This window comes from Limanda limanda, chromosome 22 (genome assembly GCF_963576545.1).
Source record: "Limanda limanda chromosome 22, fLimLim1.1, whole genome shotgun sequence".
In the NCBI taxonomy this organism is placed as follows: Eukaryota; Metazoa; Chordata; class Actinopteri; order Pleuronectiformes; family Pleuronectidae; genus Limanda; species Limanda limanda.
In genome coordinates, this window is record NC_083657.1 from 10,821,152 (window position 1) to 11,109,509 (window position 288,358).

The window sequence follows — 288,358 nt, forward strand, 5'->3', positions numbered from 1 at the left end:
AACTTTTTCATTTTTGCTTAATAGAAATCTTTGCTTTACATTATCTGGTGTATTTTCCATTATTTACAGAGGGATTCTAAACATGTCATACTCCGCTATCTCTCAATACACAATACCATCATGAACACATAAAGTGACAGAAATAACTTACGTAAAATGGGTCATTGGTAAGTATTTGGTCTTGCTGAGTGAATGGTAGGGGTCTCTCTTTGTTGTGGTTGAGACAAAAGTCTGATAGCAGCTTGGAGGGAGGTACTTATCTTGGTACTCTGAGGTCATGGCGGGCCCTCTCTTAGTTGTCTGACCGCTGGAATGCTTCCTATATCAGATGCACATAGTGGATACTATACAAGTTAAATAGTTTGTACAGCATTTTAGCAACAAGGCCATTCAGAATGTTTTGCACAAGACATACAAAACTCCAATGAATGCAACTTCTTCCTGTGGACGTCGAAATTCTCCTTTGTGCTGAATAATTTTTGCAACTTCCACTATTCACTGCTATGCATTATTTTACAATAATTTTCTTCTGCAACATGCCCATTGGTACAGTGCTTTTAATTTACTATTGACTCAGATCACACTTGTCCTTCAGCTAGCCTGTGCACGTTACAGTTATTGATCGGTTAAATTACTGTTAATCAACTTTGCATGTCACGGTTTCTACACTTTTGTTCCAGACTTGGTTTCTACCTCAGCAAACTGCTTTTTCCACACTTGCATTTGTAAATTTTTTCTACTGACATTGCATTTATTATTTCTACTATTTCATATTAGTCTTTACTCTGATTTGACTCCGAATATGAGAGGCTTTCAGATAAAATACTTCAGTAAATATAAAGGTATTCACTTTCAAGTAAGTTCTAAGTATCAAATCAAATCAAATTTATCTATGAAACCGGTTCAAAAACATCCAGAGTTTACCTGAGTTAGTAGACCTTTCCACAAACACAATCAAATAGAAAATGTATAATGCAACATGTACTGCATTTAAGTCTGTATAACTTTCAATCAACATTCATATAATTTGATAACTTAATGTTTAACATCACGCAGGAGTAAGTCTGATCACAGCTTTTTACTCATCACAACAAACACTAAATCCCTGTAACTGCAGCTCAAAGAGCTCCATTGAAAATAATGTCAAATTTAGCAGAACATAAGCAGGTTTGTAACTATTGTTTTGTCCATACACAATCCCATAAGGATCATCTCACCACATTGATGGGCTTAGTGGAAGAGGGGGAAGGTCTGCAATGTTCTCCTTCCAGGAGGTTATTGGCGGCAACCTTGCACGAACAAGCGGTGCACCAGTGTTGTTCCAAAAAGGCATCGTCTGCCAGCAAGTGATTGCTTGTTTATATGCATCTACAGCTGCTTTTTCCTGAATCAAACTGTCATAACGTACAAAGCATACACATTAGTTAATTTCCACGGTGAAAACAAAGGTATGTATTTGTGAAACATTTAAAGGTTCAGTGTGCAGAGTTTAGTGACATCTAGTGGTAAAGTTGTATGTTGCAGCTGAATACCACTCATCTCAGGTTATTTTATATTGAATTCCTGCTAAAATATCCATTTCAAATAAAACACTGAACCTTTAACGAAGTCACAATTTAGGCCATCAGATTTAATTGCACTCCAGACAGTACGGGATAGACAGTATGGTGATTAAAGGCAATACTATAGTATTGTCACTGATTTTCATTTCTATTTAGTATGTCTATTATTCGTGTGTAAGTAATATTTGGAAACTAGACATTAACTAACAGGATTTGAGGATGGGTTACATATAAGATAAAGAAATTAATATATTATTCTTACCTGCTCTGGGTCTACAGAGGCAAATGTATTGATATACCTTTTCCTCCTGCCATCAGGTGAATGCAGCTCCTGTTTAGTCTGTTTCATAGGAGTGGAAAGGCGCAAGGTGTAGTTAAGATTTAGATCAAAGGCGTTCCTTTACCTTGCCCTTTTCCTTTACTTGAGAGCCCCCTTGAGTCAGATTTACTTTAAGCCTCAGTGTACTCTCAACTTTGGCACCTTATGATGCTAAGATGCCCAACTGAGGTTATATCCCTGACATCCGCTGGTGGCCTCTGACACCTGCTAACATTCATGGGCTGTGGCAGACGCCATTGCTTTCCGTTTGTTTGTTTGGAAAAAATGTCAAAATAAACCACATAAAACGTGATGGCAGCCTGGACAATGGAGTTATGCCCTGCGTAAGATTCACTCCTAAGCTTTTTTAGATTGTGAGTTTTTATTCTTTTAAATGAAGGACTACAAAGCCTAGAATGCGCTGACGCTATCCCATTGTCCGAAACAATACAAAATGAGACCAGGAGCAGCCAATGAAAACCATGTTTTCAGCGAGTTCACCTCAGACTGCTAAGGGCCGCAAAACAAAACCTTTTTTGTTCCTTGCTGCATAAAGGAGCCTGTCGTCTATAATTCCAGTTGTAACACAGCAGAGAAACCTCAACGTCCTGCTGAAAATAGAGCATTTTACCAGGTCTGGAAGCAGTTTAACCTGGACTGAAGTATCTTGGATGTGCTGCTCCAACTCTGTAGACATTGGAGTAACTTGGCCGGATGAGCAAATAATCAGCTGCATAGTTTCAGGGAATGGTACCGACTCCCATTAACTGATGTAGTTTCTATTTTTACACACATAGAAGCCTGAAGGAGACTGAGATTATGTAGTGAGAGCTATTTTTAAATACTACTGCTCTTTAGTACATCTCATTTAGAGGGTTATGTAATCTACAAAGTTTTATTTTTCATCTTCTATGAAAAAGAATGGTGTCTAGATGAACAATTTGCAATACAAACAGATGCTTGGCAAAGGTGCTAAACTAATTTTTTTAACTGAAAGCCTGAAACTTAAACTCTGATGACTGCACCAAATGAAATGCTGCTCACCGATTTTGTATTGAGAATAATTCCTCACTCACTTCATGAGGAGCACAAATGTGCTGTAATAACAGAAACCAATAGTCATCAAATAATGAAGTTTTAGTCAAAACAAAACAACAAGACAAGTAGAATACAAACTGAATTAATCTTGACTGGAAGAACGTTCAAATCAGTTATATTTACATCATATACAGAGTTTTCTAAAAAAAAAAAAGAAATCACTTTTAAAAATGTCCAAATGTGTATATGCATAGCAACACTTCACATTATTTTGAAAGTTCCAGTGCAGACGAAGAAAAAAGCGGACGTTTTGACTCATTGACTGTGGTTCAAGTCGTGTGTCAAACTGATTGTAAAATTGAAAAAATTATATCGTCTCAGCAGGTGTCAGTCTTCTTGAAAACGGATGTGCTTAGTCGCCTCCTTGGCCCGGGCAAGGATGATTTTTTCGGCTTTGGATATAAGCTGGAAAGCGACAGGAAAAAGAGAAATTACATGTAATGGCACATAAACAAAATGGAGGCACAGTTTTAACACAAGTGAAGGTATGTGACTGTTTGTTTAGATGCCTAAATGGGATACGAAATATTCCAATAACAAATGTGTCGGTTTTTTTAATTATAAGAAAACAAGATCTCACCTTCTCTGTACCGCGCTTCTTCTCTCTCGGACGGTTCAACTTGACCTGCCGGTCCACGAGGATCTTCTGCCAGTATCTTTGTTCATGGTCACCTTTAAGAGGAATTCAAAAGAGACCCTCATGTTTAATCAGTTATTTAGGCAAAACTTTATTCAGTAAGAAAAACTCATTCTAATGCCAAGTTTAACTGTGAAAAACACAGAAGCTAGCATACGCGCAAAAAAAGATATACCCCTTCAAATAGAAGTAGAAATCTAAATTGATACCTGAGAGAATTTCCAGTTTCCAGCTGTGCTCCCTCTGCAGCTCAGCCCGGACATCACTGACGGCTTTGGCCTCTTCTGGGGTGTGGAAGCGGATGTGACCCTCAGCATCTCCCTCCAGAATGTCAATGTATGCCACTTGTGATATTTTACTCAAGGCATCCTACACACACACACACACACACACACACACACACACACACACACACACAAACACAAACAATCATGCACAGGAAGGAATCAAACAAAAATAAGCTAACTTCCCTATAAACATAATCCAAACTGACAGTAAAGCTGCTGAGTTGAACTGTACTTTGAGGAACTTTCTCGCTGGTAGCGGCTTGATGTCTGTGATCTTCAAGATGACACCGCTGGTAAACTGAGGGCCCAGGGCCACCGCCTTTTCACTTTTGTGACTCTTCTCTACTGGATAACAGGAAAAAATAAACAACAACAAAAAAAAATATTAAAGGAGACATATTATACTCATATTCAGGTTCACAGTAATGTTTTCTTAATTTCTTTTTTTAATCTTTACTGCAATTCTTGTATAAAAGTGGTGCTATACATATAAAATGCATTATTATTACTACTGATAAGGGGGACGGGTTTCTGTAGAGGAAAACAATAGAGGAAAAAAATAAACAATCTCCAATTTTAGTGGCTTGTTAATATTTAATCTGATATAAAGCTTTTTTGGAGCAATAGTGTGGTATCAATACAGTTTGAATGTCCAAATGCCATCTTCACTGTAGAATTTATGAATAATAACTAATTAAATTTTTTCAAAAGGAACAGATTTTTCCTAAAAATACCCTTGCATTGCATTTAGAATATATTTTTTCTACACATTGTTTAATATCATTTTTTATTTCTATTCATTTTGCAACACATAACTGTAAACAGGTGGCAAACCAGGTGTTATAGTCTGGACTTTGTCCACCTCAACTCAAACTTCAACGCGAATCATTCATCCAAAACTCACCGTTTCCATCTTGAGGCTCAACCTTTATCTCCATTTGACCCTTGGGCTCCATTCGACCCTTGGGCTCCATTCGACCCTTGGGCTCCATTCGACCCTTGTGCTCCTTGTGCTCGATCTTAATCATGCACTTCTTCAGCGACGCCATGCTGCGCTTCTGCAAGGTCAAGTACTCCACCTTCAGGTCGAGCCACTCTTTCCTTCACATGGACAAAAGAGGTAGGAAGAAAAATGTTTTCAGTTCACTTATTAATCAAATCCTGATCATGTATGACGAAAAAAGGGAAGTTTGTAGTTTTACTTTGACAGAACTCGCAGTGGGATGACTTCCTCCCCAACTTTCGGCTTTTCCTTGTGCTTCTTTTTTCGCTTCCTCTTCGCTTTGACCGTGGAGTCATCCATGTTTTCTTTCCCTTCCTCTACCCCTCTCTCCGGGTCAGTGGGCGGATCTAACACAACAACAAACCTGCAGTGTCATGGCTTGAAACAAACTCCTCGTCCAACTCAATGAAACACAAGTAGCAACACAAGTGGAAGGACTGTGGTGGGGTGGAAGAGTTTATTATTCACAATGCATCAGCAGATAAAGTCACTCACCAGTCTCTGCAACGTGCTTCTCTCTAGATTCACTTTCACTGGTTTTTCTTATCTTTGACGGTACGTCACTCTCAGATCCCTCCACTGTCGACCGTCTTCTTTTTTTCTCTGACAATTTTGCAGGGATTTTGTGAGTGCTGCCTCCCTCGGGTTGAAAATCCCCCCCCGCGGAGTGCTTCCTCTTTAGCTCCGATGGCTCTTCTTCCATCGACTGCTCTTTGGCTTCTGCAGACGTTGGCACTGTGGCGCCTTCTTTCTTTTTCTTCTTCTTTCTCCTTTTCTTCTCCTCTTCTTCCCCTACAGTAAGAAGTTTGGGAGGAATACAGCAAATCAAACTAATACTCTTGGTCTTGATATGTCAGCATCAGATTTCTCATTAAGGTGATTGCTGAAAAAAGAAATACAACACTTTTGTGATTGTATTAAATTAAACCTGATGGTGGATTGTCAGCTGGCAGAGTAAAATTCTTCCCGCTTTTTGTCTTGGGAAAAATCCCTGGTTTCATGGGAGCATCTTCAGGTGGGTTGTTCAGCATCTGTTTCAAATATCAAAATTTCCCATGAAATCCCCTCCTGCTAAAACTCAAACGATCAGCCGACATGAATTTTCACATAGTTCAAGCAACAGTGAAACATTCATCATAAATTGTCACCTCTATGGCTTTCTTGGCTTGATCCTCAGTCTCGAACTCAACAAATGCAAAACCCTTGGGGTCACCTGTAGACTTGTACCTGGGGATGCTTATATACACCACGTTCCCACATTTTGTAAACACTCGCTCTATCCAGCTGTGGGTCACATCCTTCGGCAAAAGTTCCTTGCAAAAACAAAAAGACAGTTTAGCATTCCCAATATTACAGGGAAATCCTAATGATCCAGTGTGTAAGACTTAGGTGAAAGGGATCTATTGGCAGACATTGAATAATAAAATAATCAGAATGATGTTTTTTTCAATAGTGTGCTTCATTCAATTTGAATTGTAGTTTCCTTTCCCCTAGAATGAGCCCTTTCTATTTAAACACTATATATATGTCACTAAATTCTACACACTGAGCCTTAAGATTTCAAATAAAGACAACAGACAAGATGTTTACCACATAGACTGTGCGGCTGTCTGTATCCTGTGGTATTTCTCCGATTGGAAGCTGGCGTCGCACTTTATTGCCTTCCAAGTTCACCTGAAACGAGAAAATGGGAACTTTTTCTCTGTGGAATTGTATATTAATTTGCATTTACTTTTTTAGTACAAATTATACAAACGTTATTTTTTGTAAAAGATATCAGAAAAGAAATCCGTACCTCAACTACAGCTGAATTTTTCACCGCCCTTGCAATCAGCTTGGTGTCCGTTGTCAGCTTTTTCATTCGATTGAAGCTTGCCAGCACAGATGTATCAACATCTAAGACGAGTGAAATATTTGGTTAAAATCTGCAGACACATGCATTGTCAGATTTGGTCTTAACACTCTGTTCACATATCACATGAAGTGTGAAGTGATCCCTGAAGGTAATAGGAGTCTTCACTCGGAGTTTGCCAAATCAAATGGGTATTTTCATCCTGTAACTCAGGGGAGGGCCAATACACAAAGATTTTTGTAGGCCTGCCAGGAAATACCCCTCTGCAGCTGCTCGGCAAGGATCTGCCGAAAGGGCATATTCAAATTTAAGAGTCTTCAATTATGGAAAGGTTTTATAACTCAGACCGTTTTCAGGCTCTTATTATAAACTCAGTAACCCTGCAACTTCATTTAACTGTAATGCTCATTTGTCTCTGTGCAAATCTGCAATACTCTTACACCCAATTCATTTTTCACCCAAATTAATGTTTACATTTAATATGTTGTTTCTATTTCCATTGTGTTTACATAGCACGTTTAATCATTTACAATTTTACAGATGCTTCTATCCTGTCCTCTTCTTTGCTTTAACACAGGAAATTGCCCTCATTTTCAGTCTAATAAAGGATCATCTTTAGTCAATAGCTTCAGCAGAAGATTTATTGATGTCCTGACCCCATATTTTGCACTGAAATAGTAAGGGATCACTTCACAGCCACAAAAAATAAGGGTTTCAGCTGATTCTTGCAATGCAGATATGGCATAGGATGCTATGATAAGATAAACTTGAGGACAGATATGGATATGGTGGTATATCCTACATCCGTCTTCCGACTCATCGATGAGTGTCCTGAGGAAGCGGTCCTTGTGGAGGTTGACGTCTCCGAACCAGAACTCCACCTGCTTCTTCACATCGGCGAGCAGGTGTTTGACCCGAGAGCGCTTCTTCTTCTCCGTCTCCTTGTCCTCCTTCCTGCTGGGGACGGCCGGACCAGCGTCCTCGGCTCCCCTCTCTGTGTCCATCATCCTGAGGCTGGGACTGACACAAACACACACATAAAACATTCATGTTTGACTTGTGTCTTTACTTAACTTCTATCTGAGAGGGGAAGTTTAGATATTCAAAATGTTATTATTATTATTATTATTATTATTATAAGATATTATGATAATTCTAATTTACACAATGTCAAATACTATTAGCTCTGACATATACTTCATGTACAAATTAGACATTCAATTGTAAACATGCCTCTTGGATTCAGGATTAAAATCTTAATAATATTAGATAGTAACAACAAGCTTCATAATGCAGGACCAGCAGGCTAAAGTGGTCAGATGCCTGTTAGCCATCACTACCTTTAGCTAAGTGCTCTCGAAGTGAATTCGCGGGGTAGTTTTGAAAAGAAAAAGCTGCAGCCATCGCTCCTGTGTTTGGAAAATACCTAAAATACTCCTTTAAACATCAAATCACATATTAATCTGCAGCACTTACCCGGTTAGAGAGGAGGAAACAGTCCAGTTCGATTCTAAACACACACAACAAACCACATAAATACGCAAACAGCGACGTTCAGTCGGACGTCGCAGCCTACTGACGTCAGAAGTCACAACGCGCGGTTGGAACCGACTTCCGCTAAAATATTCCAAAATAAAGTGCTATAACTGCAAGTTGCAACATTTTATCAACAGTTTTTTTTGTTGTAGTACGTTATACACAATGTACTTCCCACAAACTTGATCAATTGAAAACAGAAAATGCTAAATGCTTATGAATGACTTGCAATGCATTTCTGTTTATAGTATCTACATTATTATTAACATCGTATATTTGTTGCACACAGGTATCAAGTCAGCCTTTGCACCTTATTTATTTAATCTCATGCTGTCGTACTTTAAGTTGGCTTTCGCTACGCGTGAATTTTCATTTCCTCTTTTTGGTGCATATTTAACTTGTATTTTAAATATAGGTCCTTCCTCAAACGGCTGACATTGTTTGTGCTTTTATTTTAGTAATTACCAACAACATCTCCGGGCATAATTCACCACGTTCGCCGCTTCTTTCAGACGTTATTCCAGAAATGTGAAGTCATCAGGGAAGGAGGAGGAAACTGGAAGCTAAGTTTCAAATAAAAGAGTGCTATAGTGTCATATGTTGAACCACATACACATCAACAGGAAAAGGAATGACAGTCTCACATCAGGGTATATATAGTATGGTACTTCGTAATAGCCATCAGTCCGGTTAGCTCAGCTGGTTAGAGCGTGGTGCTAATAACGCCAAGGTCGCGGGTTCGATCCCCGTACTGGACATACTTCCTTTTTTATTTCTTCGTCTTTGACGTTTGACACAGACACTAGTTGAAGTACCTACCCGATTCAACAGCAAGATATTCAATCAAGGTGCAGATACAGTTATAGCTTATTTAAGTTTTAATGCATCATTCATATGTATCAAGGCAGTATTTTCAGAATTTTTTTATTTTGTCAGGGGATATTTTTTGGGAGCATTAACCCAACCATGTAAATACAGAAGTAGTCATTCTGCATTTACCCTTCTTTAAATGTACGCTATTTTATCCTTATGTCATTGTCCCCACAAAGGACAACCAACACAGATACAGAGCTGCAAGAGGTTAAATACCTGAAACAACAAATTGTGGCTTACACTTTGCATTGCTATGGCTTAATTACTTATTTTCCCACAAAGCATTCAGTGTCAAACAGACAATTAATCTGTATTTATTATAGCTTATAACTTGATTGAGTACAGACGGTGTTCTCAGACCCTTTCAGAGGTCCAAAATATTCTCAAACTTCCGGAGCTTCTTGCACATGTCGTCCTCGGTGCATGACTCGATCCTGTGCTTGATGAGCTGCGATAGTTGCTTATAGAAGGTCCTCGCCCACTGGACCTCTAAGTAGTCGACCGAGACGTTACACACTTTATGCAGCACCGTCACCAGCTTCTCGTTGCTGCTGACCTCACACCGTTTGTAGACCCACTCCCCCCACGCCTCCCACGTCATGTGGTCGTCGTTGAAGTTCACAGTGATGCTTTCTTGGCTGCACCGGGGCTCTGGCTCTGTGTCGGTCAGGTCATTCCAGATGGCGCTGCTCGATGAGTGAAATTACAGATGCTTCAGACAAACCCACAAATGTTGAAATATGCTTTTGAATTATTTGTTGAAGAAAGGATTCACTCACACGACTTTTTTCAGAGGATTTGGGGTCAAGTCGCTGAGTGACAGCAGACCTCGGCCGCTCACCCGGTTTCCCTCCATCCTGTGAAAGCACACAAGCGACAGAAATATGTACTGAGCAATGTTCTAGCTGAACAATAAGCAAATCTGAAAATATTTTCGTCTGCTTCACAATTGACTGATGACAATGGACAAAACAAATCAAAATGCTGATACTGAAATCCCATAAAATAGATTTTGAAAGTTATAAAAACAAATAAACAAATAAAACACATAACAATATTAACATACTGATAAAATAAAATGCAATTTAAACATAGATGTTTAAAAACTATACGTAATCAAAAGCCAGGCAAAAGAGATAGTTTTCAAGCTTGTGATTACAGAACTAATACTTGCACATAAATCATATTATTATGTAACTTCTAACATTTCGATGGAAAAATGATTAACTGGTTGATGATTCAGACAATCATGATCATCTGTTGAGTGGGACGGTTTTTGTTCCTCATAAAGTATTGTTGCATTGTGACACATCACTTACCACAATTCCGTAAGTTTTTTTTTTACCCTTATGGCACTAGAAAGAACCAGTAGTTCATCATCGCCAAGGTTGGACCACCCAATGCTGAAATGGAGAAGAGAAAGTGTCAAATCATGGTCTGGGCTATATTTATTTCAGTCTAGGTCTAGGACAAAAACAAACACATTCATTTCAAGAAATAACGATTGCTTAATTAATTTGTCACCCAGTATTTTATTGGCAGCTGAGGGATATTATTGATAGACATCTTACCCGAGGTGGGTCATAGTGTCTGACACCTGCAGCACATCAGCAATGACCTGAACACTGTCCATGTCCAGGTTGTTTTCTCCGAGCCTTAAATGTCAAATAGTAATGGTGTCAACTCTTTTTCTCATTTCATAAAAAGAGGATGTGAAGGAGCTTATTGAAAAGAAGGTTAACCTGTGACACAGGGGAGAACAGAGAGTGAGATGATACAAACCAAATTTGACATGGAACTTACCAAAGACTCTCACATCTAAGCAGAAGGGGCTGGATATCCCTCAGTGCCTCGCAGCTGACTCCAGTCCCTGTCAGATCCAGCTCTGATATTTTGCCCTCTATGGGGTTCAGGAAGTATTTAATGGCATTGTAATCCATTTGTGATAGTGTTTCATCACTAACGTTGATTCGTAGTGTCTTAGGCTGCACAGCGAGGGCTAGTGAGGGGTCCTGCTGCTCAAACAGGCAGTGTAAATGATTCAGGATATGGGCCCCATTGTCACAGAGCACCGCGAGTTCTCCGATGATCCTCTGCCGGTAGGTGTCCACTTTGTCTTTGTGGTAACTGAGGCCCAAATGTCTTGATAGAAGATTAGCGTTGCGTTCAGAGAGGATTCCAGACAGGAAACGGTTGAAAAGGTCCAAATGTCCACTGTTTGTCCCCCCCGCTGTACTTGCTTCAGGTAAAGGGTGATCGGTCAGTGCACAGTAGACTGCTGCAAAGAACTCTTGAACAGTGAGGTGTGCAAAGGAGTAAACATCTTCGGTATAGCCTGGCTCTTGTGTTACTGTCTTATCGAGAAAGGTACTAACAAGGCTGCATCCTTCTAAAGCTGCAACATCACTGTCGCTGCTGTAAAACAGTGTCTGATGCTCCATCAGCTTTCGGAAGGCGAGTCGACCCAGCTTTATCACTATGTCAGACAGTTGCTCTACGCCCTTTGGACTTTGCTCTTGCAGAAATGTTTCGGCTCTTGACTGAGTGTGCGAGCGAATCAAACACACCAGATACTGCACATAAATGTCTGTCATGGTCTTGGGGCTTTCTCCGCAGAGATCTTTGCTTTCTTTTAGGATGCAACACACAATGTAGCAAAAAGCAGGTATGTAACACAGTGTTAACATGAGTTCATTCGCTGACACCACTGCAAACATGCGGTCAGCAAAGGCGTCATCTTGGAAATAGTGTAGGAAGAAGTCGTGAACTTCAGCCAAGGAGAAGCCAGCGATGAGCACAAAGCGGTCGACGCAGCCAATAGGGATGTGATTGACAGCTGTAGGTCGACTTGTTAGCATGACAGAAGCGTTAGGAAGGAGTTCACCCTGCATCAGACTTCCTAAGATCTCCACCACCTCCGCGTCTTCATCTGGTTCGGTCACAAAAACATCCACATTGCAACCTCTGTAGTGTCTGAACTCATCGAAGCCATCCAAGATGATCAGCAGCATTTCATCGTTCGCGAAAATGTTATCCAGCTCTTTAGCAAGGTGCCGGTTTTTTCGCAATACCAACTCCCGGAAGTTTGTTGGTTTGTCGATCAGATTCAGGTCTCGGAAGGTCATGTGGATGATGAAATCAAACACAAGATGGTCCTTTCTCCCACCAAAATCGAACAGCATCTTCTGCACCAGGATGGTTTTTCCAATACCAGCCACCCCTGTAACCAAAACCTTCTTGACTGGACGGTTTCCATATGCGCTTGAAAAGAGTTCAGCCGGTGCTATTTTCTTATGTACTGCCGACTTCTGCTGCATAGAAAGTCGCTTTTGTCCGAAAGTCAGCAGCTCGTGTCTTTTTATATCCAAGCCCTGGTGTCCGTCAACCAACAGGAGATTGACGTAATGTTCAGAAAAAAGGTTCTTCTCTCCGTGTCGGGTGTTGTAGAACAGCATGCTCTCACTCCGGCGCCTGAGTACATCTTTATGCTTTTGTTTGACTTTGTTATACTCTGCAAAAGAAATGAAGCTTAGTCTGTCTTTCACTTTTGTCTAATATATGAACACGATCATTTGATGGTGCTATTGAGCAATGCATCATTATTTTACTGCAAAAATGGATATGCAAATAACATTTAGATTGACTGCTTACCTATGGACTGAGGTTGAGTATTGAGTTCTTTCGAATCCCTCTGTGCCTCCTCCTGAGGTTCACTACTAATGGCGAGAAAAACCTTTGCTGCTTCCTCACCTTTACACCCCAAGATGTCCAAAACAGTTCTCACTCTCGAACGGGGTCCCGGCCGACACAGCACCTCTTCGCGGTCGTCCCGAGTGAACACCTCTCGACTCACTAAAACCTCTAGCAGCGAGTCAATCTTTCCTTCCAGCTCATCCACGAGGGTAACTCGCAGAACCCTGATTGCTGTCAAACAAGAATTGCAAGCATCCGTCTCCACCATAACTCGTCTGAAACAATGTCCAGTACGAATCCGACACGTCCAGTTACAATCTGTTGCCAATGTGAAACAGGGCCATGTTGTGAAGTGATTTCCTTCAATTGCTCAGAGGGATTTTTTGAGTTCATGTTCCTCTTCGACAGCTCAGAAGAGGAGTGAGCTCTGTTGTCAATATGGAAAGCGGAAGTGCTTTTCCTTCGACAGAATCAGACTTCAAATGTCATGATGTCATCACAACACTGTTGTAGGTCTTGTTATTCTGGTTCATAGTAGAACCTCCCATTATTAGTGTGTGCCTTTTTATGTTCAGCCAAGTGCTTAAACTGAAATTAAGAGATCAGGGTTGAACTGGGAAAGCCCTGGAGTTCCATGGGAAGGGTGCAGGGGTCATGACAGGGACTGGAAAACTTGTTTGTAATTGACCAGTGAACCCAGTCTCCCAACAAGATCAAATCTGAGCACTGTGCTCTGATGCTACTGTCGGGTTTTATATCCATAGAGAGATAATCACAAAAAACAGATTATGAATGGAATGTATTTGGTTTTATTTAATGATAAACCAGGCATGAGCAGAGCGCAACACATCAAGTCACCAGCAGAGGGTCCCCATTGCATGCACATTGAATTATATCAGCTGTTAGGAAATGAACACTTAGAAAGCCACCCCCGTAAATTATTTACAATAGTATGCACATGAACACACATTAAAATAAATAGTTAAAAGACAAGACACATATCTACATAACTTAAGAGCATAAGTAACATGTAAAAGATGTTTTCATCTCGTGAAATCGATCGATGACACCTCGATTAGAGGCGAAGTAGTCTCCTGCTGTGGTTTGTGTTGCACTTGATGATGAAGCGTAATGAAAACCAAGGCATGAGATCAAAAAGTGCAAAAACCCATCACAAAAATGTAATTGTGATACATTATGATTCCAACCGTTTGAGCCAATATTCAAATGTAACACAGAGGTTATTTTACACATTTTAAGTTCAACTAACACTGTAATCTGTCCTAAGCAGCAGAGTTGTAAAATAACTTAGAAATGTAACTGTATTTTCCCCTATAATGTCAACCTTGAGCAAAAATGTAATTTGGTGGACATGATGAAATAGCAGTGGGGGCAATTATACCAACCATAAGTTAAAATGTGCTGCAGAGTTGCAAAGTGGTTAAAAGGGATATTTCAAGATCAATCTGAAAAAAAAATTATATATATAAGCAATTTGACCTCACAACTAGATTTAAAAAGAAACTCTACAAGCCATGTTCTCAACAAAGACCTGCATGAGTCGAGTGCAAATTTTCTTTTTTCCATAAACCGACTGGCTTCAGTCACATACCTCCATTAGTGCAACCCATTCAAGAGAAATCTTTTTATCGCGTTCCTACTTTCGATTCTGCCAAAACTATGCAGTGAAAACATCTGTAATCCAAATTCTTTCCCTCTTTAAACGACTTGACCAATCACTGCTGTCAACGCATGCTAAATGACCCAAAATGGTAGCACAGATCATGATTTATATCCATTCATCAATTTCCAGGCTTTAAGTCACATTATCTATTTCCCATTGTTTATATGCGTCGCTATGCTGTACTTTGGTTTTAAACAAGAGTATACCCACACCGCATGAATGAAAGCTAATTTAGCATCTTAACTATTAAACAATACTGTTTTGAAAATCATTGCAATACAGGCAAACACACAACTTTCCAGTGGTCATCACAAACTCAGGGGTCTACATGGAATCCCTGGGTTATGTTGTCAGGCAATTTCAAAAGTCTTTTGATGACACATTTCCGCACTGTATGCTTATGTTATTGCTATTTTCAGGGAACAACATCACATATCAGTGATGGTCTCAGATAACGCCTCTGCCCCTGTACGACAGCATGCAGTCGCCACAAGGTTTCTATGACTCACAATGACAATGTGTTTCCAAACACTTTTGAGTCACTTGGGAAAGCTGTTGAACCTCAGAATTTGAGAGGGAAGAAGTAAAACGGAAGCCTTCATTTACAGACACGTCCCTCCTCTCGAAAACATTACTTTGTAATTCAAACCCACACGTGGCATCTTTCGACGAAAATAGATCGCAGCCTCTCCAACGTTTCTCCGACAAGGAGGTGTCCGCATCCAAAACTGTTCATCGAACTTGACGTTGGGATGGGGCGTAGAGGGTTCGGGTCTCTGTTGAGTCGCTGTCTGGCTAATTCAGGTTTTCCACAGCCCTCATCTCTCGTCCCCCATCCGCGTTTCAGGTGTTTCGGCAGGAGTGGCAGCAGCGACTCTTAAACTGGGGCAGGGGGCAGAGCTCCAGCTGTTGGACCTTCTCACAGTACCTCGTGCTGTCTCGACACTCTCCTGCTGGAACACACGGCAGATACAGTTAACAACACACACTCGGTTCAAAACTTTCGTGAGAGGAATCGGCATCATCTAGCTATTACAATAAATCCTAATGTTAATCCGAAAATACTTCTGAAGGAACCTTTTCAATTTTATGCAGAGGAGTTGAAATTCGAAATTCTGAAACATCTGGCACCTAAATACAACCCAGGCTTGTGGAATTTCATGCCTGGTTTTTAAAAGGCTGAACATCTTTAGAAAAATAACAACATGTCCACAAGTCTCTAAATAGTTTTCATAGGGACTCTTTTCCTCGCAAATTGAGGTCTGTGGGTTAATTTATGTAACCATTACAATGTGTCTTGTGTGTTGCTGTTTTTTTTTTTCAGTACCGCAAGACAAATTCCATTTCCCCTTTTTGTATTGAGATTCCAGCAGAGAACTTTGGAAATACCTCGAAATATCAGAAGATGGAACTGAAAAGGAATGTAGGTTATACTTTTAATGACATATTTATGGCGGACCACAGAAATAAGCTCTGAATGTCGTAGAATGAGACTCACTGCAACAACCTGGTACACAGACAAACATACATATTGTTCTCTATGACACATTTGTTCCTCACCTCTTCCACAGGACAAAATATTGCACCGCTGCCAACTGGGTGGGCGGGGCCTCCACATGCAGTGATGTTCCCGCGTGGCCTTGCCGGTTCGACGGTGCACGCAGGTCACCGGGCGCGACTGGAAGCCGTGTCTTCCACAGGTGGCAGTGCACTGGGTCCACGGGCCCACGTGCCAGTGGAGGGAGCAGCCCTCTGTGGAGCAATTCTTCAGAGAGCTGGGCCTGAGAACACAAACGCACACGTGAGACACGCAACTCTGGTGAGTTCAATCACTGCATTTACTGTCCATTTCGACATCAACAGGAAACATTAAAACACTTAATGGCGTCTAGATTTACCTTTGAAGTCCACTGCACATCCTGTACGGGACTTTGGTGCCATTTGTGTTTTGGCAGAAAACGTGGCGGTGCTGTGTGGCCAGACTGGGACCTATACACTGACCATGACACTGAAAGAGGACGTTTTATTAAAATCAAGTTCACTTTTTCACTTTTCACGTAGCAACCCAACCTTTAAATAGAAGTATTTTAAAAATATTTGGCTCATGGTAGATGAGGAAGGAATAGCAGTGTGCTTCCCCATGAATTATTTAGAAAACAAAACTGACAAATTCTAAGTTATTTGATTATTAACAATACGACTCCAAATTGAATGACCAGGAATTTTAATGTGTCACATTTGAACACATAAACAGCCTTAACACGATCAATGTCTGCTGAGTAATCAGTAATCTCACCAGCCCCCAAGAGGTGGTGGCCCATCCAGCACAGGGCAGAAGGTTGCAGGGCCTGCTGTCGGAGGGTCTCCTGCCTGTGTCGAGGCAGAGCTGGCCCTCCACCTCTCTGGACCTTCCCTCAGGACCCCTCATGCAGCGGACACTCCTGGTCTGGGAGCCACCTCCACAAGTGGCTGAACACAGGGACCAAGGATCGACTCGCCACCTAATCCAACTGTAGAAAAAATTTAAGAGAAATCATTTAAGGAATCCTTTAAGGGATTCTAAGCAGGTATGGTTTGGGAATGCATGTAAAATATATTCTGAATTTTCACAGGCACAATCATCATAGCAAGATACCTGAGGCGACAGCTTTGACCATGACACAGCTCTGCTGATTGGCTGCTGTTACTCCTCTCGGAGCAAATCGAGCCATTGGCCCCCATGCTGCCACCTTGGCCACAATTCCTTCCTTTGCTTCCTGAAAATACAGCAAAGAAAAATACATGTGTGGCTTTGAATACGAGCAGAAAAAAAAACAGGGGAGGATAATTGCCTTTTTTACAACGTGTATTTAATATTGCTGACGTCAGAGCTGGTACATCCATCTCAGAGATCCAATCCCAAGTGATCACCTCTAAATTAGTCTTTTCACACTTCCTGAATCTTTTTCCTGTGACTGAGATGAGTCAAGAGGGACTGAAACAAACAAATCAGTCAAATCAACATTATAAACCCTCAACAGCAGTGGTTATACCCGATCAACACAAACAAATATTATCATGTCGACATTTATCTACGGCTGCCGTCAGTTCAATAGCTCCAAACTTTCTATTTGCCATTTATCATCATTTTACAGTGCACACACTGCACACATTCCCCATCAGTGACTCAGCCCGATGAGGTTGTAAGAACTGACTGTGTCTCAGTGTGTGTGGCTATGTCTGTGTGTGTGTGTGTGTGTGTGTGTGTGTGTGTGTGTGTGTGTGTGTGTGTGTGTGTGTGTGTGTGTGTGTGTGTGTGTGTGTTTCTAAGCTGAAAAGAATGATTTCCCAGAATTTCTGAGCCCAAACCACAAAAGCACAACCCAAATTACTGTAAACTGGACTACATGAAAGTTTATTAAGGCAAAATCAACTCGACTTCTTGGCAATACTGACTATTGTTTGTATGTGTGTGTGTAGCTACAAAAATAGTTTTCTCTAAAGTCATGAAGATGTTCATGATCATCACTGAAGCTGTGTCACACTTGAAGGAAGCTTGAGAGGTATTGATTACCTGTATGTTGTCACCCCTGTGCATTTGTTTGTGAGCAGGATTACACAGAAATAACCTCAAGGATTTCCGAAAAGCTTGGTGGAAGGAAGCCATATGGGTCGGGGTCCAGGATCTTTTCTCAGACTGACTCCAGCTTCATTACAGACAGATATTCTGACATACAGACAGTAATATCGATATTCTCTTCTAACTCGCAGCAAGAAAGTGAAACTGACTACTATGTTCAGACCCAAGCTGCTAGGTCTTTGTCTTTCAACCCTAACTGAAGTTCTATTTACGTTGAACTGCATTTCAAATTTTTCAAAACTTTGATAGGTTGACTAACCATTTTAAATAGCTAAAGTTCAGTCAGGAAGTATGCCATCTCAACCACACCCAAAATTCCCGGTATCTCAAGGCTCCACCAGCTCATTCTCTATTTTCATCCACCCTCCAAGCCTTGAGCCAATCGCCTTTAAGCCTTTAGGAGTTAAACATGTCCTCTCCTCTCATAGATATCAGTTCCCTAAATGTTCCAGATTTTGTATCAACAAGGGCCATTCATTATTCACTGGGAAAAAGTGAAAATGGTGAATCCTTCCCTTAAGTATCATAAGAATATGTTCAGTACAAACAAAGAAACAAAGAAACAAAACCACCAACAAGACAGGGTTGAAAACATAACCTCCTTGGTGTATGTAATGAAGTCCTGACATTTGGACGGTCATTATTCACAAATTAGGAATTAATGAAACCACTCAAGAGGTTAAAATAAATCATCTTCCTGCAATAACTGAACTTTATTCCAATATATTTACGAGGTAGCGCGTTCATCTATCTCACCTGTGATCTGGAGCCAAGACGAAAGAGACGTAGACCCAAGACGGTTCCTGGCGGTGCACGTGTACAAACCCTCGTCCGCTTTGCTCGGAGACTGAATCCGAAGTGAACCAGTGGGCAACAGGCCTACTCTGCCAACACAAAGACAAAAAGACTATCAATGTCAAAGAACAACCAGTTACGTGTTTACAACAAAAGCTGTAGAAATAGTTCTAACCTGCTATTGTAGAGCAACTCTTTTCCATTCTTTGTCCACGTTCGGGATGGTTCAGGGCTCCCCAGTGCCTCACATCGCAACTCCAAACTAGCAACTGGTTTCTGCAGGACAACTGGCACTCCTACATGAACTATTATTTCAGGCAACAGTACGCCTCCAACCTTCCTGGGCCGTTGGATTATTACCGGGTTTCTTGGCCGGGTTGCGTGGATTTTCGGTTTGTAAAGAGGCGGCCCTTGCGTTGAGAACTCTGCACCCTCTGGAGGGTGAAGAGTGGAGTCATTGGTTTCACCTTGTGTCATGGTGAGCTCACTGAGCAGCTGAGCGATGAGTTGTTCCCCTCGTGATCCTCCTAGGCCATCAGAGAGGCTGTGCAGGATCTCATCCAGCCTGTGGGTGTCAGCTATGAGTACGACTGGGCTGGAAGCTTCCACACCGGCTCGCTCGTCCTCCAGGGTTGACCTGTGCTTTTCACCGGAGTGTCGTTTATCGGTGGTGTCTTTCTCATCTTGGACAGAGCCTTTGAGTTCGAGCAAACGCTCAACAATGTTGTCATATTGGTTGAGGGAGATGGGTTGCTGCGAAAATTTGTCTCTTGTCGAGGCCACGTCAGACTGTGCTAGCTTTTGTTGTCCATCTGTGAGGAGCCATGACTGTGGAACTGAGAGCTTATTTTTGCTGCCAATGATCTTGAGGACAAAATGTTCTCGTGCTTGGCCTGCAGCGCAAGTGTAAATCCCAGCGTCAGACGCACGGACCTGGTGAATCTTCACGTATCCCAGTGGTGTTATGGAGAGGTGTGGGAGGCTGACCAGTGGTTTCCCTTCCTTCAGCCATCGAATGTGGCCCTTGCGGAAGTGGCGTGTCGGGCAGCGGAGGACCACAGTTGTCCAGGGCAGGAGGTAGCCGTGGCCTCCCACCACCAACTGGATCTTCTTGCCCTTCCTCCACTGGATGTAAACCTTCTTCTGGGTCAGTATGGTGGGCTCGGGCTTGCTAGGGTCTGGGGTGAAATTGACATGACAAGTAAATTAATTAATTATTTGACTTTCCATTGATTTCCTTTGAGACAGCTTAGCTATGGTATGTTTTTTACTTAGTATCAACACTTCTGTCAATCTCCTTACTGATACCAGCTCAAATAAATTGAATGCAATTATACAGTATGTGTGTTTCTTACTCTCACAGAGCCTGAGCAAGCACGGTCGGATCCTGGTCGGTCGGCCAATGAGGGAGCAGTTCTTAGTGTCTATGGTCGAGTATCGCCCATCCTCTCCGAGTCTCCTGCAGATGGCCTGGAGATTCTGAATGCCATTTCCGCAGGTTACAGAACACTGGAAGAATAAAGGTTATTTCAAAACATTAAAAAAAATTGACCCTGCATAAACTGTACATGTGGCTTTATATTTTGTTTTTGACCATAGAAAGATGGACGACATAACATCTCCCCAAAAGTGAAGCCAAAGAGTCGGGATCACCACCTGGTGGTTGGTTCCAGTATAAGTGTATGATTTGCACATTTCTCCATAACTTTTGTTTTAATTCTTACCTGGGACCAGTCAGTTGTGACCCAGTGAGGTGGACACTCTTGCTTGGCGCAGGGCTGCTGACTTGCTGGGCTTCTGGAGGGGCAGAAAGTTTCTGGTAACTCCAAGATGCTGCCATCCGCCAACCGCTGCTTGCACAGGACCTTCCTCATTTTTACTCCACTGCCACAGCTCTGGGAGCACTGCAGAGAGGAACATATTAGAGAGCTAAATGCATCAGATAAACTACTGGGTTGGCCATTTAATGGTGGTGATCTTCCTTTTACCTTTCCCCAGTCGTAGGTGTCCCACATAGGAGGACAGTCAAAGCGGTTACAGGCTTGGACGGGACTGGGCTTGGGATTTTGACAGTCTTCATCCCTCAAAACCTCAGTCTGGTTGCTGTCCCGAGAGGGACGGTGGGTACAAGCCACAGTGCGGGTCAACAGACCAACCCCACAGGTTGCAGAGCAAGAACTCCACTCGCCTGTTCCCCACCTGTAGGACAATATTTATCATTAAAGAGATAATGCAAACTCACATGTGTCGGGGCTTTAACTAAATCATACGAATGTTAATTGATGAAATATATTAATGCTGTTTTTACAATTACATTTACTATCCAAATTGACAAACACAGTACATTTATGGGTTGAACATGGCTCATTAAGCCACTGAGTGTTTCAAACCGTCTTGGACCTTAAGAGGTAAATGCTTCTGTAGAGTCAACCCCTATAGGAACGTCTCTACATCAAGACATTTATATGTATTTTTAAAAGAGGGGCCCTATAATCAAAAGTAGACAGCCCTGCCTACCTACACTGCAATCCAAAGGTATTTTTTGGATTCACAGGTGGGGAGACTTAGTTAGCGAAGTTACACTATATCAGCTCAGGAATCACCAAATACATTTCATTGGATCCGTTGAACACCGGGTAATAGTTTGTATGTTTCAATTTGGACCTGTATTTGCTTATTAGCCACTTACATGGGTTAGATTTGAATTCAAAAGACAAGCCCCATGACTTTAAAGATTTTTCAACTTTTCAATTTGACTGTCTCTAATTAAGCATCGTCTATTATTGTCTGTGTCTCTGCAGCCCATATATCTAGGAGAATAGTCAGGAAACGTTTAGTGAATATGAGTGAAAAGGAAAAGAGTGGTTCATTCAGCCAAATCCTGGCAAATTCAATGATATTTGAGACCTCTCTATGGTATTCCTCCTTCACCCACATTTTCACAGTGACCAATGTTGACCAATATTCATATCATTGTCCGACACAGTTTTATTCAGGGTGATAAATCCAGCATCAAACTTACTTTAGTGTTTTTACTCCAATCTTCAAAAGTACCTGGTCGCTATGACTTTAAAGGAATCCAAAGGATTTGGCCAACATGGCGGAGATTTTATTTTTTGCTTGACAGATTAGGTGATATTTCAAAACTATTCATATTGATTCAAGGGTCCAGGGACTTGGGGCGAATTGGGAATGAAGCTTCTGGAGCTGTGCTATACCCAAAGCTAAATCTTCCCCCTTCAGAGGGAACAGTGTCCAAAGAGTGTGGCTTAATATGGGTTGGTGAGGAGGCCTCAGGGAGGGAGCAAAGGGCCAAAGGAAACAAGTCCAATGCAGTGTTTGTTGTGCCTAAAAACAAGACTCAAGGCCTGGAAAAACAGCCAAGGGCAGGCTGCAAGCCTCTGGGTTCTCTGACGAGGGTGAATGGTGGAATACCATGCCCGGTCTTAGCTTGAAATGAATGGCTTACCGCGAAATCCGCGTTCAGCCACAGTTAAGATGTTTCAAACAACAAGCCATTACGCTGTTTCAATATTCTGCTATTTAATTATGATGATTGCTGTAAGTTTGGTCAACACAAAGAGGTTAATATTTTGCAAGGTCACACATATGGAAATCCAAGATTTTACATCCATTGTATTCCAAATTGATTTTCATTGGATGATGGGTATAAAAAAATAAAGCAAAACATTGGCTAAAAGTCCAGGGACACTGAGAGGAATGCTGATTGGGTTGCAGCAGCCCTACAGCCAATAGTTAAACCAAGACAACAATAAGACACAAGGATATTTTTTTAAAGAAATTTTTGATTGGAGACTTTGTATGTTGCTAAGAAACTACAGACATCTATATGATGATACTTCTCCCATGCAAACAGTCACTTTTTACTCGTTCTCAAGAGACACATTATCAGAAATTATTGACTCTGTCCTCTAGTGGTTGTATTGCTTAACAACCATGCCAATGTATAGGATGCATGGTCGATGGTCTGTAAAAGCAGAATACATGAGTCTTAACCGTGTTAGATTTAGATACTGCTTCTTTTTCTTTCCTGCTGCATCATTGGCCCAAAATATCTCAAAGTATTATTTGCAGATGGGCTCGAGTTCAATTAGAATAGTTACTCGGCCAAGATAGGGATTTTGTCCCTATAATGTGTGATCACTTGTCATCATGCTGTTAGTAAAAAAATAAAAGGAGTTAATTTAGTAAAGTACAGCAAACAACAGCAGTAGCAGGCCTTTTTCCTTTTTCAGTTCCTCCAAAGGACAATATCCCATCGACATCTGATCCCCTCCTGTGTCTGATTGGGACCAGGTTCCACCGGCTTCATTTCCTGCCCTCTCTGCAACAACCATCCGTCTCTGCCACTCTGCCTCAGTGACACTCCGACTGAAGTGGCCTGAGCTGTGACTTAATTGGCACAAGTGTTTTTTTAGCTACAAGGGGGAGTGTTGCAGATAAGAAGCACTTCAATCTCTTTTGTGCAGAGCCAGAGAGATTCAGTGATTGAACCAGAGGGACGTGGGGGGGGGGCTTCTGAGATAAGTAGTTGCAGGCGTCAGACACAGAGGACGTGATTGTCCCTGCTTTTCATATTTTGTTTGGTTCCATTCTTGGAAAACTAATAGAGCGCAGCCAGGTTTCAATTCATTTTGCCAATTTAAAGAGCAGGCTTTGGGGAAATTGCTTTGTTTTTACTGCATCCATCCATCAAGTCTATTTTGAATATTAATGCACACACCTTTCTAAACAATGTGCATCTGATAATAATGTGGGTCTGTTGTGTCGTACCTGGGCGGGCATGGCTGGGTCCTGCAGTCCTGCAGGAGTTGGGGGGGCCGACGGGAGCTCACGCACAGCCTCTGGTCTGCTGCCTCCCTGGTCTGCTTGTTCAGACAGATCACCACAGCCTCCTGCACACCTGGAATCAGACAGCCACGAAGCAGATGACCAAACAAGAGCTATTACTCAGGGTTCATTAAAAAAGCGTTTTCAAGTTTTAAAAGTGATTAGCACATGCTGGCCGTCCCATTTGTTCTTACGACGAGTCTCAAGAATGCAAACACATACTGTTCTTGTTAAGCATCACACGCTCGCATATTATCACATTCACACGCACATGGAGCACAGAATATTGCAAGCAGACACTGTGCTGAAGCAGCCCAGATATTAGGCCCCCACAATGAAAGCAAACAGCGGTTGTATCTAATGGGGCACGATGAATATCAAAACAGCACGACTGCCCCGCTACACTGAACTGTGGATAAACTTCGAAGGAGTGTGATGGCAGGTCATGTTAAAAGCAGCGTAATATGAATCTCGAAATCTGCTTCCAATGTTGGGGACAATAACAGTGAGGCAGGCACTTCAAACGCCACAGCGGTGTGATGGTCCACAGGAGCGCAGCCCTCGGGGTGTGCGCGTGACATCCGATACCGGTCTGTAATCATCCCGGGATGGGAGTTTGTTGGGTTTGGGGCGAGCGCGCATACACAGACACTGACAAAGGCCCACACCCATGTGCAAAAGTGAAGATACACATGCACACTCTCAGGCAGACGGTAACACACGCACGAACAACGCGGGGCATGTGTTTGGATGTGGAGGTGGGGAGATTAAAGTGGGCTCTGACGAGTGTTGGCAGAATGTTTAGGAAAGCTGTCTCCGTCTGCCGCTGCAGTGAGAGTCGCCGGCGTACGACCTTTAGGGTTAAATATGTGGTGTTCTGTCTATTATCAGCTAACATCACATAACTCACTTCAAAGCCCATAACGGCAGCGCTTTAGTCATCCGCTGACATAATGTCGCTGGTCACTGCTGTGACTCTTTTTGGAAAAAACAACTGGGACAAATGCAATCAGAGTAAGAGAGTGAGGTTTTGCTTTTAGAATGTGTTCTGAATTTAATCTAAGGCCTAGATTTTTAACCTGTGAATCCATCCCAATAGCAGATACATGCATTCAGAGTAGAATCTTCTGTCCTGACCTGACACAGCCTGAAAATTTGGCGAGTTTGACCTAAACCCAACAGGCATTCTGTTTTTGTGTCCTAAGTTTCCCCCGACTACAGGCACAGTAGCATACAAAACCAAGTAGAGAGCCCAGCCAACGTGATAGAACCTGACCCAAATCCAAGTATCAGAACATGACTCATCTAGTCCCCATGGACTTGGTTGAGGTATCCACACCATTTGATCCAGAATACACATCAACCACAGCTATAGTCAAGAAGGGGTCGGTTTAGGTGAAGGCTGAAGTTTGGGAAGTGGAGGTCAATCTTCTTTTTCTCGCCTACACATCATTACAGGACGTAGCAGGGTTGGATTTCCCACGAGGGAGTATATTATATCCATATCACTGGGTGAGTGGAGGTCAGTGAAAAATGAAGAAATTACAGTTTTGGTCATATTTACAATAATATATTAATATGGATGAGTTATAATATATATCTTTTCCATTTATTTTGTTTCCCCTTCTGGAGCAAAGCTTTGGGGGCTTGTGGATTTTTGCGTGTGAGTGAACTGGACTGAACTGTGGTTGGGAGGACTTCCATGTTTTGGATTGAACTATTAAGAATAGAAAGACTTCTTTCTTCTCTGATATAACTGTTGGACTACTCAGTTTTCTATTTTAATTACGACTGAGTGCCATTAGACAATGTGTTTGGTTGCGCCCTAGTCCCAGTCCTCTAGTGATAGCAATATTAGTCTATTGTTGCTGGTTGTCCACCACTGAGGCCCAGTCTCAAATATTTCAAAAATATTTTGGATGGGTAGCAATGAAATTTGGTGCTAACTTGTAACTGTTTTAGCATAATGATGTTGACCTTTAGCTAAAATCACTTTGTCTAAGCACGACCACAGAGAAGCATGCAGTTCCCTCTCTTTACTCATTAGAGAGGGCAGTAACGATCCATACCTCCGCCACAACTCTCCGAGCACTCCGTAAATCCTTCATATTCCCAGTCGTGCAATTCCTCTCTTTCAGGTTTCTCCTCCTCCTCCTCTTCCTCCTCTTCCTCCCCTTCCCCATTGCTTTCTTTTCCTTGGCCCGCGACACCAGAGCAGGGGTTACGGTAGCAGGGCTGGCTCGCCGCAGGTTTGGGCCCCTCGCACTCGTCATCTGGCAGCTCCGCCACAGTCTGGGAGAAGGAGAGCAGCACCTGGCACTTGATGGCGCGTCGCTGGGTTCCGGCGCCGCAGGTCCTGCTGCAGGGCTGCCAGGGAGCCGGGATGAAGCTGAGGAATACGAGGCGAGTCGTTTGAGAAAGCAAAACAGAGCACGATCCATCACGGACATATGAAAACAAACAGCGTGCTGTTCATTCAGGAAGTATTGCCCCATATATAGAGTTCAGTCATCTCCTAAGTTCATAAACTCACTCAGGATTTTGTTTTCATCCTGCTGCGGTTAATTAAACAGCTGTGAGGATTTAGGACCAGCCGTTCTTGGATAAACAGCTTTCGTGCGCATCCTTCCCTCGTCTTAAAGGACGGATCAGTGAGGGAAATACTTGAAGATCACTGGTGCTCATGAACGCCCGAGGGCTCGTCAAGGTTGGGTGAGAATTAAGACCCAGAGCCTGAGAACTGTCACCCTTTGGCAGAGCGCAAAAGAATAATAAACCCCAAACGTGTGAGAGGGAGAGACGTATAAAATCCGAGTTTATCTTCAGATTTAATTGACACTCTCAGTGGGATTCTAACTGTCTCGGGAATGCACGTAAAAAAAAAGAAGAAGAAAAACGCTCAGTTCTTTGAAGGATCAAGGAGGGACGTCGACATCACGCCGTGTTCTCTAGAATTCCATTATGGTTGAATGATGTGTAGACCTGGTGTTTGAGGAGATCACAGCGGCTGTTCGATGTCATTCTTTAGTTCATTAACTGCTCACGCAACGATGGAGCACTGGAGGAATTCTCATGCGAAAATACTGAAATACAAAAGAAGATTTGTAACACGACGTGCACCAGATACTCTTAAAATATTTATCCGTTATTCATGCTGGAGTCTGAATGGCTTTGAATAGATGGTTGCCCACACTCGTGCAGATCCACCAGCATGTTTAACAGCTGACCACTGACATTGTGGGCCAAGGGCAGCAGAACACATGTGGATGAGTGAGAGGATGAGTGAGGCTATGATAATTAAAAATATATATATATTTTTTTTTTTTAATTGACAAAGGAATGTTAAAGACCAAATACTCCTGAAGCTGAATTGATTCTGCTGAATAACAGTTGTTATCCATTTTTTTCTATTACCCTTATCCTTTGATGGTCACGTGGAGACTGGGGCCCAGCTATTGGCCTAAATGCCAGGTCACCAGTCCCTAATGGGGCCAAGACACAGAGGCAAACAACTATTCACATTCACTGCTACAGGCAATTATAGAGTCTCCATTTAACCTTTGGATTGTGGGAGGAAGCCAGAGTCTTCAGTAAAAAACGGAATTGTTTTGTAACTCTAGTTTCGTAGAAAACTAAACAAATCTATGGAAGCGTATTGCATTCACTTGAGAGACACAGAGAGATGCTTGTGTCTCTTATAGTCAGTGGGTGTGGATCTGGTTGAGGGAATCAAGAAATTCACAACTCCATCATTTACACTAAGAGTTATGCTCCTTTATATTCCACCATTCTTCTGTGCAGCTGAATGTGTCAACCATCTTTACCGGAGCACACATGTTCCAGTAAGTGACTGCACTTAATAAAAGTACCACATCAGTGTTGTACAGCTGCTTTCAGTGTAAACCTTGGAGGTAACCAGCGAGCAGCATTTTTCCTTGGCTGCGCACCGTGACCACAACACAAGAGCGCCCCGCTGTTTTGTAAGATGCCTCAATAAAGAGCTCATAATTAAAGCTCGACTTTACGAGAGCCGAAGGACTCGCCGTGTTTCGGACAAACAAATGAATCACCGGCAGTGAGACCTTGGAACGGGAACAACCAAGTCAACAGGCGAACCCGCGGAAACGTTGATCTTCATGCGTTGTTAAAGTACATCTGTCAGTTCAAAAACAATCTTGATTTCATTCATGGAAGGAAACAATGCAACGCAACGTTTTTTGTGCGATATCTGCCAAAGCTCCGTTGCAATCACGTCAATTAAATTTCCATCGACGGAAATATTTAATTTATTCAAGGCAGAGGGAATGTGATAAAAAAAATAAAAAAAAACACTTGGCAAAGCCGGGGAGCATATATGGCTTTAATTTTTCAAGCAGTTGCACAGTGGTGGTTGAAGGCAGCCATAAGTTCTGGCAATGGAAGTGCAATAAGTCTGACGCAGGAATTTCCTTCTCCTTCCTCTCACATCCGTAACCTGGCCCCATATGGTGGGCAGATATTGTTGTTGGCTTGTGAATGACCCGTGTATTATACACAGATATTTATGTGCTATTGGAGGACAGACATGTTGTTTTTTGCTGCATTCGAGCAAACTCGCGTGTTTTGACGTTTCGCTCTCTTTCTCGTCCCAACTCGCGCTCCAAAGACAAGTCAAAGCAACAGATGTTTTCGAACTGGCAAACATGGTCCCCTAATACAAGTCATGCAAGACACTGGGTAGAGTCCAAGCATTGTCTGTCTTGAGAGGACAGCCTGTATTAGTCAACTGATATGTGGGACAAGCACATCTGGAACATCTGAGGGCTTGCTGAGGTAATGCTGGTAGCTGGTGACTGAACTGTCTGATTGTTTCCAAGAAGATGCTTTTTTCCTCTTTCAAATTCAGTTCCCCTTTCACCTTAAATAACCTAATGCAACAAACTCATTACTCAGATCTGACAGTGCACATGTTTCACTGAAGCACCATCAAACATCTGTCTTCAGCAGGGCTGCATTCTTCTGTCTTCTTCTTCTGAAGATGCTCCGCCACAACGTCTGACGATCATTTGCTCACGTTCTGAAAGCGACATTAAAAAACCGGGGAGCTACAGCTGCTCATTTTGCCGGAGAAGTTGACGAAAATGGCACCTGACGCGAACACGACCGCGATGCAGCCGCGGTTTTCTTGGCAGCACCGGCTCCTGTCTCCTTCAATTTCACCTCCAGGTTGCTCTTGAGCTGTGCACCGTGAAAAGTGTTGTCGAAACAGTGTACCTGGGACCTGACTTTTGCCTCTTTACCCTGAAGAGCAACAGTAATTCTTTGAAAAGGGGAAATGAGTGCTGGGATTTTTTTTTTCCTCCCGGGTTTTCTGGGTTGTGAACCATTGGAGGCTTGTAAAGGTTTAGCACCTCTGACAGTAACACGAGGTTCCACACGGCTACGTGATCTGGGTGACAAGTGTGTGTGTGTGTGTTTGGAATTACTGAACACACACTATTGATTTAGAATCACTGCCCTGTGGTTAAATGCCTCCATGTGATTTGTAAGGTAACAGTAACCTTTAACCTTTGAATATTTTTGTCACAAGAATGGGATGGACGGACAAGCCAAAAACATCCGGCCACTGGATGACACCAGTGTGGGAGCATAAAAACTGGATTATTTATTATCAAATTATTATTATAAAAGCTTGACATGGTAGAAGTGTGTTATTCGTTTCTTTATTACACCAAAGCAGAAAGCACGCTTTGCTGGAGGGGAGAGCACATGCTGGAGACAATGTGGGTCTTGGGAAGCAAATCACTGGCATATATTCTGGGATTGTCCAGTGATTAAACCTTTCTGGGCAGAGTTTCACAAAGCATTAAAAAGCATTCTTAATACTGACCTGCCCCTGCAATTTATAGCATTATTTTTGGGAAATGTTGATTTTCAAACAAGGCGCCCAGATAAATATATGATTGGCATACTAATAACCGCCTGTAAAAAAGCGCTCACAAGGCGCTGGCTGCTTCCTGAGCCCCCCACGATAGAGGAGCGGATAGATATAGTAAATGACATTTATGTTATGGAAAGATTACTTTCTCCCTTCGTCTTCGGAAAACTGTGTTCAGCCAATTATGGAGCAAATGGGTGAGATATGTAAAACCCCTGAGGCCAGACTTTGTAGAAGTATTGAATGAATGACCCTGTAATGTTGCCTTGATTCAGCGAGCCTCACCGACCCCTATCCCATTCTCGCTCAGATCACCCTCTAACATGTTGTTGTTTTTTTATTCGGCTTGTTTTTATTCTTTTTTTTTTTCTCTACTGATCTGTGATTATTGTCTACATGTACGCATTGTACCTCTCCCAAAATGTACAAAGTTACCCAATTTTGAAAAAGGTTGACAGCAGAAGAAAGCACGTGTGTGTGTGAGGCTGGTACTTACGTTGGCTCGTCCGTCACCGTGATCTCCTCCTCCAGCTCTATCGCCTGCTTATGCCAGACTGGTTTCGCCTCAACTGGGAGTGTATCTGGAGCAAATGACCCAGGAAAGACAAGGGAAATACAACTTTATTTCACAGAATCAGCTGTGAGTAAGTTTAGAGGTTCGGACGTGACCGAAACGCCTTACCCATTGACTTGTAGCAGGGCACGGTCACCAGGCACTCCTCCTTGATGTGGGGTTTGGTGGTGGGGCTGCACCCCCCGGCGTGGAGCCCCCTGTGATCGATGCACAGCACCACTCTGTAGCGCAGACCCTGTCCACAGGTCACCGTGCACTGAGGACGACAGCCGACATAATCGATTAAAAAACCTAGCCGCTGATGATAATTGCCGTACGCAGACAGGTTAACATGTTGATGCCCGATCCTGTGACCACTTCACTTCAGAAAGCCCTTAGCTTTTAACTTAAATAAAGAGACTTTCCAAAGCTCACTGCTCAGGAGTCCACTCGGTCCACCCGCTGCCAAAACAAGCATTTAAAACGCAGAGGAAGAATGTGCTGGGTAAACAGCATCCCAGGTTTTTAGGAGGCTGCAAATCTGACTCCCCGTGCCTCTACTTATGCCTGAATGAGTGCTGAGGTTCAAAAATCCCCATGAGGAAGTCCTGAGGGGCTTTTATGGTGAATGAGTCTGAAACTTCATTACATGTGTAAACGAACTAGGAAGGTCAGATTGATGCACGTGCACCATCCTAATAGCCTGGATGTGAATGGCCCACAGAAAGTTTAAGAACTCCATGCGTGCTGCTTGACTAAAGGGCTTTTATTGAAGCTTTGTATGTTTTGGACGCTGCATTCAAAGCAGAAGGGTGAAGGACACTCGCGGTGGTGTTAGCAGGGCTTCTCGTAATCACACAGCGAGGCGGGTTTTAACTTTGCAGCTGCGAAAGAAATTTCTCAAAAGTAAATTGGGTAAATATATATATTCTAACCTCAGGTGTTAATTGAGACCCAATTTAGTGAACTTGCAGAAGTTCCAGGTGGAACCAGCCCCAGATTGCCAAAAAAATATCTCTTTACTTTTGGTTAAGAGGCATTTTTCGCTGAACTTCAAGGGCTCCATCCTTCGAAGGCAGCATTAGAAGACCGATTGCGTCACAACAGCTTGACTAGGCTGTCCAATTTCAGATGCAACCGACAAATGCCTCCTTCCATTCCCGAGAAATAAAGACCACAAAGCTAACAGTGCACATGTAAAAAATATGTAAGTGGCATTGAAACTTTCTCGGTGTATCCAATTCACCTCTGTTGATTGGTAACAGCAATAAAGGAGGGGCCAGGTAGGCCGCGTCCTCTGAAGCAGACAGCTTTTCTGATGCTTTACAGCAACGTATTAAAGAAAAAATATTCTAAACAGAGGGACCTACGGGTGACCACTCCTGTGCCAGCCAGGTGGGGCAGTCGTAGGTGTTGCAGGGCTGCAGGATGGCCGTTTTCGGGGAGTAGAGGCACTTCCACTCCTCGGTGAGAGTGATGACTCCCTGCATGTCTTCCTCTACACAGGACACCGAGCGGCTCTGGATGCCTCCGCCGCACGAAGTGGAGCAGGCGGTCCAGGGACTGCTCTCCCATCTGACGGTGTAGAAAAGTGAACATGTCATGAAGAGATTGATGCATTCTGGGAGATGGGAATTCATCGTACAGGAGTTGGGTACATACCGGGGCAGGGGCTGGTAGAGGTCATACGGCATTATTTGCTTGTACCCATCACTAAAAAGGTAGAATCAAATTTGAAGAAATTAGGGTTTGCATCCGACAGATCTTTGTCATGGACGTCTGTACCTTTGCTCTCTAACCTGGCCAGGCAAGGCTCCATGTTGCATTCCTGCAGTTTGGGTTTGGGTTTGACGTTCTCTGGGTAATAATGGCAGTACTGATCCACGACCACTCTGCCGCTGCGCAGGTCAAAGCACTCTGCCGAGGTGAGCTGGTAACCTACAGAGGAGGCAGAGTCACATATCCCAACAGTTTAATACAATTTACATAAAAGTTTATTCTTGTGAGCAACAGAATTTAAAAATCAGTATTTTAGATTAACAGAAGATATCAAAGCATGTACATTTTGCAAATCTGCAACTGATTAAAATGAAGTTTTGATGCCAGCAGTTCAACAGAGGGCCTACCTCCACCACATGTGACGGAGCAGGGGAAGAAGTCGGTCTCTCTCCAGCGGTGGATGATCGGCTGGTAGTATATGTACTGGACCACGCTGTCTGCTCCACCGGTCAACTCCACCTACACCAACAGTGTTCAGGGCGTCACAATTTTGGCAATATTTTGAGCTATTTTAAGTAAATATATCGTAGAGCCACAATGATTAGTCAACTAATACATTCGTTAATTGACAGAAAATAAATTGTGGCCATTCTTTATTGAAAATTAATATTTAAAGTTCAACAAAATCAGGTCTTTTTATGATTTGTTTTGTGTTGCTTTTAAAAAAAAAAAAGGAAAAATAAATGATTAAAAAAAGGCATTGAAGAAGTTGTTTTCACACCAAAGTTACCAATTGCTGACTTTAATTAGAACAATAAAGAAGAGGACTGGTTTCTCTCCTCTCCTCAAACCACTGCCGCTGGTTATTCCTAAGTAAATGTCACAAGTCCTCTAAAAAAAAAATCGGTCAAGAAGTGAGACTGGAGGGAAAAGGGCTGAGGCAGAGGAAAGTATAAAGCTTTGACAAAACCAGCGGATGACTGAAACAGACTAGAGTCTACGGAGAGATGTTCTTTTTCCACTCAGAGACATCGGAAGAATTTGATGCTGAGTAACCGGATACGTTCATTTCTGCTCGTTCGAAGGTCAAACAGCTGCTGGATGGACGTGGTGATTAATAATTTCCTGGACGAGCGTTGAGGATTTCTTTGTGTTTGACTGGAATAATGAAAACAGAAGATATTTTGTTTCATAAACATTTTTTTCTTCTTCTACCCTCACACCTCAAGCATATTGAAGAGCAGCCACACGACGGATTATTACTACAAGACCTTGTTGTTACATTCATGTGTTTACAGTGGAAATAATGCCAGGGAGCTTTTTTACTGTGATTTTCCATTTGTCCAAAGTTTTTTTCCAGCGCTGCAACATGAGCCGACTGTCATCAGATTAGAAAATTACACATTCACAATATTTCCTCTCAGATTTCTGTCTCCCCAGTACTTATTTACCGTCTGAGCCTGACTCGTGTTTATGAGGGGGAAGTTTTCACGGTCCATGGTCTGTATCATTTTAATGTCCACTCTCTTACCCAGTCTGAGAATGTGTGTGTGTGTGTGTGTGTGTGTGTGTGTGTGTGTGTGTGTGTGTGTGTGTGTGTGTGTGTGTGTGTGTGTGTGTGTGTGTGTGTGTGTGTGAGCGACAAAGCCAAAAAAGATGTTGTAATCATTGTTTCATGGCATTGTATCAGAAACAGATCCTAAGCTCCACTACTGAATGACTGAATTGTTATTACACAAAACTAAAATGTGACATTTGATAAGCAGACCTATGATAATATTTCTTTGAGCTTGACGTTGCATCGTGAATCAAATCCAAGTTTCATCAACTATTAGCTGACAGTCAGACATTTATTTTGGCATTAATACATCTAAAGTCAACCAGTGGATTTGGAGCTCCAGTTCTGTGAGCTACTATTGTTATCACTGCACGACACACGCTGCTTTGAAAAATACTAAGACCTTCATTTGCATTTCATATTTAAGTGGCGCACACGAACAATTTGATATCTTTAAATCTAAACATCCGAAATCGAATCTCCTCTGAACTCTTCGGGACTCGCAGTGAGTTCAGTGGGAGTTCATGGAAACTTATCAGAGTACAGTTTGGCCGGGGCCACACCATTTTCAGAGCTTTGCGTTGCAAAAACTACAGTTTTGGGTTTGAGCTGCGGAAAAGAAAACAGAAATGTCCCTGTGATGTCAGTTATTGAGTGGACTGAAGCTGATTGGGATCATTTGCAAGCAAAGCCCATAAGGAAGCAGTCTGAAGGTCGCTGGTTTCAGTTGCTGAATTGATGACATTGTTCATGTAAAACTTTCCAGAAATGATGTTAAACCTGCAATAACCGATTTTCTGGCCACTTTAGGGCAAAATAAACAGTAAACTGTTGCTTATTTACATATCCAGCAGTTATGAGCTGAATTTAAGTCCAATATACACCAACCTCCCCCCGACCCTGTGTGTGTGTGTGTGTGTGTGTGTGTGTGTGTGTGTGTGTGTGTGCGTGTGTTTGTGCACTAGGAAAGTAACTAGACACATGGACGGATTTTCAGCTACCTTGTTGTGAATGAGTCTTGGAAGGGTATCTCCAGATTATGAACATATTATTATTATGTAATTATCGGTTGGGGTGTGAGGGACGACGCCCCTGCGGTAGAGGACTGTATGCTTCTCTCATGAACGTGTAAGGGGAAAGAGTGGTGATAATCATTAATTATATAAAATATGAACTATCTTAACTGGGGTCACTGGGACTGATGCATTTGAGCTCTTACATTGACAGTGAAGTCAGCTCCAAGCGGGCCAGTGACTCTCAGGATCTCCTTGTCAGAGAGTTTCTGGTAGTCCAGGGTGGTGTTCTCCAGATGGTACTGCCCGGATGCGTCGAAGACCAGTTCACCTTTGACCCCTTGCAGCGTCTTACTCTCCACATCTAAAGAGGGAACAGAGGAGGAACCGAGAGCACAATTGACTCATCATGGTCAGAAAGAGGAAACTGATAGTCATAAAAGCCACCAACGTCATGAGACTTGAGTTTTGCCTTTATTTTCAGCATCATAGTCAATTCTCGCCTTTTCATCTTAACACAAAATTAAACTGAAAATAAGTGTGAAGAAGTTATAAAATGTGGAGATACTTTCATGTATCTGAGGTCTTCAGTCCAGTCACACACACAGACTCTCACTTTGGCAATCCGTCATGTAGGTCTCTGAGCAGGCCAGTGCTGCACTGAGCTTTTCCATTGTTTGACCTCACGTCAACCTTGGCCTAACAAGGTTTTGTGTGATTCCAGCAAGGAAGTTTAAACAAAAGCAAGGGGGGGGGGGATGACACGAGAACAAGCTGCAATCAGAGGCAGTCAGCGTTTGCCGACAGATGGTTACAATTGAAGTGCCCACGGCCAACGAAGAAACAGAGGGAAATATTTAATGAAAAATGGACCCATTCAGAAAAAGAAGTGCATTCGGCCGAGCTCAGGAAATGACCTTGGAAGCGAGGGATAGGTGCAGAGATGGAGCATTTGTTATCAATTTGATTCACCGGGGAGTTTGGTGCCGGTGCTTTGACATTAGTGATATTTGCTGCTAAGTCTTGCATCTTCTCAGAGCCAGAGCAAAATAAATACCTCTTCTGGCTATTCTGAGTCACCTTTAAAAAAAAAAAAAAAAAACGGTCTTAATGAGAGAGGCTGACAACGTAATGTTAATTGTAGCTTGTTATTTGGGCGAGACGTTTTTTAAAAAGGTTTTACTAGAAAACACGACCTGCAGTATAATTAAAATAGCACATGCAGTACACTTGGGTTGAAAAGTGCAGTATTTGGCATTTAGATAAAGAAATAAACTGCCAAATATAAATATCATGTTCAACTATTTTGGATGGAAGGGCACCCTGGACCTACCAGGACTTACACAAGTGATCTGGGCCTTTCAGAACCAGACGCACATGACGACTCTTGTAGGAGATGACGACGACTGTGTCCTCAGCTTGGGTGAGACAAACAGACAGGGGAGAGGGAGAGAGGGAGAGAATATTGTAATTCAACTTCAGCAATATAATTACATTATTTTACACTACGATCAAGTTTTGCTCTTCTCTAAAGTGACATGGACCAAATTAAAAAGTCAGTATGGGTAAAAGTCAAAAACATTTTTGTCAAAGATGGTTTCTGTCATTTGAGGTCATTCTTATCACACCGATGTTTGTTCAAGTCCTTATTTTTCCAATATTGGTTTAAATGAGTTACTTGATGGGACAAAAACGTCATGATTGACATCTGGGACTGATTTGCAGCTCCACCCCCCAAATCTGGCTTCGTGGGTTACTTTCGGTTTCATTTCTGGATCGTGGGAGGAAGTGGAGATATGTCATCTATCTTTGTTAACAATCTATGATCCTCACAAAATCACTGAATCCTACACGTCCCAGAATACAACTTAATCTTTCATTAGATCAACTACCCAATACGTGCTGATGTCTTATAGAGTCAAAGTCGAAACTGAGATGTTGTCGACTTTCCTTTTAAAGAAAAACAAAATGACTTCATCAGGGTTATTTTGTCAGCTTCAACTTTACGTTTAAAAGTAAATATATAATTATTTCAATCTGAACAAACGACTGCCTTGGGTGAAGACGCTTTACTTTTTCCTGAAGCATGCTGGGACTTGTAGTGTCCTCGCACAAGTCGGCAGGAGGAGCCATCTCCATTGCAGACACCACAGTTGTCCTCCTTTGTCGTGCTGCCCAGCTCATGATCACAACCTACAATCTGTAACACAAAAAAGATTAATCAGGGACTTTCACAGCGACCTGATTACTTAACACTTTTTCTGAGAGCCTTAGCAATTGGCAGTAAATGTACAATAGGCTCATGTGCAAAGAGGGACAGAAGAAATAAAAAGGAAAAATGAAAACAAGTCCCAGTAAAAGAAAACATCTTGGTTCTGTTAAAACCATGTAAATGTTGTCATCAAATGATCCAAACAAACCAAACCCTCTGGTTTCTTCCACATTCGTGCCACTGCTATTGTTTGCATTATAGAGATAGCATGAAACATCCACTGTGAAATGATCACGCTTTTTACAAAAGTAAAAAAAGTTCCCTCACTGTCTTCTGTTAAATATTATCTTCAAGCTTCCATATTTGATTGATGGAGTTTTTCCGAAATCTCCGTCGGTAGGGAAAACCAAAAACCCCAGTGTGATTTTAAGCATGTTGGAGAGTGCATTAAAATTCTGAACTATTTCCTGGGCTGCCAGTCAAAAGCCCAGTCTCAACTGTTCTTCTCATTGGATATTCATTTGTAAAGCAGATGGCATGATGTTCAGTCAGCCTATATATACGATGCAGGAGTGTTTTTGCATATGCACTGTCAATCTGCAGCCTGTGAACCAGTAAATTAAATCCTATATATAACTTCACATACAGTATGCGTATGGCCAGATTTTATTTAAATCTTTTCATTAAGATTAAGATTAAGATACACACAAAAATGTGGGAAAACGCTTTATTTTGCAGTGTTAAAGGAGGTGGAAATAAAAACCATGGATCAAACCCCTGATGCTAATCTGCTCCAAAATTTAATAGGTTCTTCTTTTGGTCATGCCCCACCCCTGCAAAACATTTCGTGGTTTTTGTGTAATCTTGCCAACAAACAAAAAAACGCAGACAAACATAACCTCCTTTATGGAGGTAAATACAATTTTGAGTTCGGATTAATTCCTAAATTCCCCATGTGCCCTTCCATTCTTGATTAAATTAAACTGTTAAATTAAACTGCATTTCAAAAAGCATTTTCTTAAAAGTCTAAATACGAGTCAGATGTTTCCCTTAAGTTTTTATTTTATGCAGCAGCACAAATACTTTGCACAAATATGCACTACATTTGTCAGATTTTCATAAAATGCACTGCATATTTGTGCTCAAGTTCTCCAAGGAGCCTGTGGCTGCTCCCAACTCGCTGGTATGCAAGTGTCCTCTGAAAAATACATTTTTTAGATTTTCTTAACAGCAATTGATCGAAATCACATGTTTTGGTTTCTGAGAAGTTTCTCATGGGATCCCAAAAAACTTTGCAAATGTCGAAACACTGACACACAGAGCTACGGGACAGGTCGCCTCTCTCACAATATTGTGAGTCTACAATTAAGTATTTTGGCCAGAAAACTTTAAAAGGTCTCGGAGGTGGTCTCCTACCTGGCAGACTCCACTGATACACATGTCCAAGGACTCGGTGTAACAGCGAGTCCCGTCCAGAACCTTTGGCGCAAGCTCCACCACGAAGCCCGAACCTTTGGCTTTGCACTTGAGAGCGCAGGGGTTGTCCGGGTCGTTGTACAGAGGCAGCCACTCGTGGTACTGACCCTGGTGTCGCACGTCTGCGTGAGCGGAACACTGCTGGGCACGGAAATCACCAGCCTCTGGAGGGCAGTCCTGAGCGCAACACAGACAAGAATATCTGAGATTGAATCAGTATTAATGTCATACATCTCTGTGGTTGAATTTTTGGCTGCTGCGTGTAATTACCAGATTACAAGATTAGATGAAAACAAAATGGGTGTTTGATGTTTCACCACCACAGCTTCTCACTTTCGTCCAAACAACAGGAACCGAGATCACAAAATTATACCTCTTCCCCATAAGCCCGGGGAATATTTTCACAGTTCCACCACACGGAATCCCTCCATCATCACAATTTGCCGTATCGGTTTGTCTCCAGAGAAAACCACTTGAAAGCTCCACAGACATCCATTACATAAAGATGAGTGTGCTAAACTTACCACATTACTGCATGTGCGATATTTGATATTCTGCCCTTCGCAGGTCCTGCAGATGAAAATAAGAAATAGAACATATGAGTGAAGTGGCCTTGGGGGTAAATGATAAAACAAACCACAATGAACACCAGTGACCTGCCGTCTGGTATTTCAACCACCGACTCTCATTATGTGTTTCAGAATTGCTGAGAAGCGGGTGGATTTCTGCAGCGATGGTTTCGGCAGAATGAGGAGTTGAGATTTAACAGTCCAACTCACACTCTGAGACTGTGCACTAATAAAAAAGGTGTTTATTAGAGGGGGCGGCAAATGATGATATGATTGTGCCTGTCTGTGGTATAACACACAGACAGGTTTGCTCAGCTTCCATTCATTGTTGACAGGCTAACTTTCCCATGATCCACATCTCACCACTAACCTTAATCAGGACCTAAGGTATTAAGTTTTCCCTCATTAAGACCAGGGTACTAAGGTCTACTGTTCCCGGTAATGTCAGTGTTTATGCTGGAAAAGGTTGTAAAGAGGTTATAAGAATTAGTGTAACCACACACACACACACACAAATCAATAAAAGCCTTGCAAATTGCTGCTTTATTAACATGCTACCTTTATAACCTTGTCTTGTTCCCTTGACTGATACCTGATCTATGACAAGACATGTTTTATTTCCCCGTTTACCACAATTACAATTGCTTTTATTGACTTCTCCTTCGGTAAATATTCAATTGGGGTGTCTTTTTTAGGAGAATGTTAAGTGTATAAACACAACAAGAATAACTAGATGGTTAAAAAAAAAAAGTAATGTGGTTTTCCTTGGCTCGTACCCACCCTTCCACCAAGTTTCAATAAAATCGGTTCAGTAGTTTTAACGTAATTCTGTTAACAGGCAAATGGCAATGGAAACACAAACATCTGGGAGGCTGTACTGGGGGAAATTGTGTTTTGAGCTAAAAGGCCAATGATAGTGTACACAGTGACTTTCATTTGTCTAGCACGGTTCCTATCTGACTTCAGCATGTTAGCATTCAAACGCAAACCTATATCCATTTGATTTCGAACTAGAGGAGCTTCACAAATGAGGGAAAGATAATAAATGCTTTTGAAAAGGCAAGTAAAACCTGAGTAAAAAGGGAAAGGTTGGAATATAGGTGCTGAAACACACTGTTAAACAAACCTCTGCTTAATAAACCAGCACTGCTGCACATACAGTAGTACAGCTGAAAGCAGAGCCCTCCAGCCTGTGTCTGCAGAACAGATTGGAGCAGTTTGGATCATGACTCGGTCCATGACAGTCTGCAGCGTCTTTGCCCAAATTGTGGAGTTAACCACTTATTGAAAATTAGGATTCCTTTGTGCTTTGAAGCCGAGTGATGATAAACCAGTGATGGCGACTACGATAGGCCAATTATCCGAGACCCCGGTGGAAACTAATCAAAGGATTGTCTTTTGAGTTTGGAACTTAAGAGGAATTCCAGTGTCGTCGGCCCTCAGCTAATCTGGAATCATGATTGGAGGCAACGTTGCAGAGTTTGGACTTACGCATGGACGAGGACTCAAAGAGTTTGTACAGTTTTATTCCAGAAAAGCAAGGGGGGGAGTGAATGTGGACTAACAGGCATGGCAGGAACATTAGACCCTGTGACAAATTCAGACATTGCCCTCTGCCAAGCCAAACAACAGGTCATGGGGCTCGAACCCAAACAACTTCCAAAGACCAAGAGTTGAAAGACAGGTAGTAAAGATCCGGATCAGTGTGGAAAATCAGCTGAGCAGAGCAATATATAATCGACATGTTTGAAAAACAGAGGCAAATGGAAAAAAAAACTAAATTCCCTTTTTGTTTCCTCTCGACTTTGAAAGCTACAAAGTGGAGGCTAAGCAGGAGAAGGGATTCATAATGGCATCATCGAAGGTTAGGGAACAAAACGACTTGAAATATCGGAATTCCTGGAGCACGTAACACATAACTCACAGACTATGACCCTGATTTTTTCTGCCAAATACACGCAAACATTACAATTATACTGGATTTGCTGATCAGCTAATAACACACAAGGCTACACGTCCAGTATAACTACCATCTTGCGTGCCAGTAACATTGTCAGAGAAGAAAGGAAGCAAGATCTATTGTAACCATGAGAAAGAAAAGAAAAAAAATCACAGTAATAACTTCTTATAGTGGGTATGCAGTAAAATTTGTCATGCTCATAATGTCCATATATATGTCATCAACTGTTCTTGCTCGATTGGAAGTAATTGCCAGTATGGCTCCACAAACTCTGCAAATATTGATACTCTTGCGGCGAGTAGACGCATGAAAATGTGGCTGATTCTGTAATGCTTGAAATATGCTCATGCTGTGAGCCCTGCTATTGATCAGTTGTGGAAAACTGGAGAAATGAGCAGCAGACTGCAACTAAATTCGCAGAGCACATTCATGCCCCCAAGAAGAAATATCGTTTTTGATTTTAATGACCCTGTGGCTGTCTTGATACACTTTTCGCCATGCTACAGTGGCATGGTCCTGGAAATGGCTTCGTCCGTTCAGTATTTTGATCTACAGTAAATATCTCAACACATATTGGATAGATTATGAATATTTTGGTCCTTTTTCCAGAGGTTGAAGCCTCTGCACTTTGGTGATCTCCTGATCTTTCTATCTTTCTATCGATCTTTCTATTTGCACCTTAATGTAATTAATATTTTTAGGTTTGCAGACGTGTCTAAACAACCAGGCTTTAAAATTGGTACAGACATTCGTCACTCTTTCCTCTGTTTTTCTATATCATCAGCTAAAATTTTTCACGCCATCAAATATCCTCAACATTAATGACATTCCCATGAGATTCAGCTAAAGACTGCTTATATAAATGGACGTAGACTCCGGGTCCGAAAAGTGAAGCCTATGCGGAAGTGACTAAAACCTGTATTCTCTCAAATGTCATCAGAGGGTGGATCTATAGAAGATTTATAGACTTATAACGTCAGTAAATATATGGTCTCAATCTCCAGTTTCAACTCCTCTTCAGTGCAGCATGATGTTCATTTTGTTTACCATGTTCCCATTTAGAGACAAATAGACGTTAAAGCACGGCCTGCGTTGGGGTGTTGACACCGTGCGATTGACAACTAGCGCCGTCCAATGCCTGCAGGTCACATGGTGTAGATGGGCGTGTTCTCAAGCTCTCAGTGAGGCTGATCCCCAACTCCTCAAATAAATGGTTACTTCAACAGACAACAGAAAAAAGTATAAAAAATACTTCACTCGACAAAATGCAAACCATTACAACAACGACGTCACCATGCCGCTTAGATACAGCTGTACTTTGTGTCCAGTGCTAATCGTGCTACTGCATAGGGAAAGGGGGGGGATTTGGCACGACACGGGCCACACAGAGGGTGGTCCCCTACACTGTAACGCCAGACACATTTGCATGGTGCCAGTCGCGAGGTAATTAGCCTCAGAGAAAATTTCCCTTTTAACTAGCACAGACTCTAAACACAGCTGTGGCATGCATTTGGTGAAATTCCCCAAAACACCACAGACATTTAATGTCACTGCCTGCAATTTCTGCAACTTAATGACGCACTGGATAGTAAAAACATCCTCGATCAGGAAACACTTGGACGCTATACTGTTTATCTTTATATCCTGGAGTTGGAAATCTAAATAAATTTGAGCGAGAGACCTTTTCCCATAAAAAAGAAATGACAAAACGAGACTGATATCTTAAGTGATTGCCAGCCCCATGCCTCATAAATAATAGCTTTCTCTTGCCATGGCACTCAATCCATACGTCCACACTTGCTTCAACCTGGCTATGCTGTTGTTCATAATGGCGCTTGTGATCAAGCGAAGTGTGTTGCGCGGGTGGGACTAATGAGGGCCAGGCGATCTGTGTTTAGTCTGTACTTGTACCCGTGCATGCACCCGTTCGAGAGGTACTTTTGCAGTAGCAGTGTGTCCTTCCTGTCTGCGTGTGCATATGCGTGTGTGTGATTAAAGGTCAGAGAGTTGGAGTGGTATTGGTTTGGAGGGTGTTGCAGGCCCGTTTCCAGCCGCTCTTTCCAAGCACACACACACACACACAAGGGGCCCTGTGCTGTGCTTTTTAATGATGCTGTTTGATCTGCCACCCGGGGCCCGGCTACCGCTCGCTCGTTCCCACGCGGCAGCAGGGTGAGGTGGGATGAGGTGCGACGGAGGGTCCGACCGTTTGCTCAAGAGCCCCATACACGCCAATGCCAAAGGACACACAGGTTTGTAAACACACACCGCCCTGGACTCGCATGAGCGTGCAAGTCGACGCAGGCATAGGCTACCCACAATCCCACATGAACCTCAAACCCCAAACACCTCTTAACACGTCAACTGCTTTTACAGCCAGTAGCAAGGTTTGCCTGACCAAAAGAATTCCGGGCAGGCAAAGAGAAATGGCAGCTGCTGATACCACGGAACGTAGTCCTCTGTGTTTGCAGCGCAGTGCAAGGGAGGCGGGGGGGAGACTGTCTCTTTGAGTTTGAGGTTTTGACAGCCTTATGCTTCTCAGTCCGGTTCTCTTGTACCAGTGCGGATGGATTCATGGTATAGAGGACATCTCGGACTACATCTCGGATGTGACCTCAAGCGTGACCTTTCCCGTTTGGTCAGTGTGTCTTTGGAAGGTCGCAGCGGCTCTTCCTGCCACAGCTGGTGCCTCCCTCCAGAGCACCCCTCGGTGACCGGCTACCTTTTACCGAGTGAGCGATACTTTCCGGGAACTGTAAAATACAGGAATGCAGTGAAGTCACCCTGCAGCTATTTCCCAGCCTATAAATGTGACAGCATTTCTATATGGAAAACATACCCTCCTCCTTTTCTCATATTTTTTTCTCAAATCCATTCGTAATTGGCCACTTTGCCCAGGGCTTTAATCTTGAAGCCCACTGGGTGAGCTTTAAGTCTAACCGACTGGGTGACTTTGGCACCAGGATGAAAAGATGGAGAGGTCCAGAGGGCGAGTTCCAGTCTTAAGCTCAGATGATGAGCAGTGGGAATTCAACCAAGGCGCAGGACACTATCACATAAACCAGTCTATTAACAGTGACACATACTTTGGCACGGGACAATGATTGTAATAATCTGATGTAAAGTGTGAAGATACATGACCGGGCCTTCACTGAGAATCTCTTCCCTATTGTCACTAATGAATTTAAGATTCGGGCTCATGCGGCCGTCTAGACATCCTTAGGAGGTGCAAGTGATCACAGTTCAACCCTCACAAAACCAACGCATTCTTGTGACAGCCCAAGGGAAACAAAGCGATTGATGAGATTTACTCACACTATTAGGGACGCCGTCTGGATCTATTTGGCGGAACAGCTGCGAGTAGCAGAAAATGGTTCTCCTTCCCTCCCTTGAATCTTAAAGCCATGATGTGGCGCTTTAATGGAAACCAGTCCACCCCCAGTAAGGAGTTTACTTTGGATAGTGTTTGAGGCAAAGGCTTACAAATTGACCATGAAGTGCTTCCATTTATCTGACAGTCAATCTACTGTATATGAAAGCATCTCTTTATGACTGAGCCTCATTACAGGGCAGAAACCTGAGTCCCCTACCTAAAAAATATTTATATCTCTGATTCTCATATGAGAAATATAAATTATATATATATAATGCATATATATATTTCAATTCTTTATATTTGTATAAGTTAGACATCTAGAAATGTTAGCATTATGTGACAATGCTAACAAGCTGATGTGAAGCTTGAATACTGTTTACCAGGTTAACTATCTTAATTTAGTGTGTTAGTGGTACGGAGTAAATAAATTGTAATTCATTGAGAAAGTCACCATATAATTCCTGAGTCATAGAATATTAAAGCAGGTCATACTAGTGCAGGGCCGTTGTTAACATGTCTGTTTGAAATGGGCTGTTTGTTTGGCCTGTGGTGATGCTGGTCGCCTGTTTATTCAAAATCTATGAATATTGAACATAGTGCATGTACACATCGCACCAAATTCAACACCACACTTCACCGGGCCTTTAACAATGCACATGCCAAGTGAGGAGCTGATGAGATGAATGGTTCTTGAGATATGTGAGCAACAAAAAAAAATCTGGAATTATTAAATGATAGATAAAAGTCATGAAAATGTTTCCAAGACATATGCCCGTTTTCTGTTTATGTACCTCACATGATCAGTGTTGCCCCCTGTGTTACTGTGTACGCAACAGGTGTATGACTTACTTGGAGCTGAGGCATCGTCGCAGAGAGTACGAAGCTCCTCCTCCACAGGTGCGGGAACACTCACTCCACGAGCCCCAGGCGTCCCACAGCGTGTCTCTGTCTTCTTCCGAGCGGGCCGTCCTCGAGCTCTGCACAACAGAGGAAGAGACACGGCTTGAGGAAGAAAGGAGGCACACAGTTTATGTGGAACTGTCATGGGCGGTATGGGCACGTCCAGTTTCACATTATAACTCTTTCCCTCTGTGCTAGTTGAGATAAAACACACAGCACGGTGACACAAATGCCATTTACAGCAGGCAATGTGTTAGACCACCTGTCTAAACAGTTGTACAAGGACCCACTCGAACATGTAACATGTTGAAAGTGAGTTATTTCACTTCCTTATTTTTCTTAAAAAGGGCTTTGGGAATATTCCTAAATCATCTCCAACTTATACGAGTCGTTGCCTCCTCCTGCAAAGCTAATCCTAACTCAGCCTTTTCAAACTATTTAATGAGAACGCAGAAAAAAAGCACCACTGCCGGTAAGAGTCTGAATTCCAAAGAACTTGCTGAAAGCAAAACAGCAGTGCATGTGACAGGATAAGACACATGGTCAGGGGAAGTAATCAAAAGCTCTCCACTTTTGCCCCTTGTGCATATTTCAGTTGTCTGAGTCATCCCTGATAATTATGAAATGTTAGTCCTCTCTTAAGCTCTGGGCCTTCACATTTGTTCCCCTCTCTGTTAATTGCATCATGCTGTATTTGGCAGCGGAGGCACGGACGTTACTGCGGCGTCCAAAATCAATATTATGAGAAGATTATTTTTTTCGCGTGCAAGGGCACCGTGCGCCTCAGATGGAGAGTGACAGCCAAAAGAAAGGAAGATTCGCTCCAGAAGCCTCTATCTCTCTCGCTCCTCAAGGTCCTATTCTACTCTGAGTGCCGGTTTCGACTGTACCGGACTCACCTTGATCTAGGGGAGATGTTTATTTGCAAGGCTGGCACTGTCATGTAGTGTCCATCATCTACAGCATGTGGCAGTGTGTGAGGTGTATTTATTTCTCTTGGTTCTGCTCGGGCAGCCTCTTCTCGGTGTGATCTTCGCGGAGCTGATTGAATGAAGTTAGAGAACCGCACTGTCTAAACACGACGGGGCGTGAAAATGAGAGTGCATCGCTTTTGCTGTCAACGAGGTATTCTACTCAGAAGCTGCCAGCGAGAATGAAGCCCAGGAAAAAGTTGGTTGTCTAACTGCTGAATGGATGAAAACCTGCAAAATGGAAAAAAAAAACAAAAAAAACTTGGAACTAATACTTGGACAGATCAGCCACCTCCTATATTATGACCTGTAGACCTATACTAGACTGTGCTCTGATCCCAACGAGTAGGAAAGGGACTATGACAACTAACATGAAACACCTGCTGTAAAAGGATTTGTGCTCACCGAGCTGAACGTCCAGAATCTGCTTTTGAGATAACAGCCGGGAGATTTTAGAGGGAAAACTCAGGGAGTGCCCAGTTATTCTGACCTCTTTGGCCCCTTTCACCAGGAAAAATGGCATTGTGCTTTGTCCACAAAGACGAATGGATCTTCGAGAGGAAAGCAAATACAAGGTAATAACACCTCTCGGATTATTTTCCTTGGGTCACGGTAGCAAAAAACACCCACGCCATTCACGCTGCAGAGAGGGCTGATGGGTGCACATTATTAAACGTGTGAGAGGACCGATCCGAATGGCTGTCAGGGGCGATGACGCCTGAGGAACAGCAGAGGGGGAACGCCGAGACCCAAACACGCTGCCAATGGAGCGTGCAGCCAAACACAGCGGCAGTGGCGCGACGGGCCAGCTATTCCAATGTTTGGATCAACGGTAAATAAACACAGGGCCTGCGCTCCGGGCAGCCAGTTGAGAGCGCCACCTTTAATTTCTCCTTTGAAAAGTCATCAGTGAATTTTGCACTCAATTACAGCTGGAGGCATTACACGACTGGTGAGGAGGGAGAAGGGGCGGTCGAACGGAGGGATGGAGATGAGGAGGTCATTTGGCCGAAGGAGCTGCCATTGTTCTGCGCCAGTCAAAGGGCAGTCCTGCTGGGATTTGGCTCCAATAATCCAAAGGCTCAGATATCCTCTTGGATTCTCCCTAAGCCTCCATCACAACACATCCCACCTCTTCTGCTCTGATCCCTCCCGGGTTTTATTATATGCATTGTATGGAGGGAGCAGGCCCAGCTTTAATATCAAGATCCCCTCACCATTTACACATCAAAGAATGTATATTTAGACCTATTGGTTCTCTGGCTTAGCTAATATGAGAAAAACCGAGCTAATGCATCACCACAGACGGCCCCCCTGGCTGTCACCCACCCCATGTTTTCACATCCAGTGGACTTGAGGAAATGAATATACGATATAAAGAGCACTGACCTCCACCTCATGTACTATTCTGATGGACAGATTCTATTTAAGTCACCTGTCAGCAGCTGAGACGCTGGGACATTTTCCTTGAAGATGGAAAAGTCCTCGACAGGGGAAAAGAAACCCGACTCCCGTGCCTTCATTTGCAGACTGTGTCAATATACACACGATGGCCATTGCAGTCGGCAAAGACATACGATAGTTGCACATCTGCTGAATCTCTTGTCGTCTGCTGCGCGCTGCATGGCACGGCGCTGCGCTCGCTGTCGTGCCGCAAGGCAGCCAGTGCAATGTAACAGGGAGCGCCCCCCCCCCTCTGTAAGTCACATTAATAACTGCCCTGTTAAAGCTTCTGCTGATAGGAGTCACATAAACATACTGCATAGTGTAATACAGTAAAGAAACCCACTATAACACATGGTTTTTGAATGCTTTACTATCGGTAGATGATTAATAATGAAACAGACAAAAGGTATCACAAGACAAATTAAATATTTACAGGATGAAAATGGAAAAAAAGTACAAATATTACTGTACCAGTATAAGAAGAGCCGTCACCAGGAGCTTGCAAGATGAAAAATCTTGCTCCATGCTTTTTAAAGTGTGCGAGCCTGCCACTCCAATTCTGCTCAAGTGTTATTTGTGTGTGTTTATGTGTGTATGTGTGTGTGTATGTATATGAGCCTGATGTCTGATGCCCTCCTCTCTGGGTCACTCTGTGTGTCCCGACTGCCGGTCGTCTCCTCTCTGACTCGCTCCCGTTCTTCCTTAGGAGTAATTTGGAGAAGCTGAGGGGAGGGAGGAGGACTGGGAGAGAGAGTGAGTGTGTATATGTGTGAGTGTGTATGATGTGTGAATGTGGGGGGAGTAATCCGGGGTATCCGAGCCCTGCGAGTCCTCAGGTCTGGCACACTAGCCAATCAATAAATAGGCCTTGGTCAAGCACGCTAGTACAAACAAGGAGCTGGGCCAACTGCAACTTCACAATTGTGTGTGCGTGTGTGTGTATGTGTGCGTGTGTGTGTGCGTGTGTGTGTGTGTGTGTATGTGTGCGTGTGTGTGTGCGTGTGTGTGTGTGTGTGTGTGTGTGTGTGCATTTCAGAAAGTCATAGAGAGGGAATAACGGCAGGCAGACAACTGTAAACCAATTTTCTTCCCCCTTTGATTCTTTCCATTCATTCTCCTAATATCTCAAATTCTCTTTCCCTATTTTTTTTCCACCCCACTTGCCATTCTTTCGTTCTCTATCACTCGTGCTCCTGCAGCTGCCTCTCATTTCTTTTTTAGCTCTGGACGGCTCCTCTCCGTCATTTGCCAGCTCCCTGTTTTTTAAAATGTCCCAAAAAAGAAATCTCAGTCACACTATGGCAAACAAAACGCTGACCCCAAGGATATTTCAGAAGAAAACCGATGGTTATTCGAGAGCAAATAACCTCACGTCCGGTTTCCTGACTGTGTTTTGCTTTGCAATGAGTTAGACGTGAGAGCCCCGTGTAAAATCAGATGACATAGTGTGGTCACTGAAGGATTCAGAAAAGACTTTTAGTCGTGGTGGCTTTTTTTTCCCCGATCCCTTTATGACCTAAAGGTCTACTTCAATAGATCCTTTTATAACATCTGGCAGTTAGAGCCAGTGAACATTCGCACAGTGGAGGTGGGGAACAAGCCAGGTGTCCCCTGGAGGGACGATTCCACTGGTTATAGAGGAAAAACAACTGTTCGAACGGACAGCTCTTGGCACAGAGGGAATACACTGCACACTGAGCAGCTTTGAGTTTGCACTTTTGCATTGGCAAGGCACGAAAAACAAAAGCTGACAGAGAGAGGTAAAAAAAAGAAAAAGAATCGGAGCAGTCCAAGTTAGCGCCAACTCACTGGTTCCCCCCTCGATGTGTCTCACAAGGTAGTCGGGCCATCACTCAGGCATTCACCCCTGACGTTCCAAAGACAATAAAAACTCTGTGCCCTTCAAATCAAGACTTCAAATCCGCCTCCCAATCAAACACCACATCTAAAACCACAAAATTGCTATCAATTAAGGCCGAGAGGAATGTGCTGCACTCCAGAGCAAACAGTCAGCACGCTTAATCACAGCATCGCAGCGGTTGTCTCGACACTTAACCAGTACACACACACACACACACACAGATGTACAGATACACACACACACAGGTTTTAATGTTTTAATGTGAAGTCTTAACTCACTGATGACAGTCTATAGGACTTGGCTTGTTTGATTTGTTAGAGGGGAAAGTCAGTACATCCTGTAAATTAGCTCAAACACACACACACACAGTTGTGTCTCCATTTCTTTGAAGGACATTGCATTGACGTACATCCTGGAGACTTACTTTAACCTTAACTATAGTCATTAATGATCTCATCCCTTAACCTAAACTTAACCTAACATGTGTCTCTTCCTTTAGAATTGAATGATTTACAGTATTGGGACTTTCTATTTGTCCCCATAAGGAACACAAATCCCCATAATCTGACTGTTGCGATAGATTTAGGTCCCCACAACATAAGTAACACATGACCACAAACACACACACACACACACACACACACAATGATTTACTACACTACATTTTGTGGTGCCAGCGGGGAAGGACGTTGACATGTGCATGTTTTCTCAGGCTGACAGAGAATTAATCCATAACCTTCTGATATTTGCTTTCACAAGAAATCCTTCTCATATTTATAAATGTACAACTACAGAAAATAAACCGCGGCATCGGAGATGTGCCCCGAAGTTTAAAACCAAACACCCGAGGAGGAAATGAACGGGTCTGACTGACACTCACTTGGAGCCAGATCTCTACCACAACACTGGTGGAGGTGTCTCCTCAAAGTTGAAACAATAATCCGTGAAGACGGAGATATAGTCTATTGTTGTTTTACAGAATGGGAAGGTGGGGCTATCAGGTTGCATAAGGGAAGCATGCAAATGGATGAGGGAACCGATTGTCCGTATAAGGATAACCACATCACAACTTGGGTCCCATCGCTATGCCATCATACTGGTTGTTTCAATCAGCATCTGATGAGGGAGGGACCATTAGCAGCTGGAGGCGTGTCATTGCTTTGATGACAGGGTTGGTGCAGTATCAAGTATATAAGAAATGCAGTGTATTCTTCACTGAAACAATTTTTGATTTGCTCCCGCCTGGTGTCGGCAGTCTTGATGGTTCATGTGGAGTACTTTTTGAGAGCGCCTGCCTTTTTCTAAAGACCTAGCAAAGCCTTTCCAGATGTGTAACAAATCATCCGGTGCGGCAGGTTAAGACAAACCAATAGTTTGACTGGGTTACCTCAGGGTGTCTTTGAACCAGTGCCTACCTACAGTGGCTCATCTTTGAAACAGGAAGGTAATCTTTTAGTTATTTGTCCGTGTAATGTCAATGTAACAATCCCTTCAAAGTAAGCCTAATCTGGAGATTTGTTAAGAAAACTATAAGATATTTTGAATCCAATGAATGATTGAGTGTCTCGCCCATTGACTGGATATAAATATGGACGACATGTCTCCACTATCCAGACATGTAGCCAACATATCCCAGGTGTGAACCCTGCCATCTTGGGCCAATTACGTAATTTGGTTGATGGTTTACAGCTCAACTGTCAATCATGACACTTCGACCCCTTCTATAGCATCAGACATCTAATTAAAAACCAAATAAGTTACCAGTAGAATGAACTGCTGGACATGCATCAACGTTATAAGAACTACTGAAAAAGACATGGAGGAGGCTGGGTTTATATTACATATACTGAAGCCAGCCACCAGGGGGGTGAGCATGACACTGTGGCATCACATCTCGGGACCCGTCTCATTGTCCATCTTTATATATCTGGCCCCCTGGACATTTCAGCATATATACTGGTTTGAGATTTATAAAGGTGTTATCTCCTGTGATTACCTTGCTCACCTGCCTCACCTGAAGTATATATGTAGGGCAATACTCGGCAGTAGGAGGCAGTGGTGGCTTCGGTACGCAGCGACTGGGGCCGCAAATCTTAATTTACAAGGAAGTCCAGTCGTAAAGCATAAGACAGTCACGATAGCAGCATGAGAAAACTATATTCTGCCGAGACTGTATGGGAAATTAATTTGAAGCAGAAAACACAGCACTGTATTCTACCGAGCGAAAAGCTACAAAACATCAAGAGGCAATGGAACTCTTCCTGTTGAGATGATTTATTTATACAGGATGGGAGGTTGCCGACTGAACGGGCCAATCAACAGCAACTCCCACGTTAGCCCTGGCAAAAAAATGTTTTCAGTCCAAATCGAAATGGTACATAAAAAGAAATTAGCCTTCAACCGAAGACCACAGTGTAGAAAGCTCCACCACAACTCTAAATTACCGCAGTTAAATTGCCAGTTATTTCAACAGACCGAGTGGCTGATCCTTATGAGGAGAGACTGATGCAAGTTAAAGTTTCCTGTTTGCACTCGGCTTAATGATGGAAACCCGACCAACCGATCCCTGCAAGTCTGCAAAACATATACCATCATTGTTTCTATCATCACTCTCTGTAGGATGAAATGACCCTGGAGAAGTTCCCCCCCGAGCAAAAATAAAACAAATGTGAAACCGAATGTGTTTTCTGGGTCTTGTATAGAGACACCATGTAGGCTTCCCGAGCAACAGGGGTTCAAACTGATCCTTCTTTCTTCTCCTCCGTGGCAGAATAAAGAGTCCAATTAAAAGATTGCAATATTATGAGGTGATGACCTGACTTAACAGGCCCACGAGTCCTCATAGCGAGAGACAAGTGAAGCTAAGGTTACCAGGGAAGGACATTAAGTTACACTAAGAGCCCAAACCCTTGGCTCCCACGAGAAGTCTTAAATGATCCAGGCGGGATAATGGTAGCCTCCCACCGCCTCCGCAAACGACGCATGTGCTCCAGGCATGATTTACACCAAAGCCATTGTTTAAAAAGCTTTCTGGGCCACAATATAAAATGTTTTACCAGGACAGGGGTTTTACGACCTGCAGCTGAAAATCAACCACACGTCCCTGTCGCGCCAAAACCAGAGGATTAAACTAAAGATGTAATTCCCCGACAATCAGCTAAAACCAATTTGAGCCAGATGGGAGGCGAAGTGCACAGCGGCGACTCGAAGTTGGCTCGTTTACAGCACGAGCTCTGAAATACTCCCTACATATTTTCTTCTTTGTCTTTCATCAGCACCATTAAAAAAAATTCTCTTCTTTCTCTTATTTCCTCCTTTTTATATCTTATTTCAATTGTTTCCACACGAGGCCAACTTTCGTGATTATTTACTATTATTCCGTACTTGATATAGAACGGAGGTCAATTGGAATATTGAGCCTTGCCAGCGATAGCAATATTTGGTTTCAGTATTTGGTGGTAATCTGAAGATGACAGATTTACAGAGCCATAAATCCACCTACTTCAGATACTGCATCATGGTTAAGGTGGGACAGAGAACAGTGCTGCATTCAAGGCCATTTTAGGGATAAATAATGTGCTCAAGGGAAAGACTAACGCCAGTTTGGCCTCGGGCGGACCCATCTCTCCTGGCATGGAGACCAGTAGACCCTCTGACTGCAACTCCCCCAACAGCTCTGCAGAGGAAGACATTTGTTCTGCCTGGATATTGGCCCCGGAACTTTGACCAGCACGAATGAAAACAAAATAATTTGTTGTTCAGGACAGCACGGAGCAAAAACATCCAGCGAGGTCGGGTTGGGTGGTTTCACAATGCATTCATTTCCTTTATTCATCCATGAAAGAATTTATAGATTTATTTGACATCTGCTCCAAAAACCGGGGAAAGAATATAAATAGTATATGTTAAATGTTTTAAAGGTTGGGTTGTTGAACTCTTTTACATGTCCTGAGGGCCATCGATAAATAGTGTCACCATAAAAATACATTTACCTGTAACCCGGACTGTGATGATCGGCTGGCATACCGGTCTGTCAATAACCTACCACCCTTCCCAGTGGTGTAAGCCAGAGAGACTTACACCACTGAAGAGGAGACGATAGCCAGATAGGTGTGAGTGGCTAGGGGAAAAGTCAGCTTCTAACAGTTTTCAGACAGTTCATGTTTCTTGAGGACGTAGCTTTAAAACGAGGGCAGATGGGACGGGGCAGAAAGTATCGGTTGCATATTTTCAAAGTGTTGCCTGATCTTGCTCTTCATGTCTTACCAAGCATAGCTTTAATCTAAACCCACATATGTGTGCAGTTTGTGTGGGCTACGGTCGATCTGCTTTCTTTAACGAGACCAAGAGCCCACAAATGTACAACTAGTCGACAATCTTCCAGTGTTCCACCTCATGATAGTGGTTCTGTGAGACAGTGGTGCTCACATCAGCATGCTTACTAATGTTTTTACTTTGAAAAAACCCACATAAGCTGTACCTGTGACGCAATATTTTATAATAACTTACCGTACTCTTTATAGTGGCATTTTGTATAAGCCAGGAACCATAATCTGATCCCACCACAGCCTCTAAAAGTCCACCAGCAGCCCTCGGCACAGAGGACGAATGTGACAGGTAATTAAGAATCAGCACTGACATTTATTGCTTCCTGAAACTGCGTTCATACATTCTCACAGCACCAAGCTTTTCCCACTAGCACATTCAGGAAAGCTCATATGTTTTAGCAGCTTTCAGGCTAACTCCATCAGGGTCCCACTCCACCAACACTCCCCCCTCCTCAACTCAACCATGGCCACTGTGGAGTTTTAAGGAGGTTACGACAGGAGGGGATGGGCATAAATTAGCTGTGTAAAGCCGCTGGAGTCGGCTGTACTGGTTCGACAAGGTGGGCTGGAGGGGAAAGGGGGAGCGTGGGATCCGCATCCAGATCTGTGCAGACGTGAAGCACCTTGGGTTATTTATGGACTCAAGCTTGACAAGTCCCCTGATTAACATATCACCTGGATATCATAGCTTTTCAGAAGAGTTTACGTGCATCTCCCAAACTCAGAATCAAATGATTAAATGTATTACACTCACTAACAGTTGGTTACTTTCCCACAGACCTGTTTAGCATTTTAGTTTCTCAAAGCTCTTCTTTTTTCAAATCACAACTTTCTTGCTTTGTTCACTGTTTCTTTGAAGATTAAACATTCATTCAAACTTGGGGGAAAGTTCATATTTTAACTGTAATTAACTGTTGGATTTCTAAATATATAGTCGAGAACAGCATCAGACCCTATTGCACGCCCTCTTGAAGAGAAGTAATAGTTGCCGTTTTACTATGAAAATAAAGGAAACTTGCAAGTGAAGCTGTCCTGAGCGGACACGACCACAGATGTTGTTCAACCTTGGTATTTAAATAGACTTGCACAAATGATGCATAAAAGCAATTATGCTCATACTTCATTTTGGGAAAAAGTGACAACATTACCAAGCAAGAAACCAGGGAACCACCTGAAAGTTTGTGAATTAACAAAAGAAAACATTGAGCATCAGGTAAAGAACCAAATACTTCCCATGGGAGCTGGTGGGGACTAAAACAGGACTGAAAAGTATAATTTTGCACATGTGGAGTGGCCAGTTATAGAAATCCAAATGAGCTTGTTTGCCAGATCTCGTGTTTTCAGCTTGTTCTGTTGCCCTCAAAATCAGTACACCTTTAACCTGAGGGATCTAGAAATTTAAATCTAAGGTATAACAATCTACTATATGCTTTAGATGTTTATTTTTTTGGTTATTCAAGGACCCAGGAGTTCCTTTACTTTACACCTTGTACATCAATGCTTTGACTATCCAGATCTGTCATTAAATATTCAATCCAAAGATATTTCAAACTAACTCCAAAGAGTTAAGAACCTGAAAATACATCTGAGGTCACTCAGCCTTTAAATATTTCAAACATCATAAATTATATATATACTATAATACTATATATGCTATAAAACAGTAGTTCCCATACAGATCTGATATTGCTGTAGGTCGGGTGGCGGAGACAACACATCCTCTCTCCCTCTCGTCCTGTGAAACTGAACAGAGGACGTCAGCACTTCATCTGGGGCTGTTCACATTCGACACGCATCCTGGCCCTCGTCATCCCTCCTTCCTGTCTGAGTGAATAATTTGTTTTGGTTTCCTCGTCCATTTCAAAATAAATCACTCTGATGTTAGATGCATTGCTGTTCCACTGCTTTGGGGGAAGCATCCCGGCGTAGTGTGGACGCCAGGCTTAAATGTAGCAAACGAAAAAACTGAGAGGGTGCTCATCTCACAGCTCTTTAAGTGGTGACCCAGACTTTTGTTTGGAGAACAACACATCAATGTTCACTTTATACACTGCTCTTTTCTCTTATATACTTCTAGTACAATACATCTGAGCCCAAGGGATTCTCTGAGTTTGACAGGAATAAAAACTTGTCACAACTCAAAGCTCAGTATTTGGCAGCACGCTTGAGAATGACTGAACAGCTCAGCCACTGTGACGGCAATCAAAGTTTGGATTACAACCAAATCCTTCCTCTCTGCCCTTTTAGCAACTTAAAACAGCCTCTTCTTCACATCACTGGACATTTGTTCTCAATTGAGAAGTTTGATAACTCAATCCTCCCCGTTAAAAATAAATGTAATTTAGTCCAAGTTAGTTAAGGCCAGCTACAGTTGATGAACACAAACCCAGGACAGCTTGTTCCCGGGGCTGTCTGGGAAATGTTGAGTTATGACGGAAAAAATAATGCAGCCGCTTGCAGCAGCCATTTACAGTAATCAAAACTGTGAAACCAAAGATTTTTGGCTGCAACAGCCTCCATCAGGATTGCACAACTGTAAATATGACATGTGCGATCATGTCAGGATCCACAGCAGCTTATAAAATGACCAGTTACAAGGGGGAAATTAGGGCCAAAAATTAAATCACCACGGTTGGTGCTCAAAAACGTGGAAAATGCTGCAAATATCGATTTGAGTGAAGAGACATAGCCGGGACTGAGAGAGAGTCGGGTCAGAGCTGTAAAGCAGACGCACTTGAAGGGCAGACATGAAACAGGCCCTCTCGTTAACCTCGTTCATAATTGAGTAAACGAGACACAACGGTTCCCCCGGCATCATCCACGAGCGCAGACACCGTGCGGCGACTCCAAATAAAAAGGCACCTGGTTTGTCTCAGCGGCTTATTAAGCGTGATGTGCGAGCGCAGAGCGTTTACACTCAAAGTGAGCTGAAGCTTCTCAGGGCGCAGGAAGACGTGTCTGATCCCCCGTGTGCGCTGCACGCGGCTTAGGTTTCAGTTTTTAACCCCAAAATTGAGTCACATCGGGACCATGTGTTTTTCATCGCCGAAAATGTATTGCGTGTTGTCTTTGGCTCCGAGACGATAACAGAGAGTGATAGTAATATGATAAAGGTGGTCGTAGGAGGCTTTGACCCTCGGAGCGTCCCTCTGAAATCGGACATTTTTCACTCGGTTAAATGATGATGCAATAACGGGGAGAGCACAGGGGCGTGCGTGCTTCAGTTCCTTGTTGTGACCTGCACCTGACCCACAAACATGGAAATGATTTAAGAAGAAATGGATGACACCTCCAGCACGTTGTTCCAATTCCAATTCCCTTTGACAAACACAGAAATCTTTTTACATGCACAAAATCTGATTTTCAGCTTAATACCTCCCAGGCTATTAGTCTCTGTTCTGACTATTGTTCAAATTTGAAACACTCACTGTATGATCTGAGAACAATGCCTCAAACCACAGTCGTTTGTGCTCCTGGCAAATTATTCAGATTTCCCTGATCACTGCCTGCACGCTGGAGGTCTCAGAGAGAGGAAGCAAAATAATCACATTTTAATGATCATGATTAAGTGGAAACATGGGCCCCGATGAGGCTCAGTACGAAAATGACCTTTAGTAGGAATGTCAATTACGTGTTGAAAAGATTTGCTTGAGTAAAATCACTCCACACACTCCAATTTGAAACTCTCAAGACACATCTTTTTACCATAGCCTTCTCCTGACTGTTTTTTACTTATAATGGTTGTTTGGTTTTGTCTCATCAAGCTGTTTATTATGTAATACCTCCACCAAGGAAGTTTTCAACCCTGTCCTTTTATTGTCGGTTTGTTTTTATATTTGTTTGTATGCAAGATTACACACAAAATGACACAAAGGATGCTGTATAGGTCCAGGAGGAACCCCAAAACATTGTGAGAAAATAATAATTCACAGAGTTTGATGATCTATATCAGGGATTGATATCTAGAGGTGTGTGGACCTTCTTGTAGCTTGATTGAAATGAAGGGGACTGATGATTTTTCCTGCGTTGTAACTGATGATTAACTATTTTATCCAGTTTATTTTTGTCTCCACCTGGTGTTTATATTAAATAAAATAAATTCCTGTTTTATCACAAATATTTTTAACTGCCTTACTGTTGCTGAAAGGTTGGGAAAGGAGCACATGACTCAGTTTAGCCACATTTCTTTTCCCTCTTGGAGCCTCTCTCTGTCACACTGTCACTCCATCAAGTCGCCTTTTTTCCTTTCCATCCCTCGTGTGTGTGAAACTCACTGGATTGCGTTTCAGCTCGGCCCATCTTAAGCTATAGAGCAGATCTATATGGAAAAGAGAACTCACACGCCTGTGGAAATATTGCCCGAGGAACACGTATGGTTTTTCTGACCAAAGCCTTAAGATAAACACGACTTAAAAGTGCCCATCCTTCCTGCCACATTTCCCACTCAGGCTCCTGCCCGACAGCGAAGAGGAGCCTTGAGACTCCTCTGGAAGACAAACAAGACGGGAGGCTGTTGTAGCAACGCAACACACCAAGCTGCGGGGAACTCGCAGTCCAAGAAGTATGACCGCAAGATAATGGCAAAAGAAAAAGGGCTGACATCACCGCTCTGGATGTAACCGTGGTGCTCGACGGTGCCAAGTGAACGCTGCGCCGAGAGCAGCGTGGAGAAATCATTCATCTGTTTAAGAGATATTAGGTCTGTCCTCACTAAGTAGAGATATAACTTTAAGGTTATTTTGTGATTTTTACACTTTGGTAACATGATTCATGCAAGTGGTATTAAAGATATAATACATAACAATAATTCATTCAAAATGTCTAAAAACAACTACACCTATGTTACATATGTTGTTGTTTTGTGTACTTGCATTATCCAAACTGTTTTCATCAATGTTCAAACCCAGAGAAATCCACAATTTTCTTCACTGTAATAGGATGTGCCGTTTTAGTCGCCTTTCAATTGTATCATATCCACTTTACCCGAAAACTTTGTCCACCTCTGCGATAACTTCCAACGATGGAAAATTACACTGGTCATTAACCAGAACAACTTTCAAGTGACAAAGCAATGTCTGTGTGTGTTTGTGTACTATGTAATACGTCACTCCTTCAAAGTAAAAGCTAGATTATATTGCAGAAGTCAGGCCTTAGGTTATGTTCCTTCATAGTGCTGAAATGAGGAAATTACATCACATTTCTCTTTCGCGGTTTACGAACCAAAATCAACCGCCCGTGGAAAGTGACCTCACGTGTCCTCCTTTAACGCGAGTGTCAAGTTGTGCAGGTGATGGAGAGGGAGAGGAAACATTTGGATGCATGGCTGGAGAGTAACTGCACAGGAAAAGAGCTGCGATGGATCAGTGCAACCCCATCCCCACATAAAAAAAAACCTCAACCCTGTTTTCCCAGAGGCTTTGGGGGCTTACAGCTGTCTAAACATGCTACTGTAGCGAACTACAAGTGAGGAGAGGAGAGGACGAAGACGAGGAGAGGATGAAGACGAGTACGAGGAGAACAGACGTGTACATACCTTTTAGGCCTACGTCATTTTTTTATTGCAACAGAGACTTTAGCATAACTCACCAAAGAACAGACAAAAACCAACACAACACAAAAATCACACTAAAACAATATGAAACCAATTATCACCAAATTATCAACGGCCCCAACAACTTGATTCTGCAACGGAAAAAAACATATAAAAATGGATAAATACATCTATATTTTTAGTTAAATAAAAATGTAATTCCATCCCATTCAGAAGCCTAAATATTCCGTGACATTGGACATGAGATAGAAATGCTGAACAAGTGCACTTCAGGTATTCAACCACACTTTTCATCATTCATCCTCGACAGCTGCACAAACCTTCCTCTCAACACCTGAAATAATGGGTTTTGCCGCCTTTAAAGCTCAAGAGCAGCATCTTGTGTCCGAGCGACAACACTGCAAGTCATTTACAGGCTTATTGCTAAAACAGCCTCCTCCGTTCATTAGCTCAAAAACAAAAGAAGAGTCATGTAATGGCTGCAAAATGTGGCATATGAGACGTTGTTACACAGAGGTCAGAGTCATGGAAATGTCTCCCAGCAATCAGTGAAACGTTAAGTCATGACTGGTTCGCAGCAGGAGAACAGAGAATGATTCCCACAGCTTCGAATATCAGCTCCAGCTCTAAGTTGCCCCCCCCCCAGTCCCACTCAGTACATGCACAGAGAGTCTACCTGCAGTATGATCAGTGTGTGGGCCTTCTCAAGTGGGCCAGAGGTTTACACAAACTGAAAATAAGAGGCTGTTAAAATAAATCCTCTTTCCCACCCACAGACCAATAGCAGACGTGGCTATATATCACACACACACACACACACACACACATACATACTGTATGTACACATTTTAAATCACATAGCACGTATAGACAAAACATTTTTTTCTCTTTCTGGTGTATCTTTATCAAATTCTTGCATGAGAAGCAGCCAGTGTGTGTGTGTGTGTGTGTGTGTGTGTGCATGTGTGTGTGCGTGTGTGGGTGTGTGCATGTGTGCGTGTGTGTGTGTGTGTGTGTGTGTGTGTGTGTGTGTGTGCCAGACAGGAGCCGCAGGCTGAGCTCATCTAGCGGGGCTTCACTCTGCGCCTCCCTCTAATTGGTGTCTCTCTGCCTCGAGGAGACGTGCAATTGAGGGCAAAATAGCGCCAGCCTTTAAAATCGCTGTCCCTCATCCGCCGCGCTCCCTCCCTCCCTCACCTCCCTCACCTCCCATCACTCCATCATCGACGGCATCCCAGCGAGAGACGGAGGAGAGGAGAGACGCTCCTCCGCCCGTACTCCAACTCCCCCTATCATTAGCCCAGTGAGGTCATTCAGAAAAACTGATGCTGCTCATTTGCTTGCGGCGCAACCTGTAAAAACCAGCGGCGCCACAAATCATAACCCAACAGTACACAGCATATTCTTCACTTAGAGGAAATAAAACTGTTTCTGATATTTGCAGAGGTCGGTGGGAATTCGCTGAAAGAGATGTTTGTCGTCTTTTCTTAAATCTGTTCCAGTACATTTTTCATTTCCAACTTATTGGAAATGAGCTCCCGCTTACTTCCTGCACAATATTAATTATTTCTTCAGTGATCGAATGATTGATGGCTTCATATTGCTGCCACAGATATATTCACATTTGGCTCCACACTGATGCGAAGATTAATACTATAAATCACATACAGACTCTCTTTACAGACACCCCAGTATAACAACACAATGCAGACATTTCATCAGGGGAGGGACAAAGGAAGAGTTGTCTTAAGTCAACTAACACCCTGGCTCCCGGCCCGTGGACCCCAGACAATGTTTTCATCGCGGGACCGTCATTATCTTGCGATTGGCTCATAAATCTGGACGCTTCAATATTCCACTGGGTCACTTTCATTGGGAGTGTGGTCGGGATTCAGATGTTTGTATGCAAATAGTGAGAGAACGTGCGTCCTATAGCGCCACGTGCTACTCAAGAACTTACAGATTGAAGAGCTTTTTTGATTTTAGGAACAAGTCCTTGCCCTGTTTCCTTTTACTACTGTTCGAAGAAAATATAATAAAATAAGAACAGACAACAGCAAGGTGAGGCATGGTTTCTAAAGCTGGTCGATCAGGTGGAAAACAAAGGAAAAAAACACACACAAACATTAAAATCCTGCTTCTTTAAGATGTTTTTGGCCTCTGCTTCACATATTAGCTTCTTCAAACTCAGCGTACGGTGCATGCATCTGGGAAGCATCATCGGAATTAATCCCACGTTGCCGGATGAACAGAAAAAGGTTTTTCCTCGATTCAGAGAACGCTCACAATCAGCCCGAGAGCATTTTGTAAAACTCAAGCATCTGCACTCAGGGGGCACGACCAATAATTGAGCTTCCACTACACACAACTGGTCATACAAGAGGGTATAACATGCATGATTCATGGAAGACTGTAAGGCCACGTCATAGAAAACAAGTCGTCCCGGCCTATATGTGTTTCCGGAGGGGAGAGAGAAAAAAAGGTTTTCTAATAAAGGCATATTGCTGATTAAGAGCATTGAATCCTTCAAACACATCATGTCCATTACTCATCAGTGCTGCTGGGAATTTTGCGAGAGGTCATTATTATACCATTCGCTCTTAAAGTTTCCTTTGGATACTTGAGTTTCTTGTTTGATTGCAAAACTGCAGCCAAAATAAAAAAAAAAAAGAGAATACAGTGCACAAACAGAAGTTAGTAAGCAGTAAGGCATCTAGCAATAAGGCCTTCATCGGCTCTTTTGGTAACGCTAACAAGTGGTTGACCAGCCGAACCACCAGGTCGTACATTTGTGTTCTCACTTACAGCCCCTCCAGAAACTCCTGGGAAAAAGTCCAGGTTTTGGTCCATGTCAGGAATCAGCTTTTATTTGGGAGCCTCCATTCTACCAAGTTTAATATCACAATCTACAAAATAACAGCTTTTAAAACATCTAAGTTTAAGTTTATTCAAAGAAACTTGAGCAATATGAAATACAACTCAATATATAGTTAGAAGCCTTAACAGTTACTGGAAAGTCTGCAGTGTGTTACGGTTCCAAACATTCGTCCCAAGCACACTGCTGCTTTATTCCCTGCACAAGAATAGATATGCATGCTCAGTAAAAAGAGTTTAATGGAGAGAAAGTGACTCAAATGAATCTTCGCAGACGACCTACAGGGATCTGTTCATTATGCTAATTTGAAGTCAAAGGCTTACCTCTGTGTTGTGTAAAGCCTCGTCTAAGTACGCCTGCTTGTGTTGCAAGCGCCGTTCACTTCTCAGCTTGGAAGAGTGTCAGAGCAATTTTTCAATTTTGTGGTTTGTGAACAGATTACATTCTCTCCCAGGGCTCCCTGAGAGCGAGGGAACTTTCTGTGAACGTGCACGCGTGTGTGTGCACGTGTGTTTGCGGCCCTGCTGTAGGTCCGTGCTCATGCACTTCACGGTCTTGATTTTCTCATGTTTGCGCTCGCATTACTTACAATGTCTGCAGCGATGGATTCTCAGCGTGCGCCAGAGCAAGACCAGCGCTTTCAGACCTTCTTCCAATATATTCTAAGTCCCGCGCAGCCCGAGGTGCCGAGTTTAGTGCCGGCCTATAAGAACTTTAAAACCCCCCCCAAAAAAAATCCCCTCAAGAAAACACAACTCAGACGAGACCCGCTGCTTTAAGCTCTGACGAGTATAAATTACATTCTGGAAGGATGGCTTTTGCTGAGTGAGGTGAAGGATGTAGTTGATAATGCAGCAAAATCGGAAAGAAATGGCCAGAGGTCTGAATATGAAAATGCAGATCATTACAACCTTATATAAAAAAAATCATCTGGACTCAGAAAACTGTCTGAGTAGTTGACACATATTTGAAACGAGAAAGAAAAGAGAACTTACAAGGATGAGGACACCACAAAATCCATGTTGCAGATATATTTATAACGCCCTCGTTTGTGCAGCAGATGGATGCAACTGGAGATCCAGAGAAAACTTTATTTACGATTGTGGCTTTGAGTCATTTTTATTGAAACAGTGCACAGACAGTAATTCAGTCATTTAGGCTGCAAGTAATGGTTATTGCCAAGGAGGTGGTTTCCATCTGCGTCTGTTGGTTTGTTTGTTAGCTTTTGTTGTTTGTCAGCAGGATTATGCAATTACTGAAGTGATTTGCACTAATGGATGAGTCATGGAAAGAACCCGTTTCATTTTGGTGCGGATCTGGTTAGAGGGACGGATTCTCAGGATATATATGAAATATATACGGCTCTAGATTTTTAAGAATCATAAGTATGGTGCTGACATCTATGAGTTTGGTGGGGATCCAGATAATAATCCAGATCTGGTTTGGCCTCGGCTCTACTGAATGTTTTCATTATTGATTAGTTATTTTCTCAATTCACTGATTATTTGTCTTGGTCTATGAAATATCAAGAGTGCAAAGTAATACTTTCACAATAATCTTGCTCATTTTCACTGACCAAGATTTTTCATAACGACCTTTAAGAAGTTAGAGAAGAAGTTTATGTGTCTACTTCAAACGACTCACGCAATTAATTGATCCTCACAACAGTTGCCAAATCATTTTCTCTTATCAATTAATCAAACGGTTTAAATATACATGTTAACTCCACACAGAAAGACCCTGGCCAAACCGGGATTCAAACCAGGAATCTTCTTACCCTTTCCTCAGATAAGGACTAACATAAGCATCAAAATACAGTTCCAGGAATCAACTAAATCTTAACAAACCAGCAAACCAGTTGAAAAGAAAGCAGAGCAGGACACGCTCTTCCAGACAGGACAGCTGGGAGATGTGTATGTTTGTTCTGCTACTGCTCTGTACATGCCCAGCCACCACCACACACGGCCATTAGAGCCCACATTAAAGAGAGGGATCCGTTTCGAGTTGCACCTTTCCCACTGTTTTGACCTGAACTCCGCTCCGCATGGGTGGCAGGGATCCTTCAACAGCAGGTAATTAGTGCTGTAACTCAGGATAACACCGCTGCTTACACTGGAGAGTGGCTGCACATGGCTGCTGGAGCCAAGTGGCCACTAGGAACGATTCATAGAGACGTCGCTTACATTGGAGAGCTGCTGAAGTTATTAACGCATTAGAATGCCACCCCTGCAGTTAGTTTGTTTCTATTTGAAAAGCAACATTCTCTGCTGAATGTATTTAAAGGAGGATTCAGTCACAGAGTTTGGGTGTGAGCTCGTCAGACTGAGATGTTATCGCCTGGCTGCATTATTCCTTGTTTGTGACAAAATTTAATTTAGCTTGTTAATCTTACTTAACCAGACTGGAACCACATTCATGGCAAAGGCCTTGACTTATCCTGCCCACACGCCCCGTAGACACATACACAACCAGAAAATAAGAGGCCTAATAGTAACAATCGCCTCCACTTGGAGGCAATTAGCACACGCAGTGCCAAAACCCCAGAGCTGAGACATCCAAAAATTCCTGGATGAAACTTTTTGGCATCAACATATCCCCATTGTACAAGATTTGTCTCTGTTTGTGTCTGTGCACGTCTGTGTGAATGCACGTCGAACACGGACTCGAAGATAAACATCTGCAACAGGGAGTGCAACCTGCAATGTAAACAATTAGAAATCAATCAGTCTTCGGCAAATTGTGTGCGTGCCTTCACACGCCGACGGAGGGAGATATTGCAGGGGGTGAGGATGAAGGAGCGAGCGGGGGATGACAGGGGAGGAAGAGGAGATAGGGAGCATTAATCAAAGACATAGTTTTGGACGCTGTGCATGAGCGAGGCGACATGTGATAGTGTTGAATGCCAAAGGCGCAGTAATCACGAACACATGGGTTCCCAATATTGCACGGCACAGTATACGCACAAGCCAGCGTGCAAATACAAACAACCACAGTATGGAATAACTCAAAGGTTTCGCTGTGCAAGTGTCTCTGAAGAGGGGAGCGTGCACCCAACAGTAGCCGGCAACAGACACACTACTGGCTGCATGCATTCATACACACCCACAGTTGTTATGAGGGTGTTGTGGTGAGCTCTTGTCCCTGGTGGCATTACCTCAGCAGCACCACTCCACTACCCACAGTGCACTGGTGTGAGACCACATCAAGTCAGCGGGAGATACTCGCTGCGGCGGAGCCAAGGCTTTACTGAACACATATGTTGATGGAACAAACACAGGGGCGATAGAGAGATCCACAGTCCAAAGCCACGTGGCTTTACACCACATTCACCAGCACTCAGCACTTTCTTCAAGAGCGCTGGAGCCAGAGCTCCAAACAGCCCTCGCCTGTGCCAAACGCCACTCAGCCAGCCAAAGCGAACAAGTCAACAAGGCAAAAGTCTCTCAATTCACCGCTCGCCGGTTCAGTCCTTTCTTTTTCTAGTTCAAAATGCACAACGGACATCATTTCTCTCAAGCTCTTGTCCTTGCCTGTCCCGCAAAACAACATTCAACAGAGTCAGGGTATCGCTCAGATTGCTGGCTATGCAAAAACAAACACGGGCATTCATGGCGGCTGTAGCTGGCATCACAAAAGCAGTTATTAGCTCGCCGTTTGGACCCAAGGTTTTTCCAATACAGCTACAGCAGGAGCAGCTTCACACTGAGGCAGTGTTTCCAAACAACTCAGTCACTGTCAGTGCTGTGTGGACTGATCCAGAGGTTAACTTCCCTGAAGTAAACAAGTCAGATGAATAATCATGAGCCCCAGCTACAATTTCAAAAGATAGTGATGGGAGGCTTTGTGTAAGACTGGAGAGAGATGAGTGCTGGGTCCGTATCTGTAGTGTTTTGAAGGGGTTATAAATCAATATAAGACACCCAGAAAGAATTCTATTTAGTAGTTTCTTTGTGCCTGGGTGAGGTTTCTCTTCAAGAGTCTCCTCAAAAAGATCCATCATTGTCTTATAATCGTCACGCTTTAGTTACAATGCCCCCCACGATTTCCTATGGTAATGCTCCACTTCATCTGTGTCCATAAGCTTTTGGAAGATGTGCACAAATACTGACAACTAGAATCCAGATAACGGACAGAAGGCCCCACACGTTTCCATATACGAATCCAGAGTTGAGCATGAAGGAGCCTTTAGGCAGTGAACTTCTTAAGCCTGTATTAATTAAGTTCAATGTAGTGAATTGTTTTGTGTGTAGATTACGAAATACTCGAGTTGCAGGTCCATGATAGGAGAGAAACATCCGATCGAGACAAACTCTGATGTTTGGGTTGAGAACAGAACTCTTTGGAAACCTGCTGCTTGAGAGCATCTGTGCAATATATATGTGCTTTAAACATTCAGGTATCAAGTCGCCCTGGGAACAATTTTTTGCATCCATTACTGTCACACAACCAGCAGAGACTCCAGGAAGTGACTGGTCCTGTTTGAGAAACAGCTTGGCCCATAATCCCTGTAAAACTTTTCACACATCTCGGTTCTCCTTTTAAAAATTTGGGGAGGCATTTATGCAAAGCTAAACAAACCATCTGCTAGATCCAGCTGCATATTCATTGTCGAGTTCAGCGAGACTGCTAAGAAGCTTTTTTCCCCCAAAGTGTCGAACGATCCATTCGAAAAGTGACGTCTGGTGTTTTTATGAAGTTGTGTCAACATTCACTGTTTCTCACCAAAACATAGGGTGTGTATTTAAGAAATCTATTTCCTTCCTTATTTAACATTTACAGAGCTGATTAGTTTGGGAGAATTTGAAACCTGTGGTTTATTCCCATATCCTTTCCTTGTACAAACACCTTCCATGTTTACCTGCTGAATAATCTTCTACTTCCTTGCTTTTTTGGCACATTACTATGATTCTAAGCCACATGTTGAAGCCACAAACTGTAAATAGCGTGAAACCATATGTGCACATGCAAGAGATACGTGCAAACACTTTGCCCGACTCTCAAAAGCCATGCTCAACAGCACTGCCAGTGGCCAAAAGCTCCACGGGGTGGAAGCAAAAGTTAAAGCTTCGACTTGAAGTGGTGTTATCACCAGGGGGCACAGCACGCAATAGAAAATAACTTGAGGCTAAACATCCTCCCCGGCTGCCAAAACTAACATGCCCATCCTTTTAATGAAGATAAATGAAGTGTTCAATTGTGCAAGAGCCGTTGCCCCCTCCACCTGGCGCGACATGCAAAACACAGCTGCCAAGTCGGCGTGCAGCTGAGCAATGGGCTCCTCTGTCTGTGAGCTGCTGCCGCCCCAGCCACCGAGTGCTGCTCCTGATTGACGACCCGACTGGCCCTTGGCCCCACTCGCCCGAACCCAATTACTCCCGAAGCCCCAGACACCCTGAACCGTCTCGACATTTGCTCACCCTCGAGGTTTTTAAAACAGGGGGGGAGGGTGGGGAAACTGCCCATGACTGTAGCTGCCTGAAGTGCAATTGAGCATGTGAAAACATTAAGGCCTGGATCGCTCGGCATGTGAAAAAGCGAGAGAGGCAAAAGGGCAAAAAAAGGAAGAGAGACGTCTAACAAAGCATCCAGACGAACGCGAGGGGAGGGGAGGTGAGAAAACCAAACAAGTGCGAGAGGATGAAAGCGCCATTCCATGAAACGTGTAAAGACAGGCAGAGTGGAAGTGTCCTCACAGCGGGCCTCGGGTCTTTACTGTAGAGTGGGGCTCTAATGACTGCCATTACCACCACTTAACTGTCACAACCCATAATATCCTGGCTGTTATTGGCGGGGTTGACAGAGAATGTGACCCACAGCAGCAATCAGTGCAGCTTGACCCTAAGTGCAGCGTGAAGTGGATTGCAGGGCAAAGGAACTAATTATAAGCACTCTATTTTTTGAGTCCGTAGTGCTTCTGCATAAGTAGTTTGCTCATGTGCACTTCTTTACTACGGGTAAATAACAACACATTTTAAATCAGAGCCCAAGTAATGTCCAAGTATGCAAGTTAATGATTTTTTCTAAATTTAAGCTGCACTCCTCAATATTTATGACATTACGACTGATCAGATGACAACATGAAATGGGAAAGAGGTCCCTCAGAGTGACCAAGCCCCAGTGAAGTATCTCCAAACTTCACAGTTTCACCTATACGATGACTCAAACTCCACTTTAACCTTTTAAAGTTTCAATTTTCAGGTCAACAGTTACTTAACCTCTCCCTCCACAGTTTAAGGCACATTCTGCAGCTTTCTCTACCACCAGGAGATTCTGTGTCAAATCAATAATATAAAATTGGAGTTTGGTGATGTTGTGAGGTAATGTGGGATCATGGGAGTTGCCGTCAGCTTCTTCCTGTATAGATTTTTTTAGTGTTAATCGCTTGGGAGGTCATTACCAGGAGCACAATCATCTGTAGAGGTCCCCATGTCTCCAAAACAAATATACCCAGTGATTCAAACCAGAAAAAAATACTAAATAAAGCAGTTTCACCTTTAAAATCTGTTTGCAGAGAGCGGCTCTGATAACTTAAGATCCAGACCTGTCCTTCAACCAGTTAGAGTATGTATACACACAAACAAAAGGGAATATGTACGATGCCATTGTGCATATACTAAATCAACCATGGACCATTATCTGACAGACTTCTCTAGGTTTTAAGTCTCCTGGTAACAATTGGGACATTGTACACCAAACTCAACTCAATACATAATAGGCCTGGTCATTTTCAGACATTTTAATGCAGAGGAGTCACTTATGACAACAAATCTGATAATTTAACAAAACTTAGCAAAGTGTTTATCACCGCTTTATGACATGTTTTGCAGGTTTTGACTGATTCACTGCCGCAACTCTGCAGCGGATCAAACGAACATGCTGGAAAAGTTCACTCATGGCCAAACACAGAGTGGGGATACTTGGAGCTAGATTTATGAGCAGCTTCTCTGTTTATCTTTACACTCTCTTACACGCCAACATTTCAGCCATCAGACCCCCCCTCACGTTTCCATTCAGGAACTTCTCAACTCAATAAACTTATTTAATATTTGTTTATGATTGCCGACATTCTTGAAGGTCTACAGTGCATACTTGCCATCGCAAAAATAAATAGGGATTAATTTAGAAAGGTAGGTTAGGCCTTAGCTGCTTCAGAGAGCGCTATTCCATCGACTGAGCTCGTGGTGGGGCTGCCAGGAAAAACACTTTCCTTCGGAGAGTACAATTCATCTGTGGCCCTCATGGGGGATAGGGTAAAGGGTGCTGGGGGGGTCAGTCCTATTGCCCACTGTCCGACCCTGGCACATGCTCATGAAGTTAAACAAGAGAAAGTGAATCCAGTTTGAGATCTACATCCTGGGTTGCTTGCTAATTAAGCCGCGCTTGTCTTGGCTGAGGATCAAGTTTAATACTGAACCACGATCCAACATAGAACAGGGCTGCAGAGGCACGGAGACCGAAACCAGCTGAGTGCTGAGAGGAATCAGTCGTGTGGCTCCCCCGGGTCTAGTTAGTTACTTTGTTCTGTGTTGTCTTTCAAATAAATGAGAGGACTTCAATTAAAAGGTGAATAATTGATTTTGGATCTGACTTTGAAAATGTTTAAGAATTTCATTTTCCAGTCTCATAGCATCGGATCTTAAATGTGAAATTTCAGCTTTTTCTCCCTCCAGTTTCTATAAAACCAGACATTTTAGCCAATTAGCAGTTGTTTTATAAGGTTACTAACTGTTAAATCATTATAATTAAAAAAACTGCTTTTACAGGGTTGTTTTCTTGTGTTTGGTGAGCTAAAGACTAATGTCCACCACGGTGAACAATAAAGATATATCCTATTCTCAACCAGGTGTTCTGTCAACACTAGTGCACCTTATCTGCACCTGTGTATTGATGTCACAAAAGTTGTGAAACATGTGTGGGCAAGATTTTTTAAATCTCACGTTACCGAGGAGGTGATATGAAACAGAGTACAGTCGGTTCAAATACACTATGTCCTCACAGCGAGTGGAAAAGTGCAACATTAAACTTCCCCTCAAGATGGCATTCCTGATAGAGATGGCGTGATATTGTTCAAACACCTTAGATCAGTTTTCACATATTCCTCTAAAATTGGACCGAGACCAATCCCATCACAAAGGGTATAATGAGATAGGTAACTGAAGCAGCTCGAACCTCAATCCCGCCCAATTAGATAAAACATCTGGGTGAGAGATCGGCTTAAAGAAGAAAAAAACGCTACGGCCAGGACTAACGTCTCATCAAAGGTGATGACAGAGTGGGAGCAATGTGATGCCAAAAACCTACCCCACCCTGGGACATGCAACATTTGTGCTTGTGTGTTGTTGTGAGTGTAAAGTGTGCGCCTCACATCCAGCTACGTCAGCCAAAAGTCGGATTACACCTCCTCTCCCAATGTCCCACGATCATCATTCACTTTTGTTCATGACAAAGGTGTAATGTGGTTGACTTTTTGCTCCTCTAGTGTGGTGTGTTGCGTAAATGTATTGGCTGATATAGTTTCATCTGACACATCGATTTGTTTTTCTTAAATCCGAATAAAGGTACATGTTTGAAATAAAAATAATTGACCGAGGTGACTGTTCTGTTGTTTTTTTGGATCAGGCACTTACCGGATCCTCTGGCCTTTGGCTGACGTCATGCAGAGGCTCTTCGGGGAGGTGGTCTCGTCGAATCAGAGTGTATTCTCTGATGAACACTGCATCTCCATCGTTGGCCCACACAGCGACCTGGAAAATTAGAGAAAGGGTCACAAGTGTCCTTTTGGTCCAGACAATCCCTCAAACACACCCACTTCACGCAGGAATTGTCCAGGTGGGCGGAGGTGTGAGCAAACGCAGAATTCTCTGCTCTCGATTTTCATCACACAACAATTTATACAAGAAAGAGCAAAGTCTCATTATGTTTTCAGCCCTGTCAGTCTGTAACTTGGTTGGTTTGTTGATTTGTTTGTCGGTTAGTTTGTTGGTTCTTGGTTGGTTTGTTGGTTGTTAAGTTTGTTAGAAGGATTATGCAAAAACTGCTGAATGGATTTCTACAAGACTTATTGGAAGGATTGGGACATGGGCCAAGAAAAAAACAATTTAATTTTGGGCAGATCTAAGAAATACTTTTCACTTTTTATAACATTGTGAAATCAGGATCTAGCCAATGTAAATATGGTTTCCTAAGAGGACTGTTGGGGCTTGGCGGAGGTATGCACTCTACTGAGTGCCATTCTAGTTCGACAACTTCTTTGTTGTTCAGACCAGAGTGAATCTACCAAACCAATGCTATTTCACCACCGTACTCTGGAGCACAGCGATAGCGGGAAATGTAAGTCAATTGCGGTTCAACTTCCGTTCCTGTTTGCAATCATTTACTAAACACAGTTTTTTTTTCTGTTGCTTGTACTCTCAACCGCTCATCTTGATGAGGGGGAATCATCGAGGGCTCTGGAGGAAATCGCAGCACGAGAAATGTAATATCAAAAGACGTAGTAACCCACCCCCTCTGGGAGATGGGTAGGGGGTGAGAGACATCTTGGATAGGGCCCATTAGCAGCACAGCAGGGCCCGCATTCTCGAGGACGCACAAATTCACAGAGCAGGGGCCCTCAGCTGCTCTCTGTGGGTCATAAACACCCTGTGATGACCCAGGTCAACTGCCTGCCTCCTGGGCCCGTGCCAAGGCAGCACAAAGCAGAGCGAGGGAAGTGGGTTAAGGGTATTTGAAGTTCTTCGCATTATAGGGGGGCTGCAGATCTTAAGTTGAGAGGCAAAATAATAGAAAACTAAAACGTGCTACTAAGCAACTGCAGCAAAAGTGACACCACCTTTCTGTGGGAAAGGCCCACGGAGTGCACTCCTAAAGAGGACAAATCAAATCGGGTCTAAAGCCCTACACTCAGCACTGCTTAGCTGCCGTCACTTATGCTGTGGGGGGGATCTGCAACAACACATAAGTCACCGCAGTAAAATGTGGGCAAAAGCCTCCTCGGATGACAAAGCTCCTCATGTTGGGCATGGATCTGCAGATGTCGCAGCTGTTGGGCCAAATGCAACAGTTTTGTTTGTCTGTTTCTGAGGATATAACTTAAAATTGTTTCATACCTGGGAGAAATAGACTGGGAAATCTTGTACAGCATGTTTCTCAGACCCCCAAACTGCAGCGTATACCCCAGACACCAGAATGCATGGAGTATGAAAAGCCAAATAATTGATATGAGAAACTTTTATCAAAATACAGCCTGTGATTGGATGACTGAACACAACACGAGATCTTTGCTGACAATGTTGCACTGAAGCAAGTCCTCTCTGCCACCGATGGTGAAAATGAAAATGTTGCAAAACCACAAGCCAGGGGTAAAGCAAACATGTGAAACCCGAACATTAAGTGTGTGTTGTGTGTGTGTGTTTGTGTGTCAGCTAGGATGTACTGAAAACCACTTGAGTGACCAGATGTCCTTGCTCAAGGCTACATGGAGGCCCGGTTGAGATGAACAAGCCGATTGTGTCATTCTCAAGAGGTTTTTTTCTCCTCAAAAATGATTTTCTCACACGCTATTAGTGTCTTAACACCAGACCAATCTGGCAACCATTTCCTTGTCATCTCATAGTCTTCATCCATCCTCCTTTAAGACTTTGGATATGCTGGAACCGGACTGAGCTACAGGCTAATGGTACATGACAGCTAAACTCCCACTTGCTGGAGTCTTAAAAGAGGGATCTATCAAACATGTTTCCCTAAGAAAACAAGCTTGCTGTTAGGTGCCAGTGCCAAGCATCCTGCACACCCTTCTGGAATTAACCATTAGGAACTGGCAGGGAACTTGATATTTCCAAAGAGAGCCACAGTGCTGGGTTATGCCATCATGTAAATAAAGGCGGTGGAGGATGCTGAGAACATTGTTTAATTGCTATGCATGTATTCAACAATATGTAGCTTACGATATACTGCCTTGGTTGTTTTCACTGGTCCCCTAGAGGAAATTTAATTCCTGTAAATTAACATGTAATAAGGGCCCTATGTTACATATGGCACAGAGCGACAAAAAGTTGAAAACACTTGCGTTCCTCAGACAGAAACACTTAACGCCTACGTTGTTCACAAAGCCAAAACAATCTCTCCAAGAGCCAACCCATTGTTTTGTTAACTGACATTGTAAAGCCTCAAGTTTACAAATCAGGTGAGAGGCGGCATTTTCTCAAAGCCTTAAATAGAACGAGACTTCTTTTTGCAACCAGTGGAGTTGCCCTCTGCTGGTCCTTCAAGGTTTTAGGCACTTTCACATTGGCTTTACTTTCCATACCAAAGTCTACCTCCATTTTTACATACAGTCAATGACTCATGCCCTTGTGAGGTGCAAGTCCTTTTGCCCCTTGTTTGAAGTCAGTGGCGCAGTATTTAACGATTATTTTATAGGAGCATTCTTAAGATAATAAAACACACATGTATCGGTGGGGCCAGAATAATGCATGTACACTCTGCAACCATAAACAGCATTCTCTGTTCAACAAGATGCAACAGGCTCTTGTCCTGTTATATTGTCAAATACTAAAGGTGGAAACCCGACCAAATTATTACCTGTAGTGTTCAATTAAAAATGTTTCCCATCAACTTTAATGGTTAGGTTTACACTCAAACAGGCTTGAACATGAACATGCACAGATAACAATTAATATTACAGTTTATACTACGCCCAAGTACGCAGATATGTTCAATACAACACAAGGAGAATTGGTTATTTGGACACTCGTGAATTAAAGTCATTAACTCGACATGGAGTCTTTTCCCTGGGTCGGATATAAAGAGTGTTAGAGTTTATTCAATGTGCTCACTCAGGCAAAGTTTGAGATTAAACGAAAGGAAAACGACAGGGGTTAAGAAAACACACACTCCAGGTTTGTTGGGGTGCTTGTGATTGAAAGAAATAACTCCGACGGGGATCTACCAAACGACTCACAAGAGGCCCAAATCCAATGTTCGAGAGCCTGGATGTGTCAGTTTGACAAAGGACAAGGGTGGAAGTGAAGCAGGGAACCAGGCCGGTGACTCATTAACCTCCAGGGCGAGTCCGATTTCAAAGAGCACGTCTCCACCAGGCAGAAGAAGAGGAAGTGAACTCGGGGGCAGGTCGGGTCCTCAAAAGCACATAATCAACAGTAAAAACATCCAATGTGATACTATAATTAAGCTTTCTTACAACGTGGTGCCAGCTTCCACTGTTATCGTGCCACACCGGGCGAAAACTTGAGACTTGAGTTTCACGAACTGCTGCCTTTGATTAATACGATTCTGTCCAATGTTTAGATAGGGACACCCCGTTCTCCAGAGCGGCTCCTGTCTAGATGAAACCTAGAATGAAAAGATATTTTTGCTAATCCACTTTCAAGGGGATTTATATGAGTTTTCGCTTAACACATTTTGACGGAGGAAATATTGCGGCCTTCTTTTCGTCCCAGTCTCTGATCCTCTTCCAAAAGGTGCCCGACCACTTTTCATACATCCGCCACTGGCCCCCACACATCGATCTGCTGGTGGATTTTTCCGCTCACTACGACGGAACCATGGGATTAGGATGATCTTAGATTAATATTTGCTCAAAACAGACCAAAGGCCACTTCAGGATTTTGGGGCCAATGAAGGTGAGAGTCGTGCAGGCCATGATGGGGTCTTGGCTCGCTTCAGGCAATGAGAATCCTTCAGTTTAAGGGAAAAAAAGGAGAAAAACACCCCTGGATACATTCACACAGGAAACCTGCAAAGCTCATGGCTAAGCTCTCTGGGAAACTGAATAAAACTGAAATACAACTTTCATCACATTCTCTGATTCCTGATGGATTGTTTAGTTATCTTTATGCTCTTCGTCAGACGGCCTTTGAAGATGCACTTTATCCCCGCCCTCTTTGCCAGATTCCTCTCAGCTTGATTTACTGATCTCTATCTCCCGAGAGCCGCCCGTCCTCTGAGCATGAGTAGAAGAGTGGCAAGGAGCTCAACTTGTCTCCATTTCTGCCCTCGTCAGCTCCCACACTTCTCATCTTGAACACCACAAGGATTGAGAAGCCTCGGGGGAAAGAGGGAAAAAAAGAAAATCTACCTTTCATAGGTGAAATATGTTCCTGGCGCTGTCATCACATCCCTGTGTGCTTACGCTCTGTTACTCCCATGTGTTAATGTCTCGTAATGATGCGTGACACCCTTCCTGATGATGCACGAGAACTTCCTTGACGCAGGCTTACCTGTTGAATTTGAAAAACGATACCGATGCAGAACATAATGCAGATCAGGTTTAAAGTGGAAAGTGGATGCAAGAGAAGGGGTCAAATGATCTATATCACAGATGTACGTAGGTTTCACCAGGTTTGCGTATGAACCTATTGTTTGCAGTGGTAACACCCCTTCACCTGATTGTGTCTGTGGAGTAATGGTTTGTTATCAGGCCGTCTCTCGTGTCACAACTTCGATATCAGATCCTTTCTTATCAACTTTAAAAGGAAAACATGCGTATGCCGCTTCAGTGATGCAAATGTGTTTATTGCCCGATAAATGCGTGCGTCAAATGTGACAGCCACTGGTGGGTAAGTGATTACTGGTTATCTGTCGAGAGCAACAAGTTATTTTGCTTAATGGTGAAAAAAATAATCCTTCAATGCCTTTTGACACTGTGGCCAACCTTATCATCTCCAACTCACAAGTGTAATTGTCCACAACACATTTATGATATCAGCGTTCAATGGTGCATAATGAGCCCTCGGGTCCTTCAAGCTGCAACATGTCTGCAAAATGCTGCGAGCTATTTAAAGGGGATAAAACAAATACTTTTTTCATGACGTTCTTATGGCGTTTTCAGTAGCAGGACCATATTTTGACGTGTGAATAAACTCATCTAAGGTTATTGCAGACGTCAGAAAGGTGATGTGATAAAAGATGGACAGGTATCTTATAAACTTGGGGGAGTGGATAGAAAAGCTGCTGGCGTGACGTCACGTACTCATTTCACACAAAGACTTTGACCGCTGAGCAATTGGCTCACAGAATTGCTTTTTTTTTCCCTCCTCTCCAGACACTATATGACAGGCTGCACAGCCCTGTTCAAACAACAGACGCAAGACAAGAGCACATGCACTCGGATGTGAGGGGATTACTTCTGATTGTTAAACGCCATGACAGTGGAATCGACCAGTTCGCCTGAACATCACAGCATCTTGTGTGTCCAGTCCACCCGCAGACAAAGTGAGGACTTCCAAAGATATAAGAATGTGAATAAGAGGAGCTCCAAAGACTGGTACCCTCCAAATTTTGCGTTTGTGTGTAGCATTCTGCAGATGAGGAGGATAAGGAAGGACAAAAGCAGTCAATGGACCAATAATGGCGAGACACTTGACACCTTGAGGACAAGAACATTGAGGCCACATATTCCCCATGGAGAATGAATTTGACCTGCTGCTCTTCAAGGAAACAAATGAAACAAATGAGTAGAAGCAGGTGAGATCCTCAATTCATTCATTGTTTTGAAATGCCAGTATGTCCAGATATCTTACTAAAGGGACTGTCAAAAATATTACATTGGTATTATGTTCTCTCGTCTTGCTTGTGAGAGATATCCAATCCTTTTTACTCCATATTCTGCATTAGTTTTTTCATTAAATGTTTAATTTGTGTCTGTTATGAGGAGCTCTGTTCACGATTGACAGCTAAAAACGACTCTCCTGCCACTTCAAATTTGAATAAATGAAACCTCAAAGTTCCATTGTCCAATTTCAAAAGGTTTAATTTGTAATATAATGCTTTACTGTTTGGGAGTTTTAGCATGTATCATGTGTGGAACACAATAATATAAAATAATGCATTTCAAAGAAAAGTAATCATTGTAGGAAATTCCACTTTTACAAATCTCAAAGGTTACTGCAAACTTAAGGGTGTGTTGCAAGGATCAATTAAGATGACAATAAAACAATACAATTTCTTGTGACGCTGTTATCAGTGCTGCGTAAGTTAAGGCCTCCTGAATACGCAGGCAAACAGACACACAAGGTTGGACTTCAGTCTGCAGGACACTGTGAAGATGACTCTACAAAATGTAGAAACACAAAACTAGTTTATGAGATGAATTAGTACTGTTGGGCAAGGCCCAGTGATCCGACTTAGAACAAAGGGTCGTAAAACCTTAGGCCAGGCTCGGGTAACCCCTTACATTTAAAAACCCAGCATGGACCCTTATCTCCATGTGGCAAAAGATCACGTCCTGGTCCCCCACGGTAAGCCCGCCCCTGGGGGCCAAATCCTGACAACTCAATTGGCTGGAGGGCCACACTGACCCCTGACCCCTCCTCCCAGGGGGGAGTCACCTGAGACATGACTTAAAAGGGCTGAGCTCACAGAAATCTCTCTCTCTTCACTCAGATGCCCAAGCAACAACAGAACCCCTCCGGGGTTCTACTAGTTAACTCGGTATTTTTAAGAGACTTTCTTCGTCCTCCTCTTCTCCACGCTGCTCAAGTTGTTTTCTGACCTCAAGAGGTCTAACCACACGACTCAGTAACTAAGGAGGCGATTAGACATCGAAACAGGAAATTGCTCGCTGGACGATCTCAGACTGTTTCCTTATCCACACGGACTTTACTTTATTCTTTCTCCACACGATCTACAACGGCTACAAGCAGCCGAACGTCCCTGTGAGGCAGCACGATCTCCGCTGCTGCAGAAGAAGACGAAACCTCATCTCGCCACGGAGCACAACGGATCGGCTCCGGCCCAGCTGCGGTGCTCACGAGAGCCCGTCTGAGAAACTTCAAGCGATTCACTGAACCTCCGGGGATTCGCGCCAAGTCGCATGCAACCCACAAAATCACGGTCACAGTAAGAGGCTTATGTTGTCTGGGCAGATGTTAGTTTTAATATGTAGCGTGTTGATTTAATACTTGAGTGTATTTTGTTGATGGAACTTCCGTGTTCCATTGTTTTAGCCGGCCACTACTCCGAGCCGCTACTTCCGGTTTCCGGTTGGATCGCAATGTTTTGTGTTGCAGTAAATAGGGCCGCGAGAAGCGCCTCCGCCCGCACTGTTAACGTCTGTGTGAGTCTGCAGTGATTTCACCGATCAGAACCTCGGCCCACAACGCTCGCTTGAGGGCTGAGGGGTGAATCACTGTTAACTCATCTCAGACGTATTTTTAAGAGCTTCTTTGGACTCTCCTTACATGTTTTCTCATGTTCTCTCTCTCTCTCTCTCTCTCTCTCTCTCCTTCTAAACCGACCTATACACACTCCTGACCTGTATTTATAATACAGGTCATGTCACATAGTTAAATCTATGCTTAGAGAGGCTGAACACATCTGGAAACCATTCGGCCCCAAAGCCAAGCAGAGATAAGAATTCTCTTTGTCTAAAATTTCCTTTGTGTAATTCATGTGACGACCACCAGTGTGCGCTCCGGCCACATGGTGTCATTAACATATTCTCCATTTTGGATAACGTTAAGTTAAACCCACCATTTTGAGTCTATTATTGCCACGCCTCCGCTCTCTCTCTCCTCCCATCCTGGCTCTAAATTCATAACGGCTCCGCCATCTTGTTTTGTAGTCAATCCGCCATTTTGAGAGTTTTTAGGCCTTGATTCCACGAATCATGATCGGCCTCCATCTTAGATGTGATGTCACTACGCGTCATCGCCACCCCCCTTCTTTTTCTCTCTCTCGCACACACACACACACACACACACACACACACATTGATAGACACAGACAGACACACACACACACAGAGACACATAGATGGACCAGAGGTTACATGCGTGTTCTAAATTGTGATAAGCTGCTGTTGTTATCTTTGAAATATGGGAGTTTGTTAAGATGATGAATCATTAAATAACACTAACTTTATTTCACACACACACACATAGACACACACACACAGAGAGACACTTTGACATAGACACACACACACATAGAGACAGACATACATAGGTAGACCGCAGGTTGTCCATGTATTTTCTGAATTGTGATAAGTGCTGCTGCTGTGTTTACCTTTGAAATATTGGAGCTTGTTAAAATGATAAATCATTGAATAACATTATAACTTTATTTCCCCTTTTTAATAAATACTTTTGTAATTAAAGTATCTGTAGTCTGTGATTATTTGTGCATATGTATGTGATTGCAGCTGGATTATGATCGCCTGTGCTCGAACTTAGAAGCCTTCACTGTTTATTAAGTAATCGTTAATATTAAAATATTGACATTATTAATTTGACATTTATCATTATGAGACTGATAATTATAGCTTGACATCGTTGGTCCCTGGTAACCAGGGTGGTGCCCCCCTTTCTCAATTATTAATATAGATAGTATTATTCTTAAATTGATAATTTTATTGTTTTAGACTAATTATTTTCATTATTCTTGGTTGATAACCTTATCATTGTTAATTGACAGCTTGTACTTTCTAATTGATAATTCCTATTTTCTCATTAGTGGTTTTATTGTTATTTGATTACTGATCATCTTCAATTAATAATTTAATTATTTTTGATAGATAATTTTTATTATTTTAATAATCCTATTTCATGATTATTAATAATTAGCCAACGTCAAGTCTACTCCTATTGCACAACATAAATGGTGCCCCGTGTGAGGCGATCTAACTCCAGCTGTATCATAATACTGTGTACAATAATCCAGATTCTTTTTTTCCAGAAATTTGATTTTTTTGAAAAATTTAAATTTTTTTTGAAAATTTTTGATTTTTTTTCAAAACTTTTCCTTTCTCTCATTTGGTATTGATCATGATTCGTTGTTGAAGAAGAAAATAATTTTGGAAATGTATTCTTCTTTGCAAAGTTTTATTTTTAATTCATTTGAACTTTTACCAAACCGGTTTACCAGTGCCTGGTGTATCCGTAATTGGCTGCAGATTGCAATCGGTGGTTGTGTTCTCGAAGCACAAGAATCATAAATGATTTAAGAAAAGAGAAAAATAATTCTAGGAATTTATTTCTCTTTGAAATTTTTTTATTTTTAATCCCTTTGCACCTGTCCCAAGCAGGTATACTAGTGCATTGTGTATCCGTGGTTGGTTGCTTCTAGCATATAAGTGGTTGTGTATCTCAATGCACAATAATTATGATTAAATTTTGAAGAGAGACATAGGTTCGAAACTAATTTCTCTTTGAATTTTCTTTATTCTTAATTCCCTTTGCTAAGCAGACTTTTGTGTAACTATGGTTGGTTGCTGACTGCGTTTCAGTAGTTGGTAATTTTTATAGGAGATTTTCTGCATGCTTTTGATCTTAAGGAGACAAACTAGATTTGAGAGACTAGTTTTGAGAAGACTAGTTGTTGACCAACTAGGTCTTAAGGATTGAGCCACCGAGCTATCCTTCATTGCTACTTTATAGACACAGGGTGAAGCTCACCTGTGTATCTTGTTGTGTAGTTTTAATTAAGTGTTTTACCCACTTTATCCAAGCAAGCTTGAGCAGTCCACCAGGTGCCTTTTCGCACTCAGAAGATGAGTAGCATGTAACACCGTGGGGCAAGTGCTCCCACAGGACCAGAGGTCCTATTAGAGACTGTAGCCAGTCTGATTAATTTTTTTTCTAATGATGCGGTGAGTGAGTTGAGTGAGTATGAAATAAGTACCTGCGATCGTAAGATCAAGAACTGTCCATGCACTCATCAACCCCACTGGCCCGCATCCGAAAATACCCCATGCTCTGGGTCAACTGACACTCCTCTACCAGCAGAGGGCCGAGCTGCAGACCCAAGAACATGCGAAGGCGCTGAGAGCCATGCAAAGCAGCATGTCGAGCGGAGCAGGAGAAAAACTCCCACCTGCGGCATATCATCGAGACCCGCAAAGAACAGGACCAGGCGGTGCAGGAGCACACGCAGGTCAAAGGTCAGCAGAAAGGGGGGCACAGTCAAACAGAGCTGTCCCCCCCTCCAGCTGAGATCCCTGATGACAGGGCCAGGAGCTGACGTCATTCCCGGTGGAGCCAGCAGAGCAGAGACACTGGGAGAAAAGCTGCGAGCACAGCTACGCAACCCTCATGCAGAGGAAGCTTTGATCTGGCGGGCCAGACACACCCAGCAGTCAACCGCTCCGACCCACTCAACACCAAAGGGGGAGCAGGACTCAACCCCTAGACGTGCAGTGACCTGGGACCGCTATGAGGCAACATCAAATGCCTGTCCAGCGGACACACAGCATCCACTCCAGCCAGAAGGAACACATCCTGCACGGAGCCATGCTGATCCACATCACAACGACGGAAGGACTCCGTCCTGGAGGGCTGAAGGAGATTCCCAGTCTGCCACTCAGGCAGAGGCGCACCATGACTCACGGTCGCGTCCTGGATGGTCCTCCAACCCCGGTGCAAGAGATGGTGGCCACGAAGATGAGTACCGTGGCACATTCGAGTCAAAAGACACTGATGACTCAGCACCCCCTCAAAGAGAGGAAATCCGCAACCGGCGGCAAGAGCCCCTTGAAAAAGACATTTATCGCTTCGACCCAGACAACCGAGGGTGTAACGAAGACGACACCGTGGTTCTGGCAGTTCAAGTCCAACACATGTGGACCCGGCGCTGGAAGATGACAACTTTCCCCACGCCAAGATGAACCCCAGCAAAGAGAACCAGAAACAACGACCCTTCCAACAGGGTGCCCCTCAAAACCAAGGGGGTGAGGATTTCAACCAGCCCCACAAACAGTTTCGACCTCAGCACCTGAATCCCTCTCCACAGAGAAGTAGGGGCTGTAACCAAAGGAAACCTCATCAATACTAGGAGTATAGAGATGGTGACCGAAGTCCAACACATGGGATGCATCCTGGCACAGAGGAATTAATACGGAGATGTGTGGATGAAGCAATGAGAGACATTGTACCACGTGTTCCTCCAGGCTCCCCTAAGAGACCAGACACTGAACCCCGTTGGCGAAACTAGAAGCAGTTGCCCTCCTTCTCCACTCCTAAAGATGACTTCAATGACTGGGAAGGACCGAGGCGCTGCCAGAAACCCCCTCTCACCTCCACACCTGAAAGGGGGGGGGGGAAGAGATCCCAATTTTAAAACAAAGACCGCTCAAACCACTCACTCCATCAATAGCTGCATGCTTTAGACCCTCTGTCAGTAAATCGTATAACGTATGTTCAGGTAGTGAACTCCTTAGACCTCGTTGAGGATTTTGAAGTCGTTACCACTACGGTTGTGCAGCCCTCACGGGTACAGTTGGCAATTCAGTCTTGGCAGAAAAATTTCAATATCTGTAGATTTGCAAACCTAGAAATAGGATTTACCATATATTCACAGGTTAGCGAACAACAGAACGTGACTCGCCGTTCTAAATGTTTTGGTTTGACAGAATAACACACATGATTACCTCAAAACACCAGCACCTACTCAAACATTTTCTTCTGTTCCTTTTTCCACTCTTCTTTCATTTCACTCTTCACCGAAATTCATCAGTATGTTAACAATAACTGCCGATAAGCATTATGTGAAATTGAAATGTGCGCCGTGTTTTAGAATATATGTTGTTTAGCCTCTGTCTGCCCAGACAATTACCTCTCTCTGTTTAGACTCATGCCTCAAAGACATTTATGCCTCATGATGAACTAACTTTCAATGCTTCAACTCCACTCAAGGATTACCTCTCATGGATTATCACTGGACTCTCGACCCTAGCGTGCCCTGGAAACTGGGTAACGACCCACTTCCCAGGTCAAAGGGGGACTGTTGGGCAAGGCCCAGTGATCCGACTTAGAACAAAGGGTCGTAAAACCTTAGGCCAGGCTCGGGTAACCCCTTACATTTAAAAACCCAGCATGGACCCTTATCTCCATGTGGCAAAAGATCACGTCCTGGTCCCCCACGGTAAGCCCGCCCCTGGGGGCCAAATCCTGACAACTCAATTGGCTGGAGGGCCACACTGACCCCTGACCCCTCCTCCCAGGGGGGAGTCACCTGAGACATGACTTAAAAGGGCTGAGCTCACAGAAATCTCTCTCTCTTCACTCAGATGCCCAAGCAACAACAGAACCCCTCCGGGGTTCTACTAGTTAACTCGGTATTTTTAAGAGACTTTCTTCGTCCTCCTCTTCTCCACGCTGCTCAAGTTGTTTTCTGACCTCAAGAGGTCTAACCACACGACTCAGTAACTAAGGAGGCGATTAGACATCGAAACAGGAAATTGCTCGCTGGACGATCTCAGACTGTTTCCTTATCCACACGGACTTTACTTTATTCTTTCTCCACACGATCTACAACGGCTACAAGCAGCCGAACGTCCCTGTGAGGCAGCACGATCTCCGCTGCTGCAGAAGAAGACGAAACCTCATCTCGCCACGGAGCACAACGGATCGGCTCCGGCCCAGCTGCGGTGCTCACGAGAGCCCGTCTGAGAAACTTCAAGCGATTCACTGAACCTCCGGGGATTCGCGCCAAGTCGCATGCAACCCACAAAATCACGGTCACAGTAAGAGGCTTATGTTGTCTGGGCAGATGTTAGTTTTAATATGTAGCGTGTTGATTTAATACTTGAGTGTATTTTGTTGATGGAACTTCCGTGTTCCATTGTTTTAGCCGGCCACTACTCCGAGCCGCTACTTCCGGTTTCCGGTTGGATCGCAATGTTTTGTGTTGCAGTAAATAGGGCCGCGAGAAGCGCCTCCGCCCGCACTGTTAACGTCTGTGTGAGTCTGCAGTGATTTCACCGATCAGAACCTCGGCCCACAACGCTCGCTTGAGGGCTGAGGGGTGAATCACTGTTAACTCATCTCAGACGTATTTTTAAGAGCTTCTTTGGACTCTCCTTACATGTTTTCTCATGTTCTCTCTCTCTCTCTCTCTCTCTCTCTCTCCTTCTAAACCGACCTATACACACTCCTGACCTGTATTTATAATACAGGTCATGTCACATAGTTAAATCTATGCTTAGAGAGGCTGAACACATCTGGAAACCATTCGGCCCCAAAGCCAAGCAGAGATAAGAATTCTCTTTGTCTAAAATTTCCTTTGTGTAATTCATGTGACGACCACCAGTGTGCGCTCCGGCCACATGGTGTCATTAACATATTCTCCATTTTGGATAACGTTAAGTTAAACCCACCATTTTGAGTCTATTATTGCCACGCCTCCGCTCTCTCTCTCCTCCCATCCTGGCTCTAAATTCATAACGGCTCCGCCATCTTGTTTTGTAGTCAATCCGCCATTTTGAGAGTTTTTAGGCCTTGATTCCACGAATCATGATCGGCCTCCATCTTAGATGTGATGTCACTACGCGTCATCGCCACCCCCCTTCTTTTTCTCTCTCTCGCACACACACACACACACACACACACACACACATTGATAGACACAGACAGACACACACACACACAGAGACACATAGATGGACCAGAGGTTACATGCGTGTTCTAAATTGTGATAAGCTGCTGTTGTTATCTTTGAAATATGGGAGTTTGTTAAGATGATGAATCATTAAATAACACTAACTTTATTTCACACACACACACATAGACACACACACACAGAGAGACACTTTGACATAGACACACACACACATAGAGACAGACATACATAGGTAGACCGCAGGTTGTCCATGTATTTTCTGAATTGTGATAAGTGCTGCTGCTGTGTTTACCTTTGAAATATTGGAGCTTGTTAAAATGATAAATCATTGAATAACATTATAACTTTATTTCCCCTTTTTAATAAATACTTTTGTAATTAAAGTATCTGTAGTCTGTGATTATTTGTGCATATGTATGTGATTGCAGCTGGATTATGATCGCCTGTGCTCGAACTTAGAAGCCTTCACTGTTTATTAAGTAATCGTTAATATTAAAATATTGACATTATTAATTTGACATTTATCATTATGAGACTGATAATTATAGCTTGACATCGTTGGTCCCTGGTAACCAGGGTGGTGCCCCCCTTTCTCAATTATTAATATAGATAGTATTATTCTTAAATTGATAATTTTATTGTTTTAGACTAATTATTTTCATTATTCTTGGTTGATAACCTTATCATTGTTAATTGACAGCTTGTACTTTCTAATTGATAATTCCTATTTTCTCATTAGTGGTTTTATTGTTATTTGATTACTGATCATCTTCAATTAATAATTTAATTATTTTTGATAGATAATTTTTATTATTTTAATAATCCTATTTCATGATTATTAATAATTAGCCAACGTCAAGTCTACTCCTATTGCACAACAGTACTGACTGTTTATGTCTTTCTGTTCTTATCTTCCTTTAGGTTTTCTGTTCATCACCTGATCGGAAGCAGTCATCAAGTCACCAACTCTCAGACCCAACTGTTATTGCCTGTCACTAGAACTGACACTGGGGCGACAGCAGCAATGACAGTTTAACACATATAGGACTTTTAAAGTCCACTGTAATATAGCTTTATTTAATAAATGTATTTCATTTATTTGCTTTCTTGCCAATTTTCTGGTTTTAAAATGTTAAACAAAGTTGGACAAATCACTTCTGGAGTTGCAGCCGCAAACCTGATACACAGCATTGCATTGGCTGTGACGCAGGAGGTAGAGAGGGTGGTCCACCACCTAAAAGGTTGTGGTTCGATTCCTGGCTCCTCAAATCCGCACTCCGATGTGGGCAAGAGACCGAATCCCGAATTTCCCCTGTAAAGTGCTTTGAATGGTCGATAACTCCAGACAACACCTATATAAATAAAGTGCATTTACCATTCACATGAGTCAATCTTCTTGTCCCACTAAGAGACAGTGTGTTTCTATTCCTTTAATCATGTTATTCTATTTATAGTTACTCCCTGATTTTAACCGAGTAGCCCTGGCTTTAATGTCTACTTCCTCTTCAGTTAGAAGGACAACTAAAATACATTTTGACTTATTGAAGCCATGGAAAATTACCAACACTATAAAATAAGGTAAACTGACATTACTGTGGTTCAGAGGGAACTCTTTAAAAGCCTCGGCTGGTTTTTAATGTTGCAGCAGATCTGCGTATACAAGAGTGATGGTGTTGAGCACTATAACGTCCACTCGTATGGTTTAAAAGAGACAGGATAACTCATCTGAATAAGTCATCATCTATCATTTTATACCGGAGTTGTCACCAGCCATTTTCTGTCTCCCAACCTCAAAGTATCAGCCTGCAACGCAAACACAGACCAAATTCTGTAATGCTCACACCGGCTGTGCCCTCACAATAAATCACACATTTTCACTCCCGAGCTGACCACAAGTCGACTGCAACCCGAGCGCTTGACCGGTCCGAGCCTGCAAAAATATGTAAGTAGCATATTTCCTGCAAAGTAGACAGGTTAGTCCACCTGCTGACCCCGTGCGGGGGCACATGGCTTCGTCCGGGAGACGACCCAGTGTCGGCTTCTCGTGTCTCACGCAGGCCAAACAGATGGAGCTATAAACTCAGAGGCTGCTTCATCCCCATTAGCCAGCAGTGAGACGTCTCAATGCAAAAATAGCTTCACCACCAACATTAATCCCTGCAACAGACGTCATGTGGTTTCTTCTGCTCAGGTAACCACTGCTATTATGTTTAATGTGGGGGTTTTCAAAGAGGCCCGCAGAAGAGCTCTGACAGCTCGGCAAACAGCATGAAGCTGTGACAATGCCGTACTGTAGGACCACAAAGTGAAACGTGCTTTTTCCTGAATACACTATATATATATATACACACACCACTGCACTGATGATTCTGCATGGTTCTCACTGTGGGACGACATCCTGGGAATAACACAAAACTTAACCTTTAAGAGACATGAGTACAACAAACGGTATGTTAATATACATGTATATAAATCTATGTTAAGTTTCTGGTAGGCTTCTTGTGTTCAGGACTTTAACAAACTGACTGCTAAATATTTGAGGCCAACTTGTTTTGCAAAACTAAAAGATAATAGGGCACATTATAAGCTTATAAAAAATGTTGTTAATGGGTGTTGCTTTTCTACTTCTACGTATTCATTGGCTACATTGGCACTGTAGAGCTATTATTAGGATTGCTAATATAATTAGATAAAACATTTTAACATGCTGGTACAACCCTTTAAATATAAATATATATACAAATGATCATTGTCCCTGAGAAGGGGACGATGGATGGATGGATGGGATGGATGTCACATCATTTACAAGCTGCAGCAAATACAGGCAGTCCTTCATTGGTTCCCTTCTTCTGCTACTGTACTGTATTGTTACTGCTGGAACTATGTACATGTCCAAAACAGTATTTCATCAGTATTAAATGAAAGAAAAGAAAAGCAGTTGGAAGGGTTGGGTTCCTGAATCATCATATTTTCAGAATTCCCCCGTGGTCCGATTTTCTCAGGCCAAGCTCTCTGTCCATAGAGTGAAAGAAAAAAAATATGTCAGCGAGACCTGGACCTGGATTGAACTTTGATACATCAGCTCTGCTTTAGGACATCCACCCAGTTTGAATCTTCCATCACACCCATGATGGATGGCCTTGGCCTTTTGTTACGGCTGATTCCAGCATGTAGCGCAGGAGGGGAACATTACGCAAGAGTGTGAAATTGAAGCAAGCGCAGGTGGACGGTCAATGACAGAATCACGTTTTCATGGGATGAGACTGGAATTGGTTTCCCTGAACTCATCCATCTTCTCCACCTCTGGTTTACTGACCCGGTGGGCCTCGAAGACAGAACTGAGCAAATCCATCAATTACTTTCCCACAGAGAATGTTAATAATCACAATATCAGTGGAGAAAAGAGAAAAACAAGTGGATCGGCATCATATTAAATATGATATTCAATTTGTGGCCAATTCAGTCCATGCAACAAGATTAAACTACACACATTACATATTAAATCTTATGTGGTAAATACACAGGATTTTTAGGTCTCACAGGTTTGTTCAAGAAAAACTCAAAACTGTTATTGTGCAAATTAATCAAACTGAGGAGATGAGAGAACGAGGATGACTGCCTTGTGGTTTCTATACCTCCGCAAACCAGTGTAGTTTCAGTCCACATACATTTATTTTCCAGACTCAAATAATGTCACCATGACCTTTGATCACTGAAATCGAATTGGTTCATCTTGAGTTAAAAATTTAAAAAAACAATTTGAAGAAATCTAGTATGTTCAAAAGGCCAAAAACATGTTTTGTAAGGCCACCTTGACCTTTGACCACTATATCTAAGCAGTTCACCCTTGATTTCTAGTGAACGTCTGCACCAAACGTAAAAGTATGACCTCGAGGATTTCTTGAAATATTGTATTTCACGATGTAAAAATGTGTTTCGTGAGGTCACAGCGTCCTTGACCTTTTACCACAAATTCTAAATCAGTTCATTTGATCTGAACGTTTATACCAAAATTATAGTAAATTCAAAAAATTCCCTCAAGGCATCTTGATGTCTCCATCTTGAGATGTTTACAAGAGTGACATGGACGCACAATCCGAAAACATAACACCTCGACCTACTGATGGCGCTGGCTTAGATGTATAAGAAAAACGGAAGAGAGAGGTTGTTTTTACTTTATTTAAAGCCTCTTTAAAGCCATATTTATTAAAATAAAATGAAAATGACTCCCTGGAATGTGAAAATGTTGCTCGTACCGAAGGAAACTGTGTAAAACCAACTGTAAAACACTTCCATTCATGTAAACAGCCTTGGGAGTGTTACCGAACACTACACTGTTCTGCATAGTGAGAGGGAACGCTGCATACTCTCACATTAACACAACACTGGCAGCGCTCCAACGATCGGACACGGAGTGAGAGCGGTCGGCAGCAGCTGTGTGACAACCTCGGCCCTCACAGCTTTTCATTAGCCTGATCGATTCAGCGGCCCGTCTGCGGCACTAAGCGACTGTGACCGCCGACTTCTATCGCTAATGAAGCTGTGCTGTGATGGCGAGTGTGTGTGAAACACAAGGCCGCCCGCTTTGACAAAAGCAGCCACGAAAGATTAATGGCGGAGGAGTTTGTTTGAGGGCAAACTAAGCAGCGGATTTCAATTCATTGTGTCGGTAATTACCATAAACTCCCCCCCCACACACACACACACACAAATACAAACATCTGTCCTCCTTCATCATATCAATCCGTGGAGGAATTGACAGCTGGGTGGCATAATTACAACAAAATGTTCCACATGCAGCGGGCCAACGGGTTCACTGTTGAGTACGTGTGTGTGCTCCTGCACGGCTGATTCAAAACACCAGTGTAATTTCACACATAAAGGTGACTGTCACTGGATGATTGATGATGACAGTTTATACGGGTGGGGGGGTTCTGCGGCGCACCACAAATTCCCTCGGCTTTCGATCCAGGTTTCAGCCTTTAGCTCGAAGAATCTCATTTGTTGTTGACGTGACACAAGTTACTTAAATTGACGAGAGCCGTTAAAGTATAAAGCTCAGGATTGATCTGGATCAGCAGAATCATTGTGCATCAAACTGCACTTTTTCATGTCTGAGCTTTGCACAAGAACATCTCATCAAGATGTGAGGAGGAGTGAGAGTTTGAGATCACTCGTGTCACACTGACCCACAAGCTCAAATTTACCATCTCATGCTGTCAGTCTTCCAAAATAAACAGAAATGCTGTGGTTAATTAGGATATTTTTGAAGTGGTCTGTTGCCGTCTTTTTTGTTTTTACTTTGCTGAAAGATTCGGGAAGGTTTTAAATAATGTGCACTGGAAGAAAAGTGAAAATAAAAAAGGGATTTTTCGTTGCCAATACGTCAGAAAAATGGTCTGAATATATACTAATATTGGTGACTGGTGTTTTTCAGTGGCCAAAAGTCAAGTAGCACATTGAGATTTTGGACACTTTCTCCAATTTTATCCCTTTACTCAATAAAACACCCCATTGTAAGTGTGCAGAGCCGACAGTGGCAGTGCCCCAGACACGGATACCTTCATGAACTGCGTACGAGCCATTCCCGCCAGACCTCCCAGAAAACCAATCCAGTAATCGCTGTTTTCTTTGAAATAGATAAAGTACAAACCTGGCAGGCTGTTGGCCCGAAGGCCAAACAAATTAAACCTCAGCGGTGTTCGGCAAGGTACTGCACAGGACCTCTCTGCTGGTGTATGAGAGCGGGAGAGAAACTGCAATCTTTGAATACGCCGTTCTCATACCACAGCGAGGGCCAACAAATTTGTTCTGCCGAGTTTCCTAAACGGTTTTCGCCGACATAAACATGCGCCACGAAAGCCGTGCTCCTCTCCAGAGCGCCGTCTGCGGTTCCTGACGAATCGCTGCTTTGCATTCCCGCAGCCAAATTAAGCCCCTCATTTGCGGAGTTGCCTGACCGTCGAGCAGTCTTAATTTCCATAATCTGCGGCATTCTCCAGCTCTGATCTCATCTGGCCAACAGTGAGGCAAATAATGAAATGCTGCCCTGGCTGCACCGTGGCATCTGTAACCATGCAGCGCTCGGCTCCATAATCCTCCCTCCATTCTCCAGTTGTGTTTCTGCATTACTGGGAGCCAGCTGCACACTGGGCACAAAGTGGGAAGAATTTTTGGAGGTTCACCAGCGAGCTGAGTTTTCTGCCTGTTCCTTAGACCTCAACTTACATAAAATCTGCTTTCTCTTCGCAGCGTGTGCACGATGTCGCGGCCACATCCTACAAGTCTCTGGAGCTGGAGCTGTGCACGTTCTCTATTAAACGATTTAAATAAATGCCGCAGACTGAACTTTGAAATGCGATTATAAGTTATGAAAAACCTAATTCTCATTTTATGGCTTGCAGGGATTTGCTTGCGGAGTGATACACTGCCACGTCATTTAGGCTGGTGAACCGACAATTAAGTTTATTTATGACATTAACTGTTTCCATCCCTCATTTTCTACAGCTTCTGTAGTTTAATGTGTCCCAGACTACGTGTGTCACTACATTTTGTATCCAAAACAAAAACATGGGATTAGTCATTTAAAGGATGCTTAAATACGATTACACATGAAACGTCCCACACATTATTAAAACAGTGTGGTCTAGTCACCTCTACACAGCAATAGAGAAACATTCATGAAGCTAATTTGAATGACTTCGGTGTGGCAGATTTTATTGTACTTTGATTTGCACTGGCATTCTTTATTTCCCAGTGTTTATACCCTTTTCGTTTGACTGAGCGACGTTGAGTTTTCTTCATCTGGACAGATCTTTATCAGCCCCCTTATAATTCTCTCTAAAGGGATTTTTAAACTTGTTTTGATAAGATTATATTCTGCATTTTAATTAAGAAAACAAAAAAAAAATCAAAGATTTCCAACCAGATATAGTTTGCTTTTGACCTAAATCCTATGCTTAAAATAGGGAGGGGTTTTTTTTAAGAGCAACTATACACTTTGATCATTCATCATATAGATAAATATTATTTTAAAGTATCAGTCATGGAGCAATTTTCAGCCGTCAATATTAATGTTGTGTTTCATGTGTTTAATGTTATCTGTATTTGGAGCAGCACTTAGTGCCGCTTATTTTTTTTATTCTTTTATTTTTTCAATGCACTCAACTTTGGCCAATAAAATGCCACATATCTGCTAACAGTCAGCTTCAGATTGTCCTACCGTACCAGAACAAATATTTGCAATAATTTACTTCAAAAAAGGACCCAAGTCTGCGTCTGGCAGACGCTCACGACTCGACTCAACATTCTCCTGCAGCCAAACCAACCACAACATCATCACGGCCCTGACAGACGAGCAGGGGAAACCCAGTGATTTGTCTCGGGTCCACTAAATATGACAGTCACCCCCTGGGAACTGTTTTGTTACGCACACGAGAGATCAGAGCCGGTGGTGTATTCCCATCAGTCTACGATGACACCGTCAATGTGACGTGAAAACTAAATGACGTCCGTCCATTGTCTTGTTAATACGCTGAGATCCCAATAGATGCAATTATCCCAGAAGACTGACAGGTAACGACGGAAAGGGGCACAGAGAATATTCGCCCAGGAAAGGTCAATCTGTTATCAGGAATATCTCATGGAAAAAACAAACATGCATTTCAACATGACGGACACGGAGAGAGCGGGTGTCTCAACGCCGATAATGGATGTTGATTGCCGAGAGACATGCGACAATAATCGCACATCAAGAAACATTGTTCAAACATCCCCGTCATTTTTGCGTAATTGCCGGCGAGTGGGAGCGGTTTGATGAATGACGTCCCTGACATCTGGGATGCAGCCAAAGTGGCGTTCGAGATAGGGGGGTGGTTGGATGCGAGTGGTGGTGGTGGGGGGGGTGAGTTGGCACATTTGATCCTCCACATTCCCTACGTATTAAAGAGACAGATTTGAGGCGCCATTTAAACTCTTAAACATGCCATGGGAGATTTATTTGACACCATGTATGAGTCCACTAGAGGGGCCTCTGTTTGTCTAGCTTTATGTTCTGTGTGCGTCTCAGTACATGTGACTGCCCATGTAAATACTGCAGCGTTTATTCTCTGGAACCACGCATGTCATATTCCTATAGGGAATTTTCGGTTTGTATTGGTGCGCATGGTGCAAGCTTGTCATTCATATATATGGGCCAAACAACATTGAGAGGCAGCCTATCATATGTTTGTTTTTGCATTAGGGCTCCCTTTGGGCCCTGCCAACAAGCTTACCTCAGAAAAAATATTTAGCTCCAAAAAGCGATGGCAAAACCCAAAGTAGCTTCTCCTGCTGCCGACTACACAGTCAGTTTATAACCAAAGCAAGGTCACGCGGGTTTTATCGGAAATTGAAAGATTCTGTCGCCAGGGTGTCACTTTGCTGATCTCGCCCCAAAACTGCTGAAGAAACTCCTGCCCAAACAAACTATTGTCAGTTAAGATAACACTTAACTTGTTCCAACAGTAGTGCACGCAGAGTGACAGTTTCCAAATATGTGGGAAGAATTACCCAGCATTCTTAAAGTAAGAGCTGTTTCTCTGTGTACACAACTTACTCTGTGTGTTTGACTCATTCGAAGAAATTTGGCCTTGGTTACTGTAGTTTCTGTAGTGGGTTTTTATAGGGTGGGTAATTACTGCATGCAAAATGTGATCCCTTCTAGTAGCTTGCACAATGACTATTCCATAAATTACTGGTGGCTGCAAACAGACACTTTCACGTCTGCACTTCTCTTTGCTGCCGCCTAAGTTCTCCTCTTTCATCTGCAGACACTGGTGAACAGATCAAATGAACATCAGCGACACACTGGGACATAATTGGAGAACAAGGGATTTTTTTCAGTTGTGGGGGGTTCCATCTTCCAGGCTCCTGAGTTCAGCCTGTGAGCCATTTAGGTGGTTTGTTTGGTCCGAAAGCCAAAAGAACAGGTGTTAAAGGTGCCACAGACCTCAGTCCAGACCAAAAGAGTTAGTCAGACCAGATTTCAGACCTAATTGCTGGGACAGATGAGCATAAACAATAGAATGTCTTGCAGGATTGTTTGAACATTAAATTAACCAATTCATTAATTTTCTCAATTCAAAGACCACAACTCACCGAAATGACAATAGGCCGTCACAAACACGTCCATCTACAAACCAATCAGTGTCACATCAAGGCAGAGGCAGCCCATGAAGGTGATGACAACAGATCTTTCATTTTGTCAGCTAGCTTGTAATGAAGCCTTTAAAGAGGTCTTAATTACGCACACAATGGCCTGATACAATAATGTGCTTAGACTTATGCTACATGTCCAAGGCCACAAGCAACATCCTCAGCAGATACCGATTCATGAAGAAGATGTGGACATAAAGGGAAAGTGTTGTTCTTGTATTTAAGTGATGAGCTGGTTATTCTTAATCCAAGAAACATAGAAGTTTAATTTATGCTTCATTGCTTCTAGTTTCAAACCTCATGTTTGTATTTTTACCAGAGAAAGGATAAGAAATCTCAGCAGAAAGCAACAAGCTTTTTTCAAATAAATGTAACCTGATTCTTTCAAATCGTGACCAGGACAATGAACATAAAACCCAAGTTCAAATAAAGGGGACTTATCCTTTAGGATTCTGACACCTCAAAGACCTTTGGCTGGATGCTGATGTTCACACGGGCTGTACCATCCTGACAAAAACATTTTTTTGCCCGCTGTTCGTTGAGTGGCGTGCGTCCCCTCCCTGTTGACTTTGGTTGTTCTCCTTCAAACAAAGTGGATACCTACTGTCACGGCAGAGTTATGTGAAGAAGAAAAAAAAAATGAGCAAAAGCCTGAGAAATTATGCTGACAACCAGGGGAACATTCACACGGGAGAAATACAGGAGAGAAAGAAGCCACAGTGGTGCATTTGTCTGCCTTGCTCGGCCTGGCGGCACAGCTCGTGTGGACTGAGAGCGGCGGCTGAATATGTGCTACTGAAATGAAACGAAAAAAGCGGCTCAAGGCGAGGCAAATAATTGGATTTGGCTGAGCCGGGACGCGAGTGTCTGCTCAGCAATGTGGCTGTGTTTGCACAGCTGGAGCCTGTGCCCAGGGTCATCTCAGCGGGAGGGGGGGCAGGGGTTTGGCACCGCCGGGCACAGCTACAGCGCGAGTCTGCTGAAGAATGACTGGACGCTTCCCTCTCCCTGTCGTTCGAGTGCCGAACACAGAACAGAACGCACACAAGACTCACAGAGGTGTCTACTGACAAAACATCATTTCAGTTATATTTTTTTCCAATCCCAGCTCTTGGGCCGACCAACCCGACCCGTCCCGTCACTGGTATGATATGAAAAAGGATCATTTTTGTTTACACAGTACGCGGTTTCAGCCTCATCCATTCGGCACAAATTACCTACGTTTGATGGGAGACAGCATGAGCAAGGATCTCGTGAATAAGCTCTTCTCAATATTGCTATCGAATGTAGTAACAACATTACAGATGCCTTTCTTTTCAACTACCATGACGGTATTACAACACCGATGCCTTCCCCAAAGAGCGACTCCAGTTCCACTCTAAATAGCACCAACTTGACAGGTCACCCCGCAAAGCAGGTACATTTCACCCGGCGAGAAGAGCGATCCGTCTCCGAAAAACCTGCCGGCTGTGGCTTTGGTTTGTGTAAGAAAATGTTAGTTTTTCAGAGTGAAGAGCAAACCCCCGGTGGCATGAAACCTTAGAGCCGCGAAATGGTTGGAAGCTGTCTCTCGGCGGCGCAAAAAAAAATCCACGCAAGCCAAGGTGCTTCAAGAATCAAGGTTTGTCAGGAGGAACAGCTTTGTCACGACTGGGCAGTGCATCTGCTGGTTTCCACCCACCATCCTGCAGTTGTGGAGAGATATATCATGCTCGACTTACAGTGCCAACACACACACACAAAGACAGGAGCGTATGGCATAAATCATTTCGTTTAGACTGTGTTACATACAGACAGAGAGTGGAAGAGAATCTCAAGTTCATTGTCGAGCATGCATGAGGGAGATGTAGCTACCGGACCCTAAAAACTGAGAGATCAGAGGGTCCATTAAGTTTTGGACACTGCTCAGTGACAGAACAGATAACAGTAGCTCTAAAATTAATGGAGTAGAGTTACACCTCCGCATAAAAACTCATCTACCTATGGGAATATAATACAATGCTGCTTATCAAAAGACAGTCAGGCCACCTAGCTTTCTAAAAGACGACCTCGGAGTAGACGGTGAAGACATTTGAGACCTCAGCGGGTCATCTTCATGTCCATTGTGATTCTCTGGCCATGAAAGGCTTTTTTTTCTTCTTGCATTAAGAAAGTAGCTTTGAAAAAAAAGTGCACACCCCTCTCGGAAATTCCTGACAGAATTGACTCTGGCATCTTGGGTTTCAATCTGATAGCCCCCAAAATTACTTCTGCAACCAGAACCTTTCCAAATGTGGCCCAAGCGGCCCTTCCATTGTTGTTGGCGTGTGTAACAGAGACGGCTTCACATTCTGCGGCTTTCACAGATATCCAGGTGACACCGAGCGATCCCGAGGGCATATCACGACTTAGGAGGAGAGGCGAAGCCAATGAAAGCTTCAAGTGCAGCTTCATAGTAATCTGGTGGTGCTACCAAACACCCCTGTGTGCTTTGGAACAAGGGCACGACTCCTACAAAAAAACGTCAGGGCCAGATATCAGTGCACATGCCACGTGCAAATAATCACGATAAAAAAAAAAAAATCATCTAACATCTTAGCAGATGCCCAGAAAAACACAATATCCCAATAAGTTGCATTTGGCACAGTTGATTGCGATATTGATACAGGTGGCCCTCCCAAGGTGAACAATGGCGGTTCCCATAACAGATCCCCTCGGAAAGTGAACAGCCTGCCCCTTGGCCGGGCTCTCCGCTTCTCCGTCCAAGGATTAGAAAACCAACTGGACCCCTGAGATTACCCTGGTGCCCGTAAATGTGATGCCTGTAGCAGGTGGACAGGCAGCGAGCCCTCTGTTAATCTTTAAGAATTAGAGGTGGGCAGGAAGAAGGGAATTATGGGTCAGGGAAAGGACAGAGGAGGACAGACGGGCCGCATGAGCCATCGGGTCGTGCTGTGAGGGACGGCACCATCACCAGCTGCATTCATGATTGATGGGGAATGTGTTCATTGCTTGTAAGTTCTGACACAACCACCAATCACAAATGTCTCTATAAAACGACGTATAGAAAGAGGGTCAGAATCGATTTAATTTACAAGAAATATGAGTAAAAACCAAAAACAAGACCTAAATGAAAAGTAATCTTGGGTAATGGGACCAATGACGAAATGTGTTAAAGAATAATAACTAAAGAATCTGTCTCAGAGCTGTCATATTACCTTTGTTTGCCTTGAAAAAGCTACTTAAGTCTATTCCAAATTTATGCAGTGTTAAATGACAGAGGCCATACAACACAAAATGCCTCTTTAGCATCTGTGCTTGGTTCTAAGTGATCTAGAAGAACAACCACCGCACCACAAACTTCATAAACCTTGCTGTCAGACTTTTGAACACTTGCTAAACGACTTTAGTTTGCAGGTTATTTTTTTGCTTTCAGACTTTATAACATCTCTCAGCTCTCGTCCACGTCTGTCAACAACCCCAAACGTTAATAGACCGTTCACGGTGAGAAAACTCATTTAAAAACTCGTATTCAGCGGTCACATTCTCTTGGATCAACAGCTCAATAAACTCCAGAGCAATAAAATGTTTTCCATCCGATGAGGAGAAAGAAAGAAAAAAAAAAGAAAAGAAGACTAATAAAGTGTGGAGTGAGTTTGGAACCACAAACTGTGATATTTTCTGGTTCAGGATTCAACATTTTTGAACTTATATAAACTATTATTACTGCAGGAAACCTGTTATTATTTCAGGACTGCACAATAATGTGTGTGCCGCTATATATACACTTTTATGCACAGCCACTTGACTTCTCATCAACTACGGCATGTGATTTAATACTGTGTTTGTGACAGTGATTCACGTTTTTTTAATTACTCTGGCTGTTTTTATTGCATATTTGTTGCCTGAGCAATCAGCGATCTCGTATGTTACAGAGAGAGACACTAATAATTATTACCGCCACTGAGCAATTGAGCGAGCGGTTCCGCTGAAGAGCCGCGGCGTTATGACACAACGCCTGGGTGTGCCTGATATTAATGAGACACAAGTGGTGGATCTGCCCTTATTCCCTTGCGTCATGCAGATAACTGGGGCATGCAGGTTCACCCAAGGTCCACACCGACTTCCTATGTACAGTGAAAATCCCTCGACCTGCACAGCTGGATGCACGAGTCTGACTGACAGAGTCGCTGACATGTCAAGCCCTGTACCTACAAGGGAGTTCTGCTATCCTGTGCATGTGTGGATGTGATTAGCGGGTTCACTCGCAGTGTTAAATCTGGGACCTGACCGGCTGAGCCCCTGCAACAACCTGGATTAGTGCAGCGGAAAGAATAACAACCCATCCTTTGCCCTGGGTCGTTACATGAAAGCACGGAGATGTCTTTCCAAATTTATCTCGACAGTTGGAAGACTTGGTCAATAATTACTTCATTGCACATAGGGCGGGGGGGAATGGCTCCAATCGGATACAATTAAAAAATGGAAATTTTGAGCAAAAACATTATAGCACAAACCACAAACTACACACAGTATAGATTGAGGGCCAAGTGTAAAACACGCATGAATGCTTTACACCTATTTCCCCAAATTCTGGATATAAAACTAGAATTACGGGCCTGTAATTGTAAGCCTCCATCAACCAGGGCAGTATTAGTCCCTCCATGTGTTTCGATCAGATTGTTTTCAAAATAAAATAAGGTCACAGTGAACTTTGACCTGACATCTAAATCATGTAGACCACAACCCTAAGTGAACATTTGTGCCAACTTTGAAAGGATTCTGTCTATAAGTGTTCAAATGGCAGAGAAGCCTTTTGTTAGGTCACACACAGTAGATCAAATTTGAAGAGATTACCTTGCTATTGCTGCCATCGAAGCATGAAAATACCGGGACATGGGAATGTCCTCACCTCTGGGCAAACTGTCTCTCAGTGTTTTTCTCTCTGTGGGGAAGAGGAAATCATCTTGCCCTCAAAGGGCCCTGCTGCCCACCTTCACTCTGCAGAGGAAGAGACAACCCAGTGCACTGAAACTCGCCCTCTTTCACTAACACTCTCTCTGGGTTTGACCCAGGAGGAGCAGGAAGCCTGGGAGCTGAAGTCGGTTAGAGCCAGGAAAAGGGAGAGGCTGTTGAAGAACCCCCCGGACGAAGGAGAGTGGCTCAGCAGAAGCTAAGTGTGTCAGTCAGTGGGCAATACAAAGCCAGACTGGTGGAGCTAAGCCTTAAACGTCTACGAGAGCACTAAGACCAACATTTTGTGATGTAAAAATGTCTTCGCGCTGCACGCTGGGCTTTCTTAATAAGCTCTAAACAAAGGGAGACATAAATCTGAAGTGTCAAGTAGATAAAGAGATAGATCATGAAATGAAAAGGTAGACGTGTAAGCCCACACTCGCATATTTACTTCCACTCCGGCATTTAAAAAAAAGAAAAGAAAAGACGACGGCGTGTTGGTGCAAGAATCACCTAAGGTTGCATTACAGACACACGTGGTTGCACAGATAAAAGTTAAGCAAAAGTTTGAGGCAAGCGAGAGACAGTTTTGGCACACGCTGTTGAACATGAACCTGCATCCTCACCACTGCCCCCCCGAGGCAGAGCGCGTCGGCCCGACACACCTGCACGTCAGGGACTCATGCGGAAAGTCACTTCAGACATATAAAGTACACACTTTAGAGTCTCCTCACACTTTAACGGGTGCAAGTTAAATCTCCACATTACTTTATAGCAACAGTACAGCCGCCCTCGCACCGATCCGTAAACCTAAATGTCGTGTTACAGCATTGCCCCAATTCCACATCTGCTGCGTAAATTAGACGCCGGCAAGCTCAGTCTGGTTCTCAAGGAAAAATATTCCCTGGCAAAAATATTTGTTGTCAGCATAGATTAAGCCACTGCAATTACAGCCACATTTTGTAATATTAACACCGGGCGAGTGAGCATCATTCACTCTGAGGTGAGAGACTGGCATTCTCTTAGCTTTGGGCAAATGCAGTAAATTCCAAACCTGTTGCGTAAAAAAGAAAAAGGTCCTTTGCCAATTACGTTTAGGTGGAACTACTATAATGTGCTCATGCAAAATGTTGAACTGATTGATCGACCAACTGTCGCAAAGTGGACTCGTGATTAACATGGCGTGTGCTATGGGGGAAGAGGAAAAAAAAAAATCACTTGCTCCTTTTTCCAGTTTGTATTATGAAAGTTTTAGGTCACTTCTTTTGGACACATTGAGCCACTCGTCTTCTCTCTGGAGCTTTGAGCAGTTTAAGTTAATCACATAGGGAGTTAAACATAAAAGTCATGTAGTTTCAGTTCACTTGAAATTTAGGAAATGTGTATTTGCTAAATGATTTTAAGAGTAATAAATCACATTTCTTACTAGAATGACACTCACAGAAGATTGCATTTATCAGTCTTTCGACACAAAAGACTACCCCCCTACTGTGACCTTTGACCCTTCACCACTAAACTCCAGTTAATCTTGAGTCCAACTGAACACGTGAATCTTTAAAGCAATTTTATCAAGGTGTTGCAGAGATGTTGGATTCCCGAGGCAAACATTCGCTTTTTGAGGTCACAGAGACCTTGTCCTTTGACCACTTAATTCTAATCACTTCCTCCTCGAGTCCAAGTGAACATTTGTCATGTACGGATAAAAGAAGAACCAAAGAATATAAATCCAATCATAGACTGGATCGGGAATAAAAAACTCCTCTCACTATAACGTTATCTGAAAATCGACATCCTGTTTGTATCCCACAGTCTCCTCTCAGTTTTGTGATCTGCCCTTCACTCCATCACTCCCTGCTTGTTATTCACTTCCTCCTGTCCACAAAACTCTGGAGGGCGGCGCACGCAGCGTTTGGCTCGGACTGGATTCCCTCTGATCATGTAATGATTTGCCCGTAACGATTACTCTCTCATGCGATGATGGAGCGGTTTGTACCTGTCAGCCGCATTCCTGGTGCGCCCTCCTGCCAGTCAGCGTCCGCTAACGCACATGTCTCACGCTGACACACACATGCACATCTTACACATCTTTCACCGACTCTCTCTGTTCCTGATGCACTAAGACGACAAAACACACGCTGCTCTCACTCTCTCTTTGTTATATTAAACATACAGCTTTCCCCTGCGTGCGTCATTCATTTCACCGCAGGCGATACGCTGATGAGTATGTCACCCCGTTTAATTATCATCGACATCCTCCACTCAGCGTGATGTGGTAATGTGGTTCACCTGGAGCAAAGAGTGAATGAACTATTGGGTGTGACAGATGAACAGAGGTTTCCTGTAGTCATTTGAAATGTCAGCAGGTTTATTGGAGGAGATGGTTATTTCTTCAGTGGTTATAACCCAATCTGATGCTCTAAAGCACACATGTGGCCCGCGGATTAATTATATGTGGCCCGCATGATAAAATCTATTTACTATTAGATCTGGCCCGCCGGCAGTGTTTTGCAAGTTCTCAATACAAAATAAGTACTGAGAATTCCTGAGGGTCAGTGAACTCATCGGGATGGGGCACGTGACAGTTCTAGACCAATGGCAGGCTCTCATTGGCTGACGAGTGGGCGGGTCAATGGTGAATGACAGATCCCACAATGCACTGCCCGTGTGTCGGCATGTCAATCACGGTCCCGCGAACGCGCGCCTCACAGTCTGTATCACATATCACTTGTGACAACTTTCAACTATCCCGCTCCCAAACATGGCTAAACGAAAGGTGGCATTTGAATACAGGAGCTTTCAAGACAGGTAGGAGGCAGAGTATAGGTTCCCGGATGTAAAGGGTGGATCCGAGAAAAGACGAAGGAGGAAAAAAGTGAGGAAAAAGTGAGTTGACAGCTTAGCACTGCATCATACACCAGGAGTTGTTGTGTGGCAAAGCCTTGAAAATGAACATGTGATGAGCATCATAACAATAGCGGTTAACTTTATCAGAGCCAAAGGTTTAAATCGACGCCATTTCAAGTCTTTTCTGAAAGCAAAGGGAAAGGCACAACAGAACTGCGAAGTAAAACGTTTCTGTGTGACATCAGGAGCCACCCGAATGCCCTCAACCTGCAGCTTCGGGGGGGCGTGTCATCATTACAGTGAGGGCTCTTAAAACCAAGCTGCGCCTGTGGGAGACGCAGATGCTGCAGGAAAACTGTTTTTTCTCTTGCTACTACAGGACATTTGATTTTTCTTTGAAGTAAATTATTTTTGTCTGTAGAAAATGTTTTCACTGGAAATTACTCTGGAAATACTGCAGATAAAGCCAGAAAGCAATTAATGAAACTGATTTTATTACTTTTATATTTATTTATGTATTATTTATTATTTGTATTTCATTTATTTCATAATTAATGTTGTTTTATCGGCAATACTCTATAGGCCTTGTTAGTTCCAGGTTCAATATGTGCACTAAGGTTCTTTCAATAAGTTTTCAATAAACGTTGAACCCATGTGGCCCTCGACTTGAAGCAATTTTTTGATTTCGGCCCTCTGTGTATTTGAGTTTGACACCCCTGCTCTAAAGAGTGAACATTTTTTATTTTCAACTAATTCAAGTCATTCGAGGATTAATGGACATGAGCAAAACCTCAATCGTTCAAGTCAGATATAATCAATAGCCAACTGATATACAAATAAACAACAACAAGAGCCATTTTAGCTGTTGCAAACAAAGCTGAACTGGATAGTGATTAAATAAATAATCGATAAAATACGAATTAGTCAATAGATTTACTAGAATGTCACTGAGAAGAGTGCATACCACCGCCAGTCTCCTGATGAAACCACATTTAAATCCACTAGAAGTGGATTATAATTTAGATTTGCACACACACTCATAAATATTAATAGATTATTTTCATCAAGATCTGTGAATTATTCTCTTAAATGGTGTTGAGAGACTTTGAGGGACTTGATGATAAGAAGAGCTAAAAGAAGCAAGACATACTTGAGATGGTTTCACCTGCCCTGCACTCACCCCTCAGCTAGCTGTCCGTCAGTCCGTCTGTTTGTCCGTCAGTCCGTCTGTTTGTCTGTCAGTCCGTCCGTCTCTCAACATTGAGCTTAAATGATCTGAGCAAACAGTTTGGGATCTTTCGTATCGAGCCGACTTGGCTATCTGCCGTATCATCGAGGTGGCTTCACAGGCCACCTGGTGACCACAATCCCAACTATTCCAGCTATGAGGCCAGTCGCGGCCCGAGATGAGAGAAGGAACGGCGCTGACAACACAACAGGCCTTATTTAAGAGAGCATTATGTCCCGTTGAAGTGAAGGAGGGGTGGTGGAAAAAAAATGAAGGGTGAGTGACACGCTCAATGTCAAATGTGCACTTTTCCAGGTCATGGCTGCCAAATACTTTTCAGGCTGCATACCTGTCATCGGGGAGACGAGCGGGAGTGCTGAGAGGATTCGGACCGGGGGGACGACAGATTCAAACAAGCCGGGGTTCATGCGAGGCGGGTTTTTTGTTGCATGTGGTGCAGCCCCCCCGCCGAGATCAGAGCGAGACACCAACGTGGATGATGTCACGGCACAGAGGGATTGTGGGACAGAATTTCACAGTGGCCCTTCAAATGCAACACCACGGTGAGACGCAGGCCGAAAACAACATTGAGCCGCAGCTGCTTTTTCTTTTTTCCCCCCCTTGTAGCGGTAATTGTTTTCTAAAAAGGTCAAGAAAGGTCTTATAAGGTCGATCACTGCACACACACACACACAAAACAAGAATGTACAGGCTTTTTGAAAAATGTAAATAAAAGGTCATTTAAAGTTCATGGTCATGTTCGCTCTTAGAAGACAATGAACTTAGAAAACCTGACTTTATTTACCATAACCTCCCAACTGCTACCTCGCCCTCTTGAAAATAACACAATTAAGATAGATTATATTATCCACACACACTCACACACACACAACAGGACCACACAGATTTCCCAGGCAGGGGCTTTCTCAAAAGGGGCGACCCAGGCCTCTTTACAGGGGCCAACAAATCCTTTTCTACGGCCGAAGCATCTGTGCCGTCCCTCCGCTCACTGTGTGCGTATGTGTGTGCACGTGTGTGAAGTACATGCAAGTGGATTTCATAGGGCACCCTGGCTTATAATCCATGTGAGCAGCCTGGGAATGAGGAAGGCATATGAACCTTTTGGCTCCAACGGTCACACCACATACACAGAAGTCACATGACTCCAGACCCACACTAATGCCTCGTCCCAATACCCCCTCTGTATCCCTAACATGTGGCCCTACTCCTTCGTTTTGTGTATTCAGGACCACCCGCCCCCCTAAAAATGAAGGGTAAGACGGATATTTTCGAATGCTTTACGAATGGAGGAAGCGAATCGACATAATGACCACTGCGACCAAAATGCTCATGAATGCAATGTATGAAATCTTGCTAAACAACCATGAAAGAAATGTTATAATCCAGCAGAATATCTTATTTTTATACAGTAGCGTTGGAAATGTAAACGTAGTGACAAGTATTTCAGGAAAATACCCTTTCACGTGAAATCTACTATTTCTCGTTCAGTGGCTGTATCTTCATTTTTAGCCAACTAAATTGGTGTCGTTCTTCTCATCTAAACCTCAGGAAGAAAACAAATTCGGTGTTTCCTTAAAAATGTAACACTACTTTTAATAGTCATGATCTCAGTCCTGAAAGATTTTGGTGACACAGTGCATCATTGAATTTGTTCCCTGTATCTGCCACTAACAATGAAAACTAGAACTGAAATGAAAAAAGGAAGAATGTGAATATAGTCAATCCATCTATCCATTATCTTTACCCTTTATCCTTTTAAATGAACGGTCATGGTGGGGGTGCTATAACCAAATGCACTAAATTGATTTGCTAACTAAAAAGTTTTGATGGATTTAATGATATAGATATGAGTACTCCTACTGCACCTTTGTTGTAATTGGTGAACATGGTAAAGGGCGAGAATATTTAAAGAAAGCTCCACGCATCTACTTTGTCAGCACGATTACATCTGCTTCCGTGGGCGTGTGCCGCGTAATCCTAATAGCGCATCATTTGCAATGGGCTTTCCACTTTTCCGTCACGGCGGCGCAACGTTGACTCAAAGCACATGTGGGTGGGGGGAGGGGGGGGGGGGAGTGAGAACCCGGGAAGCATCATTAGCCTTGCAAACGTTCAGCGGAGAGATGCTGTCAGATACCAGCGCTGCAGATTCCCCTCGATTTAGCCATCCATCCTGTCTTTCCCCCCCCACACACACACATCCTCTCTCACACTCATGTGCAACTTCATTTTCTCCTGTCCCAAAAGAGTGAGGTCAGTGAGAATGGTAGCTGCTGTCGGTTTCAGTTTGTCATGCCTGTCAATCGGTCAGTGACTCTGGAATCATTGCATCCACACGCAGCAAGTGAATATTTATGTGCTACTCTCCAACTTTCTGCAAGTGGCTTTGTTCTCCATCACTCCTGCTTGGCCCTTTTCACCTGCTACATATGAAAAGGGTCTTTGCTTTGACCTGTAAGTCAAATTATTTTTACGATTAACATATTCTAATTTGATTCCACTGCTAAAATGCTTAAATGTAATATCTGTCTTGCAGATTTTTCTCAGATGCTATTTCCTGTCCTGTTCTTCTTTCATTGTTGACCTTTTGCCTCCGTTGTAGTTCTGTCTTTCCTCTCTGCTTCCCTCTGGAACATCAGATCTGGCTTCTCCCTCTCTCCTGACAATCCTCCCCTGTAGTGTTTTAAAACACAGCCTGTCAATCGGTCAGTGAATCTGGAATCATTGCATCGACACGCAGCAAGTGAATATTTATGTGCTACTCTCCAGCTTTATGCCGGTGGCTTTGTTCTCCATCACTCCTGATTGGCCCTTTTCACCGGCTCCATATCAAAAATGTCTTTGCTTTGACCTGTTAGTCACATTATTTCAATTATTAACAAATTCCTCTAATCTTTGTGACATAATAAAAAAAAAATCTAATTTGATTCCACTGCTAAATGCTTAAATGTAATATCTGTCTTGGAGATTTTGCTCAGATGTTAGTTCCTGTCCTGTTCTTCTTTCAGTGTTGACCTTTTGCCTCCATTGTCATTCTGTCTTTCCTCTCTGCTTCCCTCTGGAACATCAGATCTGGCTTCTCCCTCTCTCCTGACAATCCTTCCCTGTAGTGTTTTAAAACACACAGACAACACACACACACACACGCCTACTACCTGCCCTCCCCTCTAATTAGGCATCACGAGAGGGGCCCCAGTGGTGCTTCTCCCCTCCCGTTAGCACCACTCCCCGGCACTCCCGCTGCAGTTCCGCCCTGGGACGAATCTGAGGTCAAGGCCGGGGCAGAGGAGAACAGACAGAGCTAGACGCGCGAGCTCGAGCCAAGGCAGCGTCGCTCGACTGCAAGGTTATGTGGCTGTTTGAGATTGGCCGCGTGTTAGAAAATGTGCGGGCCAGATGATGCACAGACGCCCCGGCTGCTGCAGATGAAGTTTGAGCTGGCGTCCGGGAACACACAACAGGATAAAACAACAACGCTCAATCACGCTGATGGAGGGGTCGCTGCAGATGGAGCCCAAGATGTTTCATCAGAGGAACAGGATGCCAGAGGCTCGGCTTTCAAGCCCCGGCAATGACAAATAAACCTCATGATGAGGGAACAAATACATTCACAATGGGCTCCAGAGGAAGCGGAGAGGGAACGGAGGGCAGCCACCTGCAAAATCACAATAGAGTTGAATATCTGTGATGGCCGTGGGAGCCGCTGGGGCTGGAGTGGACACAAAAGGTCCTTCTGCTGTGATGTTGCCATCTGCTGGTGGTTCTTTCTTAATGCGTGACAGCAGGATGATGTAAGGTCAGAGTTTTGCAGTGTCGCACAATAAGACATATTTCATTTCCTGAGAGCCACATGAAACCGCAGGGAAAAAAACTTGCTTTTCGATACTGGAGTCTGAACAACATGCCCTCTTGCACACACTCTGGCACACACAATGCAACACGACTCCAGCGAGTTATGCCATTTACTGGCTCAGACGGAGTTGGGCACTCAGTCACAGAATGTTATGAGAACTCAGCATCAAGTGATTGAAAGGCAAGCAACACTATCGAGTTCCACAAGATTTGGGAGAGGGGGGGGGGGGGGACAGCAAAAGCCGATTTCTCCGTTCCACATCTTTTCACTTTGTATAAAGCCTGGTTTATTCATCATTTCCTGATGTTAGGAAGGAATGATTTGGAATACAGGAACATACTGATTCCCTTATTGGACGAGAGTAGGAGGAGTAGATCGATACCACTCTTAGGTCGACGCAAAAAACGAAATGTACAATTTGTCATTTTTGCACATATGAGAAATGACTTCCAAATAATCATATTTCCCCAAACTAGTCCTCCGACTAAACGGCGTCCTGAAGTGTCCAGTTGCATTTCTCTTCAACAGGAACAAGTGTGTTGCAAGTCGTCACTGGGAAGAAGACAAAAGGGAAAACTGTCTTTTAAAAATTACAAAACCAGATACGCGCTCATCCTCCAGCCAGGTCTAATTTTATACTTTTTCCAGTTGTGCCGCATTTGCAAAAATCTATGATTAGAGGCCTTTTCTATTATTTCTGCGATGGTTTCTTTGGCCTCAAGGAACTGGCAGTGTCCTGGTGTGCAATGAAGAAAAAGAAAAAATTACAAATTGGAGATGAGTGCTAGACCAAAGCCCAGTTATTGGTTTATAGTAAATTACTATAGAAACTGAACCTTCTTTGAGGCTCAACATTAAACAGAAGCTGCCATCGCTTGTTCTGTTCTGCAGGACTTCTCCCTCATCGGCCCGCTGAGAATAGTTTGAAGCTACTTCCTTTTTGGCCAGCTCCACGGGGATGAACGCCTGCTCTCTGGATTTGCAGGGTTGGAAGAGCCGTGTGCAGACACACCTGAATCGGACACACCGGTAAATTTGCTTCTACGCCAGGAACACTGAGGGCACTGAATGAAAAGCGAGACCCTCCTTGGGTGCCTTGGCAATTTGTTCAAACATGACTACCAGTGAATTTTGGCCTTGGACTAACATTGCACGTACACACACACTTCCGCACTTCTACTCGACCCAACGCTCAGTCTCACTCCACAGATTAACCCCAGATGGCAACAATGAGATGAGTACGAAGGCTTTTGCTGCGTAACTGAAAACACGCGGGCTTGTTAACGGACTCCAAAAACTTGCTCCATCCATCCATCACTGGCCAGATGTTCTTCTGAAGCCCTTTTCCCCCTTTTACTCAAATGGGACCAATCCCTCTCAAAATTAATTCACTTCCCATTCCACTTGCGTCCACAACAAAGGCCCTCATGAATGCTAATTGGAAGGTTTGTGGTCCGTGTGATCAAGCGGTCGAGGCCGAGGAACAGGAGATGTTGTTGTTGACGGACGCTCACTTGGGACCATTTGCATGTCGTGACCCCACTTAATCCTGCCATTAGACCCCGAAGCTCCCCCATCCTGAGGACTTCAAAACACTCATGCATTAGGGATCGGAGAGGGACCATTTCCTTGAATAAACATCAAAATCTGTTAGGGTTTTTTTTTTGCCTAATTTTCTTTTAAATTTCCAGCTGGGCAATCTGGAGAAAGGCATGTAGGGAAGCGAGCGTGGCGGCCAAACGCTGTAGTGAGGTCTGGCAGCTGACTTATATCCATCACACGTTTAGAAGCCATAAAACATGTTGTTTTCCAGTAACTCCCGAGGAGCTTAATCAATTTCAACAGATATAGCTTTGTCAAACTCGTTTTGCCTGCTTGTCTTTTATTGCCAGCAGTGATATAAAGAGACTTGTGGTAATTTATTCACCTTGTTGGGGGGGGGGGGGGGGGAGGGATACACAGAGCCGTTTGTTTTTATTTCAGATTTAAGTGTGTAGCCTCTAGTGCCCCCTCAGGTAAATGTGCCAAAACTGACTTTATTAAGTAACCTCATTAAATACATCCAGTTTTCAGTTTTGCTGTTAATTTGCAGTGGCAATCTGAAATGCATAGTGAATTCACTGATTGCTCTTCCTGCTCTGGCCCCTTAAGGACTAGTGTGTAGGATTCAGTGACATCTAGTGGTGGGATTGCAGATTGCAAGCAATTGAATACCAATTGAATACGTTTTTATTGCAACATTCAGTAAAATAAGCCAACATTAGCTTAGGTAGCTTACATTCCCCTGCCGTTTTTAGTAGCCCAGGTGTTTGACTTTCTTTGAAAAATACATGTTATTTCAAGTTTCTTGAAACAAGAATTGCTCAAGAAACAAGGACTGACATATTAACAATGACGTTTTTACACCTGGAGCTGAAAAACACAAGCAGAGATGAAGAACAGATTAGTTCATCCCCATCTATAATGCCAGATACAACATTATGATTTAACCCTTAAGAATTATGAAACTTTTACCCCAAAAAAAGGGTTAAAGCAATGAGAGGCACATAGAGGACCACAAAGAACAGAACTAAAACACTAGCAGGTGCCAGATCAATATAGGGGCCACTAACCTTGGTGCTTACAGAGATACGTGGGTGTCTTCTAAGGGTACGCACACCCACCTTTAAATTCTTATCCAGCTAAAAGGTTCCACTTTGCTGCACAAATCAATGGAACGTAGTGACAGCAACAAGAACCATCCAAGAATCACACGAGGTATGTCATTATGTCACCCACAAAGGAAGTTCTATCCCATTTAGGGTTGGAGCCACAGGCTATTTGGCCACACACACACACATAACAACACACAACTTCCAATGGCCATGCACACAAATATAGAGCCTCATTCTTTAGTCAGATAGTCATGCAAAGACTTTGACCTGCCATCAAGGATGAAAAGAAAAGGCCGTGGCACGGCACAGACCCCGGGAGGCAGCACTTGTTGATCCCTGGTCTCTGAAGCGAAGCACTGGGTCACTCTGGTTTTGTGTGAACAGATAAATGTCCAGTGCTGATTCATGCTGATTCACCTTGGCTTCACTAACCAACTCAGCCGTAACTGTCTCACAGAATCAACCACCACCACTTATAATACAGAAGTCAGCTCCAGTGCGTAATACAATCATTTATGATGCACTTTCACTGCAGACAACTTAATGTGAGTATAACAGAATTAACACACACCCTTCTGAGTACCACAGACATCTGCCCTAAAAGAAACATGGAGAAAACATCTGAAACAAGTGACTCACATCTCATATGTCATCTTTATCCAATTTAGCCCTCAATATTATGTAACCGGGTTCATTTTGTCCACATTTGAAAAAGGGCTGGTCTATGTTAACTTCATCAAGCAGCCCATTTCAGATCCTGAGTCCTCTTACACGGGTGCTCGCACAAAGATTAATGTCCCATTTGCGGATTTTGTACCACAACACTCTAAACTGTAACACAATCAGGCCGGCGCTGGACAGTGGCCTGGAAAGAGTTGCAAAGCCTCGAGCGCGTCCCTGTCACTGGCGGTCACTGATTACGGGTGTGGACGTGCTCGGCTCGACGACATGGCAGCCAGGGTGTCTGAAGCCCAAATCACCTTGAAGTGCTATTAGCACCTGTTGTGGTCACCCACACTGACAGTGGCACCCCCTCCCCTCTCTTTCTCTCTCTCTCTCTCTCTGTTTGAGCCCGGACGTCCGTCTGCAGGCCAAACAACTGCTTTGTGTCTCTTGCCGTCCACTTCACGCAAGCACGTGTCAGCTTTTTACACAACTGCATGAACGGATGCGTGCGTACGACAGGAGATAACGTGGAAATCTATCGCAGAACTGATTGACACGAGCTGAGCACACCGATTTTGGAAGTTCGTTCAATGCGGGACTGATAAGCTGTGACCTTTCGGAGGACTTCCAGTGAACTGTCTATTCCACTGCACGTTGTGAGTGCAAAGAAAAAAAGAGGTCTCTGGACTTTAAAGAGCTGCTGCAGTGGGCAGATCCAGGGCCATGGCCAGGGTTGGGCACTGGCCCAGGTTGAAATCTGATTGGCCCATCCTGTCCGTAGATTGTTTAGTTTGTCACTTAAGAAAATTAAATATGACACTGTTCAGACTTTTCTAGGTTTCTTGAAGTGCACAATGCTCCTGATCAAGGACACATTTTAAAAATACATTCAATGATGTGTGGCTTTGCTCAAAGCTTTAGAGTTAACAGTAAACAAGGAATGACTTTACTCAATCAGGAATTGTGTGTAAATTTTGGACATATAATTGTCCCCTTTATGTAAATTGTGGTCTCTTTAAGGCCCCAGATTTAGAAAAATCCTAGATCCTCTACTCGGCAGCTGCATGACACAATTTAAATACACATATTTATGCCACATTTTACAAGTATTTAAGTATTTCCATTGTTTTCTTCAACAAAACTTCACCTTGCAGATTGCAGCATCCCCGGAGGATAAGGAAGGTCAAACAAAGTCAAGTAAATCTTTACTTGGTGGCTTGTCAGGTATTAATGCATGTAGCCAATACCAGTGCCAGTTATGGGTCCTTCAATAAACTATATATGGATATGATGACAAATGCATGTATAAGGAAAGCTTCTCAGTCTGTGTTGAGTTATCATGTTGAATTTTCTTTTTAGAAACACAGCACAGATCAAACTGAAAGCAACAGGTGTCCCAAAAGTTCCCAAACGCATCTGTCCCACACTGAAGTGACGCGCTTTCCTCCCTAAAATGTTTAATAACCGGAAACCTTTGCGTGGTTTGCAGGAGCTTACCTTTACGCAGAGGAGCAGGAGCAGCCCGGTCGCCCCCCAGCAGCAGCCCCCTCTCATCTCTGACAGCCTGAGTGTGGAGATATCACGAAGTGTGGAGCTGTGGCTCTGCGCGTCCGTGCGTCCCAGTGCTGCCCCAGTCACTGGAGCTCCTCCGGCTCCAGTTCTCCCAGAGCGAACAGGGGGAGAGAGAGAGAGAGAAAGAGAGAGAGAGAGATAGAGAGAGAGAGAGGGAAACAGGTACAAGTCAGCCAAGGGGTGCCGCGGACGACATGACACTTCACCGTCCGCTTCCAGATATTTTGTTCCCCCGGCAAACACGTTGCTGCTAAATTTATGTTTGCATACCAGGCGCGCGTCAGGAGAAGGGGCTCACCCACCTTGCATTCTTAAAGAAACACGCTCCCGGTGCCATTACGCGCTGATAGGCTGCAGGGACACGCAGGGCTTTTGAATGATGCTCGGTGGAGACTCATCCTCGCGTAATGCTGCACTGGCTGATGTGAGAGCAGCATGCAGGACTTTAAAACAAACCCCAGCAAAGTTGAAGTAAAGAAGGGTTTATTTGTAGGTTTCTGCAGCAGAACATGTCTGCTTTGAATCTGCTCCCACTCAGGATGATTGATCCAGACTTCTGTGTGCGGTTGCTGTTGCTGATTTTTTGCTTCTACTTAAAGTCCCTGCTCTGATTCAGCTATGTTTTGAGGAGACCATGCATGGATACGTTTGATCAGGACATGTGTAAACAAGCCACGTTTATAAAGATTGTGGTTTTGACAAAAGCGTGTAACAAGGGTTTGAAATAAATTGCAGAATGGACTGTATATAAACATAAATAACACATCTCCACTTGCTCCCACTATCCAGAAATTAATCCCAAATATCGGGACTTGTACTTTGACTTTTTTTGTTAGGGCCATGTCCAATCCACTAACATTGAGGAGCTGATGGGGTTAATGACCTTTACTCAAGGTGGCAATCAAGACATTTTGGCAATAATTTATATACAGCCTATAATATCTCATCTCAGTTTCTTCTCTGATCAGGGGCAACTTCTCAGGCACGCAACAGTTGCTGCATCACGTGGACAATGTCATGTGCATATATTCAGCCAGAAGAACGTCCGCCATATGTACACACACACACACACACATAATTGTGATCTGTGCGCCAGATGAGGATTGTGACCACTTTTCACAGCTTTGAGTCAGGTCACAAGTATGAAACGTATTAGCCTTTCAAGCCCGGGTGCCCGCGCTGCCAACCATGTGCCATTTAAGGCCAAGAAGAGCTTTTTTATCTGAATCAAGCTCCGGCTTTTGTATGAACTGAGATCAACTGGATGGAACGAAATGTTCACTCTTGGCCTTCCGCTGGCACGAGATAGAAATCAACTGTTGTTTCTGATTTACTTTGATGAGATCTATGTCATTTCTTGGCAGCGGCAGTAGAAATAGCAGTTTCCTTGGGTTTTGAAGCAGATCTTTCTTTTCTTTTTCGTTATCCCCCCGTGCAGGTTAATAAAGGTCTCCAGTGTATTTTTGAACGTTTAATACACGCAGGTCCAAATTAGGGTCACGTGCTGGCCTGTCCTGGTTTTCATTTTGTGAGTAGAGTAAATTAACCGTCACTTAAAACGTGTTTGTTCATATTATATTTAAGGAAAATTGTCCAGTCACAGGGAAGAAGGGGGTTTTGTGTTATAATCACCTCTGCCAAGGAGGTTATGTTTTCACCCCTGCCCATTCGATTCTTGGTTGGTTTGTATGTTTGTATGATCAAGATTATGCCAAAACTACTTGAAGCATGACCACAAAACTTATTTGCGATATGGGTTAGGGAAGAACCTGTTAAAATTTGATGGGGATCCAGATCAGGGTTCAAATGCAATTTTTTTAAATATTTTCATTGATTTCCAAGGAAATTATATATAGCTCTTGAATTTAAGTGCCATTCAAGTCAAGCTGTGTTCAACTCGTGCAGTTATGAAACTATGAGACATGAAGTTCTTTGAAGCTCAGCCCACAGTTGTGGTGCATTGTACTTTGTTAGTTGCTTTTGAAGCTGTCCAACAACACCATAATAACAATGTTCCTAGAAAATGTCAACTGTCCTCATCCAAATTCAAAGGTCTGAGGTGTGGAGACAGAATATGGGACAGGTATGTATGGTATGAGCCACCTGAATTGCTGCCTGACACGCAGGCTTGAATTCAGCTTAATCTCTATTAGCACACCGAACACAGGAATGTTAATGTTTATTTCCACAGGAGGGAGGGGGGGGGGGACCTTCACCTGAACACTGAGATGAGGGTTGAATTCATTTCCTTTCCACCTCGGGGTTAAATCGTCATTCCTTAATCGCTTGACATTCAAAGCCTACCTGCTTATGCCACTCATCGTGAAAAGTTCAGTGTCTTTGAAAGAGGAAACACTCCGGGAGCCTCTTGTTGAACTCTGACCACCCCCGGCACCCTGAGAGCGCCACAGACACCTGACAAAGCCCGGGCAAGCAGGAGATAATTCTGCGAGACATGAATAGTTTACATTCACTGTGACCGGCGGTGCGTAGCTAAAGTCACGTCCTCAGGTTACAAACGCTGTTGCTCTCATTGATGGACGTGTTCAGCGGGACCACTCGCTTGGGGGCTCCCGTCAGCAGAGTTGCAAAATCACTGCCCCGGGCACAAATGTATTTTTAGGGACGAGACGAGCTTAAATAGCATCTGTCAGTTGTTTGCTCAACTCATCTTCCAGGGACTTTTCTGTGCGGGGAGACAAATAAAGGGTTGAGGCAGCAGCTAATGACTGTCTTTCAGCTGAGATATTCTGTTTGAATGTAATGATGGGCTGGATGTTGGACACCCAGTGACACTGCTTCACACATCCAGGCCTTTTTCAGACCCGGCCACCACCTTCCTCACTCAGGTTGAACACACAAGCATTCAGGTATGACGTTACAGGTCCAAAACAGGGCCATAGTATGTACTGTACATGTGTTGGTTTCCCTGGCTAAACATACCTAGAGCAGGTCAGTGCCCCCCTTATGAGTAAGCTTGTTGTCTCCCTGTAGCTGACACCAAACACAGCCGTTTGATCAGTGATATTTGGCCTGGGAGTCAAAGCGCTGCTTGTCACATGCGTTCAAAGAGAGGGCAGGAATTTGCCAGATACCAGCGAGAGAAAATGCCCTTCACGGGACACCAGCTACCTTGTTTTTGCATTAAAGAGGCAGCTACTGCAACCGATTTCTGCTCCCAAACACAAACATCTCCAGATCTGACACAAGGGGATTGCAGAAATAGAATGAAACATATAGAGAAGTTTGCCATTAGGGGAAAATATACTTTATGCTGTTTTTTCCAAGACTTAGATGAGAAAACTGATACAAATTGACTGTGTATAGAGACATTTTAAAATATGCTTCTATTCCCAGCGCTGTGCAGTGTCTTGCTTGAGGACACTTCAGAATGCAGACTGGAGGAGCCGGGGATCAAGACACCCTGCAACCACAGCCGCCCCAGTGTCTGCCTATTAAATATGAATTCAGTGGCCGTCAGGTGATAGATGGCGGTCTTAGCTAAGCATAAAAACTGGAAACAGGACAAAAATCAAAAGCTGCCCTATAAAAAATAAGAGTACAAATTGACATCCTATTATTTTCAGCTTTTGCACAGATCCAAGAACATGTACCACAAAGGGATAATTAGTGAGCATTAGAAATGTCCGATAAAGCACACAAACTCCTGCTAGTGTTGTTGTGGCACCTTGTTATAGCTCCCACTCCCCCGGCATGCAGTCTACCACTCGGTTGCCTTTCTCATCTGTCCCCGATTGCCTTTACTGCCTTGTGGAATTTGGCACACAACCTGTATGTGTGTGCGTGTGTGTGTTTGTGTGCCATGTGTTTTTACGTGTGTCTGCTCGTGCTTGAGACTCCAGAGGAAACGAAAGCTCTTGCCATCGCCGGGCCGCAGTGTCCCGGGAATGCCAGGCTTGCTAAGGGTACAGTAACCTGTCTGTCTGTCAGCGCAGATCTGTTTCAGCTGCAGTCATCGGGTTCCGTCAGGCATGTCCCATCCACTGCTTGCTGTCTGAGGGCATCGTGCCACCGACCGCCAGTCCAAAAAAGCCTGCACAGCGGACACAACACTCTGCACTCTGTTGCCAGCGATCAGTCAGCCTGTCTGATAACCCAAGGGTATAATTTTTTTCCCTATTTCTTCGGGGAAGTATCTAATTTCATACAAATCCTTGCTTACGGCCATAACCAAGTATGCAGCTCGGTGAAGGTTCATAAATTTGCCTAAAATATTTAGCGATGGATAACTTTTCGGCATCGAGTTCCACGCAATGAGATTAGCGGCATTCTGCACAAATCCAGGATTTCCTATTATCTAGTGACAGAGTTAATCTGAGATTCCGTATCTGATGGGGCCCTCATCAGATTTTCCGAGGATATAACAGCTCAGCAGAAATCAGAAGAAAACAATCAAGCAGCTCGTGAAAAAAAAGAAGAGAGAAGCAGCAGCAGAGAAGGACATTGTGATGTTGTAGATGAGGGTGTCTATTGTTTCAGTAAATATGCTGCAGGCTGATTGCTGGTAAAATAGTTGAACAGAGAAATGTGGGACATAGAGAGCTAAACAACCCCAGGATCAGTTTCATCCATGAGAACAAGGCAAATAAGCGCCCAAGCACATTCTTCACCTTCACCTTCATCTTCAGTGCTGTTTGGGGGATTTTTTATTCCACGCTTCCTCTTGGTCAATTTTAATTAGTTTGAAGCAACACTATGCAACTTTTTTTTAAACTTGAAATAGCACCTTCGGAATTAGTTTGATGGTACACTGACTTGAAATAGGGAGAATGGAGCCCCTCCCATTCCTACTCCTAACCCTGAACGTCTGTTCTTGCTCCATCTAACTTTTGTGAGCAGGTTCGATGACTTAATATTCATATTTTTAGTATACTGTAATAAAGTAGATGCCCAAAAGTCAGTTTCAGGTCTTACCTTGATTTTGAACAAATATTCAGCTTCTCTGCTTTGTCTATGAACTTGAAGTCTCTTGACTTCCTGTACATGAATCTAATTGGTCAGACATTGATGCCAGTTAGTTGGTCCCTGCAGCTTTCGGGGTATAGGGATTAACACCAGTGCTTCCTAGTGTGTTGGTATATCACAATTCATATGACTCATCTCCTTCATTGCCTTGAATCGGAAAGAAGAACGAGCCGTTGCTGAGTCGAGATGATAACCACATTGAGGCTCCTGCAACACTTCTGCTTCAAACCAGACCTCACAGTGATTTCTGCTGCTTCCTGTGTGGTTTTTCAAATTCCAGCCTCTTGTACTGGACTGCAGGCCACCGGCTACCCACTGAGACCACCTGGGCAGAGTTCTGCTCCAGTGCACGACCTATCAGTGTCAAAGACAAAGCAATGACAGACAGCTTGGCACGGCTGTCAGCTGCCACTCGCTTCCCCCATTACGGCTTCTCCCATGTCCAGGCGCCCCGTTTCCTTGGTTTCCCCGCACTTCGGCACGCCTCAGGTACAGAGCTGGACGCCATGCAGCTGAACATCCGTCTGACAAAGACACGCCAAAAGAAAAGCCCGGAGAGAAAGCAGAAACGAAACGAGGGCCCGTTTCCCACGTTGTTCTTGGCTCCCGTCTACACCCGAAGACCCGGGCGAACACTTCCAAAACAAAGAGATTGTCTGTGTAGGTGCCCAAATAGCCGACCCACGCCTGCATGCACACTTGCGCCCAGAGACAGAGACACACTCAGACGCTGGGACACAAGAAATGTTTTTCTAATTCCTCCTATTTGAGCAGCTGTTTTCTGTAAACACTGGCTCAGACGGCACAACTCGGACATTTGGTTTCAGATCATGCTCAATTATAGCATAATTACCCTGACTCGGTTTGGTTGACAGCAACAGCAACCCAGAACATATAGTTTTAAGTTGCTTCCCCCCCCCCCTCCCTTTGACCCATTTGATGTACACGTTTCCTATGAGCGGCCAATTATATCTATACCTCTCGATGCTTTTCAAATCTATTTTTTCCCTCGCTGTGAAAATCATTACTGAAAATCATCATCCCGGTGGATCGGGGTCAGGGTGTGGCCCTGCACGCAGCACAGATCTCCCTTTCAAAGCCAGACTGGCCCCACGCTGACCTTTTCTCACACTTTTAACCCTGTGCAGTTGTTGACTCCCTTTCTGACGAGACCCTCTCAGTGGGATTTGTGGACGGTTAACTCGGATGGTGTAGCTAATGAGCCAAAGTCATTATTAGAGGATTATATCTGACAGGTGCACAGAGCCCTGCTTAACAAGACTCTTGTCTATATTGTCGCTGCAAATCTGCCGTTAATGCCTAAAGAAATATTGCCTGAGCGGATCTGCGATTTATTAAAAAGCTAAAGTAATGGTTATTTCAAGAGGGCAGCCATCATTTCGATGAGATGTATTTCATTTTTGCATGCACGACCTCCACAGCTCCGGGGTTGGGATGAAGCTGGGAAGAATAATAGTGCCAGATTTGGCAGTAAATGATTTGCAGCTATTTCTTGACCCCAGATGTTGAAATGACGGCGTAAATTCACTCTGACAAGAATACAGCCAATAGCTGCTTTGCCCGCACTCGATCAAAATGACACCCAGACTTTTCTTTATGATGGTAACGTTATTCATTTCCTGTCCTTCTCCAGGCTGTTCCTGTTAACACTGCAACTCTTTTTCTGTGTTGCGTTACTGTGCTTTGGTTGTGCATATATAATAATAATAATAATAATTTAAAAATAAAGCATTCTAAAAAAGGCAAAACAAAGGAGTGTGCTTTAACCCAAGTGAACAGAGTTCAGCAGACAGATGCAGCCATGGCTGACGCCTGTGATACTTACGTGTCTCTTTTTTTTTATAGTTGTTTTTCACAATAGACAAAATCTTCACAAGTAACAAGGGGTTGTCAAATTGACCTTGAACAGTGAGAGAGAAGGGAAAAAAACATCCAAAACCTGGCAAAAGACACAAATATTAAAGGAAAAACCTAATGCATGCTCATGTTGCATTATCTGAGAAAGTTCATCCAGGTCATGTGCTAGAATTGTACTTGTGCACGTAGGCAATGAGACTTAGACCTCTCCCCTCTCACCCAAGAGGTGGCTTCAGGTATCTGTTGATCTGTACCTATCCTGAGAGCTGTGATGTTAAGACACTTTGCATTAGTTTAACAGTATTTATATTTTATATTTTTTGGGCCTAGTTATTTTAAATGTAACGCCTCACATCACTGTGTTTTATTTGGCAGGTTGAGTTGGCAGTCATGTTGATTCAATTGATCATTTTGCAATGGCTTTTAATTTGGCTATTTGTGAAATTATTTATTTGTATGCCACTATGTTGTTGATTTTTGATTTATTTTCCTTTTCTGGCTCTGTAATCCAACTAATACGTTACTCATGGGTAAATACAGTCATTTGCATTTGGCCTAATTTACAATCACAAAAATCGATTAATAAAATTGTAGCTCTGTAATTTGCATGTCAGAGTTGTAGGAGGGTGCAGTAATTAAAAAGATTCTATCTGTAGTTTGATTCCTAATCCCAGTGTATTAAATGAATCCACAGGTCCTAGATACATTTGGTGAATAGAGCAGCCACGAGGACTGCAGCCTGACAGCAGACAATATTTGAGGCAGCAGCAGCCTTGAGGGTATGAAGTGGGAGTTCACCAAAGCATACCACTGAACCAAAGACTTGTCACTTTCTTTCTCCCCTGCTTTAAAGCCACATGCCTTCCTCCGTTCCCCATGATCCAGAGAGCGTGAAAGGGACAGCCGCTCTCCCCAACCCTCCTTCTGTCTCTGTCTTCACATAGGGCTGCTGACGGTGTGTGAACTGGAAGAGTGACACTTTCCCAGTGGCCCTCAGATATCTGTTACCCAGACAGGGAAGCCATGGCACGCAGCCCACAGCTCTACCTATCTCAGAGAGCACAATGGTGGGTCGCCATGTGCCGAGGATCTCCTCTGCAGTCGGGCCAGAATCTATGAGTGCCACCTGCACTGCGGCAGACCCCATGGGAAACAGGAGGGCAGCGCTGCCATGACTGATCTGTCTTTTCATCTCTGCTGTCTGTTAAATGAGAGAAGACGGGAAAAAACAGTGCTCAGATCTTTACTGGAGTTTTCCTCTTTGGAGCTGTTAAAAATACCGTGTTGAAAAATGTACTCCCTCATTTAATTGTGTCTATTTTATTTACATCACTCTAATGTTTCACTCCAACATCAATTACATCAGATGAAAATAAATGAGATATACAAAATTGTGATAATGATGATAATGATGATGATGATAATAATAACACTTTAAAAAATACATAACTTCATAGGGTTAGGGTTAGGGTTAAGGTAATTGACTCATACCGACTCATACACAGGTTTTAATTCCACATGTTGAAGTTCAGGCAGAACTTTGCTGCTTTGGCGCCACTTAGTGGCTATCTTTTGTAACTACGAGGAAATATTCTCACAATATACCAGCAATAAACCAGCACTGACTGGTTTCGCCATTAGGTATTATTAGGGCTCGAGCACTGACAAGCACTGACAGACAGTGAGACCCTATTGAAATTGTAAGGATTATGATTATTTTTCAGGCAAATTAATTGGCTTTTTAAAGGCTTTAACATGCTCAAAAGAAAATTAGAAAGTGGTGAAAATATATGTATTCTGGAGGAACTTTCAATGTGCGTGGCAAAATGGCTCAACGGTGCCTCCGGAGACTCCTGGAACGCATTCAAATTGACCGATCTTCCCTCCTGCAGTGACAGTGGTTCATGATCTCTCTGTACACCAACTCTCTCGGCTCTGTCATTCACTCACATGGCTTTTCCTACCATAGCTATGCTGATGACACCCAACTAATCCTGTATTTTCCCTGATCTGAAACATAGGTAGCAGCACGAATCTCTGCCTGTCTGATTGACATCTCTCAGTGGATGTCTGCACACCACCTGAAAATTAACCTTGACAAGACTGAACTACTTTCCCTCCCAGGGAAAGACTCTCCCACCCAAGACCTGACTATTAACTTTGACAACTCTGTGTTAATCCCCACTCAGACTGCTAGGAACCTCAGTGTGACACTCGACAGCCAACTCTCCAATACTGCCAACATTACTGTAACAACACGTTTCTGTAGATTCATGTAGATTCATGCTGTTCTAATGTAGCTCACGAGTTCATGTGAACTCATGAGCTACATTAGACTAAACTAATATGTGGGGGTTAATATAAAGGAGTGTTTTCCTTCCAATAATAATGAATCAAGTATTTAAATGAACAACTGTCTATTTTGTTTTTAAAACCTTTTATATTGAACGTGAGGAATTTATTTTACTGACGAGTCCAACACATTTTCCGTTATTATTATTATTATTATTATTATTATTATTATTATTATTATTATTATTATTATTATTATTATTATTGAGTTCCACTTTGGTGGAAACACCACAAGGTGTCACACTAGTAATGTCGTTATGACTTTGCTTTAACAGATATTTGAGCTTAATTGGTAAATACTAGGAAATATGCTCATATTAAAATAGTAGAAATAATAATAATGAAAAAATCGATACAGTAATGTTTGATATACCGTATGTAGGTAGTCAGAGAGGTCCTGAACCCAGGCATATAAGTATCTCTCTGAACTTATTGAGCAAAGTGTTTTTACAGTACTTTGAAGTATCCTGAAATGATCTATTTTCTACAGTGAAAATCCTGAAATGATCTATTCCACAGTGAAAATGTTGGACTTTAATTATAAAAATCTCCAAATCTATACATTAAAAATGTTTGATATTCAGTATGAAGGTAGTAAGAGAGGACCTGAACACAGGCATATCAGTCTGAAGTTTCCTGAAATGATCTATTTTCTACAATGAAACTTATCAACTTGTAGAATGATATATATGAGAAAGTCTGAAATGTAACAAGTGTATTTTGTATATTGAGGTTATAACCCCAAAAGACCAGAAACAACAGTAGTATAGTTTATTCAATAATATAATTGAATTGAGTAAATGACAGGTTCCCTCTGAATTGTAATGTAGAAGTTTAAGTAGCATGACATTTAAAGTAAAGTAGTTTGTAAAGTTGTTTGTACAAAAAAGTAACTTTCCATGGCTGCACTTGTAACTACTGAGAAGAACGTTTGATTCAGGTAATAATGGCCTGTTTCATTTGCTCAAGTGTCAGTTACATCATAAAAATCATACAGTTGAGTCTAGCCACATTTTTACAATACACCTTTTGAATATACAGTTATTAAATATATACTTTACCAGATAAAGGATTAATGTCATTGGATGATTATAAATGATCAGAGAAACTACCTTGACAGACAAGAGCAGCAGCGTGGCAACAGACCTTTATAAACAGAGCTTTCAGAACAGACAGTAAATAAATAATTGATCTAATAGACAGAGAGGTGACATGGGGACAGAATTGAGCTGCACTGTGGGGAATCTGGTAAAATAAATTTCACAATATCTTGCACTATAAAAATTTTAAAACAAAAATAAATTATATATATATAAATAAAATAATGAAAACCCTGGTACAACTACCTCTAAGTCTAAGTACCGCCCTAAAAATCCTATCCAAGGAGAATGAGGGAAGATTTGCTACTCGACTGTTAATAAAACTACTCAGTTCATCAGATCGTAAAATAAAAATCTAATTTTCTGTTTTCATCTGAAAAGAGTAGCAGTGTATTAAGATCCAGTATCACTTTATTGGTTACTTGGTATGTTGTCCTGTAATTGTGTTAACAATGAATCCCAACGTTTAGTGCTTCTGGTGTAAGTTAAAGATTTTCATGAATGGAAGGCAGTTGTATTATAATTAGTACATACTCTACGGTCCATCTTTAATTAATTTCTTCTTTGAAAATGTTGATTTTATGCATCATTTATAAACAATAAACATTTCTAGGTAGAGGGATGTTGAGCCTGCCATACAGTAACCCTTTAAGGCCAATTATTCAAGAAGGTAAATTATAAGACATACACCTCTGAAAGCCAAAGAGAGATATTATATGTTTCATCAAGTCATCCTGATGAGTCACAAGTCCACATCAGATGCACTTTGATTGTTATAAAATCATATAAAAGAAAATCAATGACGACAATGTGACGTGGACGATAACATGTCATCAGATCAATGTCGAGTGTGTGTGTGTGTGTGTGTGTGTGTGTGTGTGGGGGGGGGTCTTGATCCATGACCTCAACTAACATTAACTATGTTCACTATATTAACTATTTAAAAAACTTTAAATAGTTGAACAGTTACAAAGTTGACTGTATCTGATCTCAGGATGTTTTTTCAATTTTGTTTTTATCAGTGCAGCATGAAAATAGAGATTTTGGATATAAACAAAATAAGAAGAAAGATAAGAAGAAAGTTTAACTAAATTATAAAGTTATTTTATTAGTATTATAATAGCAGTAATGATATTTTAACAAGAGCTTCTTTATTACAAATAAGATATAATCAATCAACCTCACTCAAGTCACATTCTGTCTTGACATGGTTGATCTGTGGGTAAACCACTGGAGGACTGGTGCTGCTCAGGTCATTCAACCTCTATAAGTACGAATAAATGTTTGAGGAGGGGTTTCAAATTTGATCAGATTGTGATTAAATTGATTAAATCTATTTCAAAACACTATGGTGCCATTTATCATCTAAAAATAAAAAGGACCTCAAGGCAGACTTTAATAAATAAGCTGTTGCGTATTGGTAACTGAATAAAAATAGTTATGTAACTAACTACTAATAACAAATTTGGGCTCAGATAATATTCAAGGTTTAGGGATCTATATAAAATATGATACAATTTAGATGTGTATCTCACCATGTTCCTACAAAAATTTTGCATTTTAATATAGTAAGTAAATCATCTTATTTATTCTACAAACATTACTGTATGACATTTTGGTGACAATTAGACTTTTAGAATTTATATTTTTAAACTGGTGTGGACCCAGGAGTTTGAAATAAAGTTTCCTATTAAGTTTCTGTCTGTACTTAAGTTATTTTTTAGATTATTGTCGAGCAGACGCCCTCTAGAAAAATGTTATTAATCCTCCTGTGAGCAGGAGAAGCCAACGTCTTATGAAACCATAATAAATCAGTCTGCAGTCATGTGTCACAGACTCGTGACGGATGATTTCACAGGATTTCCCCAACTCAACTTTTGGCCTCTTTACCTTTGGCCCAGAAACCACGCCGCGTAAAATCTCGCGATAGTTGCGCACTCTATAAATCCAGCTGCAGATCGTCTTTCGGCATCAGTTCACTGAACGGAGCAGAGACAGACAACACTCGGTGAGTTTTAATAACAGATCGTCTTATATTGTATTTTAATCTATTGAAGCTTTCGTAATGATGCCTTCACACAGTTTGTTTAGTTTATCAGACGTTTAAAAGTTGTTTTATTTCAGCAGACATGGCAGCAGCAGACGTCATCGTACATCAGGTGAGTGAATAAAGACTTCGATCTCCTGTTTTCAACATCAAACATGTTATTTAGGTCAATATCTGTCAGCTGACAAATACCAAAATAAAACGTCCATTTCAAAGTATGGAAAAGTAATAACTGTCTGCCTTATTACTAATTTGAATACACCTTGAAGAATTCTAAATCCATCTGGTTATTGCTTTCACTTTTTATTATATTCTGTTACATTATAAAAACTAAATGTGTGTGAATTAGTTAAATACAGAATTTCATGCTATTTATATATGACATTCATATATATATGCAAAAATATGTAAAGCATATTATAAGTTTACATCTGGAGAGGGGCTAAATTAATTTGGGGGGAATCGAAAACAAGAATATATATAAAAAGAAATCAAAAAATAGATAATAGATTAAAAATAAATAATGTTTGTAACACATATCAGAAGTTCCTCTCACACAGTATTCAGAATTATATATGAATTAACCCATAGGAATAAGTATAACATAAAATAAAAGATATGTATCTGTAACAGGAGGCACCTCTGGACCAAATAATATAGAGCAATTTGAATAAACTAATGTTTCCTGTTTATGTCCCGACAGAATGTGGTGGAGAGGGTGACCAGCCTCCCTCTGGTGAGCTCCACCTACGGCTTGGTGTCCAGCATGTACTGCACCACCAAGGACACCCACCCTTACATCAGGAGCGTTTGTGAGGCCGCCGAACAGGGGGTCCGCACCATCACCTCCGTGGCCCTCACCACTGCTTCGCCCATCATGGACAAACTGGAGCCTCAGAGTAAGAAGCCTTTGGTGTGAATTTCACTGAACTGGCCGTCGTATGTACGTAGGCGTGCCGTCAAACTTTAATCTGACGACAGTGAAACTAAGAATAGTTATGTGGTGACTATGTGAGTCACACAGGATGTTCAAGTTGGGCTGCTGGCTCTGGCCCTTCCTGAACTTTCACCCAGTTTATCTGTTCCTTCATAATCACACTAGAATGAACATAAGTGTACAGTATAATCTAGGGGAACATTTTTATAGAATTGAAACGCTTAAAGCTTAAAGCTGATCATGTTATTTGCTTTATTTGTTGCTTGCAGTTGCCATTGCCAATGACCTCGCCTGTAAAGGTTTGGACAAGATTGAGAAAACTTTACCGATCCTGCACCAGCCCTCTGAGCAGGTATGAACTGGATTTCCAAATTTCCCAACTTCCTATTTCACAGTCTATGTTGGCTAATCAGAGTTCAGCCACGTCTGATGTCTGGTCTTTCTCAACTGCTAACCCCTCAATGAATCATTTATTTATGTTTCTGTCTCCGTCCAGATCGTTTCCAGTGCCAAGGATGTGGTGATCACGGCCAAGGACACAGTCTCAGACACGCTGACCAGTGTAGTGGGCAGGACTCGGGAGGCGGTGCAGGGCGGCATGGAGAGGACCAAGACTGCAGTCACTGGGAGTGTCAGCACGGTGCTGGAGAGCCGAGTGGCCCAGCTGGTCAGCAGCGGGGTGGACACGGCGCTCAGTACGTCCGAGAGCCTGGTGGAGCAGTACCTGCCTCTGACCGAGGATGAGCTGGGTGAGTGGGGGGGGGTTAACCCCTTGAAACGCATGCATCTGCTCCTCTCCCAATTTCGTTAGTGAGGTTGAAGGCCCATTCAGAGATAAGCTTGATAAGCACTAGTAGCTGGACACAGAAGACACGAAATTATAAAACCTTTACTTATCTAGCTCTTCTTAAACCAAAGTCAGGTGCTTAACTAATAATAAAATACAAGTAAAATTACTTAAAAAAATGTTTCAAAAAATCCCATCTTTAAAAGAATAAAAACACTTAACTTGGCAGAAATCTAAGCATGACAATAAAAGCTATAATTGTATAATATCAGCGAGCCTGGTACCATAAAAGTACATTTTAAGCTTTGATTTAAAGGACTCAGCCTCCAGCATTTCCTGGGGGGGGTGTTGTTTCATTACTTTTCTTAAAGGCCTAGGATCTGATTTCATAGGAGGAAAAAAAAGCTGGTCAATAGAAAGGTGTAGTTTATTTCCTATTCCATAAAAATCATCTATATAATACTAAATACCAGGCTAAAAAGGCACAATCTTATATAGTTATTACTTTGTGCTGTTTTGGTTTTAATAAGACACAAAATGAGAGCAGCTGATGAAATAGCTTGTTTATTTGTAACAAGTTGAATCAGGGGCCAGTTATCTTGTTGGGAGTACGTTGTTTAAACTGGATTTGTCCAGTTTACAGAGGGGGGGGGGGGGGGGGGGGGGAATTAAATTAGCATGGCCTGTTTTTCTCAGTCATTAAAAGGAGCAGTTGTTTAGAGTGAACTGTGACCTGCAGAAGATTATAACAAACAAGCCTGTACAGTATGTGCTTCTCCTCTCAGGAATTAACCAGTTGATCCACGTCTTGGCTCTAATGCTTCCAGTTACTTAAACAGGCAAAATGCCAACATCATAGCAATTTGTAGCAGACGTCTTTACACTTCACAATTAAGGATCAATGACTTATTTGCCATCAATATAGATTTTATTTTAATGTTTTAACTAAACATGTTACGTTTCCCTCCCTCGTGACAGAGCTGGAGGCCAAAACTGTGAACGGCTTTGATCGGAGGAATGTGAGCTACTACGTGCGACTGGGTTCTCTCTCCACGAAGCTGAGGAAGCGGGCCTACACCAGGGCTGTGGCCAGAATCCAAGATGGCAAGCAGCGCAGCATGGGATTCATCTCAGGGCTCAACTCTACTGTTGACATGGTGGGTCCACTGGCTCTCCCGATATGAAACATTCCGGTCATTAGACGTCTGTGGTCTCTACAAAAGGTGGATCAATTGCTCAGTTGCGTTTTGTTTTTCCAGATTGAATATGGCAGAAAGCATATTGGCGGGGCGAACCAGATTGTGAATGACAAGCTCAACTCTTTGGTGGCGTGGAAGTCCAACGGTCCAACACAGGAGCACGGGCATGATGCAGAGGTGAGGAGGGAACTTGGCTTGCAGTCCGGTGCACAAATAAAAGACAACGAAACAGTACAAAAAAAATCGAATGTCTCTTATGTACTGAACAAAGTGCAACACCATAAACGTGTTCTATTTTAATTATTAATATAGACCATCAAGTGCAAATTGAGCAGATTTGATGCATTGGGAATGTTTGTACTTCAAACATGCTGCTCTAAATCTCCAGCTTGAAAGAATTATTTGTGCAGTTAAAAAGGAAAAAACCATATTCTGTCAATTTCATCTGAACATGTAGAGTAAAACATGTTTTGTTCATTCCTTCCTCGCAGGTGATTGAGTCCAACACCTTGGCCCTGGCACGTTCCCTCACCCAGCAACTCCAAACCACCTGTCTGGTCATCGTCTCTGGCCTGCAGGGCCTCCCCAACCACGTCCAGCAGGAGGCGCTCTCCCTCGGCCGCTCGGCCTCGCAGGTCTACGGCAACTTCAGCAAGGCCAAGGCACTGGGAGACCTGCCCGACAGCATGCTGACCAGCAGCAGAGCCCAGCTGAGCAAAATAAGCAGCTCTCTGGACAACGTCATGGACTATCTGGTCAACAACACGCCGCTCAACTGGCTGGTCGGTCCCTTCTATCAACGACTGGCTCCTGAAGAGACGCAGGCCCCGCCCACGTCCTCCAGATCTCCCTCCACCCCGCCACATACAGCGGCGCCCATGGAAGTGGAGATGGAGCAGCTAAAGTGACTCATTACAGCTGTGGTGTAGTTTCCTTTTTTAAGATTAGAAAGAAGTTGGTAGTTTGTTGTGACCGGGTCGATTTTTCTTAACACATTTTACAAACATGATCTTCGAGTTTGGAGTTTGTTTAAAATAACGGACTCAAACCTAAAGATAAAAAATCTCTAGTTGCTTTTATGAACCTGTATTTCTAAATAGACGTTCTTTCATTTGGATTAAAAGGTTCAGCAAATGTAATCACAGGCCTTTGTTTTGTCATTTTATGGACTAAATCATACAAATGCAGCGTGTAGTCACATATGATAATGCAAATAAGCTTTATTATTTTAGTTTTTAAAACACTTAAAAAAAATCCATGTGTCTCGGTGGACAAGTTCCAGTATCTTCACTCATCGCTGGCAGCGATTTTGCCTGGACAGATACTCCATCAGATTCTGAAAGTCCAAAGTCGGAAAACCGTACATTTCAAGATGCTTTTGTTAAATCCTTTTGTTATGACACCAGTAAATCACATTTAAAAAAAAACTAAAAGTGCACCATTACCGTCAGCTTCTTAATCTGGCACCATGCCACGTCATCCAGCATTTCGAGGTTTATTTCCTCCTTTGTCTCTTCAGAGAAGCTGACGGTCTAGAAGGAAGAGAACCACATGTAGAATCCGTTCAGTACATACACGTTGGCAAAATGTGCATCAGTCCAAGAGCTTTTGCCTAATCCTGCCTTTAGCAGCGTACCTGCCCCTGTCCTGTGGTGACGGTGACGTGTGCAGCCGAGCCGGCCATCGAACAGTGCAGATCACCAGCAGAGACCACCGACCTGAGACACCACAAGAGTCTCGTCAGCTTCTCATATTAAACATTTACTGGCCTTTAGAAGCCAAAAGGTACAAATATCAGCGGATAACCTGAGTTTGGGTTTGGTGGCTGGTGTCTGGTCGTTGGTTTTTGTCAAGCGGCTTTGAGTCCTCTTGGCAGTGACAGCAGAGCCCCTGTAGAAAACAAAAAATAAAGAAATCAACGTTGAACATCAGCAGCCTGCACCAAGCTCAGCAGAAGTCACACAGTTCTACACTTCCTACCGGATATTTCCTGTGCTGCTACTGCCGGCCAACATTCGGGTCCTGCTTGTGCCGTTTAATGCCTGCTGGTAAAAAAACAAAACGAGTGTGACAAACCTGGAGTTATAATCTTTGTGTCCAATAGGCGAGTGGTCAAAATTATGACTAAATTCGGGCGAACGTGAGAGATTTTCAAGAGGCCAAAAACATTTTTGAAAGGATTCTCTCGAGGCGTTCGCAGAGATGGTGTGTTCTGGATGCAAAGGGAGGAAACAGTGATGTTGACCTTTGACAGTCTATCATTAAAACCCCTGAACATATAAAAGTATTAGATCGGTCACATCACTCAATGCACACATTAGAAAGCTGTCGTCTTCTTTAATGTGCACGTGCACACATCACCTGCTCCGTCACCAGGTACCTTAGAGGTCTTGTGTGAGGTCCTCTGGACGGAAGCAGACTGAACTGTGGTCGAAGCACTTGATTGGGCTACAAAAATAAAAGCACAAATGACCATTAAACTATTTAAATAGGATTTTGAGCAGGATTTTCAAAGATAATGTTACTCACCTCTTTTACTGTGACACCTCTTGAGGGTCAACTAAAAAAGGGGACAACTAAGGCGGTTAAAACTACAATAATTAAAAAAATAAAATGATAAGGCGAGATTTCTGTCAGCTCACCTTCATGGCAATTGATACATCACTGGCTGACAGTTCCTGCTCTGTAACACAGGGCCGTTGGAGAAGGGAGAAAATCAAAGTTCAATATTAATCAAATTTAAAAGTGCACTGCAGCAGTCAGGGGGGGGCGGGGCAGTTGATCATTTATAATTTGGCAGAGTGTGTTGATCTGTCATAGCAACAACATTTATAGAATAACTTCTTTAGCAATTTGTCTACAAAGTACAAAACACAAAGTTCATTTTGTTGCTGCAATGCTCCAGAGCTTTAAGTTTAAAAAAAGATTGACTCAAATGACCTCAGAAATAATCGGCATATAATGAAAGAACATAACACTAACTTACATCAGAGACACACGAACAGGAATAAAAGGAAGTTGAGTTTAATATAAAAGGAAAAAACACATTTTCATTGCAGATAAACCAGGTAGGATGAACCCAATGTTTCAGACTCCCCTCTGCACACAAACAATAACAAAGTCATAGTTTATTGTAGATTAGGACAAATACATTTTATGAACTAAACAAAAACCACTCACCTCTGGTTAAATCTCCGATGACGGTGTTCTGAAGAGAAGGAGGCATCTTCATCAGCTCCACATCGAACACCTTGTCCACCGTGGACAGCATGTTCTCCAGTTTGGCCTCCAGCTCGTTCATGCGCTCCTGGGCTGGAGGACACACGCGTGGGTGTTTTAGGGACAACGGTGTAGGACCGTGTTGAAGAGGACATGAACCATTAACCTGAACACACCTTCTTTCTCGAACTGCTGGATGAACAGAGCCAGTCTGCTGCGTCTCATCTGCTCGGTGTTCTGGACGCTCCCCGCGTTCCTGGTGCGTCGCGGCGCCATCTTCCGTCCCCGTGTCTCACCTGAGGGCCCAGTGGGGACCGGGGAGCAGCTTTAATGGAAAACACCTGCACCGGAATCACGCGTCCCGCCGGAAACAGTACCGTTCTCCGAGAACTATATAGTGCTTGGCGGAAGGATATTGGTGATTATAATGTCACCATAAATAAATAAATTTAGTTTAAGTAAGACACAGGCTGAAAACGTTGCCTTTCAAATGATCTCTTAATTATAATTTAATAGATATTATGTAAGTGTAACTAAAACAGTTGTTTCCATTATTATAGATAGTGATAGATATATAAAAATAGATTGATAGAGTGATAGTTTAATAATGATGATTAATAATAGTAATAATTATAATTACTATTATTATATCACTATTACTATTATTATTATATATACTGTTGCTGCCATTATTACTATATACTGCTTTCATATTGGTATAATTACTATCATATATAAATATATATTATGTTATATTATATACTATATATACTGTACTATTCTTATATACTGTCTAACAATAACCATCATATCATCAGTACTATTAACATCATCTTGCCACTGCACCTTATCTACCTATTTTATTTTATCTTGTGCTTCTGTTTTTTATTCTTTCTACCTCAATATTTAAAATTTTATTCTATTGTATTGTATTTTATTGTATTCAAATATACCGGCTGCTATGACAACTTAATTTCCCTTCGGGGATGAATAAAGTACTCTATCTATCTATCTATCTATCCAGATAAATATAGTTATACAGAGAGTGATTATAGACAGAAAGATGTGGTTTTTGATCACTACATACAAGCTTGTGAGTACATACGGGACTTAATATGGGATATCATATCATAGCAAATAAAAGAATATATAGGGACATGTACGGGGCTGAAGTAAAATTAGCCCTGCAGCTTAAAAAATAAAATCTAAATGATATTTTATGATATTCTGCCAAAAATCCGCTTTAAACTAAAGCCGTCAAGTCCAGACCTGTTGGACTGTTTGTGATTTAAGGAGAAATCCTGTGTGAAGAGCAGGTATGACACTTTAGAAATGGGATCAACGCAGATGAGGTGGTGAAGGACAAAGATGAAAGAAATGAGGTGAGCAAGATGGAGGATACAGATTGATGCAGACCTGAAAATGAATGTTGACGGAAGGGAAAGTGTTGAAGATTTTCCCGTCTGGCGATTTAACGTGAGCCATAAAAACAAGTCGGTATATTTGATTGCTTGAGAACAGAGCTGAGGAAATAACTACAGCACAAAGCCCCATCGAAGAAGAGACAAAAACACGGACACATTTCAATTTCAATCAGTTCACAAATTCATTTATTGCAGCGCATTTAAGTTTAGACATTCAATTCCTTTTCCACAGGACGGTAAGAGATCACTTAATCTATCATTGTTAAAGAACAGTTTTTTCTGTACACCCTCTGCTAAGAGAACACATTTACAAAGTCAGCACAGGGGGGGGGGGGCCCTCAAGCCCTTAAGACAGATTCAAAGGGAAAGAGGGGATTGTTAGTCTTAAAAATGCTAAGTTACTAAACTGTCTGCAATCCAAATGTCAATACAAAAATAAATAATTGAGAATTTGCTTTTTGCTTTGTTTATCGTTTATATTCTGAGGAGATCTCGTCCCGTAGGTTTCCATCGATGCAGTGCAAATTGAAAATGTTACATCTGTACAAGTCCTCGTCCCATTCCCCAAATCTACAGTGGGACCATCTGCTGGCGTTTCCCAACAGTCCATCGCAGCACTTAGCTTTTTATTTTCTCTCCGTCTCTTTCGGCATTTAGTGGAATGTCACGTTTCTTCCTTGACGCCGTGTCAGCTGTGCAGAACGCCCCAAAAAAGTTACCACAAATATTCAAAGCATCCGGTCAGCAGTTAATATTCCTAATTAAAAAAAAAAAAAACGTACTTTATGCTACAGTGAAGAATACATGTAATTATTACATTGCAACTCTAATTCATAACAACAAGGAGGCGTGTAAGCTGGACAAGTACAGTGAGTTACTGTTAAAAAGATTTTAAAAATACACTGACACAAGAGAGCATGTGTGGGGATCAGTAGTGTGGCACACGTTTTTACTCATGACTGATTTGGTTTCTTATTGTGAATGGTTTCTCTCCAAATAGCAGGTATTAATCACATGGGCGTGGTTGAAGAGATACATGCTTCTTGAAGACCTGTTTTGCTCACAGGGAATGTGGAATGTTGTGTATCGATTTTAGCGACGATTAATTAGTGATTGTCCTCGACAGTCGTCTCCCACGGACACGTCTGCTACCGACACGTATTTACACGGATATTTCGACCTGTACATATGCAACTAAACATTCAATAAGACTTGGATTAAACAGTTTAGACGTCGCAAAAAAAATAATAGGCAACTCCGGTGTCAGATTTCCCTCAAGTAAAAAAAAAGATATGTACAAAGAGACAGGCGGACTTGAGCTACTGTTTTGTTTGTGTTTTTTTGTTTGTTTTTGTTAGAAAGTGCAGAAAGGAACAGTCGGGGTCTGTACACAGTCTCAGAGAAATCGCACTGAACTAATGTAAGCAAAGTGTTGAAAAGGCTACAAGACAAAGAATTGACTCCATGATGTCTCTCTCTCTCTCCCTCCCTCACACACACACAGACACACACACACACAGCAGATATATCTACACCACAGAGGCAGTCAATACATTCTGTACAGCGATTCATCATTCTATACAGCATCTGATTAGAAAAGCCACGACAAGCTTAATAAGCAGACAGGAGGCATCTGCCAAGACAGAGGGAAGAAGAAGTACCATGTTTGGACAATTGAAGGTGTGAAATTACAAATTATTTTCCGCGCCGCCAACCGATCCTCCCCGCCGATATTTTCATCTTTGCTGCTCACGTCGGCCCGTCAGATGAACGGGGCTCCGAAGCTTTTGAGACACCACTGAACGCTGGGGGTGGGCGGCTGATCGATGCGGTGCAACGACTTGAGCTGCTCGGGGCTCAGCTCGTCGAAAGCAGAGCGGTACTCCCTGTCGAAGGCCTCTGCGGGTTTAAAAGGGAAGGGCGTGTGGAGATTCACAAAGTCAGAGGACCGATGATAGTTTAAAAATATGTAAACAATGTAAAAAATAATTTGGTTTAAACCTTCAGGTGTGAATACGCCCTAAACCTTAATGGCGTTGAGGTCAGACACTCACCTACATCGATGTTCTCCCGTCCCAACGACACCAGGGACAGAAACAGTATTTCTCTATAGATACTCCTGAGAGAAAGTCACACCACACAAATGAGGCAGAATACTTTGATTCACTGACACTACATGAATCACAAATGTGGGAAAGTAGAAAAAAAAATAACTGGGAGCTGACCTTTGCCGTTTGGTTCCCTCCGGGCACTCCCTGATCTCTCGGAGCAACAGGTTGATTGGTCCGTAGACGTCATTGGTCTGGATGCTGCGAACAATTGTGTTGAGGAGGGTGCGGATCTCGTGGTGGTCAGTCGGAGCCAGTGTCCCCTTCTTCTCCACTAAGAAACACAAACACACAGAGATCCCTTAACAAATTAGCCACATTTCTGACCCCTGCTGGCCAACAATGATTTTGCACAGTTGTATAAAACTGTTTCAGAAGATAAAATCAAAAGTTGATGGTGGACAACATGGTCTGAAACTAATATGTGTCTGCGTGTCCACTCACACAAGGTCCTCCACAGCCGGTAGAGGGGCTCTCTGGGTTCCTTGTGCAGGTTGATGTTGTCCCACAGGAGCTGGACGAACACCTGCTTACTGTCCTGGGACAGTGACGTCAGAGGGAGCTGCAAAGACATTGTGTGGGTAAGTATCAGCTTGCTCCATCAGACCAACAAAACAATCATCATAGATAAATTATTAATTATCCAACCTGTACTCCGTTGTTGCAGTGTTCGGAGGTCAGAATTAGACCGGGTAAGTGAGTGGGCAGGTCCAAGCGGCGGAAATACCACACCAGGTTCCAGAAGATGATGGGGTGCTGGCTCAGGAACTTGTGGGTGTAGATCACCTGGATAGACAAAGAGAAGTTAGACTTACAAGACAACAAACGTCTATAAAGCTTTATAGCCCTACTGTCAGAACATGTGGATCCATATGTGTGCTTACCTCATCCCCCTCATTCTCCATCAGGGTCTCCAGCTCCTTACGCAGCACCAAGGGGCTGAGGTACGGCACAGACACGTGCTTGGGGTTGGGCCGTTTGGTCCCCATGCCATCCTGACAATCACACACGCATTGCATTGCACCAGTTAGTTTCACTGCATTGCAATTACAGGGTTACCTGACACATTTATAAGTGATAGGGTTAGTTTGTGACACTGACCGACGCCTCTTGCAGGCTGCAGGGCAAGCTGGTTGTAGATACACCGGGACCAGGTCTCTGGGAGTAGTCCAGGCCCTGCAGCGGTCCTCCAACACTGTTGCTGCGCGTCAGTGACGTCCCGCTGCATCTCCGCTGCTTCCCTTCATGGTGGTGCTCCAGTAGACCCAGGGGGTCAGACTGCACCGGCTCCGGAATCAGACTAGAAACAGAAAAAAACAAACGCATATAGGATACAGATATTAAGCTTTTTGCAGGGTTAGTCCAAGTGTGCCTAGTGGAGCATGCAAGAGATTCCCATGAAGCTGTACCTATGAGCTCCGGGTCGATCATCTGTTGTCTCTTTAGGTTCCTCCTCAGGGAAACTGATAAGGTCTTGTGTCTTAATGTCAGCTGAACTGCTGGCTGTGGGATGGGCGCTGTGGATACTGTCTCCTGAGGCACTGGGATTCATATAGAACCTGAAAGAGAGAAGAAAAAAGTTTTTTGCTCATTATGAGATAGATCAGATTATCGTTCATTTGTATTCGTTAAGACGTTTTTTCCAAGAGGAAGAAGTTGTTTAATTCATCTTAACGCTACTTTAAAATAAGATAGACAAGATGTTCCTACCCGGTTGACGTGCGCAAGTCATGAAACTCGACGTGCAAAAAGGGAAGGAAGGCTGCTTGACAGAAATAACAGTTGGTATTGAGGTTGGAGTCATCGGCTGTCCAGCCTGCCATGATCTCCTCATCATACACCAGAGCCTCACAGGAGCGGCACTGGGAGCAGCTCGACATCAGCACCTGTCAGCAGAGAAATATAACATCCCGGTTACTAATGGGATAAGCTGGGCAGCACAAGCCGCAGCACAGTGGTTGGTTATATCTGTTAAGTCTGACCTCCAATGCACAGTTTTGGTAGATGCTTGAGGAGGAAGCGTGATGTAAGGAGCTTTGCTCAGAGTCGGGACCCCTCCCTGCTCGTCCTGGGGTTGGATCTGACCGAGAGAATTAGACTCTTTACAGTTGATACCGCACCTCATTAAACCTGTCTCTTCTACTTCTCCCATGTCTACGCTAAAGTGTGTGCTTACGCGTCTGGTGGGTCCCTCTGCCTGTGTCGCTGCTGCCACTGCTGCTGCCTAGGCTGGTGCAGCTCTGGTTCAAACCGTTGGCCACCAAACCTGGGATGATCCCTCTGTCAGGACTCTCATCGATATCATGTGCAGACAACGTGTGCTCATCCAGATTTGATGGGAAGCCACCGCCACCACCCTGAGCGTGTTCATCCTGCAGAATAAAGACATATATTTACAGATTGAATGAGGAAAATCCTTGTTTTGGCTACAAAACCTCGACCAAATAAAAATGGGTTTAAATATTTAGAAGTATCCTTTAAGGAGCCTCACCTCATCATCTGAGTAGGAGTAAGCTGATGCCACTGCCCCCCACACTTTGCTGGCTACATTTGCCGCCTGCTTCATGCTAGACTTTAGCACATCAATTTTAGGGCCTGACAACAGAGTGTCCATCTTGATGCCTGAGATAGAGTTTATGACTGAGCCCAGAGACCCTCCCTGCGAGGACTTGACTAGTGCTGTCAGTGAGGACGACCTATTACTCGGGCTGGCCGTGGTGCGGTTATAGGTTTTTGTCTTCGCGACGAATGTCTTGGAGCGAGTGACAGTGTTGGGGCTGCGCTTGGGTGTGTCGCCCGGAGAGCCACTCGGAGTATTGACAGGAGGCACGGGAAGGCTGGACCTGCGCTCCATGGTGTTTTGGGGCTGAGGGGGGTCAGTGGAGTCTCCCTGGGACGGCTGGAGTTCCATGCTGGAGGACTTGGGACCCAGAGGACTCCTCAGGCTCATGTACATTTCGATCTCCTCAGCCAGGTTGCGGGACACCACCGCTGGCACCGAGCGCGGCGGCTCCTGGCTGGTGACAGAGGCCGACTCTTCACTCTCTGATACCAGGAGGGAAAGTGGGTCAGCACCCACCTTCACGTCTGCCCTCTCCAGAGTTGCTCCTCGTACCCCAGATTCATCTTCATGTGCTTCCGTTTGCTTTATTTCTTCTTTTTCGATTTGTTCCTCACTCCCTTCCACATCTCTGTCATTTTCCTTCCCTGTTTCTGATGCTCCTGGCTCGTCTTCCGCTGGTAGCTTCCCAAGTATCAAGCCCTGATCGTCTTCAGGTTCCTCCTCCAGATCTTTAAAAAGAGCTTTGGACACACTGCTGGGAGATGGAGTTTGGCCGGCACAGAGTGCTGCAGCCAGGATGCGAGCATCGGCGCCCATCTGGCTGGCCATGTGGTCCACGCCTTTCTCTAGGAGCATTCCAGCACGGCTTTCAGCACTGAAGCTACAGCTGCGCTCAGAGAAGGATTTCTGCCGCTGTGGTTGCGACTGGCTGGCCACGTCCCCTGATGCCAGAGGGGCGTCGTCATCATGGAGAGACACTTTACTGGTCTTGCTGTGTCTCCTGAACAGCTTCCCTGTAACTGTAGAATATGTGCAGGTATGAAACTTAAAGTTGAAAAGTGAAACAAATTAAGAATAAAAGCACATTTACACAATTCAAAGTCAAGTTTCAGTTCAAATTAAAGCCTCATCTTCCTCCTCACCTGCTTCACCATCATAGTTCCCTGTAGACGGCTTTACAATGCTCGGGACAGATGAGGGCACTTCAACAGGACTTGGGGGTTCTGATACTGCGACTGCACTGTCCACTGAGCCGGCGATGTCGCCCCCTGGTTGTACATAATAATACACACTCAATGCTGATGTGCAAAAAGTAAAATGGAGGTATTCATATTCAAAAACACACACTACATGATAGTGAAAGTAGCTTCTCTCACCGTTGAGTTGTACTTTGGAATTTTTATTCTGTTCGGACGAGGGGACGGCTGCATGTGACGGGTCTGCCAGCTCCTGGTGCAGCTCATCCTTGGAGCCGTAGCCTTGATCAGATTGCCTCCCTGTGGGTCACACATATTATAATAAGTATATTATTAAACAACCAGTCTGCAGCGGTATAAAGCCCTCCCTTCACCCCTTCATTTCCAAGCGTGTAGGAGAACCTTTTGAGGACGTCAGATCAAAAAAACACATTAGGGAGCCAGTTTTCTATATTTATAGGTATTTATCTGAGAAAATGTATGAATAATAAATATTGTATAAAATTTCTGCCAGCAAATCTCCCTACATTCTACACTATGGTTCATTAAATGAGATCAGTCTCTTTTTTTGACCTAATAGTTTTGTAATTTTCTTCTTTTAGACATTGAATATTTTTACGATCAGGCTTTCTAGATTGAGACCTGAAGCTCTGCAGAGTCAGTACCTGTAATACAGTGGTTTACTGTTGCATCGTCCATGCCATGGCTGTGGGCAAATAGGTTATGTTCCTCCCCATTGACACCATTTGAGCTGTCAGCACTACCATGACTCAAACCGTCAACGTCAGCGTCTGCTGTTGCTCCTTTTGATGCAGCTGGAGTAGAAACACAAAGACGAAAGGAAGTGTATCAGATCTCATATTGACACGACACATAAAATCAGTTAGGCAGATTTGTCTCTGCCCTATCATATTGTATGTTCCTTTCCTACCTGTGCCACTAAGTGGGGGTCCCTTCATGGAAGTCGTTGTGCCCAGAACTTGCTTAAACTGGGCCACTCCTCGAACCACATTGCGAAGCTTAGTCCACATAAACAGGCCGCTGCGGTTTCGGCTTGGCCAGGGGCTTTCCAAGACAGCCTGCAGATGGAACATGACAAAGGATGAGTCTGCTTCTTAAATGAGATTTAATCTTTAAAAGATTATGTAATTCAAGTAATTCACAGAATACAAAAGCAAGAGGCTTCAGTAATCGAAACATGAAGCTGCAGAGGGCGCTGTTGCTCAATAAAAGTTACATTGTGTTGCTTTAACATGACATGCAATTGTAATGTGATATGTGACCTTGTTGTAGTATCCATATGTGATGGCGTTGGGATGCACACCAGCTTTCTTCATCTCAACCAGGACTCGCACAGCCATAACAGGAAGACCCCACACACCACAGAGCTGCATCACTACTCTGTAACACACCTAAAGCCAAAGACATGAAAACATTGACATTAAATAGACATTTTAAAACACAAAAGTATCATTAGATACAGATTTTTAACGATAAGTCAAAAATACTCTTGCATATAATGTAACCGTACCTCATCCAGCACCTCCACCTCAGTGGTCCTCATCTTCAGGAGGACGTTGTACGCCTGCTGCATGGCGCGGCTCTTGGACTTGGCCAGCCGCACTCCTGCCGGCAGGCAGATGAACCACAGGCTATAGCAGTGACTGAAGAGACAGCGGGCCCATAGCGCAGGGTTGGAGTAGAAACGTTTCGCCATCTTGTAAGCGAGCTTGATCTCCTGTCAGGTTGGAGGCGATACAGTATTGAAGGCATTTTGTTTAAAACGTGACCCATGCACAAGATGATGGAGAAAGTTGAAGTGACTCTGTGAGCATGTACACACCTGCTTCGTCCTCTTTGCCAGTAGAGCAGGGCTGCTGGACAAACTGGCCCCCGCTGCACTTGTGCTCAGTGCTGGACGTAACCCTCTGGGACGGTCAAACAGATCCATCTTCAATCTGGGGAAACTTTTGTACCTGGAAGATGAGAAATATGAAAATACCCAAAACATGTTTTTCAGTTCAAATAAACCCTGGAGGAAGCATCACACATGTTTCTATTTCTATTTATCGAAGCATCCATAACTTGCAGTTTGAAAAAAAGAATTACGTGTAACGAGGGGCGGGGCCAGTCCCATCGTCGGTTGAAGGTTCGGCGGGCATCACAAACACGGTGTGCTCACTCTTCTGAGATTCATCCAGCTCCAGAAGTCTTGTGTCCTCCGATGACTCGCCTTCAACCTGCAGTGAATGTCACATTCGGAGCTTTAGCAAAATGAAATCTTTATCTTGATGTTCACAAACAGGACACAATACAGATCACTTCCTGTCTGAGGAGAGTAAACCAGTACAAGCATATTACACTCTGATTACAGACAAGCGGGAAGTAAAACATGCTTTTGTCATTGTGGTTTGGATTTAAGGATAGAAGAAAATGGGAAATCCTTAAGCCTTGCAGCAGTGGGAAAATTGTTAATTTATTTACCATTAAATATTAGTCACAAACAAAAAAAAGCAACATGCAAGAAAATCTGATTACGGTGAAAAAAGATTACCTTGGTGCCCTTGTCGGTGATTTTATCAGAGGGAAAAAGCTGCAAAAAGAGGAAATAGAGCAAAGGCAGAATAATGAATCAGAGGAAACTTTGGCTTCCTAGTCCCCCAGCGGACACATGTTACTTTGCCAATAACATGACATAAAACAAAAGGCTTATCCGTGGATAGAAACCTACAGAGGAAGAAACAGACATGAAAGCAGCAGCCAGCGTGAAGACTGGACTGACGTCATTAATCACCTTCTCCACGCAATCGTCAAAAAAAGCCAATCCAGTGTCCTTGTCGCTGACGAAGGTGCACTCCTCGATGAAGCGGATGAATATCTGGGTCTTGGTGAGCTGGGAGTAGAACTTCTGATGGGCACGGTCTCTGCTTTTTAGAAAACCTGCAGGAAGACAGGGAAAGGTGGTGAAATTGTTTCTCAAATTTAACTCAAAAGAGGTATCATTCATTAATTTATGTTAACATCAACATAAAGAATTTGAAAGATTTGATCATCTGGATTTACTTAAAGGAGAAATAAATATTTATGTGTGTAAATTGGTTGTTTGAGCATCCTCCTTTAGGTTTTAGTATTGACTATCCCTGGTGACCTTCGGGTATCAATGTGCAGCTATTTACAAAAGTGCTAAAAAGAAAATATGGAGCTCAGTGAAGCGAGGACCAGTTTCCCAGCAACAATCATTAGTGATGTCTTATAATAGCAGAATTGAAAAGGTGATTGATCTTGATTGATTTAAAAACACTTAGGTTGAGTAAAAGTTGAGATGCTCCTTAAAAATGAGTCGCCAATAAAACTAAACATTAGTCAAAGCTTTCAGAGTGAAGGCTATAAATCATGGACGGGTTACGAAGCCAGGAAGTCATGAATAAATTCACACCATTAAGCAACTCCATGAAAAGGAGGCTTATCTATATCTTAAGGTTCTTACACATTATCCAAGTTAATTTCTCTTCTCGTGAAAAATCTCCACTTTTAGTCAGTGACTTGAGATTACCTTGTAGGTCATAGAGCGAGTCGGCAGCTGTGGCCTTTACAGACGGTGCCTGGGTGATGGGTTTGAGGTAGGAGCGGTAGCCCTTCAGGATGGAGGCCATGAAGCGCAGGAAGGTCTCTTGGATCTCCATCTCCAGGGCCGTCTTCTTTTTGTGCCAGGTGAAGTCCGCCTCAATGGGGGTTATAACCACTGCCGAGTCCTCCTCAACCGTTTGACACACGGAAACTAAACAACAAACCAAAAGGGATTTTTACAATTCATTAGCTGACATGGCAACTATGGAGTCTTAGCTCTTATGCAGACACGAGATGTTGTTTGTACCGGTGGCCAGCTGGTGGTGCAAGTTGCCCAGTGAGTTAATGAGGCTCTTGCCAGGCTTTTTTGGGAGATTCTTCCAGTTGTTGTGTTTCTTCTCATCAGACCTGTAACACACAATACAACTGATTTAACCAAGGTGGAGAAACAGGGGACCTGCACAAAAAATGGAACATGCTCATAGTTTAACAAATCTATGGCAGCAATGTTTGACTCTGATGTAAATAAACAGAACAAGGCAGAGAGAAATGCAAGTTTTAGTATCAAAGAGACATCATACAGGTAGATAGTGTTGGTGTCCAGGTCCACACAGACAACATCTGGCGGGGGGTCATAAAGGTCAAAGTAGCGCGAGTCCACACCCACTATGAACGGACAAGGAGCGTTGAGGACACCAGCTAGAGAGAGCGGGCATAGGGGGATGTAGGGACACTGCCACTGGAAGGGAAAGATCATCTGAGGAGAGACAAGAGGGAGGCGCAGATTTAAAAGAGGCGGGAAAGCTTGAGGTAAAAACAGTAAAAGTGCCATAAATCAAACATCTAGTTATGTTTGAATGATGATCCAACATTGTCCAACAAGTTTTTTTAAATCCTAACTAACAATAACTTTGAGCAGAATAACATTTGGGCCACAATTCCAGCTCTGTAAGACATATTTGTCTTCAATATTGTGAAGTTATTGTGTCAATTCAAATGCCCTTGGGGAATTTTTGGGATTGTGACATTGCGCAAATTCAAAGAGACATGCAGACAAAGTTCAGATGCCAGTAAACAAGTGATAGCAGCGCAAAACAACACAAGTCCAGTATAGAGGATTTCAATCCAGCTAGCTATGTGATCACAGTTTTGTTAATAACTCTCATCCAATATAAAGTAAGTAAAGCAAATGACTTTGCGAGTGATGATTATAATCCAGTTCCATCACATTTATGTGCTTAAATCTACTATGACAGGTTTATCCTTTTCTTGATCTTGTATCTGGAGCATGTTAAATGAGGTAGTGCTGTAATATTACTCTTTTAATATCGGTGATACTATCTCCACTTGAGATTTATTATGAAACTGTGATTTTTACTATCTCATAATTGATGCTTTTATTTATATGTATGCAGATGATATTATTGCAGTATATTTTCCTTTCATCAGAGCAGGTCAATTGAAAAACAAATAGGATGAATTTAAGGGAAGGTCTGGCTTTTAATGGCCTGTACGCTCCTGAACACTTTTCATCTATGGGGTACTTATAAAAAAGACCATACAGGGATTAAATAGCCTCTTACATCAATGCTGTCTGGTAATGTTATTTTGTGGGTTGGGATTTTAGGACGCTAAATTTATGTTTCTCAAAATTAACATACTCAAAAGTCAGGAATGATAGAAATGTGCAGACTGGACAGGACAAATAACTCCCTAACCGAGGCGTTAAAGGCTGTATACAAACTGTCAAACTGTGAGAAGTGTGTGGAGCCTACTCACAGCCACAACAGACTCGGCCACTCCGGTGAGCACAGCGGGCCGGAGCGAGTGCAGCAGGATCTTGCTCTCAAGGAGGACAAAGTGCAGAAGCGTGGCGCAGTTCTCCGCGCCCAGGTTCATCAGGAGCGTGCCGTAGTCGGCCCCACTGACGGGGGGGGGGGGGGAGAAACAGGGGAGACAGGTGAATTCAGGAAGAGCAGTGAAGTTTCATGATAGAAAAATGGGAGACAGGAGTTAACAGAGTCAAATTTTATGACTAGGACTCCAAACAATAGTGAGACATGCTTGAGCAATTTTGATATCAATATCTGAACCTCACTAAAATATTCAAAATAGTGTAGTGGAAATATAATCAAATCAACTTGCAATATAGTGAAGCTTACAATGTAAAATCTCTTTTGAGACTGTGTTGCACTAATTCAATTTGACATTTTGTGTCTATAAATGCACGGTAGTTTCTAATGTTGTTAAGACATTATACCATTAAGTGTCTTATGCTCCGTGAAACCAAGAGTCAACTTGATCCACTGATGTTATTTGCTAATGCAGTTTTCTTATGTCTACATATGCTGTGAAGAATACTCCAGAGCTTAAAATGAAAGCCTCGGTAATTGAGACTTAATTAATTTTCTTTCTTATCTAATGTTTCAATCCAACCATTGAGAATCACAATCATAAAAGGCAGCAGCAACTGCAGAAGGTCACAATAAGTTGAATTTAATTTGGCAGTTTGTGGGAGTTTTGACAAACGCCTGGCAGTCACCGTCTTTGTGAGTTTTTAAAATTGCATAAGGCAGGTATAAAAAGGTGAGTCAAATATTGAGTCACCACTTGAGTTCCTTTTGCAAGCACAGTAAACTTATGCAATGAGGCAGCGGCGAAATACTCAATATTTGTTTGGGCCAAGGTTGTTTTCAGTGTGATGACTTGATCAAGAATAAAATTACAGCAATGAACACACTGAATATTTTTCCAGGTGAAGGATAAAAGCTTAAAAATTGGTTTGAATGGAAACAAAACTGTCTCAGCATAAAGAAACCACGATTGAAAAAAGGACATATCTGAACATGAGAAATGTTCTGCATGGCAGCGCTCATTATACCTGAGGGGTAAAGGTGTGCACACGGGCTGGGAGAGGATCAAGTTGTCATGTGCCGAGAGCTATAGAAGAAATTCAATAATGAGAAAATATATAAAAACACAAATAAAAGTATATATATGATTGGCAATGATATAAGAAGGGAAATCACCTGGACCAAGATTCTTGGCCTCTGAGGGGAAGGAAATGACACATTGTGCATGAAGTGTGAGATGTGCCTGTTGACAGAAATATATAAAGACAACTCAATAAAACACAAAATTACATTTTTAAATTCTTGAAAAACATTTTCAGCAACTACATTAAGTCAGTCGAAAAGTCCACACTTCTTACTTTTCAATAGGCAGCGGGTGCGGGCCCGAGACAGATAGTTTGTAGAGGAACATGAGGAACTTGCGGAAGGACTCGAAGAAGGGCCAACGGGAGAGCAGACAGATGCACTTATTGGTGTTTACATGCCGGTTCGGGATCACCTTCTTCTCCACGGTGGTGATCAGGCCCAGCTGGATCTTCTGTTTCTCAGTCAACAGATCCACGGAATGCGGCTCGTAGAACTGGATGGCTGATCCGTACACCTGGAACCAGAAATGGACAAGTCTCTTCAGTATATCTTGGTTTCCTTGCCAGCTTTTAAACGAGTACATCAATTGAATCAACATAAATCTCCATTTATAAAAAAGGATTTTTAGCTGTTGTCCTCGTCAATTCTCCATCTATGACAGTTGTCCCCGAGCGAGCTGTGTTTTACCTTTTCACCAGATGAGATGGTTAAGACAAACGTGGAGAAGACAGGCAGAGGGTTGCGTGTGTTTGGTGCCCAACACTCGATATTGGCGCCCATAGGCAAACAAAACAAAGGGACTGACTCGGACAGAGGGAAAGACTCGTAGTCCTCTTCTGGGTAACGAAAGATTAGACCTGGAGAGGGAGAGAAAACCGGAGGATAAACTCAAGGATTTGAATAAAGTAATGTAGCAGCATTGCTCATCTAACTTCAGTTTAAAGACCAGGTACAATCGAAACTCTAACCTCCTGACAGCCGACAATTATGACTTAATTTCTCTGTAAGACTTGTTCAAAAGACTCTAGGAAAAAGGAGACCAGTATTTTACTCGTTTCATTTCCAGGAAATAGGTGTTCTGCTTTTCAGTTTAACTTGTTGTTTGGTGAGCTGCCGTTCTGACAAGACGCTCACATGTGTGTACCCAAACAAGCCTGCAGACACGAAAATCATGGGCGTGGCAGGAAGTGCTGTTGTCTGACATGAATAAACAGTCCCCTCGTAGGAAAAAGACGGGCCAAGGAGATAAAGCCAGCATGTGTGAGTCTGCATGTGTGTGTGTCCACATTCATATGAGCACTGATTATATGTGTATAACACAATTAATGATCCTAAAGGCCAAACTGTTCAGGAAACAATCAGTCAGTGAAAATGCCACGCAACCGTTTACAAATGCCAGCTGCAGCTATTACCATCTACTGGTTGATCAGAGATAAACAATGATGGCTTGCTTAGACTGCAACAGCACACAAAGCTGCAACCATTTCTAACTGTTTTGATACTAGTGATGTTTTCACAAGTGATCATCCAAATTATACAAATTAATGTTTTCCTTACCGTAGAATGAGCCCTATATATTTAAATACTAATATTTAAATCAGGAGCGGGTCCTCTCTAACTAACACCTTTTGAGTTTTTAATGACAACTCAAGGCTACCATGGGGTTCTCTCTCATGTTTGGAAGGGGAGGGTGATGTGAGGTATATTCAGCTGCAACATGCAACTTCACCACTAGATCTCTCTAAATTCTACACACTGAACCTTAGAGCAAGTATTTTTCCGTATGTACATAAAATGACCGATGGCTGAAGACGTGAAGATATTATAAAAAGATATAAAAATAAGAATTTAACATTGCAGGACATTAGAAACCTTTAGATCTTTACTCACCAGCTTTGTAACTGATGGAATTGGACGCAGATACTGATTTCTTGTAACACAGGAACACATTTGAGCCCCACTAAAAAGGAGAAAACACAGTTGTATAAATCTTACAAATAAGAAATGATGATGCAGAAGTGTTCGCTAAGAAAATAAAAATGAGTCTCACCATGCCACAGTTGAGGTTCTTGTCCACTTTGCAGAAGGTATGGGGCGGCGTCTCCCCTTTGCTGCTGACAATGACGCAAATGTCCGTCACTGCCAGGGAATTCTGAGGCTGGACGGGCGGCGCTCGACGGAGGGTGATGAAGATGCGCTGCGAGGTGGCCGAGCTGTTGTTGACGTTGGCGCAGCGGCCATATGGTGTGGCCTGGATGACCTCGCAGCCCTGGATCAGACGCTCCTTGCCCTCATAAAGAACCCTGACGAACACAACAAGCAGAGAGCAAATATGTTAGCTTGACACGTCACATGACAGATCGCATTGTGTGCCTCGATCAAGAATGAAGAGGAGATAATGTGGAAAAGGACAGGGGAGAGTTGTTCCATTTACACCTCCCTTCAATACTACTTATCAGTTTTTCGATTGCTTGAAATGGAGAAGTTTAGAATTGCTGCAGGAACGATAGCCGTTTACAAACTACTTACAACGCAGTGCTTGCTTCCTGATTGGTTCTTATCAGTCATGACTCGACAACCACCGGGTGAGGGCAAAATGTTGTAAACACTTCATTTCAGTTCCGCCTCGTCATCGGTCTAAGAAAAGTAATCCCTACTCTTACTTTTAACCATTGTTGTTTCTTGTGTATAGTGTTTAATTATGCAAACAACTGCAGAGTAGACAATCTGCTTGCTGTTTACACTGGCACGCACATGCCCAGTGTATGTGAATGGTCATGTGATATGAATGTTCAAACTTGTGAGCATAGACGGGGATTTTTACTGATACAGAACTGAAACACTTGTGTGAACGGAGATCGCTTAGGTTGAAAATGCAGTTGTCAAACTAAAGCCACGTGGTATGGATGTAGCCTCAGACATAACCCATGAGAAAGTCTATACAGCTGTGCCAAGGTGTTCAAAGTGCTGCGGAATTAAGATGGCAGATAGCAGAGCAGTGCAAAGAGCTGGAATCATTCCCACACAAATTACAAAGCCCTCTAGAGAGTTAAGTGGCTCAGAGAGAGAGAGAGGCCTGTCCTTCCTGCCTTCATGATGTGTTGCCAAAAGACAAATAACTTGCATTCTAATGATGCAACTTCTTCACGGCACTACCATTCAAGTTTGAATGTAAACAGTATAAAACAAGTTTGAAGCCGACACCAAGACAGAATGTGCCATATAATAAATACAATACGGCCTTATGACAATTTGATCCATAAACAGATTTGGAAAAAAGGAGCAAATAAGCAAAATGCACAGCTATGACTCAACAGTGAGAATAATCTCTGGTTATCCCGTTTTACTGGGACAATCCATGAGTGTTCAGCTTTCTCTTCAAAGCTATTGTCTCTCTTTGAGAAACCCGTCCTCATTGGCTGACGTGACTCAGACATATTTCCCAGCTGACTCAGACCAACTCCAGACATAGTAAATCAATATTTTGAAATCCAACTTAGAACAGATTCAGGCATTGATACGGATTAATGCCTAAATGTTTTCACTCCTGCTACGGAACTTCACACAACTAACAGAAAGAAAGAAATCAGTGACCCACTAAGGTGGACATCTTTGCACAACTGCACGGCTTCTATGAAAAAAACCTCCACGTCCTCTATTTCCATCTCAACAATGCCATATGGGAGGCCAAAACCTTTGTTTGCGCCCCTCTTTAAACAAAACCGAACACCAAAACCCATTTGTCATCTTGTACAGGGTCCAGGGCAACCAGTGCAGATACAATAGTCCTGCAACACTCCATTTACTCTAAAAGGGGCACTGGACAAACCTAAAGAGGCCAGGAGGACAGTTGGCAGCAAATTCTCATTTAGGCAACAAAAACAGAGTCCTAATGGGCACAGTGAGTCGTGACGCTGCGCAGCCCCGGGGCTGGGAATGCAAGCTTCACTGTGTTAGAATGCCTGAGCAGTCGAGGCGTCCAGAGAGGAAAAACACACGATACAGGTTCAGTTCAGGCTTGAAGCTATTATATACACCCTTGTGCGCAGGTGATACAGCATCGACCCATATCCTCAGCCTGGCTTCCTTATATACAGAGGGCTGTCAATTAATTCAGCAGGCACATACCATCTCCAAGAACCCCCCCACATATTTACATAAACAATTAATAAACATTTATCCAACAAACCACCGCGATCAAATACTATTAAATATCATAATAAAAACATACTAGTTTGAATGAACTTCCCCTGCCCACTTCCTTATTAGTTTAACCCTCCTGGAACTGAAGTGAGCAAGTGAACAAATGCACGCATTTACGAATGGCTTTTATTTATTTTTTAAACTACATAACAATCCTTACATGAATGATTAATAATCGACCACACATGCATGAATTCCACATTGGGAGTCTCTTAATATCGGTCTCTGCAGCAATATAAAGCTGGTGAAATCCATTTTTCTGCCTTATTAAGCTGCATGACTGCCTCATTTGTTGTTTCAGCGACTGAAAACACGACACATATTAGCTTCAGAAAGACTGTGAACTCTTGAATGTAGTATTTTCTCCAGCACACACTGAAGGGATTGCACAATCTCTTCAAGGAAAACATCATTTGACATATGATCTTCTGTTCATGCTCTGTGCACCAACAGCTGCAGAGTTTTGTGTAGTTCTGCAGTTTAAAGCTGCATTTAGAAGAAGGTAATCACATGAAAACAACCAAATTCAAAGCAGAACACAGCAGGAGGCAGTCAGAAGTGTTGATGTTTATAAAACGCCAGCATTTTAAATCCATCAACAACTTGAGTTTACATAGTCTGTGTGTGTCTGTGTGTGTGTGTGTCTGTGTGTGGGGGGTATTTCAGAGTGAGCACGGTTATGAACTGGAAACTCCAGTTTTTTAGTGGGAGACACAAAAAGGCTTCTGACAAAGACTAAGGTGTGTGTGTGTGTGTGTGTGTGTGTGTGTGTGTGTGTGTGTGTGTGTGTGTGTGTGTGTGTGTGTGTGTGTGTGTGTGTGTGTGTGTGTGTGTGTGTGTGTGTGAGGAACTAAAAAGCCACAGGCTGTTGCATCATAGTTCTGAATAGACGATGTTGAGTGGTCACTGGTTTGTGCTGCTGTATTTACTGCAAACAAGTTTTAAACCCCCGGTGATGAAATGCCATGGCTCCTTAAGTTAAATCTACTGGATTAGTGAGATCAAAATGGAGTTCCTTATTATAAGACAATAAAGGGAAGCAGTAAAGTTCATGTGAATGGACAGGAGCCAGGAGGTGTGGCAGAGAGGGACGAGTCCATGATGAAACAAGGCAGAGTGAATGAAGCCGTTAACACACCTACTTCCTTCCACCTCTGAAAGAATGTTTTGTTGTGCGCCATCAAAGCTGAACTGTGACAAACTGAAAGTCCCTTCAAGCTCCATTCAGACATGCGTCTAACAATAAGGGCCTTCATCAGGGTGAAATTGTGTGAACGCGCTAGCAGGTGGCGGGTCCACGTTTTCAGCGACTGATAATGACTCATTTTGCTGCTGCGAAATTCCTGATTACAAAACAAAAACTGCTGACTCACCCGATGTCGATAAGGGGCGGCTTCCCCCGACCCCTCCTGTAGCACAGGAACAGCTCGGGGCTCTTAAGGCTGCCATGGTTCAGGTTGGCCGGCTGGCCGCTGTAGGTGCTGTCGATGCACGTGAAGCCCTCAGGCACCGTCTCTCCTGCCGACCTGTTGATGACGGCCAGGTCTGTGATGGGAGCTTTGGGCCCGCTGGACTTCGCCTCGGACAGGTCCTGCTCCAAGGGCTTGGACTTGTCGGTCAGCCCGGCCACCACAAAGTAGTCGGTCACACGGTGACCCTTGTCCTCGAGCATGGCTGGGTGTACCTGGAAGTGAGAGAAGAGAGATGCGGTTAATTTAGAACGATATTTTTACAGCCAAGTGTAAATTTGTTCAGTTAGACAATAAATCCTCTCGCCCCGCGTTTGTAGAAGACATTAAGCAACTCTGTGCTCTGGTGAAAACATCTCACACAGCACAGTGGATTACTTAACACTCCCTACAGGCTATACACGGCATGTTAGTGAAAGCAATGACCTTACATCTCACTTTGGGATAGTGGGATGGGCTCCACATTCGAGTCGACACAGAATGCTAAATAATACTGTGGCCAAGGAAATAAAAGGATCCTTTAAGGCTGCTGCACAACAACTTAGCAAACAAACTGCGGGAAAAACACAAGGGTTAGTGAAGGGGCTGGTTATGTTGACGTTCACAAACACTCTTGTCATTGTATATCAGTGCACTGCTCCAAACATGTTGGGAGAGTTAAAAGCTCTGGTGCCTGCGGAGAGCCAAGGGAGAAGAGCTGAGCCCGGAGGAATGCTCGGAAATGTCACAGAGAGCATAAATCAGAGCAGATCACCAAAGTCTTTAAACACTTGAAATAGGGCCACGAAGTAAGTTTGACTTATGAAAAGTATAAATAAAAGATGAGCTACAGTCATTTCCTTTTGAAATGGTCTGAAGCAAAAAGGTTTTGGAAGTCGATGTCCTATTTTAATCACCAGAAATGTTCTATTTCTAGTGCATGCTCGCAGAATCTTCTAGAGTGCAATAAAAGAGACACATTAAATCTCATAATTTATATTCTATATATTAAGGTGCAAAGAAATACTGCTCCTGTGGCCAAGGAAAAGCACTTGTCTTATCAAGCCTGGCCCAAAATACCACTGGCTGCTCATGAAGAAAGAGAAACTTCAACTCAAAGCAGATACGTCTCCATTTCAGAGCTGTTCAGACCAGTCTATGGTCTCAGACCTACACAGGAAGTTCAGTTTTTCCAGTGAGTCAGTAAGCTGTGGCAGGAGGAGGAAAAAGAAAAAGAAAAAAGAAGAAGGCTCTTTATAGGACCACAGCAAGAACAGACAGCCCTGGATTTCATGACGCACACTCATATCAACCATTGTAGTTCTTTCATGTATATCCTGGACTCCACCAAGGGGGGATATGCTTTCCTCTACTGGATGGATTACCACGAAACTTGGTGGAAGGATGCAATATGTCAAAAAAAAAAAAAAATTTTATTGTGGATCCAGGAAATTGCGAGATGGCGTGTTTTCAACTTTTTCATTGATTTCTCAGAGAAAACCACATAAACATCTTTATCTAGGGAATTTAAAAGTGGGTGCATAAGTGTGAACGTGCCAAAAAGTATTTGTTTCATGTGTACGGCCGACCCTACAATCCAGGTAGCTCTGAAGAACTGTAGCTGGACACTTGACCGGAATGTGGCCCCGTTTCTCATTGCCCTTTTTTCAAAGTATGTCGTGAAAACACTCAGATCAAAGAGCATGCAGTGTAACTCTGTGAGGAAAAGCCTCAGGGAAGCAAAAACAATACAGTTTGACGTCATATACAATCAGAGTCTAAATGACCTTATTTTTCCACAAAGAGAAGTGCATGGCTGAAGATGGGGTAAACTTCATTGCACAGGTAAAATAAATATTATGCTCAAAGTGGGTGTAGTGTACATATTGACTTTTAAAAAAGAGGCCATCCCTATTATTTTTCTTTATTTCACAATTTGTTTTTCCAGAGTGGGACATTTACTCGTTCTGAGGAATGTCAATGAAATTAAAGGTTTTATTTGTTCTCATAAATAAAAGTTGCACAAAATGATTCCAGATGTGGTTTTTGACAATACAATGTGGCCTCATCTAAAAGCCACACTGCTTTAGACTGTTTCCAGCCCTTGTTTTTGTGATGATGCACACACACAGAGCCATGTTGAGACTTATTGCACTGAAGAGATTTATCGGACCGTGTCCATGGTTACGTCTGAAACCCCATTCAAAAGCAAAATGCTGGATTTTTCTTTTCACTCCACATTCACTTCATAATAAACTTCACTGGTAAATGAGTTCTCACAAAAGACTGGCCAGTAAATGTACTCTGGCCTTTTAACCAGGGACTGGATGGTCTTCCTGTGTGTGTGGGGATGAATTAATGTCACTTTATGGCTAGAACAAATCTCACAAAACTGAGCAAACAAGTTTATTACACAATTTCACAAGAGTATGAATGAGGTAGACCCTTTGAAAATCAAGAAAATATAAATCGCAGTTCTGTATCTGGGTCTTAATGTAATATTAACAGTGGTTGTTTAGTTAATATAAACTGTATTTGGAATTCCACTTCAATCCCAGTTCATATCAGTGCGTTAGTATGACGTCTGGAGGGGGGACCAGCCTCTATTATGACTGTTCCAAGGACCTGGAATCTGCCCTCTCTTTTACACTAAACTGCTGACCTCTATTGTCTCCATGTCCAGTTGTGCACATATGCTGGGGCTGTAGGTCAGGCAGTGGCACACAATCGGGCAGTTGCCTGCATTCCACCTGTTTCCAACACTTCCTTTGGTATTTTATTTTCAGAGAAGAATACTCTGGATTTCATTTTCCTGATTTGAGCTGAACAAGTGGCATATAAGCTAACAAGCGTGTTTATAGTATATTGAACTACATTAATAACATTGAAATAACTGATTTGTTTAATCATCGTTTAAGTTGAGGAAAAATAGCATTAACATACTGGCTACTCGATGATTAAGTCCAAAATGTACTCTTCTTATAGCTCCGTTTTTGGTCTCCACCAAATCCTGAGGGATATATCTGACACTTTAGTTGCTAAACGCCACTGTGAGAACAGCCTGAACCAACACTGTTAGCTGTCTAAATAACTAACAGCGCTGCTATAAAGCTGATGAGAAAAATCTATGACATGAAACGTATTCATTTGATCAAATGTTTACATAAAAACATTTACTATAGCCGCTTTAAAAGCCTTGAGGGAATCAGGCCAGTTCATATGTGTCACAAAAGCAAAGACTGCCCAAAGCCAACAATTTCAGGTCAATACAAGAAAAAAAATATAGATATCTTGAATGTTATGCTTTGTATGGGACAACTGTTTAGGTTTAATACTTCTGTAGCTTTTTTAAATTAGTGGAGCTTGAATACAAGCTATTCTAAGCAGTTTAAAAGGTGCTATACCTTAAGTGAAATGTAACTGCATATAGTGCAGCTGTAGGAAACATGAGATCACCAATTCTTCCCTAATTCCAAGCCAGCTTCTTTTGTATTAGCAGGTCATGTAAGTGCAGTGCCTCCCAGAAATAAAAATATTCATGGTGAGGAAAATAAAGGACCTTTCCTTCAGGCGTTTGTAGGGAGAGCAAATGATATGTATTATAAGCCTTTATTCAGTCTGGCATGTTGGTTAAGATGCTGACTAGTTTTGTCCTCGACAGACCTTTTTCAAGCCAAAACAAACTTACGAAGAGCTGGAACTTAATACATCTCCTCTCTCTACGCTGCAAAGGGCCTTAAGACATCTTTCTTTTCTTCTCTTAATCAGTTTTTCATCTTCAAAAGCAAATCAAGGTTTTCTGGATTCAGTAACACTGTCACCCATCTTCCTTTGTCTTTGTAATTTGTGGTATTTTCTTAATCTGCAATCAAAGAAATAGGTTCTGCTGCATACCATTCACATTTGAATCTCTGTCGTGAAAGCAGTGGCAACTACTTTTCATCTGCTCTAAAATGGTAATTCTGGCATGAAAAACATCAAGTCTGTGAGTCACACGGTTTCCTGACAGCAGGGGCGCAGATCACCACAAACCTCACAGCAAGGAACAAAGCAATGTTCGTAGAAAGAAAAGAAAAGCAAACACTATCCTGAGTAATCAGCAGATCTGTTAGGGACTGACTGGACTTTGAATACTGCTCCATGAATGTTGGCCAAGCCAATGAAACTCACTTAAAACGCACCATCTTAAAACTATAGGCGACACATACTGCAGCACCTCACATACAAAACCACTGACACCTGCTTCCATGTAAGAACCCAACCACAAACTGCATCGGATGTAGGTGTAAGTGAACTCATTCATCTCTAGTAGTATTACAGTACATATGTTGGCAGGCTGTTCTGAATATAATTTTGTGTTCTAAGAAGACTGGAGCTACAGCAGCAACACAAAACATTATTTGTTGCCTTTAGAAGTGGGATTAGTCAGTGATACGCGTCTGTCACGCAATATCTCTTTGGTGCAGACAGGGACAACGAACAGGGACAACAAATTGTAGGTATCTGCCATATTCTGGACAGTAAATGAGTCAAAATTAACATCACTGACACTAAAATGAGTCATCCCGTTTCCCTACGAGGCTTTCCACCACCTAGTGCCATTACGTCTGTAGCGGGCATTCTCTCAATGCTGGAGCCCCCGTGGGGCGGCCCCCTCCAACTCCACCGCACACCTCACAACCACACAAATATCTATCTGTGACAGCCCATGATAGGTTAACATTGATGCTGCCAAGGCAACCCAGCCCAAACAATGCCAGGCAGCGCGACCCTGAGCCACGACTTGTGTTATTCTAGCTGAGGAAATTGATCTCTTTCCAAGGGTACATTCAGTATTGCTGACATGTTCTCTGTAGTCTCAGTCAAAGGACGTCCAAATGAAGCTCATTTTTAAATGGACAGATAATAAAACGGCTGAAATGGCCACTATTACGTTATGTGTGGCAAGTAAACAAAACATAGTGGTGGCCATAAACTGAGAAAGGGCTGACAGGGTATTAAACTAAAAGCTTTTAAGACTTGTAAATACAAGCAAACATTACAGTATCTCTTGCCTTGTTAAAGCAGGGCGGAGAATAATCACATCAAGGAAAACGTTTAACCCTTAAGGCAAAGAACAGCGACGCTTCTTGGGTCATGCAGTAAAAACCACTTGAGTCAAACTGTCAGACAAACTAGTCCCTTCAATTTCCAGTGCGTGGAGTCTTGTGTTGTAACCTGAGCCCCAGCTTCGAAAGGTTGTGCTCTGCCCCTCCCTTCCCATGTGAGAACCTGTTCCTCTGTTACTCCTGAGCCCCGGCGATCGAGTGTCAGGCCTCTTTGTCTGAGCTGCACATTCGAGGAGTAAGGTCACTGCGAGGCATGACAGAAAATGACTATGCAGCCACAGTGGACACAGTCTAAATTCAAAAAGCTAAGGCCTTGATTGGAAGTGAGTCTCCAGTGCACAGACAGCACAGACTGTAATAAGTGATTATTTGTTACTAGAATGAGATCCAGAGTTAAGTTGTTTTTCATGGTGCTTATACTGTGACATTTACTAAGTTAATTTGTGAATAGCTTTGTCAATACCAATATTGTGGCTCATTAAAATAGTTATTGTAACTCAAAATAATTCTCATTTGTGTCGAACCATGCAAAGTTGGACCAACCACCATTCATTCATTCATTTGAATCATGATCTCACTGCCTGATCTAGAGCGCACTGATCTCCAACACACAAACATCTGATGCCTGATGTCTTTTGAAAGAAAATACAAATTCTGTCAACAGAGCTCCACATCTTTAACAGAGTCATCTCAGCTCAGCAGATGAACAAATAATTGTTTGTGATATTATCTAAACTTTCAAGCTAGTCTGCTGTCATTTAGAGAAACACCAGAGGAGTAATGCAACACAAAAAGATGGCTGTTCTTCTATTTTTAAATCAGTAAATATACAGAGTAATATATACTTTAGAGAAGCAAATGTAACATCACAACACTTATCATATGCAAGTTTGTGCCATTAAAGGTATTTAATGCCTGAGATATTAAATACAGGTCACAGCCGGATATCAAAATTAGATGTGTGATCACTTTTCCTCTTGAAATCCTGCCTGGGCCTGACTGGACCATTCGTCAAGGCCTCTGGTTTTCCTGCACTGGAAAGAATTGTTCCTCGTCACTGGTCTCAACTTGCTTACAAACGTGCCAGAGGTTGACCGTGCAAAACAACCACCCTGAGGGTAGAAGAAAACTCTTCAGCTTTGAGAAGTAAAGCTGGAGTGGTCCTATTCTTTACATTCTTGTGTACCAAATCTGATATTTGTTCATTTTTAGCACTTGTCTGGTGTTAATGGCATTTCACTTGCAAGTTGCTGAATATGCAGCGTGCCAGATTCAATTCAGGCAAAGCTAAGAAAAACTGCAGAGGCTGAGACACAAACAGAAACAGAGATTTCTCTATTGAAGTTTAGTGACTGTAAACCCCTTACTCCATCCCCCGTGGTCTGCCCCACAATGATCTCATTCCTATCACACAAAAGAGCCTAGAGGCTCGTTCCCCAGGGGAAAAAGAGCCGGCCTGCGGGTGCGCGCATGCACAAGTGTGTGTGTGTGTTTGTGTGTGTGTAATGCTGGGTGACAGACAGTGCTGTGTTTGTCTCACTTATTTCTGCAGGAGCCCTGTCAGGCAGAACCACTTGCAGCTTGTCTGACACAGCAGCTGAGCATGACACATGTCTCTGCCGGGTACTGTACCATCAGACATGAACTCAGGGTTTGCCCCAGTTTACCTTTCACATAAGAGGATCGCAGCAGGAGATTTAACCAGGTCAGAAACGTTCACGACAACAGGAAAATATATGTAAGACCCAGACGAGGGGGTGGCACCTGGGTACAGAATGCAAGAGGCAAAACATGACGCATACATTTTGCTGTGGAAAGCACAGTGTCTTTGTAAACAGCACATTGACACCGACGTTGCCATAAGCTCTTGACACCTCTTTTTTATCCTGAGATATTTGTAACATTCCCTTCGCGTGTTGGAAACAACAGCAGTGGGTATAGATGCAGACAAACCTTTAAGCTGATTATTCAGATTACCCCTCTCCTGTGACAAGTGTACATGTATACGAGCTTCTGCACGTGTGTTTAAATTCATCTATAGGCTACAGTGCTGCTAAAGTGCACTTAAAATGATTAGAAATTTCAGAGATGCACTACGAGATCTTCAAAAGGAAAAAGTGACTTCCATTTGACAGTGAGATTACCCATTGAGCTTCAGTGGAAGGCTCTACACCACACTGCGTGTCAGCCTTCGCAGCTCCAGCGACTGCCCTAAGTGCCACTCTGTAACTCTGGAGGATCTGAAGAGCAAAAGTGGCCCGGCCTCCCTGCAACCTGTCAACACAACGTGCCGTCCGTGGTGAAAGCCAGACTTGAGAACAAGGTGCCAACGAGGTGACAAAACCTCGACGGCCACAGAGGAGGGGAAAAAAAGAACAACGCTCATGTGTGTTTCCTCCCTGAGGTGGAGCGTGGCTTTCTGGAGAGGGATAAACTCAAAATAAAGCCACTGGCGTTTTTTTGTCTGATTGAACTCATATGGCGCAAGCTGCAGTGTGTGTGTGCACAGAGTTGGCCGTGACCGTGGTGTGTAAATACCTCACTCTGCTAATTAATCCTAACAGCTTGTCGCGAGGGAGACTCCCAGCCTTACTTGTCCGAGTTATCCCCTCAGCCTTCGGTTTACAACGCAGGAAAGAAGAAAAAAAAAATGGACTTTGACGTTTACTCTGAAGGCGAAAAAATCCTCAAGTGCAGGAAACGTATTGTTCAATATTTGCTCTTGAGTGAGAGGTGGAGCGTTCACGGTCTATCTGCCCGTTTGGCTCCAGATAAGCCTGTGCAATACCCTGGCATTATCACATCCATGTGCTAACAGCGTCTCCCTCGCGCCGCGCCACCTCAACAAAGCAAAAAGACCAACGGTGAAACTCTTTTCCTCGGTCGTGTTTGTTTAACCCTGGCAGCTGTTTTTTTTTTTATATACAGACACAAAATCCAATTTCACCGAGGGGCTGGCGACGGCTGTCAACACGGCTCTGAGAGCGGGAATCTGAGTGCCAAATCACACCGATAACAGACGCGACGGGTAATCAACAGATGGTTGTTTTTTCTATGGGTTATCTAATTTATTCCCCCCCCACCTTCGGGCATAGACTGTTGGTTGTGTATGACTTTTCTTAAGCTCTAATTGAGTGAAACATTTCTGCTATCTGATTAAAATAAAATAAAAACATAAGCAAAGGAGTAGAACTGCAAAACACTATTTTAAATCAATGACATACATTTGTCATTAAATTATTATTTTAACTACTATTTCTTAATGTATTATCATATTGGAAACAATAACAAATATCCATTAACTTAAGTTTCCATTGTTTCACCAACTGAAACATAAAAACTAATATTTTTTACATTTTAGGAGGCTTCTTTATTTGCACTTTAAAACATAATTATCAAAACTGTCTTTCTTTACACGAGTCAAACTGTCTGTTCCCCTCCAGCGTTATATGTCTGTGAATCTCTGTTAGTCCCCCGGCACTCCTAACTGCACTGGATCCTTGTTTAGTGTTTTTTCAAGTTAACATCAAAGCTGCAACCGGTGACTCAAAGCGAGATCAGGGGAGAAATGGCACAAATCCAAATAAGTGAAGCTGAAGATTACAACTTTTTTCCACTCGGCTTATTTCTTTCCTTTCTGGTTGATCTTCTTTATTTTTCCTCCTGGCTGATTTGCTGTCGATGTGAGCACATTTATTTGCTGAGGTGTGTCAAAAGCAACTGCTGCCTGCAAAGAACCGACAGCAGCAGCAGGTAGGTTGTGTTTCCCACAACATGAGACTTCACTGATGGAGGGTTTTTCACATCGAACAACCACCAAGGGCAGATTGGGATTTAGAATAGAGCCCGACCTATTTCTCTTTTGGCCGAAGATATTGATCTAGTCCATCAGCCTTTCCCAGACACCTTTGTATCAGCGTTTATATCTCTTAGACCTTTTTTTACAGAATAAACCATGTTTAAAATGTGCGTAATGAATTGTGTTGATTTTCTTTATTCAAGTTCTATATATCAGGCAGGCTGTATTTGTGTTTTCTATTTTCGTCTGCATCTTCTACTCGTAAAAACACCTCTTTCACATCTTCTGACGACACGCCATCGACATGCCCGATGTCAGTGCATCTCTGAAAGCAGCTTCAGTCATAAGGGTTTGATAACGACATCTTATGTATATGGTTCGATATGGTCAATTCAAAAACATCCTGGGGAGATGAACCATGATTAGCGGCTCAGAGCTGGGAGGCCAGGCTCAGCGGCAACGTCACAAGACTGCCTCCTTCCTGGAGCGTGACAGCCCGGCAGACACAGAGCATTCTTTCCACTCCGAGGAGAAGGCAGAGAGGGCAAACTCATTGGCCCTGCTAACAAGCTGGGCTTAAACCAGCTGAGACGCAGGTTCACAGAAAAACGACGACTGAAAACACTACTGCCACAGCACACCTGGGCTCAAAGGTCGGAGGAAGAAAAATGGCTAACCGGAGAGATTTTTTTGGCGGCACTACAAGATTCTCCTTGTTGCTCTTTGGCTGGAGATGTCTGCCTGGAGTTAATGTGTGTTAAGACAAGCAAACAGACTGATAAGCAAAAGGCACTGAGGTGTTTCAGGTAAGCGTTGACTCAGCAAGCCCAGGAGCTTGTAACGTCAGTCGTCTCCGCGTCAAATCGGCAGCTACTTCTGGCTAAATGAGCAGAAACACCAGGTGTAAAAAAAAAAAAACATACGTAAACTGCTTTCAAACATTAACTGAACTCTGAATAATCTCATGAAATTGTCCGGGGGGGCTGCATGCAAGGACGCAGATGTGAAAATGAGGACACCCAGGACATGTGTCATTCATGCATTTTGGTAACTGCTGTATGTCGATGACGCAAAATGCTGTCAAAAGTTCAACCGGGCTTTATAATACGATTCAGACGTATTGCGACAAAAGGTCAGAATACTCTTCATTTCTTAATTTGATTATTGCCTCTTCCAAGTATGGTCTTATTTAGGTTAAGATAATTAGAAAATGCTGTTTCCATTGCAGTGTCTTATTCAAACTATTGTATTAAATCGGGTTAACATCAGAATATTGGCTGACCTTCCTAGAAGACATTTCACACAGTCACACTTGTTGCAGGTTCTCACACTCGTCAAAACCCTACTTGACTTTTGCCTAGGCAACCACAAAGTCCTTGGGCAGCCTGTGGCAGCTCCCTCCTCCTGGTCAGCTGACTGAGCCCGTGGACGACCAGGAGCAGTGACAAAGTGCGAGGTCAACGTACACCCAGCCACAGCGGCTGCAGGCATGACCCACTTATTTTAACAGTAACAGTAAGTAGGAGGCAAGAGTCATTCCACTCCCTTTTTCCAGCGGCTGTCAGGCCAAGCCAAGGTCAAGGAAGAGAAGTTTTTTCCCTCTCCCGTGTGTCAGCAGCTCAGCGCTGATGCAACTAAAACTTGCAGAGATTTTTCCTGCTCCAACGGCCTGGGTTATTCTCACAGCCTGACATCCCTGCTGCCACTTCAGGTGGTAGAACGCTTAGATGAGTGCCACCGGTTCATGGGAAGTGGAAGTTGCGTCTTGGTGCTCTGCTGGGACTCGTGCCAAGTTGACGCTGTCACAACAGGAACGACACACGCACAACGTGAACCAGGGTGGGAAGCCGGAGCAGGGAGAACGCCGCTGCCCTCAGGGGTTATAGACCTGTCAGCTGGCAAACTGTCAAGTGCTGAGGCGCAGATATGTGAGCAGCTTGGCATTGCATGTAGTGGCATTAGCTCTCACCCCAACACACACACACACAGCCACAAAAAACAACACAACAACTGCATGTCCTAGGGTTGGGGGTCACAGAGAAACAGAAACACAACTGCAGCATCGTCGACTCTGAAGGAACAGAGATGAAGAATGGCCACTGCTTCTTAACAATTCATCAAAACCTAAATATTTATTGATAGTTTTGCGGTAAATGTATTATTTAATATTAAAAATTATATGATTCCATGTTGTGTTTCTTCGAGCACTCGATCCAATGGCCCATCACTGCATTAACTAATGATATCTCAGCAACTTTACAAAGCTAGGACCAAGCTTTCTGGAGGTCTTGATGACATTATAAACTATAACTTTGGTGAAAGTTTTGTTATGTTTTTTTTTTTTTTCAATTCAACTTTAAAAGTTATAATCAATCATACGGCGTGTTTCTTGTATTGAGGATATCATGCTGCAAAATAAATGAATTGATCCTGCACCATTTTGGACTTGTTGTACAAATGCCTCCTTCTATTTTCTGCCATTGTTGTTGTTTTCCATGCGTCTATTTCTCTATATTTGTTTCGACTGGAGGGAGAAGCCTCTTTGAACCCGAGCGTAGTGACAATAAAGATCTTTGAACCTTCCACATCGATCGATCAGGCTCTAATCGATCGATGTTAATACTTGTATCTGTATATGATCAGCGGCCATATCGACCAGGCTGCACCGAGGACAGGCACCTGCAGGGTTAGAGAGGGGGGGGGGCTTGCAGGAGGAGGAGGAGGAGGAGGAAGAGGAGTAGGGTTGTTTTGATCCAACTGTTGTATCTGACCCACAAGTCGGTAAACATAAACACAAACATGTCCTCCTGTGTGGAGCCCGTGCAGTGATACGTGGCTCTCTCTCTCTCACACTCTCTCTCTTTCTCTCTCTCTCTGGAGGACACACGGTGAGGGGGGGGAGCAGGAGGACAAGGAGGGGACATTTCTGCGCGACACACTAAAGTCCCACAAACACACTTCACCTGCGTGCTCCTCGGTTCACTCACCAGCTGTTTACTCTGCAGACTCTGTTGACATGGAGGCAACTTGCTGCTTCGTCTCCCTCCGCTCGGTGTAGTCCGTGTGTCTCTGTGAGCACAACAGGTCGAAGCAGGAAGCAGCGTCCAGGAAATCCAACACACACACACTTACACACACACAGACCCACACAGAGAGACACACACAAGCTAGCAGCCGCCTCCGGAAGAGTCCTCACAAAGTTTGATGGCCGCTTCTTCCCCCCGCCTCACTTTTCATCCGCAGCTGGGGCTGGAGGCCGCCGCCATGTTGGTGTCTGAGAGTTTACAGCCGAGTTGAGTTGTTTCCTCCCGAAACCGAACGGACCCGCCCAGAGGAGGAGGGAGGAGAGAAGGAGAGAGGGGAGGAGACAGGGGACAGGAGGAAAGGAGAGAGGTGGGAGGAGAGAGGGAGAGAAGGAGGGAGGAGAGAAAGAGAGAGGGAAGGAGACAGGGGACAGAAGGAAAGGAGAGAAGGAGAGAGGTGACAGAAGGAAAGGAGGGAGGAGAGAGCGGAGGAGACAGGGGACAGGAGGAAAGGAGAGAGGTGGGAGGAGAGAGGGGAGGAGACAGGGGACAGAAGAGAGGGGACAGGAGAGAGGGGAGGAGACAGGGGACAAAAGGAAAGGAGAGAAGGAGAGAGGTGACAGAAGGAAAGGAGAGAGGTGACAGAAGGAAAGGAGAGAGGAGGGAGGAGAGAAGGAGAGAGGGGAGGAGACAGGGGACAGAAGAAATGGGACAGGAGGAAAGGAGAGAGGAGAGAAGGAGAGAGGGGAGGAGACAGGGGACAGAAGGAAAGGAGAGAAGGAGAGAGGTGACAGATGGAAAGGAGAGAGGTGACAGAAGGAAATGAAAGAGGAGGGAGGAGAGAAGGAGAGAGGAGAGGAGTAAGGGGGAGGAGAGAGGGAGAGAGGTGAGGAGACAGGGGACAGAAGGAAAGGAGAGAGGAGTGAAGGAGAGAGGGGAGGAGACAGGGGAGAGAAGGAATGAGGAGAGATGGAGGAGAGAGGGGAAGAGGAGAGAAGGAGAAAGGAGAGGAGAAAGGAAAGGAGAGGCAGGAGTGGAAATAAGGACAGAGGGGAGAGGAGAGGAGAGAAGTAGAGAGAAGAAGGAGAGAGGAGAGAAGGGGAAAGGACGGAGATGAGAGGAGTGAAAGAGAGAGGAAAGAAGTGAAGGAGAGAAGAGACAAGGAGATGAAAAAAGTTACTGATGATCTTTTTTTATCTTTACATGTATTATTGGTCGCATCAGATCTAACGATAGTACATATTTTCTTTTGTGTATTGTCTACATTTATATTTTTACGGTGTACAGTTAATTATCTGTTGCTTGTTCATATATTTTGTGTTAACATTGATCCAAACATAACACTAACATTACTAAGATGTTTTATTGTGTATATTAAATGACTTCCGGTCTTCTGTCTGTTTTTCAATGTTGCTTTGGCTAACTTGATGTTTATTTTGATCGGTCTCTGCCGCCTTCTGCTGTCTGAATGTAGCAACTACACCAATTTAAAATGCAACAGGTGTTTTAGTTTTTGTTGCTCTTTGTTGGACATTTAGAATTTTTATCTGAAGTTAATCTGTTCAATAAATGTAATAATATATAATAATTTCATGGTTTTAAGATGTATTGTGCTGTAGTAGACAGAATAAATGAGAAGACGTCTGAATTATATGTGGTTGTATTTGTGCTGTGGTATTGGTTCAATAGCGGACTTTGACCGGAAGAGGGCAGCATTTAAACACAAACATATTACTGAAATCATAAGTTTATGTATTATTTATGTATTATTGGTCGCATCAGATCTAACTATAGTTCATATTTTATTTTGTGTATTGTCTACATTTATATTTGTACGGTGTACAGTGAATTATCTGTTGCTTGTTCATATATTTTGTGTTAACATTGATCTAAACATAACACTTACATTACTAAGATGTTTTATTGTGTATATTAAATGACTTCCGGTCATCTGTCTGTTTTTCAATGTTGCTTTGGCTAACTTGATTTTATTTTGTTTTTGATCGGTCTCTGCTGCCTCCTGCTGTCTAAATGTAGCAACTACACCAATTTAAAACGCAACAGGTGTTTTAGTTTTGTTGCTCTTTGTTGGACATTTAGAATTTTTATCTGAAGTTAATCTGTTTAATAAATGTAATATTATATAATAAGTTCATGTTTTTAACATGCATTGTGCTGTAGTAGACAGGATAAATGAGAAGACGTCTGAATTAAATGTGATTGTATTTGTGCTGTGGTATTTGTTCAATAACGGACTTTGACCAGAAGAGGGCAGCATTTCAACACAAACATATTTCTGAAATACGTTGTCATGATAAATGTGGGAAATCTTAAGTTTATGTATTATTGGTTGCATCAGATCTAACGACAATTCATATTTTATTTTGTGTATTGTCTACATTTACATTTGTACGGGTTTACAGTGACTTATCTGTTGCTTGTTCATATATTTTGTGTTAACGTTGATCCAAACATAACACTAATATTACTAAGATGTTTTATTGTGTATATTAAATAACTTCCGGTCTTCTGTCTGTTTTTCAATGTTGCTTTGGCTAACTTGACTTTTATGTTTTGGTTTTGATCGGTCTCTGCTGCCTCCTGCTGTCTAAATGTAGCAACTACACCAATTTAAAAAGCAACAGGTGTTTTAGTTTTTGTTGCTCTTTGTTGGACATTTAGAATTTTTATCTGAAGTTAATCTGTTTAATAAATGTAATATTATATAATAAGTTCATGTTGTTTTTAACATGTATTGTGCTGTAGTAGACAGGATACATGAGAAGACGTCTAAATTAAATGTGGATGTATTTGTGCTGTGGTATTCGTTCAATAACGGACTTTGACCAGAAGAGGGCAGCATTTCAACACAAACATATTTCTGAAATACTTTGTCATGATAGATGTGGGAAATCTTAAGTTTATGTATTCTTGGTCGCATCAGATCTATTGATAGTTCATATTTTATTTTGTGTATTGTCTACATTTATATTTGTACGGTGTACAGTGAATTATCTGTTGCTTATTCATATATTTTGTGTTAACATTGATCCAAACATAACACTTACATTACTAAGATGTTTTATTGTGTATATTAAATGACTTCCGGTCTTCTGTCTGTTTTTCAATGTTGCTTTGGCTAACTTGATTTTTATGTTTTGTTTTTGATCGGTCTCTGCTGCCTCCTGCTGTCTAAATATAGCAACTACACCAATTTTAAAAGCAACAGGTGTTTTAGTTTTTGTTGCTCTTAGTTGGACATTTAGAATTTTTATCTGAAGTTAATGTGTTTAATAAATGTAATATTATATAATAAGTTAATGTTTTTAACATGTATTGTGCTGTAGTAGACAGGATACATGAGAAGACGTCTAAATTAAATGTTGTTATATTTGTGCTGTGGTATTTGTGCAATAGCGGGTTTTGACCAGAAGAGGGCAGCATTTCAACACAAACATATTTCTGAAATACTTTGTCATGATAAATGTGGGAAATCTTAAGTTTATGTATTATTGGTCGCATCAGATCTAACGATAGTTCATATTTTATTTTGTGTATTGTCTACATTTATATTTGTACAGTGTACAGTGAAGTATCTGTTGCTTGTTCATATATTTTGTGTTAACATTGATCCAAACATAACACTAACATTACTAAGATGTTTTATTGTGTATATTAAATGACTTCCGGTCTTCTGTCTGTTTTTCAATGTTGCTTTGGCTAACTTGATTTTTATGTTTTGTTTTTGATCGGTCTCTGCTGCCTCCTGCTGTCTAAATATAGCAACTACACCAATTTTAAAAGCAACAGGTGTTTTAGTTTTTGTTGCTCTTAGTTGGACATTTAGAAATTTTATCTGAAGTTAATGTGTTTAATAAATGTAATATTATATAATAAGTTAATGTTTTTAACATGTATTGTGCTGTAGTAGACAGGATACATGAGAAGACGTCTAAATTAAATGTTGTTGTATTTGTGCTGTGGTATTTGTGCAATAGCGGGTTTTGACCAGAAGAGGGCAGCATTTCAACACAAACATATTTCTGAAATACTTTGTCATGATAAATGTGGGAAATCTTAAGTTTATGTATTATTGGTCGCATCAGATCTAACGATAGTTATATTTTATTTTGTGTATTGTCTACATTTATATTTGTACAGTGTACAGTGAAGTATCTGTTGCTTGTTCCTATATTTTGTGTTAACATTGATCCAAACATAACACTAACATTACTAAGATGTTTTATTGTGTATATTAAATTACTTCCGGTCTTCTGTCTGTTTTTCAATGTTGCTTTGGCTAACTTGATTTTTATGTTTTGTTTTTGATCGGTCTCTGTTGCCTCCTGCTGTCTAAATATAGCAACTACACCAATTTTAAAAGCAACAGGTGTTTTAGTTTTTGTTGCTCTTAGTTGGACATTTAGAATTTTTATCTGAAGTTAATCTGTTTAATAAATGTAATATTATATAATAAGTTCATGTTTTTAACATGTATTGTGCTGTAGTAGACAGGATAAATGAGAAGACGTCTGAATTAAATGTGGTTGTATTTGTGCTGTGGTATTTGTGCAATAGCGGACTTTGACCAGAAGAGGGCAGCATTTCAACACAAACATATTTCTGAAATACTTTGTCATGATAAATGTGAGAAATCTTAAGTTTATGTATTATTGGTCGCATCAGATCTAACGATAGTTCATATTTTATTTTGTGTATTGTCTACATTTATATTTGTACGGTGTACAGGGAAGTATCTGTTGCTTGTTCATATATTTTGTGTTAACATTGATCCAAACATAACACTAACATTACTAAGATGTTTTATTGTGTATGTTAAATGACTTCCGGTCTTCTGTCTGTTTTTCAATGTTGCTTTGGCTAACTTGATTTTTATTTTGTTTTTGAGCGGTCTCTGCTGCCTCCTGCTGTCTAAATATAGCAATATCACCAATTTAAAATGCAACAGGTGAGTTTAGGTTTTTGCTGCTCTTTGGACATTTAGTATTTTTATCTGAAGTTAATCTGTCAATTTTATTTTTAAAGAAATGTCATGGTCTTAAGATATATTGTGCTGTAGCAGAAAGGGTAAATGAGTCTGAATTAAATGTGGTTGTATTTGTGCTGTGGTATTGGTTCAATAGCGGACTTTGACCTCAAGAGGTCAGCATTTCAACACAAACATATTTCTCTACCATATTGACCATAAAACTTAAGTTTATTAGAGAAACTTCACTTTAATAAAACAAACACGTTATTGTATGTTGATATACATTATTGATGTCTAATGATGCTTTGAAATCCAGTACTTGGTCATGTGATGGCTTCATGGCTGTTAATTCAGCAGCTTCCAGGTTTTCAAGATGGTGCAAAAGAGCAAACTGATGCTAAATGGAAATGAGGAACCATTGACAAACCTATCCTCTTAGAGTCATTTAATTTTAGCTTTGATAATTGACCTGTAATTCAATGAAATGTTGAGGGGAAAGGAGGACAAGTGTTTTCCTCTCACTTAGAACCACTGCTGTTATCCTACATGTTAATGACAAGCACATCGATTAGCAACAAACTCTCATTAAGAATCTACTTCAAGTTGACAAAAGGAAATAAACACATTTGTACAATTTTAGTTCATGGACTTATTATTTTAAATTAAAACCAATAAACTCCAACACAGGCAACTAGTGGCTTTTTGACAGTTATATATTGATATTTTTACATTAAAGGCTGATGTGTGCATCTGTACGGCTGTCTGCTAACACTTCATGTCGTCTATGGGAGAGAAAGTGATGAGCTGGGGGAGGCTGAACTCTGGTTTCTTCGGAGGCGGGGGCGTGGCCAGTGTTTCGAGGTCCAGTGAGAAGACCTTGTCCGAGGCCATCGACTGTACAGGCTCCATTAGCCAGCTTCTGTCCACACCAGACACCGTGTCGCCCGAGAGGAGGCACTCCGGTGTCTTGGTTCTACGTTGGATAAAGGAGCTGCCATCGCACACCTGCTGGGTGTGACCCCGAAGAGGCGTTGTTTCAGTCTTTAGCGAGGGGATGAGGAAGTCGTCATCGTTGAAACTCTTCATATCGAGCGCGTCATCGTCAAGACTCAGCAAACTGTCGCAGCTCGACATTTCAGGAAGCGTTTCTTGGTCGAGGGTGAACTGCACCGAGCTGCTGCCGGTGCCGCTCGGGCTGTCGAAGGTGTCCCACAGCAAAGTGGTTTTGAATGAGGCCCCCTGCTGGCAGACTGGGGGGTCAGCGCTGCGGGAGAGGCTCTGGGTGTACGAGCTCGTCGAGACATCGCGAGTCTCCCGGGACGAAGAGCGCAGCTGCGTGACGCTGTCATTAAACTTGGCCGAGCGGCGGAGCTTCTCTGTTCGGTCCTCTTCCACTGCCTTCCGCCAGGAGGTTTTCACATCCGCTACTTGTTGAGGAAACAAGAGCAAAACATTTGAGTTCCTTAAAGAAGAAAAACTCTTTCTGCCACGTGCGTAGAGATAAAAAGGTAAATAACATCCTGTGACTTACTCAAGCTCTCAGGTGTACGCGTCAGTTGTTTTTTAGTGGAGAAGGGATCTCCCTGAAGAGTGGTGAGGAGACCCTCCAAGTCCAGACCCTTGACTCGGACTTCTGAAGGACTTGTGGTAGTTACAGCATCTGCAAACTAACACATGCACAAAACATACTTTAGTGTTAAGAAAGTTCATATAGATCAATACATCCTGGATTAACAGCCATGATTGGCTAAGCTTCTATATCTCAGTCTATAACATTTCCATTCAGTGGAGTCATTATTGTACCTGATCAGCGAGGTTATCACACTCCATGTCCAGTATCTGAGTCTTGGTCCTCATGGGAGCCACCTTCTCATGAACTGGAGTCGTCTTCCTCACACTGGTCTGAATGACAATAAAAACGACAAATGTTACACATGATGTACTCCAAAAACAAAAATGGTGCACACACAAATCAAGGAGGGTGTGAATCAAGGCTAGTGGACATGAACCACTCACCTGAGGTGGTGATACGGCTGGAGCGCTGTGAGGGGGGGATGGAGGGGGTGGAGGGGCTGGAGGCGTGTCAAAGAGCCAGTCCAGGGAGGTGTTCGCTGCTGATGGAGCTTCAGTGGGGCCAACGGGACCATCAGTCCCCTCAGCCGGTGTAAAGCAAGAGCTGTTTCAAGAGACCAAAAATATATAAATACTAACAGGTTTAATTTTCGTCACAATTATGTCCAGTTCACAAAAGTTACATTGAGTTTGTTTAAGCAGTTAACAAGTTCAGAGTAAAACTAATTGTTCTTGTGTTATATAACTCAAGAAATTACAGAACATGCAAACATTTCCTTTACAATACCCTATGTATCAATAAACTGACTATGGAATACATTTAATGTCTTCTGTATGTCTCAACAGAAACTAAAATGTATCTGCTCCGTATCTGTCCGTGGCGATTTCTCTCAATTCGCCTCGGTCATCAGAGAGCACGTCTGTTATAGGGAGGACTAGTGACGGACAGATCACGGATCAGACCTGCCCAGGTATCTGCCTCCCAGTACATCAAACTAATTTCCTTTAAAAGCCGGATTACATTACCTTTTCAGTTCTGAATAACTCGGGGTGGCGGCCTCATGTGATTTACTCTCTGCAGGCTTCTCCTCTGAAAAATGTATAGAGTACAATTACAAACTAGATATAAACATGTTAACTTGTATCAACTGTAGTGTGATTGGGTCCTGCTTACCAAGAAGTTTAGCAGGATACTGGGAAAAGACGCTTCTTCTGTAATTAGCTTCGGTCATCGGCTTAAATGACAACGGCGCCATTGGGGAGAGGAAGCCAAGAGCCTAGAAACCGAAAAGAGATTATAAATAAATCAATCAACTTTCCTTGCTTAAGAGAGAAAGTCATGGTCGAGGCGTTCTTATCATAGCATTAGTTTAAAATTTTATAGAAAAAAGGGACAAACCTCATCTACGGACAAGGTTTTTTTTTCCTCGACACACTGGCTTCAAAGCATCACAATTCAGTATTTGCCTGAAGAAACTCTAGGATTTAATTAGTTTCACCACTCACAGGATCTTCATTCAGAAAAGAGACGATTGGCGTTTCCTTGAGGGTGTCCATCCACTTCCTGTCCCACTCAGCCTCCAGGTCCCTGATGGTACCACTGACCTCAGGAATTTCTTCCTTCGAAATCTTCTGCCTGAGGAGAGAAAATAAAGACATCGATACACAGATACTCATGTTATTAATCTCAGATTAAATATGCTCCATCAGTTTTTAAACATAACACAGCCTGTTGTGGACAGTCCTTATTGTGTAAGTGTCTGACGAGGACAATCTCACTGCATTCTTCATACATGTACGGCATTCTCCCGTAAAAGCCTTATCCTAGATCTCAGCACCACTTGTAGGTGTATGCGACTGTGGGTTGGTGTGTACCTGATGAGGTGGAGGTCCTGTAGAACACGGGCCATCTGCTGACACTTCTCCTGCAGGTTCTGAGGACTGAGCTGAAACTTCGGGGCGTGAGAGACTTGAGAACGCTCGTCCTTAAGGATCTGCAGCGCGTGGTTCATCAGCTCCAGCACGCACAGGAGGTTCAGCTGGCCGGACTCGTAGACATTCCCTGAACTCAACTGGAAGGCGCACACACAGGAAACTGATTTAGTCATGCTGCACTGCATCACCTGAAGCCACCAATAGTTTCTTCAAGCACTCAAACTAACTCAATCCCAATTGAGGTCAATTTTAACAGAAACTAAATGTATCTGCTCCGTATCTGTCCGTGGCGATTTCTCTCAATTCGCCTCGGTCATCAGAGAGCACGTCTGTTATAGGGAGGACTAGTGACGGACAGATCACAGATCAGACCTGCCCAGGTATCTGCCTCCCAATAATGTTCTATGTATAGAAAATTCACAGGCGCCCCACCGGCCAATCATCTTCACTCTCACCTTATGCGGTAGCCGTTCGATTCTCTCCAACAGACAACGGGGGATTTTGAGCCCTCGATCCGTCCCATCCAGGATATGCTTATCGACGTCTCCTTTCAAAACACTTGCCACCGCATTCTGCTCCTCTTTGGTAGTCGACAGCATTCGATCAATGTCGGACCACAAGGAGCGCACCTTTGGATGATTACGTTTCTGTGAGTTATTTGAAAAACTACCAAGGCCTCAACACAGAACAAGGACTTACTAAAACCCTTTTGACTCCTAGAATCTAAAACTCCAACATACATCCTGCCAATAGTATGAAGCTTGTGATCAGAAATGTACGATTAAGACTAATAACACTAATTCTGTACACTTTCGACTTTATTGTCCCATAGAACACTAATAGACACATTTCAACATGGGAAACCCACAGATAAGACAATGTAACGCATGACAAACATGTCACATGGGAATACACACCTTCTTGGTCTTCTCAGCGAGTGAATCTCCCTCCTGTGCAGAATCGCTGCTGTAACGCCTAAAAGAAGAGAATGCAAAGTGTTTAATTTGTCTAACAGCATTAGTCAGAAGTAAAGACAGGTGAAAAAAGCCATACATACTTGAGCAGGTCCCCATACTTGGCCCCCTCTTCTCTCAGATCCTTCATAGACTTCACCAGAAGCCTTCAGGAGAGAACAAACCAAACAGTGTAAATAAGTAGAATGAGACTTCCATGCCAAACCGATTCCTCCACAGCAGACGTATGCTTCCTGTGCAGACCTCCACCCTCTTCAACATTAAGTGGTCTTGTGCACATGGCTGTGATCACACTGATTGCAGACACCTTCCAGTGGTGGGTTTTACCAATTAGTTCAAAGGGGTGGGGCATGAAACAAACAGCCAATCACATGCAACATGGAACAGCAGCTTCTAATATCACACAAAACTAAAGTGAAATAGCCAACGTTTTATAATAAATAGACAGACAATGCTTGACACTATTTATTTAAACGTAACACTGTTGCTGAACAGAGAAATTAAGAGAAACTGAAATACATGATGATCACATATTTAGTGTATCTATTTTGTGTTGAATATTAAAGTGAACCCTCGCCATTTTTTGGGTGTATTTTATTTTTGTTATTTAGAAAGAAACTGGATTAACTGCCCCCTACGTGTATGCAACGCTTGCTTCCAGTGATGTAATTATAAACAGCCAGCTGGACTGCACAGGACTTACTGTGCTCGTCTGTGATACTCCTGGAGAAAGTGATCTTGATCCACTGCTGTTTTCAAAAACCTTTTACTGGTCAGGCTGAGTCTCCTCTCTGCCATGTGCAGGGAGGAAGCGGGCATTGCTGCAGCCTCAGGAACCCAACTGTCTTCTGCCAATGACAAGATTCAAGATTCAACTTTGTAACAAATACAATTAAATGAGATGAAAGAAAGTTTGGCCATTTTTGTTTCATTGTACACTTTAAAGGTTGTGTTCAGATTGAGAATACTTGCTACTGCTGGTGAAATGTTCTTCTATAAAGACCCACCTGTGGTGAACGTCTTCATTTCCTGCAGCATGACATAGTTTGCCAACTGAAGCATCATGCTGATAAACTTGGGGCCTCCAGGGGAAACAAACAAGGAAGCCACCACTTTGGATCCCGCATTTGCAATTTCATCCTACACAAGGTTAAAAACAAACAAATGTCTCTGTATCATACAGTACACTAAACCTCAAAACCTGTATTTGTAAAGTTAAATACATTTTCTTAAAAATGTTTAGACATTTGGGGCTTTATGAGCAGGAAGCAGCTGAGAGGAAGACAGGAAATGATGGTTGAGAATGGGATGACATGCAGCTAAAAGATCTCAGCAGATTCAAACTCTGTACACAGCCGGTTCAGGTGGTATACATCTCAGATCCTAAGCCAAGTTACACCCAAATATCTAAATTTGAATGAATGTAATCTATATGTTGTTCAAAAACTCAAAACTCGAAGGATAAAAGGGTGAGGACCTGACAAGAATGACAGGAATTCATAAGGAATGAAGAAACAGCGAAAAGCTGATCGTTACCCTCATAACTGGATTATATCATCTGTGAAATGATCTTTCTGAAAAGACCAAAAACATGAACATGAAAGTGAAACACCCTCAAGAGCTCACCATGATTTCTCGCAGCCAGGCGCAGGTAACTTTGCGGAACTCGGCGTCTGCTTTGGGGTTGAGAATAGGCCAGCAATGCCTAAAGAAAATAAAGAAAACATTAGATCCACTTGTTTGATCACAGTTGGGAAATTCACTTGTTACAGCAGCAGATTGTCCCAACGAGATCAGAGCCCAGAAACCAAAACAAGAAGTCAAGTGAAGTAGAATAACAAGATAGATAGATAGATTACTTTATTTATCCCCGAAGAGAAATTAAGTCGTCATAGCAGCCGGTATATTTTAATACAATACAATAAAATACAATACAATAGAATAAAATAAAAAATATTGAGGTAGAAAGAATAATAAGGAAACACTAGATAAATAGGTAGATAAGGTGCAGTGGCAAGATGATGGTAATAGTACTGATGATATGATGGTAATGTTATTGTTACACAGTATATAAAAATAGTACAGTATATATAGTATATAATATAACATAATATATATTTATATGTGATAGTAATTATACCAATATAATAGCAGTATATAGTAATAATGGCAGCAGCAACAGCATATATAATAATACTAGTAAATATAATAATAATAATATGTACACATGTATAAATATGTGTATATAGACTTATATATACAAAGAATATACAGAGAGTATGATATAATATGATATGATATATAGTAGAGAAATATAAGTATTTGACTAAACAATAGATAATATAATATACTATGAGTGTAAGAATTTGTAGACAGAGTGTGCAAAAGACAATATTAGTGTATAAAATGATATATTATATCAATATGGTTTACATTAACACATATCACATATGATGTGAAGTAAGTGTATATGGAGCAGAGTGTTGTACAGGGTACACAGTGCAAGGAGACTGGTATATTTAGTGCAGTTCTGTGATGGTGGCTCTGACAGAGGTAGAGGAGTTGTACAAGATACAAACAGTGTGTATAATAAACAGTGAATCCTGCACATGTTTCTATAGAACTGGGGAAACATGATCAAGCATATATTTACCTGTATGCATCATGAAATCGAGTCGGGCTGAGTTTGACCAACAGGAAATGGATGACTATGTAGGAAGCGTCTTTGTTTGGTTTGTCAAACATGTTCCTGTTGGAAATTACACAGCAATGTAGTTAGAATCAACCTGAACGTAGAGTACCGTGAGTGACATTTTACGTGTAACTTGAAAGGGAAGTAACTTAGATGACGTATAAAGGTCAGAATAAAGCAAACAACACAAGTCTGTTATTGTTGTCAATCCTAAAAGCGGACTCACGGCCCCAGGTTGATGTGTTTAGCATTGATGTTGGATTTGGTGACGGACGACGTCGCAGTGTCCGCTTGGAATCCGAGTCCGAGGAGAGAGAACCACAGATGTCTCCCGTTCTTCCTCTGCAGGGACGCCGGGTTCGCCATTATTCTCAGACGGAGGAAGAAGCGAGTGACTTAGCAGAGAGCCATCATGGCTAATATCCCACTGCTAGCCGGTTAGCTTAGCCGATAGCCACACAAGTTTTACTTCTAGCGGAGTTAGCTTCAGAGCTCGTCAGCGCACATTTCACAAAGCGTTGTAAAATCAACTCGTGTTACAAGACCTGTTAAAGTTGTGTTGACGTTGAATAACACGTTTATTAAAGTTAATTAAACTAATTAAACTGTCGGGAACCAAGGAAACGCAGCGATTCGAACGCCACCCGCCAATTTCTGTTCCTGGAGTCACCCGGAAGTTGTTAGCAAGTACTTCCGCTGAATGGTATATTTCTTCTTCTTTTAATGGTTTATATATAATTTTACAGTCTGTGTTCTTTATCTAGTTTCTTCGATTAATACATATTATTAAAAAATATGTTGACTTTTACCTTATTTATTAAAATATATATTTTAAATATTTAATATAATACAAAATAACTATAAAAAAAGAGTTGGAAAATGTTAAGGGGTTCCACAGTATCCCCCAAAGCAATAAGAAATACTACAGATTAACATGCATTAACATTAAGTTTTGAAAAATATCTTAAATAATGAAGCTATTTAGTGCTTAAACGTCTGTGTCAATTATTAAAACCTTAGTGGCTATCTCAATAATCTCACTGTCCACAAGTGCTTCACCGCAACATATATGGCTAAATATATATTTACAGTCTTAACATCTTTACACAAAGTGCCTCTAACTTTTCTATTTGCCATTATTACAGCATTCAACCAACATATACCCAACAAATTAGTTAAGGAGATGAAATAAAAACACAGACTAAGCATATGCAGTGACTTCATTTGTCCTTTTTATATTACAGAACATACATTTATTTAAGTCTCCACCACAACTGGTCAAGCAGAACAGAGCAAGAGTAAGAAAGACGTGCTCTTTTTTGTTTTCTAATCATTTACATCATTGCATTTCTTTTAAAACCAACTGGCAACACTCGGCCACCTTAGCTGGATCAGACACTGTTGAGTACTTGGATATCTGAGAATTGACCCCCAATGAGCGAGCCAGGTCCTTGGCTGTTTGGTCAGATGACACTGTGGTTCCCAAGGCCACCAGCAGTCGGAACACAGCCTCCTTGTCTTGCACCGTCTCCAGAGCTCTGCTGGCCACAGACAGGCACTGGGCCTTGGCCTCGAGATCGGGTTGGCTGTGCAGGCAGCTGGCATAGTTAAGCACCAGAGTGGCCAGGGCAACGTGGATGTTCTTATTGCCGATGGTGGACAGGTCAGCGGCACGTGACAGCACAGTCTCACGCTGGGCCATGAGGAGGGCTCGGCCGTGCCTGCCACTGAAGCAGTTACACAGAGTCCGCAGCGCCAGCATCTGGTTGGCAGGACGTCCCTCAGGCCTCATGAGGCTCAGCAGGAGGTTGCACAGCTGGACTCCCTCTGCCTCGCCACAGAGGCTCTCGTTAACCTGCGGGTGGCGCACCGCCAGCCTCATAATGTCCAGGACAGGAAACACTATGTCTACAATCCAGGGGAGAGGAAAGGGGAGTTTGGTTAGTGGATATTATTGTACTGGAGAAACTTTTGGATTCTAATATTTTGGAATTACTTTGCAGTAAAACATAAAACCAGTGAACAAAGACCATCATAGATTGGGTTAGAAAGCTGTTGCTGTACCTTCAGGCCAGTGACAAGCCTTCCAGAGGAGGTTGATCTGCTGCAGGTTGGGAGGATCTACAGACGAGTTAGGTGCACAGACTGACACCAGCAGCCTGTCGAGGCTTTCCAGAATCTCTTCAGACAGCTTGTGCTCCTGAGGGGCATGTTCATTCAGCTCCCTCAGCTTGGCTGGTAAAAAAAATTAGGCAGTATATGGTTATGGTATTTTGTCCAATATCCTCACGAGAAGAAGTGTATGTGTAGTGTTTTTAAAAAAGAAACACAGTTCACTATAATTTATCAAGACTTTAAAAAAGGTCCTATATACATAGCCAATATTAGAATTAGTTCAAATTTTACAGATGCATTTTAAATCTCCAGTATCTCTAAATGAATTACTAAAGATGTTTTGTCATTACAACTCATTCAGCATGTTTTGAAGTAGACTGTAGTTGCACATTATCTAGCACACAGAATACTTACCAGTGATCTGTACGACATTGGCTTGCTCAAAAGTCACACCATCAGTCTTTGGGAAATAGATGTTGGTTCCGATCTGCCTGCGGGCTGCTGAGGAGTAGGATTCTCGACCTGTCAGGTAAGAAAATGATCTGCCTTGTACTTGTGCCGGTTCAATATTGTAGACATTCAATTGACATGGGTTTGTGTTATCTAATCTTGATTCATCAACTAACCCAGAAGCCGCATGACCTCATTATCTCACAGAGTGTTTGTCTAGTTTGTGTTTTGTCAACATTAAATGTCCAAAATCTATCAGGTTCCATAGCAATGGACTCACCTGTGAAAGGATCTGACCCGCCTACAGGAGCAGATGTGGTGTCACCAGACCCCGGGATGTAGCGACCAGAGCCTGTGAAGGGGTCGGCTCCAAAGCCTTGCCTGTTATCAGAAGCACCTGGAATATACCGAGCTCCTCCTGTGAGATGAAAAGACAGAACATTTTAAGGACAATTTCATCTTAAATACGATAATTAAAATATGAAAAATGTACAGTTTATAAACCACAAACAAAAGTAGAAAATTTGTATTTCTTGGTCTCACCAGTGAATGGATCACCACCAGCAGGCAGAGCTGGTGCCACCTGGTGACCTTTAGTGTTCTCGATGATAAAATGGGCAACCTGGTCAAGGAACGCGGGGCTCAGGTCATTCTTCTGTAAGAAGTTGTGCGCTGTCAGCCAAGGGTCCTCTGACAGGTTGTAAGGCAGCTTCATGGATGGCCCTCCCTCGTTCACATCGATGGTGAAGACGTAGTCGTACTCCTGGGGGAAAGATCAGGAGTCAGTGAGGACTTTTCTCATTGCAGAGTTCATACCTGGGCAATTGTCTTGTGTCCTTACCTTTCCTTCGTACATCACACTCTTGGAAGTCTCGTTTGAGCCTCCCACCACGTCCCCGATTTTTACCCAGCGGGCATCGCTGACACTCCACTGATATGCCTCCACCTTCTCATCGTCTTTTATCAGCCGTGTCTGTCCGTCACGATTTCCTGGAAGAAGTAAAAGAGCAAAACTATCCTTAAGCAGAAAGTAATATGTGAAACAAGATAAAAATACACATCTTCCGCCATCATTAGTCCTACATGTTTCTCTACATGTCCCATTGAGGTATATGTCTTAATTAGACAGAGGAACCTCCAGTAGTGTGTATTTATGATGGCTATTCTGCCCAAACATTTGATGGAATATCAACTATTAGTATGATATGATTTTTCTATTTTGTATCACCTGTTTCCTCAAGTACTTTGTACATATGTCACCAAGTTTAATTTAGCGTTGTTGCTTTTTTGTATATATTGATATTAACGTAGATAGTGAGCATTTAAGATAGCGACTCGTATTTATTAGAAGAAACATCACTACGTCAAAAATCCTTTAAACCGGAGCTTCTAGTTGAGCAGATCTTCTCCTTTTTTCAAACGTTCAGTGATATTTCCTTACCAGGCTCATCCAGGTGTTCCCTTCCAGGAAGATCCTCCACTTTGATGTCTCCAAAGTCGCCTGTCTTTGGGTCAATGGTGGCTTTGGAGAGCTCATCCTCAAATGCCTGTAAGTCCTCTGCACTGGCTATGCGGTCCTGAGCTTCCGTAAAAACACGGATAATTCCATCACTGTGGGCAGAGAGGCAGCATCTGGGTTAGTCACAAAACGACTTACTCTAAGGTCACCTCACATGTTTTGTACATCACGTTGTTTGGACAAAACATTAATAAAATGCATGCTGTGAAAAGTAGTATAAGAAGGTGATTAAGTGTTTATGATGTGACAAATGGAGAATGGATGTGTTTTGGGAAATGGTTATTGACTAAATATGCTACATGCAGTTCTGTTACCTGGCTCCAACAGCTATATCTCCATTAGGAAGGATACAGCAGCACCAGACAGACTGGGCAGGCAGGCGGATGGTCTGGGCGCACTCTCCCTTCCTCCATATCCTCACCGACCTGTCCTCTCCTGTGCTTACAAAATCTGACAGGGAAAAAACATTGTCTGGGGTCAGTATGAACAGCATAAGAAAATGGATGTTGGTGGCAGTAGTTACTTACACCCACATGTCAGGCATGTAACTATGAATATAACCGAACACACCTTGGCAATTGGGGAAGACGGCTAAGCTGTAGATGTAGTTGGTGTGGCTGTAATAGACCTCGACACATTCGCCTGTCACCAGCCACCTTCTGATACTGGCGTCATTGCTGCAGGAGAAGAACTCAGTGTCACTGATCACTGCGAGTCCCCTGACACAGTCCTCATGGCCTAAAATGAAAGAAAGAAAAGATTATTGTATTTGTGGCTTGTAAACATTTAGCTCCTGTACGAAAAAATTGGGAATGTGGAGAATGGAATGGAGGAGGACATTTGGTATATTCTCATCAAACTATGACTGAATTTGTATTATATTACAAACTTCTTCTCAATGTGTGTTCTTAAATATGGCCCTAATACTAATACATTGTAATTGACTCAGTTTTAACATTTTGCAAACATTCACCTGTATATGTTTTCTCACACCGACCAGCCTTCCAAAGCTTTATGGTCTTATCTGCTGATCCGGACAACATGAGGCCTTGTTCCGGTAATATGATCACTGCCCAAACTGCTGCAGTGTGGCCCTGTATTCAAAAATAACAAGCAGACCACATCCTCTGTCACAATATCTAATCATGTATTTACTTGTCAAAGGTTCACAGAAAAAACAAACATTAAAACATATTCAAAAAAAGGTGCAAAGGTAATCTACAGTCAGTGTCAACGAAGAGATGCATTGACATACCTGCAGTGTCATCATGCACTTCTCATTGAGCCAGACTTTGGCCGTGGTGTCCCAGGAGCCGCTCAAGAGGGTCCCGAACTTCCCGGATGACAGAGTGCAGACTGAGGAACATCGAAAGTTAGAAAACTTGAAACCAGGAGACACAAGCTCTCAACACGCAGAGCAAATATATGATGTTTACAATAGGACCCACCTGTGTTTTTGTGTCCCTTGAGGGTGAACAGGGGCTCCGGTCGGTCCACTGAGAAGACACATATGTTGTTATCGTTCCCACCTGTGGCGATGAGTCCTCGGGGATATTTCTCACTGGGTGCGATCATACACACGCAGGATACAAAGTTTGAGTGGCCAGACACGCAGTGCTTCTCCGTAAAGCCTTTGTCCGAGCTGTCAAGAGGAGGACACAGAGCAAACACACATGTGAGGTGAAGAAAAGTGGGAACCAGTACCTGATAATGGTTTTGCTGATCATAGTCAGGAGACACAGTAGATGGACTAACAGGCACAACACGTGAATCAATGTAGGTCCGGTGAACCAAGCTGTTACCACAACAACCCTGAGTTACAGCTGAATGAATGACAAGGCTAATTTGAGTGCATGTTAGCATTGCGCTAACTAACACGGCTACCAACGTTAGCTGACACCTCTTTTAAGTGGGTTACTTGCGTGATGGTTGATATCAAAGCGTTTGTTACTAGTGTATCTTTTCCTGAGGGTAATGTTACGGGGAAACTCGCGTTAACAGCAGATGGCTTCCACGGGTTGCTAGCTAGTAGCAGGCTAATGCTCGCTACCTCGGCACCCAGACTCTTCCGGTTCGGTCTCTGGACACGGATACGAAAGCTCCCTCCGGGAAAACAGCAGCTGCGATTCCCCTGACGTCCATTTCGTGTCCCGGTATGGAGCACCGGAGTTTGTACGAGTTTGAAGTCGCCATATTCAACCCCCGACAACACCTCCAGTCAGGACGAGCTCAAACCGTGGCAGCGCTAGCTCGTAGAGGCACTTCCGGTGGATAGAGAAACTGCCAGTGATATGGACGGGCACCCCGTGATGCCACACTGTTGAAAGGCACCTGCCTTTGTTGCCACACTCTTTGGAGGCAGCGGCCATTGATGCCACACAGTTGAAAGGCAGCTGTCACAGTTGTTGTCACTACTAGTTTATGAAAGTTTATTGGATAGTTGATTAGCTCAGAATTAATCAAGAACAGCTCCACATCTCTCAGATTCATATGCATGATATTGGTGTCTATGGTTAGGTAAGAAGTTAACACAGAAAGGAGAAATAGATATTTTTATTCTCGCCTTAAATTTCTATATAAGATGGTGAATAACTCCATGATATCGATGATGCATAGAGATGCCACTGCTCATGTAGCAATTTATTGACGACAACTGTGCCAAAGTGAATGTAACGGTAGGCCCAGGCACATTCTCCATTTATATTTATGTTCTCTCTAGGCTGAATAAATGTATTTAGTGTTTTTTTGTTACAAGACAGAAAAGAGAGACACACAAACATTTACTTTCCAATTGCATATAAACCATTGACTGTTTCAATTACTATAATAAATTGACTTTTCGCCCATATGTTTTCCTTATGATGGGATCTCATAGGCATTCTCCAAGGACTCTCAGTTAAATACACTTACATCCATAAGAACATGTAAAATACTTATTGTTACTCCTTAAATAATACAAGATTTTTCTTGTTCTGAACGTCTATGGTGTAAAAGCATCAGTGCATATACAACTAAATTGTTGTACAGAGTTTTAACAATGAAAAATTATGCCTGGATGAAGGTCATTAAGTTGTCATCATTAATTTTTTTTTTATTCTGTGACCCTGGATTAAAGTTATTGGCTTGTTTGTTTTTGTGTTGAGTCATATTTTATGATATAGATCTTTTATTCTAAAATTGATTGTCTATATATTCTGTATGTATTGCAAATAAAGTGACTGGGGGAAAAAATCTAAGTCGAGTCTACGTTTTATACTGTGTGTAAAGATACTATTCAGGGAGAGCTGAGAAAGTGTGAGCATTGACACTCACAAACAAGAGATTCTAACTAAGGGAATCTTGAAATCTTGTTTTACTGAATTTAATCTGAATATTTGACTCTTGCAGCTGCTGAACACATTTCTGTCGTACTCTCTGCAACTGAAACCAAACATTGTTCACATTCTGTTCAATGAATTGTTGACCTACATAACCTAATAATGATCTGGTAATCTTCAGAGAACAATGTTCTGGGGAAAAAAATACTCCAACCCTTTGTATTAAAGATTTATTTACAGAACAAACAACAGAAAAACTTCGTTGGTTTTACAGGCTGGCACTCTGAGCACAGTCTAAAAGTCAAACAATAAAATACACTGTCCACCCCACATTGACCTTTACTGAAGTCGTCATCAGTGCCGCAGGTCATCCTCACGGAGCAAACCCTGAATGAAGATACACTGATGATCACACAATCATTGAGCACTTGGAGATCCTTCTCTCTTCTTCATCAATCTGTTCCCGCGGCACCTCCCTCGCAGGCTCTGTCGCTCTTTCTGTAGTCTGCAGTTTCTTGAATAGAACGATGGACATGTTATTATCAAATCAGGTTGTTTGAAACTGACATTGACAGATGAACGCTATGTACAGAAAAGCTGCTGTTGTAACAAAAACAATAAACTCTGTTCGGTGTTCTCAATGTATTGAAATTTTCTCAAGGAATATTGGAGATAAACAAGATTCTTAGTTTTTTTAACTGATCTATAGTTCAGCAATACTCATGAACAGCCTAATTATAGCAATTTAGACTGCAACTATCTGTCAGTCACACACTTCTCACAGGAGATATACTCACTCACCGATGTTACACAGAGCAAAGAACAGGCGTTCAGCATTAGGAGTTGGAATATGTTGCTTTAACTTTGCGGCTAAGACTGCAAGTTATCAAACAGCAAATATTGAGATAAAACTTGGTTACTGCTACTTGTTGCCTTCCCACATCTGACATGAAACTTCAGCTTCAGATATACCAAATGTGGAACATTTGACAGTGAAGCTACGCCAGTAACACCTTATTATTGATGTAATTTTGGAAATAGAGACCATGGGACGTACCACATCAGGCTGACGCTGTCGTCTCTGATCCTCTATCAGTTTCACCACCTCGTGTTTGTGCTGAAGTAGCTTCATGCGTCTTCTCGCTTCATCCATATGTTCGATCCGATCATCCTCTGCAAACTTAGCCATCATCTTCTTCCTGAAGGCCTCATCTTCCTCCTCCGCCTTCTTTCTCGCTCTGATTTTTTGCTCCTTTGCTTCCTGGTAGGAGATATTTGGGATCATTTAGGTAAAAACAAAACAATCATGGGATAAACTTGGTATGATCACAACTTAGAAAAAGCCAAGAGCTGTGCTGAACATGGACGTATGACGTATGAGAGAAAATTAGCCAAGCCAGACCCGAACCTTCTCCAAAGCTGCTCGACTCTCACTCTCCATCTTGCGACAACGGTCCACCTCGTCACGCTAGAGAGGGCAAAAAGACGTACACAGTATATTACTGTGTCTAGGCTTTATCGTAACTTTCTAACTCTTAAATATTAAGATATACTACTTCTGAACTGGATCCTAGAAATGTTTTGCTATAATTCTCTATGCTTGAGATCGACAGGGACTATGCTCACCATGGTCTTATACCGCATGGCCTCCTGCTCTGTAATCAGTCTCTCCTTGTCCAGAGATGCAGTTTTCAGATTCAACTCCAATTCACGAAGCTCCACTCTGAAAACAGTTCAAAGGCAGGTTTACAGAGACCACAGCAGAGAAAGAATGTACATTAGCAAAATTCCACCAGTAAGCGAGTGTGTTCACCTGTTCTTTACGATGCACTGCTGATGCTCCAGCTCTTTAGCTATCCTCTCCTTTTTTTCAAGTATCTTTCTTTTGCTTATTTTGTCCTCAGCCTAAAAGTCAAAATTCAGTTATGAGTATCTGCGTTGATCAGGGAGCAGTTAACACCTTAATGATAAAGCAAAGTGTTGTGTAACAAGGCTTTAGTTGATCACAATACAACCTTTGAAGCTATTCTCACACTATAACAATCTGTATAATAAGGGAGTTTTTTCTCTCCACAGTGGCCAAAATGCGGCTCATTGTGGGAACTGTTGGGTTTCTCTATAAATGTTTAGGTCTTGACCTTATTATGTTATGATTTGGTGCACAAGGGGTGACCAGGGTGACCCCGTTGTGTAGTACAGTCGCGTAGGCCACCTTGAGCAGAGCGCTCTCAACCTGTGTCTCCAAGGGCTTCTCCTTCACCTGCCAAATGAGTCTCCTCCTCTCCTCCTTGCCCTCCTCCTCCACCATTACGGCAAGGAGCTGCCTGTCTCTGTCCAAAAACTCAGCCGCCTGCAGTTTCTCCCGCACGTCAGCGAGGCGCAGAGTCATCCCCCTTCTCAGGTCCCAGCAGTGTCTCCTCTCACCCTGTGGGAATGCACACGTTAGCATCAGTGACAACACAAGAGGAGTAGCCGCTCGGCCTCTAGCACACAAGGTGACTCTTAACTTCAGTTCACAAACTAGGCTTTACCATGTTTGCAGTGGCGTTCCAATGACTCCGTCGTCGCTAGGTCGACTCTGAAGGGGAGTCCCAGTTGGTACCCTGAGCTGTGTTTCAGCGGTTATCCTTTGAAGAGCCCACCACAGCACGATCAGCCAATAGAAATGCAGTAAGAGCAGGCTTAAAACTTGGTAGCAAGCTCTTAGAGGCCCAGGGTCAACAGAAACAGCCACTGATATGTAAACGGTAGAGGGCCTTCTGGTGTCAGGATAAACTGACATTGATATGCAACGGCACATGCCTATGTTGCCACACAGTTTAGAGGCAGCGGCTTTGTTGCCACACAGTTTAGAGGCAGCTACTTTGTTGCCACACTTTTTCGAGGCAGCTGCTTTTGTTGCCACACAGTTTAGAGGCAGTATAGAGGCAGCTGCTTTTGTTGTCACACAGTTTAGAGGCAGCTGCCTTTGTTAATAATAATGATGTTCTCTAAATGTTCTGATGTAATATAGGATCAACATATCCAACAGTAATATCACTTCATTTTTTTAATGCAGTTCTAAATTCAGTTTTAAAAACATAATTACTAAGCAATATGAAGACACAATACGTAAATCCTTGATCTTTAGGGAAACCTTGTGTGGGTAGCCCAAGCGCTCATCTACATTATCTGCAACTAGTCAACCTAATTTTCCATGGAGAATGGATTTCTTTGCATTAAAAATATTATGATGGTATTTGTTCTGTGTTAGGAGGCTGAAGAGTGGCACAGGCACATCTTTTAAATGTTCAGTAGACAAAACTAAAAGAATTAACATGACATGGAGCCATAAAATGCTTAATAAATCTGCTGAAAGTTGAACTAAACCAGTCAGATGAAAACCAGTATATCTGGATATTTAATTTAAAAAAATGCCATATTGAAATACACTACATGTGAGCACAGAAAGTAGAAAATAATAAAACAGATGGGAAGGGATGACACCATAACACCATGTGTCTTCAGTTCAATGACACAAACAAAAGGCAAAGCATTGACAGCACCTAAGCAGAATCAGTACAAATATGAGTGGACAAATACAGATCAATTATTCATGGTGCTCAGAGCAGTAACACACTGATATACATTCATAAACTAGGTATAGATCTCATGGATTTAGGCACAAACAGCTGTAGTTGCCCTCAAATAGGGTGGCAGCTGCCTTTACAATTCAATGGCAGCTTCTGTTGCCACCGGAAGTGCCTCTACGAGCTGCCACGGTTTGAGCTAGCTTGTCTCCCGACCACACGGCTCCAGCTGCGGTGTTACTGCTAGGTGACGCTGCTGTCAACAAACACCGGCTGCTAATGCTAGCGGAAGTAGAATGATGCTATTTCCGTCGCCGTTTTACGTAATGGTGTTTCATTTAGTTGGATTAAAAACACGTGGCGGCGGTGCAAACCAGTATAAAATGAGACCAGTCCTCTTTGTATACAGTGTGTGGATCAGACACATTTTTAAAATCCAAGAAAGTTACAAAACACGCCGCACCCTCACCCGTGGTAACCGGGGAAACCGGGTTTGACAGGCAGTTTGCACTTCGCTGCACCTCCCACCTGCGCACAGCGTCAACCACGATACTACTGCTGGTCTTGATATATAGTATCACAAGAAATTCTGCAACAAAATATTATATAAACCCCCACGAACTCGGAGATATATTTAAATACATGTGTGGATATTGATCAAGTGAATATTGGGTATTGATCTAACTCTAACCCTTTTTTTACATGACAGGGCCCTTCGACAACAACTCAGTTACGTCGTATATTATATACCTACTACGATATGCATCATTTTGCCATTATGGATAAAACAACAACATACAAAAAATAATAATAAACAGCATACAAATGAGTAAATAAAAGGTAAACTGAGAAGATAACAGTAGTGAATTGAGGCCATTTTGCCTCAAGAATGATGTCTTAAAAATAATCTTGCTGCAGGTTTATTGCTTTTGATCAACCAATCATTTAATCGAATAATTGCTTTATTGTTACCTGTACCAGAATTAAATTATCAAGCTGTTGGAAAATTCATTCACAAGATTTTTTATTGTCGCACTGTTTACACAAGAACGTGAAACACTTTCGCTTCATTACAATAAAAAGAAAAGGATGTCATATAATCAGAATACTTTATGGACATAATGGGCACTTAATAATACGATATACATGCAGGTGGTTAACTTTTTCCATCATTCATCATAATTAAAAAACAGTTAATAAATCAATTTAAATAAAAAATTGAAATTAAATACATGATACATTTGTATTTATTCATGTGTTTATTATTTTAAGTATAATTACTATTATTTCAATTATTATGCTTATTATAATTCTCCTTTTCTTCTTCTTCCTCGTCTTCTTCTTCTTCTTCTTCCTCTTCTTCTTCTTCTTCTTCTTCTTCTGCTTATGATTATGATTATGATTATGATTATGATTATGATTATTATTACTTTAGTTCCACAGGGTGTTGTCTGATTTGGAAGCAGGAATAAACCGGAAGTGAGTTTCTCCTCTGCAGGTACGCCGCTGGTCCTGTCCAGCCCACAGAGGCTCGGATGAGGAAGTAGCTTCACTGATTCCTGCGCTGAACCGGACAGCGATCACATAAAAGTAGGTTTGTTTCCGTTGAAGGTTTTTAAAATTCCTGACTGGCGATCAGCACATGGGACTGTTTCTGTCTGTACGTGAAGACGTGTGTTTTGAATCCGGTTAGCTTAGTGAGGTTAGCTAGCAGCACAGCAGGGCTACAGAGCCCACCCCATCACAGGGTTTCCTGTGTGTGTGTGTGAATAATGATAGAGCAACCTGCTCATAATGAACACCGGCAGTGATGTGGAGGCTGATTCAGACTGTGTGGATCTGTGAGATGTGATGTGACTGAGGCTGAGCTTGTTTACACTAACCTGCTGTATAACACAGTAATAAGGCCTTTGTTAGAAAGGTTTCATCTCCAGCAAAATATGACCTACTGTTCCCTCCTGAGCACGTGTCAGGTAGTGGTGTTCTGAGTCAATGTGTTTGATAGATAGATAGATAGATCGATAGATAGGTAGATAGATAGATAGATAGATAGATAGATAGATAGATAGATAGATAGATAGGTAGATAGATAGATAGATAGATAGATAGATAGATAGATAGATAGATAGATAGATAGATAGATAGATAGATAGATAGATAGATAGATAATTCAAACAAAACAGTCAAGCACAAGAGCATAATAATAATATTAGGCTTAAATGTGTCAAGAATAAGTTCACTTCCTACAAAGCTGTCCCTGTAAAGTACATACAAGAGTATTGTAGCCAAATATAAATACAGATTTATCGATAAATGACTGAAGCTATCCAAAGTTGTTAATTTGACCAACCTAGCGTTTACAATAATGGCACAACAGATGTTAGTGTTTTGTTTATTTAATTGAAAACATTGCAAGAGTAAAACTTCAAATCAAGACTAGAGATACACAAAATATAAAATCAAATAATGGCTTTGTGATAGATATTTTATTTAAAACATATAATTTCTATGAACTCCACACTGATAGTAAGTGATGACTCACACACACTCCTCTATAAAACATATATGTCATGTTTATTAAGCATGTGTGTTTACCAGACACCAAACACACTCTTAAATCTGCACGTGTGCGCTGTGGTCTTCTGTAGGTTTCCCCGGAGCCCCCCCGCCCCCCCGCAGCAATGAAGCTTCGACTGCACTTTGTGGTGGACCCCATGGGGTGGCTGTGCGTCAGTCTGGTATTTGGGATCTGGCTCTACAACACTTTCTTCGTTCCCAAGCTGGTTCTGCTTCCCCACTACAATGAAGGACACATCCCCTGGGCCACGGTTGTTTGTGAGTGTCCTCGTTTTTGTGATGAACAAAGAAGGTGTCTCATGCATTGCTTAGGGGCCACAGACAATTGTGATATATTGTGCCCACAAAAAATAAAAGACATAGGATTGCTCGTGTAAAAACGCAGTATAATTACTCCGGATCACACTGTGTATTTCTTCAGGTTATTACATATCATCAGCCCTCTGCCTAGCGGCCCTCTTCAGAGCTTCCACAGCAGATCCCGGCCGCCTTCCTGTGGACCCCCACATACCTCACTCTGGTGCGGAAACAGTAAAGCCCACCTAACTTTTTTCCTGCTTTCCTATAAATCAAATCTTTTATTGTGTCAAGGTGTCATATAATGCATGTTTTCACTGTTTACCCATGAATCAGTGCACCTGTAAATAAGTGACTATGTTCATAAAAGCGACATCTCTCCTCAGTCAAAATAGATTGTTTGTAGATTGTTGATTTATTGTGTCCCTTTGTCATTGGTTAGCCAGTTTTTTAACCAGTAATAAAGTAAATGTTGTCTTCATGTCACAGAGCGGGAGCACTGGGAGCTGTGCAATAAGTGCAACTTAATGAGACCCAAAAGGTCCCACCACTGCAGTCGCTGTGGCCACTGTGTGCGCAGGATGGACCACCACTGTCCCTGGTAAGGATGCACAACACCAATGACATTCTTGCTCTGTATCTTATTATATATCAATAAAAACATAGATTATACGAGATTATTGGCTAAATCAAGTTTATTTCCAGGATCAATAACTGTGTGGGAGAAGACAACCACTGGCTCTTCCTGCAGCTCTGTATCTACGCTCAGGTGTTAAGTTTGTTCACGCTGGTGTTGGACTTCTGCCAGTACTATTACTTCCAGCCACTGACGGGAATGGACCAGGTACGTTCTGCTCGAATATTAGTAAATGATATCATCAAAAATGCTTGTGCTGCTTCTATTTACTCATCTGAAAGCTTGTGTGTCAACATTACCACAAAAGTTGAGGAGTCATCCACAGCACTTGTGAAATCTAAAAGTTAATAATCAACTCAGAAAAATTCCTCAGATAATTGCATCTAACGTGGAAGCGTCACCGCTCTCTTTTCAGGAGAAGTTTACAACACGCCATGAACTGGCTCTGCTGCGGGTGTCAGCGTTCATGGGCATGGTCATGTTCGGTGGCATGGCGAGTTTGTTTTACACCCAGATGACGGGCATCCTGTCGGTGAGTGCTCAATAAACACAAAAGGGATCATTATCTTGTTCCAAATTACATTCTCTGATGCATTTGTGTTCATGTAGTGATGCGTGATGGTATATTTTATTGACAGCATCATTTGTTTGTGCTGAAATGCTAAGCTTTCACAGTTGTAATGTTTGAGACGTCAAAACTTAGCCTCCATGATCAGAGCTGTCAACAGGAGTTTGGTGTTTTGGCTGATCGTGGGACTCTCTAATGATTCATCATGAAGGATCTTCTTTGGTGAAAATACGCATTTATTTTGTATTGATCTTTGCTTTTCTGTCTTTACAGGATACTACCACCATTGAGAAAATGGCTCAGTTCTCAAATGAAGCGTGAGTCTGCTTTACTGACCCTTTTTCCTGTCTTTATGCTAAGCTAAGCTAACCAGCTGATGGCTCCAGCTCTAAGTTGAACCATGGACAGCTCCCCAAAAATTAAGCCAAAGTGTCTTGATCACTACTGCGCCTGTCCCCCCAGATTGTTACCGCGCAGACTCAGGTTCCAAATACGGAACACGGCAGTTTTTATATCGGGAATATTTTAGCTTAGTCTCTGGATAGTTGGAAGGGCCTCACCCATCTAGTCTATATGTTGAACCGAGACATGAAAGTGGTATCGGTCTTTTTAGCATTACAAGAAGGCAAATAAGGGCGTTTTCCAACATGCTGAACTCATCCCTTCCATTGTTGTTGTAATGTCCCTTTTACATCAGTAATGACCTTTTTCTGTCCTCTCAGATGTGGCTCAAAGAGGTCCTGGCAGTGGGCACTAGCCGAAGTTTGCGGCACACGCTGGAAACTCCTGTGGCTGCTCCCGCTCCGAGTCAGGCAGCCGCTTCTAGCCAGCCACCTCTTCCGCACCCACGTGTAGGTCGGCGGCACTACACTACCTCCTGCCTGCACGGATGCTACAGGCTGCCACGATGAAACACTGTATGCACACTTAAAGAATCCATCTGCTCGCCTTCACTGTCCTCTTTTGTGCTATGGGAGCTTGGTTTGTCTGTGGATACTGGAAGCTTTTATTTTTGTGTGTGTTCTTTTGTGTTTTTTTGCCTTTCTCTACAAGACCCAGACTGGCAGTAAACAGGGTCAAGAAAAACCTTTGGGAGTGACGGGAAATGTTTTTTTTTACTCACTGTGACGGCTACTTTCAGCATTGGGAAACCACTTTAATGGCTACTTGTATCAGAAGGATCGAAGTCTTCACTTGAAAGCTGCTGGCGAAAAAGGGACCCCTCTCAGGTTACGTTAATAAAAAGAGCCTTCACTGCTGACCTTTAATCAACCACAGACAGAACTAGGGTAACTCGGGTGTGTTTGTCAGAAAGGCAAGTTTTTGTATAAAGTTTGTGCCTTGTTTCTTTTAGCTATGTCCTTTTTATTTGTTACACATGAGCAATGTTTTTGCTTTATGTTTGCTGGTTGGTGTTTATCCACTTTAGATTTTCCGTGTGAATAAGGGATCTGGCGTCAGCTGCCTTCCACTAATCCGTGATCATTTAATGATTAATGAATGTTTCTTTGCGTTGTTCTTTGAACGTTTTATCTCTTAAGTGATGTTTTATGAAGTGTCCTCACAGAACAAAATTGATAGCTTGAATGCTGATGACACAGGGACAGCCCGATATGAAGATGTGTTATCACAAGCAGAAGGTTAACCCTTTATGATGCCATGGGAAAAATAATCCAGATTTAGAAACTGAACTGTATATGTCATTGACCAACCAAGTGTATAATCCATTTGTTTCCGAGTATAAAAAAAACTCCACTGCACTACAAACTTATACAAATGTTTTTGATTTGTATTTTTAATTTTTAATTTGGACCTTCCCCTATCCATTTACACGGAGGAGGCGGGTTTATGACTTCTAGACGTTTTGGCTTCGCTATTTTGGAGCAGCCATTTTGTCCATCTTCATATACAATCTATGTTTCAACATAGACGTAACTTGTTGATAAGCACATTTTATTTCTTTTTGACGTAGCCAAACTTTGCTAAGCTAATCACTTGCTAGCTGCAGCTTCACATTGACAGAACAGACATGAGAATGACTCTAACTTTTGATAGAGATTGAATTTTGTCTATTTAGCTTAAATCTGCTCCATCAGCCAAAGCACCTACAAATCTTTGGCACCAACTTTGGAATCAAGATAAATTTCTCCTTCCCATCTTAGTGCTGCCCCTGTCATATTTGCTTGTGACATACACCTTGTTAAATTGACACACTGAAAATGTATTTATGGTGATTTTGCTGTTACTCTATGGTACTGATTAGAGATTTTTTATCAATTCTTTCACAGGATAAGACGATTCTGCATAATATGCATAATAATACTAGCATAGCATGGTTGTCATTGTCTATAATACTTGGCAATCGCTGATATACGTAAACAAAGCTTTTCATGTGTTGGAAAAATTACACTATCCAAGTAGTTTTAAGTGCCTGTCTAGGTCTTCTTGTTATGCTCACGTTACATCATCATCATGTTGGTCTCCATAAAAGCCAAAGACCTGGGGAAATGTTGCAATAGTCAGCAAGCATTCAGCCAATGCATGTTTCACCAAACTTCTTCAGAGTGGTTGAATATTATGCACTGATTTTTTCACGTTAGCATGCAGTCTGTTCCACTGCATCAATCTCAGAAGAATCATGCTCACTTGAAGTTGTTTTATTTGATGTGTATGCTTTGCTCTGTTCATACCTCGTAGTCGAGTTTTTCACGTTTGCATGAGTGTGTGTTGATAACTTTGCTCAGTGGTTTTTATAAATCAGATTCAGGTTTTTTGAAGTTTGTGAATTTTTTTGTGGGGGTCGTGGGATAAGTGGTGTGACAGACAGTAAAAGGAGAGGGTACTGCTGATAAATAACACTCTATTTCTTTTATATGATTTTTTAAAAAGCAATAAGCATTGTGTTTTTGTAAAGCCATCTTTATTGTTATATTAGTGTTGAAAATCTGATATGTATTGTGAAGTATACGAACTGGGTGGAAGCAGGTTTTCGCTTATTACTCACGAACCCGTCGTAACTACTTGATTGTTTGTCAGAACTTCTTTAACCTCAGCCAAGACGACTGTAGCTGCTGTGTGTAGTTGTAAAGAATATCTCCAATTATAACACGTCAGCCACATTCATTTATTGAATCAGTCAAGAACTGCAGGAGACTGGAGGTGGCAAAATATCGGAGCCATTATATGGTGTTCCCCAGGGCTCTCTGTTGGGATCTGTTCTCTTTTGTTCACATTGTTTATTGTGTTTTCATGCTGTATATGTATATACTTTTTATTCAAACCTCATTCACTGGAACATCTACGTTTTGTGAACTAAATTAATGCACCATGAACACAGTATGTTATACCCTAATGATGTCTAGAAAGCCGGTAAACATTCATTTTCAGTTAATTATATCAGAAAAGTGTGTTATTTGTGATTATAGAATATATCATATTGGTATTCATGTTCCTAATAAATTAGATTCTGAAGAGGTCTGAGCTTTCTTTCTTTTCTTTCTTTTCCAACTTTTTCCACAGCAGCTCTAATTGCGACCACAGCTGAAGCTTTCCTTTCCAATTCATGGAAATGAGGAGGGTTCTTAATAACCTATAGCATGCGATATGTCTATTTTCATCTACATTTATTCATTGTGTATTACAATAAGATTAAGTAGTAGTATATATTCAATGGAAATACTCAATTAAACTGTAAATGTATACAAAATATTACATTATAATCTACTCAACGTTTTGCTATCTTTAACTTTAAAATGTGTAATGTGATGGCATATATTACACATAGTCAAATATAGCAAAAGTGATCCTTCTGACTTATCAAACACTTTATTATTAATCTTCAAAATTAGAGAATATCTTGAGTCAATACAGCAAATATGTTGATGTGCCATAGCAGGAAAAATGTGGGTGTAAATGAAACAGTACAAACGGTAAATGCATTCCATTTAGATTACCTAGATCCTGGTGGTATTGTGCATACTGTCTAACAGGTATGGCTTACTGGGAAACTTCTTGTACATGAGTCATTGTAATGACATATCCTGTTTTTCCTGTTATGAGTCAAAATGTTGTTGGGAAGAAGCTTGATTAGCTGTTTTATATTTAATATAAACTATTAAAATGCACACGTGAAGACTAAAGCTGTTTACATATACAAATACATGATTGCAGCATAAAAGTCTGACTACATGAATGCTTCACTTTCTGTTTGGTTCTGTCTGCACTACGTGTCACATTAAGAGCCCAAGCATCAGTTCATTTGTCTCATTGTCTCAACAAATGGCCATTGTCCTATAAAGTCCTTAAGTCCCATTGAGGCGTACATAATGTGTGCATGATCCGTGAACATAATCTATGAGTGTTGTCTAAAATGGTTGCATTTATTAACATTATCTGCGCACACACACACACACACACACACACACACACACACACACACACACACACACACACACACACACAAGCACAGTATTTCCCTCAGCAACTCCAACATTAAATATAAATCCTAAACAGTACACAGCCCCAGCAGAATTGTTCAAGTGAGCTAAGAGAAATTGATCATTTAATCATAGTGATAAATCATTTTTGGTTGAGGTGTCTCTTAAACATGACAAAACATAGCTTTAAACAACACCATAAAATACTTAACTTGAGACAGTTATTGTATCCTAACCTTGTGCTCAGTGCTTGGTTCTATTGTATGTGCTTTATTGCATTTCTTTGGTGATAGTTGATTTAAAGGACTTATAGAGACGAACATGCTCCCTAAGTTATCACATGTCTATTGTACTTTTTAATTTATAAGTTTTAATATCAGTGGGGTTTCTAGCAGTCAAAGAAAGTATCTATATCACACCAAAGAAAGTAATCTTGAATATATCTGCAATAGATATACTAGTATCTACATTAGTGCTGAACCTCTAGTATGTTTTAAAGTGCCTGGGTTGAAATTTAATTGTCAATTTGAGCCTTACGATAATAAAAATTAAGGGAGGTACTGGTCTAGATAATAGCGGGCGGGAGCAGCCTGAGTTAAATGTGCTCTTAATCTCTGGCAATTGGTTGGTCAACCCAACTAATTAAATAAGTGACCACCTGCTAGTTTTACAGTCTATGACATCTGGCTGAACAAAAGAAATAATTGGCCACATGCTTGATAAACATAAACTGCGCTCGGAACAGTTATCTCTCACATACAAGGCTGTTTACCTGTCTAGGATTGGAGTTATTGGCTTGGCGTGTTCTGCTGCCACTTTTTGCCAAAGCCTAGACACGGATTAAGTCTACGCGATGGAACATAGAATTTATTATCTGATTACTAATTATGGGTAGCGTGGTTTTTTGAGTTTTCAACCCATATGGGCCATATTTCCTGTATGATTTGGTGATTAGGCTCACCCCCATAATCAGCTATGCTTTACTTCGATGCTTGTGTGACGTACTAGAGAACTGTACATTTGACCGGTATTTTCTTGTAATTTGAGAACGATCCATTTTCTTTATACATACGAAGGAACATTCAATTATCAGAACTTCTTTTATATTTAGTATATTTCTATTTAAAAAACTAAAATTCCAACTATTAAAACTAATATAGTGTGTTTTTCCTACTCTTAATAAAAGCATGATTACGTTTGTCAGACTTCATTGAGTCACATGGGTGGCCTCCATTTTCCCTCACAGCTCCAGAGCTGAACTTCCTGAACACGGAGGTATTGATTGGCATATTGATTTTCAAGTAAGCTCTCATTGTAGAAAGTAGAAATCCAATTAAAAGTTGAATATGAAACGGTTAATCCAATCAAGACTATGAAAAACGTATCGATTTTACCCTCAAAATCAATAAGGTGCATGCGGCGTTCGTCTATGAGCTCGGCCCAAACATTTTCCTTTCTCCATAATCATGGAGCATGTTTGGCAGCAGCTGAATAACGTGTCAGAAATGTTGTTCTTTTGATATGCTACACAAATTTTTTCATAGAAGTGATCAAACTCTTCAAACTGGGTCCCGTGACCTATAACACATTAAAGAACACTTTAATTCCAAATTAAATTATTATTTTTTATATTATTTTTTCATCAATAATGTACTAGTTGGCCTCACAACAAAAAAGGTTTGTATCCCAGTTTGGAGAGGGCCATGTGGAGTTTTTATTTTCTCCCAGTGTTTGTGTGGGTTTTCTCTGGCTTCCACCCACAATCCAATGACATGCAGATTGTGGTGCGGTTGCCTGGAGGCTCTAAATTGACTGTAGGAGTGAATGGTTGTTTGTCTTGTTTGTCAGGACTGGCAACCTGTCCAAGGTGTACCCCACCTCTTGCCCAATGTCAGCAGGGACTGACTCCAGGACCCACTGCAACTAGTAGGATATAGTGGTTGGATGGATGACTGGTTTTAGCCTCTTCACATTGGCTTCCAGTACATTTTAGAATTGATTTTAAGGTTATTTTAATTACTTAAGAGGAACTTAACTTAAGGAATAATAAACAGTTCCATAAGCTTCGAAAGATGCTTCTTCCAATTACACAGCTCCTGATGTATTGTTGCTTTATCCATCAGCTGTTTCCGTAGTTTTCCTTCTGATAATATTAACACACACAGTCGTCAGTGAGAGTTTATATTTGACGTCTTCCCTCCCCCACAGAGTAAAATTCATCTGCCCGTTCTGTGTCTTGAGCAGCAGACATTCGCTTTCCATGACGACTGTGGAGTGTCTCATTGTTCCCCATGCTTAAGAACCAATTAAGTTCCCCAGCTCCTAATTAGGCTCCTAATTATCGCTTTATTAAAGTGCAATGAAAAGGTCAAACCTGAGCAGGTACTTATTAAAAAGCAGCTACACAGAGCAATCAGCCCCATGACAACACAACATGCAGCTGGTTGTCTGCACCACATGTGCACAATTTGTGTGATTAAGACTTAATATTTCCGACTTTAGGTCACTTGAAATTAACATAGTAAGATTGAAACCTATACATCGGAAAATATAGTGTTCAATGACCTCTGACTTCAGTGTGCAACACAATCAAGTGAAGTCCTTGTCTTCATTTCCACAGTTTTCCCTTTATCTTTGTTATTTGTTGTAAGTAATGCTAAGTTACTGTTGCTAAGTCCACCCACCGTCCCCGTGGGGAAGTCCAGCTGCCACTGGGCGGCCTCGGCGAGGAGGATCGGAATGCGGCGGTGGAGAAAAGGCCTTTTCAGCCGGCGTTCAGATAACATTTACATGGACACGCCAGGACGTCTTAATTCATGGATCAAAATACAGTCGGCCCCAGTGAAGCCCCACGCAGAGGCTGAGAGGGAATCTAATGCAGCAGTTCTCTTGATAACTGCTTGATCTTCAGGATTGGTTTTAGTGCTATTAGACTGGAGTCACCTTTGAATGTGAAGAATACTCTTCAGTGACATTAGATAATCCTTTAACACAACACGGCATTTGTATACACAGGAGTCAAGCGGTTCTCAGTGTTTGAAATGACCTTTGTGTCAGTCAAAAAATTGGATATTTCACAGTAGTGGCGGGTTTCGGATACTCGAAAATAGGTTAAAACAGATGTTAAAACTGAGAGATGTCGACATCTAGCTAGTTTCTGACTTGTAGTAACTTAAGATAGATAGATAGATAGATAGATAGATAGATAGATAGATAGATAGATAGATAGATAGATAGATAGATAGATAGATAGATAGATAGATAGATAGATAGATAGATAGATAGATAGATAGATAGATAGATAGATAGATAGATAGATAGATAGATAGATAGATAGATAGATAGATAGATAGATAGATAGATAGATAGATAGATAGATAGATAGATAGATAGATAGATAGATAGATAGATAGATAGATAGATAGATAGATAGATAGATAGATAGATAGATAGATAGATAGATAGATAGATAGATAGATACAGCTGCTTCTGCTCTTTGCCACTTGAACATTAACTGATGCTTTACAGTCCATCAAATACATTTTTTTTAATAACAAAACCATCTAATTTCCCTTGACTACTGCATTTTGACACTAGATATCCACATTTTTGTAATTCATCTGAAAGTCGTGTGTAACTTCCTCTGTAGAACAAATGCAAAAGAGGGGAGAGGGGGTTAGGGGCAGGGGGAGGAGGTTAGTTTAGGGGGAGAGGGGGTGGCGAGGGTTGCAGGGGTCATGGCTCTTGTAATTAGCAAAGTCAGGTCCAAGTCTCCGGTCAAGCTGTTGCTGATTTTTTTTTTTTCTTTCTCTCTCCTCTCCCCCTCCCTCCATAATGCAGTGTTGTCAAGGACCAGCCTTCATGTGGCACAGCATGCCTCCACTGCTGATGCCCCTCTGATTTGGTTTTCTTATCTTCCACCGGCCGGGTGTCGGATGAGAGCCGGGGAGTGAGTGCAGCCATGGCCGGGAAACTGACGGAGAGGTCCATCAAATGGCAGCTTTGTTATGACGTGTCAGCCAGGACGTGGTGGATGGTGAGTGTGGTGAAGCTCTTTTGTCTTGTCTGCCTGGTCATGGTTCCCTCAACCTCAAAAAAGGTTGGCGTTTTTTTTTTGTAATAACCTCATATTGTAAATTGTCAAAATCTAAAAGTGTGTGGTGACACATTTGGAGACTTTGTGAATACATCAGTATTTGGCTGATTTGGGACGGCAACCCTGTCTGATTCCTCTTCCTAACAGTTCTGTCATAAATTAGTTTGCATTTGAATTTTAACCTATTTTTGTATTTATTTTATTATTTTATTGGTAATGGGACTTTGGTTTGAGTTTCAAATTGTCTCTGCCCAGGTCCAGATGGACCACATTGCTTTTTGTGAGGGATTTTGTGGAAAAGGTTTCCACATTTATATACAGAAACTATAATTCTATAAGTGTTTGACCGAAAAAGTCAAGTTTTTATATACGATCACGTGATCCTCAAGGCCAGTAGTCGTGACTTTCTTACTCTTCGATTGACCGGCAAAGAATCAACGATTTTAAAGGTGTGTGTGATCAAAATGTGCTTAGAGCCTATGTATTCTCCTGTAGACTAACGACTGAGAGACCCACTTTGTCTTCAGTAGAAGCGTGCTCCTCAACTGCACCTCTCTGTGCACCCTCCGCAGTGTTGATTTGATAGTGTCGAACAAAGAATCCTTGTCCAGCCCGCGCCTTTCCCATGCTGAAGAGGCAACACGGGCTGACATTTCATTCTGAATATTTATTTACTCGCCGGACAACAGGCGTGCTTCTATTGTGCCTCATCTCCAGGGTTCGACCCGAGGTTGGTTTGTCTGTCTCGATGCATGTAGGCTGAGAGAAATTACCCATTCAGTTCTGGCCCTGCTGCTCCTCTGTTCTGCCTTGTTTTCAGCCAATGTCTGTTGCACTGGCTACTTGACTTTATGCCCTTTAACTGATGTTGTTTCAAAGGATGACACGGAATCAGTTTCCTCCAATATCTGCAGCTTGGTGTTAAGACAGAGGCTAGGTGCTTTTAAGAATGAATGCAGGAGGGACGCAGAGAGAGCGGTCCCAGTAAGCGCATCATAGTCAAAAATAGCCATTGTTCAAAAGTTCATATAAAGATTTGAGATTGAGGGATTTAGCAGCTGAAGGCCTGTGTTGTTATGAAAATATAGTGGCTGGTTGAGGAAGACCCAGAGGAAATGGTGCAATGGCAGGAAGTTGCATCACACACTCTAAAGCTCTCATAGTATACTGAGGAGAGCGGCATCTAAGGTCACAAGATATCTTTCTGCAAGTGCAAGCTTTATTGTGACATGTGACATGTCTACTTGGTTCATTAACTTTATTTTCAAACGTACTGATATTTGGAGTTGTATAATACCATACTGAAAAAGTATCTTTGCCCAGTCAGTCAAAGAACTAAATAACGTCACATCTATGAATTGCTTTTTCCCCGCTCTATAAAACAATATTCCAACAAATCATCATCAGCAGTGGTTTGGCTGCAGTGTCATCGTTTTACTGCTCATTTCACTACGTGTGGTGCACATGTGTGTTTTCTTTTAGCATTGTGTGGCTGTGCTTGATAAGCTTGGGTCCATGTTGTCATATGTCATAAAGTTATGAGATTAATTTATTCATTATGAATGCTATGTGTCTGTGTATGTACTTCTGTGTTTTTCATAGATGTGTCTTCAGATGAACACTAGACTGCATGGTAATATGACACATTTACATATTGGACTTAAGTATGCATATTCATTAATATGGATAATACTTTTGAAAAAATAGAAATAAACATAAACTTATAATATTTGGGTCAAGGTTATAACTAAATTACTCGTGCCATGTCTCACTGGGGCTTAAATGTGACAGCACGAACATTATACTCTCACTTATCATACTATTTTATTGCTATACTATTAATTTGAATTTACAGGCGGAGTTTTGTATCTCCTGGGATAAAATATCAACATACTAGATAACTATTGTGGTAATTATGAGTATTTGCACTCAACATGATTATAGTTTTATTTCATATGCTACCATTTTTATTTGTGGCTGGCAAATGTCTTATAAGTCAAAACTTTTATGATATGGACGTTATTCTACCTGTTATCACCACATTAATAACTTTTAATCCTCATAGAATCAACCTGTCTTTTTATTAGGACTTACAGAGGTGGCCATAGTAATACGTTTATACTCTAAATGCCATTTAAAAAAAGGCGCACTTAAAAAAAAAACTGCAAGATGTGCAGGACCTCAGTGTGTGGTTTGTGTTTGCAGCCACATGGGGGCGGTAGAACCACATTCAGAAGACTGAATCATGCCATCTGATTCATTAGACTGGTGTTATATATTTTTGGGCTAAAAGGAAGAGACTAAAGAGTCAGTGCATGAGATAATAATCGAGCCTTTCAAAGCATCTTAGCTATTAACAAAAATTAATATGTGAAATGGAGGAAACCTGAGGTGACACATTACTAAAAGAATACTTGATGATATGAGCATGGCACAAAAAAAAATCAAAATGTATTAATTAAAATGGGAACAATAGGAGGCTGAAATAAGTTTTTTTAAAAGCTTAATAGTCAAGACAGACAAGATTTATTTACTCTTCATAAATAGCTTTGCCTCAACGATGCCACACAAAGCCTGAAGACCAGGCCTGAACTTTTCCTTGAGATGATTATTGATTAGCATTTTATAATCATGTCGCACTGAAAGCTCTTAGCTTAATTATTCCCGAGCATCGCATCACAACTGCTGATGGCTGCACTTGATGCAGACACATGGACCCACATGACCACTGTGACATGTTCAGATATTGTGGGAACAGTGTGTTAATGTCACGATCACAGTGATGAAAGGCAAGGGACATTTTCTGTTGTAAGATGAAACATTCAATCACATTTCCTACGGCTGCTGCCACACAGCATCTAATGTATGATTAGTCAAGGTTGCCCCCCCCACTCCCCCCTTTTAAATATCCCATCAGTCATTTACCCTTGCACCATTACTACCATAAGGAATACTTTCACTATTACAACACTGTTTACCATCGCTGCAGTCACTGATTTGAATTTTTACCCTTCAGTCATCTGGGAAGGACTTTCTGCTTCAACTTTAAAAATGTTATGTAAACATAGAAATTATTCGTCTATTATTCCATAATTCCTGTTAGTTTGCACTTGCAGCTATATCAGTGCCTTCAATGCAAATTTAATTGCTAAAATTTGACTCTAAAAATCTTAGAGGACAAAATATGGATAATATAGATATCAGGGATTTAAGAATAACTCATTATCAGACACATATGAACATATTTAGCAGCTAAACTAAAATACAAATTGGAATTGACATTTGTATTATTAATGCCAACTCTTTTCTTTCTACTGCGTCTGCAAGTAATACATACAATATACAATAATAATAATAATAATAATAATAATAATAATAATAATAATAATAATAATAATAATAATAATAATAATAATAATAATAATAGTGTATCATGGAGCTTTAATCATAGCAGTGTTGTGACTGGCAGCATCAGTCAGTGGTTCTCCATCGCTATTCAACACAGACTGGCTGACTGTCCGGCCCTGTCAAGCCCCCCCACAGCACGTCAGAGGAGCGGAAATGAGGGGCCCAGGGTACAGAGTCCCGGGGCCACCGCTGCTGGCCAATGAGAGGCCAGAATGCAAACACCATGACAAAACTCTGCTGCGTCAAGCTGTAGAGAAACAGCTCGATGGTCGACAAGGGGAAATAGGTTGGGGCATTTTCAAAATAAGAGGCCCCAATTCTTCACGTCTGGAGGTCAGAAACTGTGTAAAAATAGCAAATGTGGCCCAAATTTGCCGAAACAAATATATATTTTTTCTCCAAGGTGTGAACTGGGTGTGAACCTCAAGCGTGGTAAATGGTGATTATGGCCAAAATAGCACCGAAGCAAACGAAATTCGGGCCTTTCTTAGTTGACATGCGGTACTGCTATGGCTCATTTGTGGCCCAGATCTGGCAAACAGGAGCAGGCAGCCCGAGTGCCATCATTCCATGTGGTATGCAGGCCAGATGTGGAATGTAGACTGAATCCGGACCCAAACAATTTTGATATAGCTGTTTTATAGTGTCTTCTATGTTTTAGGCACCACTCTTTCATTCTTAGATTTTTATTTCTTTTTGGTTTTTACATTTTTGCTTCTGTGCTTCCGTGTTAGAAACATCATCAACAAATCCACTCCTCGGCGGCAAATCCTGTGGAGGATCTCCTGTCGTGTTCTCACGACAGGACTTTCTGCAGACTCTCTACCAGGGGGGCAGCGGGGAAAGGTCCAGATGCTCTCAGTCGGACATGTGCGTTCACACATAGACTACTTTCGGACATAACCTGAAAATGACATGCAGATCCTTCATTTTTTTCTCTAGAGGAAGTGCATGTGTGAACTCAAATGTCCAAGTGAGACTCTCCACAGTCCGGACTTTCTCCGCCTGCCCTTCAAGAGTAAGGACTGTAGAATTCCAGGAGAAGAAGTCGATGTGGGAACACAGCAGGGGATCCCCGCTGCATTCACGAGTGGGCGGAGGTTAATGACGCTTCTAACGCACGACAGACGGAAGACTAGAAAACTAAAAGAAAACACATACATCTCATTGAAAAAGTATTGACATATATAGAAGACAGATAGTTTGTGGTGATTAGAGCCGACACCAGCGTGTGTTATCACGTGATCTCCGCAGCGGAGCTAACACGTCACTTCCCGCCTCTGTCTGCTGCACCCCCGCTGCTCCACCTCTCACCTGAATAATGCAATGGATTTGTTGCTGTTGTGAACAAGTCTGTGCAGAGAACCTCCTGTTGTGTTGTGCATGTGTGAAAGGCAAACGCTGGGTGAACTCCAGAGACAATTCTTTGGATTTTTACCCACAGGTAAAAATCGGAGCAAGGTGTTCTCAGGAGTTCTGTGCATGTCCGAAAGCAGCTAAAGTGTGTTTTTCCTGCAGCATAGACTGTGCACAAGCAGGGTTAAAGAGGCTTTTATTTGGAAAAGCCCCACCGGAATGTGAGCGAGCCCAAGCCCCGTCCAGCTTGATGGAGGCTGCTGCTGCGAGCGGAGGGGCGGCAGTCCGGCAGACAGTGAAAGTGAAGGCGGAGACCAGCCCAGCGCCGAGAACTCAGCCTCTTCTGGATCCCGTTCAAGTCCGCTGAGCAAGCCCCAAAAGAGAGGTCCAAAAAAAAGTGAGACCCGAAGAGGAAGGAAGACAAGAAAAAAAGAGAGAGAGAGAGGGGGAGAGAAAAGAGCCGAGGTGCTCCTAACTTCTTTTCACCGCTATCTGCCAAGAATTGTCTTCCGGTGTTTGACTCTTTTTTTTTTTTTCACTGCAAGAGAAAATACCCTGCAAAGCACAAAGTTGAACGTGAGAATATGTGAAGCCACCGGCTTGTGTGTTTCAACCCGGCTCCAGGACCCCACAGTAATCCATGCAGTACAGTGCAATGGTACGTGGATTGTTGTTGTTTATTTCCAAAATGTTGTGATAATAAGTGAACGGCTCTGTGTGGTTTGTACTTGACGTTTGGGGGCATATGTTGAGAAGTGGGTTCAACTTTTTTTTTTTTTTTTTTTTTAAACATGGACCACAACATGACTTTTTTTGGCACGGTTTGGGCCAAAGGAAAAAAAAGACTGTACTAAACTTGGCACGGCAGCCTGTGTTAACATCCCATTCCCCGTAATTTGGCAAATTAACTCTTATGTGGACTGTTGACACACACAGACACACACACACCTACACTGCAGCCACAAAGTAACAATTTAACTTCCACTCCTTTCAGCATTCAGGCCACAATGTCACTTTCCTTCTGGGTGTTTCACATTTGATTCCAATTAAATAATTTAATTGTTATTGATGAAGACAAATGCCATTTAAAATAAATGTTTTAAGGTCCTTATTATCTTCAGAAATTCTCACTTTATATTAGAATATTTTTTATTTTTAGAAGCACGAACCTTTTCAGGGGAATTCATGTTTCCTTGGCCCACATGGGGCTGACAAACTAATAAGAGTGTGTGTTTGCTTTTGACTGATCAACACACACACTCCTGAATTATCTGAACTTGGAGGGGAATAAGCAGGGAGCGCATGTTGTTGTGGACAGGGGAGCTCCAGGGTTGAGGGACGCACGGTGCCAAACCTGCCCAGGGAAACGTTCCCTTTCTCCGCGTCTGTGCAGTCCAAAGTCCCCGAGGCTCTTTAGACATTACCCCGCAGGAGTGAGTGAGTGTGTCTGAGGAGAAGGAGGAGGAGTGGAGTGGTGGTGGTAAATGAATTGTGCCGAGGAGGAGAGGAAGGTGCTGGGTGGTTAGATTAAAAGTTGTGCGTTTTGGATGAGGAGCAGCAGGAGGAGGAGGATGAGGTAGAGGAGGAGGAGGAGGAGTGTGACTGTGTAATTACGTGGCTGCAAGAAGAAAAAAAAAAACCGAGTGAGAGAGAGGGGGGAGAGAGGAAAAAAAAAAGTTGGGTCTGATTTGCTGGAGTCGCGCAGGAGCCGAAGGTGCGAGCGCACGGTTTCACATCAAGTTTTGGGGAACGCAGGGGTGAACATCGCACACTCGTCTTCTCCTGCGCCGCCTCTGCTGAAGAGATGCTTCTGAAGAACGAGGCTCCGCTGCGCCGCTAAGACGAGCCGAGCGTGCCACAGAGCTCCCCGAGCACGTCCGAACATATACAACAATCTCCTGCTTAAAAAACCCTTTTTTTCTCCACGGAGACGACAATCTTTGGATCGCAAAAAAACATTTCATGGATGTCATTGGATAATCTTTTTGGTTTTACGCGGATAGCTGCTGCTCCTCCACAGTCTCGCACGGTGCACGTCGGTCCAGGAATGGCGCGATAAAGTGATCAGTCCTAGTACATTCACTTTGCGTGTAGCCGTCTCGCCATGTACTCTCCAATTTGTCTCACTCAGGTATTTGTGTCTTTTATTCTTATTAAATATACATTTAATGGCTTGCGTATTCATGTTAAAATAGGGTAATTGAAAGTTTCGTGAGTGTGTGTGTGTGTGTGTGAGAGAGGATTGTACAGTTTCACCTCTGCGTGGTAAAAATAAGTTTTGCCTTTTACGCGAAAAATTAAGCGATGAAACCTCGCAACATTTATCTTTCATTCAATCCACATTGCTCGTGTTTGTGTTGGGTTTCACTGTCGACATCTTATTTTCTTGTGAAAGTCCAGACGAAGAAAATATTTCACACCTCTATAGTCACCTTAAAGTAAAAGATTCCTCCCTATTCCTGCGTTCTCTTCGTGCGTAAAGTTGTGCGTAAAAGCGAATTTTAAGGTTTTTTGGGACCCTGGATAATTAACACAGGTATCTCTGGTTTATTTAGGTTCTTTGCGTCCTCTAATAACCTCACGCACACGCCCCGGCTTTGCTTGAGCCGTGTTTGTATTTTTTCCACTCCACGTGTATATTTTTATTTAGAGTAGAACCCCTATATTTTGAGTTTGGAAGTGAGAGGTGGAGGCAGATAAAGCCACTTTCACTGTAGGAAGATCAAACGCACGATAAGCTCGGTGCGGCGTTGGAACAGAGTAGCTGACTGTTTTGGCTGACTCAGTTTTACTGTTTATATTTTACTTGGCATAAGTAAGTGATTGACTGAGATGTGGTTTAGTTTGTACTTAAGAGGATTGTGCTTTTATGGCCCCAGCTGAAGTACACCGTGTAGGCCCTGGCCAAGTCATTTATCTTTACAGCATTTGGCTTTAGACTGGGTGAAAAGAAGAAGGAAAAAATTAAACGTATTATTTAGTGTTTTTGACCAGGAAGCCAGTAGTGAAAAGGATTTAAGTCACTGTGACTGCAGATCACATTTACTACTCAGTTCTGTCAGTTTAATTGGTCACTTTATAGTTGAGAGCTGACTTTAAAAGCAGTTCTGAATTATTTTTTTAACATCTCTAAAAGAATGTGGATAGGTAGCATCCACCGAAAATATAATACACATGGAGTAAAACAGAATAGAGAAAACATTTGTTAAAAATTATGATTTAACATTTGTAACTGAATTTTATTGGCCCTGAGCTGGAAATGTGTCTTGTCAGAGGAGCACCAGCAGCGGTCACAGATAGGGAGTGGATTTCTGTGGTTTCCCCTGCCTGTCTGGCTGCCTACAAAAAGAACAATATGTGGTTTAACTCTTCAAAAGCCTGCTCAGAAAAGGGGGCCGCTTACACTTATTAGATTTGACATTTTAACGACCTAAAACAAAGATAAGTCAAAGTTTTTCGACTCCTCTCGCAGCTGCTGTAATTTTGGACGACTCTTAAATCATCCGTTCCGCCATCCTGTACATTCCTACACCTACGGAGAACAAGCTCCAAGAGATTACTATAATTTGTTTTAGAATTACCGATGTATTATTGATGTGCACAGCCTTTAGGCCAGTGAATGTCTGGTTTGTTGTGGAAATAAATGTTTGCATTTAGCTCCTAGGATCAAGACAAATTCTGTCAAATAAGCACGGCTAAAGTTTTCTCCTTTGACTCGTATTTGCAAAAAAAGAAATCAGTTTAGAATTAAAGATCATGTGGAACAGAGTGTCCTGAGGATTAATACACAGAAAACCCATATAAAAAAGGGCTAAAAAATATTCCCCCTAATATTGATCTGAATATCTGGTAATTGATGAGGAAAATAAGTTTCAGAAAGACATTTCTATTTAATTAAATGCAAGAGGAAGCCTTTTGAAAGTAGGCTACAGTTTTCACCGTCACACCTCAGGGTTTAGGAATGAAGCTGGGCGAGTGTCATTCTGTGTGTTAACCTTAACGCCTGAGATGATTTGGCACAAACTTCAGAATGAATCCTAATTTAACCTTTGTGGAACACCTTTCACATGGTTGCCTCTCACGCCGCCTCGCTCCTCTGCTTGTGTTTTTAATACAGTTTCTGTACGTTCGACATGCGAACAACCATGCTCTTTGTATGGTGCCCCGGAGAATGGGAATCTCCTCAACCTCCTATTTTAGTGACTGCAAACCCTCTTGGCCCTCGCGGCTTCAACTCCATCCTTCGTGAGAAATGCCATAAATTCACGTTTGGATTGCGAATAGTTTGATATGAGAAATACAACTGCGAGGGGCGCATGCTCTCTGTTGCAGCAGCGGCACAGGCGTCCCGCTCGGAGCTCATGCTCGGGAAACGAGAGCGGAGACTCGAGTGCATTCAGTCACCGGGCTCGGTGCTATTGTAGTGCTGGCAGTTGATATAAACAGTGGAATTTCCTTGTCATAGCCGCAGTACATCCAGATACATCCAGAATGGTAAAATCAGTTGTTGCCGTATGAAGAGAAACTTCTGGACTTAAAGCTGCTGAAACTGCCAATAAGAAATGATGTGGCGCATGATGAGGAATTGTTTATTTGTGGTCTGGCTTCCCCTCTGCCTCAGATTAGTAGCTGACTAAACCCATATTTCTTCTCCACGTTTGACGACATGAGTCTCTGATTACATTTCTCTGCTTCTCTTTTCCCTCTCTTCTCCCTCTGGATGCTCCAGGATGAATTTCATCCCTTCATCGAGGCACTTCTCCCTCACGTCCGTGCCATCGCCTACACGTGGTTCAACCTCCAGGCCAGAAAGCGCAAGTACTTCAAGAAGCACGAGAAGCGGATGTCCAAGGACGAGGAGCGTGCGGTGAAGGACGAGCTCCTGGGCGAGAAGGCCGAGGTAAAGCAGAAGTGGGCGTCCAGGCTGCTGGCCAAGCTGCGTAAGGACATTCGGCAGGAGTACCGGGAGGACTTTGTCCTCAGTGTGACGGGCAAGAAGCACCCGTGTTGCGTGCTGTCCAACCCGGACCAGAAGGGCAAGATCCGCCGGATTGACTGTTTGCGGCAAGCCGACAAAGTATGGCGCCTGGACCTGGTGATGGTCATCCTCTTCAAAGGCATCCCTCTGGAAAGTACAGACGGCGAGCGCCTAGTCAAGTCTCTACATTGCACCAACCCAGCACTTTGTGTCCAGCCACACCACATAACAGTATCGGTCAAGGAGCTGGACTTGTTTCTAGCATACTATGTCCAGGACCAAGGTAGGTTCCAGCTCACACTGTCTGTGTTTGTGTCCCTTTATGCGTGTGTTACTCTTTGGCAGCCTAACAATCCCCCATACACATATTTAAAAGAAACGTCAACACAAAAACCGTGACATTTAGGGCTGTAAATATACAGCGTACATTTTTATGTGGTTCAACTGTGTCATGGTGAAACAAAAGGACAATCTGTTATCAACACTTACATATTTTAAATGTATCTTTGCTCTTCTAGCGCCTATTCATGATCAGTTATTATTCAGTTGTGGTCGACACACACACACACACACACACACACACTGCACAGCTCGTATTAAATAGAGACATTCGTGTAAAGTTGCAGCCCAGACTCATAACTCATAATGCAATTTTTGTCTCCATGTATTTAAACAGCATATTTTAAAACAATAATCTGAAGCTGTCTTTACTGGGTTAAAAAATATAGCTTCCATCCCCATAGTGCCCATTATATTACATTATGTAATTTTCAAACTCTCCTTTTGTCCTCAGAACAATTTAAAATCAGATTCCCCTCATTAAAACAGGTACATCATACTCAGCATACTTATTAACTAAATTACTAACCAGCAGATTACTGACAGAAGTCCTGCCAGTTTGGCAATTAAAAGTGTGAATAACCTTTAAGCGTTCATTAATATTTGCAGTAAATTTCAGTTGTAATTTCTTTAAGTACACGAAAGATATGCTTGTTATGTGAACAAATGGAAACCTGAATTTTCTTTTTTAGTCTTTGTGAAATCTGAATTGTGTTTCTTTTCAGCAAAGTGTGAAATTCGAGGTTGAAAAAAAAATGTAATCCTGGTGCTGGAACAGTATTTGACGCGTGCGCTTTTTCCCGAACTATGGTTTTATTTTTCAGAATTGAATTGTCATAAATCATTTTTTTGCATCGACATGGAGCCAAAAGAATCCCGCATACTCATGATGTTGTGGCATATTCTGAGCACATGAGGTGAAGTCCAACACGGACAATTCGAGCCAAAGTTTATCACAGGACATTCTTTTTATCTCCAAAATATACATTTTAAGCCACTATTTCATGTCATGAACACAAGTTTTATTCTGATATTAAGGAGGAGAGGAAAAAAAAGACAAATATTCCACAAGTTCTTCACAAAAAAACAGCGTTAAAATAGATGATGAATTACCTAATCGATGCTGCTTGTTAATTCTTATTTACACATCAGATCTAGATCATTTTTTCTGAATTAAAGCCTCCTTGACCCACTCATTCAAAATGATTTTTGCTTCCTATGAAACAGGGTTGTTGCAGCACATGAATAAATATCAGTCATTCATGCCTTTTAGTTTTGGACTTCCTCCCTTAATCTCTTGTCACCATAGGAATCCTCTCCAACCGTATTCCTCTGTGAGATTCCCCCTCCGTTAAAATCTGTCGCAGCAACGCTGAGCAACCACCAGTGCTCTGTCATTGAGGGAGACACGGTGCTATAGCTAGCTCATTGTCATCAAACCTTGAGCGCCATTTTGTGTTTGATAAGTGCCAGGGAAAGCAGAAGGCACAGCACAGAGACAATAATGGTTGCCACTGGCACCGGGGTTGGCATCAGACCCTCTTTTGTGTCTTTTGTCGGATGCCACCACCGCTTCTCTGGTTTGCATCTGCTGCATTTTTGAACTGTTCCGCACCAACATGAGAACGCTTTACCCCGTGCCGCTTTTTTTTTTTTTTCATATTATGCACAATTTGGACGGTAAGTTAGCGCTTGCATTTTACGCTACAGACGATATTTCACCAGCCTTTATTTTAGGAAAATGTGATCGCTCGGGAGGAAGGGCGTATTACTGGCAAGGAGATTCATTTTCGTGTTTTAAATGGATGGTGAACATACTGTTCTCATTCAACATCGCATCGCACATCACAGCGATTATCACCGAAACTTTGGCAAATACAAAATAGCATTCTTTTACCGGGATCGCAGTGAAAGCGACGTTTTTTTCCCCCCGTCTCCTTTTCCGTTTTTTGCAAGCCACAGCGTCTTTCTCCTTTCTCCAAGTTACCAAGCAGTGCCCACTTCCAGACAATGCAGCCATATTGTGTGGTAGCGTGCGGCACGGCGCCATTTTGTTTTTGCACCGTGCCAGGGAGGCAGGCAACTCACCAGTAATGGTTGTTAGAGGTTTGGAGGTTGGCATCAGACCCTCTTTGTCTGCTTGCAGCGTGCCTTTGATTCGTCGGTTGGCATCCGCAATGCAGTGGGCACGTTGGAAAGTTTTTTAGACAGTGGCAGAATGGGAGCTGCTGCCTTTGTTCTGCTGCAACTGCACGAAACAAACAAACACACAATCGAACACAAAGAAAGTGGTAAACAGCTCTGGCCGAAACGGAACCTGCCGTTTGTGCGAGGTGCTAGAAGAAAAATAAAAGCTTTCAAAATTGTTCTCTGGCACCTCTGCTGTGTTGTGTAATTAGATAACTTAAAATATGTTCCCGCCCTTACTGACAGATTTCTTTCTTGTTCTTTTTTTTTTCCCGTGGCAAAAATCAAAAAGTTGGGGGCACATTTGTCCCTGATCCCGGTGGGCTGCTGCTGCCTGAGAAAGGTCGGCGGGTTGGCAGCGAGTGCGCGGGTTGAATTTAGAGAGGGCACTCAGCCCCCTTGTTCTGGGGCACAGACGCATTTAGCCAGGCAGGGCTGTAGCACCCATGTGCATGCCCAGATGAATGCCCGCTGGGAAGTAGGCTGGGGGCTGGGAGTGGGGGTTGTGGCATCCATTGTGCCAACTGGCTGCCTGTGTTCAATACAGGGCCCTGGCTTCTCACACACACACATCTACGCCCACACACACACACACACACACACACATACTGCCGTTGAACACCAATTTTATCTTTAACGGATAAAACAAGGGCTGCCATTCTTTTTTTTTTTTTTTAAATCATTGCCTCTGCCCACTTGATTCATATTTTGCATATCCAGTTTGACAGATTGATGGAATAGCTGTAACAAGGCATGAAGATAATCGTCATGTCAGGACATGTCAGAGCACTTTGGGCCTTGCTTGAATCTGCTTTTAGCTGCTCGTCACTATTCCTCCGACAAATGAAGGAATGTAGGTATTGTTCTTACTGAAAAATCTCGGATCTGCTTCTTTAAATGTCCTGTTAACGTTACACATGCAAACAATTGATAAAATAGGAGGATAAAATAATTTTGATTAAAAAAAAAAAAAATCAATCAGGTCATCAGATTTAGGAATCTTGGTCTTAAACAACCTCAGCTATAAATTCGTTTAGAAAACAAGGAGTGGTAGGAGCTGGTATTAGGATTTCTAGCATATCGAGTAGAAAGGGGATTACCTCATCACCAGTGACAGAAAGGGAATGTCCAATGGCCGACTGCAGAAGTCAAGGTCAAGCGGCGATGCCATTACTCTGGTGCTGAAAGTTAACACGGCCGTAAAACATCATTACCTTGACCCCCGCCCCCCCCCATCCGTAACGCCACTTTTCACTTTGTCTTTTTTCACGCTGTCATGATAGTTGGTGCAAATGGATGGATTACCCCTTGCGTGCATGCCGCCACGTTAATGGAGACCCTGTTTTACGAGTGCACGACTTAACCTTTGGCCCCCGGGTCATGACCTTTGCAAAGAGATGTGGCCGGGTGTCCTCTGAAGTTTAATTGAGCAAATCAGATCAGTGAAAAACGCACCGTCGTGGTCACAGGGCACGTGGAGGAGAGGGACCTTTTTTGGCCTGGGGGGGATGGCGGTCAGGGGAGGGAGGCATAAGCCCCCTCGTTGACCTCCTCAATCGGGGTCAAACCGCGGCCGTCGCAGTATCACCGGTGGTCTCTTGGCAACAGTTTTGACTCCTCTCCCCCGCCACTACTGGTCTGGCTGGTGGTCCCTTGGTTCGCTGGCCTAAGTGAGGGGGAGTGTTCACCAGTGACCCCATGCACCACCCCACACCCACACATCCTCACTCCCCTCTCCGATCCCTCAGGCTGCATAGTCTGGCTGGTCCCTATCTTCAGGACTGGCGTGTGGTGGCTGTTTGCATCTCGTTTTCCGCCCGGCTGCCTCGGTGGCTTTGGTCAGGCGGCCGGTGGCAGAGATCCTGACCTCCTGGGTCACAGTGGAGGCCTGTGACTAAGCACAACATCTATCCCTCCCTCCCTGCATCCCCTTATCCTCCTCTGCCATCAGGAATCACCCCTGCGGCACACAGCCCGGCCAAATGACTCTCTCACTCCTTCTCGCTCCCAGTCTCTTTTCTTCTCCCACTGCCCGGCTTTCCCCCTCACGTTCCAGACTCCGACCATGACAGCTGTCCCAAGGCCCAGGCGCTTGGCCAGAGAAATCGCGGCTGGGTTTGTGCCAGAAGTGTGAAACAAAACTTGTTGTAAGCACACGGCGTTAAGGACGCTACTGTTTGCCTCCTCTCTATTTTGGTTAAGTCGAGTTATTCAGCTTCCTTTTAATTTCAAGTTTTTTTTTTCCAGTGAGATGGTATGGGAAAGAAAATCTAAGTGATGGCTCTTTCAAAAGCTGAGTGGAATTTTATTCACGGACATAAATTTTAAGCGTGAACGTTCAGAGCAGATTCAGCGGGACTGTAAAATAAAAAGACCCTGGGAAAAACCTTCACCGATGACTCCGGAGCCATATAGAAAAACTCTTCAGAGTGAACTGCACAACCCTGTGCTTCGCTTCCATTCTGGCTCCCTTATTAGTATGCAATAGAGCCTGCGGTGTCTGGCTACCTCTCTCTCAGAGCCATAACCTATCGAACACATTCTCTCAATCTAATCCACTTAGAACTCCCTCCCAGCTTCACCGCTTGCCTTATTGATTTCCGCTTCCCACTAAATGTCTTCCCGGTCCTTTTTCTCTTAACCCGGGAGCTATTTATGTTTTGCAGTGATCTTTCTTTCTTGCTTTCTTCTTGCTTTCTTCTTTGCTTCTCCTTCTTCTTTTCTATCTCTATTTCTCATTCTCTCGCTCTCTCTTTCTTGCTTTCTTTCTTGCGCTCCTCCTTTTTTTCACTCTCTCTTTCTTTCTTGCGTCAGTTCTTTCTGTCTGAATGCCTTTCGCCTCCTCCCCGGGATCTTTGGTTGTTTGTGATCTCCGTCTGACTTTCCTCTGCCTTCTTCTTCCTCCCCTCCTGCTCCTTCTCAAACACCAACCTGGGTGCAGTGCATCCAGGTTGCCTGGCTCAGTGTGAAGCTTGTGTTATTAGCAGCGGGGTTTTGCTCGAGCAAATACCTCAAGGCTTAAACAGGCCGTGTTACCTCCTTAGCCCTCTTTTGTGTGCCATGTGTACATAAATCTCCATGGAAACAAGGCAACTCGGAGCAGAGGCCACTGAGAAATGTGGATGCTTTCTTTCTCTGCAAAATTTACAACTCTCTTTTTGCTCGGCTGCAGTGTGTTTAATTCGCTTGTGTCACAGTTTGCACTGTTGCATCCGTCAAAAAAAAAGGAGACGAGACCTTTCTCCCGCTTTCTGTTGCTCGGGCATTGTGTCCAAAAGGGCTTTTCTTGTGTGTTTCAGCAGGAGACTCGGTTTTGCGTCGGTGTCTACACTGCAGTTTGTGTCATTAGTCTATGGTTAAGATCTCAGCTCCACCACACTTTCCCAGGCTTTTGGGGAGGACCCCAAATGCATTTCAAATCCCCCTGAGGCCACTTGACTGGAGGACCGGCACCTCCCACTCCTCGCGGATAGATTCCCCACCCCCACCCTGTCTGCCGGTCCTCCCAAATGAAGACAAATGGGTACATTCACCCCCTATCCCAGGCACTACACTGTACCTCACTGTCCTGCCTTTACAAAGCAGGCTCTCCCTGCTGCCGGAGTTTCTCCATCCAGTTGCTCCCCTCTCTTCCCTTTAAGATCACACAAGAGTTGCTGCTAGAAAAACTTTATGTTAGTGAGCAGGGTTTTTAATGGAAACAAGTATTTAATTCCAGACGAGAGAAAGTTAGTTTCTTTAGATTGAGGATTCTTTGCGTTTTTTTTTCCCTTCCAGCCTGTAGAGAAAAGCACCCTCAAGTGCAAGACTGAGACTTTCATGGAAAAAGCCATTCCCCTCTACCCAGGAAGAAGGCTTGTTAGGAACCAATGAAGGGGAGAAAAAAAATGAGAAGGGGTAGTTGGTGGGGTGTGATGGGGAACTTTGGGCAGGGGCAGACAATCAGAGTGGTTGCCCAGGAGACACTAACTTCTGTGTGCAGCACCCCCCGCCCCGCTCTGCCCCATCAAAGTCTTTTCAGTCCAGACAGGGCCGATCAGTGGCCCAGAGTGATGGTTGTCTCTTCTTTTGTCCGCGGGTACAGTACGTCTCATCACTGTTGGCTCGACGAGACCTGAGTGGGACGGAGAGAGAGAGAGAGAGAGAGAGAGAGAGAGAGAGAGAGAGAGAGAAAGGCCTGGCGGTGCAGCACGAAATGTACTTTTTGGGTGGGCGCCTTGCCTGTTTTTTAGGGGTTGAGGGGGGTTGGCGTTGAATCCCCAGAGGAGTTCTCCCCAATGTCAGTGCAGCGGGTCAAAGTAGGGATGTGGCGTCTGGGGCTTGGGAATGGCCTGCTCGGGGACGGATTCATCAGCGCCCCATTGAGTTGTCAAAGCGAGCCAAAGAGTTTCCACTCCTCCCCTTCATATGTCAGATCCATGTCTCAAAAAAGCTCCCAAATTTAGAAACCAACTCTCGATCTCGAGGTTTGCAAGAAATGTTATCGAACAGTAGAAATGGCAAGTCGGGTAAGAAAATCAGGCATTTACATTTTTAGCACTAACAAACATGTTGTCCTTTACGAAAGGCAACATTAGGGCTGTGTGTGATTAAAGTGAGCCGTAGAGAGGGAGTGGCAGGAGGAGAGGAAATATGGACACCATGTTGATTGGAACAGCATGGAAATCTCATATCTCAGGACTCCCAAACCAGCAGATGTTACAGATTTTCTACACAAGCACTTCCTCCATTGTGACAGAGAGATTTGGTTCTCACACTGCGTCTTTGAATCCAGGCATTAAAACAGCAACGTGATGAATAAATGGAAAATTGTGGAATGCACCTTTTCCAGATTTTCTCCCGTTGAAGATTTCACATGAAGAAGTTAGACAGAAAAGTGAAAATGAAAATTTAAGATTTTGTTACACAGATTTTGTTTACACAATCTAACAAGACTTCTTTCATTTGATTAAGGCTACATCCATACTGCTACTTGATCTTTTCGGTTATGGCGTAGCCTTTGCTGATTCGTCAGGCTCCTATCACAGGACCCGCTTCTGGGAGAAAACAGCCGGCTTCGTGCTCGGCTATCAGTGCCGAGCGCAACACGGATAATCGATTAAAAGCATTGCTGACGCTGTTGTCGTTGCTAACAGCTGTTGTGCAGTTAAATTCAGCATTTAACAGTGATCTAACTTCTTACAAGTGTAGGAGTCAAACTGCAACTAACAATCGAATGCTTCGTGTTTAAATTTGGCAAAATACGTGAGTCGTGTGGACAGAGATTGATTGAGTTTGAAAACACCTTTCCAAAAAAATCATTTTGTATGTGTAGCCAGAGATTTGCTTTTCACATAAAATCTTTGTATTGAGGCATTAATAGAGCAAACCGATGAAGAGTATAAAAGGAAACCTTTTGCCAAAGTTTGTGCTGTTGAAGTTTGTCACAGAGATAAACTGTAAGATTTAACACTAATCCCTATTGCCATGACTAATCTCATTGGATTTAGATATTTTGATTATTTTTATCTAGTGTGGAAACACTTTTCCGATTTTGCAATGATGAAATAGTTTGGCCTCCGACACAGGACAATCAAATCCAGTGCTGTCTGGATCTTGTGATTAAAGTCTGCAGCAGCACCAGCAGGATGGTTAATGAAGCCCATTACTTTGACTGGGGGAAGAACAGGCCCTGTTACCATGGTGTCTTCTGAAAAGCCTATATGATCGCTCTCCAGATAGCTTGAATTCTTTTCAAATTGCCCCAACTCTCCCGGCTGGCACCGGGCTGCAGCTGGTAGTTTGAGCTGCGCCGACTTTTTATGAAAAACCCCTTCAAATTTCTTTTTTTTCACATGCAAACACATGGGGACACGTGTTTACACTCATACACGCCCAGATACACGTGCATGCAGAAAAACAAAACCATGAAGTAATTTACTGCACACACGCTGCAGATTATTGCTCACTTCAGCTCAAAAAGACTACATTTAGATCCTATGAACCGAAGCCCCTCGACAACAGCGGTGCTCGGGCGTCTGGCTGGCAGAAAAAAACTGAAAGTGAGAGCTGCTTTAAAAGCTTGTTCCGGATTTACCATGTCAGGATTGTAATTAGGCCTCCAACATGTGCTCAGACCTACAACCCACAATTACACTGTGGATTCTTACCAAAAAATAACTCTACTCCACCATCCCTCTCTTAAAACGCCTACATGACCAGGGAGGTTCGGCCAACGAGGGGTCAGCAGGCTATAACAGTCACTGGCTCTTTTGTTGTCCCACTGATGCCTGTCTAATAAAACGCAGACCCTGGATAATTTGAACTGTGTCCAGAAGGGCCGTGATGTAATCGTTGATCTTCCCTCATTGTTTTCACAGAGTTGTTTGCAACCTGTGGTCTGGGATTTCTGCTGGCTTAGCAGAGCTTTTTAAGCAGTTATGATAATGGCCCCGGTTGACCTACAGATGGCTAAATGAGTAATGCTCAAACTCATCATCTCTTATGGGATCCCAGCTGAGTCTGCGTGGTGTTTCCCAAGGACATCTTTATCTGCTTATGCAGCTCTGTTTTACAAACTATCAGATCCTCACTCGACATTTTCTCTCCCCTTTTTTTTTTCTGTAAAACCACTGGCTGTAACTTGGTTTGCCATGTGTGTCTTGTTAAGGGCAGTTATGACAAATGGCAGCAGCTGTACAAACTAATCTCTCTGTTGCTTTCACACATGGCGCCCAATTAACAATGGACCACTGTGGGGCCCTAATCCACGGTGCAGCCATCCTCTGGTCCCGCTTGCCGAGCCAACTGCCCCAGGAGACTCTTTTACCCAGCGCTCCTGCTCGCCAGCCTCTAACTCCGGTCGGATCGGAGGTGGCGAAGGCCACAAGGCGTCGGTGGAGACACGGTAGCACCTTGTTTGTCTCCTTGCTGACAATCCCGGTTCCCGACGCTAAAGAGCCTGGGTTTTATTTGTCACTTAGGGGTTCACTGGGATTAGGTTGCAGCCTAGAGAGTGTGTACGGTACATTTGAGTGTTTGGACCCAGAGGATCACATGCACATATGAGCTCACTCGCATTCAGCTCGAGAGAATGCACTAAAACTCATGCATGCAGCTGATAGATTTAGCAAAGCGAGGGGCTCAACAGGTGGGTTTGCATTTGAATGTATGTGTGATGTAGCTTTCCTGTCAGGGTGCATATTTCCAGTAGTTGCAGGATGATAAACTGCTGTTTCTTTGGGCCTCCTATAGCTCTATAGATATATATCGTATAGATCAAGTGTGTGGGAGAGAGCATTCACTTCCTCTGCAGTCTTATAGGATAATTTACAATAAGAAGGCAGGGGGATGTTAACCCACACTCTTTACTTACTACATGTTTTTTTGTAACTTTGCTACTAAAAACAAAATCCAAGCACTTTTCCAGGAAAGGTTTCAATGTGTGAAGTCCTTGTCTCTCCCCAAAAGTACGTCATGAGTGCTTTTCACAGCCCTGCTTAAAATTCAATTTTAGATTTGAACTGATAAAACCAAAGTGGAAATAATGCAATTTTCAAGATGTCACTTGGATGCAAACCAGTGTGAATTGCTGTTTCCGTCTGATTCTTTACTCGGATGCACAAACAGGAGCCTGACACTCCAAAGAAGAGTGCTGAAGGGCCGATGGCCACCAGGAACACGGTGCCGGGCCCCTGCCAAATCTATGACATGAATGAAACAAACGGATGAAGGAAAATGAAAATGGTTGGGGTGTGAGCTCTGGCAGGGAGTGCGAAACCAGTGCCAACTATTATGAATGGGAAAACCGCTGCTGAGCTAATGAAAAAAAAAAAGAGAAAGAAGAAAAGATCTCCGTTTTTTCATCCGCCATCCAAGAATAATTAACTGCGCGCAGGCTTTCTGGTGAGGGTGGAGAAAGCCACAAGACACTTGACTTGCGTCTCGCTGCGCAGGAGGACAGTGAGACACAAAGACGGGGGGGGGAAACAGAAGCAAAAAAAGTTGTGTTACTGGGGGGACAGAGTAGAGGAGTTACTGGTTGCTATCTATAAGGAGGGCAGGTGAACCCAAAAGTGGAGCAAAAACAGAAAAATGTCTAGATGTGTTTCTTAAACACTCTGACTTTATTAAAGAAAATAAAGTAAAGCGCCTGAAGTCAGATTAAACATAACGATGTTAAATATTCATTGTTTGCAGATAACATATAAAAACGTTTAATAAAGTCTCTCACCCAGAAATGTACATAATGATTGTTGACATACCTTAACACATCTCTCTCTGATGTTTATAATTATTATCATAATTTGAATATATATTATATGTATGTATATATATGCAATGCACATAGCTCAGGGTGTGTGTTGATCGGGCATTAGGAATATGCAGCAATCATCTTGTATTATAATGTAGTGCTGATGTGAATAGTTGGTGACTAGTTGGCGAAAGCTATTTCAATGAAAAAATCTAAAAATGTTAAACAGAATTGCTGAATTCTTCTGTTTTTTAATCTTTACAAATCAAATTCTCTTAAGCCTGTTGGTCGGAGATATCTTCATGGGCTCTGGGAAATTACGATGGGTATTATCACTTTTTTTCTTTTTAAATATAATTCAAAACAAAAGTAATTGAATCCATAATTTCAATAATAACTTGCTGCATCCTGTACCATAGTGTCTGTATCTCTTACAGCCTTTTGTTTGAGTGTGCAGAAAGGATGACACGATGGAAAGATCAGAATGTGTGCCAGATGTACATACCATATATAGGACCTGGCAAGGGTACAGGGTAGGACACCAGGCAGAGCGCTGTATATAACATGTGCCCTTTCACGTACACCACATCCCATAGTGATAAGAACTATATGTACTGTATGTAAAGCAAAGAAAAGAACAACTGTTAATGAAACCCGATGGCCCGAGCTTCATGTGCCCAGAGGGTTTAATACTTGAAGAAGGTACATAGGGTAATTATCGGAGTTAGAGGGTATAATTAACAACTCACAATATAAAGTCTGTGTTTTAAAACTATATATATAGAATTTCTTTTAAATGCACGCAGGGTTCAAGTTGAGCTCACAGTGTTCAGGGTCCTCGGGTCGGTTCAGTTGCTTTTTTGGTATCTGAAGAGGCCCCAAAGGCGCAGAAATGTATTTTAATCCATTATCGACTCCCGCTGCAGCCAAGAACATCGTTTTTGTTTTACCGTTAAACCTTTTCTTAATCGGGATCTTGTGTGCCACGAACATCACCCCCCCCGCGCCGACAAAGCACTCACTGTTTGGAGGCAAACGCTCAAAACAAAAAAAAAGTGGTTTCCCCATTATGGCAATCAAAGCAGTGTTATCAGCGATCAACATGTTCTCACCCGGAGACAGAGAGAAGAATGCCCCATTGACTGATACTGCCTGCGAGGCCGGTCGCGCTGATCTCCTAAAGAAAAGACCAGTGTCGCTGGCAGACCCCCCCCCTCCACAAAACTACCCCTCCACCCCCCACCCTTTGCCTTCTTCCCTCTATATATGTCTCAATACATGGGGGGGGATCCTAGAAAGGGGGCGAGCTGCAGAGGGCTGCCTGTCTGTGTGTGTGTGTGTGTGTGTGTATTGTCGAGGTGCTGCCGGGCGACTCTGTCCCATGCTGGCCGTGTGAGGGCGGAGGAGGAGGAGGGTGGCTGGGGGAGCTGAAAAGACGGAGCCGTCACCTGCCAGACTGCTGGAATGTTAATGCCGTGGCTCTGATAATTGGATTTTGTACACACCGTCTGTGAGGAACGTCCAGCAACTTTCCCCCTCTTATTGTTCAGCCCCGGCCCGGACCCTCAATAGGGCTTGTCTATGTTTATATAAGCACTCACGTCTCAATAAAGACTGTTTACAATGTGTGGGTGTGTGTGTGTGTGTGTGTGAGTGTGTGTCACAGGGAAATCGTGTGCAACAGGGCGACTGAAAAGGAGAGCAGGAGTGTGCAAGATCTGGCAAATATCAAACATATTAAGAGATTTGTTGGGTCTTAAAAAGGATTTTGCAGATTTTAGGGGTGTTGCAGTAAGAGCTTGTGTACACTTGGATTAAAGATTTTTTTTTTTTTTCTCCACAATTGTACACTTAGACTTCACAAAGATTTAATTCTCCGCCAACTGCTCACTCGGCCAAGTTAGCGAACGCCGTGGCACAGTCGAAAAAGGTAGGCACACCCACTCTGAGGTCAAAGGTGAGGAGGAAGGCGCTCCCCGTTGGCGGAATGTGTGCGAGGCGTACATGATCTGGGATCATTAGGGAAGTTATGGCTCTTGTTTGCGTCGGGTGGGAAGGGGCGGGGGGGGCTGGAATCGGGCCGGGAGCTGTGACGCACTGGTTTCCCTCTCCCTGGCCTCCCATGCTATTTCCACCCGGGCTTCAGCGGCTTGAGCTGGTTAAACGTCTCGGCTGCACTGACCTAAATTCCACATATTCACCTCAGAAGACCCTTAGCCAACCGACCGTTTCCCCCCCCCCCCTCGTCCCTATAGTCCTCCTATGCAATGAGCGTGTGCTTTATTTGTATAAATGTTCCTTCCTGTACACAAGGAAGCGACTTTTGAAGAAAAGAAAAAAAAAAAGTCATCCCGCTCCCAGCTGTAATCCCTCCGAGTAGAACTGCTCGGAACAATGACAGAGGGTTTTCGTTTGGCAGAGAGACCTGTTGTGGTTTGGATAAACAGCTTCTAATTGCATTTAATCTGTGTTAAAGTAAGGCATTTGACACAATTACTTTGGTATGTTTACCAAGCAGCTGTTGTGTGTGGATCTCTCCCTCAGATTGAAATGGATTTGGTTTACCTCGATGGTTTGTGGGAAAAAATACGATGGTAGGCGCTCCATTAACTTATGCATGGATTCAACAGTTAGGAAAAATAGCAGCGTAAAGTCTATTTAGTTTGGGTACGGTTTTATTTAAATTAAATGTCTTTTGGTTAAGGAGCCTGCTTTTCCTTTTGTTTAGTGATTTATTTTTCAAAACTCATTCTAAATCAAACGATATATGATTTATGAACAACCTTATTCTTATATGTCCAATTAAACTGAAACCAGTAGCATTTTACAAAGGGATTCGTTTTCAAAATGTGCAATGGGAAAAAATACAATCTGTTTGCGCATCAGAAAGCATGACACTGTCTGTGCGGCCCTCCGTGTTTATCCACTTTTCCCTTTAACCTGGCAGTAGTGCGCTGTTGCATAAACAACGGTCTGGGCAGCCACCTTTGGGCTATTGTAGCCCTTCCACGGGCCTGAACTCTGGCCAAAAGGATGTTGTTGCAGGAGACTGCGCCGTGGCCAAAACACACGAGCCAACCAGAGGCCTCCGTTCCAGGAGGCGAGCGCTACACTGGACGATACCCAAAGATAGTGGTGTTTGACAGCACTTGGAACCGCCGCAGAAGGAACTAGACTTTGAAATTCAAACAGAGACCGACGATTTGGCTGCCGCCTCTGAAAAATGAAACAAAATGACACTCGAGTCACATTTATTGGTACGGGGCGCTTGTGCCCGTGTGATTCGACACGCCGCCTGTGTTTAGTATCCGTAATGAGGTGTTGCAAAATGCATGCTCTCTGCATATCTCGCTCGACTCACCCGCCACCTGTATAAACAACAGTGGGGTTGCGAAACAGTTCCAGGGAAAGGCTCTTCCCGGGCTTGTTGTCAGAATGAGGTCAGCGAACACTACTCTTTCTTTCTCCTTCTCACTCTCTCTCTCTCTCCCTCATTTTCTCGCTGCCTCTCTCGCTCTTTACTCGTAATTCTGGAGCACAGGAGGAATAAGGCCACCAGATCAACCTCAAGGCATCTGCACACACTCTCTGTTGCATGTGTGTCGCCCGGGAGAGAGGCTCAGTTATTTCCATCAGGGACAAACAACAATATTTTCCTTCATATCCAGAAATTATTTTTGTCATATTTTGGTTCAGGATTATTTTTATAATGCTGTAAATTTATATTTTGAATCACATATTGAACTTTCCAGGAAACTGACCAGAAAATAACCAGGTTCATCTGAAGTTGAAATGCACTCAATGTGCTTGAGCAATATTACCATAGAACTGTGGGGCTTTGGGGAATCTGTTCAATTCCACGTGTATATTTTCTTTACTTGGTAACTGGGAACAGGAGGTTGCTCTATCTGAATTGCCTCATCATGACATCATCTGACCCCCGCCGCCGAAAGAGGGGTGCACGCGTATCATGTGCTCGAGGTTGAGGAAGCAGCTCAAAGCGCCACCCCACCGCCAAACGCTCCCAGAGGCACCGGCGGTGGACCGCTCCGTGTCTGCTACACTGTAACAGGATCTCCAGAGAGGAGCACAAAATGGGCGCTTTGTGTCTCAAGATTTGTCCAGCCAAAGCCAGATAAGGAAACCCAACAAGGGTGAGCCGAAAGGAGCGGAACCTCTGCGACTTGAGCAAATAACCTTTAATCTAGGTCACACAGCCGGATAGGGCCGGCAGCAGCCGTACCCTAATGACCAGCGACCACATTAGCGGTGACGTAAGTGATAAAGAGAAGGTTAATATGGTTATTCTGAGTTTTAGAATTTTTTATTTTATTTTATAGGGGGCTGTTTGTGTTAATGGATCGATAGCTTCATTATTAGCGAACTGTTTATTGAAGGTCTAGGGTTTATTCCTCATATGGTCACATCTGCTAAAGTATCCTTGGGCAGGAAGCTTAACCTTCCTCGGCTATAGTGTGTGACTTGTTTAACCAGGGAGTTTTTTTGTAGATAACAGGAGTTCCTGCACGTTTTATTTCCCTGAACGCGAAGACCTGAACCCTGCCGGTACGAGCGAACAAGCATTTTATTTGGCCGATCCCACACTCTGATTGCAGCAGTGACCCGATGGAGCCCAGTCCACATGGCAGTCATAACAAGGCCCGTGCATGCCTCCTGCCCATAACTGTGGCCAGCACCCTGGGGCTGTGTGTCGGTCTCCCTCTGCCCACATCTCCCCCCAAAAAAAACCATCAATGGGGAAGAGGTGGGGGGGGGGAAGAAAACCGGGACCAGATCGCTACATGGACCATATGTGTCTGCAAGACCACAAAACGCTGAAGCCATTACTTGGCCCATTCTAGCGAAATTGAAAGCAGGAGCCAGCATCAACAGCAGCAGCAGCAGCAACAATAGCTAGTTTTGGCTGCGTGCATGGGGGCAGTGTCAGGGAAGCCCAGTCAGATGGTAGTGCTCACGCTGACTTGTTGACGGCAGCAGGCTGCAGACGGCTGATGTCTTGTTGTCATAGCACCAGCTCCTCCCTCTCGCGACCCCTGAGTGATGACGCTCGTCTGCTCCTCGCTGTTTCAACTTTGGAAAACGCGTCTGCATGTGTGGCCCCCCCCGTACGGGCCAATAGTTCCCGGCTAATGCTTCCATTTTGCATGATGTTGTATTTTTAAGGATTTGGATGCAAAGTTGTTTGGTTTTATGAAGAATAAACATCTCATTTTAATTGTTAACCCCGGGGGCGGGACCTCACCCAGCCAGTGTTTTCTCCCAACAACAAACGTAAGATTACATTACATGAGCTGCAAACTATTTACGCAACACCGTCTCATGTTCATCTTATATTAATGATGAAACATTTGTCCTGCTGCCGTGTCATTGTAAGCTGCAACACTACTCTTGCACCCTGCGTTTTTTTTACAAGGGCCGGCATGAACAGTATCCTCTCGGCGTTTGTTTGCTGCCCCCCCCGGTATCCAGCTTCTCTTTTATACCTTCATGCTGCCATATGTCTTGAAGGAACCACATGCAACTCACGCATTAGTTCAGGGTATAGCGTTACACGCGGAACACATCAGGCATTGTGATTGTTGGTAATTTACGTGCGGGACAAGACGATTTTAGGGACATTTTTTGCCAAGTTTAAAAAAGTTTTTGAGGGGGAATAATTATTTTCTCATGAGAAATACAGATATTATTAGCGAGGACTTGTTCTTCTTTGCGTGTTCTGTTCATTCCCTGCACTGTCCTTGTCTTCATATGTGTTTTCTCTTCCACGCTCGGCCGAATTCCTTTCAGCTGAGTTATCCGCGGTGGCTCACGCACTCAACTCTGCCTGTCTGGTGCCACTGGGCTTAGGTATCATCTCAAGGCCCTCTGCTGTAAAGGGAACATTTACTGGGAAAATACCCCCACTGAAGCCCCTGAAGGTGGGATCCCATGCGGCCGTGTTTCTAATCTTTTCTGTGTGTTTCTTTTGGTCGTCCGACGGCGGGGTGTTCGGAGGATAAGGGCTCACGGAGAAGACTTATCTTCAAGCGCGCGTCTGTCATCTGCTGCTGCAGACAGAGTGCTCTTTCATTCGCGCCAGTGAAAGAGGGTTCACAGAGATTTAAGGGCCAGCATTGTTTGTGCTCCGCGATGCTTAATCACTTTTGATTGGACACCATATTAAAACTTGGGCTCCAGACGAGAGGGTGAGAGGCTCCGCGTCTCAAACGAGGAGCCTCTCTCCCTCTCGTCCCGTCTTCTGCGAGAAGGGGGCGGCGGCCTCGCGGGGGAGGGGGGACGGGGACGGGGACAAAGACATAGTGAGGGAGCGATGCCAAGGAGACAGAGGAGATGAGGAGAGATGAGAGAGGAGGCCTTCAGTGAAAGTTGATGCCGAAGTTACCAACAATACTTCTTGCATCTTAAAAGTGGATGTAAGTTGTATAAACGCGACAAATAGCGCTCGACCTTCTGCGTCTTTGCTTCCCGTGTGCCATCTTTGCCCGAGCTCAAGGAGTAAGATGGCGGCTTATTCCTAAAGCACTTCACTTTCTCACACACACACAACCCACCCCCCCCCCCCCCCCGCACTCCATTTTCACTGCAGCGCTGATTGCACATAGTGTTTACATATTCCATAGAGCACAGTGACAGAGATAAACCTCTCCTGATGCTTATCCCCTGGCCACAATGTGGAAACCACTAAGATATAATGTAAACCAAACGTCACAGCTGCCCTTTCATGTCTCAAGTGCCAGTTCTACGTGCTGAGCGGGAATTTCGCGAGCCCGGCTTTAAGTGGAATCGGCTAAATTGGAGTTAAAGCCATGGCACGTTTTTCCCTCCTTTTTCATGAGTAAGTGCATTTTCACATGGTAGCACTGAAATACTTGCGTGGAGGTACTTGAACGCACTCAAAAGTCTCCGGATTTAGCACTGTTGATTTTCTTTTTCTTTTTTTTTCTCCACAAAATAAACATTACATTCACTTTAACCAGCTCATCTCTCTTGGTGATTGGTCATGGAAAGTCTGAGTAGCATCGCTCGGGGTGAAGAGGAGCATTTGACACACATAGCTCGGGAGTTTTGGGGATTGAATATTTGTGGCGAGGGACGTGCATTTGATAAGAAATGTGATTAATGAACCACCCATCCGCAAAGGGCGGGAACGCTCCCCCCACAAAGTAGGTTGGGGGGGATTATACAGAGGGGCTGTACTTGGAGGACTTCTTCTTGGCATTAATTGGCCTGTCTCTCCTGTGGCTGCAAGTATCACTGTCACTGTTCCTCAGCACACTGCGGCCCGGGCATGTTATCACTCTTGAGGTCCATTGCAGTAAATGTGTCACAGTGAAATTGCACTGGTCTAAAAATACCCTCGCATGTGCATTTCCCATCGTCTCACATTGGAGTTGCTGAGCGTCTCGGGCCGCCGCCAAGACTGAGATCCAACTGCTTAAATCATCGAGGCACGAAAACGCTTTGAGGCCGGCTCGTATGTTTTTTCTCATCGGAGGTGAATCTTGAGCCTTCTGCCATTCAGGTTACATTCTCGTGAGGTTATCTGCATCGACACCAACAAGCTCCACGGCTTTAACATTAAGTTTAGGCCATAGGTTCCACCACAGTCCTCACGTAGCACCTGCACCACACCCTTTTTCTTATGAAGTGCCGTCGGGATCGAGAGCGCTTGCGGCAGGACTGCTGCTCAGTATGCAGAACCCGCTATCGGGACACACAACACACACACACGCGCGCTGTCATACTCTTAAAGCAGTATTTACCAAACAGCCTGTACTACAGTTGCCAAGGTTAACAAAGGGAAATGAGGCTGCTGTCTTCATTAATGAGAAGTGCTCTGTCAAGTCGAGCCGGTTTGTAATGTACCCTCAGATACTCTTTGTTGGAACGACTCCACGGCCTAATAACTCTATAAAAATGCCTCTCATTGTGCTACACGCTTTAACTTCAGTCATTTTCATCAACAAATGTGGGAAGGTGGTGAAGTCAGTGTAAACTATGCGGACGTCATCTCGGCTCTGACAGACTTGTTTTCTCTCCCGGCTCCGCTCCGGCTTTCGAGTTGCCTCCATAAATCTAAAACTAATCCACCAAGTGCGAGCTCATCCCTCTTAATTTGTTTGCCCGCTTTACGTCCATGAAGATGTTCTCCAGTGACATCTAAGCCATCACATTGACAACCCCAAGTGGCTTCTAATACTCCGGCTGATTCTTCTCTTACGGCTGCTTTGAAGCTCCCTTTATTATGCTTGGCAAATTTTCCTTCCCTCCCTCCCTCCCTTCTCCTCCTCCTCCTCCTCTTGTTTACAAAAGCGTCTCGATAAGCATTTTACCGCGCGCCGTACTTGAACTTGCAGTCTGCCGCTCGGCCACTTGGGCAAAGCCGAGGCCTACTTTAATCAAGACACGAGAATGACCCACTTCATCTCCTGCTAATTTGTTCTGTTTTTTATTGGAAAATAAGTGACTTTAAAGAAGTGTTTTCGCTGCCTTGTATAAGCTCATATCAAAGTAATATCTGTGCATTGAAGTAGGCTATGCAGTCATAATTCCTCTGTGGCTTTCTGCTTCTACATATGCCAGAACCCTGTTTTCCACACTCTGGCGTGATAGCTTTGAATCTCTTTGCTTGGCTGTTTGTACGAAAGCCGGCCTAATCTGCTGTAAAACAGAGAAGTGGCCCTTTTTACGAGGTGCTAATGGCCTCCTAATTCGCGGGGAAAGGCAAGTGACCAATTCATTCAGCCGAGCATTTACTACCTATTGCCCTTTGACCCCTCCGCTGACATGTTGATTTTACAGTCCTGAATGCTGTGCACCGTCACATATGCAATTACCGTGCATGGTAGTGATTCATGGTCATGGAATCGCCACGTTATAAAGAGCAGGGATACATTATAGTGACATCTTTGTAATCTAATACAATTCAGCCATGAATTAGTCAGGGCATCAAAGACATAGACATAATTAAAGTTGTGATTTTAAAAGTTACATGAGTGGATCAGCACCTCTCGGGCACATATTTAACACCACAAATTAAAATAAGTTGTATTTACTGCAGTGCGATTTTACTAGATATTACCGTTTGTTTTCTGTGTACATGTGTCACTTCAAAAGCTTGTATATCCAACTATCCATATCATTCAATTAGCTAACAGCCTGTGCTCCCTTCTCTCCGGCGAGCCGCTTTACTAGGCCTTGTTGTCTTTATGGTTTCCTCCGGCGAAAACGTGCGTAAACAGCGGTGGATAAAACGAGAGGTGATTTAGTGGCCTCGTCACAATGCGCCCGGCTCCGGCGGCCGCTTCCTACCTTTGTGTGGTCGAGGGCTCGGGGGGGTGCGGCAGCGGATACACGGCCCAGGTCCCGGCAGGCTCCGAGGAGGGAAGGAAACCTGGAGTCAGAGGTGATCCCGGGCTGCTCCTGTTATCTGAGCAACAGACACTTTGCAGAGAGTGTCGGGGACCGTCAGTGCCTAAATGTGTTGTTGGGATACTATCCACTAGTTTTATTAAAAGGTGTCACCACTTTTTTTAATTCACATTTAAGTGTTCACAACAAAATGAAAGTAAAGTTTGTCAAAGCGCCACAAACCCGAGTCCAGTACAAACCCTGTTGCGTGTGGACGGCTGCTTCTGCTGCAGGCTTTCTTCCCCCCCCCGCTCCTCTCCTCACAGGCCTCTCCTATAACCTTGAGAGAAGCCCGCGCAGGCCCCAAGTTCAACGAGTGCATGAGGCATATTTTCGCTGAGCGTGCTTGGACCGCCCCACTAAACCCCTCGACCCACCCCCCCCCCCCTGTCCCTCCTCGCCATACATACAGCTTTTTTTTTTCTTCCTTCTCCCCTCCTCCTAAAGAGGACTCCCTGTAGGCCTCGCCTTTCACAGCGCCTGTAAAGGAAATACATTATGTGTAAAAAGAATTCCATATGGTGTCATATGATCTGTGTAATTCTCTCTCAATTGATAGAAAAAAAAGTCACCTTGTACGCACAATTCTGTCCTTTGTGAAAGGTTGTGCAGCCCCTGTACTGTATGTCCTGGCCTGTAGCAATAAATCAACTTCTTTTCTCTCAGTCTCAAACATGTTCCCCTACATGTACGACACATGTAATTATATGTGGAGGTTCTGCCCGAGTGCTTACACTAAACACACATGTGTTGTTTAATTATCACAGTTCAAAAAAAAACTGTTGAGCAGTTCAACCAGCTCAACAGGGGAAACGCTGATAAGAAGACTTGCCACCTCCTTCTTCCTGTGGCTGACTTTGGCTGCCGTGGTTTACAGTGCGGCCTCCTGCCTTGGCTGAGGTGCAGAGTGTGTGGCAGTCCTACGGGTAGGCTGTTCCCAGGTGAGCCCATGCCAAGTTCAAGTGGCTTGGAGCATACCCCGGCACCGCAAATGGGAAGTGTTTCCTTCAGGGCTGCCAACCTCTGCGAGTGTAACAAGCCTGTTGTGCCGTCAGTGTCAGTGAAGAGATAGGGTTTTTTGTATTCAAGCAGGCCTCAAGGAGAGTAAAAAAAAACTTAAGAGAGATGTAGATGTTTTGCCAAAAGGAGGATTATTCTTTCTTGTTCCCATGATGCAATGCTGTGGCTAGCATCAAGAGATTATGGTTGTATGGCCTTCGGACAGTTTTCACAATGTATTCAGTGAATCTTTAGTGAAGTGAAACAACTGAAATCCTCAAGTTTCCTCACCAGTTTGAAGACATTGTATAATTTTTATGAATGAATATAGAATATAGATTTAACTCAATACATTTATATGAATCGTTTTAGAAGGGATTTTAGGATAAGTAGACACAGAGAAAGATCCTGTTGAAGGACTTCGGTTGAGGAGGAGTTCAGACAATGGAAAATCACTTGGAGGCAAATGTCATCAATGCATTTGACGTCCATGTAATATTTCTGTTAACATTTGTCTGCCTGGGAGGCACCGCTAAGTGTTTGAGAGGAAAAATGGAAACTCTGTGTATAAGCACTTTTTTTTTGTGCCGCTTGCTGTTTGAACCAGCCTCAGTGAGGGGTGTGGGTGAGAATCGCTGCACAGAGACGACTTTTCCAGAAATATAGAACATAGACAGCCCTGATAGCCCTGTGTGCCTTCCTGAGCTGAACCAGGCCGAGCAGGACTCATCTCTCTCCTCATCCCTCCCTGCAGCACTCACCATAAACCCTCTTGGCCCTCCCACACAGCCCTGATCTGCAGCGAACAAGCGTTCTGGCATCTCCGATAAAGTGAAAACAACATGCTTGAACGAGTGGAAAGCATGAACTGTGGTAGCCGGCTGTGAGGCGGGTGGGAAGGCCCCAGCCGTGTGGCCCTGGGTGGACGAATCCTAGCAGGCTGAGGAAGTGGAGGAAGGAGGGCAGGGAGGGTCGTGCGGGTCGGGAAGAGATCTGCGAGCGGCTTACAGGGAAAAGCGGGAAAAGGGGAATTCCTGTTCCTGTACTGAAAAGTGATGGAAAAAGTGACGGCGAGATCTTGCTCCATGTCAAAACAGCCGAGCGCTGCCGTCATCTGTGCAAATATTTCAAGAGATTATGGTTTGGGAGCCTCGTGGGAAAGGCTGAAGCCGAGCTCTGAGGACAGCCCGACTTAAAGTTGCTTTTAATAGGAGAGCCTTCCCGTTTTAACTTTATCAGAGCAAGAATGTAACCGCAGAACCACGATGTTCGGGCTACCTGCAGACAAACTGAAACCTGCCGTGTGAGTCACGCCGACAGTGTCTTTGTTCTGCGCCCGACGAAACAAATGCTTGTTAAGTTCTAGTCCAAAATAGCAAAGGAAGACCAGGCATGGCTTGCCTGAGGACACAGCGTGCCTGCTTTGCGTACATTGTGTTCAATGTTACCGCAGTTTGCAATGCAAATTTGATTTGTAACATTTCTGATAATATATTTGGCCCCAGAACCCAGATACGCTGCCGATGTCACATGTGACCAAACACTGCAGCCGCATCTCTGGATGCCATGTTTTGCCGCAACATTGTTTACGACTCTCAAACAACAGAATCTGAAATTAATTTAGCGCCTCCCCTCGTCCCACTGTAAACTGGTGCTGTGCAGCCAAACCACATGTTGTTATTGCTGCAGTGGCAGAGGGGGCTGCCCCAGCAGGCCTTAGGAGCACAGAACAGATTTGCCCTGTGTTTTTGCCAGGAATGTGGAATAGAGCTCTCTCTCTCTCTCTCTCTCTCTCTCTCTCTCTGTTTGTCTCTCTCTCTGGCTGTGAATATCTTGCTTAGCATGCACTTAAGTATGATTTATAAATCACACACTTGTGGTGTGGCAGTGGGAATACTCCGTTAACCCTGAGAGATAAGATTTGCATTTTGATCTCCTGTAAGACCAGGGATGTTTTGTCATGATTATACAGTGCTTTATTGTGGTGAGTGACGGGCTGTTGACTGCATTGAGTCTCTGGGCGTTTGTGTTTGAACTGTGCATGGGGGGGGCCGACAGCCACAAAGAGTAAAACCTGGCTTGCACCTTCGCCGCTGTGCGTTGGATACCTCCAGACAGTTGGAGCATCCACGAGGAGCGGAGGAGCTCCACTGTCTCTGGACCGCTGCCAACACTTTGACCTTGTGGCGGTCACTTCCTTTTGAATTATGTGAGAACCTCTTTTATGATGCAGGTTTTTTTTTTTTTTTTTTAAACCACTGCTCCATATCTGACTATGCCTCACCAAGCAGGCACTTACCTGGAGCAGTGAGAACCACCAATGCTTTTCTTTATAAGAGCAGTGGTTTTAGTCAAATTACTCCGATAATTTCCCCTGTTGCTCTAAAAGCTTCACGCACTGGTCTTGTGCCAGTGGAGAGACCCGAACTCCACTCCCTCAAGAAAACCCTCTTGGCCCCGAGCCTTGATCCCCATGGATGCTTTGATTTGGGCCAGCTCCGACTGGGGGCCTCTGAAAGCCCTGTCTCCGGGCTCATTAACAGGAAAGGAGGGGTTTTACTGGCCATGCGGCAGGCAGCCGGCATTAAAACCCACCAACAAGCTCGCCTCCTACATCTGAAAGACTCGCAGCCTAAAGAGTTAAAACATCTTTCCATCATTACTGCACTATTTGGGAGTTGGGAGTTCTGAAAAGTGTGGGCAATATTAGAAATGAGGCTCCACACTTTGCCAGGAGGTACAGTCCTCACCCATGTGGTGCAGTTGTAATATCTAATCCACATGTAGGCCAACACCTCAGCTTCAACACATATTAATTACTTGATCAAATAGGAAGTTTTTCTTTACTTGATAGTTGTGAATACTCTGCTATGGCCAGATTCTGGGCAAAGGGTTTAGGTTTGATACCGAGCCCTATCCCCATGATGCATGTCTGAATAACAGATGAGGAGAAATGATGATGCAGCAGCACGGTAGCCCGGGACAGTAAAGAAGAAAGCTACAAGACTGCGTTCTTTTGCACCTGCTGCTTCATTCCCTACTGGAGTTGTAATGGCAAAAATAAACTGGCTCGACATCTGTTGGCAATGTCAGTAGTCTGTTTTTATGCTTGTAATGACACATTAAACTCTGTGGTTGATTCCTCCCCCCTTTCTCCACCCGATGTCCCGTTCCAGGGGAGCAGTGCCAGCAGAATCCTCTGAATGAGTGCACGCTTTGTTTTCTTTGTCTGTTTTGGGCCAAGATCTGGTCTTAGATGTGGTGGCATTCTATGATCGGATAATTCCTACCATGTCCCCAGTTTTAAGGTGTGTGCCTTGCGTGTGTGTGTGTGTGTGCGCTTCACCACTGCTCCCTTGGCAGAGCTCGGGGAGAGCAAACAGTGGCAATGGGTGGCAGGGATCCTTGGTGGCCTCCCGCCCAGCTGGAGGGAAGCCATGCTGCCCTGCGAGGGAGCACCCAGTCGCCCTGGCTCGGCCTGCTGCTCCCAGCCAGTGGGAACTCCTCTTGGCTGAGGCCTGACGCCTGCGTGAGCGCTGACAATCACTGACACATCACTGGCAGAGGCCTCACAGACACAACATCACACAGGCCTTCAGTCGGAATCAAGTGGCCTTGCGTCTGCAGCTGAAATAAGACCAGAAAAAAGGAATCGAAATGTTCACCTCAAAAAAGAACGACACAATGTAATGAGAGGTTGTGTTTACAAGATTTTCTTTTACAAATAGATTTTTTGCTGGCATTTATTTGTTTATTTTTGATTTGTTTATTTGGAAGGATCCCCATTAGCTCTACCCTAAGACAGAGCTACTTTTAGTGGGGTCCACATTTAAGACATACATACCAATATCAAACATTTAAAACATACATTAAATTACAAATATCAAAAGTTAAAATACATTGAAATAGTGATCATAGAATTTTATATTACAGATATCAAAAATTAACTTAGTGGTTATGCAGTTTTACCTTTGTCATGATACAAAACACTGATACATCCAATTCCATAGAAGCGAAAACTGCAAACCATGTCATAGAATACTACACATTTATGTACAGTACAACACCATCTAGTGTCACAAGTATGTTGTACCCAAATGGAATCAATTTGGTTGCTGAGTGCAGTTGAACGTCCCTTGCCTGTTTGCTCCAGGGGTATAAGCGTGGGGGGGGGGGCGAGATAAAGAGGTAGGTGCCGTTGCAGTTTGCTAACTGTGCCGCCTTATCAGGGCAGAGCAGAGCGCCATCCAATACACTCATAAAACGACCAGGCGTGCCAGCTGCGTGTCCGAAAATCTGGGACATTTGTATCAGATGATTTTCAGAAAAAGTGCGTTTGAAAACCAAACAATGCGGTAGTGTGTGTGTTTGTGGGAGTTGAAAGAGAATCGGTGGCTAAAAAGCAGTTGAGACCTCGCCTGTATCGCAACCAGGCTGTCCCCTGAACTCTGATCCGTGGGCCAACTCGTCTCTCTTGGGAGAGTGGGGAAATTCCCAGACCCCCGAAAACACCCCCACCCCCCCCCCACCCCTCCCTCTGGACCAGTCGAGACGTGCAGGTCTGAACCCCTCTCTCTCTCTCTCTGTGTTCCTGGCCTCCCATGCCCGTTGCCACTCAAGCAGCGGGGGTCCGGTGCGTTTGTCTCGTAATTATCCGAGTGGATGGGGGGGGTGGGGGGTGTTCTGAAGATGAAAGAGGCGAATCACAGAGCTCCTCTGTCAAAGGTCTGTCTGCCTGACTGGGGGGTTTTGGATCTATCTCCCTTGTCCCCCCCCCCTCTCTCTCTCTTTCGCGGAATCCAGCGCCCACCCCACCACCTCTCTACACACACACACACACAGTCTTACTTTTCCTAATCGCCGACAGTGAACGCTCGTGCACAGGCCCCCCCCACCCCCCCCCCCAGCAGCCCTCCCGCTGGTTCATTCACAACTACAAAACTGCAGAAATACCCCCCACCCTCACATCCTGAAAGACTTCAGACTCTCTTCTCTTTTTTCTTTTTTTTATTCTCCCCCCTCACATGCTCCGCCCACCGGCCCATCGGCTAGCCGCCCACCTCACCCCTGTGACCCCCCCCCAGCCTTATCCGCCTCCTCTTTTTCTCCCCTGCACTCCCCCCGCCACCACCTTTCTCCTTCTTCTCCTCTTAACTACTGGCTAGGAGTTAATGGACTGTTTTGGCTAGTCTCCAGACGGTGAGTGTCACCTCATTAGCCTATAGCGGCTCGCTCCCAGACTGCTCCTTGTGTGTGTGTGTCTGTGTGTGTGTGTGTGTGTGTGTAGGAGGAGGACTACAACGACGGAATGCCATTGGTTTGCCCCCCCCCTCACCAACCCTCCCACCCCTTACCCCTCTCCCCTTCCCACCACTACAATGAATGAGAAAACACGCATGCATAATGAAATCTATAGTCTGGTCCTCACTCCGCCCTCCATTCCCTCCTTCCGCCGCAGCCGTGCATTAAAAAAAAGAAGAAAAAAAAAAACGCTCCTGCTTGGAAGTTTGCCACCGTGGAGGAAGAAAAAAAAAAAGTGTCTTCGAACGATGTGGCCAACCTTCCACCCTCGCATGGACCCTTTCTTTTCTCTTCGGGCTCGGCCGAATGGCAGGGTGGCAACAGCGGGCGAATGTAAATGCCACCCGGTCCTGCCAGTCAATTACGCCACAACAAAGCTAATTGTTTGTTTGGTGCATACCAGAAAGATGCCGAGGTTGGCCATTGATGGGCCCATTGTTTCAGCGCAGATGCTAAGTTCCCTTTTTCTCACAGGCCAGACTTAACGCTGATTAAACCTGTGAATGAGGAGTCTGCACTTTGGGAAAATCGGCAAATACACGTCTTAACCATTTGAAGGCCTCATGGACAAATTGTTTTCACTATCGATGAACCTGTTTATTTGTTTTACCCACTAATTTATTAATTTTTTTTTGCATATAGTTCCCCTATATCCCTCAGATTTGTCATTGTCATTCATGGTCACTTTTTTAGCACTTATTATTTTGACGACCATGTAGGGATGTGTCTTAAAACTTAATCCAATGACAGGTGCCAGGTGCCATGGAGGAGATGAAAAGTTATTGCAGCAAGCTGACAGGAAGGGAGAGAAAGAAAAGGGACACAGTAAAAAGCATAGAGAAAGAAAGGAATGTAATAAAAAAAAAAAAGGCAAAAGGAAAGGGCAGCATTGTGAGAAAACGACAAACACAGTGGGAGGAGGTGGAAACATTAAGTGGGGCGCTGCGCTGACTGGAGGCCGGCTTGGTCATTTTTCACGGGATAGATGAACCACTGTGTCGCGTTGTGCAGTTTGTCTTGCAGCTCGATCGCGTATGTACGGCACAGCTCGCCGCAGGATGCCGGGTGTGCGGAGGTGTGTGTGTGTGTGTGTGTGTGTGTTTACATTTACACGACTACACAGAGTGAGTGTTTACAGCTTTGTGTGCACAGCGATCGAGTCGTCGACGCAAGTAATCTTCATTTCACAAATTAAAAGGTGGAGAAGTTGAATCTAGATGGCTTAACCCTCATCTGCATCTCTGGTGTTGTGGCTGTGTATCTCTTTGTGCCGGCCAGGTTCCTGCGTCTCCTCTCTCGGGCCGGTGTGGCTAATGATCCGTCAGTCCATTCAGTCCCTTGTTCAAGGCCCACTCGCCACTGAATGTGCTCCCTCCCCGTCCACACTGTTTGGTGACCTCAATGAGGAGCCTGTTGTCCTCCCGGCTCGGTTAAAACGCTCTCCTCTTTTCACTGCCGTGAGAGTTTACGGAGGAGAAGGCACAGAGACCCGGCGCAGAGAAAGAGGGCCCGCTCTTCACCGGCATTAGTATGCACTGATTAGAAACAAACACACACTGATGATCTCCGTGCGTGCGCGCCCATACACACGCAGATGTGTGTGTGTGTTCAGATACACACGCACACGGGGAGATACAAGTGAGCCGGGTCACACACAGTCAACCACGTACAGACAAATTCACACACAAACACACGCACACACACACACTCTGCCTGGCTTGTCATTGTTCTTGTCTGGGCTAGGATCCCACTTGATTCCATAAGTCTCAAAACCCTGACAGTCCTACTGTGTGTGTGTCTGTGTTTTTTTTGTGTGTGTGTGTGTGTGTGTGTGTGTGTGTGTGTGTGTGTGTGTGTGTGTGTGTGTCTGTGTGTGTCTGTGTGTGTCCTCCTGCTCTATTGAACAAGTCTGTGGTGTCTGTCTTGGAGAAAAGAAGCAAAATGTCATTGTTCTCACAGACGTTTCAACTTTGCCCCCTCTCACTTTCTCCCAGCCTTTCTCTTATGTTCGTCTGAATCTGTCTGTGTGTGTGTGTGTGTGTGTGTGTGTGTGTGTGTGTGTGTGTGTGTGTGTGTGTGTGTGTGTGTGTGTGTGTGTGTGTGTGTGTGTGTTTGAGTGTGTGTGTGTGTGTAACTCATCCTTTTGTACCTGCATTCCCCGTCAGTGGCAGTCATTTGATAGGGTAGCTATCGGGATTACCAGGTGCTCCTTTAAGTCGGTACGACAAGTCAACTAGCCTTGTTCCAATTATGAGATAATCGTTACAGTGTCACACAGTGTATGTGAACTACTGGTGGAACATCACCACAGCAACACAATACTCTCCATATCTGTCTGTGCAGGGATATCACTCATAATAAATGATAAACAGCAATGCATGGAAGGGGTTAAGGAAACATCAAAATAAAAAAACATATAAAATAGTTAAACCAAGGAGACTCTCTGCTTTTGAGTTTTTATTTCCCTGCTGTCAAAGCTCGTCTTCCCTGTGAGACAGCGCCACCCCAAGATGGCGTCCTGTTCCCATGCACATTCGTCTCCTCCTCACCCACGGCGGCAACATCTCCCTCTATTCGACCAGGTCAGGTGCCAGCCCCTTTGCAGAATGCCATGCACGAGCCCGGGGGGGGGGGGGTGGGTGCCGGGATGCCAGCATTTGGTGTGTGTGTGTGAATGTGTTTGCAGGGAGGGGTCAGCGGTGCGGGGCGGGGGGGGGGGCATCGCCAGTTGGCAGGCTGGCACACAATGGCTGGCACGATAAGATCCTCCCTCTTTTGCGGGCAGATTTCCTCGCCCATATCTTTTGTTTGGCTTGTTTGGGTTGCGGCTCATCCCGATAAAGGCCACTTTGTTTAGACAACAAAGCGGCGATGGGATGGAGGGAAGAGAGAGATAGAGAGACAAAGAGGTAGAAAGAGAGGAGAGAGAGAGGGGGCATTAAAAAGGCGGCAAAGCGGGGCGAGCGCCAACGCAGGGAGAAAAAAGAAGATGTGAGGCGGAAAAAATCTACAAACAACAAAAAAGATACACTTTTTAACCAGATAAGACGATTTGGTCGCAGATCCACACTGAAGAGTAGATATGCACGGAGGCGGGTTTTGAAAAGGTACAATGGAGGACAGATACTGTTGCAGGCGCAGGGAGAGCGATAGACAGATAGTGAGGAGAAGAAAGAAAGAGAGAGATTTGGAGAAAGGAGCAGGTTCTGCCGGCTGTTGGAAGCCAGCCCAAGTAGTGTGAGGTCATCAACAAAGCTGCGGATGATAGAAACCAGGAGCAGGGGAGGACATGGAACAAAGTACACACACACACACACACACACACACACACACACACACACACACACACACACACACACACACACACACACACACACACACACACACACACGGCACATGTACAGTCATTTATGCATACTGTCAAAACTTGCATGACCCTGTCCCGTGCACACACACACACACACAGACACACATTCATTTTTCATGCATTTCCAACAAGGGACCCGCTGGAGTCTCCTGCAGCGGAACAGGGAAGAAAAGCAGGAGGACACTGAGCAGAAAGTGTGCTCGGCCACATCAAATATTTACTCAGGAGCAGCTGTATTGTCGAAACATTACGCATCGGAGCTGCTCCGTAATTAGGTCGATATTCTCTGCCCCGGCTCCCTCTCCCTGTTTCCCTACTTCCCTGCGAGTCCACCCCTCTCCACCTCTCCTCCACACTGCCCTCCCCTCGCCTCCCCGGGCTGCTGAAATGCGTCTTGGCTCGGGACCCATGCCTCTGGCAGCCAGAGTGTTATACATGTGCACAGAACCCCGCTCGGCATAAAATGGCTGCCAGACAGGCTTCTCCTCCTGAAATGTCGACAGCGGTATGCATCTGCAGGGTGTGCGTGTCGCGCGTGCGCACAGTTTTTTGTGTGTGGAGGATATCTGCGTGTCTGCGAGTGTTTGCGGGCTGGGAACGTGCACCGCCGCTGTCCACAAAAAAAAAAAAAGAAGAAGAAGGAGAAAGTTTCATATACTCCAGTATTTTGCTAATTTAATCCACACTGTGAATGTGTATGTGTGTTCCGCAATTTAGTGTGAACAGAATGGGTATCATGCCAAAAAATGAGTGGGTGGGTTAGGGAGAGTGTGTGTGAGTGTTTAAGTGATTATAAAAATCCAGCCGAGGAACACACTTGGGCGTGGAGACGCCTCGCGAGCACTGAGAAACTTTCTTGCTGAGCCAGATTTCTGTTGCCATTACCCCTAATTGCCCTAATCGTTACTGTGGAATGATAAGTATCCCACCGGACAAGAAGGTGTAAGAACTCATGGACACATCCAAAATATCCACAAGCCCCCTCTGCTACTTTTTTCCCTTTCTTTTTTTTCTCTCGCTGAGTAACAACAGATTATCTGATTCATACGTGGTACGGATTTTTTCACTTCCCTCATGAACCGGTTTGTTTATTTAAACAAGTGGCAGGGACGGTGGGTGCCAAGAAATGTTGTTTTTGGAAAAGGGCCGTGTGTCTACGTGCGTGTTTATGTGTGTTTATGTGTGAGAGAGAGAGAGAGTGAGAGTGTGTGTGTGTGTGTGTGTGTGTGTGTGTGTGTGTGTGTGTGTGTGTGTGTGTGTGGTGTCTGGCTCTGTGATCAACCCTGCCAAGCTTCCAGGGCAAAGCTCAGTCTCCTCGGCCGCAACTGTTTATTTGCAGGTTACACTACTGTTTATTTGAAGACTATCAGATTGGCCCGGGCTTCTGCACAGGACACCTCTGTGCTCCAGATAACAGGACTCATGCTCCTCTTACTGTATCCACTTTTTTTTACCCTTTTTTAAATATAAAAATTTGAGTTAATTTATATCTGCACTTAAATTCAAACAACCTGTAATCTAGGATAATTTAGTTTTTTACTTGTGTTTGATTTAAAAATTAGGTTTTATTTGAAGACCTGTTGATTTAAAAAAAAAAAAAGTCCTTAATCGATAAAAAGAGCAAACTGGCGGCCTGGCTGACATATATGCACCTGGGTTCTCAGTAATAAAATCCCATTAGAACTAGAAGAAGGACAGGGAGCATGAAGCAGCCCTTCCCGGGGTCAAAGGTAAAATGTAATGCAATAGAGGAGGTGTTTGCAGGTCTGGCGCAGGCCTGGCAGATGCTCCATATGCTCGCATCCCACCTTGAGTCATCCAGGTGGTCTCTCCCGGTGCTACAGGGGGGCCTCATGCTGGAGGATGCTTCCTGGGATCTCTAATTGCCACGGCCATCTGCTCTTTTTGTCATGGCTGCCTGTTCAGCCCCCGACGAAGACGATGGGAAAAACAAACCGGCGCACTTCTCCCACCTCCACCTCCTCACTCCATTTTCGTCCCCTCGCTACCTTTTTCAGGGTCTATCTCCTCTCCTCTCCTCTGTGACCCCCCGGCCGCCATCCCTCAATCCGTTTCTTTCCCTCTCAGCAGTTCTCGGGGAGGGAGCTTGGGGTTGGCAGTCATAACTACACTGATGGATGACTCTCAATGTGGCATGGGGGTGGTGGTGGTGGTGGTGGTGGTGGTGGTGGGAGGAGACAGGGACACAAGGCCACTGAGCTCCCTGCAATCACTCTGTGGACATGTGCCGTGCCAAATCCACACAAACCTCAGCTCACCCACAAAAGCTGCTCTACGGACTCTGAGTGTGTGTGTGTGTGTGTGTGTGTGTGTGTGTGTGTGTGTCAGGGGCAGGAGTGGGGGAACCTTTAAGTATCGAGGGCCCATTTACATTTTTATAACATCCTTTGTGGGCCATACTAAATTACTAAACACATATATCCCTCCGACCTCTTTACGGCGATTGTTAGGAACTCTCTGGCGAGGCATCTGATGTCAGATGGTGATGATGATGATGCTACTTGCAGCAAGTTCGGTTTGGGTCAGTCCATCTCGAGCGGGACAGTTTTGACAAGAACTGCTGACGTGGTCTTGCCGGAATGCGAAAGTCGGTTCTGTTTGTAGAACTCGAGCTGAGCGAGGTTGTTGGACCGGACTTTTGCAGCTCAAGGATTTCACATTGTACATCCTCTGGTTTCACATTAAACAGTTTGGCGAATTGGTTCGGCTCCTTTCGTTTACTTTTCATGTGTTGAAACCTCTCACGTTTGTTTTATATCACTGTTTTATATTTAATTGTATCAAGACCATTATTTGAGTTTTGGACTATTAATTGGACAAAACAAGCAATTTTAAGACCTAATTTTAGGTTCTGAGAAATCGAGACGTACAGTTTTAAGACTTAGAAACAGTCGAGAATTCTTCCACCTCTTTGGCTCTGAGAGACTGTAAAAAGATCCTCTAAGACCTCGAAAAGCACAAGTCAGGTTTTAACTGTTTTACGAAGCAGGGCAGAGATATATCGTAAGGCCATAACTTCTCGTGCGTTTTTGGGGGCTAAGCACCCACGAAAAGAGGCGGATTTTTTTTCTTCTTCTTCTTCTTAACGTATGGTCCTGTTCCCTCCCTACTTTGTCATTGTTGAGCTCCGGCCAAGAACATTCTGTTTTTGCAGCGCTGTTTAATAGTCAAATTTAGTAGAGGGGGAACAAGAGTGAGAGGGAGAGAGACATAGAGGGAGAGCAAGAAAGGGATAAATCTTTCAACTTTTTTTTTTTCCTTCTTTCTCTTCGCTGCCCCCCCCTCCCTCTCTCTTCCCCCTTTTCTCCGTTGCCTGTGTAATGCAGCTCATGAGAGCTGTGGCAGGAACATGGGTGTTGTTGCTAGACAGGGGTATCTGAGTTCACTGGTTCCACCTTGTCGTCCCGGCTCGGACCGGTTTGAATCCGTGTGGGGGGGGGGGGGTCCGCTCAAGACCCTGCACTCACAGAAACGCCATCCATGCATAGGCGGAAATCAGACATGGTTTCATATCGTTATTTGTGATTCACAATTTTAAAAAAAGGCAAAAAGGCCCCTGGGTCTGTCAGCGTGAACGAGAGCAGGAGCTACTGACGGACTGATAGATCCCCCCCCCCCAACAGCCGGGCTCGGAGGTAAAAGACGTCAATCCGGGGCCGTCTCATACCGAAGCCTGTGCACCGTAGCGGGTGGAAAGAATTCCACTCATGTTTCCGTGTGTTTTCCCGCCCCTCTTGTCCTCTCTCCACATTTTGTTCTGTGCTCGTACCTTGCACAGCAGGACTGAACACATTCTGTACCCTCTCGACACTCCCTCGGCCCCCTTTGAAAAATTACCTCGAGGTCTGCCGGTAAAAAACATTCAGGCTATCCTGTGTCAGACACAGAGCTTTTTTCTTCTTCGGTTCACCCCCCCCCCCCCCATTCATGATAGCGCTGTTCAAACAAAGCTGTCTTGTGTAACGTACAGTAGGTATGCTTTCCTTCGACTTGCAGATAAGGAGAAACATTTAGTCATCCCGGAAGGAAATTTAAGGAAACAACCTGAGTCCTGAATTGCACTTTGTCCTCTTGCGCATTTTGATATAATGTGTTTTTTAATTTTAAAGTGACAGTAAGAGGCAAGCATTGATTTGAAGTAAATAAATGCCTGTGAATAAAGTAAAAGTTCAGATTTTTGTATTTTCTATTATAAGGAAACAATTTTTTAATGCGGCCATGAGAAGGTATGTTGTTGTCCTCCTGTAAAACTAACGTGGCCCCTCCTCTCTGTCTCTCTCTACATGTTTGCAGACTCACAGCAGTCAGGAAGTCCCAGTAACAATGAGCCAGGCAAGAACCCTGTTCCAGGTATGTACAGTATCACTCGTCCTCCCCTCTCCCATCTGTCACTGCTCCATTGTTCCTCTGCAGCGCACCCGCTGTACAGTAAACTGTGCGCAGCATAACTTGCCTCATTTGAATAGTGCTGAGCTGCTGTGAACCCGGTGACTTGCAGAGTAGCAAAGCCCTCCCTGTAATAAAACCAGGCTGCACCCTCGTCACAAACCATGTGTTCTACTGTCAAGTTCGTAAAAGCAGCCATTTTCAAATGAAAAAAAAAACACTCCTGCTAATAGTGTAGTTATTAAACTGCATACAAAGGGTCCATCAATATACACTACATAACCTGAATTGACATATTTACTGTAAAAGGTGTTAAATTAAAATCGGAACTATTATTCAACTTCTTTGTGACACCCACTGGCCGAGGCGGTCGTTTTTTTAACTTTGCGTGGACTCAGGAGGAATTAAAATATTTATAGGATCGTTAAATTTGAATTGTCATCATCCCAGTGGCAACATCAAACACATTGCGTTAAGTGTTACAGCAGATTGCAACTTTGGCCGCTGGTGGAGTGCATCAAGGTGAGTCGAGCCAGCGGAGAGTATTCTCTGACGGAGCTGTTCCCCTGAACTGACCCGAGCTGTGACGTCACAATGTTGGTATGAAAATAGTTCCAGAAGTATAATTAGTTTTCTACCTCAAGAGCAGGTTCTGCCGAGGCGTGTGCCAACGAAAACATGCCAGTGAGCCAATGACTCAGGCCTGGGAGGCCTTCGGCAGTGGCACGGTCCCCCCCCCCCCCATGCAAAAGCCGTTGGCTCACAGGAGTCATTAGGCTTTGTAGGTACCAGTCGAGCTGCCTATCTTCCTGGCACGGCCCGAGAGCCCTCGGCACAGCATCAAAGCAGAGCTGGAGTCATTTGGGTGTCAATAACACATTTGACTGTTTCACTTGACTGGCAGGCTCTGATTAGCTTTGCACCGAACATTTCAACATTGCAAAAAATATACATTATAATTATCATTCTAAAAATATTTTTTCGGAAAACAGGAGCGGACAAATCTGACTGTGCTGAAACAGCCTCATCTTGCTCCCGAAGCAATCTCCCCTTGTCACAATAATCTAATACCACATTTAATAACTCTGCAAAGTGGATGCTTCTTGCTGTGATAGTGTATCCAAGGATAATTGTGTAATTGTCAACAGTTAAGTTTTATGTGTGTATCTGATTGACTGTGTTCAACAGAGGCTCATTTGTTCCAGGAGTTTGAGTCTGACTCAAAAAGTGCGTCACTCCATTGTCCTCACACACACACACCCACACACACACACACCCACACACACACACACACACCATGCACACCTGTCGTGTCACTCTTTTTTGGAACTGCACAGAAGGGTTTGGTCCAGCGGAACAGATCATAGTGTAATGTAATGCATATTTATAATATATATATATATATTATATAAATATGCAATATGCATTATTTCTTATATAAAAAAATAGAGAACGAAAAGTTTTCGTTCTGCGTCTCATTTCGACTACTAGATTTAAAATGTAATAAAAAGAAGAGAGTTAAAAATGCGAATACAAAATACATTAAATAAAAAGACAAGCACCTTTATTAATGGCAAAAAAAAGAATGATCCAGCCATAATTTTGGGATTATTTTGCATTTAATACAAAATTATTGTTCATTTAACACCCAAAGAAATATAAAATACAGAGGCAAGTCCTGATCCCTAATTTAATTCTAGTCATTTTTATTATGTATCTAGTAAATTGCAAGGATATCTGATTTGTTTAACTAATGCTCAAGCTTATGATTATTGTATTTCTGTTAATATTTCCCTGTGTGTGCCTGTGTCCACAGTCTACTTGGAAGACAGCTTCATCAAATCAGGAGTCTTCAGTGTTTCAGAACTGGTGCGAGTGTCCAGAAGTAAGAACATAACTGTCACGTTCTTATTTAGTTGCACCCTGCACACACATGCACAAACATGCACGCACGCACACACAGAAGTGTTTTTTCAGTTATTCTTTCAGTTATCAGCAATCAGCCCCGAGCTAAGCGAAGTCCCTTGACGGTTATTTTCTGGCTCCTGGCTAAAGGCACAACCGCACTTTCATTGAGCACCAGGATGTTAAAAAAAGTTGTAGAATCACCGGTAGGATTTAAAGAAGAGCCACTCCAGAAGTTTGTTGACTTGGCCCTTTAGTAAGATTCACAACATGCACGCCGCTCTTATGCTGCACATGTGCAACGTTTGATGACCCCAGCTTGTTTGACGGCTCGATCCCACCAGGGCACTTAAACAAATGCGCTTTAAGTTAACATCTCGATGTTCGAAAAGATAAAGATGAATGATCACTGCAGGCGTTTGGTAATTGGTGCAGATTAGTTCAACCTCAGCCGTGCGCTCGCATCAGTGGAACAACACGATTTGGCTCGATGTGGTTTAGCTGCTACTAAGCAGACAACTGCCTTTTTCTGGGGGAAGAGGTGGGATTTGGTGCCACGCAGCCGCCATCTTTTCTAGTTCGGCTCCTGTCTTGTAATGAGAGTCAGGCTGGGTGTCAATCAATTGCAGTCTGGACACGCCCACGCAGCCATGAGAAGAGGTCTAACCAGGTGATAGAGCTGAAAACACCTGTGTGAATGCGCAGAGCCTATAAATCTCTCCTTACTTTTCACACACTCGTGTATTTAAACCACTGAGAACATATATTAGTGGATTTACCTTAAAATCTCACAAAAAAAGTCACCTCAATCAGTGTATTTACTGACATCCAAACGCTATAGAACTTTAGGGAGGCGGTAGATCCCGTTTGGCGAGTCTGCTTCGCAATAAGAGAATACCTGAGCGCACAGCCCTCTGCACGGACCTGCGCGTGTCTGCATCAACACGTCGGCCCTCGGCGAAGTCGTTGACAGTTGTTCTTCCAGGAGTGCTCTTCCCTCTAATAGTTGAGGGCACCCCGAGGCAGCGTTTACCTGTGCTGTCCCCAGCCTCAGCTGGAACATGCTTGTGGTAAACAATAAACCCCAGTGTTCTCAAGAAACCCACAGCGCTGTGCTTTCTGTTGAACTGTGTGTACCAGTCTATTCTGGTCTGGTGGTTAGAGCTGTCGTCAGTCGTGAATACTTCAGTGTAGGTCAATTCATTTATTATTTGAACCATGTCAAATGAATCAACAACTTTTTCTTATTATCTCATCAGTCTGTTTTTACTTAGAAAAATTCCATTGGTCAAAAACACAAACAGCCACTAACATCTGCCGGTTGTCTGCAGTGGGAATGGATTCAATCTGCAGTCAGTCCTGGGTCAAATTATGCAGTAGAGACGGCAATGAACGCACTAATTTGTCAAGACAGTGAGATGAGAGAGTGCTCAGTTGTTGGTGCATTAATGACGTCGGACATAACTAAGAGTGAAAGTCCTCTTCTGGTGATGGAAAAGAAGTCCATTGCTTTTTTTGAGCTTCAAAAAACCCATTTGTATCTGCTAATTGTGGTGTAAAAGAGGCACTCTTGTTCCCAATCAAACAAACCATTGAACAAGTGGTGAAAACCTCACCTGCAGCATTTAACATTTCACAACATACGTGAAATACAAATATCATAATTAGTTAATATGGTTTCTGTTTCCTGACTGTATCAAAGTGGTTCTGATGAAGGAGCACGGACCAGGTTGTCTGAACCACTTCGCGTCACAACTGAATGTCCTTTTATAGAGGATGTTTTTGTAAGGTGTTTAATTTGCAATCCCCCCCGACAAACACACACTCGACCAGATGGCCGTTGTGCCGGCGTGTCTTCCTCTCATGCGACCAAGAGCCCGGTTCCATTAAAGACTCAACTGAAGTCGGGCTGGAATTTTAAAAAGGTCGACAGACGCACAGGAATCGTCCCTCACTCAGCCGGTCCCTCCCCAGGAAGATATCTGAGCGGCCGCTCGTCCGTCCTCACGCTCCTCTCAGAACTCTCCAGGCTGCTGAGACATTCTTTGAAGTCCATCAAAGCGCGCTGGCGAGTTCAAGGCAGGGTTTTCCGACGACACTCATTAATGCAACAGGAGCCTCGGCTGCGAGCGTCAAAATATTTTGTCAACAGAAAACCGGGGGGGCAAGCACGGGCAAATTAAACCGTTGATCTAAATTTGCGAGGACTACATTTTCTCTTATACAGCAATTATAGCATAATTTATAGTACACAGTAGGATGAGGTAATCTGCTGGAAGAGGCACTTTGCCAAATGTTTTGGAGAATGATTTATTTCATTCACAGTTTTTTGAGCTTGAAAGTCAAAGCCCAGATTATTAAATGAGATGATTGGCAGGGCGGCCAAGTGGCATCGCAAATATTGTTCCAAGCCAAGAAGAGAGAGAGATAGAGAGAAACCGGCACAGAGAGAGAGAAAGAGAGAGAGGGATAGAGAGAGATGATTGGTGGCTAAGCTCAGCCATGAATGAGTAAGCAAAACAATGGTCGTGCATTCAGCGTCCTCAGGCCGGATGCATTCCACCACAAACAGCTCGGTGCGGGTGGTAGCGGGCCGCGGCCTCTGCCAGAGCTGCAGTGGGCTGCCAGGGCGGAGGCTGGCAGGGCGACCGTGCCAGTGGTGAACCTCAGACCACAACAGACGGCGCCGCACACTCCGGCCTCTCATCGACTGCAAAACCCGACCGACCGCTCCGAGCCTCCGGCCGCCCTCGCGGAAGCCACACACTGGAGAGAGAGGGAGGGAGAGACAGAGAGGAGAGAGGGAGAGAGAGAGAGAGAGAGAGAGAGAGTGAGGATGGGTGGTGAACTCCTTTTGTTCTGTAAACACGGGCCTGGCCTCCCGTGAAACAATATCCCTCACCTTGACCGCAGCGAGAAAAACAACACCTTTCCCATCGTAAATCACTGTGTGAGAAAAGTGCTGAGTGTTGCACTGAGCCACAGAGAAGTGAAGGAAGTGGATGGTTGGGTGTTAGATTTAAAACTTTTCTCAGATCTAACTTTTGATGCATCCCTAATGATTCTTTGGTGCTGGCTTTTAGCAATAAATACATTGTGGATATTCATTTTGTGTTCTTATACCTCTTTTACACCAAAATTAGCAGGTACTGTATATGCGGGTTTTTTAAACATGGGTAAAACGTGCTAAAAATACAATTCTCTCTCCAATTCTACTTTCCCTTTGCATGCAGAGGAGTTTTTCTTTGTTTGATTATGCATCATGACTGGGTGCCACGTTTCCTCCGCTGTCCATTTGAGCCAAAACCGTCTCTGCTGCAGAGTCATTTGTCATTTTTACAGACAAAAGCCAGATGTTAGTGGGTTTGTTTGACTGGTGGAAAAGAGGCTCTAGATATAATTATGATAACAGCAATATACATTAATTTATTCCTAATAAAGATTCATTCATACTAGAGAAAATGTTCTTCCCTGTGCGCAGCCAAGTGAAAACAGTCGCCTTGTTAATCCGTGCTCAGCAGAAAACGCCGGTGATGGTCAGACAGTTAACCTGTGGGTAGGGAGCGCTTAATTTGATACACTGCGCCTCTTAAACGCCAAGCATCAATAACGCTCAGTCACGCCGTCTTGTAATTAATTGTGCGTCTCCGGATGCAAGGTTGGGGGAAAAGACAGCACTCAATCTGACAACGCTGCTGACAAGGAACTGCAGCGATCGCGGCGTAACTGTTTCCCTTTGTGTCCTCTCCTCTGTGTCCTCTGCAGTGCCCATCACCCACGGTGCGGCGGTCAACTTCTCCATGGCCGACATGCCCAGCCAACCCTACTACCACGACCTGAACTCCAGCGTGGGGCTGCACCGCTCCCTGTCCTCCCCTCCCGGCAGGTCAGTTCAAGTCACGGCAGCAAAATAAGCTCTTTTGCTCAGAGTTGGGGTGGAAGGGTTCACAGCACCGACAGTGTTTTATGATATTATTATTTGCACAGAAGGATTCAAGTGAGGTTCAGTAAAACGCAGTGCATATCTTTGATATCTTTTATATTTCATTAGAGCCTTAATTAACTGTCTGGTACATTTTTTAATGTGATATGTTTATTCGATGTACTGTAATGAAGTTAGCCTGTCCTCCTACATGTAGCCATTGCCAGCATTGAGTCAGTTAAGCTTATCATAAAGACTGGAAATAGGTGGATGCAGCTAGTCTGGCTCTGTCCAAAGGTTAAAAAGCTCTCAACTCAACAATCGAAAACTCACAAATTAATTGGTAACAGCATTCTCGTCTGTGTCGTGTCTGCACAAACATTTACTGACTTCTTCGTTGACCTATACCGTATCCTTCCACCAAGTTTCATCGAAACACGCCCTGAACTTTTTAATGTGTAATCTTCCTTTCGAAGAAACAAAGCAACCAACAAACAGACAGGGATGAAAACCATTGTAATTGTAAAAATCATGATATGAAATGTGTTAAAGCTAAACTTCTTCCTGTCTGCAGCAAAAGGCCCAAAACCGTCAACATGGAGGAGAACATGGACACGAGCCCGACGGGACCTGACTTCTACTCGTCACCCAGCTCGCCGGCCAGCAGTCGGGCAAACTGGCACGACAGAGATGGAGGTGATTTTCCAGTTTTTTTCATTTCACCGCCTTTGTTTACCTACATGGGAAGTTAGCCGCGCACGGACGCACTCCGTCAGCGACACCGCACTCGCACAATTTGCACAAATGCTCAAACACAACGCAGCACCAGAGCGTGTTGATTTCCCATCCTCCTCATGCAAATAGCCGGCCGGGATCAAAGCGAACACCTCTCATTGTGTGTTTTTTACTGTCGACTGAACTCTTCTTAACTCTCAGCCTCGTCATGAGTCACCGCATGTCAATGCCGCCACCCTGTTCGCTGCGGATGAACTGCATCTGGCTGTATCTGCACATGAACTTGTTCAACCCTCTTAAAATACATACCGTGACAGAGATAGCCCCCGGCAAAGCCAGTCACATAAATGTTTAAACCCATTTGAACTGCCGAACGTCAATCTGTATTCTTTCACACCTGCTGCATACACAGAGTGCACAGAGCGTCGGCCGAGAACAAATTGTTCCCGGGCCACGCTCGCGACTTGGTTACCCATAAACAAACACGCTGGTTATTTGAATTACTGATGAACAAGGTGTGTGTTTTCAAATGTCAGGGGAAGCGTCTTCTTTATGAACAGGCATTGCGTTTTTTGAGAGGAGGTTTTTTAAGAGAAATTACTGTTGGCCTGCAGGGCGAATCGCGTCACATGATCCTCTCTCATCAGGAAACGGAGCTTTACGTCTTGGCTTGACTTTACAGAAAAAACACTCCAGCGGTTGAACTTTGATGATCTTGTGCCAGTTGTTCTGCACAGCACCAGTTGTAGAGGAGTTGAAAATACAGCTCATAGATAGAGAGAGAGACGCACCTATTGGAGAAACCTGTGTGCTTGCAAGAGAAAAAGTCTCATTACGTCGTCGCCCCCCCCCCCCCCCCCCCGGGGCTGCTGAAACTTTTCATCCGATGACAGGGACGTTCAAAAATGATCGGAAACGTCCCGACTTTTCCCTCAACGTTGCGCATTGTGGTTTTAGCTTTTGTTTGAACTCTGTACACCTCTTGTGTTGTGTTTCTCTGCAGCTCTATTTTTTTAGTTTTAATGTTATAAGTAGAAAGGCACTCGTGGGATGTAACCACAGCCCAATGTGGGTACATTGAAATTTCAGTGCGTCCCATTGCACAAGGCCTGACTGTTGCTCTGCGTAAACTTAGACACTTGGGGTGAGGAGAAAGGGAAAGCAGTGGGTAGGAAAGTCTCCAAAGACAGCCATTATTCTGTCAGGGGAGAATAAATGAGAAGTGGGGTGATATTAAACCCATATGAGGCCGTTCCATGTGCCAAGCGGTCATTCCCTCGCACATGGTTGTCGTTCGGCAGAACCTCCCCATGTAGGAAGACTTAGTTTCTCCCTTGCATTTTGCTCTAGGAAAATTCTGTTTTTTTTGTTGTTGTCATTTTGATGTTCTCGTACACATTCACCCATTTAAAACGAAATAAATCAGATTACAAATGACCATTAATCTGATTTCAATGCGAGAACACTTTGGTCCCTTTTTTATTTTAAACTAATTAAAGTGTTTGATTCCTGGTAATTAATTGTCCTGTGTAATATCCCAGAGGCAGTCCAGTGTATTCTCTGAAGGATTTAATTAGTGAGCTAAACCCCGAACACCTCCAACGCAGAGAGTATTTCCTATTTTCACATGGAAAAACTGTCAATCTCCTTAAAGAGTTATTTCTTCGTCTGACACAAATATGAAAACATTCAAGCCTGTATCCTCTTGCAACCCCAGACTGGGAAATCCCCCTGAATTCCAGCCATCTTTCGTCGCTCTCTCCCGGCTCTGGAAGTGAGTGATTCTTCCCGTCTCTCGGGTGGATCCTTCCCCTGTTGTGGGAAATCAGTTTAATGCCGCAGATATCTAGCGCACGTTCAGGGACAGAGATTTTGAAAAGTTATACTCCCCGAGAAACTGTGACGTGGCAGAGAAGCACTTGATGAATGTTCGCAGGCCACTGACCCTTGCATCTTTTTGTTATCCCGTTTCCCTCGGACACCATAGAAAATTGAAAGCCGCGAGTTCGTGGCAGCAGCAGAGCATCACTCATGAAATAGTCGAAGCCGCGGTAATGAGCAACTTGTCCCAATTTCTTATCTTTAGCTGAGCCTTAGCCCAGATTATTCACGGGGAATTAGAATAGCTTGTCCGACAGTGTGTTAGGGCCGAGGTGAGCAGATGTTATGTTGTAATAGTCTATTAAAGATTACGTCAGGGTCTTGAGATTCCTAAATCCTCTTTTGAGGGACCAACTGTACACCACGGTGAACTTAACTGTGCGTCAGATCGCTGGATTAAACTGTTCAGCCGGGACGTGACAAAAGCAACATTTCCACAGGTCTTACGTTTCTCTGCTATGTCCAGTACATGTGCAGTGACACCACAGATTATATTTGATTTTAAACCTTTGCAACAACTTAAATTTGCAAACTCTGTCTTCGTTGCCTACTTCTTTGTAGAAGAAATATGTCCCCTGATAATATGAATCCAATATAGTTCAAATTTGCCTAATTTCAGCCATAATTCACTTTTGGCCTGAAGTTACATATCGTACATCTAAGAACTATGAGGCATCTAAGCATATATGGTTTTGTGTTTTTTTTCCCACTAGCAGACATGTCCTCTCCCACCATGAAGAAGCCGGAGAAGACGCTGTTCAGTCCGACCTCTCCGCAGGACTCCTCACCACGACTCAGCACTTTCTCTCAGTCTCATCACCCAGGCCTAACAGGTGTAGGACACAGTGGTGAGTTACCCGCTGACTTCAAAAAACACCCTCGGAAGTTTTAATGGACTTTCTCCTCATGAACGCAGTTGAAAGAAAAAAAATCTATGTTGATACTTAATTTAGCCGCGCAGATCGATGATGATCGCTTTATCTTAACTCCCTCTGTACCCTGCAGACACACACACACACACACACACACACACACACACACTAAATCTCTATCTCCCTCTCACCTCTCCTGTCTGTCTCTCCGGCAGTTATATCGACGAGGAGCCCCCCTCCACACTCGCCCCTGCAGTTCCCGGCCTCGGCGATCCTGCCCCCGGCGCCGTCACCCTACTTCTCGCACACCACCATCCGCTACCCGCCCCACCTCAACCCTGCCGATACCCTCAAGAGCTACGTGCCGTCATACGACCCGTCCAGCCCACAGAGCAGCCAGGTCAGTCTTCTTCTTCCTTTTCTTCTTCTTCCTTTTCTTTGTTGTGCCGTCTTTGAAGAAGCCAGAAGGTCTGATGCTGCTCTGGCTCGACTCTTCGTGGCCTCAAGTGGTCGTTTGTTACCCTGTTTGGCTTCACTTCCATCTGACCTCAAGAGATTAACGATTCACTAAGTCACCGCATGCATTTGTCATTATTTCATTACCAGTGCATTTGCAAGTAGAGAAACATCATCCTGTTTTTCCTGTTTGTTTTTTTATTCTTTTATGTGAAACCGGCTGCCGGTCATTCTATTCATTCACGGCATAGGTTACAATTAAATTTAAATTCTTGGTTCCTGGTTCAATTACTGGCTCCTTACAGATTGTGTTGAAGTTTCCTCGAGCAAGACACCAAACCCCTTACTGCTCCAGATGCTGTGTACGAATACGTGTGTGAATGAGACACAGGCAATGTCTATAAAAGAAACATTTAAATGTGTTGGGTTTATTATTCTCAAGCCCTGAAGTTCATATATATATACACACATATATTACACCCGTAAGGTGACCACAGTTTGGGAATCCTTTTATAGACCCTTCATTCGGAGATTTAATATTCGCCAGAGAGAAACCTTTAATTCCAATAGTGAGCTAATTATTAGCATAATTTACAGAGAATTAAATAATACTCACATTAAACCAGTTCTTGAGTTTGATATAACTCTCATGGAAAAATATTATAGCACATTTTTTACAGCCTTGTATTTTCACCAACAAAAAAAAACAACAACAACCGGTTGACTCCGACCAAGAAGTCAACCAAACTATTGCTCTCGCAGCCGCATGTGATACGCAAAAACTGTATCGAGTCATTGTTGTAAATCAAATAGCTGAGGGCTTTACGTTCTGGGTGCACACTGCGGCCTGTGTGTGTGTGTGTGTGTGTGTGTGTGTGTGTGTGTGTGTGAGCGAGAGAGAGAGAGAAAAAGGCGTCTCTATAGATGAGAGAGCTGTGTGTGATATTTATGTGAGTTTTATATCCCCGCTGTTCTCACTGTAAACAAAGGCCTCGTAGACGGCTCCATCTCCAGATCAGGGAGCGGGTTAGAGAGAGAGGGGTTGTGGGCGGGCGGCGGCGGCGGGGGGGGGGGGGGGGGGGGTTAGGCGGAGAGACTGTTACTCTAGAGAGAAACCGCGGGGAATGATAAAGGTTGTAAATATTTGCCGTTGCCGGGGCCCGGCTCTTGTGCAGAATTAACTGGCCCTCTGCTGGGGTGCTGGAGAAAGGGGAGCGAAAAAAGAGGGTAGGAGAGGGGGGGGGGGGGTCCTGTAGGGAAGAAGAGAGAGCTAGAAGACCAGCTGGGGGAGGAGGGCTGGAGGAGGAGGTGGTGGTGGTGGGGTGGGCTCAGCAAATAACACAGCGCTTATAATCCCGTGGACAAGTGCCAGAATGGTTTTATGCTTGCTTTAACGCAGATTATATTACACTCTAATTAAACATTCTATTCACACCGGAGGGAACCCTGTGGACACGATTCTCTCCCGAAAAAGGCCTGTTTGAGTTTTGAACCCGGGGCGGCCCCCCGAAAAACGAACGCCCCAGACAGTCTCCAGCCGTCTGAAAGACTCGCTCCCACTAGCTTCCTTTATTTCCCTCCTCCATATATACAGTCTCTCCGACTCGCTCTCCCAATACTCTCCCATTCACGCCATTGTAGCAGGTCACTCCTGCCCGCGCTCTCGGCCTTTTTTACACCCGCGTCCTCTTAAATTTCATTTATGGCGGCCATTAAAATCATTGTTGAAAATCATGTAGGAAATCCAGCGCCGGGGACTGAGGATCTATTGTTGCTCGTGCCCCCCAGAGTTCTAGTAATAACTGTGACAATACAGCGACTGCAAGTACTAAAACCTTTTCTTCAGGCGGAGCATTAAGTGCAAGAGTGAGTGGGCTTTCGAGGGCAAACTGAGCAGTTAAGGGATATGAGGGGGGTTGGACATGAGGGTGTGATAGAACATTTAGTTTGTTTTGTGCTGCTAACCATTTTAGAAGTGTGTAGTTTGTTACGTGTGGGTTGTGCCCGACTGCACATTTACAAGCGAGCGAGAGCTGCTCAGCGTACGTCACCGGACACAGTGTGTTCTGTGAGGTTAGAGGTTTGATAGAAGACAAAAACAAGTGCACCTTTTGTAAAGCAGAAGCGTCTTTTTGCAATTACGTGATTTTGTGTATGATTTCCTGGCAGATAACAACATTTGTCAGTTTTAATTACTGTTAAAATAAACATTTGAAGACTCTTTTTCCTGCACATGCTCTGGATTATATTTTCACTTCTAGCTCAGCACTCTACAACTCATATCAAAAGAGAGCCAACACATTGTTCTCATCTTAACAAACAAAAAGAAGCTGATAAACTCCAGAAATAGATGAAACCGCTCCACATGTTTGTCATGAACATCCTTCAGATCCGGGCAAAACAAATTATTTTCTGAAATAAAATATAAAAAATGTTTTTCCCCCACCTGCAGCCGAACAGCAGTGGTCAGGGAAAGGTTCCAGGCCACTTCACCCCGGTCCTGGCTCCCTCCCCACATCACAGCGCCGTGCGACCTGTCTCGCTCTCCATGCCGGACACCAAGCCCATCAGCACATCCACAGAAGGTGAGTCTCCCACTGGCACCCCCGACCAATCATCCAGCACTCCCACAATCAATACATTCAAAGTTTTGTGTGTCTCTTAAATGACAGCTCATGGTTTTAGCAGATTTTGTGGCACCGAGGTTCTGAACTTGCAATGGTAACAAGGGTAGTGATGTTTCAAAATAAGATGCTAGTACAGTGCTAAAAAGTTATTAAACTTTAACATCTATGTTCATCCAATTATGGAGCAAATGGGTGAGATGTGTAAAACCCCTAAGGCCCGACTTTGTGGAAGTATTGAATGAATGACCCTGGAATGTTGCCTTGATTTAGCGAGCCTCACCGACCCCTATCCCATTCTCGCTCAAATCACCGTCTAACATGTTGTTGTTTTTTATTCGGCTTGTTTTTATTCATTTTTTTTTTTTTTCTCTCTACTGATCTGTGATTATTGTCTACATGTACGCACTGTACCTCTCCCAAAATGTACAAAGTTACCCAATTTTGAAAAAGGTTGACAGCAGAAGAAATAAAATTGCCTTGGGCTGATGTAAGTTTTTGTAAACAACTGTCAAAAAAAAATAAAGAATATATAAACTTTAACATCTAGAATGCAAAATCTGTAAAGTAGCCTAAAAAATTTACAGTATAAAAAAACAGGAAATTAAAATAGGAGTGGGCCCTAAATAGAACCCTGTGGGACCCCACATGCACTTTGTTTTTACAACTGGTTCTTTTTAATCTTGATAAATGACTCATGGGCTACATGTGGAATTCCTGAAATGCTCATTGCAATGCACTCATGTTTTTCTGTGTTTTTGTGATGCTGTGTGTTACCCAGGCTACTCATCCCCCGGCCCCCCGTCGGCTAATCGTTTCGTAGGCCTGAGCTCCAGAGATCCCACCTTCCTCCACCAGCAACAGGTGAGAGCTCACCCTTACCCCAGCCGACCCCCTCCCTTCCGCACACAGCCTCAGCTCACCCGCTACTCTTATCCTATCGTTTTCTGTCACCCCCAATGTCCCCCCTGCACATCTGATGTGAATCCTCTGCCCTCCGCAAGAAGCCAGTCACACTCAAAATTTGATTTGTAGGAAGCATTAAACTTTCTCGTTAGTCCTGAGCACCTCCAGATCAGATTAGAGTACTGGTGGGCTGAGGTCAAGCGGAGCACTCACTGTTGGCATAATAAATAGCAGCATATATTCTTTTTAGTCAGGCCTCTAAAGAACGGAGGCTTATCGGGACTAAAGATAGCAGCTTCATACTGATCCTCAAATATTGCTTGCTTTAAATTCTACCGTGCTGTTCTCTCTTTGCTGCTGTACATTTCAGTTTCACCCACAGCTCAGGTTTAGCTTTGATGTTTAAAGGTAGAATTTAATATTTCCAATATGTCCAGAATTTGAATTTGATTATATCTATTGTATAGTAACAACAAAACTCTTTGTAGGCAGTGTAGAATGAAGCTCATTCGTGATACATCCTTAAAATAGATTTAAAAATTCCCGAATCTCACAAACGACACTGCTGCTACATTTTGTAGGTTGAATTATTGAATTGAATAATTATAAGTCCTGATAAGAAAGTAATATTTACATTTCAGTGACTGTATTTTAATTGAATTCCCAGTCTAGACTAGGAAAGGGCATCTGTTTCCTGAGGTGACTTTAAACACACAAATGAAAGTGTCAGGAAATTCACCGTCATTGTGTGGCCACCTCTCAGAAGATGGATGGGACGTGTGGGTGTCTGTGAGAGTGTAATGTGCTCGACTGTATATTCCCTTCGCACATTACTTCAGAAACTCACACAAACACACATGTGCACCCCACTTGTAATCAGTGCACTCCCTCATTTACGGTACGCGAGCAGGAATATTTAGAGTTGGCGTCACGCGGTTTCCCCTAGGACAGATGTGGTGACCCTGGGTGTGTGGGTTTGGTGCGCGTGTGTGTGTGTGTGTGTGATTTTTGTGCGTCTCCGAGGCGAGGAGTGTTGCGGTGTTGTCGGACGGGAGAGAGTGCCTCTCCCCCCCACCCCGTCTTGTTGAGAGAGCTGGTCTGAGGCCAAGGCTTTTCCAACCACAACTAATTGAATGCATCTGCACGCGGCTACGCCACGATCGCTGGGTTTCTGCTCGGCTCGCTTTTTTCCCCCTCTTCTATGTTGAGTAAAAAAAAAATGACAAAGCTGGCCTCTGTATCCTGGCTTCTCTTTCTGTGTCCTTCGTTCTCTCTCTCTGCCTTTCGTTTTCCTAAAATCAGAGTAGGTGAAAAAAAATGAAAAACCTAAATGTTTGTCAGAAGACGTGGGATGCTTTTATTCGGCGCAGGAGGAGGAGAAGGAGGAGGAGGAGGAGGAGGAGGAGGAGGAGGAGGAGGAGGAGGAGGAGGAGGAGGAGGAGGAGGAGGAGGAGGAGGAGGAGGAGGAGGAGGAGGAGGAGGAGGAGAGGGAGGATTCACTTGGCTGATGTCGCACAGTTTGTCTTCCACATTTTTCTAGTAGCCTTGCTACTTCTTTCAGCGGGGCACAAAGTGACCACACAAGGCAGCAGCAGTCTGAGCGGAGCTGCGTGACCGGCTGAACGTTGTCCAACGCTCGGCCCCCAGAGCCTGTGAGGACTTTTTGTTCCAGAATCTGAAGCGTAAATCAGCCCGATACGCATATAAATATCCTCCTAAGAAATACAGTAAGATAATCTAATAAAAAAACACATTTACTGTTATTTTCATTTGATAAATAGTAATGATTCAAAATTGAATTATCCAAAAACAGAGTTTTGCGATCCCGTTGCTTGCCAAAATGAATTATTTCTGGCCGAGCGGAGGAGAACACATCAACTTGGATATCTTTGGATTTACTCAATTCAGAGTTTTGGCAGGTTTAAGATGTGAAATTAAAAATGGGAGATTTGTACGTGCAGCAGTGACACCTCTCTCGAAGGTGATTACTTGCTATATACAGATGAATAAATGCCCTTGTCGAGTTAAGGAACTCTAAACAGTCTCTGCATTGATTCATCACACTTCTGCTTGTCTCAGTTGTTTTTGTTTTCTGTGGTATGATTTAACTGCCTGGGATCTGGGCTCGCCGAGCAGCACCGACGCTGAGCCAGAGTCCCTCAGGACCAAACACTTTCACTGAGCGCTCCGTCATTGTCCTCATGTGGCGATGGGATGTTTATTATGTGGGATCCACGAGGCTTTTACTGGCACTTTGGGTTGTTTTGTTTCGGCCGTTTAGCGCCGCCTGGCTGGGTAGGAAAGGGAAACACGTCACACATGCCTGGAGAATTGAGTGAGATTCTCGGATGCTGAGTTTTTTTCTCTTTTTTACATGTGGTCAGCACTGGGGCTGTGCAACGGAGGTGGACTGTTCTTTGTCTGTCCGTCCGTGTGATGGATGGAGGCCATGACTTGCTCTGCATCGGGCCCTGCTGCTGACAGATTCAACTTTGATTTCTTCTCAACAGACAAAAAACAGGAGTTCATAAAGTTATTTAATTTTTGAGAAACTGTAATCAGTGTTTCTATAATATCACACATGTACAGATCCCCTGGATTTTTGTATGGTTCAGGGAGGAACCCAATCATTTTGGTGTTGATCCGGATCAGGAATATTTTTCCCCCTTCCTTTAACATTGCGAGAAAGGGCGTTTTTTCACCATTCTCACCATTTTCCAAGAGAATAATTAATGGATCTTAATAAAAAAACCGCAGGCATATTTAGGAAACTGATTTCTTTTAGAATTTAAGGGCTCTGTTGGGACTTGGTGTTAAAATAACTTGAAAGTTGCCCGATGACTCTTTATTAAAACCTACCTTTCCATGCAAAGCCTATTTTAAGATGTGGCACCACGAAAATAGAAATCCTTGGACCCACACACACACACACACACACACACACACACACACACACACATACACACACACACACACATACACACACACACAGTAGGCTTCAGGAAAAACAAAAAAAACACACACACACACACAAAACAACACCACCACCACACACTCCCACACCTGCTCTACGATTCCCAGGCAGCGAATGTGTGAAAAACCCCTCCATTCATCTCTCGCCTTGGTTAACCCCTCGAGGGAATGCCACCATCTAGCATTCCGCAGGGAAAGATCCGTGATCAGATGTCATTTGGTATTATCTAAGGAAGGATCCTAATCCACAATCTGCCCGCATCTGTTTAGCTAACGTTCCCCTTCTCCCCGCTGCCGGTGCCACTCTGATGTGCCGGTGCCAGCGGACAGATGGCGAGCCCCTCGAGGAGCCGGTGGCACCGAGCGTCTGGCCCAACCCGCACATTCTCCACCAGGCTTTTGTCAGGCTGGAGAGTGCGGGAGCAGCATGGGGGGGGGGGGGGAGTGGGGGGGAGTTCAGTCTCCCAACCTTCGATGATTACAAAACACACTGGATGGAACAACATTTCTTCTTATTCAGTTTTAATCATCAGGAGTCGGAGGATGCAAAATATCAAATTGCAACATAGTTGAATCACTGCAGAGCTTTTTAGGATTCATTTTCTCTGGTAGTTTCTTGCCACTACTTCACATTTGTTCCAGAAAAAAAGCAGCATAAACAAACTGAACATAACTGAATTTCAATGTGGCAAAAAACTCGGGAAACCAATCATCATCTCTTGATGTGTTCATCCAGGTGCACGGAGGGAAAAGGAAAAGAACCCAGTTCTTGACCGCTGCAAATGTCTTTGAATATTCAGCGTGCGCGTATATCTGATTAAATCCCTCTTAAGTGCCTCTGCACAACGTCTGCCAGTGCACGCAGAGTGCTAACAGTGCAGTTTTAGCCCGATACATTACTAAATGAATGTGTTGACCACAGGGCAAGGTTAGGTTGGTATTGGCAGAGATAGCTCTCAGCTGGATTGCCGACACGTGCGCTCGCATAATGCATGCAAAGGAGACGCCGTTTTGTGTGTGGCGTGTTTTCCTTTTTTTTTTTTGGTTGCAGTAATTTGTAATCTGTATGTAAGGTTTGCATGTCTGGAGTGAAGCGGAGGGGAACGGGTTTGTGTGTGTGTGTGTGATTGAAAGACTGTGTGTGTGTGTGCGTGAGTGTTCAACTCCATTGTAATTTTGACCCCTAATCAATAAAAACAGTTAGCTAATGAAAAAGCGTCTGAATGTTTGAGGGCATGCTCGCGCACTCCATCCTGAATCTGAAAGTGCACTTACAGCAGGAGCGGCGCTTATCGACAGGCTGCATGCATCCAGCCGATTGCATGGCTTCATTGCAACGAAAGCAGTAACCACTCACATATGAACTACCGATATGATGCCACTCACATTATGTCACTAACTCCGTCTTGTTTTTTTTGACTTCCAGGTTAGCCTCTAACTTTGTCTGCATGCCTTTTCTTTCTATGTGTTTCAGCCATAGCCTTGATTTACCTGTTATTTGTAACCAATTCAATAATGAATATGCCGATGCCATTCACTATTTCCATGATTGTCAGTAACCGTTAGGACTTGTTTTTGGAGTCATTGTGTCTGTATCTGTGCTGCTTATTGCTCTATAGGCCCTTTTGCATGCATCTGTGTCTGTATAGAGTGTTGAGCTGTAGTGTGATGTGAAGTGGAAGTTGTCTTGGCCCAGTGATCTGACTGCTAGGTTTCAATTGACAGCTGAGGAAGTGTGACTGGAGCGTGACTCAAAACGGCAGGCATTATGGCCCCAGTGCCACTGACGACACTTTGGGGATTGCTTGGCAAAGGTAACCTTTACATTCTTTCACTGCCATCTCTCTGTCTCCCTCGCACCACACACACACACACATATGCTTGACAATGCCATATAATGTCTGTTTTTCCTGATTGTCTTCCTCTCACATCTCAGAAATGCACATATCTTACATATCTATTCACATATACGTGTAATATTTCCGGACAGTGTCTGTGACTGTTATTTCTGCAGTGAAATCTCACAGGTTGACCTTTTGGACTCTTGAGATGAGGTCATGCATTTCTATGATAAATGTAACTCACTTTTTATTTCCTTGTGTCTCTGGTGCTTTCTGTTCCCTCGTCTCGTTCTCTCCGTAAAGCTGCTTTCAGACATTGTGCTGAACATGCATTTTTTTTCCAGAGGGGCTGGATGCGAGAATACAAATGTCCCGAGTCAGTGCCTCCAGACATTCTGCGAACCCGCCCTCGTAAAAATGTCCGACAAATGTCCGAGCTAGCCCCTGCAAAAATACAGGAAGAAAATGTCCGGGGAATTCACATCGTGGAGGAACAGCGTGTTGATGATGTTTATATTAGAGAACTGAAAAAACTAAAAGAATATAAATATCTCAGGATTCAAAAGAGGAGTCATACACGTAGAAGACGCAGACGAAGAAGTCAACTTTTTCTGCAATTCATCTTTCCCAATACTTTCCAAGAGTTCTTACTTTAGTAATTTTTTCTTATTTTTTGGCACCATAAACAAGCATTGGATCTAGTTAAATTCTATATCTTATGTTTTCTTTCAGTCAGCAGTTTCCCCCAGAATAGGTCTTTGTACTCAGAAGACTTTTATGTGATTTAGAGGATTTTTAATGCACCCTAAACTAAATCTAGCAAATGTTAGAGCTTGATTTCAGTCTGATTTAATATGATTTAATTCCTCTTCTCTGTGATTCTTCACTACAAAATGACTGCAGCGTTCCTCATGGATTCACACCAGACAACCACACAACGCTCATATTTCAAAACACGAAAGTTCGATCAAGCCATTTAGAACCAAATCAAATCATGTAGAGTAAAAGTCATTTCAGGTCAGATTTCCAGCCATTAAGTCTCTCTGTTGGAACAAGCTTAGCTTTGTTTAATTTTATGCTGAGGTCATGCTTTACCCTCCCTAACTTTAAGTTACAGAATGCCCCCTCCCCTCCCTCGTCTCCCCCTGCCTCCATACTGTATCTCTCCACCTCCTCGGGGGAGAACAACCTGGACCGTTTCACCGCGGAGCGAGCTGAGCTAAGCCTTTTCCTGTTACGTCTCCCTTTTCCCCCCTTTTCCCCCTGGAAGTGTAGAGCATCTGTGTGTGTGTGTGCACGCGAGTCAGTGTGTGTACAGTCCACTTTGTGCTCGCTGAAGTTACTTTTTTTTTTTTACAAACACACATGCACACAGCAGAGCCCCCTTCAACAGGCCTCCTAATAGGCCAGTGGAGGTAGCAGAGAAAAATGTCCCCTGCAGCAGCAGCAGCTCCGAGTCTCTCATTCCTCTCACACAGCAGCGAGCGCCTCCACTCTTCTCCATGTGGGTGTACACTAATGAGCGCAGATAAAACAGACTCCAACTGCATTTAGTTCATTTTGTTGCAAGGAACGGAGATGGTAATTCTATTATATTTCTTTTAAACCCTCCTCTTCACAAAACTATCAGACGCACAGATGAAATCGCGCCGATTCCTCTTCTTTATCTCGCTTGCCCTTTAAACGCTGCGCTCTGCCATGCCTCTTCAGCGCTAGCCCCCAAATTAAAACGCTGCCAGACTCGCATGTTGCCATTGTGCAGGAAATGGGTCAGCAATCCATTAAGATGCCATTAGATAATCTAATTTAGGGAGCTAATCCTTAAACGAAGCACGCTGTATGCCCGGGCTGTGCTTGCGGGGAGTAGAATTAGTGAGGTTTGGGAGCCGGACAGGGTGAGGGAGGGCCGCCTTGAAGGTTACCTGAGGAAATGCAACGACGGAGGTCAGGATCTAGTCCCGTCCGAAGTGGCTTTGAGTGCAAAAACATAAAGTCATAAGAATAGAGGGATTTTAAAGTCTTGGGAGGATCAAGTGTTAGGTTTATTCGTATTTGCTTTCTTAATGCAACTCATTTTCAAAGTGTAAGTCTTCATATTTGGTGGGTCTAGCTTTCTTTCAATAGGGTCCTCAGTCATACTATGTACAAGATCAGATGAGTTCAGTCCCCCCCTCCACACACACACACACACACACACTTTCCTCTAACTCCACCTGAGCGCGGCTTCATGTTATAAGACGCAGATCCAGACAGACAGACGTCAATTCTAACGAGATTAAAACCGATCTGGCGGTTTAGCGCTCACAAAGGCCCGGGCGTCTGCTTTGGTGGCTGTGTGGTCCCCCCTAATGTGAACCATTACCTGAGCAGAGTTCCAAGCACCAAGCGGTGGAAAGAGAGAGGGAGGAAAGACAGAAAGAAAGAGGGCGAACAGGCGGGGTGGGGGGAAATAGAGAGAGAAGCTGCAGCACTTGGCCACTCTGTGCGCTCTTTGTTCAGCAAGGTAGGAAAAACTTAATCCCCCGTTTCCTGTCCGATGATTTTTGGCAGGGTGGACGAGAGCGAGGGAGGGAGGGAAGCAGGAGAGAGAGAGGATAGCACGAGGACAAAAAAAAAAAACTGATATAGAAGCTCAGCCTTGAGGTTTTTCTCCTTTTTTTCTTTCTTGCACACGGAAGTCTAAAACTCTTATTTTGAACACATCTCTTCTTCTCCGTCCTCCCTTTCTTTCACTATTTAGGCCACGAGCTGAATTGAATTTGCACTTCCATTGTTTCCAGTAAAAAGAGCAGTGACTGGTGATTTGTAGAAACCTCAGACTGGTTGATGAGTCGCTTTCAGGGACGCAGACATTGTTGTTGAAGCGCCACAGAATCGAGTCTGGGTTTTGTCCAACTCCGCGAACCAGAATCTTTAGCCTTGTCTGGGTTTTGTTTCTCTTCCTCTCATCATTCATGTTCCCCTCTGCATCTCTCTCCTCCTCATTTGTCCTCCTCCTCTTTGTCCCTCAGTCATCTCTCTTCCCCTCGCCCCTCTCCGTCCATCCAACACACTTTTAGGACAGAGTTAAAAGTTTCTAACAGGTATTCTTAGACTGAGCAGGAGCTGGTGGGACAGGGTGTCAGATGAGCTCACCCTGGGGACCTGTGGTGATGGTGGGTGGGGGGACACACATCGGGTGGGGGCTAATTATCCGACATCTACGTAGCGCGGCCCCCCCTCGGGAACAACGCGCTGTTTGTTTTCCCCCCCGCTTCGCGTTTTCAGTTAGCACCGTTGCTCACCGGGAACAATCACTGTGTTGTTTTGCCATTAGCGTGAGATGAATAGGGATGGGACAGCTTTGTGTAGGCCCCCCCCTTACCCTCTACACACACCCCTCCACTTTTTACCCACAAACCCACCCTCCTCCTCCACCGCAGCCACCACCGATCACACTACCCCCCCCCCCCCCTTGTTCTTTTTTCAATGCTGCCGCGTCGGTGCGGAGACGAGGGCCTGTGCCGCGGCTCCTCTCACACGACGTCCTTCACTGGGAATCAAGTGGCATCACCTCGGCTCAGATTAACGAGCGAGTGCTTCTGTTCCTCTCTGTCTGAATGACAGGGAAAAAAAAGGGGGGGAAATAATAAAAAATAAGACCTTGAATCTTGATGACTGTCAGCAGAGCAGTGATGCCGGTCATTGGCGTTCAGGATAATTAAAAGAGAGAATTTGATTGCATGCTGCACAAACAAGATTATTGGCATATGACTAATCTCTCCGTCTGTGTCTTTTCTTTTCTCTTCCTCTCTCTCTCTCTCTCTCTCTCTCTCTCCGCAGTCCTGGTACCTGGGCGAGCTTAGTTCCATTCCAAGTGTCGAACGGGACTCCGATTCTGCCGACAAATGTCCACCAGAACTACAGCATAAACATCATTGGTGAGCCCCTGGTCCCCGCCGAGACAGGGAACTGAAACACACACACACACACACGAGAGGCCAGATGACACACCCCCCCCCGTGGGCGAACGGGCAGGTTGGGGGGGGGGGGTGTCGGTGGTGCAGAGCTCGCACTACAGGTGTACGCAGCCCATGGACGAAACCAGCAAAGCAGCACGAGCTGCGCAACCTCGATCTCACCCCCTCTGTGCCCCCCCACATCCCCCCCGACTCCCGTCCCGTCCCGTCCCCCCCCGTGATGGACCCTGTCCGCGAAGTGAAGACGAGGGTTGGTTCAGAGGAAAAAAGGAAGAAAAAAAGAGAGAGAAAGACCCGGCCCCGGCCCATCCCACACCCAGCACCCACCAGTCAGTTGTTGTGTTTGCAGAACTTTTCAGTTCATTCAAATACTGTGATGTATAGATGCCTTAATGTTTCATTGCATGACACTCTAGTCTCCCACTATTCGTTCACGTCGGGGAAGGATGTAAAATCTTGATGCATAGACACACACACGTACACACGAGTGAAGAGGTCTGTGTAGAAACAACCTCTGCCTGGTGGATGGCTCCGAGACTCTAAGCTCTCTTAACTGCGACCTCTTGAAAAGAGGCGTTCCCATGTCAAACGATTCACTGTGTACACCATAGGAACAAAAAAAATTGTGAATTCAGAGTGTTTTTCTTCTTCCGTTTTGAGTTCAGTTTACTGTGATATGACTCTTTGTTCAGAAAATGTGTTGACTTTGTTTATTCTGTTATTGCTACTTACTCCAAGAATTAATGTATAAGACAAAAAAAGACACTTACAGTAAGAGTTGAGAACTCTTTATGCGGTTTTCAAAAAACACTAAATGTTCGGCTTGAGATTGGACCCCTCATTAAAGAATTTGCAACTCCTTTACAAAAGGACTTAAAAAGAAAAGACGGAGAGTTAAGTAAAATCTCGAATAGAGGCAAGTGCAATTGAATTTTTTGAAGGGAAGCTATCAGTCTGTCAGCCCTAAGACTCTAAAGGAAGGGGAATAAATATTAAATGGTTTTATAGGAGGGGGAAAAAGTGTTTTAGAAAACATTGGAATTTGATTTCAGTCACGTAACCGTCTCCTCACACGAGAAAAACATAGAGCATGCAAGACATGTGAAGGCAAGCACTAAGCTACCTGTGCAGCGCTGATGAGCAAAACCAGCACATCTTCCTCTTGAGCCCTTCCCGTCAATATGGGGAGTTGTTTTTTTTCTAATTTTAATTTATTTTTAGAGGAAGACAAAATGAACATAAATAATGAGACGCACATAGTGTGTAAAAAATGGCATTTCTTTTTATTTTGTTTTTATTTGAAATGCTCATGATAAGATCAAGAGCATATGCATTTGGCCATCAGCTTCTAAAGCTTGTGTTTACAGAATATATAAAAACAAAATATGGAATGCAAAGTTTGAATCCATGGAGATGTACATGAGGCTTACGTGCAAAGCTACAGTTTGTGCAAGGTTAACGCTGCAAGTGGAAGAGGTTGGAAACTGAAATGATCGACTCCAGGTGGTGGCAGATCCCTGAAATCTAGAATTGTGCACGGCATGTTCGCGCGGCCATTGCCTCTCCAAGTCCAGACGTATTTATACCAGGAAAAAAGAAATTCTCAAATACTCTTAATTTGCACGATGACATATAGTCCACATTACGTGCCTTGCCTTTGAATATAGAGACATCACTACACTTGTTTTTGCTGCATTTATCATTATAGAAAAAAAAAATTAACATTTTTACGATAAGAATTGTTTTGTACTCTGAATGAAATTGTTGATTTTTAACTTCATGTACTACTCTATCTCACAGTTACATTGCATATCAAGGCTGTGTATAGTTGCCGTTTTAAAGTTTGTAATCAACCAGCGTTTTTTGTTTTGTTTTTTTGCTCAGTATTTTGGTGGTTTTTCAAATAACCTGTCATCTTTTTATTTTGTTGTTTTCTTTTATTTCTCAATGCTCATTTGTGTTCATCTTCCAGTTACTATTGTGGAGGGTGGATGTCAGAATTATGAAAATTATGCAATACCAAGTTTTGCCTATGTAGGTAGTGCTTATAGATGCGTCAATTATTAGAGGCTAGTTTGGAGATAGACAATATTGTAATGCATTTATTTTGTTGATATCGTTGTTTGTCGTTGTTGTTGTTGATGATGTTGTTGTTGTTGTGGGTGTTTTCCTTTTTTTATTGACCAAAGTGGAGACTGCTTTCTACGCAGTGTATGACAAGGTCTTTTTTTTAATTTTAAAATCTCCTTTCTTAAGCTTACAGGCCTACCGAGCGACAGTAAGACATGTTCCAGTGTATTTTTTGATTTGGAAGTTTTAGCGGGAGGGGCGGTATTTTTCTAGAATGCACCCTTGGTCTTTCTACGGCTGCAAAGTCACTGATTGGTCTACTGTGACTCTCACTTTCAACTTTCCACTTGGGGTGCTAGCGCGTGACCTTGAAGGAACTTCATTTTTTTTCCACAGGAGAGACGGCTTGACTTGAGTGTGACAATCATTTAAAAAAAAAGAAATCCTTTCGCCTAGAATCCTGACACCCTGACAACCCCCCCGTTATGTAGATCCCCTTGGAGCTGCAGCCGAAACGCTACTATTCTATAGACATCACCGAATGCAATTCCCAAGTAGATGCCTTAAACACATCAGTGAAGTGTCCTGCAACCTGCGCAACAATCACACACCGACTATTGCTCTCGAGACCTGTCCAAATCAGCTCCAGACAGGCTCAAGCAAGCCTTTAGAAAGTATTTTATAACTAGTAGATTTGTATAAATGTATATATGATATGCACATATGTCAATTCCTGAGATACGTCCCCCATAGAGAATGCTAAAGTCAATATTCGACGCGTGGTGTTTTCCTACTTCATGTCCAGTGGTCCAGCAGAGGCTTAAATAGAATCCACTAGAAGATAAAAAAAAAAATAGCACTTAAATAGCACATAGGCAATCGTCTTCTTCCCCCGTACGATGTGTTGACCCTATAGTCTCAAATGAAATCCCTCAGGCGTATACAGGGCATTATTTATATCAATCACAATCGAATATTAGCGCCTCCGATGCTGCTATGACACCTTTTGCACTCTTTCCCCCACAATCGTGAAAGACGCGTTTCCCTCGGAGAGACGGAACTAGCGCGGAGACGTTCCGACGCCAGCAGAGGGCCGAGAAGCAGATTTTTTTTTCTGTTGATGTTGTTTTTTAGGAAAAATAATCCTCAAGTCAAGCTCAATCTCTCTATCTTCACCCAGATTTCTTATCCAGGGAAAAAGAAAATTCAAAAGTCACCCCCGTTCTATGTGCACTGTTCTGTCTATTTGATTTTATTTTTGGATCTCAAAAGAAAAAACTATAAGTGCTTTGCAGCCTTTGGCCATTGGAAACCCCACTGAAGTGCATTGTCCCCAAGTGTGTGAATGGGTGTGTGTGTGTAAGAGAGGTAGAAAATGTGTCAGGGTCACTGTGCTGTTGGTGTTTATTTGAGTAGGAGACTGTACATAAAGGTAAATATCCCGATGGCGTCAATAGCAGCAGTCCGTGGGGTTGAGCTCTGCTTTGGCAGCTCGAGTGTTCGTGTGCGTGAGAGTTTGTGATCGCGTGCCTCTGACACTACACAATGAGAGAAGATGAGGGTCTTTCCATTGAGAAAAAAAAGCCTGCGGTAGGACAGGAGTTTGTACACTGTAAACTTTGTCGAGATATCTTCTCTGAAGCCCGTATTTGTTAATCTTCAATTTTGGGGAAAAAATGAGTCAGTTCCATTTTAGGAAAAAAATATTTGGGTTTTTGTTTATTTGTTGTGGAAGCTGGATTTGAGTTAGAACTCTACAGGTTTCCCCGATTAGTAGAATCTAAAATGTTTAAACAGTTGTTGTATGTAACGTTGAAAATATGAACAACAACAGCAATGATTTTTTTTTTTTATTATTAATATTATTATTTCTGAACTTGGTTAGTGCTTAGATATTTCCATTTGGGAAACACTTCATGAATATTTTTAATTGTTGTTCTTTCATTAGTGTGGCCATAGCGAGTGTGATGTGATTTATCGCTTTTATTTTTTGTTTAAAATTTTTGGAAATGGGTGTGAATTTCTTGTCCAACAAGATCGTGGTGTGAGCGTGTTTCTTGTAGCAGCTGGGAGGTGATGTCACTTTCCCAGTATAAAAAAAAAAAAAAATGTTTAAAAGAAGGCCCCAGAATGCACCTGACCTTAAAACGAGAAGCAGGGTAGAATCTGCAGTGAAAAACGTCCTCAAACGGATCTATCAGATAGAGTTTTTTTTATTTTCTGTTGAGAGGAAACATTCAAAACGACTGGTGCTAGATCTCGCAGTATTTCGGAATCGACCAGCCAATGTTGGGCCGTTTGCTTTTGTTCTTCTTGGACTTAATCTGTAAAATCATCACGGCATCGCTCATTTTGCACTTTCCACATGCTGTCCGATGCCTAATGCAATGTAGGGAGACCCTCGGTGTACACTACGGAACAAACATTTCTTCACCAGAGCTCCAGAATAGGGTCCTGTACCTTCCAGCTGATAAGTGTTTTCAGGCTCGACGCTTGAACGCAACCTGCGGAAAAGCTCTAGAAAATGTAATGAAATCTGAATCTGTGTTCCACCCATCTGCAGATTCTGACGCTCCCATGTATATTTTAGATTAAGTATTATGTCGTTGATCACCACGATCACTGAGAGGCAGGACGACTTTATGCAAGGAGAACTTGTGGCACTCATGCAATATGTGTGATTTTTCCTTTTTTACCCGATCATACATCCTGTAGGGACTGAACGGGCGTGTATTTATATATAGATATGTACTGTATGTATATATATTTACACGCAGACATAAGGGAGACATTCAAACTTAACCTTTCACCCTACATGAGCAATACACACCTTCCATACTTTGGCTAGCTGCTAGTCACTTGGCATCAGGTTGTTCGTAACACATGAAAACCAGCATTTTTACAGGACGTAACACTCACCAAAAGAAGACAAAAAGATAGCAATGCAGTGCCTGTTCAAGCTGTCCAAGTGTCTGTTGTATATAATTGTAAAATGTGATAGACTTACTTTCATATGTGACAGGGGGGAGAAAAAGAAGAAAAAAAACGGCATCACACAAAACAGAATGTGGCAAACTCATCTGGAAATATGCTCTTTATTATCTTTGGTGGTTTTTTTTTTTGTGATTTATTAATTTTGTAATTATGTCAGCACACAACACCCACATCAAGCTTGTTCTAAATTTGCAAGAGGAAAGGTTTTAGGATCCTTCTTATTTTTCTTTTGCTTGGAGAAGGGGTGGGGGGGTGCTACATTTTAAGCGCAGTGAATTGATGAAATGTCTTTTCTTAGAAATACGTCACCAGCTTTCTCTGCAGGGCTGACTTTTTTTATTTTGTCTCATTCTCTTTTTTTTCGGTTCTTGTGGCACTTTTACTTCCCTCTGCGCACACATGTCTACTTTATGAATCGTGTTGGAATGACGATATAGCGAACAACAACAACAACACCAACAAAAACAATATGTAAACAGTCTCCAGTAGTGATTGTAGTTACACTGCAAGTGTGTGCAAAGGTCTATGTATGTATCTGAATGTACGTTTTAGAGGAATTTTGGAAACCTTTTCTGTTGTTTTTTTTGTTTTTGTTTTTTTTAATCTTTTCATTTACAGTTTAGGAGTCACAGGTGTCCATTGTGAACTGTATAGCGAAGGCCTTGATATCCCTTCTTTTTATTGATTTCTAGAAACGCCGAGCATTTGGCGACGCCTTCAAGCTGGTTACATTTGGTGCAGGGGCTAAAATTGCCACAAGATTAAAATCAGTGTAAATAAAGGCTCAACTTTTTTTGTGATTGTTACTGTTATATCCAGCCTATACTGCTAGCAGCTGTTTTTCTGCAGTCAATTACTGGAAGTGGATATATTTCCTATGCAAAACTGTTTAAACAATAAAATGAGCTATGCTACAAAAAAATGACCTTTATGTGCTGCTCGTTCTTGTGTTGATTTCTTTCTTATGTATGACCTGCGGTTTAAAGTCTGATTTCAGATTTAATCTTCTCATTACTGATGCTCAGGAAAAAAGACACAACTGATTGGTTTCTGTAGTGAAGCCCGTGGACTGGAAATTGAAGGGAAACAAAAAAATAGCACTTTGGGATTTCGTCTCTTTGATAATTATCAGGTGGGTCACAGAGGAGGGAGGGTTTTGTATTTGGGGGGGTTTGGAGCAGGAGAGGGTCCTTCAACTTTTCCCACAGTTTTCCTAAAGTGAGATTACATCACAAAAAATGGAGGCTGAGACACATGGCTATACAAATCAAACATCATGCAATTGCTTTGACATACAGTCACTAATCTGATCATGAGATCATCTGAAATAAGTTATATGTACGTTTTTTGAAGTGGAGTGGATGGGTGGGGGGGGGTAAACACTGCAGTGCTCAATGGTTACAGACCTGCCACTTGTGCTGGTTCATTGCATGGACATTTATTTAGAAGCTTTTTATTTAAAACATTTAAAGAATGGATATAGGCAGTTAATAGGGTTAGGTTTATTATGTAGCTTAAAGCAGGGGCCTTCTTCTCCTTTACAGCCTGCTCTACAATTCATGAATATAAAAATAGAAAATCACTTTTAATTATTAATTATTATTGATATACATACAAATATAATTCAAGTATAACATTAACAGCACAGGTAAAGCATAGTATCGGGACATACAGAATATAAAGATAGGATGTATCTGAATAAAATACATAAACATAAATAAAAGTAGGGGTACATGTGTATGAGTACAGAGTTTTAGACCCTTTTTGTTGTCTAATAGATTTAAGATCTGAAATGGTGATTTAAGTTGTAAGTTATAATATGAAAATTTATAACGAAAATGTCTGTTTTAGGATTAAAAAAAGTTCACATATAGAACAACAAAGTTGATGGTGATTTTCAAGGGCTTGTGGAACAGTAGACTCGAGCAGGATGTGCCTTGCCTTGTCCAGGCTGATGATCGGGGGAACCTGTCAGGTCACGGTCAGGGTGAAGAAAACTCATGGGTCTCCGTTACGTGTCATCACTAAAAAAGAAAAATGGCGGCTTTCGTGATAAAAGAACCTCAGGTGCAGTGAATGTGGGACTTTTAAGGAGAAATAAACAAACTGTTAATGTTTTTGTGGAAGTTAAGCACGAGATAAATTGTCTGGTTTGATGGGACGGAAACAGCAGTGAAGAAAAAAGTCCAGACTCCTTCATCAAATGGAGGAAGTTAGCGGTCTTCATGCTATGGAGGGTAAATGTGTGGTGAGTTAACCTCATTCAGAATGTGAACACAATAATAAACTGTATTTAAAGCTTGACAACATGACAGCTCCCCGAAAACTAAAGCCAGTATACATTTACTTCAGGATTATTATTAAATTTTTCACAAAGATGTTTTTTGCCATAGGTAGTTCTTGTCACACTTACATAATAATAATATAATAATAATAATAAAAATAACTTTATTTATATAGCACTAAACAAGGTTACAAAGTGCTTAACAAAAAACATGGTAAAAACATTAATAAAATAACAGTTAAGGCTAACAGCAGATCCGACTATAAATCTTCTGGCTATGAAAGCCATGTGGCACGCTCAGACATCATTACATCTATGCCTTTTTTAAACCAAACACCTACTGTCATAGGCAGCAGAGTTAAAAGCTGTCTAATTAAAAAAGCTACATAAAATGTAGTTGCAAGTAAGAGTAAGGAAAAGGATTAAAAGGAAATAATACAACAAAGTAGCAACAGAGTTACAAATCACATGTTAAAAATGCTTTCCTGTAAAAATAAGTTTTGAGCAGTGATTTAAAGACAAGTAGTTCGTCAGGAAAGGAGTTCCAGAGCCTTGGGGCCCTGGCAGAGAAAGCCTGGTCACCCTGAGTAGCCCTGGCTTGACAGCTAACAAGGGCAGGCTGGCCGGTCTCAGGTTCAGACTGGGATTGTAGGGAGTTAAGAGCTGCTAAGTAGGGGCCAGACCACGTGTAGCTCTGAAAGTTATTAAAAGAATCTTAAAATCTATCCTGAATGTACCTGGCAACCAGTGAAGGGATGTATTGATTGGCCTGACATAAGACCTTCCGGTTTCTTTTAGTTAAAATACCATCAGCAGCATTTTGAACAAGGTGCAAACGAGTTACAAAGGGTTTGTATAAAGTGCATTGCAATAGACCAGACGGTAAAAGACAAAAGCATATACATATGTCCAAGTGTTCCTTTTTCTGGTGATTTGGGTTTTAATTCGTTAATCGTTGCTATTGAAACGTCATGATTTTGAGTCTCAGCTTTCAATCATGACCTTTCAACCTGTTTCTATATCAGAAAGTAAGTAAGAAATGTAAGTACTTAGTGGAAATAATCACTTAGACTTATGTTAGTGTAAAAAGACTTACCTAAATCACAGAAATCATCTCTGAGAGCATGTAATTTGACTTTTTAGTTGTTGTCCCATCCATTAACATGAAGGAGGCTGGATTTATGACCTTTATGGTAGCCAGCCATCAGTTGGCGCTTTGTTTCACTTTTGGGGAGCTGTCATGTTGTCTCTGTCTTTGTTCAAATAGTACAAATTGTCCTTCTGAATGAGGTATATTTATCTTTATACAGTCTGTGGTTAAAACCAGCTGAGAGCATCATCATCATCATCTCCACCATCAGACATCAGCTCATCGGTAAAGTGAAGCACTTCCAGCCATCCCATTAGAGGTTAGTGTGATATATGTGTTCAATAATTTAGTACGGTCTGCAAAGGATGTTATAAAAATTAAAATGGCCCTTGATAGTAAAAAGGGTTCCCACCCCTGATGTAAAGCGAGAGTCCACAGAAGATATTAATAAAGTAAGAGGGGGTGTTGCTTTTTTCTTTTTTCTAAAATATATATAAGGCTGAACTTTTTTCCACATAAATTTCTGATAATACGTTTGACTCATGAGGACATAAAGTATTACGGTACAAAACAACTGTTGCAACATCCACGATCACCTCGCTCAGGAGAGTCTCGGACACCCGGCTGGAAGAGGAAAAACAAAGTTAGCGACTGCTGTACGGGTGGAATGAGGACAACGTCAGATCAGAGCAGAGGAAACTATTTGACTTTAAGCATTTAACTAATTGGATTTCGTTGATTCTCGCATGTGTGTCTGTGACAGTTGTCCCTGAAAGCAAACATTAGTTTTCTTGTCCTGGAGCGATCCCATGACCCCACATACCCGTGCTCCATCGCGGTAATACTCCAGCTAATCTACTGTAATACCCCAATCCCAGAGGAATAGTCCACAGTGTTTGGACCACAGCGGAATCAGTCTGCTGGGACCGAGGAGGGTCATGCAAGGTAACATCCATTTGGGTCACTGTGTCAAGTACACCAAGCTCTGATCTAGTAAAGCCCTTCTAATGGGATTGAGGACATTGGAAGAGGCAAAAGTCAGGCATAGGCGCCAATTAAGTCTGATTATGGACCTGCGTAATGGGCTCAGGGCTCTGCTGGACATGTGATGACAACACCGGGGCCGCATCAGTGGTGCGCACGAGGCCAGGTGCACTGTCCGCAGCGGGGGGGCGCTCCTCATGGCCGGTTGAGGCACTGCATGCTGCACAGAGAAGCCCACCTGGCCTCAGGCGCAAAGCAGAGTTCATTTGGCTATCATTAAAGCGGACCGACAATGTGGCATGCTGATATAAAATTACCAGATCTATAATGGTAATCATTATGCCATTTATCAAAATTGGCCAGTCGAGTCAACATCTGGCTTCAATGGGGGGGAGGGGGCTCTAGTCGGTGAGGGTCTTGGCAGCCTCTTGCACCCTACATATTTTCCACTCTCTTTTATCAAGGCCTTCTGTCAGTGATTTGACGAAGCTAAATAGATGATGATTTGGCCCTATTATGTTTCTCAGGGCTCAAGCAAAGGGGATTTGTTGATTGCCTTTGTGTTCTTTACCCCCCCCCCCTCCCCCTTTTTTTTTCCTCTCTTTTTCTCCTTATGGATCCAGGAGAGGTAACGGCGCCTTGCGGTTCCCTGACTGTGCACCGGAGAGAGGATGGCGAGAGGGGGGGGGCGAGTACTCTCACACAGACCTGTGAGTGCAGAGGCTGGACTGGGCCGTTGGACTCGAGCCAACGCCGGCACAAAGACCTCTGTCACATCCCCCGAGTTTTATGGCAGGAGTATAATATTCATCTTATATGCGGTTGGGAATCAAGGTAATGAATTAATCTGATTCTTTCACCTTTTGGCATCAAAGTATGAATGCGATGCACTTAATCAAGCAGGGAGTCATTAAGGGAGAATTTGTGCAGGTTTTTCATTGGTTTATGACCGAGGGGAAGATTTATATCGACAGTGTGTGGTGCTCAAGACAATGATCATGATTCTGGTACCAAAAGGAAACGTCCTTTTTTGAAATCGATAAAATCCTGCAAGGGCAGACGTTCCATTGGCTACGTCCTCTTTTAAAGGATAGTTGTGCATTTTGGTTAATATGTCCATTTGCTCACTTTCTGAGTGTTCAATGAAAAGTTTCACATCACCCGAAGACCAGGAAATGTCCATAGTCCACAGAAAAGTTCATATTCGAATTGGAATGACGGGTTCATTTAGAAAGAATCCCATCAGACCATCTCAAGTAGTTTGCTTCCTGATCCAGCAGAGGGCGTTCACTATCAGCTTGACCTATTGCATGTCCTCTTGACCTATCAGTGAAGAAAGCAAGTAATGTTTCGCTGTTTTTGCTACAAAAATGGAGGCCGCTGGCAAGCCAAGCCGACAATCACTCCAACAAAGCAACAAACTCAGGAGAGGCTCTATGTCGAATTTGTCCCAAACAATGAGAAACCACAGACAAATGGAACATCGTCCAGTTTTCATTCTCTTATTTGAATATATATAAAGTAATTGCGTTTTAATGTCAAAAATGTTTGATATTTAGAAACAGTGACAGCCCTAGTGGTATAAAACCAGCTCCTGCACAGATCGCTAATCAACCCATGATGTCTTAATTGTTTAATCCGCACAAAAGCCACAGTTTAACAAGAAAAGCTGCGGCTAGCTCTTCCCCCTTTTTCCCAGTGTTTATGCTCGGCTAAAACAACCAGCTGCTGATTCTAGCTTCATATTTAGTTTAGAGACATGAGAGGGATATTGATCTTCACGTCCCCCTGGCAAGGAAGTGAAAAGAAAAAGTCTTTAAACTTGTTAATTGCAGTAATGACAGCAGGGTGCTTTGCTAAAATATATTTTGGACATTTCCAATGGGAGAGAATTTTGTTGGGATGAAGGAGGTTGCGAAGGGACGTGCGAGATCTCAGACAACAGCCCGCGTCTGTTTGGGAAAACGTTGCTGAGAAGGGCCCGGGGAATAAAAGAGGGCTGTTTTGAAAGTGCACTAGTCTTAAATAGTACACTCAGGCTCTGTGTATTCCCACACACATTTGCATAAATTTCATAGTCTCAGTCATGGGCCGTGGTTGGAGCGTGTTATTAGTCTATCTTTAGGTGGTAGTACAGGCCGATCACACTGAGGGTTGTTGTTATCTCATTGAATGCACCCTGGTATTACACCCGGCGGAGTGAGAGTGGGTCTTAAGATCGTGGGATTTGTTCACATATTAAAGCATGTCTGTTTGGATGCGCAGAAAAGAAACAGGTGTTCAGTGTGTGTGTGTGTGTGCGTGTGTGTGAGAGACTGAATTCATGTGTGTGCCTTGTTTGTTTGTTCAAAAGCAAGCACACGCACAGGATGAGAACACAGCCTTCATGTGTGTGTGTGCGTGTGTGTGTGTGTGTGTGTGTGTGTGTGACTTGACAGAGGGGTGGGGGGTGCTTTATTGAAAAGTACTCCTCTCCTCCCCTGTTCAACATGCTGGATTAGCACCAACAGTTTCCCATGGAGCCGTCCCCTCCCAGCCCCCTGCCCATTTGCATAAGGCGCAGACAGGCGGAGATGTGACAAACAAACCTGGCACACACAGCGCCGGCTGCCTCCTTCACATGAACTCCCTCCGTCGCCACGACCAGGAGAAGAGACACACGATACAGAGCTGGAGCGAAACCCACCTGCACACGTTTCTCCACCACACATGACCTATTTACTGAATCCAAAATGTACAGTGTAAACAGATTTAAAGTCAGGGCCAGACTGGGGTGGGGGGGGGGTGGGGGGTGAGGCCTGTATTCCGCCCGGTGATCATAGTGATTCACGAGTAAAGGAATGCAGCTGGATGAAGGAGGTGAGACGGGCTTTCAATGCTCTGTCATTTGGACAAAACTCCCCTGTATGGAAGTATCCTCCCCCTCGTTTTTTTTTTTTTTTCCTCCCCTCTTCTCTTCCTCCAAGATGGTAATGTTCACCTTAAAACATCTTTACTGTACTGTGGCTACATAACACAGCTCTCCGCGCCGCTGTCCGGACGCCAAGTTCCTATCAAGCGGCTGATTTATGGCGCTTGATGCATTCCTTGGCCCTGGTAAGGAGGCAGTTTAGCTGAAATATGAGAAGAGATGCAGAGAACACGCTCTAAGTGAGTTTCAGCTCGGGCCCGCTCCGTGCTCTGCGAAAGCTGCCTGCGAAAAATGTTTCGTCTGTACAAAACCTGAGAGACGATTGCAAAATATTCCAGCAATGTGGCGTGGCATGGCCTCATCAGCATATCCTGTTGAGTGATAACAATGATGAACTGTAACCCAGCTGTCGTGAACCCCCCCAACCCCTAAACCCCGCCTTTTGTTGGTCGTGACGTGCAGCTCTCGCCCTCCTAAATTACATCGAGCTTAAAATCAACTCCTTCCTCCTTCCTGTCCACATACATGTAGGAAATTGCATGCAGGTGTATACGTAGGAAAGGAGACCAACACCTTTGTTATGTGCTGCTTTTCTTGTTAATGGCTTTATTGCTCGTGCGCTAAAGACCTGTAATCAATCATAAAGAGCCAAGTAGCTGTTTGGGTCTTAATGAAAAAATAGCTGATAACCTAAAATCAGATAAGCAGAAACAGACATTTCAGAAGACGGGGGGGGGGGGGGGGGGGGGGGGGAAGTCGCCATCTGAAGCTTTCCTGCGTCGCATTGTCCGCTCCCGAGTTACAGCAGTGTGATTACATGCTTTATTAAGTGCCGAAGTGCTCTCCCTGAGTAAAAGCAGATGTCACCACAAGGTCTGTCACTGCGTCTGGATCGGGGGGGTGCCTGTGGTCAGTGTCTCCGCCCGCCTGTAGCTCCCTGTGGTTTATTTTTTTAAATCACTGTATGTTTCTATTTCCCCGAACATATACAATATCAATAAACAGTGTGCGAGGCATTAAAAGACTTCAAGCAGATGTTCCACCGCTGCACAATACTGTCGCCTGGCATGAACAATTTACAGTAAAGCGAATTTATTTATTGAATTTAGCACCGTAAAGTACATATGCCAAGGGCTGCGCCAGACCGAGGTTCGGAATAAGGAGAATTTATTATTGTTCAAATGATTATTGCTGAATGCTCCCAGAGAGGCGGGTAAGCAGCCGTCACGCACGTGTGCTGGTACAAGCATCCTGAGCTGCTGGAGCGTCCTCGAGCAACACATTGCAACCGCAACAGCTCCAGGGGCTGATACTGCTGCCCTGGACACGAATCTGACCTTTGACCTCTCATGCAAGGGTCTTCATTTTGAGCGGGATGACCACGTGTGTAGCTGAACTGCATTGTGGTTCCGTTGCGTCGCGCTGCATGTGGAGCAAGTTGAGCAGAACTCAACTTTTCCTGCGGCAGCTGGTGAACTTGGTGAACCTGGTGTATGACCATGTGGTGGTTGATTTAATCTCCTGTGCACTTCTCTGTAGGATCGCATGGATATGTTTTCCTCTCTATATTGGTGAGCGTGGTCTTTCAGTTTTAGAGCAGGACTTATTGATTAATTGACTTTGTCACGCTTTCACTCAAAACCCTGCGCTGGCACTCAGATATACCGTGCTTGTGTTTAGATTTCCTGCTCTCCAGCTTTAGCTCCTCTCATCGCCCTCACACGCGCTTCTGTTCACACATGAAACGTCTGCTCTCGGATATTTTACTTGTGTGCTTGAATTTTTTTATGTCAGTCAAAATTCCCTCACCAATAGAATGCCTGGTGAGGTCATGATGAGTTAACATGGACAGCTAGCAGGGCTCAAAAGCCGTAAAATGTTGTGAGACCCGAAAATGCATCTGACGATCGATGTTGACGATCATTTATTTATTTTATTTGCCTCCAATTGACCGACTGGCTGTGTAACACTTGTCGTATAAGTGATGGTCAGGAGATTATTCTCCATATCCTGTTTGCCAACATTTTTATTGTTTAGTTAAAGTAGTGAATTTCTCCCTGTGAGCCAGTGCCTCATTACAACAGGGTTTTCCCTCATTTTGTCATAGTGTCACACCATATAATATGAATATGTATCACGTCAAACCACATCAAATCACCAGTTTGTTATTTTCTTTGGGAGAATTTATATAATTTATGTTTTTCCTCCACCGGGCAAATGATGCAGTCAACACATGGGGGGAAAACTTTAGCATCATAAAGTCATAAAGTGCAGAGGAACCATCGTACCCACTTGTATTGTGCATTATCCCATCACTCATCATCCTTTTACATCAAAGAGAAGACAGACAATTATTTGAATTACTTCTCACACTACACTTTACCCAGAGTGTGTCTGAAAAATATACACATCCATTTCAGTTATGTCTCTGTCCCACTTTCTCTACATGATGGATCCATAACTGCGTCATGCAAGTAAAAAAAACAACATCTGGGACCACAAAACAAACAAATCTGATTATTCTGGTCCCCATCTGTGGAACAACTCAACTCCTTTTAAGACTAAATCAATATGCTGGACGCTTTAATCTTCTCATTATGTTTTTTGTGTTGAGAGATATTTTATGTTTAATTTCTTTAAGTGAGCATTTCCACTTTAATTTGACTTTACTCCCTGTGCTCCATGTGTTTCCCAACATTGGGAGGGAACAATGTTTAGGATTTTTCCTGCCATAGTATTAATTAATCATTGCACATCTGTAAGTGTGTATGCCCATTTTGGTGCCTGCTATGTTTGTTGACTAGTGTGTTTGTGTGTGTGTGTTTGCAATGGTGCTTTGGCACTTTGGCACCTGCGCTACATTATAAACCTAAAGGCTTGGATAATAAGCTGCAGGTGCACTCCTGGCAAACAGAGAGGAGATGCAGGGGGGGGTAGGACTGGAGTGTTGGTGTGTGTGTGGGGTGGACGGATGGGGGGGGATCAACTGCTGTTGCCGGTTGGCACTCTGCATTAGCGAGTGTATGATGTCAACCTGGCCCTTTACCTCGCTGCGTATACGGCACGTCGGCGGGACTCTTTAACAGCGGAAGCGACGCTTCTCTTCCTGGAAGCTGACATCAAAGCGCCTCAACAAAGGCACCGACTCTTTTGTCCGTCACTCGCCGCCGTCTGTGGCACTGTCAATAATTACTGATGTTAATTACCATGATGATTAGGGTAATTTCTTTATAGCTGTGTTGGCAGGTATGCAAAGTAAAGATGGGCCGACGGGACGGACCACAGGAGGGGCTCCTCCCGTTGACAGCACCGAGTGGAAAGTGACAGCCAATAAGGAGGCAATCTACTTCATGAAAATCTAATTATATGATGAATGGTGCGATGTATAGGCTCTGGCACAATAATATTGCACACCCACCTGTGAAAATACTAGCTGGAATAATTGTTTATGTTGGGGGGAGGCTACTCTAGCAGGCGGTGCTGCATACGTATCTCGAGTATGGTATCCATAAACATCTGCCTCATGAACGCTGCCTAAACATCCCCTCATACAGACTTCTGCTTCTGCTGCTGTGTGTGTGCACAGTATTCTGTAAAGATGTCACTCCTGCACTCCACATATTTTCCTACGTGTGAGATTAAAAAGTTCATGGATCCAATTTTGAGAATAAAAGTTGCCGACTTTGCAAAATCTTTTGCGTAAGATTGATGAGTAATATTCACGTCATTATAGCCTTTGAATCCCTCACCTGCTTAACATTTACTGTACTTTTCTGCTAAAGCGCCGCTGTACTCTGTTAATGGCTTCCAGACTTCATCTTGGCTGAAGCACATTGCCGTGATTGAGCGAGAACTTTCCTCTGAAGCTGGGAAGCGTGTCGGACTTCTGCTAAGAAATGTTTGCATGTTGGAGGTGAGGCTGACTCTGTGTGAGTGCTCTTGTTTAAAAGGGTTTCACCTTCAAGATTTAGGCTGAATAAAGCTTTCAATGCACTTCATCCCTGCATTTTAGTCTTAAAATGTATTGCGACTGTTATTAACAAAAACCACCAGCCCACCTGAAGCAGGGTGTCTGCTGGGGCATATCAAATTGACAAATCTTGGGTTTAGAAGCAAGGTAGCGAGACAGCACACAACATATGGCAGTGCACGTTCAAACCTGGCAACAGGCAGCGGATTAACAACGACGATTTCTTCTAAATGAAACAAAACCCCGGAAAAAAAGGACCATCATTAAAAAGGGTTCGCAAGTGTAACCTTCACTTTCATGTGCCCAGGGGAGCGGACAAGACAAGAGAGGGAGACTTTTTGATTCTTTGAGCCGCATTTGGAGACAGACTGAACACACACCGAGCTCTCGGATCTTCTCATCCACACTTTCCCATATGGCATATGGATCTGGGTGTGGATAGAAGGATGAGACAAAAAAAAAAAGTCCCATATGTGTGTCTGTTTTCCTTATTAGCTCCGAGCCAAGCAGACGTACCTCCTCAGCAGCTCGATTGAAATAACGCTGCTCAAGATGTCAAGACGGACACAGCTCATTTACACAAGGACTTGACTTCACAAGCTCAAATGTTCGCCGAGATTCTGACATTGTATCGAGAAAAGGCTTAAGTTTATGAATTATGTAATTTCAAGTTCCCCCTTCAGCCTTATATACCTTCACTTGAGTTCACTTTCATATCTAACATTTCTGTTGCTAAAATATGAAAACAGGTGTTGTCAAACAACTAGAATGGCTTTAACTACCACAACATGACCTTGAGACTGAATTATTGCAAACTAAAACTTAAAACTTCTGCTCATCAATATTTTTGGTCATTTGGGAGCAGTACAATATCCTTTGAACACAACACTGACATATCACCTTGTAAAGTTGATGTGGCAAACACTAACACAGAAAAGACAATTCCTTGTTTATCTATCTTGCCCTAACCCCTGTTTTAGTGGATTGTTTTTTTATTTTAATTGAGTTGAAAGCAGTTTAAGTTAAATATTCTTCAAACTATATTAATGTGACATGAGTCTCATTTTGCTTTGCACAGATGGACCTGGTTGAAACGGCCTTCAGAGGGAGACTTTTTACCTTCACAGTGTGAGTACATTCAGAGCCTGTGCTTTTATACTTTTACTTAAGTAACAAGGTCAAACTTTTTACTTCAGTCATATATTAAGTATTTGTCCTACTGCTTCAAGTGAAGAATGTGTAAAATTTTGCCACCTCTGCCAATCATACACTCTCATAGATATCAGTACTCTTTTCCATCAAGATCATTAATTATTCTCTGGGAATCAGGGGCAATGTCCCTGGATCCACTCCTTTTGTCTGGATCTACCCTAAAATTTAAGTGCTTCTTTCTCGGCCCATATCCGATACTGCCACCAAGTTTTGTGGAAATCCGTTTAGTAGCTTTTGGGCAATCTGCAAAAAAGTAACCTCCTTGGCAGAGAAAATGAGCTTGAAATACACTACAACACTCTGTACAGGGGGGAAACTCTGCAGTCCCCCATCACCTGTGACACCTTTCCATTGTTTATGTGTAAATATTACGTAGAGCAGCTTTAAAGTGGATTATCCTCAGGACATGCATTTTAAAATTAAAATTTTCCTTCCAAAGAATTGCCTGGATTTAGAGGAATAAATACCTTGCTGTGGTTTGTGACAAGAAACCCCAAAACCTCAGGATTACATGTACTTCCAAGCCATCTATTTAAGTTCAATCCATTAATGCTCCCTCCCCACTGCAGTGACCCCCCCCCCTCTGCTTACTACCAGGTCTAGACAAAGTACCCATTGTACGACTGCCCTTATTCTTCCTGCAGCACCACATCTCCCTATTCCCACCCCTTTGAAGCCAAACCTACATTTTCTCAAATGGATTTACATCTAAGTTTGAGAATATATATATTTTTGATTAATCGTTCATAATGAGCTGTGCAAACAGCACTTATCTGAGTCATAAAATTGTGCCTGACCTCATTATCTTGATAAAGCACTTAAAAGTTACCTGAGGTGTAAATGCTCTGCACTTTCCAATCACTTTCCGATGACTCATTTCTCCTTCAACTTTCTGCTGATGTAGTTGATTTTAGATGATTTTATTGTTTTTTTTTTTATCTGTCAACCGGAAACTCTCACTTGATTATTGAGGCGACCAGGTGATAGATTGGGTTGCTCTATGTCGTCATGGGGGCATCTTTCTATACGGATGTTTCGGAATTAGACCCACACCTCCGGGGGCCCAACAGGAAATTCCAGCATCCTAAATCCATCCAGTTCCGACAGCCCTCCTCTTTGCTGAGAAGCACATGTGCAATATTTGTTATCGCACAGACAGCATCAATTTGCACATGGCCTCCCCTTTTTACACTTTTTCTTCTCCCCCATGTCCCCAGTGGAATCGGGATAAATCTGCCGTTACCTTGAAAAAAGGTGTTGACACACAGCCCAGCACCAATGAATTGCACTGTTGCCTCAATTAGCTGCTCAGGATCTAATGTCAGAGCCATGAGGACAAGCGGGTGATGTGATACCCTGCAGGTGAGGCTCTGTCGCTTACCTGACGGCCCCATGGTGTGTCTTAGCATATCATATGCTGGGGCATGCTAATGCATACACGCTCGCGGCTCTTTTTACATGGATTCGGCCGGAACACAGCCTCGGGGGCCTCTGTGGGCCCTTGATTCCTCCTTGGGCCAGGAATGCACCTCTCCCACCAGGGCCATGCCTGCCGGGGGAAAGAGCTACAACTGATCGGATGTCAGATAGTCTCTGTAAACTAGTAGTTGCCAGCAGGATTAAGGTTAAGGAGCATTCTGGTGCTACGTCTGCGCTTCGGGGCGATGTGTAACTCGGAGGAAGTAGTGCCGGCAGAAGGGGGCAAGAGTACCTCCCCGTTACCCCCTAGCCACCCTCTTCCAACCGCCATCTGATGTGAGGTAACATGTGAGGGCGAGCTTCCATCTGTCCACGGTATACGCCAGCAGAAGGTGCAGCTAATGAGGCTTGATTTGCTGCTGCACCTGCCTCCAATCTGGGGGGTGATGGTAGTGGTGGTGGTGGTTTTTCTCCGAGGTTGTGTGTGTGTGTGTATGCACGTGTGCATGTGTGTTTGTGTGTACTGGGGATCTCAGCAGCCTCTTCCCCTCCTCCTCCTCCTCCCAACACCCGCCTCCTCTCCCCCTCAAGGTGTAATCATTGGTTAGCTTGTATGGGAGCGCCTGCAGGTTGATGGACCCTGGGAATTCATTAGGAAGTAGGTGAGGCCTTGGGTTGAAAGGGCCTCTTGACCTGCCTCCAAACACCCTCACGTTACAAAGCAGAGGACGATTCAAAGGGAGAGGGAAGTCAGCCAACTTGTCGATGCATTTTTCCCGCTATAGCGTGTCTGCTGCTTAAAGGGAAGATCTTGATGCTTGTATCGCGGCGTTGCCTTCGATTCCTCCAGAAGATACGGCTAATTCACGAGCGCCGGGATCCGCGGCAAGTCGAGGTTTACGAAATACAACCAAAACAAGACCTTCTTTAGTAGTTGTGGGTGAGGTTGTTTTCCTCCAGATGGTATGAGGGGGGAGGTGTTATGTCCACATGTTAAATGCAGCATGTTTATCCCCCATCTCTGTTCCCTGTCACAGATACCATTTGACACAAGAGCTCTTCAGGGGCCAGTTATTCCAGGCCATTGAATCCAGATCAAAACCAGCCCCTGTGTTTTTGTGTCTCTGTGCTCGGCTCCCCCCTTTCCTCTTCACAATCAGACCCTCACTGCTCCTGGAAACTGAGACGGGAGGCGAATCCTCACCGCAGCTCCGCATTACAAGCCACAAATACGACCGGCTCCGTTGACTCGCGGCCAGCCATGTTCGGAACATGACATCCTCTGTGCTCGGGTCTTAAATTTTTATTTGTAACAGTATTTTGTTGTCGTTCTTGTAAAAATGTTTCTTACGCACGGAGGAGCAGTTAAGAGAAAATCCTGGACCGTGCGGTTGCAATGTAAGAATTTTGAGGGAGAGAAAAAAAAAAAGGATAGAAAACAAAAGGGCCTAAATTACCCTAAGGCAGCACTTAAAACTGGTTGTGAACCCATCGTTGGGAAACTTTTTTGGAAAGCTGCGTGAATAATCCACAGGGTGATGTCATCGCCGACAAAAGCTGCGTGCCACTCTAGATTATTTTCAAATAAGCAGCTCCATTCAGCAAAGGACTTCTTCCTGTGGAGACCTAAATTAGAGCTTGCATATTAATGTCTGATACTGAAACTGGTAACACTTGACATAGTCACATTTAATTCAGATTTGACTGTTCAAACCGACTTTCCGTCAAACTCCACAACACTCTAGTTAACTCTCGGATGATAACATCATAAGAATGACATTTTCCTCTTTATCAGGTCTGGTATCAGCATGCATCTGTCTGCTTGACCATGTTATTCATCAGCATCTGGGAGGAAAACCGTATCCTTGATTTGCCTTCTAGCCGTCCCACTTTATGCTTCATCTCATGATTTCATGAATACTTTATGTCTCCAGTTTGTCCAAACGGCTCACATTTCAAATTAGTAGAACTCACTGCAGTATCTGACCAGACAGTAAAATGATACAACATACACTTCAGCGTCTATAAATAATGGGAGCGACTCTGGCTCGTTGCAAGCCCTGCAGCCAATTTATAAGTTGTATTTTAATCTCCGCCTCATCTCATCTTTGGCTTTTTTCTTTTTTCTTTTGGAAGATGTCAAATCCGAGAGCTGTTATAAATCAGAGCTTCATCACTGAATGAATCAAGCACTCAGAGATGAATCCAGGGCCTGTATAGAAATTACGAGGCAGCTCCATGGGAAAAGAGTTTATGCTACGACTCCCAGAGTTGCTGATCGTCCCATCGGGCTCATTTGTTTACTTTCAAATTCCCTCTTTTGTGGGTTTGGAATTGGAGCAATGTTTGTGCTTGCTCTGGCCAAGGGGGAAAAATCACTGGAGTGTTGGTGTGATTAAGAATATGGATACTGCCCTCTGCTGGCAGAAAGTATGATCGCTCCATATGAATCCATAACCATTACACAATTACTACAGTAATCAGAGCAACTCAAAACTCGAAATTAATAGGTTTGTTCTCACTAGAATTTACACAGGACTATAGATTTATACAGAAAATGTACTTCTCTCTCCTCTCAGGGAATATCAATATTATTTTCCACAAATTTATTAATTTTAATGCGCATAAGGGTGAGAGTTTCTGGGTCTTCTCCTGCCAAGCTTCTATAAGAAATGTGAAGACGATTTTTTCTCACCCCAGCCTGCGGGGTAGGGGAGAAATATATTCAAAATTAACAATTGTCAGACAGTTTACCAGGCGGGCCATCATGCTCTAACCAGGTAATTGTCTAACGTTTTAATGACCACTGCAAATCATTCATGAAAGCGACGTATAAATCCCATATGCTTCCTCTGTCTCTCCCTTGTGTGTAATGGTTCTCCATCCTTGTGGTTGACGTGGGTCAGATCTTCAGGCAGGTGGCAGGGAAATGGAGGCAGATGGGCCGAGTGTGCGCCACCGCTGAATCTGTGAAGTTCTCTCTTCAGTTTCAATCTGCACCGATGGGCCCTTGAATTATTACCGGGCCCCCCATTCATAATTAGCCCGGGCCTGGTGGGGACCAAAGGCCCACTAATGATGTCTTTGTTGCTGCTGATCTGCGCTGCACAATCAACAAGAGAGGGATGTATGACTGGGAGACGCAGTCCCACACTGAGCGATAACGTGCCTTTAGGGCAGCCTCTCTAAAACAATCACGCACGGTTTCAGCTCTCCCCTCGTTAAAGATGAGTGTTCGCACGGGGCGTGAGACGGAGTGTGTGTATACATGCGTCTGTGTGAGAAGCTTGTAGGACTTCAGATATGCCGGTTCCCACAGGCAATATATAAAGCTTTTTGTTTTCATAAGCCTTGCAACAGCAGTTAATGTATGTTAGTGATGCTTCCACCCTTTAAACAATATTCAGTCCTGTTGAAAGAAGCGTTAAGACACATTATTTTTTTGGTTATTTTTCTTAAATCTGGAAAGTAACCCCAAAATATAAACTTCATTCATTAAGTCATTGAGAGGAGCTCATTATTTTTTAACACTACATTTGAATTCTTAGTACATTTAATGAAGCGCTGATCTGTGGTTGATGTTTCATTAAATAGACAACAACAAGGTGTTTTTATTTATCTAAAGATAAACCTCAACAGTAGATCTTCCAGCAGAGGGAAAAAATAGAAGGAAAATGGCAGGAATGACTCAGCTGTCATCTGGCATCCAGGGCACACAGCTACTGTATGTGGTCTGTTCCTGGATGCATTTTGTGTCTGTGTCAAAATGCAGAAACCCTCAATTACAAGTAAAAACCCTGCATAGATAATTAGCGAATCTGTCAGAATCATTAGCTGTCAGCATATTAGATCATTAGTATTTGTTGAACACTTAAGATGTTTTTCTAGTTTAATCTTAATTGATTTTCATTTGAACTTTTTTTTAAATATATTTATATAGTTTATATATATTCTATAATAATGCACAAAATCGTAAAGCTGATCATGTTTCTTCATGTAAAATGTTGTTCTTAAAAGTAACCAGAGCTGTCACGTTAAGGACGTTTAATAAAAGTACAATATTTTACTCTGTGAAATATTAACATAAAGTGGACAAAATGGGGGGAAAAAATTCAAATAATTCATAGCTCTTGAGTAAAAGTATTTTATGACTTCCTATTATATCTCCTCAGCTATTATATATGTGGCTTTCAATCCACACAGTTTTTGTATTACCGTATTTGAGGGAGATTTGTTATGGACACTAATAACTAAGTTTTGTTTGCCACATGCCTATCGAGGTAACATCACCAGCTCCCCTCCACCTGCCCATTAACAGCCATCAACACTGAGAGTAAAACAAGTCACATAATGAGTGGGGATGAGAGGAAAAGTCACAAGCGTGTCAGGAATAATTTCTTAGTTTCTCCTCCATGGACCTGAAGCAGCGACAGGAGGGAGGTGAGGACAGGAAATGAATCACATCTGCGCCTTCTGTTCAGATTGGGACTTAATGTGATGATAATGCCAAAAACGCAGTAGTATTATTTCATGTATGTCCACGTTAATATCCCGGTCCTTTAACACATGAGGCGATTCCTCGAGAGGATGCACTTGAACATCACTTGAGCCTTCTTTCGACTGAAGGAGACTGAATATTTGGCAGCTTCTGTCACCTCCTCTGCCATTGGCAACATGGCGGAACCAGCATCTGTTTCTGGCTTGCAGTATCAAGGAGGGGTTAGATGGGAGGAAGGAAGTGGACTTAACACTTTTGAGACTAAATATTTGTTAGATATGGTGCTTCTATTGGATTCTGATTTTAAGAGATGATGAACTATTTTTCAAGCTTTGTTTAGTGCATCTCCAAGAGCAAGTTCTAGGTCTGTGTGTGTGTGTGTGGGTGCAGAATGTGCAGTGCAGGAGGCGTACATCTGAGTGGGTGGATCCTAGTCCAGTGCCCTGGCCCTTTTTCAAACATCAGTGTATTTATGTAATTATTAGTGTGCATTGACAGGCTGCATATTGTTCTCCACCCACTGGTTAGGTCCAGCTTTGAAGTCACACGTGGAAGGATTAGCAATTGTGTCCACGTATGTCAAGGCAGAGCACTCTCGCTCAAACAAGTGAAGTCAAACAAGCAACTTGAACGATGCCTTTACAAAGGAATCAAATGGTAATTTGTTTTCTGCGCATTAACCTCCAGTTGAATTATGTTAAACTACCAAATATATATGTGTATGTGTGTATAATGCGTTTGGATCCAGTGTTGCTGAGGCAATATATATGCTTAATGCTCACCTCGCTCCATGGAGATATTTCACTTCTAAACTCAGGCCGGCTTTTTGATGACTGTTTCTTAAGTGTCTTGTTAATGTCAGACTGGCATGTGATGCAAGATCTAATAATTCAGCCTTTGGCACAAAACTCTTTGGAAACGCGATTGTTAAGATGTTGTCGTAGTTGCATGAACCCTGTGAAATTAACAATGTCGAAGCGGCGCGCCTCGTTGATTACATTGTAACTAAGATGTGGGAAGTCAGCTGTGGAGAAGCCCTTTATGGGTTTTGGCATGTTGAGGGTGTTCGCAGCCAAATATTCAAAAACTTTCAATTTCACAGATCTGGGTAAAGAGTGTTCAGTGATGCAATGAAGTGTTTCAAAGAGGCCGAGATCACAACGTTTGTTAAGTTCGATAAGTGAAAGCCTAAAAATCATAATTATGACTCCACAGAGGGAACTTCAATGTTTTTGATTTTCCCGTTATCACAACTTTTGCTAAAAAATCACAAAAAGCTGTTTATGACATGGCTCAGTTCAGCACCTTGTGGCACCATTAAAGGAGGTGCTTGCATTAAGACTAGAAACTAACAATTTCCTGATCAAATCCCACTTCTCTCAATACTTTAAATCCCCCCTGCTGACCTTCCTGCTGACGGTAATACTCATAACACACATTTACCCAGTCAACGGTGCACAGAGTCTTAAAAAATCAGAAAATCCATAATGTGAAATGTGATTTCCTCTTGTTTCCGGACATACTTTTGGGACAAACGCAGGACAGGCAGCCACCGCTGTGCTCAGTAGATTAGACTCCTCTACTTCTTCCTGTTTCATTCCATCCAGGTGCATACTGGGAACGCTGCCATGTATATCCCTTGGTGCACAACAGTACAGCGCAGCTGTGGAAGCCACCTAAATTTGATTCCTCTCGTCGTAGCCTAGCAACGGTGGGTATTAGCGCACACAAGCTGGATGGGTGCAGTTCTGGTGCCAGAGGCAGGATGGGCGCCTGGTTGCAGCTCATTGGCAGATGACATTG

General features: G+C 43.2%; 10 protein-coding genes and 3 non-coding genes across 22 annotated transcripts; 4 read left to right on the forward strand and 9 right to left on the reverse strand.

The window, feature by feature from the left end:
- Positions 1 to 2,810: 2,810 nt before the first annotated feature.
- larp7 (La ribonucleoprotein 7, transcriptional regulator) lies at positions 2,811 to 8,316 on the reverse strand. 2 transcript variants are annotated; one of them, XM_061066054.1, is made up of 13 exons: positions 8,235 to 8,316; positions 7,561 to 7,778; positions 6,702 to 6,802; positions 6,497 to 6,580; positions 6,055 to 6,219; positions 5,835 to 5,937; positions 5,402 to 5,698; positions 5,106 to 5,253; positions 4,808 to 5,004; positions 4,136 to 4,245; positions 3,826 to 3,985; positions 3,560 to 3,651; positions 2,811 to 3,384 (listed from the first exon to the last, which is right to left on the reverse strand). In XM_061066054.1, the coding sequence occupies exons 2-13, from the start codon at positions 7,763 to 7,765 to the stop codon at positions 3,307 to 3,309; spliced, it is 1,740 nt and encodes a 579-aa protein (XP_060922037.1). In that variant the 5' UTR covers positions 7,766 to 7,778; positions 8,235 to 8,316; the 3' UTR covers positions 2,811 to 3,306. The 2 variants fall into 2 exon arrangements, with proteins under 2 accessions (XP_060922037.1, XP_060922035.1); XM_061066052.1 differs by having other exon boundaries at positions 4,136 to 4,248.
- A 662-nt stretch (positions 8,317 to 8,978) lies between these two features.
- On the forward strand, positions 8,979 to 9,052 carry trnai-aau (transfer RNA isoleucine (anticodon AAU)). Its single transcript has one exon. It is a non-coding gene; the product is annotated as a tRNA-Ile (tRNA).
- A 479-nt stretch (positions 9,053 to 9,531) lies between these two features.
- LOC133028671 (NLR family CARD domain-containing protein 3-like) lies at positions 9,532 to 13,128 on the reverse strand. Its single transcript, XM_061095631.1, has 6 exons — positions 12,819 to 13,128; positions 10,971 to 12,678; positions 10,739 to 10,822; positions 10,487 to 10,570; positions 9,947 to 10,024; positions 9,532 to 9,853 (listed from the first exon to the last, which is right to left on the reverse strand). The coding sequence occupies exons 1-6, from the start codon at positions 13,126 to 13,128 to the stop codon at positions 9,532 to 9,534; spliced, it is 2,586 nt and encodes an 861-aa protein (XP_060951614.1).
- A 525-nt stretch (positions 13,129 to 13,653) lies between these two features.
- LOC133028792 (ADAMTS-like protein 1) lies at positions 13,654 to 111,752 on the reverse strand. The gene is made up of 27 exons (XM_061095827.1): positions 111,718 to 111,752; positions 111,341 to 111,407; positions 70,722 to 70,838; positions 45,012 to 45,139; positions 38,782 to 38,827; positions 38,198 to 38,434; positions 36,643 to 36,769; positions 35,913 to 35,987; positions 34,776 to 34,933; positions 32,406 to 32,517; positions 32,079 to 32,217; positions 31,942 to 31,992; positions 31,650 to 31,854; positions 30,409 to 30,556; positions 30,223 to 30,307; positions 25,879 to 26,198; positions 23,753 to 23,882; positions 20,947 to 21,157; positions 20,683 to 20,862; positions 20,314 to 20,467; positions 19,134 to 20,136; positions 18,920 to 19,047; positions 17,180 to 17,300; positions 16,841 to 17,054; positions 16,443 to 16,552; positions 16,105 to 16,325; positions 13,654 to 15,497 (listed from the first exon to the last, which is right to left on the reverse strand). The coding sequence occupies exons 1-27, from the start codon at positions 111,750 to 111,752 to the stop codon at positions 15,388 to 15,390; spliced, it is 4,632 nt and encodes a 1,543-aa protein (XP_060951810.1). The 3' UTR covers positions 13,654 to 15,387.
- An 11,932-nt stretch (positions 111,753 to 123,684) lies between these two features.
- On the forward strand, positions 123,685 to 127,840 carry plin2 (perilipin 2). Of its 2 annotated transcripts, none has more exons than XM_061095929.1 (8): positions 123,685 to 123,739; positions 123,859 to 123,890; positions 124,482 to 124,677; positions 124,985 to 125,067; positions 125,212 to 125,464; positions 126,481 to 126,659; positions 126,762 to 126,878; positions 127,193 to 127,840. In XM_061095929.1, exons 2-8 carry the CDS (start codon positions 123,861 to 123,863, stop codon positions 127,607 to 127,609), a joined length of 1,275 nt encoding a protein of 424 aa, XP_060951912.1. In that variant the 5' UTR covers positions 123,685 to 123,739; positions 123,859 to 123,860; the 3' UTR covers positions 127,610 to 127,840. The 2 variants fall into 2 exon arrangements, with proteins under 2 accessions (XP_060951912.1, XP_060951911.1); XM_061095928.1 differs by having other exon boundaries at positions 123,704 to 123,739; positions 123,856 to 123,890.
- A 63-nt stretch (positions 127,841 to 127,903) lies between these two features.
- cdca9 (cell division cycle associated 9) lies at positions 127,904 to 130,212 on the reverse strand. Of its 2 annotated transcripts, none has more exons than XM_061095931.1 (10): positions 130,097 to 130,212; positions 129,882 to 130,013; positions 129,344 to 129,384; positions 129,231 to 129,261; positions 129,082 to 129,149; positions 128,682 to 128,743; positions 128,508 to 128,591; positions 128,338 to 128,419; positions 128,147 to 128,233; positions 127,904 to 128,037 (listed from the first exon to the last, which is right to left on the reverse strand). In XM_061095931.1, the coding sequence occupies exons 1-10, from the start codon at positions 130,194 to 130,196 to the stop codon at positions 127,993 to 127,995; spliced, it is 732 nt and encodes a 243-aa protein (XP_060951914.1). In that variant the 5' UTR covers positions 130,197 to 130,212; the 3' UTR covers positions 127,904 to 127,992. The 2 variants fall into 2 exon arrangements, with proteins under 2 accessions (XP_060951914.1, XP_060951913.1); XM_061095930.1 differs by having other exon boundaries at positions 128,682 to 128,746.
- Positions 130,213 to 131,507: 1,295 nt separating this feature from the next.
- Positions 131,508 to 161,397, reverse strand: dennd4c (DENN/MADD domain containing 4C). 2 transcript variants are annotated; one of them, XM_061095927.1, is made up of 34 exons: positions 161,263 to 161,397; positions 149,294 to 149,604; positions 145,768 to 146,020; positions 145,608 to 145,677; positions 144,405 to 144,574; positions 143,990 to 144,231; positions 143,808 to 143,874; positions 143,660 to 143,718; positions 142,558 to 142,702; positions 141,360 to 141,535; positions 141,086 to 141,186; positions 140,765 to 140,989; positions 140,006 to 140,151; positions 139,766 to 139,804; positions 139,321 to 139,451; positions 139,055 to 139,187; positions 138,743 to 138,949; positions 138,495 to 138,623; positions 138,143 to 138,290; positions 137,877 to 138,026; positions 137,392 to 137,511; positions 137,158 to 137,283; positions 135,944 to 137,034; positions 135,629 to 135,824; positions 135,435 to 135,532; positions 135,163 to 135,338; positions 134,862 to 135,011; positions 134,554 to 134,752; positions 134,337 to 134,447; positions 134,101 to 134,238; positions 133,897 to 134,014; positions 133,570 to 133,726; positions 133,399 to 133,463; positions 131,508 to 133,243 (listed from the first exon to the last, which is right to left on the reverse strand). In XM_061095927.1, the coding sequence occupies exons 2-34, from the start codon at positions 149,590 to 149,592 to the stop codon at positions 133,107 to 133,109; spliced, it is 5,772 nt and encodes a 1,923-aa protein (XP_060951910.1). In that variant the 5' UTR covers positions 149,593 to 149,604; positions 161,263 to 161,397; the 3' UTR covers positions 131,508 to 133,106. The 2 variants fall into 2 exon arrangements, with proteins under 2 accessions (XP_060951910.1, XP_060951909.1); XM_061095926.1 differs by lacking the exon at positions 139,766 to 139,804 and having other exon boundaries at positions 161,263 to 161,325.
- A 5,137-nt stretch (positions 161,398 to 166,534) lies between these two features.
- On the reverse strand, positions 166,535 to 174,094 carry haus6 (HAUS augmin-like complex, subunit 6). The gene is made up of 16 exons (XM_061066213.1): positions 173,688 to 174,094; positions 173,423 to 173,518; positions 172,396 to 172,474; positions 171,777 to 171,909; positions 171,473 to 171,617; positions 170,853 to 170,915; positions 170,713 to 170,770; positions 170,251 to 170,424; positions 169,736 to 169,932; positions 169,367 to 169,496; positions 169,035 to 169,137; positions 168,887 to 168,950; positions 168,305 to 168,464; positions 168,092 to 168,190; positions 167,820 to 167,955; positions 166,535 to 167,715 (listed from the first exon to the last, which is right to left on the reverse strand). Exons 1-16 carry the CDS (start codon positions 173,825 to 173,827, stop codon positions 167,054 to 167,056), a joined length of 2,439 nt encoding a protein of 812 aa, XP_060922196.1. The 5' UTR covers positions 173,828 to 174,094; the 3' UTR covers positions 166,535 to 167,053.
- LOC132996403 (small Cajal body-specific RNA 8) lies at positions 168,715 to 168,845 on the reverse strand. The gene has a single exon (XR_009677115.1). It is a non-coding gene; the product is annotated as a small Cajal body-specific RNA 8 (non-coding RNA).
- LOC132996401 (small Cajal body-specific RNA 8) lies at positions 170,059 to 170,189 on the reverse strand. Its single transcript, XR_009677114.1, has one exon. It is a non-coding gene; the product is annotated as a small Cajal body-specific RNA 8 (non-coding RNA).
- A 577-nt stretch (positions 174,095 to 174,671) lies between the features above and the next one.
- Positions 174,672 to 179,786, reverse strand: plaa (phospholipase A2-activating protein). Its single transcript, XM_061066017.1, has 13 exons — positions 179,596 to 179,786; positions 178,994 to 179,187; positions 178,801 to 178,901; positions 178,519 to 178,639; positions 178,116 to 178,283; positions 177,860 to 177,995; positions 177,468 to 177,637; positions 176,868 to 177,016; positions 176,570 to 176,789; positions 176,307 to 176,444; positions 175,991 to 176,098; positions 175,526 to 175,696; positions 174,672 to 175,369 (listed from the first exon to the last, which is right to left on the reverse strand). The coding sequence occupies exons 1-13, from the start codon at positions 179,736 to 179,738 to the stop codon at positions 174,801 to 174,803; spliced, it is 2,388 nt and encodes a 795-aa protein (XP_060922000.1). The 5' UTR covers positions 179,739 to 179,786; the 3' UTR covers positions 174,672 to 174,800.
- Positions 179,787 to 187,112: 7,326 nt separating this feature from the next.
- Positions 187,113 to 190,317, forward strand: zdhhc21 (zinc finger DHHC-type palmitoyltransferase 21). Its single transcript, XM_061066416.1, has 7 exons — positions 187,113 to 187,266; positions 187,430 to 187,528; positions 187,795 to 187,906; positions 188,011 to 188,149; positions 188,358 to 188,474; positions 188,784 to 188,827; positions 189,233 to 190,317. The coding sequence occupies exons 1-7, from the start codon at positions 187,113 to 187,115 to the stop codon at positions 189,363 to 189,365; spliced, it is 798 nt and encodes a 265-aa protein (XP_060922399.1). The 3' UTR covers positions 189,366 to 190,317.
- An 11,790-nt stretch (positions 190,318 to 202,107) lies between these two features.
- Positions 202,108 to 263,279, forward strand: LOC132995861 (nuclear factor 1 B-type-like). 6 transcript variants are annotated; one of them, XM_061066085.1, is made up of 12 exons: positions 202,108 to 202,464; positions 206,536 to 207,067; positions 240,957 to 241,013; positions 242,866 to 242,934; positions 246,720 to 246,840; positions 247,451 to 247,572; positions 250,206 to 250,340; positions 250,580 to 250,764; positions 253,273 to 253,405; positions 254,226 to 254,308; positions 259,049 to 259,137; positions 262,987 to 263,279. In XM_061066085.1, exons 1-12 carry the CDS (start codon positions 202,447 to 202,449, stop codon positions 263,117 to 263,119), a joined length of 1,677 nt encoding a protein of 558 aa, XP_060922068.1. In that variant the 5' UTR covers positions 202,108 to 202,446; the 3' UTR covers positions 263,120 to 263,279. The 6 variants fall into 6 exon arrangements, with proteins under 6 accessions (XP_060922068.1, XP_060922069.1, XP_060922066.1 ...); XM_061066086.1 differs by having other exon boundaries at positions 250,209 to 250,340; XM_061066083.1 differs by lacking the exon at positions 202,108 to 202,464 and adding an exon at positions 203,687 to 203,937.
- The last annotated feature ends 25,079 nt before the right edge of the window (positions 263,280 to 288,358 follow it).

Bases quoted from the DNA above. Each gene is read 5' to 3' on its own strand.
- larp7 (XM_061066052.1), bottom strand. From the start codon at position 7,765: ATGATGGACACAGAGAGGGGAGCCGAGGACGCTGGTCCGGCCGTCCCC. The intron at 5,254-5,401 runs GTGAGTGACTTT...TTGTTGTGTTAG, and splicing joins GAAGCACGTTGCAGAGACTG to ATCCGCCCACTGACCCGGAG. The intron at 3,986-4,135 runs GTACAGTTCAAC...GTGTGTGTGTAG, and splicing joins CAGCGAGAAAGTTCCTCAAA to GATGCCTTGAGTAAAATATC.
- LOC133028671 (XM_061095631.1), bottom strand. From the start codon at position 13,128: ATGGTGGAGACGGATGCTTGCAATTCTTGTTTGACAGCAATCAGGGTT. The intron at 10,823-10,970 runs GTAAGTTCCATG...TTGACATTTAAG, and splicing joins CTTAGATGTGAGAGTCTTTG to GCTCGGAGAAAACAACCTGG. The intron at 10,571-10,738 runs GTAAGATGTCTA...TCTCCATTTCAG, and splicing joins GACACTATGACCCACCTCGG to CATTGGGTGGTCCAACCTTG.
- LOC133028792 (XM_061095827.1), bottom strand. From the start codon at position 111,752: ATGGCACCGGGAGCGTGTTTCTTTAAGAATGCAAG. The intron at 35,988-36,642 runs GTAAAGCGTCTT...GTCTCACCCAAG, and splicing joins CCAGCATGCTTCAGGAAAAA to CTGAGGACACAGTCGTCGTC. The intron at 34,934-35,912 runs GTAAGTCCTGGT...TTCCCTCTTTAG, and splicing joins GAAAGGCCCAGATCACTTGT to ATGTGGAGAGTAAGACGCTG.
- plin2 (XM_061095929.1), top strand. From the start codon at position 123,861: ATGGCAGCAGCAGACGTCATCGTACATCAG. The intron at 125,465-126,480 runs GTGAGTGGGGGG...CCCTCGTGACAG, and splicing joins TCTGACCGAGGATGAGCTGG to AGCTGGAGGCCAAAACTGTG. The intron at 126,879-127,192 runs GTGAGGAGGGAA...CCTTCCTCGCAG, and splicing joins AGCACGGGCATGATGCAGAG to GTGATTGAGTCCAACACCTT.
- cdca9 (XM_061095930.1), bottom strand. From the start codon at position 130,196: ATGGCGCCGCGACGCACCAGGAACGCGGGGAGCGTCCAGAACACCGAG. The intron at 129,385-129,881 runs GTGAGTGGTTTT...CCTGTGTTACAG, and splicing joins CATCGGAGATTTAACCAGAG to AGCAGGAACTGTCAGCCAGT. The intron at 128,747-129,081 runs GTACCTGGTGAC...TTTTTTTACCAG, and splicing joins CCTCACACAAGACCTCTAAG to CAGGCATTAAACGGCACAAG.
- dennd4c (XM_061095927.1), bottom strand. From the start codon at position 149,592: ATGCTCGAGGACAAGGGTCACCGTGTGACCGACTACTTTGTGGTGGCC. The intron at 137,284-137,391 runs GTGAGAGAAGCT...ATGTACAACCAG, and splicing joins TTCCAAAGTACAACTCAACG to GGGGCGACATCGCCGGCTCA. The intron at 134,448-134,553 runs GTCAGTGTCACA...TGTGATTGTCAG, and splicing joins GCAGCCTGCAAGAGGCGTCG to GATGGCATGGGGACCAAACG.
- haus6 (XM_061066213.1), bottom strand. From the start codon at position 173,827: ATGGCGAACCCGGCGTCCCTGCAGAGGAAGAACGGGAGACATCTGTGG. The intron at 173,519-173,687 runs GTGAGTCCGCTT...AATTTCCAACAG, and splicing joins AAACACATCAACCTGGGGCC to GAACATGTTTGACAAACCAA. The intron at 169,933-170,250 runs GTGAGAGTGAAG...TGCGCCTTCCAG, and splicing joins TCGAACGGCTACCGCATAAG to TTGAGTTCAGGGAATGTCTA.
- plaa (XM_061066017.1), bottom strand. From the start codon at position 179,738: ATGGCGACTTCAAACTCGTACAAACTCCGGTGCTCCATACCGGGACAC. The intron at 178,902-178,993 runs GTGGGTCCTATT...GATGTTCCTCAG, and splicing joins CAAGGGACACAAAAACACAG to TCTGCACTCTGTCATCCGGG. The intron at 177,996-178,115 runs GTGTGTTCGGTT...TTTCCCTGTCAG, and splicing joins CGTCTTCCCCAATTGCCAAG to ATTTTGTAAGCACAGGAGAG.
- zdhhc21 (XM_061066416.1), top strand. From the start codon at position 187,113: ATGAAGCTTCGACTGCACTTTGTGGTGGACCCCATGGGGTGGCTGTGC. The intron at 187,267-187,429 runs GTGAGTGTCCTC...GTATTTCTTCAG, and splicing joins CCCCTGGGCCACGGTTGTTT to GTTATTACATATCATCAGCC. The intron at 188,150-188,357 runs GTACGTTCTGCT...CTCTCTTTTCAG, and splicing joins CACTGACGGGAATGGACCAG to GAGAAGTTTACAACACGCCA.
- LOC132995861 (XM_061066083.1), top strand. From the start codon at position 203,911: ATGTACTCTCCAATTTGTCTCACTCAG. The intron at 247,573-250,205 runs GTGATTTTCCAG...TTTTCCCACTAG, and splicing joins CTGGCACGACAGAGATGGAG to CAGACATGTCCTCTCCCACC. The intron at 259,138-262,986 runs GTAACCTTTACA...CTCTCTCCGCAG, and splicing joins TTGGGGATTGCTTGGCAAAG to TCCTGGTACCTGGGCGAGCT.